At 38.8% G+C, this 227,463-nt stretch overlaps 2 protein-coding genes and 1 long non-coding RNA gene across 6 annotated transcripts; 1 reads left to right on the forward strand and 2 right to left on the reverse strand.

Annotated features, from left to right (window-relative positions):
* Positions 1-16,755: 16,755 nt before the first annotated feature.
* LOC110681579 lies at positions 16,756-21,145 on the reverse strand. The gene is made up of 3 exons (XR_002503280.1): positions 20,560-21,145; positions 20,083-20,472; positions 16,756-17,091 (listed from the first exon to the last, which is right to left on the reverse strand). It is a non-coding gene; the product is annotated as an uncharacterized LOC110681579 (long non-coding RNA).
* A 108-nt stretch (positions 21,146-21,253) lies between these two features.
* Positions 21,254-197,304, forward strand: LOC5580206 (zinc finger C2HC domain-containing protein 1C). 4 transcript variants are annotated; one of them, XM_021857710.1, is made up of 6 exons: positions 21,254-21,505; positions 49,115-49,471; positions 163,947-164,474; positions 178,976-179,036; positions 196,038-196,312; positions 196,395-197,304. In XM_021857710.1, the coding sequence occupies exons 2-6, from the start codon at positions 49,385-49,387 to the stop codon at positions 197,019-197,021; spliced, it is 1,578 nt and encodes a 525-aa protein (XP_021713402.1). In that variant the 5' UTR covers positions 21,254-21,505; positions 49,115-49,384; the 3' UTR covers positions 197,022-197,304. The 4 variants fall into 4 exon arrangements, with proteins under 4 accessions (XP_021713402.1, XP_021713403.1, XP_021713400.1 ...); XM_021857711.1 differs by lacking the exons at positions 21,254-21,505; positions 49,115-49,471 and adding an exon at positions 112,583-112,881; XM_021857708.1 differs by lacking the exons at positions 21,254-21,505; positions 49,115-49,471 and adding an exon at positions 126,820-127,104.
* Positions 197,305-222,069: 24,765 nt separating this feature from the next.
* LOC5580205 (dipeptidase 2) lies at positions 222,070-225,127 on the reverse strand. The gene is made up of 4 exons (XM_001655567.2): positions 224,140-225,127; positions 223,902-224,077; positions 223,594-223,843; positions 222,070-222,724 (listed from the first exon to the last, which is right to left on the reverse strand). Exons 1-4 carry the CDS (start codon positions 224,944-224,946, stop codon positions 222,629-222,631), a joined length of 1,329 nt encoding a protein of 442 aa, XP_001655617.2. The 5' UTR covers positions 224,947-225,127; the 3' UTR covers positions 222,070-222,628.
* Positions 225,128-227,463: the final 2,336 nt, after the last annotated feature.

The raw sequence follows: 227,463 nt of genomic DNA on the forward strand, positions 1-227,463 counted from the left end.
CATTTTTTGCTGAGAGGTTCATGTGAGGGTTTGAACGGCTTGCGCATAATTGGTATAAACACAAAGTGGAATAAGAAAAAAACTCAGCAATCACAGAAAAAGAAGACCGTCTTCGCGAGTCTCGTCTCAGGTCGTAACCCACGTAAATTTCTCAGTCTACATAATTTTTATCGTATTCGGATATTCACTCTTCGGAACAATACATTAATGAGAGTATGTTGTGAAAAAATGAAACAATTTGATGCAGCCGTCATTTGAGTAATGACATTCATGTGTCTGGTACCACGCTGGTAAAATAAAGACCTTAAAAACTTCAATGAACATTTCGTAATTTTCAGATATATCTTAGAATACTTAACCGATTTATATTATTTTTTCAGAGTAGCTTCTTATCATCTAGCTTTGTTCAGCCCACATGTTATTTTTTGATAAATTGACGTAAACTAAAATGGCCGCCAAAGACATTTTATTTGGAGAATGTCGGTCCCCCAAGGAACATCGTAATATGTTTAAAACCAGATATCGACAAAGATTTTTAAATTAGAAGAGTTTTTTGAGATCTTGTGAAAAAATGGTGCAAAAATATCAAGAAACAAAAAAGTTATCAAGGTTTGAATATTTTTTACCGCAAACATGAATCTGCCGGTAGAGGTGTTAATGGACTGCCCCTAAGCCTGTTTAAAAGCTGGATGTAGCTCTTGGGAGGAGGGAGTGTTTGAACTGAATACATACTGAATATTCTTTTTGCTATTTTCATCCCAAACCTTTTATTTTTTTTTAGGTATTTGCTCATTTCAAAACAAATATCGCTTAACTTTTCAACATTCAGAGGCTCTCTTTGTGTACCGTTATCCGGGGTATCATTGATCAGCGGGGTAACATTGAACGGAATGACCCATCTCGTAAAAAGTTCGTATCATCATTTAGTGATGAAATATTTCCAAAGCATGAATTGCGCTTCTCCTTCTTATATTAATAAGCTAATGAAAATAAAGATGTTTTCGAAAAATGCATTTAGTTCATGCGTAAATTTAACATTTTTTTGAAACAACGAATTAAATGGTTAAGGATGACACTACCGAAGATTCATGACTCACATAAGTTGTGCAAGCGATATAAGAAAGGAAAATGTGATTCTTAGTAAAAAATGGCATCGCCAAAAACGATTCCGTCGTCAAAACATTCATAAGAATTTTCAATTAGGCAACATTAACGAATTACTGTTAAGAATGTACAATTTCCTTAGGAAATTGCCTACCTTTAGGCGTATTTCGCGGTTTGAGGTGTTTTTATTTTTAAAATAACTTAAAAAGTAAATTACTTGTAATAGTTTGGTTTTCATATTCGGCTTCAGGGGCCATGATTTAAGTAAGTGACAACATTTTCAATATAACCGAACGTTGTTTACATGGGTGATCAATGTTACCCCATATCAGCTAAATCAAAAAATCACTTTAAACATTTATTTAAAAAAACTTAAATCTTTTGAAAACAAAAATACAGTATATAGACACGAGCGGTGGGTACCAGTACTTGTTTTGAAAATACAAAACTTGCGGCATTTGGATTTTAAAATAAAAACATTAAGAAATATCTGTGATTACACGTCCAATTGAAACTCTTTAAGTCGCATTCGAAAGGCAAAGAGTTATTCTTACTTCGTATGCATTTTTCCAAAAACATTTTTTAAATTTTGTATACTAAATTTGTAATTGAAATTGTTACATTTTTCAAAAAAAAAAAACACTGAAAAATCATATTTAATTTCCTCAGCATTGGGTCGACCAAAATTTTAAATCAAAGTGTCATTAGAATCGTAATCTTATATTTTTTGAAGAAACCCCACGAAATTTTGGGGGAAAAATCTGGAAAATATTCAAAATCAATAAAACAGTCAGTCAAGTCATCGTGCAAAAGTTTGGGTTCACCTGAGCCGCACGCTCATCATTTTTATCAATATCTCTGCCATTTTTCAACCGATTTTAATAGTTTAAAGCTTTTTTGAGCGAAAATAATGGCGCGTACATGATTGGTTTGAGATTTCACAGATTTAAGTAAGTTCAAATGAACCCAAACTTTTGCGCGATACACCATACTGAGGAGTGAACCCAAACTTTTGCACGATGACTTGACTGATTTTGAATATTTTTCAGATTTTTCCGCAAAAATTTCATGAGTGCTCTTCAAAGTATATAAGATTACGATTCTAATGACACCTTGTTTTAAAATGTTGGTCGATCCAATGCTGAGGAAATTAGCTATGTTTTTTCAGTGTGTTTTTTTAAAAATGTCACAACTTTAAGTACAAATGTAGTATACAAAGATCAAAGAATGTTTAAGAAAAATACATACGAAGTAAGGATAACTCTTTGCCTTTCGAATGCGGTCTAGAGACTTTCCATTGGACGTTTAATCACAGAGATATGGACTGAACACTTTTGCATGTTTTTTAGGGGGTGAACCCAAACTTATGTACGGGAGTGTATATCCAATGCCTAGCCCGAGAGCGCATTGCACAGTGGTCCAGGAATCAGTTTTACGCGGAAAGATGCATTTTGAGCTTTAGAATGAAACATTAGACAAAAACGGTCTTCTACAAAGTTGTTTGTATTAGTAAGGCAATTTGTTTGGTGTTATTGAAAATTAGAGTGGACCACATTTTCATTGAAATTGTGTAACTAACTTTCTTATTTGTAGAAATTATATTATACATGCTTCAGCAATTTCAAGCAACTTTGTCAAAGAAAGTTTTTTTGTATCTCTTAAATTGACCGATTTGAAGCTTTTTTCTTGCAGTGACATAGAGTGGTCCGAACAAAACTGGTTTTCTGGCTCTAGAGTTTTCAATTCAAATATCTCATCAAAGTAGTCTATGAAACACTCTTAGAGCTTTGAAAAATGCGCAATTTGGAGAGTGAAGAAACTAGCTATCTCCTTCTGTTTAGGAGTTATTGTTGTTTTTCTCTCAAAAACATGCCTACTTTGATTGTGAATTTCTCTGATTGGGGCAAACATAAAAAATATCTTTTGACGGCATTCAAAAGACAAAATAAAATTGTATATTATATCAAAAAATTACAGATGTGTTATCTTTATAACTCTAATAAAATGCCTTGAAAAACAAAGGATTTTAAGCAGAAAAACATTAATAATTTTTGAACTAAAATAGATATCATAAATATTTTTGCATGAAAATTTGCGTTTTGTTAAGTTCTTAAAGTCGTTCATAGACCGCTTTGGCGAGAAATCTGAAATAAGAAAGATAGGGCTCTAAAACTATTTTGAAGATTTTCATAGAACGTATTTCTTTATTATTTTGCATTTTGAGCATGAAAATGAAATTTTAGACAAAAATGATCTTCTACAAAATTGTTTCTAAAAATGTAAGGTTTCATACTGTGTCATTAGAAACTAGGGTGGTCCACAATATCACACATATCATATAATCAACTTTTTTATTTGCAAAAATACTGGTATATGCTCTTAGGCAAAGCGGTAGAACTTGAATAGAATTTCGATCAACTTTGTCAAAAAAGTTTTTCTGTAGCTCAAAATTTGACCTATCTAGCGCATTTTTTCCTAATCATCGCAGGGTGGTCCAACAAAACTCTAGTTTTTTAAATATTATTTGCTCGCCATAGACGGCATGAACGACTTTTAGAGCATAACAAAACGAAAATTTTCATTCAAAAAGATTGGTGATATCTATTTTAGTTCAAAAGTTATTAAAGTTTTTGTGATAAAAAATATTTGACTTTCAAGACGTTTTATAAAAGTTACAAAAAATAACACATCTATAATTTTTTTCATATAATATACAATTTTATTTTGTCTTTTGAACGCCGTCAGAAGATATTTTGTATGTTTGCCCCAATCAGAGAAATTCACAATCAAAGTAGGCATGTTTTTGAGAGAAAAACAACAATAACTCCTAAACGAAAGGAGATAGCGAGTTTCTCCACTCATCAAATTACGCATTTTTCAAAGCTCTAAAAGTGTTTCATAGACTACTTTGATGAGAAACTTGAATTGAAAACTCTAGAGCCAGAACACCAGTTTTGTTCGGACCACCCTATGTCACCGTAGGAAAAAAGCTCTAAATCGGTCAATTTAAGAGATAAAAAAAACTTTTTTTGGCAAAGTTGCTTGGCTAGTGTAGTGGGCTATTCCTATACCTAAAAAGCAATGCGCTCTCGGGCTAGGCATAGGATATATATAGAAAGCGTTGTGTTTGGATGGGCATCTAATTCTTCCGAAAGAGGTGCACTTTGCGAAAAAGGACCACGTGATTATTGAGCTGAAATCGAATTCAGGTTAACTTCTGCGTTCATGAGTCCTCTCATGGCATAGTGGTAACGCGCCCCAACTAGAGATCGGGGAGTCGTGAGTTATATTCTCACTGAGAAGACGTGTAACTTTTTCGCAAATCTTCACATCAATTTGTCCATCTAATCCAATTGCAAATTATATGTAATGTTTAGCTTTTCGATAGTTGTTAAACTTCCACTCGGCTGGTTAGCCGTAAACCACGATTCATAATTAAAAACAAGTATAAACCTATTGTTAAGTAATAGACCAAATACTGATCTCTAGCGGGAAAAAAAAAATCGAGGTACATTCGATCTTTATAATCTGCTGGTTTAGATATTTTGCCATCTGTAGTCGATTGCAAAAGAGTATTTTTCTTCATACTTGCAAAAATGGAAGATTTCTCGTAATGCTTCCAAAACTCAACATATAATATTCCAACATAAAACAAAAGATCTATATTTAACACTTTCTAATAGACATGTTGTCACGATGAGAGAGGTTCCAATAAATTGGTGTCATCAAAAATAACATTGAGGGCATTCATGTAAAAAATAACAAATATTTAAAATGCCTTTATCCACTTATTAACATAAATCAGATCTTAAATTAAACGGTTTAAATTTTCAAAAAAAAATGGGCTGGAAATTGTTGTATGCTGTACCAATTCGGACTAGCTGTTGTAATACCAGGAAGAAAGCACTGCTGAGGATTCAAAATAAAATATTGATTATGATTCTGAACCTCCCTCCTGGTATAATGGGTTAATGTTGAAACATTGGAACAAATGTCGAAGAAAATTATCAACTCCCGAGCTGGGAAGAATATCGTAATAATTATCAACATTCACCGTGGTCAAAGTAAAAGCAAGAATCTCACTCCTTCGTGGACTCGTCTGGATCAAAATGTAAATGTCTAAATGGAAGCATAATTATCATAATTTTATTAGCATCCAGCTACACGACTGTCTGTCGCGTGTTAAATACTACCCGTACTGTCCTGATGCCTGCCATCATTTCCATCAACCGGCTCTTTCGTTTCCCGTTGTCATCCATTGCAGAGGATAGTTACATATATTTAAATGAAGATGGAGACAACTTCGCGAATTTTCCGCAGAATGCGCGGCGCAACTCGTCGTCTGGTGATGGCTCCTCTTGGTAAAGTGCGAGATTGAAATGTAATTTATTCGAGTAATCTGCAGAAGAGCAGAATGACGGGACCATTCGAATGGAAGGAAGCGTCGCCATTGCCGCTGACACAATTAGTTTGAGGAAAAGTTAATTAATTCCATTTCTTTGCTCGAGTGGCGAAATAACTTTCTCTGGGACGACGAGAGGCAGACGAACGTTTGGCAGAACAATGCGTCGCGAAAATGAGACGATAATCAAAGCTCTCTATTTAGCTATTCAAATTTGTGGAGCGAAATATGAAGGAAGATGAGTGGAATGAAATGTAGACTACCTTCAACTATACTGTCGAACTCACTAAAGGCGAAAAGCCAGTATAATAAAAATACTAATAATGATAATAGCAGCAATCTGACAAAATGTTTATTGGTGCGCAAAATTACTGACGTAACCATAAGATACAGGAGATTACTACAGCAAGCAGAATCTAAAATCGACCATGTATTGATTGATGGACGGAACCTTCAGTGTATTCGATATTAGAATCTAGCCATTAGATAACAAAACTACACCAAAAATTGTCCGTCATCAACAGTATACAGTACCGATGCCAGATTGACATGGATACGCCTGGAAGAAAGAACATCACGGGAAAGAAACGGTAGAGCTGCTGTACCGTTCTCATGAAACATGCAGATTCTACCAGAAACTATATCCATCACTCAAAATTTCGAACCGTGAACTGAAATGAGCAGGAATGAGGACAGTAACATAATAACATCTGAATGCGAGAAAGGTGGAAGCAGCACAATATGAACACCTGAATGGCGCAAATGACAGAGACATAAAAGGTCCAGTGAAGGTGATGGCTCCGACAATACAATGAACAAACCTTGCCAAACTTGCACGATCAGTGCACATCGTACTCTCGTGCTGTACACAATTTTTTGCTGCTATCGAAAATTTTTCAAAATACCTATCACGGAGAAAAAATATTGGTGAACACGACCAAATGTTAGGTTGCTTCAACCAAATTTACGTAATAAAATTTACACAAATAAATTTACACTTTACTTTAACAAAACATGAAGTTCAAAATAAACTAGAAATGTAGGTATTTTTTATATTTGCTTTGTACTTTGTTGAAATAAAGTACAAATATATGTTCGCAACAAACAAACAATTTTTTTTGACGGCTGAAACTTTCTATGTAAATTTAAACAAATCCTTCATTTCATTTCAACCAAATATAAGCTTGATACAAACTAAACAGTTGTTTGAATTAAATAAAGATAAGTTTCAATCAACTATGCTGCCATGAATTGCAAGTCAGTCTCATCTGCATTTTGCCCAAAATGAGATGATATCAGTTTTCAATATATCTTTTGATGATCTGCAGCTGAACACTAACGATACCATACTTTTTGTTTGATGAAATTATGAAAATAAAACCACCAAGTCGAATTGTCCCATAAAGAATAGTAACCACATATCAGTACCATTACAAATATGCACGGGTGGTAAATGACTGGACAATGCGTACCATTGGTACTTCGCGTACCTGCAGGTATAAAATAGACCCCATTTGTGGTCCTTAGCCTCTTGTCCAGTAACTCCTATCCCTACCTCCCCGTGGTGCCGCCTGGGATACGAGTAACCGTAGGGAAGATCGGGTAACCAACCCTGGTGGAACCTTGGTCGTATGCTGACAGGGAAGGGGGGCTCCTCTCTTCTGAGGGTGTAGCTTATCAGAGCGTCTGTTCTCCATGTTAGGGGCGGCTCTAAACAGCGTCTGTTCTCCATGTTAGGAGCGGCTGATCATCGTCCTAGTGCCAGCGTGGGACTCTAAACAGTGCTGTGCACGATGATCCTCCGGCGAGACAGGGGGTTGGTGCAGGCCTTACAAGCCAGCCGTAAAAATCATCAGTACAGGAAGCATACAATGTAAATTCGGACCGGAACAATCGGCATAGACCCAGGCATCGAAAACGGACTAACGATTGGAAACTCGGATCATGGAACTGTAAGTCTCTCAATTTCTTGGGAAGTACCCGCATTCTTTCCGAATTATTGAGGGTCCGCAAGTTCGACATCGTAGCGCTGCAGGAGGTTTGCTGGAAAGGGTCAACGGTACATACGTATAGGGATGGTTATACCATCTACCAGAGCTGCGGCAATAGACATGAGCTGGGCACAGCTTTTATCGTGATGGGCGAAATGCAGAGGCGCGTGATTGGGTGGTGTCCAATCGACAATAGAATGTGCAAGTTGAGGATCAAAGGCCGTTTCTTCAATATCAGCATAATCAACGTGCACAGCCCTCACCTAGCAAGTGACGATGACGATAAGGACGCTTTCTACGCGCAGCTGGAACGTGAATACGACGGCTGCCCAAGCCATGATGTCAAAATCGTTATCGGAGATCTCAACGCTCAGGTTGGCCAGGAGGAGGAATTTAGACCGATTATAGGGAAGTTCAGCGCTCACCAGCTTACGAACGAAAACGGCCTTAGACTGATTGATTTCGCCGCCTCCAAAAACATGGCCATACGTAGTACCTACTTCCAGCACAGCCTCCCGTATCGGTACACCTGGAGATCACCCCAACAGACTGAATCACAAATCGACCACGTTTTGATTGATGGAAGGCACTTCTCGGACATTATCGACGTCAGAACCTATCGCGGCGCAAACATCGATTCGGACCACTACCTTGTGACGGTTAAAGTGCGCCAACGACTCTCCGTTGTGAACAACATTCGGTACCGACGCCCGCCCCGGTACAATCTGGAGCGACTCAAGCAACCCGAAGTCGCAACTGAATACGCGCAAAGCCTTGAGGCAGCGTTGCCGGAAGAGGGAGAGCTCACCGAAGCCCCTCTTGAGGACTGCTGGAGTAGTCTCAAAGCAGCCATAAACAACGCAGCGGAAGGTGCCATTGGGTTCGTGGAAGCAAATCGACGGAACGGTTGGTTCGACGAGGAGTGTCAGACGGTTTTGGACGAGAAGAATGCAGCGCGGGCGATGATGTTGCAGCAAGGCACCCGTCAAAACGTGGAACGATACAAACAGAAGCGAAGACAGCAAACCCATCTATTCCGGGATAAAAAGCGCCGCCTGGAAGAGTTGGAGTGTGAAGAGATGGAGCAGTTGTATCGTTCTCAAGAAACACGTAAGTTCTACAAGAAACTAAATGCATCCCGCAAAGGCTTTGTGCCGCGAGCCGAAATGTGCCGGGATAAGGATGGAGGTATCTTGACGGACGAACGTGAGGTGATTGAAAGGTGGAAGCAGCACTACGATGAACACCTAAACGGCGCAGAGGAGGAAGATCAAGACAACAGGAGGAATGGCTTCATCAGTACGGCGGATGAGGGAGACGTGCCAATTCCCACAATAGGTGAAGTTAAGGATGCTATCAAACAGCTCAAGAACAACAAAGCAGCTGGAAAGGATGGTATTGGAGCGGAACTTATTAAAATGGGCCCGGACAGGTTGGCCACTTGTCTGCACCGATTGATAGCCAGGATCTGGGATACAGAACAGCTACCGGAGGAGTGGAAGGAGGGAATAATATACCCAATATACAAAAAGGGTGACAAGTTAGAATGTGAGAACTATCGAGCGATCACCATTCTTAATGCAGCCTATAAAGTGCTTTCCCAGATCATCTTCCGCCGTCAATCGCCACTGGCAAGCACTGGAAGTTATCAAGCCGGTTTTGTGGACGGGCGATCGACGACAGACCAAATCTTTATGTTGCGGCAGATCCTCCAAAAGTGTCGCGAATATCAAGTCCCTACGCACCACCTATTCATCGAATTCAAAGCGGCCTATGATACCATCGACCGCGAAGAGCTATGGAAGATTATGGACGAGAACGGTTTTCCCGGGAAACTGACTAGACTGATCAAATCTACGATGGATAGTGTACAGTGCTGTGTGAAGATATCGGGTGCATTATCAGACCCGTTTGAAACACGCAAAGGACTTCGACAAGGCGATGGTCTTTCCTGCCTCCTGTTCAATATTGCGCTAGAAGGTGTTATGAAACGGGCGGCCTTCAACATGCGGGGCACGATCTTCGATAAATCCAGCCAGTTCATCTGTTTCGCTGACGACGTGGACATTGTCGGAAGAACGTTCCAGGTGGTTGCTGAACAGTATACCAGGCTGAAACGTGAAGCAGATCGGGTTGGATTGAAGGTAAATACGTCGAAGACAAAATATCTGCTGGCTGGAGGAACCGAGCGCGATAGAGCTCGCATAGGCAGACGCGTGACGATCGACGGGGATGAGTTCGAGGTGGTGGACGAATTCGTCTACCTCGGATCATTGACAACGTCGGATAACAACTGCAGCAGAGAAATTCGAAGACGTATCATCGCCGGAAGTCGTGCTTACTACGGACTCCACAAGACCTTGCGGTCTGGTAAATTTCACTTCCGTACTAAGTGTACCATGTACAAGACGCTGATAAGACCGGTAGTCCTCTACGGGCATGAGACGTGGACAATGCTCGAAGAGGACCTGCAAGCGCTAGGAGTTTTTGAACGACGTGTGCTTAGGACGATCTTCGGCGGAGTATGTGAGAACGGCGTATGGAGGAGAAGAATGAACCACGAGCTTGCGCAACTCTACGGTGAACCCAGTATCACGAAAGTCGCCAAAGCTGGAAGGGTACGATGGGCGGGACACGTTGTGAGAATGCCGGACAACAATCCCGCAAAAATGGTGTTCAACTCAAATCCGGCCGGTACAAGACGAAGGGGAGCGCAACGAGCTAGGTGGTTTGACCAAGTGGAGCAGGATCTTGGAAGTGTGGGGCGATCGAGGAATTGGAGGTTAGCAGCCATGGACCGAGTTAGTTGGCGTAACATTGTGGCGCAGGTCATGTCTTGAAGGACGTAGCGCCAGTAAAAGTAAGTAAGTACAAATATGCACATCGTGTAACACAAAAATGAGTCGTGTTTTATTTTTCTCGGAAAGCCATCGTTATATTTTTCTCGAAAAGGTATCGGAGTGAAAAGCAAGCTATGAAAGTTTCATAAGAATCGAAACATGTTCCAATCTCCTGAAATTCATTGAAGATTTGTATGGAAAACGAGTGTGGAAACATCTCAATCGATTTACTCAATGCTTACTTTTTACAGATGGGACTGACTTGCGATTCATTGTTGCTGTGTGCGTTTGAAATGCAAGTATCAAATGCAAGAACACCAAGCGCGGCAGGATTTTTCACATGAAATGCGATGTCAAAGATAGATTTTTCTTGCTAGGGCGGCGGTGATTTATTTGATCGTTGCTAGGTGTCCTTTGATTGTTTTATGTTACCGCATTTGGAGGACATTGATATCTCAGACGCATATACGTTTTGTGGAGTCTAACAAGTTCGATGCTTTTACTTCATAGTACGCCTCTGAAACAAACAAAATCATTTGATTTTTCCAGCGAAATATGCATTTGGAAAACTGTTGTCCGAATGCCTATTATGGACCCTCCCTGTTTACAAATTTGACGTTTCCTATTATGGACCGTCCATTTGATTCCCATGTAATCCAGCTTGCTGCCGACATGCCTATTATGGACCCACCTGCAAATGCGTATTATGGACCCTCTTGTGTGGTTTAATTTACCTAACTGTTCAAATATCTGTATTTATGCGTCTCGAGCCAAATATTTTACCTGAAACTGCTGACCAACAATGCAATCGAAGTTCCCCATGTGGATTTTCATAAGAATAAGGTTGTTTTGAGTATTAATTTTATGTTTTCTGTAGGGGGTCCATAATACGCAAAGGGCCCATAAACGGCATCGACTCCCTATATCTACTCACCGTAGCTACTAAAAAATCTGATGCGATACTTGAAACAGTATAATTCTTCTCGTGACGTGCTACCGGGAGCAAAAAATAACTTAACTTCATCGATTTGTGCTAGAAAAACAACACCGGAACGCGAATTCACTGAGCCAACATTGTTTATGAAAGGGATGCGCAGCTCTCGTTCATTATCGGTTTCAGTTTTATTTTGGCGGCACCCACAAATTACGTAATGCTCGAAGGGGAAGGGGGGTTGACTCGAGCGTTACGACAATAGAAAAAAATAATAGTAGAATGCTAGTGGCGTTGTTGTCACAAAACTAATTTTAATTTTTATTACCTCAAATTATGGGTTTTAGTGGTTATCACGCCTAATGGTATGCGTGCCCTAGTGTAGATGTGGTTGTGAACCTTAGAGGAAAACAATATGCACCCTGTCTCGAAAAACACCCAGAATCCGGGTGTAAATTTTTCAAATTAAGTAATATTTCCATATGCATTTTAATGAGTCTGCAAAGCGTGTGCAAGTTTCTTTGAGGAAAACAAAAACAAACTGTGTATGACGAGCGTATGCTAGTCTTCGTGCATTCAAATGTCACTAAGCTCTATACCATGTCGTTGTTTTGGTTTTGAAAATTAATCTGACACTTTGAGGCCCGGTACTCACGCTGTCAGTACGCGGCAAACTAGATGTTGGTAACACGAACAGCAGCGACATTCCCGGATAAAAACGTATCATTCAGTGAATGGAATAAACCATAAATGTACAATATAACGTATTGGATACAATACAGCGTATTGTAATTGAATGTCGAAGCAACATTATTCTTGTTTGAATATACAATTCAAAAAATACAATATATTGTAACAGAACACAGTATTCTTTTAAATTACCATACAATTTTGGTCAAATTCCTATTTTCGCGTAAAACAACTGTTGCTTTTTTCTATGTAGCTTTGCTGAAAAACAAAATAAATAAAAACTAAACAAAACAAGTTCAAAAAGCAAGAAATGCTGGGTGAAAAATATTCAAAAAGTAAAAACAAGTAGTTTTTTAGAAGTCACTTGACATTAGCTGTAACGACGAATGCAACCATGATAAATATCTTTACTTCTATTTTGCTACTTTTGGCACGAATATCCGATAAGTTGGGGGACAATCCATAATACAAATTCTATACTTTTCACCACTAATTGAAATACAGTTCGTTGAATTGCTTTTGTAGTGTACAATAATACACGTATTGCTAATCACGACAACACACGAACAATATATCGTATTGTATCTTCAAAATGTATGTATGAGAAAATATCTATATTGTTACTTAACCACCCATACATTATATTGCAAAAATCTCATATACCATATAGTGAACTGTTCAAAACAATACATTGTACTGTAATTGTATTGTCATTTTACAATATACTGTATTGTATTTCCAATATATTGAATGGTAATGTTACAATACGTTATATTGTTTTTGTATTGTATTTTTTATCCGGGTTAGCATTCTTAGGTTAATGCTTCTACTGTTACGAGTCATACATTTTTTTTATTTCCTTACAAAAAGCGTTACGGATGAGGAGAGGCGGTGGAAAATTTCAGTTGGTATCCGTCGGGATTGTGGAGTGTCGGAAATAAATCCGAAATTAATCCACACGATAGTTTTTCCAATTTTGAAAATAATAATAACATGTAAATTCTAATAGGGTAAATGATGGCTTCGGCAGCCTGAGAGTATTTTCGGCAGCACTTACTTATCGTCCTTGTTTAAATTTATCTACGGAACAAGAGTTAACTTCAATGTACTCAATATATTCCTTGAGTTATAATCTTCCATGTAAACCTCATCTTTCACAAATATATTATATAACATGGGTTTTATCATTGAATGAAATAAATGCTTACGAAATTATCATCATTCGTGAGCTGCCGAATAAAACAACACAAGGACAGCTTACGAAAAACTCACCACTTTGAAAGGTCCAATTCTCCGCTCCAATACCAGTTTGTCACAAAAGCTACGCACCGATCACTCATGCACTATTAAACTTTTGATTTGTCTATAAATCACTCGATTATACTTAATTTTCATGCTTCAAAACACAAAATAAAATTAATGCACTTTGCTTTCCCCGGCAATCACTTTTTATTACGGGAATAGGTTGCCAGAAAACCATATTCAATTGCGGTGTATTTTTTATTCACAAGTCAAATTAATTGAAAAAAATGGAACACAACTAATTAATTCATTGGAATTAGGCAACAAAGCATGCATTGGTAATAATTGAGCCTTTCAATACTTTTCTTATCTGAAGATTGTAGCGCATAAACTTCAATATACTGAGAAACATATAAAATATACGTCTTACAATAGGTTAACTATTTTGGCAACAATCCTGTTGTCAGTGATGCATTTTGAACATCAGTAATCAAAGCATGGGTTTAGATTTATACCTGGAATATATTTCTTAAATTGATGATAAGTTCCATTCAATTATAATACACATAGCATTTCTTGCTTTGAGCATTATCAAAACAACTTTGACACGTTCAGATGCCGTGAAATCTGTCCAAATCAGCTGCGTTCAATTTTCTGTTCTCTAGCGTTCAAATTTTTGAACTGAACAATGAGCAAGCCTACTTGATCACTCCGTTCAAAAAATTGAACTGGAACGCGAACTGAACGCGTTCAAATGCATCATTGCCTGTTGTTCTACAGGCAATCAGAGGATGATGTTTTTGTGTCAAATCATAAGTATGGATTGATTTGCAAAGGGCCTATTCTGATTTTCTCATACACTGAGAATAATATGAACGTAAAAAAAATGTTAAAAAAGCCTGTAGCATTTTCAATTTCGCGTTACCTTTTAGCGATTTTTTGTGCATAGACACCAGGGTGTGGTTTTCAAAACCAAAAATTCGTGTGCTTTTATGAATTCAAATCATATTAGAAGAGAAACCTCAAATCAGTTTATGAAAATTTTGTAGAATATCAAATTTGTCTTAAATCAAAAAGTCTTTGTTAAAAGTAGTTTTCTCAAAAATTTTGTTCATTTAACTGAAAAATTCATATTTATTTCGATTTCAAATATTTGTATGTACATGTTTTTGAAGCAAAAAATAGTTGTTCCCGTATTGTTCATACAACACATTTGTCTAAAATATGGTTTTGGCTTAGTTTTGTAACAAAAACTACCCAAAAAACATGATTTTGTAAAGAAAAAATCGAATTTCTTTGGATTATTTTAGTTTCTTCGCCAAAAATTACATTTTTCCTATAAAACTTCTGTTTATAAAGCATTTTGTTTTAATTTCGAGTTGAATAGTGCATATATTTTTTAACATGAGCAAATATATTATTGTTTCAAAGTTATTTAAAGTCCTTTTCAAAAGTTTAAGAAATAAGGAAAGCCAGTATCAGCTTTAAAAAATTGATGAACTGCCAAAATTGAAAAAAAAAACCGACGTTTTTCGTTAAAAAAATCATGTTTTTGTGCAGTTTTTGATGAATAACTTGGTCAAAACATTTTTTTAGTGAAATGTGGTGTATTAAAAGTTTGAAACAATTAAGTAAGCTTCTAAATAATGCAAAAAGATTTGGAATCGGTTGAGTATTCATGAAGTTATGGTCAAACAAATATATTTTTTGTAATATGAGGAAACATTCGGAGTAAACAACTTTTTATTGAAACTAGTTTTGGTTTTACACAAATTTGATATTCTACAAAGTTTTCATAAATTTATTTTTTTAGATAATGGTGCTGAAAGTTTCAAAATTGATTAGCAATTACCGAAGTTATGGTGACTTCACTGAAGGCCATTTTTATAACTTGAAAATTTACCTTCAAGACGCTTGTGCCCCCTCTAAATCTTAAGATTTTTTAGCTCAAACTTTGAGGTTTCTCTTCGAATATTATTCGAATTCATAAAAGTACAAGAGTGTTTGGTGTTGAGAGCTTTTGAAAAATAAGCCGCACCCTAATAAACAGTAGTGTGAGGGCCTGCATGAAACTCATTCAAATGCAACTCTGACATTCAAGTTATCCGCTAATCGTATTCCGTGGATTTTTCTTGCAGAGCACAATATTATGAATCAATTAACTATGACGTCACGCTGCAACTTCTAGGTTGGATTCGCACTTGCTGCAAGTTTATAACCATGACACGGCATTTTTTACAGCCGAAATGCTGCCATAGTGAGGTTGAATACAATAATATTCGATAAAATATTTATTTACTTTTCATTTAAATGAAAACGACATGAGGCAGCGTCTTTTTAAGACATAACGTTAAAATGTACAATTTTCGACCATTCCCCCCTCCGCAACGGTCTTTGCATGAAAAAAATAAATGTGTTTGAGCCTACTCCCCCTCCTCCTAGAGCATTACGTAATTTGTGGACGGCGCCTTAGTCTGCATAAATTTCGTGGCGTTGTGTATTCAATTTGACTCTCTGCCATTTTATTTATAACTGCAATTTTGTTCACAGCATAGTCTGTATTTTTCTGCATTGGCCCTTTCAACGAGTCGAAAATAATGAGTGACGTTTAATTTCAGGATTTGTCAACAAATACAAAATGTTATCAATACATTAACTAGTATTTGCGTAGTTTTGGATTGCCGAAGTGAACATTTTTATTGCCGACAATAGAAATTGCATTGCCGATAAAAGAACAAGTGCCTCGTGACTTTGGTGAGGAAAAATAGAAGATTAAGAGAATAAAATAGTGTTTTGTGTATAATAACTAATAGATGAAGAGTGCTCAAATGTAGTTCAGGTGTCTCCTGCTAATTGTTATGTTCTATTGTTGCGTAAAATTGCCCTCTTAAAAATTCTGCTGCCTAGGCTGCCGACAATACGTAAGTTCCCCTATGTTATGTACAAAATCTCAAACAATCCTATCTACAAAAACCTTTACGTAATCAATGAATGGCCTCCTCTAAGTATTGATTAGTTTTTGCTGAAGTATATCGACCAATAGTGGACTTTTGGCTATTTCACTGTAGAGTATGTCTGGAAAACTTTAAACGGTTAGATCAAGATGATATGCTATTTCAAATGTTATATCAATAAAAGTCTCATTGATAGTTAACATTAGCTATTTTAACGAATCCATTATTGGGAAATTTACCCTGTATGATAAATAAATAGATTATCACCTTTAATTCGGATGCTAAAAGCTTGTTCAGCTTGGATGCTCGACTCAGAAGCTCATTATGTGAGAGTTTGCCAAAAACATCTTTAAATTTGTCTACGACAATATGAGCTATGATTTTCTTTTGAAAGAACTTTTGATATGTTGTTTTTTTGCGAGGATTTGCTTTCCTTTGGCCGAATTATGAATGAGGAATCGCGCTGAATAATTTGCATGATCCATAGCACGATTCATAATCTCTGGATGTTGTTTACTCTGAATAACGTTACGCTGAAATGAACGGGTTTCAGCGGAGAGGACACGGGAGGAAGGTTCTAAAAAATATGGTATTATTTTTTGAAACTTTGTAATTAAGTGTAAAATATCTGCCTATCTGTGAATTTCGCCAGACTATCAATCCATGGTTAACTTTTGTCCTATCGTCAAGATATAGTTTACAAAGATAGATTATTGATTATTGATCTTACCAAGAAACTTGTTGATTACTTCGATCGAGACCTGGAATGATTGCACACACAGCAATGCTCTGACACCTACTTCTTCGTACAATATTTCTGCCTCTTTGTTATCATCGTCTTCGTGGGCAATTGGGTCCGAACCCTCCGAATCAAATTTGTCGGGCTCTACTTCTCTTTTGGGATTCATAGTGGCTTGACCTCAAGCGCTAATTAATCCTATATTAGAAAACGTAGAATATATGAAAAATTGTTTTAAAACTTTGATGGAATAGGCTCTTTGTGAAGTGAGTGATATAGTATCGGTCATTCCCTAACAAAAAATCACAGACAAACAGACGTCACACTCTCATCATTGTCCATCGACCACCTTTTTAACGATCGATTCAAAAATATGGTAGGTGGCCAATCCACCACCCGCAGCGCTCGCATCGTTTTTGTTCGTATTTGACGTTTACACACTATCGCCATCTGTTGGTCCGTCGGCCAAATACACCGATTTTAGCATTGGGCGTACATGTCCTTGCGCCTATAATTTTTATCGAGATTTGTTCAAGTGTTACGTCTGTTTGTGTTTGAAAAAATATTGCGAAATAGACGACATAAGTGATGATTCAAATATTACGTAACGCAAAATTTGTCAATTTTTGGGGGTGGTTGCCCACCTAACAGCATTTGTATGGAAAATTTATTTTTTTTGTGTGGACCGTAACACTACGATAGACCCCCTCGCTCCTCCTATTGCGTTATGTAATATTTGAATGAACCCTAAACGAATTTCAGCTACTTGTCATCAAATACAGGGCTGGTAGCAAATGACTGTCTTGAAAATAAGAGTCCAGACAGGAACCAATTAGAAACCGAAAAGAGACCAAGCAGGAACCAAAGAAAATAAATAAAAGGAAACCAGAAATGGAAGCTTTACAGTGTTTGTTTTTGATAATCTGACCAGACATGTCTCTAATGATATTTTTACCAGTGTTTGGAAATTCCTCGTGACATTATGACAAGAATAGCTGCTTCTAATACTGTATGCACGATTTTCGATTCTTGGAATGCGTCCAAAATTTGGAATCCATTTTTTGGGAGTTTAATTTTCAAATTTAATAAAAATTTCTTATATATGACAAATATGGCTCCACGGATTTGTTATAATTTCTTACAAAATTTTCACTCATGATTTCTTCAAGATTTAAGTAAGAAGTTTTTGTAAGAATACTTTCAGGAATTACCCAAATCATTGCTTTAGAAAAAAAAAATCACATATTTATATACGAATGTCTTTATCTAGCAAATTGTCAAAGAATTAATTAAAAAACTACTGATAGAATTTCTGAAAATAGACGGGAAATGTTCCTAAAGAAAACTCTTAAGTAAAACCTAATCAGGGCTGGTAGTGATTGAATGCCTTTAAAGTAGGAACTTTAGAGACCTTCCCAACAAAAATTCACCTATTTAACAAACTCCATCATGACATTTCTAGTCAGAATCATGTTTAATAACATTTTAAAGATTTTACTGGCCAACCTTTGTTCAGGCGTTGTTCACATAAATTTGGAGAAACTTTAAAGCATGTCGTTGAATACCAACTTTATGTTTCAGGCTTAAACACGTTTTACAAGCATTCAGCTCAGCTTTTATACGGCTGGATTTTTACACCACTCCTTGGAGCGTGGCATGATTTGTGTGTACCAAATTGAATGGTCATTACAAGAGCAAACTATATTTTTGCAATTTCTCATCGTAATTAGGCTGTTTTTCAACACACCAATATGTCATGAAACGGCCTACTTTCCTGCACTGAAGTATGCAGTTCGGGAATAGTCATTGTGCAACGCTTTCTCATTACGCAACTGTTTCGATTTGCGTAATGAATCATAACACAACAAGTTTTCAGAAATTGTAAAATGATGGTGAATGCATTTCGATATGATTTCTGATATCCTGAAATGGTCTTTCATAAAATTGCAAAAAATGTTGACGTAACTCGATGCAGAACTCGATTTTTGCAGCACTCGTCGTAATTATTCTACTCGCCAAGCTTCGTAGGATAGATTTACGACTCGTGCTGTAAAAAACATCATTCTGCAACTTGTTACGTAAACTACTATTTCATACTAGGGGGAGGGGGTCTCCTATATTGACCCACCCTCCCTCTCGTTGTACCACCTCCTTTCTAGCACCAATGCATATAATATCTCATGTCAGCTTTTGAATGAGCATAATTTTTAACATTTTGAAAGACCAAGTATAAATAGTGGGCCGGTCTTAGCGAGAATTTCTCATCTAAAATTAACTACTAGAACAACATTGGCATGTCATATTTAGATTCTGTAAGATTTGACCAATTGCTGCGAGCTGTTCATTAAATCTGCAATCACGTCGCGTTTCGTGAAGATTGTCTTCAGATCTTCTCTTATGTCAATCAAGCCAATATTAAGTTTTGTTTGTCAGAACTTCGCTCCTTCTCGGAATACTTAGTTTAAATGTTTATTTCTGTTTTTCAAAGTAATCTTTTATTAATGGAGGCTGACCAAGATTATTTTATTAACAGCTATTCAAAAAGTATTAAGAAAGCATCAGTTATGATTGTAACTGGTAACTTTTTCTATATTAGTAATTTAAACATTGAAATGCATTCGGAACTCAAACCCCAATTTCGCATATTTTGTCCGTTTTCCGAAAATTTAGCCGCAGAATTTAGCTATAGTGTGACCTCTTTTGCAAGGCTTATTTATTGCTGAGCAAAGTGTTTGTTAATCGTTATTTTGACCTCTTTTGGACCGAAGCTGAATTAGGAGTTTATTAAATACTTATTCAGCTATAAATCATGTTTATGTTTAGCATGTGGAAATAGTGCGAAGCAAGTAAAACGTTAGTTCGTCTTTTAAATATTTCTTTTTACATACACATTTGTTTTTTATTGGGGAAACATGTCTTGTTCAGCTCATTAGTAAAACAATCTTGACCAGTCAAATGAGAATCTTTGGAAACGTTTGATAAGTGGCGATTTAACTTCTATTACGTGTTTACCGCTACGATTTTTGTAAATGCTTAAAAAACCCTAAGTATCACCCTCTATATCATTTGGACTGTAACACCGAAAAAACGGAAAATTCAATTAGAATAATTACAAATCGTGTTGACCACTCGCAAACCACACATTCAATCTCACCCAAACTTATTTTTCGCCACAGACCATGACCTCACCTTTCATTTTTACGGTGACCTTCACCATCGGCTTCTGATGACGGCAAAAACGTGTGTGCCTAAGTTACATGTGCCAAAAGTTTCTATTTCTACCGAGTCTTGCGTCGTGTGTCGTGAGTGAAGATTGGGAAGAGAACGAAAGCCTACTAAAAGCTTTTTTGGCATGGTGACAAGTCTCCACGTCTTGCGAAATGGCGTTTCCTTTTATAGCCACGGGTGTTCCCACACGTTTTGGGGTACTGTCGGGAGTAGTTGCTATACGTTCAACAGGTTTAATTTTGCCTTGTCCGACATGAACTTTTTCGGGTTGTCCAGGTGTAGGAGTTGCAGCTACGAGTTGGCGCAACAGGAATGAGATCATTTTGTTTTGTTCTGGCGGGATTCTTACTGCTGCGAAGGAGATTTAATGCAAGTTCAAATTGTTATTGTGTATATGTAAAATAATAAATGCAGTATGATTAACTCTCAATCGATTACCTTAAAAAATTCTACTTTTTTTGTTTACAATATCAAAACTACAGTCGACACACATATTTTGTTAATTTGTAGGTGTTGCTTCGATTCATCTTCATCTTAACAGCAAATTCTGTTGAAAAGTGCTACCTGTAAGATGTTTGAGGGCTTTTCTGTTTTCCACAACAGAATAACTAGATAAAAGAAATGAACCTATAATGTTCAATATGGCACTAACTATTTTAAATACAAAGTTTAACATTATGAAAAAAATGAAATTGAAATTAATGAAATTTTAAAATATAATAAAAGAAATATTAATCAAAACAATCCACATAAATCATCACTGTTATATGGCAGAGATGCATCACTGATCACATGCAACATGTTGCCGCACTGGTATCATGCAACACTCCCAAGTTCCGCACAGAACGCTGCATGCGACGAACGAAACCGACGAAGCAAATGTAAACAAAAACAAAGTGGGCCGGCGATTTTCCTTGGTTAGCTGCGGAATGATTCGCCTACTGCGACGAAGACGACGATGATCAACCGGCCACCCAAATATGTGTTCGACGGACAGACGAACGGCTTCGCAGCACGACGACTACGATGACGTCACGCCGCCTTTGCTTCCAGTCAGTAGTGATCCAACTTAACTTGTTCTCTTCGCTTCCCAATCTGACTGATCGGCTCAAAGTTTGTAGTCTCCAGTCATTTGCAAACAGCGGTCGCGACCAGACTTCGTTTCTCCCCAACCGATCTCGTTGCTCGTTTCCGAAGTTAAAGGTTTCCGTCCATTGTTGCGTGCTTCTCTTCAGTGTTGTGCAGTGTTGCATTCCGTTGCGAAGGTTGTCGAGTGTTTGTTATTGTTCCGACGCAGTGAAATTTAGGTAAAAGTTTAACAACAACGAAAAAGTGCTGAAAGTGCGACGTTTTTAAACGAAAATAGCAGTTGGTGCATTTTGAGGTAGAGTGTGATTTAACCGCAGCCGAAATTCAAATTTTTGGCCAAACACAACTCCGTTCAAGCGTGACATCGCGGCGACAGGCAAACAATACGACTCAATGTACCGTGAATTTTAATTAAATTACCTGGAAACAACATAAAATAATCTCACACACTGAAAATATTTTCTGTTTTCATATAACTTAATCATTCGTTTGAACTACGAAATCTTTCGTTGTTTTCTGCAATAAAATTATATTGTATCGAACATTTCGTAATCGAAAAACATTTATTTCATATCATGAATGAACATTGAAACACAATCTAGGTACGAATTCTTCATAAAACAGTACAGAATCTTAATGCTCAAGTGCATACGACGAAATGGGTTCAACAAATAATCAATTTCGTGATATTAAACAATTTGTATCCAAAGCGAGTAGTAGTGAAAGACAATCATAAAAATATATGAATACACTCATCAACAAAAAGTGAAACATGTGTTTCACTAATATTTCATAAATTTTTCGAATCGTGAGATGGTTTCAAGTTCAAATATTTCGTATGGTGAATGAAAACGGCATCAAATGTCATTTTAAAAAATGATTATTACAAGAAATACGAAAAGCAGTTTTCAGTGCATGAACCAACGCAAGAATTGTTGCAGAATTGCGAATACCAAATTTGATGTGAATAATGGGCCCGGCTCCAGGGGAGGCCAGTCGAAGGATGATTCAACGCGAGAGAGAGTCAGAGAAACGATGACGACGGCGTACTATGGGGTATTTGAACAATATAGCTGGCCAAATGTATTTCAATGCGTTCTTTGCAATCTTGATTTTCAGTTAGTTAGCTGAACGCGTTAAAAAATGGCATGTTTTTTTTGCAATAACTTTGCATATCAGCCTACTTTCTGTCAAAAGACGGACTAGTTTTCCCACCAACAAAAACGGTACTGAAAAGTGACACTTTCCAGCACTGTTTCACAACGGTGCTGAAAAGTAGAACTTTCCACTCTGTTTTGGGAGTTGACAATAGTAGTTTACGGAACAAGTTGCAGAATGACAATTTTTACAGCACGAGTCGTAAATTTATCCTACGAGGCTTGTCGAGTAGGATAATTACGACGAGTGCTGTAAAAATCGAGTTCTGCAACGAGTTACGTACAACATTTTTTGTAATTTCGTTGAAGACCAATTGAGGGTATCAGAAATGATATCGGAAAGCATTCACCATTGTGTTGCGTAATGAGACAGCGTTGCGTAATGAATCATTACAGCACTGATTTCAGTTGCGTAATGACAATTCCTGCACTGCATACTTCAGTGCAGGAAAGTAGGCCGTTTCATGACAGATTGGCGTGATGAAAAACAGCCTATTACGATGAGAAATTGCAAAAATTCATAATTAAGTACGCCAATGGCGTAGCTAGGGTTTTTGGGGCCCGTAGCGGAGTCAAATTCGGGGACCCTTCAAAAAGGTGTTTGTACCAATTGACTAATAAATGAATAGAAATAATAATATATGTTCAATCAATAGTAATATTTAGAATTGTTGAAGTCGTTTTTGACGTTTTATTCAGTAATTAAAATGTTAATTAATGAAGGGAAATATGCCGACACAACCACTTCAGGGGTTTCAAGTGACTAAAAACACTCGAGAAACCTCATGTCAGAAAAATGAGACCAAAAGGGGACTGAAAAGGAAACACGTTTCAATAAGGATTCATCAAGTAATCCCACCACACAACTCTAAAAACGTCTTTCTAAAAGTGTCTGTGGGATTTAATGATTTTATTCTGAAATTTCATCAGAATATAATTTAGATCTCTGCTTAAAGTTTCCTCCAGCTATCAATTCTAAAATTTCTTCAGAAGTACATTGATCGATTCCTTCATAGATTTCCCAAGGAATACCTCTAGGGTTTCCATTGGAGGAAGTTTGAAGAATTCGACCAGAACTTTTTTCAATGAAACAATCAGAAAATTTCCCAAAGAAATACTCAAAAATTGTTACAAGATTTGTCCAAAAAGATGCTAAGTACATTTTTAGGAATTATTGGAGGGAATTCCCCATAAATCAAATAGATATAATGCTAAAGGAAATCCTATATATATCACTGATGAAACACAGAATGAATTCCTACAAAAGAGAAGTCTTTTAAAGATCTCCTGATCTCTTCTGGACTTTCGAGAGGGTCTTTTATGAGTCTTCAGATAAATTACTAACGAAATTATTGTTAAATAAACTAAACAAAATTTTTCTTAAGAAAATCACTGAAAATTTTGAAGGAACTACAGTCTTCTACTCACTTAGTCTATTGTCTTGGAGGAACTACAGGAATAAATGCTGTATTATGTGATGTAAGCATTTTTTGAATTGTCCAAGTGAAATTTGCTTCAAAAATAATTCTATAAATCTTTGAAAAATATACTAATTTATGGAGAAATTTTGAGGCAACCTTGATAATATTTCTTGTAAAAATCCTGGAAGAATTTCTTATGGATTTTGTGGTATAGTTTATGGAAGAATTTATGAATCTGTGGGGTAATTCTTGAAGGATTGGTTTTGAAAACGTCTGGAAATTTGCCATACGAGCCTTCGAGGAATTATTATATTATTTTTCGAAATAATAATACACGAATTTACATCAATCCTAGAATAATCGTTTGTTCTTTTTCTGAAAAAAATCTGTAGAAATATATTCAAGGTATTGTGATTATCTGGAGAATATTTCTGAAGGAATATCGTACAAAATCTGAGAGAATTTTCAATGTCTGGTGGTGGATTGGTGAAGGATTTTCTGGAGCTAATTTTGAAGCAACTCGTCTTAGCATATCCTAAAAAATCATTCAAGGAATTTCAAGACGAACTCCTGAGAGAATTTCTAGAGGAATTTTTATAACAATTTCTGGAGAGTTCTCAATTTCTAATGCTATTAAAAATTTTCTTTTGTTTTCGGGCCCTTAAGCACTTTGTGCGAACCGCACCCACCGCACCCCCCATAGCTACGCTTCTGAGAGTGCCTTCATTAAACTTGCTTCTAATTGTACATCTGTTGAACAATAAAAATTCGTCAGAATTAGGCAATCCGAAATCAAATGAAGAATTGTGAGTAAAAATAGGATCCACATTTCAAAAAATATTTCAACTATAAAGGTAGAAGAATATCTTTATGTTGAGATCAGTGGCGACTAGTAACCTCACTTTCAACCTGTTCTACGACTCTAAAAATGGCTATTTCGACAAATTTAGATTATAAACCAAAAAGCTAATTATTGAAATCGTCTTTTCTAACAAATCTCTACTCATTACATGCAAATTTGTTGCTGAAATTCAAGAATTTCTATTTGTGGAACAGGTAGATTTGAGGTTAGGGAATCGCCGCTGGTTGAGATTATTATTCTGTTAATTACTATTACTTACACACAAAGAGTTGTTTCGAAGTAAAATTAATTTATATTTGAATGCAAGTCTTTATTTTCAATGGAAGGTCCCTAAAACGTTTTTTTAATCAATATGACCTCTAAATCCACTTTTTCTACTTGAACCTACAAAAAAAACCTTTGGGGTGCGCGTTTATTCTACAGGTTAGTCAGGAATTCAAACTCAGATTCCTCGAGAAAAGCCTTCAGGAACTCTTGTGATGATTTCTTCAAAGATGCCTTCTGTAATACTTTTAGAGACTGCTACAGGGAACCTCCAAGCTAACCTCTAAAAATTCCTCCACAAATTTTGCAGAAATTCTTCCAGTGAATGTCATGAGATGCTTGAACAAATTCCTTTAGAAATTGCTCAAGGTGATCCACTGCCAACGCTACTACCTGTAGTAATATCAACAGACATCACTCTATAAATTCACCCACAAACTATCACAAGATTTTCTCCAGATATCATTAATAGATATTTATCCTTCCACAAATTTCTCCAATTGTTACCGTAGGTGATGATTCCAACAGGAGTACTTTCAAAAAAATCCACAAAGGTTTATTTCAGAATCTTTAACCAATTTTTTTGGGATTTTTCTAAAAAACTTTACAAGAATTCCATTGTTTTTAACTCTAGACTAGTTTATCTCGAAATCAACGACTTCACTTCCCTTCCGAAAGAAGTCGTCATTATAACCTTAAGTTTATAAATGACTTTCTCGGGGATGGGATTCGATCCTCGGTCCTTGGCGTGTGTTATATCCCCAACACCGTAATTAAATCTATTGATAATGCAGAATAGGCCCTAAACTAATGTGTGAGACTTAGTTTGATGGGAATAGCACGATTTAATCACGACTAAACCTTTTTTTAACAATCTTTAAGTTTCCATACAAAATTTGGCGTTTGGTCAGATACAATACTTTTCCAAATCATCAAAAAGTACCTTTTTGTTAACGAAACCACAGACAAACAGACGCAACCGCTAGAATAATTGTCAATTTAAAACATAGTCACGTGAACATTTACGGCCAATGCTAAAAATACTTCATTTGGCCAACCGGTATTTAGATGGCGGTAGTGAGCAAATGTCAAACTCGAACAAAAATAATGCGAGCGCCACGAGTAGCCCATCGGCCAACTACCACTTATTAGAATTGGGCGCTATTATGCTGTGCGATGGAAATAATTAAAGTGTTACGTCTGTTTGTCTGTGACGAAACTATTACAAACCTAGTTTTATCGTATTTTGTAGCTCCTAAACGGATTTCTGTTGTACATCAAGCACATAAATCCGTAAGCAAGATGTGCTATGATATTTTTGAAAGCGACAATAGATTCAGTAACCTCATATAATGTAAATAGCAATATTTTGGTGTTTCAGAAAAAAAAAACTCGTTCTGCTGTGTTATTGATTGAATTCTGGAAGATGTTCTAAACGGGAGAAAATCCTAGAGAAAACGGTGGAAAAATAACTAAATGAATTCTGGAAGGACTCAGCACTTTCTTGGATCATTTATGAAAGAATCTTTGAATAAGTACTTGATATGCTGTGATACAATTTAGTCAAATTCCATGTTGAATTCTTTAAGGTATCTGAAACAGATTTTTTGGAGGAATCCCTTAGGAAGTCCCTATAGCAATCACTAAATGAACTCCTAAAGCAATTTTTGGAGTAATATCTAAAGAAACCTTTGAGCATATACCTAAATTTATTTGATTTGATTAAAATCCTGAAAAATATGTATATAGTAATGTAAGTTGTAATATCAGCTGGGATTGAATTGTTTGCTTCGCGAAGCACATTACGAGTGTAAACCAATGCAAAATATTCATGACAGACTCGTAAACAGGCTTGTCGTATGAAAGTTCGCACCCGCCTGCTCTGGAGTACATACCAAAAGAGTTAACAAAAAGTTCGCGAGTAACCGAACAAGTTGTGCTTTATATTATGGTTTTGACAGAGAAATCAATTGTATGCTTATCCATCGACAGTAACCCAGGTAACATTGGTAGCTGAATAACAGCTTCTTCAGGTGAAAAGAGGCTGTTTAAACAGCATTTTATCTACCAATGTTACTTGGGAAACTACCAGTTTGTAGTCAAAAAAACCTTATAAATCAGCTGCACAGCTCCGAACACGATCACGTTTCACATAAGCGTCGTATACTCGCGAGTACGAAAGATGCAAGTAAATCAGCACTCTGATGTTCTCGAACTTTTTTTGTTTTTGTTCCGGTTCAGCAGACATGTTCGCCACCTTTCATTACTGAATATCACTACTAGGGACTTCGAAAACAATTCTTAGAAATATTTTTCAAGAGATATCCAGTTAGAGTCCAGGATAGTTTTGGATCCTGTTTGATCTCTTTTTGGTTTCTTTTGGCCTGAAGTCTGAAGACACTCAGCCACAACCAGCCCTGCCCTTGGAGATTCAAAACATCTAACAACAAATCTTTTATTTATAAAATATGAACATTAATAAAGGTTCGTGTCTAACGGTGGAATCTATTTGAGGAATAATCCGATTGATTGCGTTACAGTCATCTCTTCATAACTTTATATTCATAATTATAGATCCATGTTAAAAGTTCTTTTTCATGGCTTCCCTTATAGTCTCTTAAAGCGCAGTTGCATTGATTTTATGTTTTATTCTGGTCGACCATTCATTGGCGCCAATTGGGTATCGACTGTTAAAAAAAACTAATTGGGTACATCAGTCCAAAACACTAACAGTTGGCACCAGCGGCAAAAACAACAGATAACAACCTTTCGAACATTCAGTTTCTCTCACTGGCCGAGCGGCGACACTGATATTTGTATACCACTCACTGATCGCCCTACGCTCTTTTCTCAAATTTATCCAATTTTCAACACAAGCACATGGAAGAATGGTAGTCGAGAACTGTTAAAACGTGTGGAAAGTAATTAAAAACTTTAATTACTTACAATAAGGAAACTGGATAAATGAAAGTAGTGATTAGAAATCAAACGTTTTAATTACGTATAAAACTAGCGTGGTGCTTTCTTTGCTTCAAGATCTATTTTTACTACCACTGAAAAACAGCCATCTATGGCCTTTTAGTTTTGAATATCGCCCTATTGACAACTCCAGATAGCCCTTAATCTGGTGAATATCTTTGCCGAAGGCACTAAACTGATAGCCGATAAGGATCTTAAGATGGAAAAGATTAATGATTTATTTTTACTAGCTCCAATAAGCGGATGAATTCCCAATCAGACCCTTAACCGACAGACCAACCTTCCAGCTGATAAGGATTTAGAGATACAGATGATTAAATAAAATTTGTCACTAACGCCACCTAACAGATGAATTCTCAGTCAAATTTATCATCGCCAGATAGCCCTTGATCTGCTGAATAACTTTGCCAAAGACACCAACCTTCTAGCTTATTTGGATGTGGAGATATCCGTTTGAGGCCAATTTTGGACCCCTCCTGTCCACGCGTCTGTTTGTGCCACACGCAGAACATGATTTCAGAATATGAACGAATTTCAAATAGTTATTTATGCAACAAGTTGCAAAATGATGATTTTTTTAGCACTAGTTGTACATTTACAACTAAGTGCTGAATACAACGAGTGCTGAAAAAATTGAGTTTTGCAACGAGATGCATACAACATTTTTTTGCTATTTCGAAAAATGTCGTTTCAGCTGGATGAACTCTTAAAGTAATAACAAACATTTCAAGAGAACCCACATGGGCATACATCCATGCGTAGTTTAAATTCAGTATTTTTCAATCATGTAGGCTGTGATAAGTACCCATGAATGTCACAAATTTTCACACTCCCATCGGTATCATGCACATCTTTATTCCCTATTGGAGGAAAGAACAGGTAAGACAGAACAAACAATAGCTGACTACAAATGCTGGACGATCCGATCCCATCACAATCACCAGCTTGTGTGGGAACCAGATTGCACAAAGGATATAGACTCGAGTGAAGTGACCGCCGTGTAAACCAAATTGAAAGTCACTTCACTTTAGTCGTGAATTGTCACGACACCGACAATTCTCACCTTATGCCAGTCATAGATAGAAACAAAAAATCAGATGCAATTGTGCTTATTTTGTGCGGCATGTGAGGCATTGACGTCACCCGAGGTGAGAACGACTCGTCTCGACTCACACGCCGCGCAGAACGCCTACCAAAATAGTACTGAAAAGTGCTACTTTTCAACACCGAAAAGAGTACATGAAAGTACACTTTTCAGCATTGTTTTTTCGGTAGGAAAAGTAGGCCGTTATGTTGATCAACTTTACAATAAAAAGTTGATTGATTTGCAACGGAATTGCAAAAAATAACTTTTGGCCAGCTAGCTTCGCCCAATACCCCTTAGTGCGGGCGACGATAGCGACCGGATTGAGGGTGTGACATTCCGTTACGCCTTTTCGTTCGCGCGCGGAATTCGATGTGCCCTTCCCCTCGTTTATGTTCATTGTTTTCGCGACAGGGAGGTAGCTTTTGCATGAGAGCCGCCAGGCGTTCACTTAATTAATCAGTCATTCTGGAGTGCTGCGCTTTTTATATACGCTTGCTTCGATTGGTGTACTGAAAATGGACGAAATTAATTTCCGATGAAATTTGCACTCAATCCCGGCGGATTAAGTGTTTGCAGGCTCTCCCTCTCTCCAGATAGCCATAGCGGTAAATGTGCCGCTTTTCTGCAAGACCAAGCTGAGGGTCTAGCGTTCGATTCCCACCAGAAATTTTCTCGTTTCCCCTGGGCATAGAGTATTATCGTACCTGCCACATGATATAGACATGCCAAAATGGTCAATATAGGCGAAGAAAGCTCTCAGCTATTAACTGTGGAAGTGCTCGTAAGAACACTAAGCTGAGAAGCAGACTTTATCCCAGTTGGGACGTATAGCCAGAAGAAAAGAAGTATCGCTCTTGCCAGTCGGGTGCCGAAAGGGCCGACAGCGGTGAAAGGCTGTGACCGCCGGTGGTGAGAATTGTGAATGCGCTCACTGTTTCCGCCAAGACGAGTTAACTGACAGCACTCATTCGAGTGTGTTTGATCGCATTATCGGTTTGTTTGGCAAAGGCTTTTACATCCATTTACTTACTCCAATCGGAAACAGATTTAAATGGACCGGAAATACAGTCGGTCAGTGGAGTGATAGCTATTTAAATTGAAGTAGGATTCGTCCGGGTCGCGTAGTTCGGTAACGAAAAGAGTATCGATCATCTATAACCATGCTCATGGATTAATTTTAAATTTTATCTTTATCGTTTACCACATTCGTTTTAAACAAGCCTTTCCCATTACAGTATTTTCTTGTGGAAGTGCAGAGGACTCCTCGGCTTCTATAATGCAAGTAACACGTCAACATTTTCCTCCCATCCTCAAATTGTCCTGTATTGGAAGCAGCCGGCGTCGTCTAGCTATATCATAATAATCAGTACACCAATATTTACACATAGAGGATAGGTACTGCTGATCCTTAGTAGCGTCTGTTGGTTTCCTGTGTAATTACAGCTGGTCTTACAATAACAGAGTAGTAACTGTGGACAGTCAATCATGCTCATGCTTGTGCTCATACCTTTAAAACAAGTTATATCAAGCTGTATAGATCGCGAGAGTATTTATATTTTCAATTACACATATGAATCGATTTCTTAACTACAAAAAGCTCCAACAAAATTATTTTGGAACAAATAACTCATTTTCAAAGACCGTTCGAAGGTCATCGCCTCCAGTTTCTTCTAAACGATTTAACCATTCCAAAATCGGAAAATCTTCCCATTTTTGTCCTCACGACCTCAGGCTTTTTTCGGATAGTTCCATTATGTCTATACTTCCTCGGAGTAGTTTACTGGCTACTCCTCCTGACTGTCTGTATCTATCTCTCGTGCAACAGGTCCCGCCAACGAATGGAGCCACGCTATGTCCAAAGGGGGTTATAATGTAACTTTCATGTACTAGAAAAAAATCTCGATCCTTTATCGATCCTACGTGTTTTGCAGACGAAATTACACACGTTCCGCTCTTACCCAACTAGATTTTTCACTTTTAGAACGTTTTACAAAACGGCGTAAGTAAGAATTTCAATTTTCGCAACCCAACCGCAACTTTCACCGCTCCGTTGTATGGAGAGACAAAGTGACTTAACAACGAATCAAAACAAAACACTACTTGAGCCGACTTTACACTGGTAGAAAAACGTCGAAAGTAACTGAATGAAACGGCTTATGATTTTGTTATAAGCTGATTGTATGCAAAATTTAAGCGATTTACACGGCGAAAAAATGTTAAAAAGGTGATTCATTTTAAAACAGTTTTCGAAGACAGGTTGTGATTCTTCTTAATTAGTTTTCTCAAAACCGTATGAACTTGAACTTATTTGGCTTTACATCAATTATCTTGATAAAGCCTCGCCAACAATATTTCGCCAATTCCCTCGGTTCATGGCCGCTTCTCTCCATCCTCGACTGTGACCCACGCTCTCCAGGTCCTGGTGTACCTGGTCAATCCACCTAGCTCGCTGCGCCCCACGCCTTCTTGTTCCGACCGGATTCGTGGCGAACACCATCTTTACAGGGTTGTTGTCCGGCATTCTTGCAACATGCCCTGCCCAGCGTATCCTTCCAGCTTTAGCTACCTTCACGATACTGGGTTCGCCGTAGAGTTGAGCGAGCTCGTGGTTCATCCTTCGCCGCCACACGCCGTTCTCCTGCACGCCGCCGAAGATCGTCCTTAGCACTCGGCGTTCGAAAACCCCAAGAGCTTGCAAGTCCTCCTCGAGCATAGTCCACGCCTCATGCCCATAGAGGACTACCGGTCTTATGAGCGTTTTGTACATCGTGCATTTGGTGCGGGGGTGAATCTTTCTTGACCGCAGTTTCTTCTGGAGCCCATAGTAGGCACGACTTCCACTGATGATGCGCCTTCGTATTTCCCGACTAACATTGTTGTCAGCCGTCAACAAGGATCCGAGGTAGACGAACTCGTCCACCACCTCGAAGGTATCCCCGTCTATCGTAACACTGCTTCCTAGGCGGGTCCTGTCGCGCTCAGTTCCGCCAACCAGCATGTACTTTGTTTTCGACGCATTCACCATTAGCCCGACTCTTGTTGCTTCGCGTTTCAGGCGGGTGAACAAATCTGCCACCGTTTCAAATTTTCTCCCAATAATATCCATGTCGTCCGCGAAGCAAACAAATTGTCCGGATCTCGTGAAAATCGTGCCTCGACTGTTAAGTCCGGCTCTCCGCATGACACCTTCAAGCGCAATATTGAACAACAGGCACGAAAGTCCGTCGCCCTGTCGTAGTCCCCGCCGAGACTCGAACGAACTGGAGTGTTCGCCCGAGATCTTCACGCAGTTTTGCACACCGTCCATCGTTGCTCTGATCAATCTTGTGAGCTTCCCGGGAAAGCTGTTCTCGTCCATGATTTTCCATAGCTCTATGCGGTCGATACTATCGTATGCCGCCTTAAAATCGATGAACAAATGGTGCGTAGGGACCTGGTACTCACGGCATTTCTGGAGGATTTGCCGCACGGAAAAGATCTGGTCCGTTGTCGAGCGGCCGTCGATGAAACCTGCTTGATAACTTCCCACGAACTCGTTTGCTATAGGTGATAGACGACGGAAGAGAATCTGGGATAGCACTTTATAGGCGGCGTTTAGGATGGTGATTGCACGATAATTTTCACACTCCAGTTTGTCGCCCTTTTTGTAGATAGGGCATATAACGCCTTGCTTCCACTCCTCCGGTAGCTGTTCCGTTTCCCAGATTCTGACTATCAGCCGATGCAGACAAGCGGCCAACCTGTCCGGGCCCATCTTGATGAGTTCGGCTCCGATACCATCCTTGCCAGCGGCTTTGTTGTTCTTGAGCTGTTGAATGGCATCCTTAACTTCCCCCATCGTGGGAGCTGGTTGATTTCCGCTATCCGCTGTGCTGACGTAGCCATCGCCTTCGCTGTCCTGACCTTCTGTGCCTGTGTTCTCTGCGCCATTCAGGTGTTCATCGTAGTGCTGCTTCCACCTTTCGATCACCTCGCGTCCGTCCGTCAAGATGCTCCCATCCTTATCCCGGCACATCTCAGCTCGCGGCACGAAGCCTTTGCGGGATGTGTTGAGCTTCTGATAGAACTTCCGCGTTTCTCGAGAACGGTACAGCAACTCCATCTCTTGGCATTCCACCTCTTCCAGGCGGCGCTTTTTGTCCTGGAATAGGCGGGTTTGCTGTTTCCGCTTCAGTCTGTATCGTTCCACGTTTTGCCGCGTACCATGCTGCAGCATTGCAGCCCGCGCTGCATTCTTCTCCTCTAAAACCTCTTGGCACTCCTCGTCGAACCAATCGTTTCTTGAGCTCCGTTCCACATATCCGACAACGCTTTCGGCAGCGTCGTTAATGGCTGCTTTGACTGTCCTCCAGCAGTCCTCAAGAGGGGCCCTATCGAGCTCGCCCTCATCCGGCAACGCTGCCTCAAGATGCTGCGCGTACGCATTGGCGACATCCGGTTGTTTCAGCCGCTCGAGATTGTACCGGGGCGGGCGTCGGTACCGTACATTGTTGATGACGGATAGTTTTGGGCGCAGTTTCACCATCACCAGATAGTGGTCGGAGTCAATGTTGGCGCCACGATAGGTTCTGACGTCGGTTATGTCGGAGAAGTGCCGTCCATCGATCAAAACGTGGTCGATTTGCGATTCTGTCTGCTGAGGTGATCTCCAGGTGTACCGATACGGGAGGCTGTGCTGGAAATAGGTGCTACGAATGGCCATGTTCTTGGAGGCGGCAAAATCTATCAGTCGTAGGCCGTTCTCGTTCGTCAGCCGGTGGGCGCTGAACTTTCCAATCGTCGGTCTGAACTCCTCCTCCTGGCCAACCTGAGCGTTCAAATCTCCTATGATGATCTTGACGTCGTGGCTTGGGCAGCGGTCGTACTCGCGTTCGAGCTGCGCGTAAAATGCGTCCTTGTCATCATCAGTGCTTCCGGAGTGTGGGCTATGCACGTTAATTATGCTGAAGTTAAAGAATCGGCCTTTGATTCTTAACTTGCACATTCGTTCATTGATCGGCCACCACCCGATCACGCGCCTTTCCATATCACCCATCACTATAAAAGCTGTTCCCAGCTCGCGTGTGTTGCCGCAGCTCTGGTAGATGGTATGATTACCTCTAAACGTTCGCACCAATGCTCCTGTCCAGCACACCTCCTGCAGCGCTACGATGTCGAAACCGCGGGTCTTCAGTACATCGGAGAGTATGCGAGTACTTCCAATGAAGTTGAGAGATTTGCAGTTCCACGTACCGAGTTTCCAATCGCTAGTCCATTTTCGTCGCTGTGGTCTTTGCCGATTGTTCCGGTCCGTATTCTCTCGTTGACGTTCCTGTGCTGATGTGTTTTTACGGCTGGCTCGCAGGGCCTGACACCAACCCCCTAGATTTCCGGAGGACCATTCCCCCTAAATGTTCGGAGGGCCATAGTGCGCAGTTTAGCTTAGAGTCCTTCTCTGGCACTCGGACGATGATCAGCCGCCCCTGACATGGGGAACAGACGCTGTTGTGAGCCGCTCCTAACGTGGAGTACAGACGCTCCAGGTTTGCAAAAGCAAACCCCCCCTTCCCTGTCAGCATACGACCAAAGTTCCCACCGGGGGTTGGTTACCCGATCTTCCCCAAGGTTACTCGTACCCCGGCCAGTACCACGAGGAGGTAGGGATAGGAGTTGCTGGGCAAGAGGCTAAGGACCGCACAAAGGGGTCTATTTTATTCCTGCAGGTACGCGAGGTACCAATGGTACGCCATGCCCAGCCATTTACCGCGCCAAATTTGAGTGGATTTTTATAAGATTTTGTTGTTTCTAAATAGCATGGTAAAAGGTAAATTATTGACAGATTTTTTTTATGTACTGTAGATCATGAAACTATTCAAATGTGTAAGTTATTGTGGCATTTGAACGAAAAAAGTATTTAGTTCTACATACGAAATCCAGTTTGGTTGAATTCTATACTTATTGGGGCAAGTGTACCACCTATTTGGTAAACGAAAATTGTTGGCGTGAAATTTATAAAAATGTAATCATCATCATTAAAATCATAATAATAAACCAAAATTGTTGGGGCCCAGATAGCCGTAGCGGTAAACGCGCAGCTATTCAGCAAGACCAAGCTGAGGGTCGTGGGTTCGAATCCCACCGGTCGAGGATCTTTTCGGGTTGGAAATTTTCTCGACTTCCCAGGGCATAGAGTATCTTCGTATCTGCCACACGATATACGCATGCAAAAATGGTCATTGGCATAGTAAGCTCTCAGTTAATAACTGTGGAAGTGCTCATAAGAACACTAAGCTGAGAAGCCGGCTCTGTCCCAGTGGGGACGTAACGCCAGAAAGAAGAATAAACCAAAATGAGACACCAGTAGTGGTTTCTGAAGTATAGTAGGGGAATATCTGACATTTTTGCCCCTAAAGTGATTTTTTTCTCTAAATATTCAAAAATAACTTGTTATTCTGCTTATTAAGTACCGTTTTACATATCTACATCAATATTTTACCGTTATATAGTGCTGATCTAGTGTAGTATTATACACCGCTGTAATATAAGGGTAATACAGATATTCTATTGAATGGAGACAAAAACAATCATTTAAGTTATTCGAATTGAGTAATAGAGAGCTAGGCATGTTTTGAACCTTGTTATAAATCATCCCCTTGTCACGGTAAACTTAAATTATTTTTTTAAATTATCGATTAGCGTATGCTTTGTAAGTAATATGATAAGGAAATAAAGAAAATTTTATTACAAGGTGAATTACATGCGATGTTCATTCGGTGGCCGTCTTGCCCCATATGGGTGGCACACTTGCCCCAAAGTGTCGAAAAATAGGTTATTTTGGATGGTATTTGAGAAGCTCCAAAACTAATACTTTTTGAAGTTATTTTCTTTTTGAATGATACAGTGGTTATGAAAAAATGTGAAACTAACATCATGAGGCTAAATAAGTGGATTTTATAAGCTTTAGGCAAAGTTAGAAATCAATTTGCTTAAGGTGGCACACTTGCCCCAAATTCCGCTAATATTGGCCCCAAAATGCTGCCTTGAAGAACATCAGCGCGTACAGGAAGTCTTTAAGACTTATCGTTCTGATAATTAACCTGAAGTGCACGATTTGACAGATAATTTTGGATTAATCTAACAATGTAAAATGGTAAATAATGTTTTTTTTTATTATACATTAAGCCTTCATACCAAAAACTGTCGAATGCGTTTTCTATGTCTAGAAGAGCAAGACCAGTAGAATAGCCTTCAGATTTGTTGGAATTAATCACATTTGTTACACGTAAAAGTTGATGAGTGGTCGAATGTCCATGTTGAAATCCAGACTGTTCATTGGCAACAATTAAATTTACATTGATGTGTTCAAAATGACCTTTTCAAAAAGTTTACTTATGGTGGAGAGCAAACTGATTTGACGAGATTTAGAAGCTTCTGCAGGATTTTTGTCCGGTTTTAAATTTGGTACAACCTTGGCATTTTTCCATTTGTCTGGAAAATATGCCAACTGCAAACACTTGTTAAATATATCAACCAAAAATGGAAAGCTAATCTCTGGAAGTGTGAACACCACGTGCTGTAAACGGCAAACAAAAACTCCGTCAGTCGGCTCCCCGGCCGTTTACATTCACCTGTCAGTAGTGCATGGTGTGCTTGAATTTTTGAATGATTGAAAAGTATCGAAAGAAAGGTGGAATTGAGAAAGTGTGTGATTCTCATTAACGACCTACTATAGTGCCTTCCGGGAGTTTCTACAGTGCGGCACAAAAATACATCCGGTGAGAAAACAAGGTAGGATCTTACCTTTTATTTTTCCATCGTCCATGTGAGTTAGGTAACGAGTGGCCGTTGCCAGTGGAAGTGTTTTCCACGTGGAGCAACATGGCGACCGCTAGTTGCTATTAACGTAGATTACCGGGTTACATGGACCCAACGAACCAATTTGGTGAGTAGATACGTCATTTCCGACATTCAGAAGGTGGATGATCCAACAGAAATGATCAGCCAAAAAGTGGTTCGTATGAAGCGTACCACCCGAAATTAAGGTGGCAAAAATGTCAATAGCCGGCGCTGATCCTTACGTTCTGTAGGACCATGTACCCGGAGTATATGAAAATTGGCTTGCTCCGTGTTGCTACTCGCCCCACGGAGAAGAATACGGCAAAGCTCCTTTGTGCCGTAGCTGCAAGGGTGACCAATGGCCATCAAATCGCCAGCGTCCGGTTTAAAAAACGGAAGTGAATGTGTTAAAAATAAAAGTGAGCGAAAACTTGACATTTCCCGAGGCTAGGAAACGCGTGGAACAGCAAGCAGATATCTACACCCAGGTAGCTGCACAACAGAATGTGTTTGAGAATAAACTGAAGGAGCTGAAAGCGGTTATATTCGATAAAGATAAGGAAATCGCCTGATTACAGGACGAAAGGACGAAAGGATCGAGCAGATTATGGTGTTTATCAAGCAAGCCAAGAAAGAACGCATCACGCAAGTGAAACCATCGTCGTAAAGAAGCCCCACCACAGCCTAGAGCAACGAGTGGCCCACTTGACGGCTGGCCCGATTACGCGCTCAATTTTCCGGCCGTTCAGGAGACGAAGCGCGGAAGACCTCCAAAATTCATCTACCCCAAACCATCCACCTCGCCAAACATCAGCCCGACCCGAAGAATATCGCACCCACCACCCATGACCTGACCCAGACAACCAGAAATCGCATGAAAGTTCACGTTACAACTCGTTTATTCATACTAATTACATCAAACCCGCAAAACACTCGTCAGATTGATGAGATTCCTCGCATAAACCACTTCTTTTCTGAGTTCATTAATACATTTTGTTTCGTCTCGTACACTCGTACAAAGCCTCGAATCAATCAATCAATCGTACACTCGAATCAATCCATAGCAGCTGACAAATCAGCATTTGTTATCATAAGTTAAGTCGCATAAGATCACAGGTTAGTTCGGAATAATATTTATACACTCGCATTGTATGTTATTATTCTTCACATAATATATGCACGCAAATCGCCTCCACTTTTATACGTAGAAGGCCTTTTCGCGACATCTTATATGTGAAATTTTGCACATATAAAGCCTCCAGGTGATTTCGTTATACGTACATTTTGGTTGTCTGGGGACTCCGATGGAGTAGTTCGGCGAAGAGTCTGAGGTATTGGAGACACCCCTTAACCAGCGTCTTCGATAGCCCCACTCTCGAACAACGTTCGAAGAACAACGTCGATCCTTGTACGAACACGGACAACGAGACTTTTCGGTTCGGAAGTAGGGAAAGTGTAGTGCCTCTTCCCATGCAAGTACTGCAGCCTGAAGGAGTCATCCGGGACGTCTTACCCAAACCCGTTGATGACGAATTCACCTCCGTAGCCACACCGATGATACTACATAAAGTCTTTCCCCGGTGCCGGCTATTGCCGGTGTTTCTGGAAGCAGTCATGTAGTAGTTTTAGAAATGACTGACACTGTGGGGCAAGACGTCCCACAGGTTAGTCTGATGAATTCTCAACCACAAACAGGTACTGCCGCGCCTGAATTTTTTTCAGCTAGAAGGTCCGATTCTGCTCCTGGGAGATTTCACATCATATGGGAATCGCACCAATCAAACGTGCTTGGACGATTCATAGCCAAAACGACCTTGACGAAGCAAATGGTGATTTTGAATGATGACTCAGCTACCCGCATCGATCCGGCTTCGAGCAACACTTCGGCGGTCAATGTGACCATCTGCTCGGAGAGTCTGGCTCGGAGGTTCATCCTGCGGACCTTATCAGACACGCACAGCAGGCATCACTCCCCTATTACGGTGTCCATACTCGGGTAGTCATGTCAGCAAACAACGCGGCGAAAATGGCTCTACGACCAAGCTGACTGGACGTTGCATGAACGGATTACAGCAGAAACTATCCGCCCAGAGATCGTGTGGGATGTAGGAAGCTTCACCAAAAAAAAAATAGTTGCAGCAGCAACTAAGTCCATACTGCGTACAAGTGGCCGAATCGGACAGGTGGTTCCACGAAGCAAAGGTGGCAATCCGTCGGCGACGAAAGTGTCTACGGTCGATCCGATGTCTGCAGCAGGTCAACCAAAGACAAATTAAAGACCAGCATGTCCCTTGCAGTTGCCCAAAATTTTATGGCTCATAAGGTAATCTAGAATGCCGTGAAAAGTGTACTGCGATCTGTCAAAGTTGGGTACCGTTTGCACTACCGAGGGACCAAATGCAGTACTAGAAGTGGTACCCAATCTGAGCCCGAGTGGGACGGACATGGGTCAACCCTAATAATCAACCCGAAGCGTTGGCAAAATTCCAAGCAGCAAATGCGGAGACTCGAAAGGTGATTAAAAAAGCAAAGGAGCAATCGTGGGAAAGCTTCGTAGGGAATATCTCGCCGCACAGCACTACGACAGAACTGTGGCGTACAGTCAGTTAATACACTGCGTGAAAATCGGCAGAAACGCTCAGTTATCCTCAAACGACCTAACGGACAACCCCGAAGAAGTAGCGGAAGAACAGGCGACGTACTACGGCGAAAGATCTGCGACGTCTAGCTACCCTCCATCATTTCAGATGGTTGAGATTTCGTCTAATACCCGCGACGCGTACAACGTTGATATTACCCTAGTCAAACTTCTGTCCGCTCTCGACATAGGACGAGGTGCCTTGATAGGGCACCCGCTGCTTCAACGCCTTCCCGTGTCCGTGAAATCTATACTGCTGAAAAATTTCTGGCGCAGCGATGAGTTTCCCGCCAGCTGGCGGAATGGCTTCTTCGTTCCAATTCTGAAACCTAACTGCCAAAATTCCGAACTGCCTTTCATCCTATCTCGTTTACAAGCTGCAAAACGAAGCTATTCGAGCGGATTGTCAACCGTCGTCTAATCACGGAGCTGGAGTCACAGGCGGCACAGTTTACTACGCACCTTGGCGGATACCTGGTCGGATAATGAATCTACTGCAATTTTTTCTCTCGGAGCGAACGTTTCAGGTGTCGTTGGGTGGTTACACATCCAGTGAACACAAGCTGGAAAATGGTGTGCCGCAGGGATCAGTGTTATCCGTAACGCAGTTCCTGGTAGCGATGCAGCCCATCTTTCGGGTTCTGCCGGATGGAGTCGACATACTCATGTACGCCGACAACATCCTCCTCATAGTTAAAAGGGCTAATTGCAGGGCACCGTGAAAGCTGTCTGTTATTGGGCGGAAAGCATCGGCTTCGTAATGTCTGCTGCGAAGAACAGCCGAAACCACTTTCTTCCCTTGATTCGGCACGCTTCGGATCGTTTGGAGGAGCTCACAGACACGGCACTCTCTGCTGTCGGCCAACTTGCGAGACAAGGCGTTGGTACTTAGAACGGACGGAAACCTCGATTCTATGGAACTTGAAGAGGAGTATAAAGTTCAACCAGTCGACCAATTACTTCGACCCGCTTCCACAGCTTGACCGTCGCACAGAGGAGTAACTCGAAGAAATTCGTGGCCATAATTTAGAATTTGAAAATTGAGATTTTTAACCCCGTTATATTTTTTAAACATAGCTTAAAGTATGCCGCATGTTGTGGCTACATTAAGAAGACGCCAAATAACATTGAAAAAATGTAATAAAAGTACAAATAAGGGTTTTGTTTTCAATGATTTTTTATTTCTTTAAATTACACTGCGGAACACGTTTTTGTCTCCAGCACCAAAATACCGCTATTCACTTAATTAAGGGTTGCTGAATCCATTACCGTTTTCAGAAATATCATAGCACGTCCAGTTTTTGAGATATTGACTGTTGAAAATGCAAAAAATGACTATTTCAGCCAACTTGCATGCAAGTTTCTCAGCTTGTAAGGTAATATATTGGCTTAATTTGCCACTGAATTCAAACTTTATGTGTATAACAATACTTATCATCAAAGTTTGTTTTATTTTCGATACGGAAAAGTTATTTTTTGATGGTTTAGAAAATTGTTGTATTTTGCCATATAGAAGAAACGAAGAATTTTGTATGGAGACTGCAAGCATGTTGAAAAAATCGGTTTAATCGAAATTTAATCGCGCAATTTCAATCAAATTATGTCTGAAATGAAAGTTCAAGTTGTATTTTGCATGTTTGGTGGATTAGATTACAAAAAAGTATGATAAATTGTACTTTAAATTTCATGTAAACATTAATAAAAGCATTGTTTTGTACAACTTTGGCGACCTGTACCTGAGAACGGCATCAGATTCAGCAGCCCCAAATCTACTAGAGACACATAATTTGGTTCTTGAGACACGCAAACATTTTTGTTACGCTGTGTTATATAATCAGAATTATTGTTTTATTGAGATGATTTTTCCTTGTTCATTTTCAAGGCATTTTCACACAACAAACTTTTAGTCATTTTTGGTAAACTTAAGTATTGAAAAAGTTACCTTATACGGGAATATCCGGCAAAGTTTCAACCACAGTGTGAAACTTACATATGTTATCTATCAGTTACAGCATAAAACTCTTCCGCATATTTCCACACTTAAAATTTTGAACCTTTTGAAAATATTAATTTTTATAATTTTTCTGCAAACTTTTAGCCCGCGTTCCAATAACCTTCTAGCCGTAATCAATTGAAGTGTTTGTTCAATTTGATGTTTGAGAAAATCATAATTTAAATATATTTCTTTTATTTGAATAACTGACCTAATTAACTGATAATTTAAAAAAAATGACGTATATCACAGTTTTTACATATGACATATGAAAAGAAACTGAAATGCTTTGTATGTGACACAACAGTTCTATGGTTTAAAACTTTATGTCTTATGAACTATGTCATTTAAATATGGGAGGTTTTGAAGTAACATCACATTAATAGATTTTATAAATACTGTAATTTCGGGTCAAATGGATAATTTTCATTCTCATTAATTCCAAACAACTAAATTCAGGAAAACAAGATCGACGGTAAACGTCAGTGGCTCATGTGCAGAAATATTCTAACAAATATGATTTTAGTGCTTTGAGTAATCTCTAACATATAAATGGGGGGACTCCATTTCGGGATGAAATTGATCACTAGTCAATGCGATTGTTGTGAGTTTTTTAAATAACAACATATTTAATTCGAGCTCCCTGAAGACGGATATGCTTTCTAAATTTAGAAAAATACAATATTTATGGAAATAATGAAAAAAAAATCAAGAATTTCATGGAAAACGCTTATGGCAATTCGCCTAATGTTTTACGGCTAAACACCACCCCTTTTATTGAACAGTCCGTGTATTTCTTATGGCGTGTTGAACAATTAACGAGCATTTTGACCGTCCAACCATTGGCGAATTATCCTAAATGTAAGGAAATTAAAATGTAGTTTCCTAATTTCCAACAGAAATTATTTATTTTTAAATGAGCTAATTTGTACGAGTTTTGTGGATGGAATCTGGTTTGCAGATATATTTTAAGCATGGTAACAAACTTTCAGGCCGTTTTTGGATATTTTTCAATATTCCAGCGTACATGATTCTTGAATTTTCACATTATATAAATAAACATTCTTTAACGCCAAAAAACACAGCCACGATCCAACAATAGTCCATCCAAACAACGTTCATTCACGTTTTAGTTTGGAAAAATTACAGCACTATACACATAAAAAGTCCTGTTCATCGAGTTTTATGTTCCCAAACACAAGAAAAGACGGTTATCTAGAGAATGCTCAATGAACTTTAAAGATCTATGAAAAAATTGGATGATTTCATATTCATAGGATAAGTACTTGTTCTAGCTGTAATTATGTATTAAACTAAGTATTCTTATGTATATTCAGTCTACTTTTTCATCAAAATTTTAAGACTGATGGGCTTAGGCTGACTACTAGTTTTGTTAATGCGGTTTACATTTACGAAACATCGAGAGTCAAGATTTTCTGTACCAATTTGGCATACACAAAAATTTTGCAAAGGGCATGTAAAAAGCAGTTCAGACTAAACCTACAAATCAATTCGATTATTCCATTAGAAAGAAATTTGATTTTTTTTAATTCCAAATGCAATTTTGCAATAAAAAAAAGAATGCCTGAAAATGAATTTCTAAGTACATTTACAAAAAAATGTTTGAGGTGAAATATTCAAGAAGTGTTAAAAATCTAATTTTTCATCGATTGTTTACTATCTTAGTGAGTTGGGGGCGCATCAATTTATGCCCAACTAACAATTCAAAGCCACAAACAAGCATGCATGTTTAATTATTGTTCAATAATGGTAATGGCAGCTGAATAAAAATTTTGCTCTATAACGAGCTGAAAAGGTGCTTTTTTAACACAAACTTAGGTCAATGTTCAACGTTATGCATTAAAAGTTGAATCGCCACTTATTAAACGTTTCCAAAAATTCTCATTCGACTAGTCAATATTGTTTTACTAATGAGCTGAACAAGACATGTTTCCTCCAATTAAACAGCCAATATTCCACTAAACAAATGTACATGTATAAAAGGATATTCAGAAGACGAACTAACGTTTTACTTGCGTCGCACTTCAGCTACTTTCACATGTTTAACAAAAGTATGAATAAGAGCTGAATAAGCATCTTATAAAATCCTAATTCAGCTTCAGTTTATAATAAGAACAGTTGATCCAATAGAGGCCAAAATGACGATTAACAAACACATTGTTCAGCAATAAATAAACCTTGTAAAAGCGATCACACTATAGCTAAATTTCATAAAATGGACAAAATATCCGAAATTCGTGTTGAGTTCCGAATGCATTTCGAAGCTTATAACTTATGCTTTCTCAAAACTTTTTTAAAAACTGTTTAGAATATAAACATGGTCAACCTCCAGAAATGTAGGATTATTTTGAAACACAAAAACAAACATTTGAGCTAAGTATTCCTAGTAGTAGCGAAGTACTGACAAACAAAGCGTGATATTGACTTGATTGACATAAAAGATCTGAAGACAACATCAAAATTTTGTTTGTTTTTTTGTACGTAGTTAATTTTAGATATTATTTCCAGATCTTTTATATATTAAATCTATCCAGTTAATATCACTTTTAGCGATCCATATTATAATTTGCTATTGCTAAGCTTTTTTAGCCTGCTCGAGATGTTGTTCCGCACAAGAGAAGTGGATTTTTTTTTTGACAGAATTGATTACATAAATTTCTATAGCGAGTTACATTTGAAATGACATTTCTTCACAACTGAATAGTGAGATCTAAAAAAATGATTTACTTGGCCATTACTGAAAAAAATCCCACGCGTCAAGATATTCGAACATTTTTCTATTAGACGCATAGTCCTCAGAACACTTCAAATGGTTTAAATATATTCATACAGAGGACTATTTTTTTAATGCATAATAGGTTTATGAAAAATACAAATAAATAATATAATTAATTAATACAAATATAATTTATAAAACAAATAAATGTCAATTTAAGTTAATGAATCATTCAAATTGAAGTTTTGAACAAACTAAAACTAATTATGAAATTAGATTAAGGTGAAGATGCATCCAAACCAAACCTTAAATTTTCAAGAACACAAATCTAGAGAACTAAACATCCGTTCAAACTGAAAACTTAACCGATCGGTCACCACCAGCGTGTGATCAATCGATTAGGTTTTCAGCTCGAACCGCTGCGCTGCCTGGTTCTCTAGATTTGTGCTCTTGAAAATTTGAGGTCTGGCTTCGATGCATATTCACCTTAATCATTTCAGACTGATTTCACTTTGTGTAAATAAACATTATTTTGGACCATCATTGACATTAATTTTCTCACTGTGCGCTAAAAATAGCTGACTGAACTCAGCTTGGATCAGCACTAAACAGCAGCTGAATAATACGCTTGTTCAGTTGTTGATTAGCGTACCATGTGTTGATTAGACGATGTCGAATAGAAGCTCAAACATGATCAATATTCAGCTATGAGAGGTTTATATTTTGCACTGGACGATTTATTCTTCAGTTGTAGGATGGCGCAGATGGCAAGGCATACCACTGACGATTGGAAGGTCTCGAGTTTGAATCCAGTATCCAGGCGATTTTTAAATATGGTTGTTATATCATGATAATTGTGTACACTACATTTGAAGCGCCAAGAAAAATATTTTTTGTTTTTTTATTTGTTTTTAATTATTTTTGGACCAGTCATATAAAAGCTGAACCAAATGCTTGTAAAACGTTTCAAAAGCTGAGAAATAAAGTTGGAATTCGACGACATGCTTTAAAGTTTCTCCAAATTTGTGTGAACAACGCCTGAGCAAAGGTTGGCCATGAAAATTATTAAAAGGTTATTAAACATGATGCTGAATAAAACTGCCATAATGGTGTTTGTTAAATGAGTGAATGTTAGTTGGGTGCCGTTCTAATCTATTATCCATCTGTTAGTCAGCGGAGGCGTATGCAATTAATATGACGGTTTCAATCACCAGTATTAGAAACGAGATGGTATTCCTTACGGATTCGGCGAGTAGCCTGCTTGCCTTGGGGGCTGGATATTCCAAGCACCCTTTAAATTTAACCTGGAAATCATCAAGCAGATCGCTTGGCAACGAAGCTCGACAGCAACCAGCTATCGACATCCCTATCCCCGGCGAAGATACACTGAGAGCCACGAAAGATCACTAGATTACCACCCAGAAGGCATGGGTTCGAATCCCGATGAAACATTTTTTTTTTCTTTTCTATCCGATTGTAATGGAAATCAATAAATTTTTAGATTCTGTCGTTATTTTTATATTGCAGTAAAACATCAGCAGGGGGGGGCAGATAGCCGTAGCGGTAAACGCGCAGCTATTCAGCATGACCATACTGAGGGTCGTGGGTTCGAATCCCACTGGTCGAGGATCTTTTCGTAAAGGAAATTTTCTCGATTCCCAGGGCATAGAGTATCATCGTACCTGCCACACGATATACACATGCAAAAATGGTCAATCGGCAAAGAAAGCTCTCAGTTAATTACTGTGGAAGTGCTCATAAGAACACTAATCTGAGAAGTAGGCTTTGTCCCAGATGGGACGTAACGCCAGAAAGAAGAAGAAGAAAACAACAGCAGATGATGGTCATTCCTGGTGTACAATACACGCACCTAACTGTAAACTTGTTCAGCAAAAGTGCATCAAATGCGAGCAACTTAGTGCGCTTTAGCAGAGCAAATTCGTGGATTTCGACGATCATCGCAATTTTGAAACACATTACTGTTGCCTTATTAGAATTTATATATGAACGCGTTGATTGAACACATATTTATGAGTTATATGAAAATGGATAACTCGCCAAATTAAAGATATACGGAAAGCGTAGGAGAGCCGTTGCATTAATTGGCCACATATATCCACAACACAACAGCATGTCCAGACCTTCGAATAACAACGAATCCTTTCCAATCATAGTACATAAACATTTGTGACATAGATTCCAATATACATGGTGATGATAAACATCATTTATCTTCAATACGAAACACAACCAACCATACCGAACCAAGAACCATATTTTAAGATTTTTGTTCAGCCAGAGTGAACTGAGTGCTTTATATTTAAAAAAAAATAATTAAATCAATTTAATTATTTATGATTTACTTAAATATTTAATCTTGGGTTACTTATTGGACACTGTTAATCGCATGTGAGCGATAAAAGATTAAAATTAATCGTCCACGATCAACTAGTACACGGTAAGACTTCAAAGTCAAATATCTCGAAAAAAATATTTTTGGCACTTTAGCAGAACCCCGATCAAGTATCCTCCAGTTGTTCATGATTGATTTGCTTAGGAATTTCAGCAATTAATGAGAAAAATCTAGGAGTCTCACCAAAAGTATTTTCAAGATCACCAAGCAAGGATTAGCAAGCACCAAGCTCGAATTTTTCAAAGAGTTTGCCAACAGTTTTTCCAACTTTTGAAGGAGTGTTTGATCCTTTGACCTTGATGCTTACTCCTGCGGGGGTGGGCGACGAGGGCAGGATCAAACATGTCGCGCGTCGTTCGCGTCTCACGGTTGAATAGTATCGCGGATAGCGTTAGTAGTGTTTGATCCTTCGATCTTGTCGGTTGCTCCTGTGGGCGAGCGACGAACACTTGTTCGGCGTTCAATGCTTTTATCGAGTAATATCGCGAATCCGGTTAGGCGCATCCATTTCAATTTATCGTTTACCAAAATGAATCCTTTACCCAAACCTTTCCCTTATTCAAGCTCCCAGTGTCTACTTGTGGAAGTGCAGAGTACTCCTCGGCTTCCATAAAGCAAGTAACTTGTCAACATTTCCCTCCCAGCCCTAAATTGACCTGCATTCGGGCGCAGCCGGCGCCGTTATTGTTCATTATAATAATGAGAGCACCAGTACTTACACATTGAGGATGCTACTGATCATGCTCATGCTCATGCTCAGTTTTTCCAACTTTTGAAGTTCTTCCTTAAGTTTCTCTACAAGATTGTTTGAAAAATCGCAACGAAAATTATCCAGGCTTCCTGCAAAAATAATAAATGGTTCTTCCAGGCGCTACTCTAAGGATTTCTCGTAATATTCCACAAGAATTTCATGAGCAATTAATTATTTTTAAGATTTCTCTAAAATGAAGGAGCAACATTCCGCATTGCTTCAAAATTCTCTCCAATTTTTATTATTTCAAAAATGCTCAACTAAGAAATGTTTAGAAAATTCTAACATTCCTTTAAAGTTACTAGCGCAAAAATACTCAAAGATTTCCCGAGAAATTTGTCCAGGGATTTCTTAGAGAATTATATTATTGTTTCCCTAAGATTCTTCCAAAAAATTTACCACAGATTGATCTTAATATTTTGCAGAGATTTTTCGTATTCTTTAAAATGCACCAACAATTCTTTTGGGAATTTTTTAAAGAAATTTTTCATCAGATTTACAAAGATTTTGCCTGAATGAACTTCTCTAAAGAAGTTCCATCAAGTATTCTTTCAGGTTCTAGCTATAAATCCATTTTTCTGAATGGTAAACTCAGGATTAATCGTCATCACCGTCATTAACATTTCAAATGATTGTTTTAGATTTCAAGACAAATATCTGGTGAACTATTCGATTTTAATATGCAAAACAAATATATAAATAAAAACTTCATAAGACGATTACTTATCAAAAAACAAGATAGAATATCTTACCATTTTCACTAATCTGTTTCTTATAGTCAAGCTCCCTTTCAAACTTCCTTTGAAAGAAAATCTGAGGCACATGAAAGTTGCATAATAACCCCCTTTGGACAAAGCGTGGCGCGGTGGACGACTTCAACGATGTAACCCCACGCGTCTAATGCGACTTTGTGTCTCTCCCTCCCTGGAGCCTCAAATGGATCGACAAAATATTCGCCCCCGTTCAATCGAATCAAAACTAGTCGGTTGGTATCCGCGATTGGAAGTTGATACTTTATTGCTTTAGTTCCTTTTTTTTTCGCGAAGCGCACAAACAAATGGCAGTTTGCGACAGTAATAAAATCGAGCGCGGCCGGTTCCATTTCTGCAGCACCACACTCGCCTCCGTAGTTGTCGTCGTTGTCGATGACTCACTCAATGACCATTAAATTGCCGGAAAGAGTTTCACGCTCCCCGTCGAAAAGTCGACGCACATCTATCTGCATGTAAACAAACTGATTTAGGAGTGAATTAATAACGAAGATTCATTGCGAAGTGCTATTTTACGATCAATTACGGGGTAGTGGTATGCCTTGAACCGAACGAAGAACGTATGGCGCCGGCCTTATCTGCACCAGTGTAGTACTAGAAGAGCATTTCAGCTCAAAACGCTCATAGGAATGGTATTTTCAGAGCGACAGTTTTCAATGTGAATGCAACTTCTTATACTTCTTCTTCTTTTTCTTCTAGGCTTTACGTCCTCAATGGGACATAGCCTTCTTCTCTCAGCTTAGTTTTCAATCAACTATTAGCTGAGAGCTTTGTTTGTCGAAATTGCTATTTTTGCATTCGTATATCGTTTGGCAGGTGCGATGATACTCTATGCCCAGGGAAGTCAAGAAAATTTCCATTACGAAAAATCAATCAAAGTCAAAATTTCAAACATCACACCAACAAAAACATTCAGATTATTCTTTGTTCTGTTAGCTTCCCCCAAGACTGCGTTTGAAGCTTGAAAAGCTCAGAAGAGTAAAGTGTAATCTTTCGTTTCTTTTTTTTTATTTTCAGCGCTGCAGTTTGATCTCCCTCACACGTGTTTGTGCCTCGTAGTTCCATTCAAATAAATCGATCTGTGATCGCAGTAGGCAGGTTCCGGATCACAAATCCTCAATCAGTGTCAGTGCGTTTAGCCATTCAAGCCGGTAGTGAATCAGTGCTCGCGCGGTGCAGTACTAGAAGAGCGCGCCATCAAGGTGAAAAAGAGATCGAGTAACAAGGGAACAACTTTTTTCGCCAACTTCGCGCTACTGCTAGGTTGTGATTGCCGCGGAACCCGATATGGCAACACAAGGCCCGACAACGACGGCGACGACAATGGCCGGAGCCACCCCCGCCGGTATGACATCAAGGCTTGCACAGATGCAGGTAAGTGGTTTGGGATGATTTTTTGACGTTAACTACGTCTTCCGGCAATATACTGGGTGCCAATTGAAAATCTGAAATGTTGCGACCGTCACGAAATTATGTAAGATTTTAAATACTAATAACTCAGCCATTTACCGGTAGATTTTCAAAATTTTCCCACCAATCGGTCGAAAATTTATACAACATTTTACTCAAATGGAGAAAACTTTTGATTTTTGACGATAGACTGTCGAAAATTGGGAAAATGTCGACCCATAAGTGCAACCAAACTTGTTCATATTGTCTTCCACGATTCTTTTGGGTTGGGAAGCGCACTTTAAAAGGAGACTATTTTCTGCTTCTTCGCTCATTCTTCTTTTTTTCTACATCTTACGGCAATATACTGGGTGTCAATTAAAAATCTAAAATGTTGCGACCGTCACGATACTATGTTAGAGTTTGAACTAAAGGAAGGCTGCAACTATGAAAATCGACTAAAATTCAAATGCAAAATATCACTTGGCGTAGTTAACGTCATGCGGTCGTGTCTTGTACACAACCCCCTCTGTTTTTTGTACAGTTAACTCTCCATAACTTGATATTGAAGGGACCATCGAGTTGCTGTTTGTGTTTGACGTGCAAATCTTGTTAAACTTGGTTTCAAATGCGGTAACACAAAGTAATCAAAGGATACAACCAGCAACCATAATCCTTATCACCGCCAACCTAGTATTGCTGTGTGCGTTTGAGATGCAAATATCAAATGCGGGAACACCAAACGCGGTAAGATTTTTCACAAGAAATGCGATGTCAAAGATAGAGTTTTCTTGCTAGGGTGGCGGTGCTTTATATAAACGTTGCTAGGTGTCCTTTGATTGTTTTGTGTTACCGCATTTTGAGATTTGCATCTCAAATGCAAACAGCAATATAGAAAATCAAAGTTTGCATTCGTTTTCCTTGTGAAAAATCTTACCGCGTTTGGTGTTCCCGCATTTGATATTTGCGTTTCAAACGCACACAGCAATATAGAGTTACATAACACAAAACAAGTGCAACTGCGATCGAACGATCGTGGTAGCTATGAAAACCAACTTTTACTATGCTGCCCATAAACGCATAACTGTCGCATGTGAATAGTAAATCCAGCAAACATGGGACTGACATGCGTTTATGGGCAGTATGGTTCTCTAACTCTATATTGAGATACGAAATATCGAGTAAGGGAGAGTTGGCAGCAATAAGTTAAATGAGAAGCCGTGTTGATTCGAATTGGCCAGTGTTTGGGCAAATTCCCCCAAAAACTTATTTTGTCAATTTTTATAAATGTAGAATGTAGAAGATTTCATGATCATGAATCCCAAGCAAAAAATACTTTCGAAACGTCCGAGAATTTGATTCAGAACGGTATAACCAAACCTTCATGAGTCGATGCTCCATTACTAGGACTCAAGGACCCTTACAAAAAAAAAAGTCATGGTTGGAGGTTTGACTGTAGCAAAAGCAGGAAGTTAACACTTACTCCGGCTGTTTGAGCAGCCAACAGTATAGATTTGAACATACAGTCAAACTTCCATAAGTCGATATCTGGTCATGGAACAGAAATGCCTTGGAAAGCTGATTGAGGGAACCATCATGGAAAAAAATCGGATTCATGAACAAAAAGTCATGGAATCTTAAAATTTTGTTTCATGATATCATGACTGAGCCATAAAACCATTACTATTATTCAAGAACATGTATTCTCAGGACGATACACAAATTTCTTTTTTTTATCAGTCAACGCGTATTTTGCGATCGGTGGTGTTTTCCAGTAAAATTTAAATAAGTTTTGTTTTTTGTTTTGTTAAAAAGTGTAAATTGATGACCATGCTCTCCGGAACTTTTCCATGGCATTCTTGTCGGCATTTCCGAGAGTTTCCACATTGCTTAACGACAACTAGCCTTCATCCTCACTATGCAGTTCCGAGCAATGATTGATGGGAAGCGAAGATTTTGCTTGACAAGCTCGTCAGAGATTTTAACTGTTCGTATGTGATACATTCCTCACAAAGCAGCTCACACAAACCTTCGGCAGCTGGATATTCCAGTTCCGCTTTTCAAATCCACAGAATCGTTAAGGAGTGTTCCATCGCCAAAACAATCCACCAGCATTTTGTGAGCCCACCCAAGTAACAATTTAGATTCTAACTGATTTCATTTAAGTTTGTAATTGTTTTATCGTAGATTTGCATATTCTTTTAGGTTTAATAGTAATTTTCATCATCTTGGACTATTTTTGGATTAATTCTTCAAAAATACTTCGGATGCACCACATAAAACTTCATTTTGAATAAGAACAAGTGACATTGGGAGCATTTTTATGAAATACTCGTACTTATCTCCAAAAATACGTTCTTGAGCAAGATTGAGAACTCTTGGCCGAGAACTTTTTTTCTATCTTTATTAATGAGATTTTTAGCGCTGATCTAGTTTATCTCGGGACCAACGGCTTTTCTTCCCTTCCGAAGAAAGTCCCTACTGAAACATAAATATCAAGGATTGTACCCCGTTTGACATAAAGCCGTTTGGAATAAAGTCGTTTGTCATAATGTTCGTTTGGCATAATGGTCGTTTGGCATAATGATTGACTTAGAATGAATATCGGCATTTTTTAAGCTTTTACAGAGATCAACACCACCGAGCCCATTTTTGATAGGTTCTAAACAAGCCTGAAGATCACAAATTGTTGTGACATTAGAGAGCATTACTAAATAAAACTTGTGACGGGTCTGGTGGAGGATCTTTTCGGAATAATAATTTTCTCTACATCCCAGAACACAGAGAATCTTTGAGCTCGTTGCGATATACATGTTGGCAAAAATGCTAGGAAAGGTAAAACTCTAAAGAACCGCCAATTAAATAAAGAAGGGTGCATATTAGTTGGCCAGTTAATCACCCTGAAATGAAACTTTTCGGCGAAGTGGGTTAATCGGTTCGGGAAAACGACATTCGGGGAAAAGTAGCACAACTTATCGAAGTAATTGCAGTAACAGATTTCTATTTGCGTCGATCAGATTAATGTTATCGATTGACAACCTTTTGTCAGTTGGAAACAAAAAAATATTTTAACAATTTTTATACCTATACCTATATATAACGATTCATTGCGCAACTCAAAACAGTTGCGTAATAGTCATTACACAACTGATTTCAGTTGCGTAATGGCTATTACATCACTGCATAAGTTAGTGCAGGAAATTAGGCCGTTTCATGACAGATTGTCGTGATGAAAAAAAGCCTATTACGATGAGAAATTACAACATTGTAGAAAACTCTAGGAACCTTATTGTAGAACCTGAATTACTTCATTTTTGTTAATTATTTCTTCGATTTCTTAAATGACTTTGGCGTAATATAGTTTTGACAAAGTTGTTCGTCATAAAATCTCTTAAAAGAATCACGGTATTATTATTTTTTTTTTTTTTATTTTGCATCATATACAGTCAACGCTTCCTTATTCGATATTTCATATCTCGATATCGAGTCAGAGATCAATAGTAAATGTAGGTTTGCATGGCTACCTCGATGGTCCTTTGAATCGCAGTTGCACTGGTTTTTTTACAGAACACTTGCCCGATACTTTCCTAACTCGTTGATCCCTTCAATATCGAGTTAGAGAGAGTTTGCTGTAGAACAAACTTTGAACACTATATGGAACTCAAATATTGAACACATTATCCAACTCAAAGCAACATATGACACCCCCTCACCTTACGGTGCCATTTCTCGGTGGCACCACCTTTCCTGAAATGTTTGGTCTAGTTACATCGACTCATATATTTACATACCATGGCATCGTTGGGAAGAGTAGAGCATTGAAGCTGATTCAAAATGCGAACGCATCACCTGGAAACTGTTTACCTTCCTGAAACCCCAAAGATTCAAATATGAGAATTAGTCATCAGCACCTTTCTCATTCGAGGAAAGGATGGCTAAGGAGAAACCACATTGACCGGCTAACCAACCAGCCATGGTGGTGTCTTACTCCAATGGCAGCCGGGTGTTTAGTTTGGTTGTTAGAAAGTTTAATCTTGTGGGTCAAATTAAACCATCATGAAGAAGCTTCTCGGAGGCCGCAGAACAATGATGACAGGTGACAGATTTTGATGAGATTACGGTTTCGGTACCTACCGGTACTACCCACATTGTATGAGAAAGCGGTAAAGGTTGTGACGAAGACACCGTCCAGACGTCATAACTTTCAGGTGCCATTAATGGGCTCGAATGGTAATTTCACAGACAAACAGACGCAACATTTAGAGCAATTTCCTTTAGAATCGATTGCACACTTCACAGCATCATTCTAATGTATCACGATATACGATCTTGTGCAGCAAAGCCTGCAGAAGGTGCTAGTGAGATTTATTACTTTTAACGTTTTTTCGTCTTTTTTATGATGATTGCGACATTTTGATGATTTTTATATGGTGATGACCCGTTATGTTGGATTGTTGAAGTTCTGCCTCTTTGCTTCTTGGGCCACCGAAGACGAATATTGTTGCAGAGAAAAGAGACCAATTTAAACCATCACTTTTCTCCGCTATGAAATCTGCGATTGTGTAAAGATTTATGTATGTGGTTATATGTCATAATACTTGATAGCATTGAAACATGCCCTATATGCGAAGGTAGAGCCAATATAGTGCTTATTTAATACCAGTGTGCATCAATCTTAGAAGCATTGATGATGCAGTAATAAGGATTCTATGCACTTGAAGTGCTATTATGAGGAGTGTTTCCATTTGTAGTTCCGCTATTATGCCTGTATCTTGTAACTTGGGTTACCGTGCTTACGTCGATAAAACAATAAAAGCCCTTCAATATACCTACAAATGTCACATACATGGGGATAAAATGTATGTGCGACTAATTTAAACTTCATTCTAATTCCAACCCGTTGACCATTCAAGTCGAACCCGTCGGAAGTGCTGCTGCATTGATCGATTTCTTTCTCTATGGGATGCCGTCATTCATCCAAAAATGACACAGTGGTCGAGTGCTTGATTTTAAATTGAAAATTTTTGAATCTATTTTGCTTAGTAAGGGAATTTTTGTTACGGTTTTGTTCTTCTTTTTCTCTTTGGCATTACATCCTCACTAGGATAAAGAAAAAAATCTCCCGTTTTAATTTTATATGAACTTCATCCACTGTTCCCAGTGGCACACAGGTGTGATTTTTTTCCTGATGACACGTTCCTGTGCCGGGCATAGAACCCAACCCAATCCTAGAAGGAAGCGTTTTTGTTCGGCTCGGTGTCACCATCAAATGGACCAGTCAGTCGGAGTGAATGGAATGTCCACTAGTAGCTCCATATACACACACACTCTCTGTATGACGGTGTATGATTGTGTGTCAATAGAATTTTCATGACAGTTATGGGATGGGTTCGCACAGGATAAGGAGTGGTGTCATACGTGCTCTTGACCCACAGCTTGGAGGCAGTTTTTTATACCCACTTCCAGCGGAAACCTTTTTTCGTATCACTCCTATACGAACAGTGTCGTGCGGGAACGGGAATGGAAACACATCCTTTTTTCGTTCGGTTGTTCTGTTCCACATTTGATAACGTTTACAATGTCACGTTTTATCGGAACGTGCACCCTCGGAGATTGCTGAATTCCATTGATGGACAATATTTCCCATTTATTATGAAATATGAGCAACGTGAATCGATCCAATACCGATGATTGTAGAGAACACGCGGCGTCTACAAATTACGTAACGCTCGAAGGGGGTAGGGGGTATGCTTGAGCGTTAAGACTTATAAAAAATTTTGAAAATTTTCATACAATAGCGTTATGAAGGGTGTGGGTGGAGGGGATTAAATTTTATTTCAATCCATCGCAATTTCTCAACTGTTGTCGCATCGAATTAGTATCGGTAGATAGAGTAAGTGTTTCTATATTTGCGGTAGTGTCGTTTTCACTGATTTTATTACATTAGCCACAGAACCGACACTGCCAATCGACGTATTGGCTTGTTGATACGCGGAATAGTTGAAAAGAGCTTCAAATTGCTTTAAAACTGATGATATATCTCTGAAACTGCTAAAACTGTTCTTTCTTGTACCAATAGTTACGATAAAGTGTTCCTATAGTGGAGGATCCCATAAGAAAATCACGGATACCGCAACTATAGGAACACAAATTAAAAATATACCGTAACTAAAGGAACAGTGTACCAATAGTGGAGGTATTATTTTTCATTGACGTGCCGTGGATTACTGCGATGAATTTTTTTTTCTCATTAAGTCAATGGTCGTTACTTCCCGTTACAACATTAACATGTACATTAATTGCGCTTCTTGAATTTAGGCGGTTAAATATAGTTCAATAGTGCGTAGTACCTCCACTATTGGTACATCTACCCTAATTAGGTTTTGCGAGGCCTTTGCTACAAATACATGTAGCCAACTCCATCTGAGGCAAAACTTTCTACCCAATCAAAATACTGGATAGCATTGAAACATGCCCAATATGCGGATATAGAGCCAATATAGTGCTTTTCTTATTGCATGTATGCATAAGACTTAGAAGCATTAATTATTCAGTATTAGGGATTCTATGCGGTGCAAGTACTGTAATCAAGCGTGGTTCATTGTATTTCTCGCACTTCTAGTAAAAGCTAGAAATATTCACCATCCACGGCTGTCTGGGCGCCGATTGGGATTTGGCTCTGTGGTTCTCATTCTTATGTCTTTCGCTTCAGTTGCCTATGTGTTTAGGAGTGGCATGAGGCTTTTACCCACCCTGGAATACACCTATGTCATAATTATGCCACTCGTGAATATTATGTTATTGACATCGCTCCTTGTAATTTATAAGATTTTCATATAAAATTGTTACGAAAATCGTACTCCATTAGACTGTCTTATGAAAGCGAATGATCAAAGCGTATAATTACCAAAAACAGGCGAACCTCGCTGGAGGATCGTATCGATGAGTTGTGGCACCGGTTACGAATTGAGGCGGCCGTGGTGGACGGAGCGAAGAATGCCATTCGGACGCTACAGAGTACAAAGACAATTGATAAGAAGGCACTGCAAGAGGCTCAAACCCGCCTATCGGAATCCTCCCGCAAGCTTGACCTGCTCCGGTAAGCCCTAGAACTGCGATGGTTAGAACTGCCACAGGATTCCCAGGCGGAAATACAGCTCAAAGCCGAACTACAGAATGTGCATGCATCGAGTCCGGTTCAGTACACCTCCATGCATCCGTTCCGGAGCACGGCCCAGGGGAAACCAGCCCACAGTCTGTCGTTCAGTCGATGCGCCGCCGTAACCGGTAAGCTCGAGGTTCGCCTGATGGGCTGCCAAGACCTGCTAGAAGGCGTACCTGGGCAATCGCGACGCGATGAAGATTCCAGCTCTAGTCCGGGAGACCTGAAAAACTTCGTCAAGAGTGTCACCAGGCGAAGTTCGTCCAAGAGCTACAGCGTAAAGGACGAGACGTCATCGGAGATTATGGCTGTTATCAAGTTAGACAACATCACCGTGGGTCAAACGTCGTGGAGGCCTTGCTCGCCACAGGCTTGGGATCAGCGCTTCACGATAGATCTAGATCGATCGTGAGAGCTAGAGATTGGCATCTACTGGAGGGACTGGCGATCATTGTGCGCAGTTAAATACCTACGCCTGGAGGAATACATCGACGACGGCTCGAAGGATTACAAAATGTTGGGGTTAGATCAACCGACCCGTAGCATCGTAGGGGGTTAAGGCCTCCGCAAGAACAATCCGTGAGTAAATAGGGATTTCCAACACCTTCTCCGTTCCTGGGACTCATTTCTTTAGGGATTTAGCCATTGCTATCCCCAAAGCGTTTGGTAACACGACAATAACTACGTTACAAATAGTTCCACAATTCTACATTCATTTTAATAGTTAAGTATTTACATATATACAGGACTGTTGTTGGATAAATACTTGGTGACCGTTCACCTTATTTCTTGCCGTAGCACTTAACTTTCTAATCTCTTACCGATAGACTCGTCATGATCGTGTAACGATAACGTATTTATCTTTCTCCCTGCTCATTAATCTTAAACTTCTCATTATCTATTGACAGAGGTGTATTCCAGAGTGGGTAAAAGCCTCATGTCACTCCTAAACACTATGTGTTCCCCGGAACTTCAAATTTTTAACGCCGTCATACTTTGAGCTCTCCGCTTCTCAATAATGCTTTCTTATGCTGGCTCTCGCTCGCTTTCTTTGGTCCTCCTGTCTCCCCCCGGAGACGTAGGTTGTCCACTAGTTCCGGTGGGAGAAAACGACCGCACTGTGGGGCCCCGTCTACTGGCGGATATCGCAGAGGAAATTTCCCGCGCAGTCTTCGTCTCCAGGTTGCCGAGGCCGTTCGACAGTTCGGGTTCCGTCCGCACTGTCGGTGCCCTACATACCCGAAGCTCCTCTTCATTCTTCGTCGGCTGGCTTGTTAGGTGCCGAGGTCGGTCCAATGATTCCGGTTGGGGGATAACTTTCGGTTCATCGGCGCCCCGACGACCCAAGGCCACACCGCACTCATTTCTTCTTCTTTCTTCGTCAGGCATTTAAGTGCCGAAGTCGGCCCGACGATTCCGGTTGGAGAATTACTTCAGGTTCGTTGTCGCTCCGACGACCCGAAGCCAAGCACTGATCTCTACGCTTCATGTCGCTGCTCCACTCTCCACTTTCGCTACAGTGCCGACAATATCTGTGCCACTGTCTTGTTTATCGCATTCCACTTATCCGCGTCGTTGCACATCCGTTGGATGACATTGTCAACGTTTACATCGTCACCAAGAATGGATTTCATCTACTCTCGTTCCAGATCGAACCGCGAGCATGCAAAAAATATATGTTCCGCAGTTTCCTCCGTGTTGATTAGCGTTGGGCGATTTTGAATCGATGTTCCGAAAATCAATGTTTGCTTTTTGATTAATCGATTTTTTGAATCGATGTTTGGAGCATCTAAAATCGGATGAATCGATACTCTTCATTCGATTCATTTTGTTGAAATCCTTAAATATTTCCTAATATCAGGTATCAGGTATCAGAAGGCCGGCTCCAGAGGCACGTTCCCCACCATTTGGGAGATTTGTGCCATCGCCATATTTGAGCCTATTTCATCATCTACCCGATGGGAGAGGAAAGGGAAGGGAAAGATGGGAGGAAATAGGAGTGGGATCCCTTGAAGAGGGAAGATCGCATAAGCGAAATGAGAGCATGTACCTCCATACCACAATGGGTTCGAACAGCGCCCGCGTAAAGAAAGCTTTTAGCTAATTACCACAGCGGGTTAAAAATAACAGAATGTCCTGAAGATTCAGGTTTCTGAATTCAGTTTCACTTAAGGCAAAGTAGGCCGTCATTGAAATTTGTACGCGTCGTTGATGATTGTTACTAATTCATCTAACGATTTCGAATCAAAGAAAATCAGTTGGTTTTGCACTGACACAGCTGAAAAAGTATCAGCATACCTTATGCATATTAGCGCGCACAGTGATACTTTTTCAATTCAATGTAAACTATCAAGGGATGGTACACAAATTATGTCACGCTAAATTTCAACTTTTTCGACCCCCTCACCCCCCTTTGTCACACTTTTTGTAAGAGTCCTCCGAAAATTTTGTAAGGCTTGTCACGATTGGCTAGACCCCCTCCCCCCTCTTGGAGCGTGACGAAATTTGTGCATGATCCCCAAGACTGAGTTTTATCACTTTGAAATGCAAGCTGAAAAGTCATCATTGTTGCCAAAACGAATGACGGGCTACTTAGCCTTAATAAGTGTTTACCAAGTAACTGGAATCGCATTTGCGCAAAAACTGGACATCCATATCAGGTGATACGAAGTTCCATAATCGTAGTCACAACTATCACACACAAATGAGTTAACACGCTGAATATTTGCCATGTGATAGATGAGTCGGCAGTGGCCTGTCAACGCTCTGATCAAGAGACTGCAATTCTGCTTTGACAGATTTGTTAAATACTTCGCCACCCTTGGAGATGGCTCAGTAATGTACAATTTTGTTTGACGACACGACTCCAAACTATTCCAATATTGCTTGTGCTGAGGTGCCGCCCAAGAATTAATCTGAAGCTTCACCCAGCACTTCGAAATTGGAATAGCCAATGTAGTCATACGATGCTCCATCGCGAGCTAGCTCATCAGCCAATTCATTTCCAGCGATGGAAGAATGGCCAGGTACCCATACAAGGGTTACAGAGTTGACTGAATTCAGTTCCTCAATTTGAGTTCGACATGCGATAACAAGCTTCGACCTTGAGTTGGCCGAAGCAAGAGCTTATATAGCAGCCTGACTATCTGACATACTTTACAAACAGCCAGACGTCCACTTCTCCTGTGAAGGGAGTTGTAAGGAACATTTCCTATAAGCAAAGTGACAAGCAATTGTGAGATCACTCGAAGTAAGGACAATTATTGTGTCCCAACTCACCGGAAGTGGAAACATCCGAATCACTAGGATTTCCAATAAACGGAGAGAATCCATGGAATTTGGTCACAACCAATTCCCAGTGTATGAGCGATGATCAGATAATGATTCATCATCTGATACATGCCAATTCGTCAACTTGTGACTGATTCTGTTCGAGAAGAGCATTATGTCTAACACTTCTTCTCTAGTAGAAACCATGAAGGTTGGGCGATTGCCTAAAATAAGTAATCCAAGATTTGAACTACTTAAGCACTTTATCAGACTGGAGCTTCTCAAATTGATAGCTGAACTGCTCCAGATGATGTGATGAGTATCAGCATCAATGCCCACAATCAGCAGAAGGCCTCTTCATAGGCAGTGAACGACAACTCGTTTGAAATCATCCATTGGGGATGGTTCATCATGTGGTAAATGACACCACACAATGAAAGACGTATTTCCTATTGAGGTCACCAACAGAAATATCAATTGTGACAGCACATACATCTCTGGTTGTTAACTCAGAAATGAGTGTAGCAACGATAGCGCTATTTACGAGCACGCATGTACGAGGCATGGCACGCGAGTTAGCCATTGCATGTTTCTGAAAGTAGCAAAAACTGGGTCCACAAGGTTACCTAGATAAAAGTTCACAAAAGTAAGGTTTTTGAACTAGCGCCATTTGAGCTGTAGCATTTGCATGAGCCTACAAAGATTGATCATTGCTGATATTTTATGCTGAAGATTGGTCTAACAAAGCTATCCTAACCGTAGCCACTACCCAAACTAGGCAGGATTAACCTTTTCGCAATCTCAGAACGAAAAAAAAAACAGTAGCGAAAAAAACATATCGGTATCTCTTAAAAGTCGCCAAAGGCGAAAAGCACAGAATACACTGTGTAATACGCATAATGCGAAACCAAAGAGGTGAAAATTTAAACTAAGTTACAACGTATTAATAATCCCACCCTTATTTAGCCTCAGGCTTGAGACTGAAGAAGGGCAGCCGATTATCTCGGAGAAACACAAGGTCACCTGCACCATTGCTCCGGGTAGCACAGGAAGGGCATAATACTGTAGAGGGCGCCCTGGTACTCCACAGGCTCCGTTTGCGGTTAGGTTTTATTTAGACCCCCCCTAACCATAGGCACGGTAAGCTTAAAGACGCATGAATTAGGGGTCACCTGTTAGGTGGACTTTTACCACCGGAACAGGCAGTCCATAGTGTTAATTCTTAGCCAATTGAAACAACCGCTACCAACACTACGCTGCTATCTAGGCTGATCGGGAAAAGGAAGTTAACATTGATGATTAACTCCTGACGTGCCCAAACGATTCTCTTCATTCGATTCTTTGATTCGATTCATTTTGTTGAAATCGTTAAATATTTCTTAATAAGTTTGTGGAAAAGAAACCATATTTTGAACTAATCTTGAAGTAGTAAATCTGGTCGATTGATTTTCGAAACTGATTTGATTGAAAGATGTTGAAATCGATTGCAAATGCATTTGGTCTCATTTCATCATTCGATTCAAAGGATTCGATTGAATCGGTGAATCGATTCGGCATTTCAAATGTGAATCGATTCAGTAACATCGATGTTCTTAAAAAATTGCCCAACGCTAGTGTTGATGCATTCGAGACAGGATGACGAACTTGTGTGACCGAACCTGTGCAGATATTGTCTGGAAAACCATATCCAGACAAAAAACTGCGTCAGGTAAAAATTTACTTCACCATGTGGTCTTCTTACCCACATCGACAGACCTGGGATAAGACGATGTGTCCATCTACCAGTCATATGTGTTTTTTGTAGTGATTTAACAGAGCCCACTATTGAACCCCCAACACACCCTAGGCAGACTCTGCTTGAGCTTCTGTTCTGATGGACCAGAAGCTCTGCCACCTTCCGAAGGAAGTGCCAAAGGTGGAAATTTATACGGGTGTATGAATCTGTGTCGCTTGGGACAGGAAAAAAATCCCAAGCTCCCACCCCGCAAGGCGTATATGTATATGCTATTATAATGCCTGTATGCATATATGGTGCTGATTTAGAGCTTATGGTTACCTGGGATATTACAATGAGGTATGAGGTTCTAGCCCAATCATATGAGTACAATCAATGCTTATTACATTTTGTGTGTAATTGAATGGACTGTTACAAATTATTCCATGGCCAAACAAACAAAACCAACATAAATCACCCGCCACTGACGCAAAAACTGAAATTTAACCCTTGTTTAACCACACAACTGACTCTACAACCCGGTGCCCTGGGACATCCCCCCTTACATACACACACAAACTTCGGGGGAAGCGCATCCATCTCCGCTTCAAACAAGTGATAAATTTCCAAAGTTTTGTGACATCCCACCCGAGTGATGTTCATATCAATTCCACCTCATAAAAGCCGAAAAACTGTTCATCCAACCAATCTATCCTTTGGGGGAGACGATAGCACATGTAGCGTAGGGTTTGGATGTAGTGAAAAACTCAACTCAATAACTTCCATCCAAGCAGTAAAGGCAAGCCGGAGCATTAGGGTGGACCCCATAATGATATTAAACTGCAAAAATCTTAAGTTATAACCCCCAAATTTGTTCATTTAGACCATCGGAAGCAACTGTGAAAAATTGAGTGGAATTCGTCAACTCTCGTCATGGACAACGGTGCCATTTATGGACGAAAATGTAATTACAGGTCGTATTCTGCCGTGAATCGCAAGTCAGTCCCATCTTTTAAAAAGTAGGCATTGAGAAAATGGGCTGAGAAGTTTTCAAACTCATTTTCCATAGGAATATTCAAAAAAATCCAGAGGTTTAGAACATATTTCAATCTTAATGAAACTTTCACAACTTGCTTTTCACTACGATATCTTGTCGAGAAAAATAAAAAGATGACCAAAACAAATTACATTTTTGTGTTCCACGGTGCGAAAATCTGTAGTGGGACTGATATGCGGTTACTTTTCATTATGGGACAATTTGACTTGCTGTTTTTTCCTAATTTTTCCGAACAAATTATATTATTTCATTAGTGCAGCTGGAAGAGAATTGGAAGAGATGTTGAAAACCGAACTCAACTCAATATTGACGAAAATGCAGATTAGACTGACTTGCGATTCACGGCAGTATTCCTCCATACCATTTTCAACCATGTTAAGGTGAAACAGTTTGGAATAAACTTCTAAGATTGCACTAAAACATCAAAGGCACAAATCTCGTGAAAAAAGCATCCCACAACAGTGCACTTTTTATTTTGGCTTTGTGCACTAGCAGAAAGCTTAAAATAAGAAGATCAGGAACGTTTGTCAACTATTTCTCCAGTTTTGTGCCTTTAAAAACGTGAGTAGGTGGAGAAGTCGGCCATTGTGCCGGCCATCTTTGCATTCCGAGATGTTTCACCTTAAGCTACCCTACAGAGTTAACAGATTCCGCTTAAATATCGCCAGTAACTTGTAGGGTTTCAACTGAACAAATTTGAGGGTAAATCTTAAGATTTAACAGTTTTTTTTTTCTAATACAAAAGTGGGCCACCTTAAGGAACATTCTGCCAAAGTTTGTCGTTGTCGTCTGTGCTTCTACTGCTGCTGCGAAAGCACAGTGTCGAGCAATAACAGCGTGATGACACAATCGCTTGCCATTCATTCATTGAATTACACATTTTTTCTGCTCGCTTGGGTTTGGGTCCCCACGCGGGTGCCACCGCACATAAATCATTTCCTGCTGCCCAAACCGACCGCACTGATTCGTGGAAATGCAAACGCTCGCAGCACAGACAAACATACGAAACACTGACGAAATTTTCATCGACTAGGGGAAGACTACCAATTTTCGATCCATTCATACGGACTAACTTGTATGAAAATCCAAAAATTCGCACAGAATTCTTGTAGATAGGGGTCGTGCAACGATTTTTGTCTTAGATTATTAATAATTTTTTTCGATATTTGTAACAATGTTTCAACATTGGATATTCTATGTAACTCAGAACCATTTTAAAAAACATATTTTGAATTCTTTGCAGAGCTTTCTTCCTGGTATTAGGCGACATCCATTTATTACGTAACGCTGAAATTGGAAATTTTCGACCCCCCCCCCTCCGTAACGCTTTTTGTATGGAAATTTTAAAATTTTTGTATGAGTCGTAACGCTCCAGCGTACCCCCTCCCGCCGCATTTCCCGCATTTAGAGCTTTCAATGACACTAACGATTTAGAAAATTCACCCAAAATAGGCTACTTGATGAGATTCACTTTTTTGATCTACTGTACTGGGAAGAGTCACGTGATTTTCGCGAAATCAAGCCTACTTCTATTACCATTCCCAACACTGGTTTTATCTATCATGAACCCTAGATCCTTAACTTCATCTGATCAATTTATTGGAAGCCTTCTACAACATGTCTACTAAAAGGTTTCAAATAAAAAGCTTTTCGTGTATGTGGAAATGTTATAAGTTGAGCTATGGTAACATTATGAGAAATCTTCCATTTTTGCAAGTAGGAATAAAACATATCCATTTTTTTTGCACACTACTACATACAGATGACACGCAGACTTCGTCCTTTGGCAGAGAGACCTGTGTCATCAGCAAACAAAGACTTTTGACATCCCTGAGGTAACTCAAGTAAAGAAGGAGTTACCTCTGTTTGTCTGTGCTCTCATGCCCCATCTCCGGATCAGGCAGCGCGTGCTGAGAAAATCGGAAGCGATATGGAGATCAAAACCACGAGCCTCGTCCACTTTTCCCGCACTACTGTCATAATAAGTTCGACTTTGTCGACGATGTCGAATTATTCGCAAATAAATAATCCCGTACGCGACTGGAATAATATATCTCAATGAATGGGAATGGTACGGGTTGGAAGAAAGTGTTTTTAAAATAATTGAAAAAATACGAATGTTTACTGCTAGGTAAGCGTCCTAGATACTTTAACTATTGATTATATAGGAGTTTCTCGATTGTATCATTGCTCAAAAAATTTAAGTTGTGATAAACGTTGCTATGATTTATTAAAGATAGGACTCGGAACAATGCGACACCTTGTGTTGGGTGTAAATTTTTATCGCGTGGGTAAAACTTAATGAAATTTTGGGAAATACTAGTTTAGAGTGTTATATTTATGTGTGCAGAATGTTATCGCGATCTGTCAAGAAGAAACAAGAAGAGCTACACCAGCAAATCTTGAGCGCGGTGTTCGATAATCCGGGTCAGTCTCACAGATGGATCGGCAAAAGGCTTGGAATCCACCATCCCACCGTGTCCCGCGCTGTAAAAATGTTTCAGGAGACGTGGACCATTGAGCAGCGTGCTGGAAGCGGCCGAAAACCGAATACGGAATACCCACAGAAGGCACGGAAGATAAGGCAGTACATTAATAATAACTGCTTGCAAACAATATCTTTCAAGCGCATTGATAACCTGTAATTTTGCGAACAATATTTTTTACTTTTCCGCGTTAAGCCTTAAAACTGGTTCTGGACTTAGGTTGGCGGCTTTTCAATTTTACTCCTATTTGACAGCCGCCCTCCACCCTTGGTTTGTCCAGCAGGCCATGGAGCGGGCTGTGCTACGTGTTTTTAATGTCAGGAAGGCACCATACCGGACTGACAAGCAAAACACGGTGGCCAAATTTCGTGCGCGGTAGCTGTACCGTGAGTGGCTGGTCACATGGACGACGATACATCATGGCGGACACCAAACAAATCCCCGGCCTCGAGTTTTTTGTCGGTACGTCCCGCATGGAGGTTCCGGAAAAGTTCCAATAGAGAAAGATGGACAAATTCGCGAAGTACCTGTTGTGGCAGGCGATCTGCGAGTGCGGACGGCACAGCAATCCGTTCATTACATTACGGTACTATAAACAGGCAGATTTATCGAGAGGAATGCTTGCAGAAGCGCTTGGTGCCCTTCCTCCGCTCTCACCATGCTCCCACGCAGTTCTGATCTGACTTCGTGCCATTACGCCAAGCCTGTAATGGACTGGTATGAAGCGAATGGGGTTAATGTGGTCCCGAAGGAGGCGAACCCGCCAAATACACCAGAACTTTGTCCGATCGAAAAGTTTTGGGCGATAATGAAGGAGAAGTTGAAGAAAAGCGGAAAAACATTCAAAACCGAAAAAGCTTTGAAGAAAAACTGATAGAAATTGTGTAAGAAAGATTGGCAAAGTCTCGCCCATGATCTCATGAGCAGTGTTAAGAGAAATGTGCCAGCATTCAGCTTGGGGGAGGAAATTTCTATAGAACTGGAAATTTGTATGTTTATGTAAACTTATTTTAGAGTTTTTTATTTTTTCTGAAAAGTTGAAATTTTAAGCTTCCATTCTATAAAAAAGATTGGAAATCGGTTGAACTGTTCAAAAGCTTTGATTTTTTTTAAATAAAGAATCTAATGCGCTGAGACCTCCGGTTGTACCGATAAAAAATGACTGATTTTTTATTTAAAAAAAAAAATATCTCAAAAACCAAAAAAACATACATCGCTGAAAATTTGACAGTAAACGTAAAATTTTCTGTACTTTCAAGATAAAATGAGAATAGCAATAGCACCTTTGGTCCCAAGGCCTTCAAAACACAAAAAACGGTTTTTTTTTCATGTAAAAAAAACAATTTTTGTAAAATTTTATATTTTTCTTGAAAAGTCAAAACTTTTAACTTTCATTTCGTCCGAAAAAATTAAAAATCGGTCAAGATGTTTAAAAGTCATAATTTCTTAAAAAATAAAAATTTTGCGAAGTCGCGATTTTTCTGGTCACTTTATTTCGGAACTGGTCACTCAAATCAAAAAATCCAGAAACACGTGTATGCTCATTTCGGAAAAGGAACAAAATAGCAAATTTTCATGGAATTTGGTGACCTTCTAGATCGGGTTTTCATGGAATGGCTGATGTGTATTTCCGTGCCAAAATCGAAAACCTTCGCCGAACATAGGGGATTGGTGGTAAAATGAACAGGGGTGGTAAAATGAACACCATACCTTTTACCGAGAAAAAACAAATTTCGATGAATTTTTATCACGCACGGACGATTTAGAGCATCAATCTGAGTGTTCGAGTTGATACGTAGGTCAATTGAAGTGAAAATATCAACAAAAACTAAGATTTTAGAAAACCACGTTTAAAAATTAGAGCTGACGTAACTTTTAGCTTGGAAGACTTGAGGTTTTTCAGTGAGGTGAATATCGTTATGGTATGATGTCAAATCTGATACCTTTAGAATTCTTTTTGAATGGGTTACAATCATTATTATATGTATTTTCGGTGAGGCAATGAAAATTTTCAGAAATATTTGTTTTGCTCACGTTTTTTTGCATGGTGTTCATTTTACCACCTACCGCTGTTCATTTGGTATTTGGTTTCACTATGTGGGTATAGTGCAGGTAAAATGAACATTTGCAACGCTTTTTGATAGCGATGAAAATATGTGAAAATTTAGCTGTTTTAGTCTAAATTCATGTAGCTGCTATAGATTACATCCCTATTTTTGGTGTTGAGCGATTGAACTATACAAATACCTCGTTTTTCTATCAGAAACAAGATGATATCCTTAAGGTGTTCATTTTACCACCCCTTCCACTATAAACATTCTCAATATATAGAAAATTGAAAAAATATTGTTACTAGCGCCACCTAGCAGATGAATTCCCATTCACACATTTTACCGCCAGCTTTCTAGCTATTCAAGATCTTAACATATAGCAGATAAAAACATTTATTGCTAAAAAATAAATAGCCCTTGATCTGTTGTACAAATTTACCAAAGACACCAACCTTCTAGCTTATCAGTATCTCGAGATATAGAAAGTTCGAGAGAATTGATAATTAACCCCAACTAGGGGATGAATTTATAATTAGATTTGAATCCTTGATCTGCAGAACAACTTTGCCGAAGACATCAACCTCCTAGCTCATAAGGATCTTGAGTTATAGATGATTGAAGAAGATTTGTCACTAGTGCCACTAAGCGGATAAATGCTAAATTTGATTTCTTACTGCAAGATAGTCCTTGATCTACTGAACAACTTTGCCCAAGACACCAAACTTTCAGCTCATCTGGGTTTTGAGATATCCGTTGTATGGCTGATGTGACCAATTAAATTAATTAACTCATTACGCGTGGTACAGATGGATAAATTATGGGTGAAATAATGAAAAATATCCACAGGTTCGGCTGGGATTCGAACCCACCCAAGTAACAATTTCAGTGCTTTTTGATCTTAGATGTTATTTATGGAGGTTTTATTAGAGATGTATTCATTCCTAACAGATTTAATAAAGCATTGCAAAGTGCCAAACGTTCTTTTCGGGTAAACCCACTTTTAAATGCTTTGTAGATATCTACAAGAGCTACCGTTAAAACTTATTTGCTGGTCACATTTGTTGATAATAAATTGTATTTTGAAGGAGCTGTGTAGTGTCTATTAAAACCTAAACATAAAACCTCATCTTGCTTGTCTTGTCAAGGCATGGGGAAAACTTCTAAGACTACACTAAGTCATGTTAAAGCCTTCTTAAATCTCATCTGTCTGATGCATGTTATTGGAATGCAGTCTGCGTGTGGTTATCAATATCATTATATTGATAATGATAATCATGTAGTGAATTATGGATTAATCAGAACGCAAACATAGAAATGACAAATATTCCTCTCGAAGAATTAACAGATTACCGTATAAAGCATATTTTTCCCATGCTTGCCTGAACTTCCCGTTCTAGTGGGACAACTATGCTGCACACAACAGCTGAGCTACACGAAAAAAGCTTTCATTTTTCAGGCACTTATCACTTACCGTTTTTCAGTACAACGAATCAAGCACGGCGGGCTTCATTATAACAATCTAGTCCAATAAAACAGTTAGATGCATAACGGCACAAATTTTATAAAATGAATTGCATCACAAAACTGAATCTTCCGATTTGTTTACGTTTTTGACAGCACTAGCTTTCCTGAGTGCATTAAGTTTAAGTCAAGGCTCCTAAAAAACCTATTTGTCTTAGTGCGGAACAAATATTCTGATTTAGGAATATTTTAGCCAGTGAGGGTTTTGCGCACGGGTTCTTAAGATCAAAAGCGTTTATGAATGATTATATTGTTCAGAATAATCACCAATTGATCTTTAACTATCCCAGACAAGACCAGCAAGATTTAACTAGATGGAATCCATTTTTATTGTCACCGTTTCGGATTGATAATTACAATATGTAATCAATTTATGATTGAGATCAGCATGAAATCATTCTGAAAATGGAATGGAGTAAAACATTAGATAGCCAATAATGATGTCGTAACTGTGGCGCGTTGCTGTAAATCGAGAAATTTTATTTCATTCCACCAGTAAATTTTTATTGGCAGGAAATTCACGCGAAAGAAATTTTCTGCCACGCAAAAAATGATTATTTTAATTGATTATTATGAGTCGGCAGACATCATGACGGTTTCAACATCGAAAAAAGTTTATGGTTTATAAACAACTTATCGGTTGATGTTTGTTCAATCATAAGCTCTAAACATTGGTTTTATCCCGTGTATTAGGATATCGTAAAAGATTTAATACCGCTAGTTGAGCGCAATAAGGCTATAGAATAGCCCTTATGAATGTTTTATAGCATACTACAAGGGTAGATGTATTCAAACGATACAAAACTAAGAAGTTTAGAAACAGTTTTAAGGTATAGTCTTAACAACTTCCTGTAGTGTGGGCCTTTTCGAGCTTAACGGAGTTTTATCAAAGGTTTATTAAGGTTATAAAGACTAATAAGTTCTAAAATGAGTTTTAAGGCGAAGTAGGCCGTCATTGAAATTTGTACGCGTCGTTGATGATTGTTGCTAATTCATCTCACGATTTCAAATCAAAGCAACTCAGTTGGTTTTGCACTGACACAGCTGAAAAAGTATCAGCATACTTTATGCATGTTAGCGCGTACAGTGATACATATTCAAGTCAATATAAACAATCAAGACCGAGTTTTATCACTTTGAAATGCAAGCTGAAAAGTCATCATTGTTGCCAAAACGAATGACGGGCTACTTAGCCTTAACGATATGGTGGTAACAACAGCTTGTAGTAAATGAAAAAAAACTAAAAATGTTACTTGGGCAGGACTCTTGTATACTAGACGAGTGCTTTACCAACTAAACTACCGAGTTACTCGGTGACCCAATAACTCTGTTGGTTAGAAAAAAAAAAATGATGAGTGTCGCAAGTAGAATGGTGAGCACGTAAGCATTTCGTGTGAACGCAATTACTAAAATTCGCTGTGCAAGTTCCATGGATTCTATGACACTACCCCGAACGCCACTACCCCGAATGCCACTACCCCGAACGCCATTACCCCGAAAGCCATTACCCCGAATGGGTCATTACCCCGAACGCCACTACCCCGAATGGGTCACTACCCCGAACGCCATTACCCCGAATGGATAACATTTTGAGACATATTCTAGTTAGTCAGGGCGAAATGGTCGGATTTTGGGAGTGAATCGTAGATGACTCACTCACAAAAGTGAATCGATTCTTTTGATCGATTCAGTGACTCATTTAAAAAAAATCATATCTAAATCATGTATTCCGTATGAGAAAGCTAATATGTAAATGCACGAGATCATTTTTAATAAATTTACATCAACTAGACAGAAACAATGAAAAGTCCAATTCAAAAATATAATCCATGGTTAATTTTTAGACTCATCTATCAAATAATAAGGTTTTTGTGAATCGTGACTCTTTTGAAAAGAACCGTGATTCGTTCACTCAATTTTGTGAGTCGACTCTTTTGAATGATTCGTGAGTGAGTCGCCCATCTCTAGTCAGGGCTGGCATCTCCTCAGTGAAAACAGAAAAACACAAAGAGCGTGCACTTTGTGTTGATCATGAATTCGAGTGCAGTGCGACAGCTACACTTTCTCACTGGTTCTTACCTCTTTGACGCCTCTTTGTGTTTCTGCTCTCTCTGCAATGCATCCTTCGACACAAAGTGTTGATGGAAAATGGTGAATACACACTCTTTGTGTGGCTCATTGAGTACCTACCGAATGCTTCTATAGGAGCTTCTATTGGAGTATATGGGAGAATTGTTGGAACGGGACCGACGAGTAGGTAACGGAAACCGATGTCCGATGTCATTTTGGAATCCAAGATGGCGACTTCCGGTTCACAGAAATCCCTTCAAACCCCTGCAATATGGGTATTTTTGGAACGGGACCGACGAGTAGATGCCGGAAATCGATGTCCGTTGTCGTCTTGGAATCCAAGATGGCGACTTCCGGTTTGTGAAAATCACTCTGAACCCATGCAATATGCACGGCAAAAAATAAGCACCATGTTATCAATAGTTCTGCACTTGGATTTGCACTACTGTTGAATCTTGACAAAATCAAGGTAACAGCACTTGAATTCAACGTTGCATGTTTTGATTTGAAATAAAAAAAATTAAAATAAACATTTCCGCCTGACACAGATTTGAACCACCAACCTTCAGAGTGCAGGTCTAGTGTCTTACCTCGACACCAACTCGCATCTGTTGAAAGGGATCGAATTGATCTCAATTACTTTCTACAATGAGCTGTCAATGATTGCTCTCATACAAAAGACATGATGTTCAAAATCAACGACTTTTCACTTCAGAGTCTAGTTCTAGAGACAGTAGAGCAAATCCAAAGTTGAAACTCTTTAAATCATGGTGATTAGTGTTTTGAATTGAGTCAAGTGATCAATCTATTCAATCGAACGTGCTGATTTTTTACCGTGTGGGTATTTTTGGAACGGGGCCGACGAGTAGATGACGGAAATCGATGTCTGACACCATTTTGAAATCCAAGATGGCGACTTCCGGTTTGTGAAAATCACTTTGAACCCATGCAATATGGGTATTTTTGGAACGGGATCGACGAGTAGATGCCGGAAATCGATGTCTGGTGTCGTTTTGGAATCCAAGATGGCGACTTCCGGTTTGCGAAAATTTCTTCAAACCCATGCAATATGGGTATTTTTGGAACGGGGCCGACGAGTAGATGACGGAAATCGATGTCCGGTGTTGTTTTGAAATCCAAGATGGCGACTTCCGGTTTGTGAAAATCACTTTGAGCCCATGGAATATGGGTATTTTTGAAACGGGGCCGACGAGTAGATGACGGAAATCGATGTCTGACACCATTTTGGAATCCAAGATGGCGACTTCCGGTTTGTGAAAACCACTTTGAGCCCATTCAATATGGGTATTTTTGGAACGGGGCCGACGAGTAGATGACAGAAATCGATGTCTGACGCCATTTTGAAATCCAAGATGGCGACTTCCGGTTTGTGAAAATCACTTTGAACCCTTGCAATATGGGTATTTTTGGAACGGGGCCGACGAGTAGATGACAGAAATCGATGTCTGGCACCAATTTGGAATCCAAGATGGCGACTTCCGGTTTGCAAAAATCCCTTCAAACCCATGAAATATGGGTATTTTTGGAACGGGATCGACGAGAAGATGCCGGAAATCGATGTCTGGTGTCGTTTTGGAATCCAAGATGGCGACTTCCGGTTTGTGAAAATCACTTTGAACCAATGCAATATGGGTATTTTTGGAACGGGGCCGACGAGTAGATGACGGAAATCGATGTCTGACACCATTTTGGAATCCAAGATGGCGACTTCCGGTTTGTGAATATCACTTTGAGCCCATGCAAAATGGGTATTTTTGGAACGGGGCCGACGAGTAGATGGCGGAAATCGATGCCCGACGCCATTTTGGAATCCAAGATGGTGACTTCCGGTTTGCGAAATTTTTTTCAAACCCATGCAATATGGGTATTTTTGGAACGGGGCCCACGAGTAGATGGCGGAAATCAATGTCTGCCACCATTTTGAAATCCAAGATGGCGAAATCCGGTTTAAAGTGATTTTCACAAACCTTGGATTCCAAAATGGCGTCAGACATCGATTTCCGTCATCTACTCATCGGCCCCGTTCCAAAAATACCCATATTGCATGGGTTTGAAGCGCTTTTCACAAACCGGAAGTCGCCATCTTGGATTCCAAAACGACACGGGACATCGATTTCTGTCATCTACTCGTCGGCCCCGTTCCAAAAATACCCATATTGCATGGGTTTGAAGCGCTTTTCACAAACCGGAAGTCGCCATCTTGGATTCCAAAATGGCGTCAGACATCGATTTCCGTCATCTACTCGTCGGCCCCGTTCCAAAAATACCCATATCGCATGGGTTCAAAGTGATTTTCACAAACCGGAAGTCGCCATCTTGGATTCCAAAATGGCGTCAGACATCGATTTCCGTCATCTACTCGTCGGCCCCGTTCCAAAAATACCCATATTGCATGGGTTCAAAGTGATTTTCACAAACCGGAAGTCGCCATCTTGGATTCCAAAACGACACGGGACATCGATTTCCGTCATCTACTCGTCGGCCCCGTTCCAAAAATACCCATATTGCATGGGTTTGAGGCGCTTTTCACAAACCGGAAGTCGCCATCTTGGATTCCAAAATGGCGTCAGACATCGATTTCCGTCATCTACTCGTCGGCCCCGTTCCAAAAATACCCATATTGCATGGGTTTGAAGCGCTTTTCACAAACCGGAAGTCGCCATCTTGGATTCCAAAATGGCGTCAGACATCGATTTCCGTCATCTACTCGTCGGCCCCGTTTCAAAAATACCCATATTGCATGGGTACAAAGTGATTTTCACAAACCGGAAGTCGCCATCTTGAATTCCAAAACAACTGCGGACAGCGATATCCGACATCTATTCGTTGGTCTCGTTTTAAAAATACCCATGTTGTAAGGTAAAAAGAGCCAAATTGTGTACACTTTGAGCATGTTTTGCCAACACACTCCGTCAGCATTACTCTTTGCGTAATCGCTTACACTCTCTTTCCTACTGCGTGCCCTCATTGTTTTCGTATTGTTACACTTTGCGCGCGTCTGTCTCCTCTTTGTGCAGTGGTTAAATTCTGCTCTTTGCGCGCATTGTGCGAGTTGATGCCAGCCCTGCTAGTTAGAGAGTGGGGAGATAATTGTACGATTCCTTTTGAATATATCACGAGTTTGGGTCAAAAATGTATTTTTCAAATATTAGAAGATAAAAAAGCAGCTAGTCGTTCAGCAAATAATTTTTACACGCTAAGTTTTGTCCTCTAATTTTGGGAAGATTCACACAGCCACATTGCAATGCTCTGAAGAACAGCCTATTTCGAAAAGAAGGGTGAATTTATTATGAGAAGGATAGCTATAATATGCACAAAATTAGGATGTAGTAAAGTCTCTTATTGGACGTCGGTATCCACTTCCTTTACTCATTTTTATAGGTGTCGGCATTAAGATTAACATCTTCTTAAAGATTTTGTTTCGTAAACGATGGTAATGGAAGTTCACCCTGAGATAGTCGCTGCAAGTGTTGTTCCATAGAACCCGCCTGAAAACCAACCTAATAGACGACCGTTCCGCTATCGAACTTGTACACTTGTACATGTTAGAAAAATCGGCGGCCTCTGATTGACGCAACAGTAAGAACTTTTGTTGATTTGTGGGATCATTGATTTGAATTTCTGTGAGATAACCACAAAAAAAATATTTTTTTTGATTCAAGATTATGAAGAAATGATGATGACAGAATAGTGGTGAGTAAATCCATAAGAGACCTGTCTTTTTTAATACAAGAAGATAAAAGAAAGGGAAAATTTCCGATTAGAATTATATCAGGAATCACTCTAGTGAATGCCTTCAAGATATATTCCTTTATAAAAAGCTGTTCTATTTGGAAATATTAGTGACTAGCTTATCCAACAAAATCGTGTAAGAACAGCCTATTTAAAAAAGAAGGGCAAATTTCTAGTGAAATGTTTGCAGCAACACCATATTGAGGGTTATGGATTCGAATTCCTTTCAGTCAATAAAAGGCTTATTTTATTAAAGCCCATTCACAAACTTCGTAACGCTGAAGGGAGCAAAAAAGTTTGTGGGTGGTTGTCCTCAAAATGTTACAGCCCATTCACAATATGTAGAATTTCCATACAAAAAAGTACGAGGGGGTGGGTAGGTGTTAAAAATGGCAATTTTTGGCGAAATGAAACTTGTGAATGAACCCTTGAATTGCGAAGGTGCCCACTGAGCTGATAAACAGGCACTGTCTCAGAAAGAATGAGAAGAATATAGTTGCCATCAAGATATTTCGAAAGAATAGCTGGCATATAAAAGAAGGGAAAATATATGATGAACATTTTACCGACGAATTTTACGTGCCATTAATTACCAGCCTTCGTTAGAGACGCATTTTTGCACGCAAAACAAGATACTGTACTGTATCTCATACTATTCGGGGTAATGGCTCATTCGGGGTAGTGGCGTTCGGGGTAATGGCGTTCGGGGTAATGGGATGGAGCCGTTCCATGAAAAATCATCAGAAGCGCTTCGTTTTGGGGACTGAATAACATTGCATCGATTCAGCTGTTATATCATTGTAAAGTTTCGTGATATGTGCTTAAAATTTCTGAAAATAAAAAAACATCATAAAGTTTAACCCATCGAACCCAATCAATATGACACTCGTAGCAAGAACGAAATTCGAGGAGTGTGATCTGTATTGGTGCTAAATCCCACCTCGAATACCAAAATGTCATCGCAAGACTCGATAGCGTCCAAACAAACTTGCAGTAACTCAACAAGTGGTAAAACCAGATTTGACTCCGACATGAAAGTGAGCGATCTTGCAAAGCTTCTAAAGTCAAAGTTTGCCACGTATCAGAAATCCACAAGTGATGAACTCAAGAGAATGAGTGACTCCTTAATTCAGTTTGCTTCCGACATTTCTGCTGATATGAAGCTGCTGCGTGAGGAAAACAGCACCACAATTCGGAATCTGACTAAATCCTTGGAGGAAGGCAAATTGGATACAGTGATGGCTGTGGAAATACCCGTATGAATGACCTGATTGTTAGTGGAGTACCTTTCACGCCTGGTGAAGATTTCTACGAATATTTTGGAATTTGGTGCCGATCCTTGGGATATGCGGACAACGACACGCCGTTGGTGGACATCAGAAGGCTTTCAAAAGTAACCACTAACAACTATATTGTGAACTCAAGTGACGACATGACTATTACAGAGAGGCAGTAACACTCGAATATAAATTGACGCTTATATTCAGCTGTTCGGTAATCCAATCTTTCCACAAAACAGTTGTTGTGGAAACGATGTAGGTATGATAGGCAAACAGTTTCAACACTAAATAAATCGCACTCGCTCTGCTCGCGTGTGTAGTATACATGAGATGGGTTGGTTGGTTTGACTTTATTAACGAGATTTTTAGCCCTGGGCTAGTTCATCTCGGGACCAACGGCTTTACTTCCCTTCCGAAGGAAGTCGTCACTATAACTTTTTACGTCATAAGTGACTATGTCGGGGATGGGATTCGATCCCAGGTCCTCGGCGTGAGAGGCGAGTGTTCTAACCACTACACCAGGTCCGTCCCCCTACATGAGATGGGATGGATGTGAGTTTTGGAAAGGGTCTGCGTGGTCTGTGGGGATTTGAATTCAAAACTAGTAATAATCTGTGTCGTAAAAATTCAGCCGAATGATTCCCGATCAGTGCGAAAACGGACAAAAAACAAACTCCACTAGCACGATGCCAATCTGACTATGAGAGCGAATGCGACGAGAAAGAGAGTGGGTGTAACACGCGCTTGCATTCAGTTTCACCCACTGTTGGTGTCATTTTAAAATGCAATTTCGCCTAGAGGCACGAAAATTGAATATACAAAATAACAACTGAATTTTATAGTACTGGTGTAAGAAAACGGCAATGAGAGTTGATCAATCATGATTGTCTTTTAAGGCGAAGTAGGCCGTCATTCAAACTTGTACGCGTCGTTGATGATTGTTGCTAATTCATCTCACGATTTCGAATCAAAGAAATCCAGTTGGTTTTGCACTAACACAGCTGAAAAAGTATCATCATACTTTATGCATGTTAGCGCGTACAGTGATACTTTTTCAAGTCAATATAAACTATCAAGACTGAGTTATATCACTTTGAAATGCAAGCTGAAAATTAATCATTGTTGCAAAAACAAATGACGGGCTACTTAGCCTTAATATAAAAAATACAACTTTTGCAATTTGCGGGTGTTTTTGTGGGGTTGATTTTTTGTCACGAGCGAAATTGAATTTACTGCCACCGAATGTCAGTATGGATGGATTAGAATCAGTGTAGAAAAAGTAATTGAAAACTAAATGCACGTTCTACCAGATTCGTGCATGTATTGTCAAAAAAACATTCACACAAAGAAGAATTCAACGATAACGGATCCTACTGAAGGTCGGCGTTGTTGATTGTATATTGAAATATGCAAACACTGTAGACGATAACCTGCCAAAAAATCACAGCTTGCCAAACATGATATCATCATCGTGCAACTTCGTGAACTTTTGGATCGCCGAAGTTGGCATTGCACAACTACCACTTGGAAACTGATGTTATTACAATAACAAATTTGATGCTTCGACTGCACCTCGAAATACCTCACATCGCCACCGACGCAGAAAATTTTCAACCCGATTCTAACTAACGAAACTGACAGATGCGCGTAACGCCCAGAGTGTTTATGATTATTATTCATGTAAACATTTGTTTTTGTTCATGATATTTTGTGTTTTCGTCATGATATTGTCGCGCGCCCACCAAATCGGAACGCGCGTGTGGGTCACGCGACGTGTGACTCGTTCCCGACATAACTGTCATAGTGACATGTATGGCGCTGCATTCTTACGATGTTTATGAACACAGCGCACTATTCAAATATTAGTCGCGACGCTTGGAGATTGAGAAAAAATATATTTAAACAAAAATGTTTGTCCCTATTTCTGTCGGATCCATAATATCATGTATGGATTGAAGGTTTCATGAGATTTTTTTTTCGTTTCATGATTTTTTAATCATTCATGTAATAATTCACAAAGTACACTCCAACCTCTTTTTACGACCGTTTTTTTACCGACGGTTCTTTTTCCGACCACTTTTTTACGACCGAAATTCAGATTAACGACCGTTTTTATAAATGATCATTATCTTAAAATGTATTCAAAATAGAGGATCATGATGTTCAGCAAAATTGTTCAGTAGTTCAAGGGCTAACATATGGTGGTCATTGAATTGCGGAATTCTGCCACTTGGCGGCGCTAGTGAGCATGAAACTTTTGTTTTGCGGATATCTCAGGATCCTGGCCACTTAGAAAGATGGCGTCTTCGGAAAAGTTGTTCAGTAGCTCAAGGACTATCATTATAAACGCTATGAGGTTCAAAATTTTGCCACCAGGCAGCGCTAGTGAGCATGACAATTTTGTTTTGCGGATAGCTCAGGATCATTTAGAAAGATGGCGTCTTCGGAAAAGTTGTTCAGTAGCTCAAGGACTACCATTATAAACGCTATGAGGTTCAAAATTTTGCCACCAGGCGGCGCTAGTGAGCATAGAATTTTTGCTTTGCGGATAGCTCAGGATCCTGACCGCTTAGAGAGATGGCTTTTTCGACAAAGTTGTTCAGTAGCTCAAGGACTATCATTATAAACGCTATGAGGTACAAAATTTTGCCACCAAGCAGCGCTAGTGAGCATGATTTTTTTGTTTCGCGGATATCTCAGGATCCTAGCCATTAAGAAAGATGGCACCTTCGGCAAAGTTGTTCAGTAGCTCAAGGACTACCATTATAAACGCTATGGGATTCAAAATTTTGCCACCAGGCGGCGCTAGTGAGCATAGAATTTTTGTTTTGCGAATAGCTCAGGATCCTGGCCATTTAGAAACATGGCGCCTTTGGCAAAGTTGTTCAGTAGCTCAAGGACTACCATTATAAACGCTATGAGGTTCAAAATTTTGCCACCAGGCAGCGCTAGTGAGCATGAAACTTTTGTTTTGCGGATAGCTAAGGATCCTGACCACCTAGAAAGATGGCGTCTTCGTCAAAGTTGTTCTGTAACTCAAGAACTATCATTATAAACGCTATGAGATTCGAAATTTTGCCACCAGGCGGCGCTAGTGAGCATGATTTTTTTGTTTTGCGGATATCTCAGGATCCTGACCGCTTAGAGAGATGGCGTCTTCGGCTATGAGATTCAAAACTCCGCCACCAGGCGGCGCTAGTGAGCATAGAACTTTTGTTTTGATGATAGCTCAGGATCCTGACCGCTTAGAGAGCTGGCGTCTTCGACAAAGTTGTTCAGTAGCTCAAGGACTATCATTATAAACGCTATGAGGTTCAAATTTTGCCACCAGGCGGCGCTAGTGAGCATGAAAATTTTGTTTTGCGGATATCTCAGGATCCTGGCCGTATAGAAAGATGGCGCCTTAGGCAAAGTTGTTCAGTAGCTCAAGCGCTATCATTTTAAAAGTTACTTACTTACTTACTTATTTGGCTTTACATCAATTATCTTGATAAAGCCTCGCCAACAATATTTCGCCAATTCCCTCGGTTCATGGCCGCTTCTCTCCATCCTCGACTGTGACCCACGCTCTCCAGGTCCTGGTGTACCTGATCAATCCACCTAGCTCGCTGCGCCCCACGCCTTCTTGTTCCGACCGGATTCGTGGCGAACACCATCTTTACAGGGTTGTTGTCCGGCATTCTTGCAACATGCCCTGCCCAGCGTATCCTTCCAGCTTTAGCTACCTTCACGATACTGGGTTCGCCGTAGAGTTGAGCGAGCTCGTGGTTCATCCTTCGCCGCCACACGCCGTTCTCCTGCACGCCGCCGAAGATCGTCCTTAGCACTCGGCGTTCGAAAACCCCAAGAGCTTGCAAGTCCTCCTCGAGCATAGTCCACGCCTCATGCCCATAGAGGACTACCGGTCTTATGAGCGTTTTGTACATCGTGCATTTGGTGCGGGGGTGAATCTTTCTTGACCGCAGTTTCTTCTGGAGCCCATAGTAGGCCATTTTAAAAGTTATGAGATTCAAAATTTTGCTACCAGGCAGCGCTAGTGAGCATAGAATTTTTGTTTTCCGGACAGCTCTGGATTACGACCATTCAAAAAGGTGGCGTCTTGGGCAAAGTTGTTTATCAGCTCAAGGACTATCATTATAAAAGCTATAAGATTCAACATTTTGCCACCAGGCGGCGCTAGTGAGCATGAAACTTTTGTTTTGCGGATATATTAGGATCCTGACTACATAGACATGGCGTCTTGGGCAAAGTTGAGCTACTCAACAAGTTTACCGAAGACTCCATCTTTCTTAGTGGTCAGGATCCTGAGATATCCGCAAAACAAAAGTTTCATGCTCACTAGTTTCATACTCACTAGCGCCACCTGGTGGCAACATTTTCAATCTCATGGCTTTTACAATGATAGTACTTGACCTACTGGACAACTTTGCCGAAGGCGCAATCTTTCTAAGTGGTCAGAATCCTGAGATATTCGCAAAAAAAATCATGCTCACTAGCGCCGCCTGGTGGCAAAACTTTAAATCTCATATCTTTTATAATGATAAACTGAAAACATTCTACAAGCTGGATCAATGTGTTTCACACGTGAATTTACACTAATTGTAAAACTTATCAAACGATGGTGTAAAACCAGTCGCTATAAGCTCCAAATTCAAATTTAAAACACGTAAATTTACAATTTATCGTTAACTTTGCAGTAGGATTTATTAGCAATTGCTTGATTTTTTTTTTATTTTTATAATTTCTGTATTAGTATCATTCCAAACATTACATTTATTTCTTACTAGTGGTCCCGGCAAACTTCGTCTTGCCATCAAGTAGGCTGTTGGAAGATGTCAATGATACCTCCCATACAAAATGGCATATTAGTACTCTCCCGTTTTACCAAATTTCCCGAAAACTTCTCTAAACTTTTTCGTCGCACGAACACGTCGGAACCCTTCAAGAAATACAAACACCACTCCATTTTTTAAACACCACTCCATTTTTTATTTATATAGATATCTAGGTGTTCTGTGTTATTAGATGTTATTAGTAGCTCAACTATCATCCTAATTTAATAAAACAAATATAAGATTTTATTAACATTTTGTTAACAACATATTACATTTTATTTGCCGTAGCAGTTCAGATTTTTTACAGGTGAGTTGATTTCACCTGCTTATAAGAGAAAAAAAAAAACGCTTTGAATATACTTAACCTAACTTAACCTAAACATATAACGCATTAATCGTGGCAATAGAAGATTGTAACGATTTTTGCCTGAAATTATTAATTATTTTATTTGACATATGTTCCAATGTTTCAACATTGGATTTTCTATGTAACTCAGTGGTACTAAACCAGGGAGGAAGCTTCAGAATCATTTTCAAAATTTTATTGCTTGGTTTTCTGATTCCAGGCACCCATTACGGGCATCCGGTTTCTCCAAAAATAACATGTTCTGTCACGCGTGAACGGCAAATGTGAATCCTTGTCATGCTAGGAAAACTAGTTTTACGGCAAATGTGAATCCTTGTCATGCTAGGAAAACTAGTTTTACTAGTATCCATCGCCATTGTAAAAAACCTTCAAATCATGTGTAAAAGACTTTGCTATCGAACCAAAGCCAATCCTTCACAGAATCACAAGTTTTACACGTCATTTCACCTTGCAATTCGACACGACAGATCCACGTTGAAAATAATTAGGATCAAACGTGTGGATTATTTTCAGTGTAGCGCTTGAGCTACTGAACAACTTTGCCGAAGGCGCCATCTTTTTAGGTGGCCAGGATCCTGAGATATCCGCAAAACAAAATTTTCATGCTCACTAGCGCCGCCTGGTGGCAACATCTCGAATCTCTTGGCTAGAATTATGATAGTCCTTGAGCTACTGAACAACTTTGCCAAAAACGCCATCTTTCTAAATGGCCAGGATCCTGAGATATCCGCAAAACAAAAGTTTCATGCTCACTAGCGCCGTCTGGTGGCAAAATTTTGAACCTCATAGCAATTATAATGATAGTCCATGAGCTACTGAACAACTTTGCCGAAGGCGCCATCTTTCTAAATGGCCAGGATCCTGAGATATCCGCAAAACAAAAGTTTCATGCTCACTAGCACCGCCTGGTGGCAAAATGTTGAACCTCATAGCGTTTATAATGATAGTCCTTGAGCTACTGAACAACTTTGCCGAAGACGCCATCTTTCTAAGTGGCCAGGATCCTGAGATATCCGCAAAACAAAAGTTTCATGCTCACTAGCGCCGCCTGGTGGCAAAATTTTGAATCTCATAGCTTTTATAATGATAGTCCTTGAGCTACTGAACAACTTTGCCGAAGACACCATCTTTCTAGGTGGTCAGGATCCTGAGATATCCGCAAAACAATAGTTGCATGCACACTTGTACTGCCTATTGGCGCAATTTCACTTAAGCAGTGTTGCCAGCTACGAAAAATTTGAACCCTTCATGAAAAACTGGATTACAGTTGAAGAGTATTGCTATGTTGCTAAGCATTATATTTTTCTGTTCCGCTCAAGTTTGATGGTTTTGATCTTTACTTTATTCTTCTTAAACAGTGTTGCCAGCCACATGAACACTTGTGATTCGGCCGATTGTATGGCTCGCAACACTTCCTTCGACTTTGGTGAACATTCGATATCGTTATCTTTAATTTTTTTTGGTATTTGCAAATCACACCCCCATAAAATTGGCTCTTTTGATAGCAATCGAGCAGTGTTGCCATCTTTTACCAAAATATGAAAACTTGAACGGCCATTTTGGAAAGTTCTCAACCCATGCTTCAACTTTGCCGAAGATCTCGAACCAGTATTTCCGCATCTAGACGTTGCATTTTGCAACAACATAATTATACCCCTGATTTTTTTTACGACCGATTTTTTTTACGACCCCCCGATAACGGTCGTAAAAAGAGGTTGGGGTGTAATTCCAACAGCAGAATTTTATTTGATGAGTCCTCTTCAGGATATTTCTCTATTCAATACGTTGATAGCCCTACTTGCTTCCATTCTTCTAGATACCCTTCTGCGATTGAACTTTGTACCCAACTGGTTACTCACGCTAATGTTGATTCTTATCATGTCCCTGTGGCATTTCAAATATCTCATGAAACGATTCTCAATCCTAACAGCTTCACTTTCGATTATTTTCGAGCCGACTGGAATACAAATGAAACATACATCGAGAGTAATCTTGATGTTAGCATTTTTTTACAAACAAAACTTTATATTGACAATGCTTTCGAAACTTTAACAAATTCAACAAAATTATTGTAGCAAGGGGCACTGCAATACCAAAATGTGAAGTTATATTCGAATCCGTGGTTATAGACGATGATCTTAAACTCTTGATCGTGTCTTAAAAACGTGAGGAGAAGGTAATTTCAACACACTCGCGATCCTGCTGTGTATGCTGGATCTGCAAAAGCAAATGAAAAAATTAAGGAACATAAATATTGATAATAAAATGTCTCAATTGGTCTCAGTTTTAATAATAAAAAGCCCTTTGGAAATTATCAAAAATTTTGAAGAAAACAACAGAAGCCAATTCCGGCCTTGAAAGAGGAAAACAAATTATTACTAATTGCGAAAAAGCTCAAAAACTTGCTATGCAGTTTGAAAACGTGAATAATTTTAATTTAGGATTCACTAGTCCAATTGAGAATCAAATTACTCAGAGCTTCAAAAGCATTCTCAATCAAGAGAACGTTTTCGAAAATTCCTTGGAGACTGATTTGGAAGAAGTAAGAACTATTATTAAAAAATTCAAAAATATGAAAGCTCCTGAAGACGATGGATTTTTTTACATCCTCATCAATAAAAGGCTTTTTTTCTGTTATAAACTAGAGTTACATATTTCTCAGGAGCACATAAATGTACTGACGAGCCTCCAACCAAACCGTCTCTCAGCACATCGGAATCCTAGTGTGCTGCGCTAGATCGAGGCTCACGAAAATTCTAAAAGCGCGCGCTAGGTGATGTGCTCTCGGGGAGACTCGTCACATGCGCTGCTAGGCGCTATGGCTCGCCATCGGTATCCAAGTTGTGAAACAACTGCTTAGTAACGAAGAGCCTCTACAGCTATTTTCGCCTCATTATGCAGGTGTCTAGATGGCCTACATGATATGATCGAAGACTCGCAATTCAAAAGTTACAATTTCGATCCTCGTTGAAAACTTTCGTAATCACTTCAATTATTGCGCTGAATTTTAAACAGCACATGTGACGGAGCGCATGAGACCGCAGTGAGACACATCTCAAGAAAAATGAGGCGCACCAAAAAAGGTCTCACGATGTACAGCGCTCCCGTGCGCTTACAAGCAATGAGGCTCCTGCACCTAAGGCTACAGCACGTGCACAGTAACTCTATTATAAACAAGAGAAACTCTCCTGAAAAAATTCTGAACTGCTACGGTAAATGATATACAATATGTTGTTTACAAAATGTTACTAAAAGCCTAATTTAGTTGTACCAAACAGAACACCTAGATAAAAGAAATGGATGTAATGTTTGAAATAATCTCCATAAAAGGATTACAAAAAAAAAAGATATTGTTATGACTCATCATGTCCTTAGGGGAATAGCCTGTGGAAAGTCTCTGTCCGTTGATATGCATATGCAAAAAATATCTAATCACCATTCCATTCCCCGTACAACTGACAACCGCTGAAACAACACCACGAATAATTACCAACTTTTCTGCACTTCATCATCATCATCAGCTTTCCTCGACATACCATGTCGTTCGTCCGGTAGCACCAGAAAAGCGAATCCCAACTTCTCGGTACTGGCCAGAACACAAAAAAAACTATTCCCGAAGAAAGACTCCCTCCGCCTCCCCCACTGAAGCCACCTTCCTCGGTCGCCATCTTTCCCACCGAAAATTTTGCCAACAGAACTCGACTTGGCCAAGACTCGACTGGAACCGAGAGCGAGCGAGCAAGCCCGAGATAGAAACTGTCTATTTTAATTAAAAACTTTTAATTCCTTGCTTACTCAGCCAGCAGGTGTGGCTCGAGCTGGAGAGCGGAACCGGGCGCACAATGCGATTCTATACCATTACCCGGAATACCATTACCCGGAATGCAATTTACCGGAAGACCATTTACCGGAATGTACCATTACCCGGAAAAACCATTTACCGGAATGTACCATTCACCGGAATGCACCATTACCCGGAAAGCCAAATCTTCCATTTTCGACTCCCTCGGTTTCCATAAACACTATTTCAAAAGACATCTCCAAACAGCTATGGACCAAATATGTTGTTCTTCTTGCTAACGTTACGACTCAACTGGGACAAAACCTGCTTCTCAGCTGTTCTATCTAGAAGCATTTCTACAGTTAATAGCTGAGAGCCTATGTCAACCGACCATTTTTGCATTCGTTCATAGTTTGAAAAGTATGTAAGTACTCTAGCTCTGAAACGTTGTCAAATTTGTCATCCAGAAATAATTTTGAACCAGCGGTATTCAATTCTACCAACCTCTGCTTGATCTTACTGAATAACTTCACTTGGCCGCATAGTAAACCTAAAACTATGAACGAATATCACGATACCAAAACTAAATATTACAGGCAAGGATAGAAAGAATGAAAATAATTATAAATTTTCTTTTATGTCCGATACCACTTGGAAGGTACCATCATTATACATCGAAATCGAAAAAAGCCTAACAAATAAGGTAGGTTCCATTTGAGTAAATGGAACATCTCAGCAATTAAAAATGTTTGGAGTTATGATAGTTTTCTTATTCCTTTACGTTAGAACAGATCACAATCCAATTTTAATATTGACCAATATATAAAAAAAACACTTATCTTGCGAGGGAAGCAACAGTTCAATGTCAGCTTTATGGTTTGGGGAAAGCTAAAAATCAAGACTAAAACTAAGAGTGCCTTGGTGATAGAGAGTAGGGACACTATTGGCCATTGTAACGTCCATCTTTGGAACCTCAATAGATCTACTTTTTCTTTGAATTTCATTCCTTTTTTTTCCCCGAATGTTATAACTCTGAATGTCTGTACCCCGAATTCAATGCCAGTGAAATAAACAAGAAAGAACAATTAGCAATCAAAATAATAAGATATTTGGTCATTTTCGACTAAGCACATTTTGCCAAAAATGCCGAGATCGGTGGAACTCGAAAGAACTGCCAACCAAATAAAAAAGGGTGAATATCAGATGACCCGAAATGGGTCATTCTAGAAAAAGGAATATACCGGGGATTTACAATCGGTTGCATGACGTTTGCGGAAATGCCATTCGGCGAATTGACACTCGGCGAAAAGTATTGAAAATTCCAATCATTGCTTATATATAAACATTTAAACATCGACGGTCGAATATTAAACGTAAAGTTACATAGTTGTAGCCAAATAAGGCCAGTTCAGCCAAGACAAACTGAAGAGATAAGTTGAAAGAACAGCTTATTTTTAAAAGAAGGATGAATCATTTATGAAATGCAAATATATGAAGATGGTGCATATTGACATGATCAAGTATAAAGATATCTTAGACTCCTCTCTGGTGCATTTTTAACTAAGAACCTTATCCTTGGTGGTCATTTTAAATATTTTAAGTCAACATACTGACATGAATGACCATAAAACGGTTTAAAGGACGTTAATGAAAAAAGTCGAGAAATGGAGATATAATTTTTTCCGGTAAATGGTCCTTCCGGGTAATGGCTTTCCGGTAAATGGTTCATTCCGGTAAATGGTTTTCCGGGTAATGGTCTTCCGGTAAATTGCATTCCGGGTAATGGTTTTCCGGGTAATGTCGGAGAACCCACAATGCAGGGAAAAATGGACACAAAATGGCATCTAAATGCTTACAATTCTCGAAAACCACCATATTCCATGGAATAAAATGTCAAGCAATATAGTGTTGCAAAATTCATTCACCGGAATAGTGTCCAAGTACCCGTTTTACCCTATTTAACCCTAAACAAATATTTTTGGGCCTTTTTTAGCCGAGTGGTTGGAGTCCGCGGCTACAAAGCAAAGCCATGCTGAAAGTGTCTGGGTTCAATTCCAGGTCGGTCCAGGATCTTTTCGTAAAGGAAATTTCCTTGACTTCCCTGGGCATAGAGTATCAACGCACTTGCAACACGATATACGAATGCAAAAATGGCAACTTTGGCAAAGAAAGCTCTCAGTCAATAATTGTGGAAATGCTCATAAGAACACTAAGCTAAGAAGTAGGATCTGTCCCAGTGAGGACGTAATGCCAAGAAATGATGATGAAGAATTATTTCATTATATTTTTGCATGTTCCATGGAGCATAGAGGTTTTCGAGCTGCCGTTTTAGGTCGCTCTATCCCACTGTGCGACGCTGACCCGCATTCGGTGGGTGGTGGCTGTGGTTCTAGTAGAGGAAAGGGGTACAACGACACATCAAATTTAATTCAATTTGAAAATTTTCAATCTAAACCTCCTTATACTGTGCTGGCAATGTACGAAACAGTTTGTCGACGACGACCGCCATCACCTTGGTAAACTGGATACAGTTACCTGGAACGGTGCTCCTGCTGCGGTGCAGATTTTTCTTCGTTTCTGTAGACGAAAGCGGTAACAAGTAGCAGAAGCAGTACCGCCACGGGTATTGTTATTGAAATTTCCCATCATCGGGTTGTGTGCGTCCATCGGTGGGCACCGTGTTCCCCCCCTCAAGGAATGGTCTAATGAAGGGTTGCGCGAAACCAAAGCCAACCAGCTTTCCCTATTCCTGTGGGATCATAAAAACCGTATTCCAACCAGCCACCTGATGAGCCACGGCAGATTCCGTGGAAAAGCAACAACTTTGTTGCTGTGCTTTTCTAAAAAAAAAAAAAATGGTGGAAAAACAACGCCATGCAACAGCTTATCACACGTACATAACGTACAATTCACTGCGCTCTCCGGTGTCTTCTTCGTTGAGAGTATTGTTTGGTGTTGCCGTATTAACAAGAGTCATAGGTGTATACTGCCCATAACTGCAAAACAGTCACATTCGACATTTTTGACAAAATGGAGTTAATACCATGTAGAGTCATCAAATGACAAATACTTTCGATCAACTTACTGGAATCTGTGATATTGTTCTAGAAAATTTGAAAAAAATACCAAGTTGTTTTGGCACATTGGCAATTGTAACCGCATAACAGTCACATTGAGATTATACATGAGCCTCATGATGCAGTAGCAACGAAATTTCCATCAGAATTTTTTTCTGGCTATTCATCCAATATGCGATATGAGATGTACAAAATTTCAGCCTCAAATAAGCACTTTTAAATTCCTAGTGATTTTTTGAAATTTTGGTTTCCCCCCATACTGCAATAAAATGAAAACTTGTTATCCATTTTACTCAATGCCTACTTTTGTCGAATGTTACAAATATGCAGTTATGGGCAGTATACAGAAGCAAGGTATACTTAGACATCTGAATGAGTTCAACTCCGAAACCTTTTTTTTAATTCTTTATTAGAATCATTCCAAACATTACATTCATTATCTCTTATATCTAGGTGTTCTGTGTTATTAGACAACACTATCATCCTAATTTGGTAAAATAAATCTAAGATTTTATTAACATTTTGTTAACAACATATTACATTTCATTTGCCGTAGCAGTTCAGATGTTTTACAGGTGAGTTGATTTCTTCTGCTTATAAGAGAAAAAAAACGTTTTGAATATACTTAACCTAACTTAACCTAAACATATAACGCATTAATCGTGGCAAAAGAAGATTGTAACGATTTTTGCCTTAAATTATTAATTTTTTTTATTTGACATTTCTTCCAATGTTTCAACATTGGATATTCCATGTAACTCATTGGTACTATACCAGAGAGGAAGCCTCAGAATCATTTTCAAAATTTTATTTTGCATTCTCTGCAGAGGTTTCTTCCTGGTATTACAACAGCTAGTCCATATTGGTACAGCATACAACATGGCTGGCCTGAAAATTTGTTTGAATATCAAAAGCTTATTCTTAAGACAAAGTTTTGATTTTCTATTAATAAGGGGATAGAGACATTTTACATATTTGTTACATTTGGCTTGAATGCCCTCAATGTGATTTTTGAAAGTTAAATTCTTATCTAGCATGAGCCCTAGATACTTAACTTCATCTGACCAGTTTATTGGAACCCCTCTCATCGTGACAACATGTCTACTTGAAGGTTTCAAATAAAGAGCTTTTGGTTTATGTGGGAATATTATTAGTTGAGTTTTGGAAGCATTCGGAAAAATATTCAATTTTTGCAAGTATGAAGAAAAAATAACCAAACTTTTTTGCAATCGACTACAGATGACACGCAGGCTTCGTCCTTTGGCGGAGAGGCCTGTGTCATCCGCAAACAAGGATTTTTGACATCCCTGAGGTAACGCAGGTTAGTCAGATGTGAAAATATTGTATAATATTGGTCACAAAATGCTGCCTTGGGGAACACCAGCTCTTACAGCAAGCCTTTCAGATCTGGAGTTCTGATAGTTAACCTGAAGTGTACGATTTGACAGATAACTTTGAATTATTCTAACAATGTATGTTGGAAAATTAAAGTTTTTTTTAATTTTAAGATCAAACCTTCATGTCAAACACTGTCGAATGCTTTTTCTATGTCTAGAAGAGCAAGACCAGTAGAGTAGCCTTCAGATTTTTTGGAACGGATCAAATTTGTTACACGTAATAGTTGATGAGTAGTCAAATGTCCATGGCGGAATCCGAACTGTTCATTGGCAAAAATTGAATTTTCGTTGATGTGGGCCATCATTCTGTTCAAAATAACCTTTTCAAAAAGTTTACTGATGGAGGAAAGCAAACTGATTGGACGATAGCTAGAAGCTTCTGCAGGATTTTTGTCTGGTTTTGAAATTGGTACAACCTTAGCATTTTTCCATTTGTCAGGAAAATATGCTAATTGAAAACATTTGTTGAATACCATGCCTACACAGTTACGGATCACCCACAGTGACGGATCACTTTGGCGTTCAACTTCGGATAACTTGCTCAAATCATTAACGTTGACGTAAAACATATTTTTCCCATGTTATACTATTTGTCTTCTACCATTTGTAATGTTAAGCACAACATTCAACCGCTAAATAACGGTGTATTTGACAAATATTTAGTTAGTACCACACAGCTATCATTATATGGTCGTTTTCTGTAAGAAGTGCCGTCAGCATCTATAAGCTCCCACAGGTGGTAAAATTCAAATGTAAGCATAAAACATGCTCGTTCGCTTCGATTTAGTATGAATTCATCTTTGGAAAACATTTTTCTCGATTGTTGATTCTAAATACCGAATATTAGCACTTCTAACTAGTGATCCATAATATGGACCAGGAAATGATTGTTTACCACGGTTATGGATCACTTCCAAAGAATGAAGATTTCTGCCATTTTAAGCATTGGATTCGACATTTTCAGACAATAGCAGTAAGGATTAAACTAATAAAACATCAAGGTTCGAAAATTTCATTTTTTAGCAGACAAAAATTGGTGGAAAACTTGGTGTGGAGCAAAAACAGTTCATGGCTCAGTTACTACAACGCAGTATCACAAAAAAGGGCATTTTAACCTTGTTTCCAGTTCTAACACTGCTATTTTTTGCAGTAATATGTGACACATTGTTAACTTTCGCCAAATCATGCAATACAGATGCATTGAGTTGAAAATCACTTGATTTTGCGCACTGATCCGTAATATGTCACAATTTGATCCATAATATGAAAATTGATTCGTAATATGGTTTTCAGAAACCGATACAATTTTTAGTTTTTATGCAATCCTATGTAAATATTACACTCAAAACAGTTTACTAACTGAAGTTCCAATTTGAAACGATTCAATTCGTGCTTTTAAATTACAATTTTTAGTTTTCAATGTCGTTCTATTGAATTTTATAGGTTGGACTCCACACTATTTGATCCATAACTGTGGGACCATGGTATATCAACTAAAAATGATAAGCTACTTTCTGGAAGTTTCTTGATGAGGATGTAGAAAATCTTCGCCAGGAGCTTTCATATTTTTGATTTTTTTAATAATAGTTCTCACTTCTTCCAAATCAGTCTCCCAGGCATTTTCGAAAACGTTCTCTTGATTACAAATATTTTCGTAGTCCTGAGTAACTTGTTTTTCAATTGGACTAGTAAGTCCTAAATTAAAATTGTGCGCACTTTCAAACTGCATAGCAAGCTTTTGAGCTTTTTCGCCATTAGTTAGTAATAATTTGTTTTCCTCTTTCAATGCCGGTATTGGCTTCTGAGGTTTTTGTCAAGATTTTGAATAATTTCCAAAAGAGCTTAGAGCCAGGGTCCAATTGAGAAATTTTATTTTCAAAATTTTTGTTTCTTAAATCTGCAAAACGTTTCTTGATTTCTTTTTGCAAATCCTGCCATATAATTTTCATAGCAGGATCGCGAGTGCGTTGAAATTGCCTTCTCCTCACGTCCAATTGAGAAATTTTATTTTCAAAATTTTTGTTTCTTAAATCTGCAAAACGTTTCTTGATTTCTTTTTGCAAATCCTGCCATATAATTTTCATAGCAGGATCGCGAGTGCGTTGAAATTGCCTTCTCCTCACGTTTTAAGATGGATCAAGAGTTTAAGATCATCGTCTATAATCACGGATTCAAATTTTACTTCACATTTTGGAATTGCAATGCTCCGGGCTTCAACAATGGAATTTGTTAAAGTTTCAAGAGCATTGTCAATATCAAGTTAAGTTTCTAAAAAAATGTTAACATCAAGATTAGAGTCAACATACGTTTCATATATATTCCAGTCAGCTCGTAAATGATTGAAAGTGGAGTTAATAGGATTGAGAATCGCTTCATGGGATATTTGAAATGTAACAGGTACATGATCAGAATTAAAATCAGCATGAGTAACTGATTGGCTACAAAGATGACTAAAGTCGGTTAAGACCAAATCAATCGTAGAAGGATTTCTAGAAAAGGAAAAACATGTAGGGCTATCAGGGTATTGAATTGAGAAATATCCTGAAGAGCACTCATCAAATAAAATTCTGCCGTTGGAATTACTTTGAGAATTATTCCATGACCGATGTTTGGCATTAAAGTCACCAATGACAAAAAAATAACTTATTGCGAGTCAATTTTCGCAAGTCAGTTTGGAGCAAATTAACTTGCTGTCCAGAGCATTGAAAAGGTAAATAGGCAGCTATGAAAGTATATTTACCAAGCTGTGTTTCAACAGAAACACCTAAAGTTTCAAAATCTTTATTTTCAAATGACCAAAACAGGTGATGTTTTATACGCCTATGAATGATGATTGCAACTCCTCCACATGCCCCATCAAGTCGATCATTACGATAAACAAAAAAGTTAGGATCTCTTTTGAGTTTAGATCCAGGTTTTAAATACGTTTCGGTAATAACTGCTATATGCACGTTATTATCTGTAAGAAAATTAAACAGCTTGTCCTCTTTACCATTCAAAGAACTAGCATTCCAATTTAAAATATTTAAATTATTATTTGGATCCATTAGAAAAACGTATTCCAATAACAATTTGATTTGTAAATTTTACACCTACTTGGACTGCTTCAGTCATAGTGGTGGCTTTGAACATTGCATCACTCATGAGATTCAATTGTTCAGTTAGAAAATTAAAATCAGAGGCAGACACATCACTTGAAGTGGGTACATTTGCTGATGATTTCCCATTACAATTTTCGGTAGACGAAGAAGTGGAGTAGGAGTTACCTGTGGCGGAAGGGTTTTTCCATTTGATTTGAAACAAGTAGAATGGGTACATATAGTACGAATAGGGGAAGAGTTCAAATTACCTGCTACGATATCGGCAAAGGATTTACCGTGGGTAGATACATTCGAATTTGAAAGATTCGAACGGCTACCCGACGGATTAAAATTAGTTTGTGAATGAGCATGATTATGATCTTCCTGGAGGGTATGATTCCTAATCAAGCGATCGTTAACTGAAAAATGAGTATTGTTCGATACTCTACCAGGGAAATTCCGGAAACGACCGTTATCGTAACGGATATTATCTTTCATCTGCCTGGCACGTGCCTCAACGACTCTCTTGCGTGAAGGGCAATTCTAAAAATTTGATTTATGATTAGCCTCACAATTAGAGCATATAAACTTGGTGGTATCTTCCTTCACTGGACAGACGTCCTTGGCGTGAGAAGAACATCCACAAATCATGCATTTAGCATCCATGCGACAATTTTTTGTACCATGACCCCACTTTTGGCATCCGCGGTACTGAGTGGGGTTCTGGTAATTTCCTCCAGGTTTCTGGAAATGTTCCCACGTGGCACGGACATCGAACAAAAGTTTTGCTTTTTCAAAAGCTTTAATATTATATAGTTCTTTTTTGTTAAAGTGGACTAAATAATATTCTTGAGAAAGCCCTTTCCGAACAATGCCAGATAGGGTTCTCTTTTTCATAATGATTACTTGGACAGGGGAAAATCCAAGTAAATCATTTATTCCATTTTTGATCTCTTCAGGTGACTTATAGTCACTTGATAGACGTTTCAAGATAACTTTGAACAAACGTTCAGTTTTGTCGTCATAAGTAAAAAAAATTGTGCTTCTTCTCTTTCTGAAGAGGAAAATCTTAAAGCCTCTTGAATCACCTGGAAGGAGTTTTCTTGAACATTCTGGGAGGGAATCTCTTGCATCATCTAGAAGGGTTTTTTCTTCAATCCTCTGAAAGTAAATCTTTAGTCCTCTGGAAAAAAATCCCTTGAATTCTCTGAAAGGGATTTCCTTGAGTTCTCTGAAGGAGATTACCTGAAATCCTCTGAAAGGGATTCTTTTGAATTATCTGGAAGGGATTCTCTCAAATCACCAGAAAGGGATTCTTTTGAATACTCCACAAGGGATTGTCTTGAATCTTCTGGGACGAATCACCTTGAAACCTTAGGGAAGGATTCTCTTAACACCTCTGGAAGGGATTCTCATGAATTCTCTGAAAGGCGTTCCTGACGAATCCGTTGGAATGAATATTCTTGAATCCTTTGAAAGGGATTTTCTTGTTCTCTTGAAATCGTTAGCAAATGTTCTTTTAAATTATGAACATCTACACATTTCAATGATGGCCTACTTCGCTTAAATTGCCTACAAGGAATTTTCTTGAATCATCTGGAAGGAATTCTCCCGAATTCTCTGGAACAGATTACCTTAAATCCTTTGAAAGGGATTTTCTTGAATCCTTTGTAAGTAATTCTCTTGAAATCGTTAGAAAATGTTCTCTTAAATTATGGGCATCTACACATTTCAATGATGGCCTACTTCGTTTAAATTCCCTACAAGGAATTTTCTTAGATTACCTTAAATCCTTTGAATGGGATTTCCTTGAATACTTTGGAGGTGATTCTTTTGATTTCTCCGGAGATATCCTCATGGAAACCGCTGGAATGCATTCTCATTAATCATCTGGAGAGAGTTGTCTTGAGAAAAAGTTCTCGATCTTTAAGAGTTTCCTGAAAACGCGACAGTCTCATTTCTTTGCGGTTTAGAAGGAAACCTTGATTCCCTTAATGGAGTTCAAGATCTCCTGCCTAAATCCCCCAAATTCGGAACAACTGACCACGATAGGTGGCATTCTTTGCTTCCTCACTTGAATCAAAGAGCCTGGGCTAGAGGCTGCTTCGATTTGGTGTTCGGAAAATTTGTCTAGAGCATCGAACTGATTGCTCATTTCGATACAATTATTCATTTCACCCTTGGAAGAAAATTCGCATTCCGGGGAAGCGTCATTTCTTCCATTCTTTCCACGTTTAGTGACAGTTTTAAATCCCACTTTTTTGGAAGGAAGTTGTGAATTCAGAGATTCACCCTTCCTTTTATTTGTTGTTGATACCATGTTAAGTTAATAAACGAAAGAAGACGTGATCTTCGAGAGATTTCTATCGTCGTCAATACTGACGTAGACATTTCCTCCGTTATCTCGATCCATTTTGGTGTTCATCGAAGTATTGCTTCCACCTTTCGATCAACACATGTTTGTCCGTCAAGATGTTTCCATTCTTATTTCTGCATATTACCGTTGCGAGATGCGTTAAGCTTCTGAAAACACTTCCGCGTTTCGTTAGAACGGTTCAGCTGTTCGTACTTCGCTTCCTCTAGACTATCAATGTTGCTGTTTCTGACTATAATGTTCCTCGTTCTGCAAGATCCTTTGCTACAGCATGACCACGCACACTGCAATCTTCTCCTGCAGAATATACCCACATTTCTTGGGTGCCAAACGTCTTGTTGATTTCTTTTTACCTACCCGATGTTGATCTCAGCTGTGTTGTTGATCGCTGATTACACCGTACTTCAGTGGTCCTCAAGAGGGACTCCATCAAGCTCTCCCTCTTCCGGTAATGCAGCCTGAAGTTGCTATTGATATGTATTGGCGTCTTTCGGCTGCTCTAGGTCATACCGAGATGGCCTTCGGCGCTGTTGATCCACGAGTTCCCGGTCGAGCTTTTCAAGCACGGAAATCAACAGTTTGACCTATCGATCCATCGAGTACTAGGTAGTTATATGAGGACGAAGGAAAGCCTATCGGTTGGTTTAATGGACTCAAACGTCCAATCAACAATAAAGGGCACTGCCTGGAGTACGCCAATTACAAAGGGATAACCCTGCTGAATTCGGCGTGCAACATACTAACAGACTGAGACCTGAGCACCTTGTTCCTTTTAATTCCGCCCTTATTGTTTATCTTTTTATGTCGAAGATAATACCAGCAGGTTTTCGTGAATAATCTTAGATAAATTCGTAGAATAATCTTAGATAAGTTCTTAGAGCATAGCTTGTAGATTCACCGTATGTTTATTGATTTCAAGGCAGCGCACGATTCAATGAAAAGAAATGAGCAATAGCTGATAATGGCTGAATATGGTTTTCCGGCAAAACTAATGATACGTGCTACGCTGGATGGTTCGAAATCAAGTATTCGGATTTCAGACGAGGTGTCAACCTCGTTTGTAACTTTTGACGGATTGAAACAAGGAGACGCATTTTCGAATTTACTGTTCAACATTTCACTCAAAACTGTTATTAAAAGTACTGGCGTTCAGAGAAAAGACATTACCAGCACACGGCTTTCCGGATGATATCAACCTTATTGGAATCATTCACAGGTCAGTAGAGGAGGTCTTCGTGCCTCTTAAAAAAGAGACAGGCTAGGCCAAACCATTAGTTTAACCAAAACTGAGTACATTGTTGCAGGTAGATAGAGGTAGGCCTAGTGGTGTTGGTGTTTGACTAGGAGGTGTTTGAACAACATCAGTTTGACTTGTCAAGAGTTTCGCCCTGTATAGAATATCGATTCTACCGGTGGCTCTCTACGGGCACGTAACGTGGACGTTGAAAGAGGCTGACCGGAAAGCTTTTGATGTTTTCGAGCGTAAAGTGCTGTAGACAATACTCGGTGGGACACTAGAAAATTGTGTGTGGCCCATGCAGACGAGTTGTATCAAGTGAACAAAGATGCGGATATTATTAAGCGTGTGAAATACGACAGACTTCAGTGGGCTGATCACTTAGTGCGAATGTTGGAAGAACGAATTACGAAAATAACACTAAGCAGAGAACCAGATAGAGGTTCTGCTGCTTCGCTGGCTGTACGCAGTGGATGAGGACCTGGCGACCTTAAACGCTCGGCGCAACTGAAGGAATATCGTCCAAGATCGACGATAATGGAGCTCTGCAATACACCCGGCTCCGCTAAAGTCATCAAGTCATCAAAGTTGGTATGACAATAAGAAGACAATAAGAAGTTGCACAGCAGTTAAGAAAAAACGGCCAAATCCTAAGTGGAACAGACTTTATAAGTGACTGTTTGATGGATTCTTGGCAGGATTTTATAAAAATCTCTGGATGACTTCTTGAAAAGATTTTAAAAGAAAAAATCTGTGCAAATAACTGAAGGAATTAGCATTGAAAGTCTTGAAACAAATACTAATTCTTGGGGAATCTTTGGAAAAAATTGTGGAAGAATTCCTGAAGGTCTTTCACATAACTAGAATTTTTGAGCAACCTGTGGAAGTCATCCTGTAAGAATCTCAGAAGCAATTTCTGGACCCTACAAAAATTTCATCAGGATTTTCTGCAAGGATTCCTGCAATTGGTAGAGCCTCCGGTCAATGAAGTTCTCACCAATCGATCTGAAACAATTGTTTCAAAATAGGATCTAACAAAATGTCCATGGTATCCTCCGGAGTGTTGAAATGTTTTTTTTGCAATTTCTCATCGTAATAGGCTATTTTTCATCACGCCAATCTGTCATGAAACGGCCTACTTTCCTGCACTGAAGTGTGCAGTGCGGGAATAGTCATTACGCAACTGAAACCAGTGCTGTAATGATTCATTACGCAACACTTCATCATTGCGCAACTGTTTTGAGTTGCGTAATAAATCATTAGACAACATTTTTTTTCAGAAATTGTAAAATAATGGTAAATGCATTCTGATATAATTTCTACTACCTTCAAGAGGTCTTCCACGAAATTGCAAAAAATGTGGTACGTAACTCGTTGCAGAACTCGATTTTTACAGCACTCGTCGTAATTATTTACGACTCCTGCTGTAAAAATCATCATTCTGCAACTTGTTTCGTAAACTACTATTTTTGCGTAACATTTATGTAAAACGCCTTTGTCGTCCTTCCTTATCCCCTTTCCTGAAAATCATAACAACGTCCATGACAAGGGCGCAACCTAGCACCAAGCCATATAGATATGGGTGGAAACGGTCACCGCGCGTCGTCTCTTGAAATGACACATAATAACGAGGGGTTGTAAAATTTTACGATTCCCGTGAAAGTGTGATGATGCGGTTTCGAATGAGAGTTGTTAGGGAAGGAGTGGAGCCCAGATTGCCAAGTCATGTCCACTGGCGAAAGGTCCTCTCCGATGACAATGTTGAAGTTTGAAGGCAAATCCGCCGTATGAAAACTATTCAGGGTTTTCAGATATCATTTGCTACAACATTTATTAATAATCACGTTTTCCTATCAAATTGCCGAACATTTTTATTTGTCTGAAACATCAAAATACCAATTTATGGTTGTTGAATCCATTGCTGTTTTATAGCAAGTTTTTGGACTGTCGTTTGAAATTGTAAGTTCGAGGTATTGGATGTTGAAAATGCATATTTTTCAATTTTAGCCCAGTTGCATGCCACATTTGCCTCAGAATTCAAACTTCATTTGTAATGGAATACTTATCAACAAAGTTCATAAGACTTTCAATACTAAAAAAATAGTTCTGATGATTTTTTAAGGTATTCGTGTTGAGAAGTTTCAACCGCGCTGGCCATACAAAAACTGAATTCCTTAAGTCAAAATTGTCTATATATAAAGTTATTTGAACAACTTTTTTTTTTATTTTTGTGTTTATTATAGAGGCTTTTAATTATTGAATTCATTCGCCTCTTAAAGTAGATTTAAATATTTACAATAATTCATACAATTTCGCTCTTCTGAGAAACGCTAATAACTTTCCTTCTGATTTTCTGTCATTCTTCAAAATGTTTTTCATTGATTTAGCTAATCCTATTTTGTCTCTGAGACTTTTAAACTGATTACAATGGATTAGAATGTGTTCTATGCTGTTCTCTTCTTGACACATGCTGCAGATTGGAGGGGACCTTTTATCTAGTATGTGACCTTTGGTGAGCCGACTGTGTCCTGTACGACACCTAGTTAAACATTTTTGTTCTGCACGAGCTGGTCTGTCGATCCATTTTGTAGTAGTAGGCTTAATGACTCTAAGCTGATTTTCGGTTGATTCATTCAGCCATGCTTCATAAAATTTTGTATAAACGAGATTTCTAAACCATTTAATTAGATCTTCTATCGGGGTTCCTTCTTTTAGTGGTCGGCTGGTCCGTCCTCGTTTGGCTGCTTCGTCGGCGGCTTCATTTCCGACAATGTTGACGTGTCCTGGAACCCAGACGAAAACTATCTTCTTTTTTCCAAGGTTTTTTTCGATTTGTTGGATAAAGGGATGCTTCGATGCTCCTTTATGCAATGCTTCTAAACAGCTTGCAGAGTCCGTTACGATGATAGCCGGTGACTTTTTGGGCACTAGTAATATTGCCCTGGCCAAAGCGGCAGCCTCAGCTGAGAAAATATTGCATGCTGGAGGAAGTTGTCTTTCGAAATTGATTTTGTCGCTTACTATTCCGAATCCAGTTCGGTTACCAGCGACTAACCCGTCAGTGTAGAAGTGCTTATGATGTGTGTACTTCGTTCGAACCAATTCGAAGAAGAGGTTTCTGGCTATAGTAGGAGAGTTTCCTACTTTATATCCACTTTTGATTGACCAATCTATGGATGGTACTTTGTCCAACCATGGTCTGCAGTGCGGTCTATGTAGTTTGCTTATAGGAGGTATACCACATCCAGTTATAGTCCTCATTGCGTTGTCAGCATCCTGAAGTACCGAGAGATGTACATTGGCATTTTATTCAGTAATCCCAGCTGCTCGTGCAGTGAGCGTTAGTGCTGCTTTATATTTGAATGGTAAACATCCAGCTTCCGCCAATACAGATTGCGTGGGTGTGGTAGGGTAAACTCCTGATGCTATTCGGACGATTTTATTGTAAATGCCTTCAAGTTTACTTACGTTTTGCAGACCTACGATTTCAATTCCATAAAGCATTTTTGAAACACATATAGCTTCTCCTATTCGTAAAAGAACAGTTCTTGAAGCTTTTCTGGAAATTGCCTTTAGGAAGTTTATTTTGTTACGAAGACTTTCCTTAATCTCCCTTACATGACGACAGAAGCTGCGGCGTTGGTCAATTGTAACTCCGAGGATTTTTGCGTAGCGTACCACGCGAATAGTGCCGCTATGAATTAAAGGTTCAACGTTCCATGCTCGCATATGGTGATGTTTGCGCTGGCAAACGTGGAGAATTGAAGATTTTTTGCCTGAAAGCAGAAAACCTCTTGTTTCAGCCCAATGCTCGACAGCTTTAATTCCCTCAATGAGCCGTTGTCTGGTAGGTTTGGCTGATTTACCAGTTACTACTAACACAATGTCATCAGCGTAAAGCAATATTTCAATTTTCTTCGGAACGCAAGAGAAAATGGAATTCATTGCGAGTATAAAAAGTGTCGGGGAGAGAACTGACCCTTGTGAAACACCATTTTGCTGGGATTTTGATTCAGATCGTTGTCCATTTATACTAACTTCGAAGATGCGATCACCAAGGAATTCTCTTATACATTTGACCATTCTTTCCCCAGGGTTTGTTTTGCAAAGTTCGTTGAAAATGTATGGTCTGCTTACTCGATCGAACGCCTTTGTCAGGTCGAGCATACCGATGTCGCAATGTAGATCGTTTGCCTTTGCATTTTCAAGAATGTCTCGCAGGTCTGAAAAATACACCGATGTTCCTTTGCCTGCTCGAAACGCATATTGACTATCATGAAGAATTTTGTTTGTCTCTAGATGGGTTACTAAGCGATGGTTGATCATCCGTTCATATATTTTGCCCAAGCAGTTTAAAAGCGTTATTGGTCTAAATCCTTCTGTTGAGTTGTGCTTTTCTCCAGCCTTTGGTATGGGAATAACTATTCCCGATCTCCAAGATTGTGGAAAAGTGCCTGTTTTCCATAGCTGGTTGTATAGTTCGAGTAGTTTGATTTTACAGCTGAATGGTAGACGCTTTACCATCGGATACCCAACATTATCGACCCCGACAGAATGCCCTTTGGATTTATCTATTGCGTTGAGAAGCTCCTGCATTGTAAATGGCTTATCTATTACTGGATTGGACAAAATTTGGTATTCGGCGAGATCCGATTGAAGATTTGGAGTGTTCATGTCGGTCGCCGATGCGTGCTCAAAAGTTTCTGCAAATGCATTGGCAATTTTTCGAGTATCTGTTGTAAATTGGCCTTTTACACATAGCCCGCTTGAAATTGTTTTTCGTTTGCCGCTGAGTTTATTGAAGTTTTGCCAAATTTTGGCCGAGCCAGTGGTAGGGGTGAATGTTTCACAAAATTGGTTCCACGATTGAACTTTAGCGTCTTCAATGATTTTCCTGGCTTCGGATCTAGCTTTTTTAAATTGTCTCAGTGCTTCTTCTTTCTTTGGATCTCCATCATCCGCATCTTTATACAGCCACCTTTTTGGAACCGTATGCTTGGGAATTGGATCGTTAGTGGAGACAATGATAGGTGCATGATCGCTTCCCATAAAGTCGTCGTGGACGTCCCAAAACAGCTTGGGGACGAGACAGTTGGAGGCGATGGTAAGATCAATTGACGAGAAAGTGCCATGAACATCACTGAGGTGCGTGGAGGCCCCGGTATTAATTACATGTAGATTATTGTCTACCGCCCACTCCAACAGCAGTCGGCCCCTCTTGGTTGACTTAGGTGCTCCCCAAGCCTCATGAGCAGCGTTGAAATCACCACTGAAGAGGAAGGGTGGTTCTATGTCCCTAAGAAGTAGGTTTAAGTCTACAATAAGCTGATGATCATCTGAGCGGCAGGGGACGTAGATTGAAACGAATGAGACTTCGATTGGCCAGGATATTCGGGAAACGCACACGAGGAGATTAGAGTTGACGTTGACGAAGCTATGGGGTATTTCTTTTAGCACTCCTATTCCAGCTATTCCGCAGCCGCCTTGCTTGTTGCGATTTATAGTTTGCTAGTTGTACTTGCTTTTCAGTAGATTGTCAGTCGTTTTAGTAAACATTTCTTGGAGACTGATGACCGCTGGTGGATTTTGATGAACTAATTGAGACAATTCAGCGTGCCGCTTCCAGATACCTCTAGCATTCCACTGTAGCAGCAATAATTGTTTTGGAGTGTTGCCTATGGGTTCCGATATAACACTGGAAGATTCTGAAAGAAGCGGAGAGCAGGAACTATCCTGGATGCGAAAATCATTGATACTTGCCTGTAAAGGTAGGCAAGCCACACCGGCTGCCGCCGAGGGTTCATCAGATAATTCTGGAACATCCTCGGTCAGGGCCGGTGTGGAAAGCCTTGCTCTGCGAGCTATGTTGATACCAGCGTAGAAGGATGTTGAATTTGAATGACTGCTGGATGAACTTTGCACGAATCCGCGCAGACGATCATAGATTGCGGCATTGCTGACGGCATTTAACGGGAGGTTTTCCAGAACTGTTTCTCTCATGTTATGCTGATATTTGGGCGAGGTCCAGTGGGAGCATGTGATGGCATTGGATACGGCCGTTGTGGAAGGTTGACGGTCAACGGGTTGGGGTAGAGCGTCCCGGATCGTCTTCCTATCTGACAACGCTTTCTTGATAGAAAGTGAGGGGGGTACTTCACATTCCCCACCCTCAAACCGTTTGCAATTCGATTGTTTCCGGGAAATAGCAGAGTTCGTCGTAGGTCGGGTATAGTTGTCAGAGTGATGTATATTGTTGAGCTGTATATCCGTGATTGATTTAGAGTTCGAGTGGATCAGCCTCGGTTGTTTCCATATTATGATCACCTGAGCCCTCTACTATTATTGCTTCGATAGAAGCGTGTTCTTCATCCGAAATATCAAATTTTGTTAATTCAACTACCGTTTGTTTAGCAGGTATGTCCTTGGATGAAACTGGTGTTGGATTCGATCTTTTTGCAGGATTGCGCGATGTTTGGTTAAGTTGTTGCCGAACTTGAGTCACTTTTTGATCCGTACTTCTTCCAGAGGTTTGGGTTGTTGTCTGGGCCTTGTCGTGATCACTTTTAGTATTGCTTTTGGTAGCCAGATTGCTCGAGGTGATGGGGTTGTCGATAGTGGCGGGAATGTTGATTTCGGGGGGCGACCGGTTGTCCATTAGTTTGGATTTGATGAAACCCTTCATTTTTTCCATTTGTTGTTGGAGTGCCGTAATTTCCGCGTCTTTCTTAGCGATGAGTGTCTTAACTTCTTCGTTAGCTTGCGATACTGCGAGTCGATCTTGAGCCGTAACTCCAGCGTATGTTCTTCCGTACTGTTCCTCAACTCTTCTCCTAGCTTCCGGGAATGAGAGGTTCATATCAGTTTTGGTTTTGATGATCAGGTTTTCTTTCTGATAGACTTTGCATTGACGGCTTGTGGGTCGATGGTTCTCAGAACAATTTCTGCAGTGTGGAGGATTTTTGCAGTCATCATGTTGAGCATCTTCGGAACAGTTTTGACATCGAGTTGGACCAGAGCATCGCTTCTTAGTATGCCCGTATGATAGGCACCCGTAACAAAGCATCCCAAGCAGCACAGTTTGTTGCAACTCAAGAATAAAATTATCTCTTGAAACTGATCAGAGTTGCCAATTGTTGAAAATATGACATACAATTGCACTGAATAGCAACGCAAAAAGCGCAAGAGGCGGAGTCTATTTGCAACATATTCAAGTAAAATCGAAATTGCTTATTTGTTGCAAAATACTTAAAAGAAAAAAATGAAAACAAAATTAGGAACGAGAATTGAACTCCCGACCTTAAGATCACCAATCTTCTCCTCTACTCACTACTCCACCAGCTCTTCAAGCAATTGCTTTGCCAATGCACTATAAAAGCGATCACATGGCCCATTAATCAAATCTTGTTGCTTATAACTTGACTGCACCCTTCGGAATACAAGTTCATTACCGGCGAAATTAGGCCACGCCTGAATTAATCTAAACTTTTCGCAAAAACTTCCGCGCAACACATGAGGAACACCTTTTAAACAAACAAACTGTTGCTAGACCATGGTTTCATTGTTAGATGATACTTAAGATGCAACTCAACCATATTGCAACTGGATTGAAACAAACAAACTTCTAGCTGTCATACACGTAGTTTAGTGCAACTTTCTCGCAACTATGATGAATCTTTTTGAGTTGTGGGTATGGGAACGAAAATTGAATGCAAGTTGCGGATGCTTTTAATGAAAGTAATGTGAAACATAACATAAAAACCGGCATTTTGGGTGAAGTTTCAAGAGTTTCTTTAAAAGTTGCTGAAAACATCTTGATAAATTTGACTTTATTGCTATTTGCAAGGGACAATTGCAGCAAATCTTGTCGTTTTAAAAATGTTAAACGTCACACAAGGAGTGAAATTCATGTTCATTGGAACGGCAATTAAACTTTATGAGCCTTGAAATTGATATGCAACCGAACTAGAACCAAGTAAGTTACAGATGCTTTTATTGATACGTGATTGAAACTATTTTTGAAAAGTATCTCTTTGGAAGATGTTTCGCGTGCTACTTGGGGTGGGGTTGGGATAGTAGGCCCTGGTGGGAACCCTTAAAGCCCCTACTTTGATAGCAGCAGGATATATCGTGGAGCATAACGTTAGGATCAGCGTAGCAGTTTTCACTTTCTCCTTGTCGACAGTCCGAAGAATTCGTTGAACATCAACTACTTTCTGGCTTTTCAATTCATCGAGGATGTCCTTTTCATCCATTCGCAGAAGGTCCTTGCATACAATTACACATCTACACCTATTGAGACCTGGGTGAGGGACAACAGTTACTTCGGTTCCATCAATTAATCGGTTCATTTTTAGCAGTCGTTTGAGTTGACTGGAATTCCTGACATGCATAACATAATTATCCCCGTCAGAGTAGGCTCATCTCCAGCAGCTTCTTCAATGGATTTTCCAATTATGAATGGATTATCTGAAATCATGCCACCACCGACTTTCTCCATCAAAAGAATGGTCAGTTCACCAAATTTGTCAGTCGGATCAAGAAACCCAGGTATTGTTCTGCCTGGGGGTCGCGATCCCCCATTATGGTAAAAAGTGGCCATTGGCCACTTTAACACCCTCTTAGCAAGCAATTGCGATGCTGTGGATAGATCTTCTCCAAATACCAGACTTAGTAGTGATAGTTGTCACCAACTATCTACCCCACAAGTGAATTAACAGACAATTTGGTAGTTTGGAATTGATCCGATAATTTTGATGAGCCCTGTTTGCACAAATGCTTAAGCTCCAGTAGGTAGGCATCCGTTTCAGCCCAAGATATGCGTTATTCGTGTAGAGCTTTCGATGACTGATGATTGTGATGATTACCACACACACTCGGCTGTTGCAGAGCGCTATTCTTTTTCACAATGTTTGTCTATCTAACTGTCCACTATGAGTTGATTCGATTTCAAGGTCACACTATATTACAATAGCTGCTATCCCTCCGGATTGGAATCCGTTGGAAGATCTGCTTTTACAGAAGTAATTCCTCGTGGAATCACAGCTAGCGATATCAGATGGTCTATTAATATTATTCACCCCGAAAAACTTCGAAAACGGCCTTTGCGAGTAGAAACACGTCCGAACGAATAGAACGTCGCATAGACACTGAACAACATATTAGAAATTCCTTGAAGAAACACAAAAATATAAAAATATGTGTTCGTTACAAGAAGTGTTATGATTCTCGTTATCAAAGTCGTGCCCTGTAAATGCGATGTAATTCTGGAATAAATCACATGAATGAAATAAATAGCACCTGTTAAAACATTGATGTACCCGCATCTCAAACATCAGATTATACGGCACCTTTCTATTGCCGGTAAACGAATCACACATTTAATTCTAGATCACTTCCTACACACGGCAAGTAAGTAGATACTGCCGACGACGACCGCCCAAGCGCTTCAACCTTGAGCGCACAAACGCTCCTCTAAGGCCCCGCATGAAGATTTGCGTGTTCGGAGTAAACCCCCAATCAGTCACCCGAACCGAACCCGATAAAAGTTAATCTGGAAAAATGTCTGCCATCAACCAGTAGTAGTGAGTTGCCCTCGCCTTCCAGCAGCCACCTCCACGAGATGAATGATGTTCAGATGGTGGTGTATTAGACTGCCCAAGTAACCATGCTGCTCGAGCTATGATTTTTGCCTAGCTCACTCTCAGTTTAGTGTTCAATGAGCATTTTCACAGTTATTAACTGTGAGTTTTCTTTGCCAATTAATACTCTATGCCTTGGAAGGCCGAGAAAACTTCCGTTATGAAAAGATCCTTAACCGGTAGGATTCGAACCCATAATAATATATAGAAGAAATAAAATTTCAAAATTTGCATCAGTCTAGTGCGACATATTAAGAGACATAACGTGAACTCACGCTACAGCCGCTACGATGCAGGCTTTTGCCTAACGTTTTGGCTGACTAGCTGCCTCAGTGTGACTGCAAGCTGTAATAATTTATTGCCTGCTGTCTTTCTACACTTGTAAGTAGCCTGCTCGAAGCACAACCATCCATTCGGTGGTGTTAGGTAGCAAGAAATAAGTGCCAGAACTTGTTCTGTTCACAGTTTGCTAGATTTTATTGCACTCTAGATCTAGAAGCTTTCTATCGGCTCCAGTCGGTAGCGATTCCGGTTCTGATGGATTCAGTTTCCAATGATAAAATGCAACCGAAAGCTTTTGTAATCACATCCAAATCGACTCCAACTTCAATCCGAATCGTATTCAGATCGAATCTACTCAAGTAACAATAAGCCCTAAAGCAGCATCATAGATGCATACAGGCATTAAAATAGCACACAGAAACAAAAATCCATGTAAACTTCAGCGTAAAATCATGCACATGAAGGGAATGCCAGATATGTCGCAAATTTACACGTCACTTCATGTAAAATTACAATGACATCATGTAGAGTAAGGTGGGGCAAAAGTTCGACCTTAGTGGTATAATCAAAGTTTCCAGAAAAACAATAGCAGTTAAAACAAAACAAATACCATACAGTGAACCTTCAACATATTGGCTATAATTTTGCTGAATAAACTTGTGTCAAAATATTTACCAATTTTTAGTTATAACAGTTTCAAAATTGATTGTCTTATTCGAACTTTTGCCCCACCGGTGGGGCAAGAGTTCGAATCTAGTGTGGGGCAAAAGTTCGCTGGCTAAACCACAAAATATCGATTCTTTTATGACAGGCATACTTTACACCAGCCGTAAACTTAAGTTTGACGAAAAATACACACTAAATTTTCATCAAAAAATTACCCAAAACCGGGTTAATTGTAATATACTCAAAAATAGCAGTTTTTCGCAAAACTAAGTAGAAATATAAAATTTTGGTGACAGTTTTCACACGATCAGACTAATTTAACTAAATTTGAAGATAATATGTGGATTTTAGACAATTTGCAAATTTTTTCGTGATTTTATACATAGGTCGAACTTTTGCCCCGCTGATTCGAACTTTTGCCCCACTACGGGCCAAAAATTGTTTTCAAGCATTTATGCAAAAACTAATACACCTCAACGCAACCTTATGATAGGCCTAGAAACGCCCTTACATAAAATATTGAAAAAGATTTTATCTTCAATTGGTTCCATGAAACGAAAGTTTGACCAAAAATTACAATATTCACGTCGAAAAACAAGAAATAGCCATAACTTTTCCAAATCTCAATCGATTTTTATGATATTTGGATTGAAAGTCTCTTACTTGAATAGCATTCGAACCACCGTGACATTTATAAGATTTGTTTTGAATTGAGCTAGAAATCTTAAAAAGAAACTCTTACCCCACTCGAACTTTTGCCCCACTTTACTCTAAGTTTCCGCTATATATCGTGTAATCAAGCATGGACTCTAACCTATTACGACAATTCGCATAAATTTACATGATGTTGATGTAATATTACACTATGTGCCATGTAAATTTGCGACATATCTGGCATTCTCTATATGTGCATGATCTATCGCTGAAATTTACATGGATTTTTCTCTCTGTGCAGAACAAATGCTTCCATGCTTAACTACAGCACTTCATACGCATAGAAGCCATATTACTGCATCATTAAATCTTCTAAGCCTGATACAAAGAGGCATTAAATAAGCACTACATTCACTCTGTATTTGCCTATAGGACATACCCAATAGCACTTTGTAGGCGGATAGTTTAGGATAGTGAATGCACTCCAGTTTGTTGCCCTTTTTGTAGATAGGACATAGGCCTTGATTCCACTCCTCCGGTAGCAGTTCCGTCTCCCAGATATTGTCTATTAACCAATGTAGACAAGCGGTCAACTTCTCCAGGCCGATCTTGATTATTTTGGTTCCGATACCATCTTTGCCACCGGCTTTATTGTTTTTGAGGTTTTGAACGGCATCCTTTCACTTTCCGCTGTACTAACCATCACCTTCGACACTTAAGCTCCATCGAAGTTAATACGCCAATCCCGTATTATCCTCGATTTACTATAGACGAACAACTACATTCTAATTCAAAAGGGTCCTAAAAATTTTAATACAATCTTTGTTTTATTAAATTACACGACAGAACATGTCCTTGCTACTGCTTTGGCAAGTCTCCCCTTCAAATTACGACTTTATCATATTGAAGCTCTAAAATTTAAAATTGGCCCAAATTTGAAGCTTGACACTTTTGAACATGTTTGGCCCACATTTGAAGCTTGACACTTTTGAACATGTTTGACGTTCACTTTGGCGACAAATTTCCACTGGGGTTTTACTGTTTTTAAAGTGCTAACACTGGGGCACGGTAGACACAACAAGGTAGGCTATTCCCACGGGTAAACAACGGTTTTCAATCAAAACATGTGTCGTTATTCCTACCGTCAAGCATGTGGCTTACGGGATAGCAAAAGAGAGCAGGCCTTGTCTTTTTTTGCACTCGTTCGAGTTTGCGATAGGAATGACGTCACTACCAAATGTCATTTTTTGGAGTATAATACCTTGCATCTTTTTACCATGCACTGGGGTTGTTCCTATCTGACATTTCAGGAAGCACACGGAAAACAAATACACCCAAAATTTGAATTTAAGCCAAGAGGTGTGACAAATCTCAAAAACCTGAAAAAATGCTTTTGGACTTAAACTAACGAAAAACACCTGAAAATTGAGTTAACATATATTTCTGGATTAAACTTAAGCGATTGGTACTTAAATTGAAAGAGGGTTTTAGGACCCTATTGAATCGCTGCCAACTAGGTGAATCGCTCACACACAATCGCTGGCGCTCGATCGAAACCGCACAACTTTTCATTCTTCCTCTGTAATTGAAAAGTTATTTGATTCGCATGCACGTACTCCAGAGGAACGTGGACGATACTCGACGACGCAACGGCAACGAAGGCGACGACGGTGACGCGATGCGATATATGGTTCGGATGATAGAAGAGCGCGCACAGCTAAGTACTTTCGAGATGGATTTTTGTTTTCAATCAATTTGTTTTTTTAGATATGTATGCACGAGCAAGCAGGCAAGCTGGAGTCACGGTGTGCTTGTAAACGTTATTAAAGAAAAATATTATCATACATTCTGAACCCACCTCACCTTTAGAGTGCGGATTATTTTTCAAAACTCAAAATCAAAAATTCGAATTTGAATCACATACAAAGAGAAACCTCAAAGTTAGAGATATAAAGGTGCCACAAGCAAGAGCGAATGATGGGACAGGAAGACAGTCGTTTGGCATGAAATGGGTATTTAAGTAGTATTGGAAATCCTTTTGAGCGTGATTATATCATGAATCGTATTATTACCACCTTATCCCACTAACTCAATATCTTTTTAATGACATTCATGGAGATGCAGAGGTATATTCGGTTTCTAGTAACAATATTTGTCTAACCTTCATTACCTCGATGACCGCATTGGGCGTGGCCGGCGCCGTTATTGACTTTTAAACTTTGAATTCTCGATTTGTGCAATTTTAGTATGGTTAGCTAATCTCAAGCTCCATTAATTAAATCTTTGTTCAACTTGGATTGTTCTGGTCAATCACAGAGTGCAACTACAAAGCGGCCGTCCATGCTCATAATCTCAAATGAGGTTCTCATAACTTTGTAAAATTAACAATTCTCTTCAAAATTAAACCTATGAAAAATTTGTAGAATATCAAATTTGTAAATACCTGAAAAGGTCGTAAACACAAAAGTCAATTTGGACAAATTGAGATGTAAAATTGTGAAACATAATAGAATCGTTCTGGTTGGCTTCGATCCCACGACTCCCAATACGCTAGTCTGGGCGCGTTAACCAACTACGCCACAGAACGGGTAACGATTCTGCAGCGCGATCGGCCAACCTGAAACCAAAGTCCATCACGACCCCATATTCTCCTTTACAACCCTACACCTCCTTCGGCTCTCTGAGATTCTCAATTCTACTCTTCTAAGCGTGCCTACGAACAATGGTGAGAGATCTCGACAGCACTGGCTTTTATATTCAACAGAGTAATAATACTGCAGCGATATCCCGAGCGTTGGAAGCTGGGGAATATGACACTGATCTTTAAGGATGGAAATGCAATGAATCCTGAAATCTATCGTGATGTGGTGGTGAAGAACGGATTCGGTCAAATCATGAAGAGGATTCTCAAAAATCAGCTACAGTGCCACATGCTGAAGTTCATGCACCCTAGCCAGCATGGTTTTCTCAAGGATCGATCAACTCTAACAAACTTGATGGAAACGATTCAGAAGTTTAACCATGTGCTGGATGACGGCAGTCAGTTGGATGCGGTTTACTTTGACGTGTCTAAAGCGTTTGACAAAGTCCCACACACTCTGTTACACGTCAAGTGCAAGGCCTACAGACTATCTGACGATACTATCAACATACTGCGCACACACCTTTCAAATAGGGCGTATCAAGTTAAATTGAATGGTGTGTCATCTAGGCCAATTTTCGCCACATCTGGCGTCGGTCAAGGATCGGTTCTTGGACCCTTGTTTTACTTACTGTTTTTTAACGACTTACTATTCAAGATAGCAGACTGGTGCTGGGCGTTTGCTGATGATGTAAAAATTGCTAAACGTATAAGGACAGTTGGCGACACTTTGCGACTGCAACAGACGATTGATAACATTACCCACTGGTGTACTTCTAATGGCCTGGCTCTCAATGTGAAAAATAGCAAACACATCACCATATCGCGCCAGAAACGTCCCTACGAGTCAACGTATTTTGTTGATGGAGTGCCACTGGAAAAGGTATCCGAGATACGTGACCTGAGTGTAATAGTTGACAGACGCTTGAGCTTTAGTCCACACATTGACATGGTTGTACGAAAAGCGGGTTCGTGATGAGGATATACAGAAGCTTCAACCAACTTGATCCTATGATATCACTTTTTAACCGTATCGTACTCCCAATTTTAGAATACTGTTCACCATCATGGAACCCATGCTATTTGCAATATGTAGAACGTATTGAAGCAGTGCAGCATACGTTCACTCGTTTTGTATACAGAAAATTGCATTTTGCGTACGAGCCCTGCAGATGACATCGTTATGTGATCGACGGCGCGTTCTTGACATGTCTACGCTTCACCGACTAGTTCATGGTTCTATTCACTGCAGCCTCACCAACGATCTCCAGTATCGCTTCCCCACAAACGGTCTACGTCACGTGGATCTATTCTACGTTCCCAGGCTAAGAACAAACTTACAACGAGAGTTACAACGACGTGGACATCTTTATGAATCTTACGCAATTCAAAAGAATGATCCAAGATTAGGTTTTATAGAGTGTGTTAGGTATTGTTCAATCGATATAGAAATTCTTAAAATGCCGTCCGATTATTGGGAAACCCTGTAGGACTATGCAGTGTTGCATTTGAACGCGTTCAGTTTGCGTTCCAGTTCAAACCTTTGAACGAGGGGTCAAGTAGGCTTGAACAATGAGCAGTTCAAAAATTTGAACCCGTGCGAGCTAAAAACTGAACGTGAAATGGAAACTGTCTCCATGGCAGATACACGACATATTTGAATGCGGAAGTTTAGCAAACATGTTAGGAAACTTCAATGGTTCAATATATTTGTAATGTCATGAACGCAATATGTTCTGATATAGTTTTGTACGGTTTTCAGCTTCGTTGTGCATTTTGAAGTGAACGGGCCGTTCTTGAGCAGGTGCAGAATCTGGCACGAGAGTTCAATGCTTGCTAGGTTCTCGAGCAAAATTAGAACGCGTTCAGTTCACTGTTGGCTCGCGTTCAGTTCAATATGCATCACTGGGACTATGTACAACAAAATGAAATGAAATAAATAAATAAAGTCTTCTATGGGCATGAAACGTGGATTATGCTCGAGGAGGACTTGCAAGCACTTGGAGTCCTCGAACGTCGGGGGCTTAGGACGATCTTTGGCGGTATGCAGGAAAACGGTGTGTGGCGGCGAAGGATGAACCACGAGCTCGCCCAACTCTACGGCGAGCCCAGTATCCAGAAGGTGGCCAAAGCTGGAAGGATACGATGGGCAGGGCATGTTGCAAGAATGCCGGACAGCAACCCTGCAAAGATGGTGTTCCCTTCGGATCCGGTTGGTACAAAAAGGCGTGGAGCGCAGCGAGCTAGGTTCAAGTGCGTATCGATTTGGCGAGCGTGGGGCAGAACCGAGGATGGCGAGATGCGGCCACGAACCGAGTATTATGGCGTGAAATTGTTGATTCAGTGTTATCTGTTTAGCTGTTAACTAAATAAATGAATGAATGAGACAAAGCCTGCTTCTCAACTTAGTACTCAATGAGCATTTCCACAGTTTTTAACTAAGAGCATCCTTTCCCAAAGTTGCCATTTTCGCATTAGTTTGGAGGTTGCTTGGATAACATATTTTTAGAATTAGTGGGTGCGAAAATGACGGTCAATATTCTCTCAAATGACAATTTCAGACACACCGTGGGAGTGCTACCGCAAACCACCCGGGGTTGAGAGTTGCGACGAAGGTAACCAGGAGCGGAAAAATGCTCCTCCAGCTGAAGCACCATCATCATCATCTGCTTCACGGTGAGAAATCGAGCGAACACTTGACCCAATTTTGAGGGAGTTGTCTGTAGATATGGATACGGATATATGTGTTTAAGTAAAGCACATCTCTATACCTAAATTGGATTGTGATCGAAGTTTAGTGCGAAGCAGATGCGGAACTGCGCTGAAATCAAAACCATATTGGGACTGGATGCTTAGTCAGCAAGCAGTTCAAATCACCACGAAAGGAGCGCAAGTTTGCTGACTGCGGCAAGTGGGCGTCATAATTAATGCCGAACATCATCGCGCTGCTGCTGCTGCTGCTGCTGAAGGAAGAGATCCCACTCGGCATCTCCCGGGTAGAGGTGAATAACAAAATATTTGCGGCACTCAATATCATATCAATAGCAAAACATGCAATCATAGCAAAATTTGTAGTTGGTGTGTTTTCGCAGAAAATTATTATTAATTAAATTATTTGTTTATTTCTTTTTGTCTATTATTTTGCTATTGGTTTAATATTGCTTTGGCAAAATAAGTTATTCTTGAGATGTTTTGCCAAACGAATAATTCTTTTTGGTATTTTAACTTATTTTTTAAAAACAAACAAATAACAAATTGTGACATTCGATCATTTTATTTTTATGGTAGAATTTGATATTCATTTGTCATTCTCCTTTACCCGGCCACTCACACAAATTTCGTAGCATCTCATCTCCATCATCGATGAAAGATCAATAGAGCGGGTTCGACCGGGAGTGTTTGGTTAAGCTCACTCACAACGTGAGATATCGCGCTTCCAGTCTATTAACGGAATTGGTCGGCGATGGTGTGCACAAATCGTATTTACATACGCGGGATTCGGGTGGGCGATGCCGAATTGGAATCGAAGCTAATGCGACTCAATCGAATTGAGCTAATAAGGTTTTGCTGAGATTTCATTTGGTAATGATGTATTTGCATGATTTGTTTGAAAATTGGGCAAATATAAGATGTCTTCTTTCGATAAGTTGATCCACGACGCTACGAGTTCCAAGTAAACGTTGGCCCTGATTTGGACGATGACAATTGTAGATGACAATCTTAAACTCTTCGAAATTATCTGGCAAGATCTGCAGAACGCAATTAAAAAGAAAACTTTTTAGTGCGCTTCGCATCCTTGTGCTTTGCGTACACAAATTATTTCTGCTCTCGGAAGTTTAGTCTTGACTATAACGAGTGACTATAAGGCACTATAACGAGTGACTATAAGGCACTTGAAGAGCTTGAGCTTGAGCTTGAGCTTGAGCTTGAGCTTGATTGGCCGCCCGTGGATGCACTCCAGATCGCCAGATCAGCTGCACTTACACAAGGAACCAACCGAATGACTGCTTGGGACTAACAGGCATCCTCAGTGTATAAGTGCTGGTGATCTTCTATTTTTAGGCAACAATGGCACCTGCCACGTCAGAATGCAGACCAATGAGGGGAAGGGGGAGGAATTGATGATGCATTGAACTAACTCCCACGTAGACCGTATATTCCACTGCATCCACGTCAGTTCATGCGGGAGTGTATGGATTGGGGGAAAGGCATGGCAGAGAGGTTTGCTGTTGTGGTTAGCAGACTGCCTATGTATCAGGCGTAAGAAAGGCGTGCGCGTGGAAGTAGGAAGCGTTAGGGAAACGGTTTCTTGTCCGTCTCTGGTTCTAGCGTTTGCTATGAAAGAATAGTTTGAGTGTGGTATATTTAGAATGGAAGATAGAAGCAAGTGAGAGATATACAACTACAAAGTACGAGGAAAGGGACGGGCCTGGGATTGAACCCATGACCTTCTGCATATGAAGCAGAAGCGGTAGCCATCAGACCACCAACCCCCCGAGTGACTATAAGTCACTTGAAGAGTTCAAAAATAGAATAAAGAATTTCCCCAGTCCAAGTAATCATTATGAAAAAGAGAATCTAATCTGGCATTCGTCAGTAACGGTTTTCTCAAGAATATTATTTGGATCACTTTTTTACAAAACTGATCTAAATAATATCGAAGCTTTAGAAAAATCCATACTTATGTTTTTTTTTTTTTTTTTGTGAAGGAAGATACCAAAAAGTGTGCATGTGCATTTGGCATTGCCCTTCACACAAACGAATTGTTGAGGCTCGTACCCGGCAGATGAACGGCAACGTTTTCCGTAGCCGGAATTCCCCAGTCAGAAACTCCAACAATTCTAATTTTTCAGTTGCCTAATAATCATAAGCTTCATGTAAATGTTAGTCATGCTTTTTCACAAGCTAATTTTCTTCCGACGGGAATCTTTTCAATTCGAATGGCAATATCCCAGTTATTTTCTATCCTATAATCACGATTTTGCGTAGTTTACATAGGTTTTGCGTGGTTTGTATAGTTTTGTATTGATTTTATTAGTTTGTGATTTTGTCTCATATCGCTGTACATCAGTGAAACTTGTAATTTTCAATTTTCACTACGGAAAATATTCATTATTTGTCCAATCCAGTAAAAAATCCCATCAATAATTCTTCCAAAAAACTCAAGAGTAAAATCCCTTTTCAATTCTTCGACGAATTTTTCAGGATTCGTAGATTTCTTCATGATTTATTTCCGTACTATTCCAAGCATTCATCAAGAACTACTTTACCAGTTTTCACTGAGTTTGTCCTGGGATTCCCTCAGAAAATCATACCTGGGATTAGTAGTCATTATTCTACAGATTTTTTACTGAAGTTGCTTTGGCTTTCTGATCTTAACAGATTTTTTTCTGATCTAAACAGAAAAGTTTCTCTTCAGATTCTTTCAACAAATTTTGCAGCAAATCACTCAGAAATTCTTTAAGGATTGCTTGAAAAAATCACAGGCAAAAATTAATCAGGACTTTCTGCAAAAAAAATCTCATGTTTACTCTAAGGCTTTCTCCTAATATTGCTCAAGATATTCATAAACAATTAAACAAGATTCTATTGAAAAAATGTTCTTAGCGATTTATCAGAGAAGTTATTCACAGATTTAGATTTTTTCACAGCATATTCTCTCAGTGTTTCTTTAGATTTACCTTCATAATAAAAAGCTTCAAAAATTTAAAATAAAAGCTTCAAAAATTCAAACATTCTTATAAAGTTTCTAGTGGAAACCCATCCAAGTATTTACCATATATTTTTCACTTTAATTAGCGTTAGTGATTTTCCTGGGGATTTAGAAAAAAAATAAACAGATTTACTAAGGGATCTAACTAGAGTGTCCATCCCGAGACATACTGGGACAAAACATCCCGGGATTTGACACATTTTGGGATTTCCCGTTTCCCGGAATTTGAGTTCTGACATCCCGGGAATCCCGGGTTTCCCGAAATTTTCCGCACTATCAAACCTCATTTGATAAAATATGAAGAAGAAAATGAACGATTAATTATTTTCATGAAAAGACCAATTTACCCAGTAAGAAACACATATTTTTTATTTGTCTAGTTGTAAAGTTTCAATGCTTTTCTCTTCAACATTTGCCGATTTTTTAATCCAAGGCTGATAAAGCAAATTTGAAAGTACACCTAAACTTTAGTCAATAATTTAGGGTAATTAACTTTTTGCATGATCTTCTACAATACCTGCAATGATCTTTAATCGTTTCTTTATAACAGTTTTGATGACTTTTCAAATGTTTGAAGCAAATTGCTTTCATATTATGACTTAATGTTTACCATACTTTCATTAATAAGTGATATAGATAATTTCAAAAATCCCCAGCAAACCCGTAAACTTTTTGTTAAGTTATTTCATCAGAATAAGAACTCATACTTGAAATGTGACTTGTTATTATGAACATGTTATCTTGGAAAGTTGCATTATCTTTTTCTTTCATTGGAAAAACATTGTAGTGTTGAATTTCAACTTTTATTTGAATTAAAATACTAGTTTTATTGAAAACTTTAGAAATCCCGGGATTTCCCGGGATAAGCTTAGATTTTTGTCCCGAATCCCGGGACGAGCAAAATGTCCAGGAAATGGACACTCTAAATTTAACAATTCATTCTCAAACTTCTCGAAATAAAAATTAATCAAGTATTCTTTCAGGTTTGAAAAATAACTCCATATTATTACAAATATTAATTCTAAGATTCTTCCATAAATTATACATAAAAATATGATTAATAATGTGAACTCTCCCTATTTATTTGAAAAACTACTCCTGGAATACCTCAATATTTACGAATACGGATTTCTTCCAAAAATTACTCTATAATTCACTCAATATCAGATTTATAAAGTTTTGGATGAACTTCTAAAAAAGTTAGGATAATTTCAGCTTAAATTGAATTTAAAAAAAATAAACTAAATTCTTGTCGGACAATTCAAACATTCACCGTAGAATTTCTGAAACTTTTGAAGAAATTCCTAACGATGGACCTCACAGAAAAGCTGGGGTGGTTTTTGTAGGATTTTCTACCATAAATCTTGTTTTTTTTTTATTCGTCTTTTATAAAGGACAATCATTCACGTTTAAACGGATGGAATTCTTACTGGAGCTATTTTGTATCTAATATATAAGAAAATGTTGTCAAAGTTATTGGCGGTATTGTTTCGGAACATGCCAGAGATGTCTTATGGTAAAATTCGTAATGTAAGATTTTACCGAATTTAAAGCTTGGAGAAACAAATTTTGCATTACAGTCGGCTCTCCACATCTCGATGTATTAAATCTCGATATCTCTCCCTGTGTCGATGATTTCTCAGGTCCCTTCATTCTGCATACAATGTCTCTCTCCACATCTCAACATCCTCCTTATCTCCTCCTTCTCCATATCTCGATGTGTTTCTGTTAATTTTTCATTCCCAATTTTCTCTCTGTATGTCGATATGACCAATATCAGGGGTTACTAGACGCAATTTTTGGGGTTCAAAACAAATTAGGAACGTGCAATGACGTCTGATTGTTTATTATTTTGGGAACGGAGTGTTTTTCAATCTAGTATTCATTAATAATTTGTTCTTTGTCTCGATCTCTACCTATCTCGATGGTCCCTTCGATATCGAGATGTGGAGAGGCGACTGTACTTTGAAGATTGGTTGAGGTATTTCTGACGGACTTTCCGAAATCTTGAACAATACGTATAAAAATCCTACTCTTTCAAAGAAACCCTAGACTTTTTTTTCCATGTTGCTTTTTGGAAAATGAAGAAAGGTTTTTTTCGCAATTTCTCATCGTAATAGGCTGTTTTTCATAACGTCAATCTGTCATGAAACGGCCAACTTTCATGCACTGAAGAATACAGTGCGGAAATAGTCATCAAGCAACTGAAACCAATGCTGTATTTATTACGCAACGCTTTCTCATTACGCAACTGTTTTGAGTTGTGTAATGAATCATAACACAACAATTTTTCAGAAATTGTAAAACAATGGTGAATGCATTCTGATATTATTTTTGATACCCTCAAGAGATCTTCTACGAAATTTCAAAAAATGTTGTACGTAACTCGTTGTAGAACTCGATTTTTACAGCACTCGTTGTAATTATACGCGTCGGCGAGCCTCGTAGGATAAATTTACGATTCGTGCTGTAAAAATCATCATTCTGCAACTTTTTCCGTAAACTACTATTGTACAAAGTTGCTTATAAAGCGTCATGCGAGGAAGGAGAAACAACTAAATGTTGAATCGGGTGGAACCTACATAGGCCGAATCCTATTCTTGGCACTTTTAATTAACTTCGGTGTTTTTTTTTTAAAGCTACTTACCTTTTATTAACAATATGAGTAAAAGTGCTTTTTATGGCAATGTTTCAAACCATTCGGCCGAGAAAAAAAAACCCATGCCAAAGGGAATCATGGAAGTGTCCAGGTAGCTCTGCACCCTGTGTGTGATTATTTATAATCTTTTCTCTAGAAGCTAATGACTACCGGATAATTGAAACCTCTCTAATGAATTACAAATAAAAGTGTCTGAATAATAACTACTTAATCCGGGATTTTCCACGGGACTACCAACTTAAAACTGACGAAGGAGCTCTTGAAGAAAACATTGAAAAAGTATGGAAATAATTGGTGATCAAATCCCCGAGGGAATTCGGACAAGAATCTGTTAAAGCATATGGTTGAAAACCTATAAAAAAAATCGACGAAAAGTCACAAGAGATATTGCTCGTGAGTTATTTTAAGGAAATTGATAGACTTTTTACTGGATTAGACACAGAATTAATATTCTTTGAAGTAAATATTTAAAATTACGAATATCAATCGAATGATGTGCAGCAATATGAGACAAAATCACAAACAAATCCATGCAAACCACATTTTTTTTGAAAATTGGGATTATTGCGATCGAAACTACTTCTGTGAATCAATAATTTGCTAGGCCCCTTCAGAAACAAAAATCCTAGCTACGCCAATGCTCAGGAGCCAACTCCGGCATAGAAAGAGGAAAACAAATTAGTACTAACTAATTGCAAAAAAGCTGAACAACTCATGCAGTTTGAAAGCGCGCACAATTTTAATTTAGGACTCACTAGTCCAATCGAAAATCAAGTTACTCGTGATCTTAAAAATATTCTTAATCAAGAAAACGTTTTGGAAAATTCCTTGAGGACTGATTTGGAAAAAGGGAGGATTATTATCAAAAATATGAAAGCCCCTTGCGATGATGGAGTTTTTTACATTCTTATCAAAAACATTTCAGAGAGCAGTTCATCATTCTCAGTTGATATATTTAACGATTACAGTTGCCATATTTTCCTGACAAATGAAAAAGGCCAAGGTTGTACTAATTTAAAAACCAGACAAAAATTCTGCAGACGCTTCTAGCTGTCGTCCGATCAGTTAACTTTTTGAAAAGGGCATTTTGAACAGAATGATGGTCCAAATCCAATTTTCGCCAATGAACCGTTCGGATTCCGACATGGACATTCAACCACTCATCATCATTTACGTGTAACAAATGTGATTCGGTCCAACAAATCTGAAGGCTATTCCACAGGTCTTGCTCAACTAGACACAGAAAAGGTATACGACAGTGTTTGGCATTTGTACATTGTTAGAATAATTCAAAGTTATCTGTCAAATCCTGAAGTGTACAGGTTAATTATCAGAACTCCGAGTCTGAAGACTTCCCGTAAGAGCAGGCGTTTCTCAAGGCAGCATTAAAGAGTCAGTATTCTACAATATTTTCACATCTGACTCACCTAAGTTATTGCTGTGTGCGTTTGAAATGTAAATATCAAATGCGGGAACACCAAACGCGCTAAGATTTTTCATAAGGAAAGCGAAGTCAAAGTTAGCTTTTCTTTGCTAGGTTGGCGATGATATGGATCATGGTTGCTAGGTGTACTTTGATTAGTTTGTGTTACCGCGTTTGGAACGCATTTGTCCACGATTTGCACGTCAAACGCAAACAGCAATACATCAGGGTTGTCAAACATCGTTGTTTGCGAATGACACAGCCCTCCCCGCCAAAGGACGAAGCCTGCGTGTTATCTGTAGTAGATTGCAAAAAAGTTTGGATATTTTTTCTTCATACCTGCAAAAATGTAAGATTTTTCCGAATGCTTCCAAAACTCAACTAATAATGTTCCCGTATAAACCTAATGCTCTTTGAAAACTTCAAGTAGACATGTTGTCACGATGAGAGGAGTTTCAATAAATTGGTCAGATGAAGTTAAGTATCTAGGGCTCATGCTAGCAAAAAAATCTGGGTACGCCACTGTTCGGTGGTGTTGTTTCTGCATTATTTGTATAAGAATCGTTCACATAGACGATGTCTTCTACAGATAAGTTAATCCACGAAACCATGGATTCCAAGTAAATGTTGACCCCCATTTGGACGCTCAATCCAGTCTACAGCATATCGAAAACAGAATTCCGAATTAGGTTGTCCAACTGACAAACTAATTACATCTCCATTGCTCAGCAGAGCAGATTTATCATCCATATGGATATAAATAAAACATTATCCACAACGGACTTGAATTCTCCTGATTGCCCTCTTCAGCAGGATGAGTGCTGCTTGCAGTTTCTCCGACGAAGCAATTCGTGTTGTCAAATAAACATATTTCATTCCCTAACCTTCGGCGACCCCGTACCCCTCCCCTTTCCAAACTTATCCTCCAGACCATCAAGTACCAGGAAAAATAGGGCAAAACAATTGTTTACGCCAACGACAATGGCAAGCATTGCTCCACATGCAACTTACGCCAGGCTACACGCAGAGAAAACTATTGTTAAAACTACAATATTTTGACATAAGGTCAACACAAATTTCACATTGCCTTTGCTGCAATAAGATCTCTTAATGTTTCAACAATCCTGTTGTCAAAACACTTGATAGCATTGAAACATGCCCTATATGCGAATATAGAGCCAATATAGTGCTTTTATAGCATCGGACATAGAAGCATTAATGATGCAGTAACAGAGTTTCCATGCGATGAAAGTGCTGTTATTGAGCGTTTCTGCATTTGTAGTGCTACTATAATGCCTGTATGCATCAATGATGCTGATTTAGGGCTTATTATTAGTACTTACGGTTACTAAGAAAATGTATACACCTTTTTATCCGTGCAAGGTAACAGACGACCATCAAAGAATGATTGTTTTCCATGTAGGTACCCCTTATGGCAGCAACAGATGCGCCACCAAGCGGAAAGATTACGAAACATGTCTTACCGTTTGCCCCACATATTCTGTTTGTCTTGATTGCTCCTCTGCTGCGCTTTGGCTGGGACTGATAGCCTTTTTACTTGCGAACCTCTCTCTCGGGTTGGGTGGGTGGTAAGGTGGTAAGGTAGATGAGCATACATATTCATTGCAGTGTTGTGTAACAACACATCCTTCGTCGGTGCCATTCAAATAATCGAAGGAAGGATGCTGCAAACAATTTGCTTCCGTGATTCGGTTCAGGGGAGTTAAGGTATGTGTGTTACCTCATCTGGGTGGATGATGTTTTTTACTACTCCGTCAGCTATGCTGCAATTATGTGATTTAAGGGCATTTGATTTATCTATGTTCACTCTGACCTCATTATACGACCATTTTCACAGCAATTCTCATGATAAGCGAAACCTTGATGTTAAAACATTCAAAAATATTAAAAATGCGAAAGTTATCAAAATTTCACATATGGTCAAATAGGGAACCACTATGACCATAACTGGTACACTTTCCCTATGCGAGTATAGAACCAATATAGTGCTTATTTAATGCCTGTATGCATCAGTTTTAGAAACATTAATGATGCAGTAATGGGGCTTCTATGCAGTGGCAGTACTGTTAGTAGGCGTGTCTGCATTTGTGGTGCTATTATAATTTCTGTATGCATATATGATGTTGATTAAAGGCTTATGTTTAGTACTTATGGTTACTTGGGTTACTTGGGAAAAAAAGGAAATAGAAGAAGGGCAGCTTGAGTTATATTTTCTGCAGACGTTTAGAATAATCCCATACTGGAGTGAACATTTATTACTTCTACGTCATATTTTTATGACATTCACAAAGTGGACAAAATATTCATTATTTTAAATCTCTTTCAATTCCTAATATTGTTTGAAATATTTACGTTTTCTTCTCTTCTTTTCCAGGTAAACTCCACTCCATTTTCAGCCTAACATTGTAAGTAAATAACACTTTCTATTCCTAGCAACATTCCCAGAAAAAAGACCCATCATTAACTTCCCATCTCATCATTGACTGTCAGCAACACCACAGCAGATGATTTATGAGCAATTATGATGCAAATTTTAGCAGCTGGCCTACCGCCGCAAAATCTCGCCCATTAGCTAATTATTCTTGGAGCACTGAACATCCGCCGCGCCTCCATTGCATCTCCACCATTAACATCCTTTAGTTTGATAATGTTAATGCAAAATACGGCTCCCGGCACGACATGTCACTTCATGCAATTAGAAACAATGAACAGCACCGACACCAGTTGCCACTGAATTGCTCGGAAAACACCATCTAGGGTGCTTCAAATTTCAAAATAATCTACCATATTTTCTTTACAATCCTTCCAAAAAGTGCCTGTAGCGTTCTGTGGAAATTTTAGCATATTCGGTGACGATTTAAAGCTGGTCTAAAGACGATGTAGGTTTCTATGGAGATTACTATTGAGAAATTTTGAAAAATGTTCGTAAAACAATATTACTGAATGTAAGTAAAAGTGTATTATCTTAATATGGAATCTTATCCTTCTAACCATAATATAGGAAGTTACTGAATACAGCAATTCAATCCGATAAGATGACAAATTGGATTGTTTTTTAGGCTTCTATAAATTTCTACAAAACTTTTTACAATCTCCTCTAATCTTCTCTAATATCTAATCTTTTAACCAGCCAAGGGCTGAAAGTCTCTTTAATACTTTGAGTTAAAATTCACACAAATAAAGTCAATAAAAAAAAGTCTCTTTAATAAAGACAATAATAATAATAAATAATATCTAATCTAATGGATGAAAATTTGACCAAACTCTATTTTCAACATGCGGGTTATAAGAATGATATGGAAAAATAAATTCCCGAACCTTTCCGCAATTTCAACCACCCTTATGCCACCGTTGCCAGTCAACTCATACATCATTCATCCAATTTCTGTCATTCAAACTCCGAACGTTTCGCTGAGGGTGTTTGTTGTCCACAGTCCTAGTCGTGCCCTACATGCTCCTCCTTCCGATCGATGGGGTGTTAGTTGCGGAGGAGGAAGAATGTTTGTCCATGTCGCGTCCACTACTGGACGAAGGTCACAAAGATATACCACCAGTGATACCAGATGCTCGTGATTTCCAACAATAATATAAGCCATTAGAACTATGAAGTAAGAATATTCAAACGTTTTTGCACATTTCGTCCTGCGGCCTGTGTCATTCGCAAACAAAGATTTTGACATCCCTGAGGTAATTCAGGTAAGTCACATGTGAAAATATTGTATAGTATTGGTCCCAAAATGCTGCCTTGAGGAACACCATCTCTTACAGGAAGTCTTTCAGACTTGGAGTTCTGATAATTAACCTGAAGTGTACGATTTGACAGATAACTTTGGATTAGTCTAGCAATATGTATTTGGTAATTATTATTTTTTTTTTACTTTTACAAGAAAGCTTTCATGCTAAACATTTTCGAATGCTTTTTCTATGTCTAGAAGAGCAAGACCAGTAGAAAAGCCTTCAGATTTGTTACACGTAAAAGTTGATGAGTAGTCAAATGTCCATGGCGGAATCCGTACTGTTCATTGGCAAAAATTTAATTTTCGTTCATGTGGGCCATCATTCTGTTCAAAATAACCTTTTCAAAAAATTTACTGATGGAGGAAAGCAAACTGATTGGACGATAGCTAGAAGCTTCAGCAGGATTTTTGTCTGATTTTAAAATTGGAACAACCTTAGGATTTTTCCATTTCCATATCAGTCTAACAGGCATTTTTGAAAACGTTCTCTTGATTGAGAATATTTTCGAAGTCCTGAGTAACTTGATTTTCAATTGGACTAGTAAATCCTAAATTAAAATTGTGCGCGCTTTCAAACTGCTTAGCAAGTTTTTGAGCTTTTTCGCAATTAGTTAGTAATAATTTATTTTCCACTTTCTATGCCGGTATTGGCTTCTGAGGTTTTTTTTTCCAAAATTTTAGATAATTTCCAAAAGGGCTTAGAGCCAGGGTCCAATTGAGAAATTTTACTTTCAAAATTTTTGTTTCTTAATTGAGCAAAATGTTTCTTGATTTCTTTCTGCAAACCTGCCATATAATTTTCATAGCAGGATCGCGAGTGCGTTGTAAATGCCTTCTCCTCACGTTTTTAAGACGGATCATCGTTAACATCAAGATTAGAGTCAATATATGTTTCATATATATTCCAGTCGGCTCGAAAATAATAAAAAACTGATTGGATTGAGAATCGCTTCATGGGATATTTGAAATGTAACAGGGACATGGTCAGAATCAAAATCAGCATTAGTACAAAGATGACTAGAGTCGGTTAAGACCAATTCAATCGTAGATGGATTTCTAAAAGAGGAAAGACATGTAGGACTATCAGGGTATTGAATTGAGAAATATCCTGAAGAGCACTCATCAAATAAAATTCTGCCGTTGGAGTTACTTTGAGAATTATTCCATGACCGATGTTTGGCATTAAAGTCACTAATGACAAAAAATATGAGTTATTGCGAGTCAATTTCCGCAAGTTATTTTTGAAGCTAATCAACTTGCTGCCCAGTGCATTGAAAAGGCAAATTGGCAGCTATGAAAGTATATTTACCAAACTGTGTTTTAACAGAAACACCCAAAGCTTCAAAAATTTTGGTTTCAAATGACGAAAAAAGTTGTTGTTTCATACGCCTATGAATGATAATCGTAACTCCCACACATGCCCCACCAATTCGATCATTACGATAAACAAAAATGTAAGGATCCAGGTTTTAAGTATGTTTCGGTAATAACTGCTATATGCACATTATTAGCTGTAAGAAAATTGAACAGCTCTTTTCCATTCAATGCACGCATTCTAATTTAAAATATTTAAATTATTATTTATTGGATCCATTAAAAAAACGTAATCCAATAACAATTTGATTAGTAAATTTTACACCAACTTGGACTGCTTCAGTCATAGTGGTGGCTTTGATCATTGCATCAATCATTAGATTCAACTGTTCAGTTAGAAAATTAAAATCAGAGGCAGACACTTGAAGTAGGTACATCTAATGATTTTCCATTAGAATTTTCGGTAGACGAGGAAGTGGAGTAGGAGTTACCTGTGGCGGTAGGGTTTTTTTTTTCATTTGATTTGAAACAAGTAGAATGGGTACTCATAGTAAGGATAGGAGAGGAGTTCAAATTACCTGCTACAATATCGGCAAAGGGTTTACCCTGAGTAGATAAATTCGAAATTAAAAGATTCGAACGGCTACCCGACGGATTAAAATAAATTTGTGAATGAGCATAATTATGATCTTCCTGATGAGTATGATTCCTAATCAAGCGATCGTTAACTGAAAAATGAGTATTGTTCGATACTCTACCAGGAAAATTCCGGAAAATACCGTTATCGTAACGGATATTATCTTTCATCTGTCTGGCACGAGACTTGACGACTCTCCTACAGGAAGGGCAAGCCCAAAAAATTGACTTATGATTGCCCCCGCAATTCGAGCATATAAACATGGTGGTATCTTCCTTCACTGGACAGACGTCCTTAGCGTGAGAAGAACCTCCGCAAATCATGAATTTATCATCCATGCGACAATTTTTTGTACCATGACCCCACTTTTGGCACCGACAGCACTGAGTGGGGCTCTGGTAATTTCCTCCAGGTTTCTGGAATTGTTCCCATGTCACACGGACATCGAACATAAGTCTTGCTTTTTCTAAAACTTTAATATTATTTAGATCTCTTGAACTAAATAATATTCTTGAGAAAGCCCTTTCCGAACAATGCCAGATTGGGTTCTCTTTTTCATAATTATTACTTGGACTGGGGAAAATCCAAGTAAATCATTTATTCCATTTTTTTATCTCTTCAGGTGACTTATAGTCACTTGAGAGACCTTTCAAGACGACTTTGAACAAACGTTCAGTTTTTTCATCATAAGTAAACATAAATTGTGCTTCTTCTCATCAAAATGTTTGAGAAGAAGTTCGCGATCTTTAAGAGTTTCCGGCAAAACGCAACAGTCTCCTTTCTTTGCTTTGCGATTTGGAAGGAAAACTTGATTCCCCTAATGAAGTTCAAGATCTCCTGCCTAAATCCCCCAAATTCGGAACAACTGACCACGATAGGCGGCACTTTTTGCTTCATCACTTGAATCAAAGAGCCTGGGCTAGACGCTGCGTTGATTTGAAGCTCGGAAAATTTGTCAAAATCATCGAGCTGGTTGCTCATTTCGATGCAATTATCAACATTAACCATTTCACCCTTAGAAGAAACTCTGTCAATTGGCAACGCTGCAGCCATTGATGGACGCTAGTACAAACAAGACCTCCATATTCCATTCACTCCTCACAACCTTATCAAATCATTAAACACCCCATCAATGTTGACTGACAAAGGCAACACAATTTCCGTACGAACCCAAAAACCCCCTTCTGATAATCTCGCCATGTAGTGTCCAATCCCCTTTCCACTACCCCTGGATGTATGCAAATGTTTCCATCACGACACACAAAGCCAACTTAGGGGGACACAAGTTCGCATGTGAGTGACGAGACGATACACACGCCTGGTAATTTGACAATCATTGAACTGCGCTCAGCCTGTAGTGCAGTGATAATCACGGATCACCGCTGATGGTCAATCGGACGCGAGACGAAGAGACAGTCCGCCGGTATCCTCGGTACGTGACAGTCGTGGTCGTGTGATGGTGGTGTCGCATTCGGATCGCCGATGCCTGTATTGGTTGTGTGTGATTCACGTGACGTGTCGATCGATTTTGCATGCACTAGCCCCAAGGTCCTATGAAGAGCAATAGCATCGTCGGTGTCAGTGATAGTGCATCGTCCTTGCTCAGTCGGGGAACGGTGGTCAACGGTGCTGTTAGTATCAGCTTGGACGATTCTTGGACCGGAAGAAGTCTGCTGGAAGCACTGGGACGAGTTGGACCCCTCGGGGGGAATTTTGCGGATGTAAGTTGAACTATCTGGTTGTTATCTCAAATCAAAATAGTTACATTCTTTTATGTTTTGAGTCCAACGACCGTTGGAGGTTATCTAAGTAAGAACTCTATTGAGTATAGTCATGAATGTCATGAATGATCATATAACAGTATTCTGCCTCTTAAGGGTCTAACCAACAGTTGTTATAAATTATAAGAACTTCGATGAGAACAGATCTACAACTCTACTGCCCATACTGCCCATACTCGCAATACAGTCCCATTAGGAAAATCATCATGTCGAGAAAAACGCGTCTAAACATAGTTGTGAAATTTTTCGTTTCGCCGCTGTTGGTAGTAGTGAATCCTGGTGGCGTTACTGATCACGTTGTGATGGAAGTATATACAAATCTTTAACTATTAAAAAAATTAAAGCGGTAGTTTTTCATGTCAAAATTCATGACACTAGCAGATGGGACTTGTTATCCAAGTATTTTTCTCTTCAAACGCAAATATACCCGCATACCAGTCCCATTACTTGGGACTCGCTTACTTTGTTAACGTGCACTTTGACACATTTATTTTCATGTTTTCGATGGATTCCAAGCAAGATTTCAAAGCACATTTCCTATTGCAATTGTTAGTATTGACATCTTTTACATGCAGTAATTCCCCTCAATGTTATGGAATAATATGGTGATAATAGTGATAGTGATGTAGATTTTATTGGATATGATAATGTTGCACCGGCAAAAGTTAAAAGTTTAATGCAACCACCTGCAGCATAACATTTGGATACCGGTGATGGATCTGAAATACACCAAGGTAAACATTCAAGCAATGTTTGGTCTGCTAGCTGATAGCGGGTCCATTCATTTGGATAATCTGGCTGTTTGATCGGAACCTTCTCATATCTAGGCATTACATGGTACCAATACTCAGTTTTACCATGAAAACCTTGTCCACGGCGAAGTGTGCAGTTCTGCGCTGGCCTAAAAAGCCTTTCTCCTCCTCTCTGCCAATGAAAGATGAGACTACCGGAGATTTATCTAAGGAACAGAGAAAGCATTAACTCAGGAAGGCCATAATTTTTATTACTGTTAGAAGGCTTCAAAAGGTTTTTGCAAGAGAAGGCATTCTGAGAAAACTTCTATGTCAAGTATGAATATGCAATTTTTATGAATAAAAATTAAGCAAACCACTGTAATTTGTATATTTTTTTTCTTCTCAAGAAATTAATACCACTGTAGAAAATTACAGAAATTATATTAGGAATGAGTTTGCTGCAATTTCATCGTAATCAATGGATGGGACTGTTATGCGGGTACTTTCAATATGGGACGCACATGGTTTGGTATTTTTTTCGCATTTCGTTCATACAAATACACAAATTTAAGAAATATTTTGAAAAGTAGACTATAAATAAAGACTATTCATGTAGCTAACTCAAAAGTGATTAAAATTCAGATGGGACTGTTATGCGAGTATGGGCAGCATAACTCATAGTTACTACAATATTTGGAAATCTGCTGAAGAAATTCCTCCAGCGTTTCATCCCATTATAATGTATGCACCTAGCAGAGAGTTTTTCGTAGGATTTCTTCTACTAATCCTACTAATCAGGAATACCTCAGTAATTTTTCGGAATTTCTGTCGATATTTATCCCGGTTTATGGACAAAAGGTCGAAAGACAAAAGGTCGAAAGGACAAAAGGTCGAAAGACAAAAAGTCGAAAGGACAAAAGGTCGAAAACGATTTGCATGGTGGGAAATTTTTCCTTCTTTGAAAAAAGATTTTCGACCTTTTGTCCCTTCTTTTTTGTTCTTCGACCTTTTGTCCTTTCGACCTTTTGTCTTTCGAACTTTTGTCCCTTCGACCTTTTGTCTTTCGACCTTTTGTCATAGATTCATTTATCCCCGTATGCTTTTATATGTTACTCAAGGAATCTAGACTCTTCTAAGCAGAAGGTGTTGAATCATATGTATTGATTTTAAAGGCACAATTAATTGATTCAGGATTTTTTTTTCAAAATTTGGACTAATGCTTCATTAATTACGTAAGTAGTTATGGAGGGAGGGGGAGTGGTTTGAGATTTCTTACGCGCCATCCAAATTATTTTCTATTTTCATACAAAAAATCTTATTATTGGGGAGGTGGGTCAAAGACCGTCAAAGTTGTGTTACGTAGTTTATGGACAAACTGATACTGTAAAGTATTTCCTTCCCGATTTTTTTCAGGTATTCTCTATAACTTTTTATAGGAAAAAATATCCCAGAATACAAACATGTTCACATAACTGAGACTGCAAGTGAAGAAAGTGAACACTTATTCGGTAAAAACAGATTGTTTAAAATGCACGAATTCCCTCTATTCGCACAAATCTGGAGGCCATTTACATACATTTTGGAGAATTTATCATGATCAATACAACTCCAGGCAACTTGATTAGGCGTCCATTATATTTTAATGTATGATTGTGTATTGCAGTTTATATGACTTCATTTTTGCAAACAAGTAAAATAAAAAGAAATAAAATATCACGAAACAAGCCTCGAACCCCCGAACTTTAGATCACTAGGCTGATACGCTACCATTATACCGCACAGTTTTTGTTGCAGTACTGGTTTTTTTTTTGCAAATATAAATAAAACACTGTAGAGCATAATGTTTGAATGTAATCGAACTTAATTGTCATTTTGCAAATGAGCCTGTGCAACACGGAAGGTTTCATGTTTTATCGAATTAACGTTTGCAGTTGAAACAATGTGCAGCAATTTGTTAAAGACTTCGTACGAAATTACTTGCAATGCAACGTGATGACATTGTGTTTCTGTTCAACAGTGATGTTCTTTTGACCGGTAAGTCAATTTGTTCTTGAATTCCACTTTTTATGTTTATGTTGCGTTTGGTGATGTGCCCTGTCTGATTTGTTATCTACATCAGATGAACTCATATGTAATTGATTATTATAATAGAGTCATACCAAGTGAAAAAGAAATCGTAATAGAATGGCAGTTTAAAGTTACATATTTGGTCAGACGAAGTTGGAATTTTATAAGATTCAAATTCAAGTCTGATGAAATTGACGACTTCATTAACGATTTCAATCAATTAAGTTTTGCATCATATCCAATTCCTACGAAAATTGTACATTTATACAATTTGAAATGAACATCCTTATATGATCTCTGGTTTGCTGGGATAACATAAACTCTTAGTAAAATTGCTAAATTCATTCCTGATAAAATTGATGCAACAAATGTAGATATAAATATCTGTGGAATTCAAGATAAAATACAAGGAAAATACCAGAAAAAAAACTTTTGAATAAATTCCTAGACTGCTTTACGGAAGAAGAAATCTTGAAGTAAAAAACCTTCGAAGCAATTTTTATATTATTATGAATGCTGGATGTTTCTGCAATAATAGGTATCTATCTTAAGGAACATTTAATGATTCCTCAGGAGAACTTCAGGAATAAATGTTAGAATAGACTATCGGGAAAAATCGCTTGAAACAATTTTTGCAGCAACTGCTGAGCAAACATCTTTTATGCCATTCTTCGAGAAGATCTTAAAAATCCTAACAACTTCCTGGAAAGCAGCTAGAGCAGCTACCCGATCAGAAGAGCAAAAGAAAACTAAAACAATAAGTGTTATTTTTTGTGACAGAGTGTGTTAAAAATTATAACACATTACACACTGACCGTTACCAAGTTATAACAGATATTGGTACGGTTGTTTCAAAATTATACGCTTTGTGTTTATAAATCATTTTTAATTATTTATTTTTGGGAGTTTTATTCTATTTTTAGAATATCACAATAGTTAAAAAATCTGTCTTTTTAAAAATCTGACTAAGACGGGAATTAAACTCTGGTCTACGACATGTCCGACACTGTTTCTACCTTTGAGGCTATCGACGCACATAAGAAAGCTGATGTTAATCGAAGCAGGCGGAGGTCACCTAAGTAATTTAATTTGGGTTTATTCACATATTTCATAACGCCGAAAATGGTCATATTTGACACCCACCCACACACCCCCTCGCAAAACTTTTTGTATGAATTCTACAAATTTTGTATGAGCCGTAACATACAACCACTCACCCCCTTTAGCGTTATGAAAGTTATCAATGAGCCCTTATTTTTCAGAATATAGAATAAATAAATCCTTTTTTGACGCAGCATGAAGCATTTAATATAATCATTAATTATCACAGGTGTTATATTTGTGAAATAATTTTTTGAGACTTGAAAAAGTTATTAAAAATCACTACGGCCACCTAGGGTTAAGAGCGACCATCACAATTTCCGTACACAATTTTACGAAAAAATACATCAATTTACTATGATTCTAAAAAGTATGATGTTTTATATGTTCGACATTGTTTAACTCGGCTGTTGATTTTTCTTTTCTATAAATTGATTCTTAAAGCTTGGATGGATTATGAATACATATGTTGATTTGGCTTGCATCTGAAACAAAATTGATTTCAAATTCATTTGATTCTGGCCTTAATTCAAGCGTTTGGTACTGAAATTGAAACAAGGTTTTAGGATCCTATTCACTTGAATAACGATGTACAACGTATAGTTACAACTTTTAAAATGGTTTAGACATTTTATGTGGTATGAAATAGGAGAGGCGTTCTTACGCCATGAACAGTTGTGAATTTCATCCCACTTGCGCAATTTTTACAATTAGGGTCTTATTTCAAAGCTAAATATTAACAATTCATATTGAACCTTTCTGATGCATATATCACATTTCTGTTAATACATAGAAGGGTAATTTGTTGTGTTTTTACAAAAATTTCCCTTATGGAAGCCTTAAATATGCCTAAGCTTTGTTTTTGATAAATGTTTTAAAAATTTTCAATTTTCATTTTCATCCCAAACTTGAGGTATCCGTCTTACCCCGACGGACGCTCTTACCCCGTCTTCCCCTACAACTATTTCCGACGCAGACATCCTTACCTCCTCCTCCTCAGGCGGCATCCACAAATTACATAACGCTCTAGGGGGCGGGGGGAGTAGGCTCAAGCGTTACGGCTCATACCAAAATTTGAACTTTTTCATACAAAAAACGTTACGTACGGGGGGGAGGTGGTGGTCGAAAATTTCCAATTTTAGTGTTACGTAATTAATGGACGCTGCCTTAGACGGTCGTGCGCTGATCTGTGGAGGGCCGATTAGTTCCCAAAGGGGACATATTGGCTGATTCTCACTTGATATGTCTACCAGATGTCGGGTCCAAGTTGACATCGGGTTACAGTTGGGTCTGTGTCGGGTCGGTGATCAAAATGATTTTAGGCCGATGTCGGGTTAATTTCGGGTCAAATCTATCCTATCTGGATTGTAGATATAAATCTCAGAAGCCCTACTGTCTAACCTTTCGGATGTCGCGATCTAGAATAAATATAGAAAAATAATCTCCGACATAGTTGTTTAGGAGATCAATGGCTAACATGTGGTGGTCTTTCAAATACGGAATTCCACCACCAGGCGGCGCTAGTGAGTGAAACTTATGTTTTGTAAATATTGCAGGAACCTGACCACCTAGAATGGCTTAGATTGCTTAGATGGTGTTTCGGGCAAAGTTGTTTAATAAGCCAAGGGCAATGATCGAACTATGACGGGGTTGGTGGTCTAATGGCTACCGCTTCTGCTTCATAAGCAGAAGGTCATGGGTCCAATCCCAGGCCCGTCTCTTTCCTCATACTTTATAGTTGTATCTTTCACTTGCTTCTATCTACTAGAGTGCCTGTAAACAAGAGTGACGTCATGTTTCAGTTTTGACAGGTCTCCTGCTCGATTGGAACACGGGTTTGTATGGAAATTACAGTTCGTCGCTGTTCCAATTTTGACATTGACGCCACTCTTATCTAAATCCACTCTGCTATCTACCACTATTATTACATCACAGTTGATCTATCACAGTTCATAGCATTTGCTAGAACCCGATACGCTCCAACGAAGGTACGGTGCTGCCATCTGGAAATAGTTTACTCTATGCCTGAAGCATCGAATTTTTTTCCCGGCAAGGTATAGGGAGTGAGATTTCAAATGCCTATTTAAAATGAACTACAATAGCTATTTAAAATCTTTTAAGTACATGTTGATACACTGTTGATGGGCTACATTATAGACACATTATTTTGATTTTTATGTTTTTTCCTCAATATTTGCGGATTCTAGAGCTTATCATTAATTTAACCCCGTACACTTAACAGAATGTAATTGAATTCTGTTTTGAAAGTTTTAGAAGCATTTGAAAATTGACTTCCTATGCTTTGCCATGTAAAAATATCGGAGCTTCACGCATAGGGTCAACTGTGGTAATTGCCTCCGTCATGGCGAATAAACCGTTTCCCTACGCCTTCCATTCTTCCATCATTATAGCCCTTTCCTTACGCCTGATACATGAGCCTATGCATGCTATTTATTTGAAAACGTTTGACTTTTACTGTGCGCCCTGTTTCCAAGTTGCCCGTGAGAGAGAGCGAGACAGCACCAGCACATGGCGCACAGTAAAAGTCATGAGAACAAAAGAATTTAGGCAGTCTGCTAACCAAACCAGCAAGCCTCTCTGCCATAAAAATAACCCCACCCTCGCAGTGGAATATACGGTCTACCGTGGGAGCCAGTTGAATGCATCATCAATTCCTTCTCCTTCCCCTCATTGGTCTGCATTCTTACGTGGCAGGCACAATTGAGGGTGTCTGTTAATCCCTAGCAGTTATCTGATTGGTTCCTTGTGTAAGTGCAGCTGATCTGGCGATACTGGAGTAGCAACCACGGGCGGCCAATCAAGCTCAAGCTCAAGCTAAAGATCCCAAGGGCAATGATCGAGCTAGTTGGTTTTAAATTTGAAACCAGGTGACGCCAGTGAGCATGAAACATTAGTTTCGCAAATATATCAGGAGCCTGACCACTTCGAGAGGGATTCGCGATAAGGGCCTATCTGACAAATCAATAACAATGAGAAAATAACCAATGAAATTCTCATGTGCAAATTTTAATCCCAATTGGAGAAAATATAGTCAAACTTTAACCTTTCCACTTTAATACACATTTCATAAACCAAGTTTTAAAATCCTCATCAATACCACACACATCTCCTACAATTTCCCTAGCTATTTCGTACTAAAAAATATTATAAGGTTTCGCCTTAAACGAACTCAAAGATGCCAGTATCGCCCAATGTTATGAGCCTGTAATCGATATTATTTTCAGTGTCGCCTATTACTTTTGCGCCGTGTTTACATTCTGCTTTCAATTAAGCCCGCCATGTACGCCTTGTTTATTTTTTGTTTGCAGTGTCGCCGTTTACTCTCGCCGTGTTTTGATTTAGATTTCAGATCCATCACTTTGATAAACAAAAACACAGGCGTAATCAATAAAGTGTGTGGTTTGGCATTAGGTGAAGTTTCGTCTTCTACAAATTTGCGTTTTTTGAATAGTTAAATTATCAATAGGGGAAAAGTTCAAGTGCAGTGAATAGACAATCGAGCTACAATTTCAACGCTATATTTTCTTCAATTGTGTACATTTTGTCAGTTTCGCCTGATTCGCGAATCTTTCTAGACTTAGAAGTACGACATCTTCGGCAGAGATGTTCAGTAGCTTTCAGCCTAAGGACTGTTCATTTTATAAAGTGGACACTTTGTTTATTCTATATCTTTTTTATCTATTGATAAAATCGTAATCGGTTTTCTGTGCATTGTTCAACTATTATTCTACAATGCTATGAAAATATAAGATCTTAGAAAATGATTTTGGTGGAAGAGCTGAATAGGTTTTCCAAAAACTCAAAAGAAAAACTGTTCGTCAAAGTTTAACATTATTTTTCGCAAAGCAAAAATCCTTATTTTTATGAACAAATTGTATGTTTGTATCCTTTACTATACTACTGAAGGTAAAGCTTTAAAAAAAATCAATTATATTCCACCATTCTCTGACATTAGGTAACTTTAGTGATTTACCCATTTATGGCCGAATTTGCTAATACACCATCCTTTCACTCCCAGCAAAAGAGAAAAGTAAAAAGCGTGTACAAAACTAGTTTGGTTTACTGAAGAAACTATATTTGTACAAACGAGAGCTAAATCGTGCGTTTAAATTACAGTCTCAAGTACAAATTTTACTGTTTATGGTAGTTTTACTAAAAAGTCTCATACTTTTAAAATCGTGTACGCATATTTATCGATCTACAGCAAATTGTAAATGGTTTTCTCCAAATATTTCAATTGGTAATCTCAGAATAACATAATATGAAAATAATATGTGGAAAATAAAATCGATTTAATTACAGCAGTGTTGCCAATTTTGATGATTGTCAATGTACTTTGAAAAGTCTTCTAAGAATAATGCAATTGTGTTTATATTGTGATTAATACTATATTAGGACTTCCGTCAGGGTGAACTTTTAAATAAAAAATTCTACTCATATCGGTTCCCTTCAAATTTAAAATAGTTTTCTCTAAGAAATATAGAGAAAAATTATTTTATTATATCTGGAAAATTATTATTCCAAAAATAACTCCATTTTCCCCATCAGGCTTCTGATTGATGATGCTTTCGAAGAACAAGCCTTTTTCGAAAATAAAAAATATAAATTGTTGAATTTTCCAGCCTATTTCTAAAAATTATTGATTTTGATAACCTCCAAAAATCGACCGTTCTTATCGTTGTTCCATATTCGTATGAAAATTAATTGTTTTGGAGAGTTTTTATTATCACAGCATTGTACAATACTAGTCGAACGATGAGCAGAAAACCGATTGAAATTTAATTGATAAATTAAAAAGATACTGCATGCATAAGGTGTCCACTTTATAAAATGAACAGTCCTTATCTTTATTTAAGCTTTGAAAATCGATATTGGCAAAAATAATGATAGCCCTTGAGCTACTGAACAACATTGCCGAAAATGCCATCCTTCTAAATGGTGTGGATCCTCAAACATCCACAAAAGTTTCATGCTCACTAGCGCTGTCTGGTGGACAAAAATTGACATTGACAAAGACGTAATCCTTCCATAAAATTACCATGGCCATAATTTTATAGTCGTGGATCTATGACACCCTGACAGTAATTTATAAAACTTAAGGTGAATATGAATCAAGCCAAACTTCAAATTTTCAAGAGCACAAATCTGAAGAACCGAACGCCTGCTTGAGCTGAAAACTTAATCGATTGGTCATTACCAGCTACTGATCAATCGATTAAATTTTCAGCTTTAACGGATGTTTGGTTCTGCAGATTTGTGCTCTTGAAAATTTGAAATTTAGCTTCGATTCATCTTCACCTTAAATTGTTACTCAGGATCCTCTTCTTCCCAACTAGGACAGGGCCTGGTACTCAGCATAGTGTTCTTTTGCGCACTTCAATAGTTATTAACTGAGAATTTTCTTTGCCAAATGACCATTCTTTGCATGTGTATGTCGAGAAAATTTTCTCTACGGCTATCTACAAAGCAATTGAAATTGATATTGAAAAACATGTGCTCTTTCTTATACCAATATGTATGAATATGTTAAACTCAGAATCACATCTCGAATCCTTCATGCACGGTTTTGCCCCGGACGCAGACCCCGCCACAGCAAATGAACAGCTGCCGGTGGAGAGCACTCACAACATGAAAGGGTTATTGATTTCTGATAAATGCAATGAATAATTTAGCGAAAGGGCAGTGCTGCAGTGTTTACTGGAAATCTAATAGAGGTGGGAAGTAGTGGACACAACGACCACTATCACCACCCCATCGATACTTAGAACCAGCCCAATGTCACACAGTGGCCCAACGCTGGCTAATAGTAGAAAAAATGAAGTTTTCAAATTATTTCTCTGATATTTTTTCAAGTTTTCAATATCGAATATTAAAGGGCGATATTCCAAAGTGAAAAGGCAACATATGGTTCTTTTCAAGAAAGCACCACGGAAAATTAAATAAACACAAAAAGTTATATATTCTCATTACACTTGATTTTTTATCACTACTTTTTCGATCCAGTTTTCTAATTGCAAGTTATTTACGTTTTCTAATATTGTCCATACGTTTTGACAGTTCCCGACTACCATTCTTCCATGCGCTTGTGTTGGAAGTTTGAGAAATTTGAGAACCGAATGTAGCGCGAATAGTGAGTGGAATACAAACATCAGTGTCGCCGTTAAGCGGCCAGTGAGATAAAATGAAAGTTCGAAAAGTTGTTGTCCTTTCTTTTGCCGTGGACGCCAACTGTTAGCATTTAAGAAAGATTTTGGGAAAAGGGTACTAACGACTGTTGTTAGCCTATTCCCCAAAGTTTAAGATCGATACGTGAATGTTCCGATTTTTTCCATCATGTGAACTGTGAAGATAACAGCCAAAATTGATTCTTCAAATTAAAAAAAAAGTTGGATGCTATTCTAATGAAACCGCTGTTTCTGTACTAAATCTCAACCAAATCTATCACAAAGTAGTGTGTACTCTTATGATTCTGTTGCATGTTCCTGCGGGACGTTGTTCGAGTGTTTCGAGTTCGACATTCCTTCCCCATGTCAACTGACTGTAAGGACTTGGCCGAAGCCATTATTGATCAATAATATGGGAGCTGCTAAAATGTGCACGTCAAAAGTAATAGGAAGGTTCCATCCCTTATTCCTTTGGAGCGCAGTGCAATTCTTACCAGTTGCGATCAATCGTGGAGTGGCAACCATTGACATGTACAGTTAGTCTATGCTATGCTATATCTCAACCAAATCTATCGAAATAATCCACCTCATTTTTTGATTTGTAGGTGTGTTCATTGTATATGTTATGCTTACCAATCGAGAATGTAAACACGTATATGACATTTCTTGGAAAAATATGCAATTTTTAAGTGTTTGTGTAACACATCTAGAGAACACTCTTATGTGATCATTTAGTATGTTAGTTGTACTTTTGGCTAACATTTGTTCGGAAACCAGCCACTGAGTATCGATGCCATTATGAATCTATTAGGTAAATATAGATACCGCCATCCCGAGCGGTCACCATACCGTTCAGAGTGGCACGGCATAGGTCAAGGTTACGATGCCCATGGTCGGAATGCTGCACATAAATTCCAGGGTAAACATCATTTAACACGTAGCCCGACGACGACGACCGACGATTCCACAGTTACGCGTTACAATCGTCGATTGTTGGACAATTTAGACAATTTGTGTCCAACGGTTCCGTTCAACTCACGATTGGTGATTTGTTTTCTTTTCGGTAAAATTACTGCCTTCGTTGCCTTCATTTACCCATCGATAGGTGGTGGAATATACTAGAAAGTAATGTTAATGCTACATTGCTAAATTCAAATCAATTGAGTTTTCTCCAAGACTTCCAAAAATCCCAAATTGACGTTATCTTTTATTTTTAAAGATTTTTATACGATCAGAGTGTTACCAGAAACATAAATGCATATTATACAAATTTTCCCTACCTTTGATAGTTCTTGAAAATTAAGACAGAATTCCTGTAATTACAGTTCAGAATTATTCAAAATGGTTTCAATCCGTGGAGGAATAAATTATGGAAGATCTGAAACGAATTTCTTGAGAAATAGGAAGAAAAATTTGTCGAGGCATCATTATTGAAAATTTTATGTAAACACTTCTAAAACCAAACCGCAAAACTGCACAAAAAAAACAGAAATTTCTGTAGAGTTTTCTCAAAGAGTTTCAGGGAAAGTGCAAAACAACCCCAAGAGAAATTTCAGATGGAATTCTTGTAAGTTTAGGAAATAGATAAATGAAGCCAATATTAATCTCTATCTATCTAAATAGAAATTCCCCAATCAGCACATTTTGCATAAGTTTGCAACGATTTTTTTATGATAAAAACCTCTAACCGTTTCCTCAAATTTTCCTCAAGCCACCATTTTGAACTGCACGACGCCTCCAATAATACCATTGAGCTGATCATCACCATCTCATCTGAGCAACTTCACAAATCCATTGAGAAGATCAAGTGACAAGCGAACCGTCCTACGATGCATCCCAAGCCCCGAGTTTAGAACTTCTAACTTGTCGTGTACTTTATGACAAGATGTAGAAGCTAAACAAAATTAATACAAATATTGTATATAACGTTATTGAATTGGCCCCTAATACTTTATGGTAAGGGCCTAAATAAAGATAGGTTTGAGGGCTTTTATGCCTATAGGAGAAGAGATTTTTTTCACTCGTTCAGGCTTTCCCTCATTCAAAAAAAAAACCGTAATCACTTAAGCTTCAATATTAGCACGAAGCAAAGGAACAAAAGAACAAGATTGATATGTATTGAGAGTCGTCAAAGGCGAAAAAGCACAGAAAATACATTTATTTTTTTTTTTTTTCTATCATTATTAACGAGATTTTTAGCCCTGGGCTAGTTCATCTCGGGACCAACGGCTTTACTTCCCTTCCGAAGGAAGTCGTCACTGAATTTTTTGGTGACTATCTCGGGGATGGGATTCGATCCCAGGTCCTCGGCGTGAGAGGCGTGTGTTCTAACCACTACACCAGGTCCGTCCCCGACAGAAAATACTGTGAAAGATGAAAATTTCGCAAAAAATCAATTAATAACTGTGGAAGTGCTCCTTTGTTCAGAAGTGGGGACATATTGCAAAAAAAAAATATTGCCTAATCAATAATATTTCACATTTCAGATTCACATGCTAGAAACCAAAAATTTTAATTACGTTACATTTCAACTAAGCAACCTCGCCCGTCAATCAAGCGCGGTTAGAACCCCGAAACATTCCTACAACCATCTAAACTGAGCAAAATCTCACACAAAATCTCTAAAGAGTTGATTTCGCGTCAGCTCAGTTGATGTTCTAATCCCTCCCACCTTTGGTGGTGGAATTTAATTTCCGCCCTTATCCACAGCTATTTGGCCGCCGCCGCCGCCGCCTGCTGGGATGCGTTGATTGACAGCGTAAATTTCCCGTCAGTAACCCATATCGTCGTCGTCGTCTGTCAGCGGACTATTTGCGGACGGAACCCCCAAAGTTGTCCCAACAAACTGTCAACCCGGATCCGAGCAAGCGTTAGCGTTGGAAGTCCCGAAAAATAAATACAATTAATTTAACAGTTCTCATTCTAATGCCATACAACTTACGGTGTTTGATAAAGTCTATAAGAGCAACTTCACTGGTGGTCCAAATCATCGGAGGATTCCAAATTTTTGGGCCATATTAAAAATTGGAACATGCAGCGGTGTTGCAAATTATGTTCCAATTTTATTTTATACCAGTTTTCTGGTCTATTTTTTGGAACAGGCAAATTCCAGGTCCATTTTTGGTCGGATTTGGACCAAGATTTGAGCGGTTCCAAAACTGGTTTGTTTACCAGTTCGGAGTTTTCTCGGGGATTGACCGTGAATTGAACCCAGATACCTTCAGCATGGCTTTGCTTTATAACCACTCGGCTATGGAAGGTTTCCTTGAATGTACGAATTTCTCAGGAGATTTGCACCAGAAATTCATCCGGGGATTTTCTTCAGAAATTCCTTAGGATTTTTTTTCAGGATTTGCCTCGGGGATTTCCATCAAGAATTACTCCGCCGATTTTCTACTGGAATTCAATAGGGGGTTTCCAGTAGCAACTCCTCTGGGGATCTCGTCCAGGCATCCATTAAAAAAAACCTCCGAGGATTATCTCCAAAAATTCCTTCTGAGATTTTTTCAGATGATTCATCCGGAGATGTTCTGTTAGTAACGAACAGCACTATAGATTCACTGCATACAAGTTGTGTGATTCAAACTTGTACGCAAGTTATATAGTGCATTGTTTTGTACTTTGTTAGTATCTGGAAAAAAACTAAAAACTAGTATTGTATTTTTCTGTATTTTTCTGTCGAGCACAACACTGGAGAACTGGTTCTATTCTATTCTACTCCAGCGCCCGAAAATCCAACGCGACGAAATGAAATCCCGTCGCAACATTCTTGAAAACTTAGTTTCGTCCAGAAGCCAACAAAGTTTCCTTCAGGTATTTCTCTGGGGATTTTCAACTGTAATTTCTTAGGAAATTTCCTACAGGAATTCCTCCGGGGATTTTCTCCAGCAATTCCTCTGAGTATTTCCTACAGGAATACTTCCAGAAACTTCCTCAAGAGATCTCCTCCAGGGATTCCTTCGGGGATCCCCCTAGAACTCCTCAGCGCATTTTCAATAACATTTTCTTCAAGGATGTCGTCCAAGATTTCCTCTGAAGATTTTTCAGTCAATTTCTCCGGGGTTTTCCTCCAAGAACTCCTTCGGGGATTCCCTCCATGGAATTTCCAAGAATTCCTCCAGGGATTTCTCCCCAGAAAACCTTCAGGGATTCTCTTTAAGAATTCCTCCGTGGATTTCGTTCAGAAATTCTGGTGATTTAGTCCAGAAATTCTTTCGGAGATTTCCTCCAGGAATTTCTCCGGGGATTTTCTTCAGAAATTCCTTCTAGAATGGTTTTCACAGAAGGAAATCCAGGAATTTCGCTGTGTATTTACACCAGGAATTTCTCACAGGAATTCATCCGGAGATTTCAATATTTTTCCAGAAATTCCTCAAGGGAATTCTAATGGTAATTCCTCCTGGGATTTTGTCTAGGTATTTTTCAGGAGATTTCAAGGATTTCTCTGGAGATATATACAAGAACTCCCCCGGGGATTTTTTCCTGGAATTCCTCAGGGAATTTCCAAATTCCTCTGGCATTTCCTCCAATTTTGTTTAGGCATTTTCTGGAATTTTGTTTAGGACTTCCTCTGGGTATTTCGCCCAGGAAATCCTCTGGATATTTCATTAATAAATTTATTCGGGAATTTCCCCAGAAATTCCTTAGAGGGTTTTTTTAGAGAGTGTTTCCGGAGATTTCCTCCAGGAATTCATCCAGAAATTTCCTCCAGGAATTCCTACGAGAATTTCCTCCATGAATACCTTCGTGGATTAACTTCAGGAATTCCTCCGAGATTGAATTTTAAATAACTTCAAGGGATTTTCTCCAAAAATACCTTCGAGGATTTTTTTTTCTAGGAATGTATCGGAAGATTTCTTCAAGGAATTTCTTCAGAGATTTCCTTCAAAGAATCTTCCGGGGATATTCTCCAAGAACTCCTCTGGATATTTTCTCCAAGAACTCAACTGGAGAATTCCAATAGCAATTCCTCCGCGGACTTCGCCCAAGAATTCTTCTGGAGATTTCGTCTAGAAATTCTTCCGGGGATTTCGTCCAGGATTTCCTCTGTAGATTTCATTAAGAAATTCCTCTGGGGATTTTCTCCAGAAATTTCTCTGAGGGTTTGCACCAGGAATTTCTATAAAGATTTCCTCCAGATATTTCCTGGGAAATTTCCCCAGGAATTAATCCGGTGATTTCCTCCAGGAAGATGCTTCCCTCCGGCGATTTGCTTTTTTGGTTTCCCCCGGGGATTCTCCAAGGAATTCCCGGAGATTTCCTCCAGATTTTCCTGCTAAGATTTCATCCGAGAACTATCTCCAGGATTTCCTCCAGTGATTCCTTCTGAAGATTTCAAGGATTCTTCCGGAGATATCCCCAATCATTTTTCCGGGGATTTTCGCCAGGAAATTCTCAGGAGATTTCAATTTTCAGGATTTCATCTGGATAATTTCTCCGGGGATTCAATTATGAAATGCCTCCGGGTATTTTCTCCAGAAATTCTTACGAGGGTCCTTTCATAGAAGGAATTGCTATGGGGATTTGCACCATGAATTACTCCGGAGATGTCCTTAGAATTTCTTCATAGTTCGTCCAGGATTAGCTTCACAGTTGCTTTAGGAATTCCTTCAGAATTTCCCTATACACTTCTCCGGATTTCCCTCATGAATTCTTTAAGAATACTTGCCAGGAATTCCTTCGGAACTCCATCGGGAATTTTTTCAAAGTTCGTTCGTTCTGTGGCAGTCATCTCGAGAATTCCTTCGGAGCTCCATCGACGACTCCTACGGGGGTTTCCATGTATCTCGAGCTCTCATTCAGTGTTCCTTAAAAATTCCTCGGATTCCTTCCTTCCTTCATAAATTTCTCGTAGCTCCTTCAGGAATTCCTTTGGAGATCCTTTAGGATATTCTACAGAGTTCCTCCGGGTTTTCTTCATGAAATTTCTTCGGAGTTTCTCCGAAAATTATTCATGGAATTTCTTCGGAGTCCTTCATTGAATTTCTTTGAAGTATCTCCGGGAGTTCCTTCAGATTTCTTTTGGCGCTCCATCGGGAATCCCTTCGGATTTCCTTTATGTTTCCTCCTGGATTTGTCTTTCGGATTTTTTACAGGAATTTTTTAAAGTTTAGAATTCCTCCAGAGTTCCACTACGAATACTCCTGGAGTTACTCCGGAAAATTCTCTACATTTTCTCTGGGAAATCCTCTAGAGTTCCCCAAAAAATTCTCAAGAATTTCTCCGTGAATTCCTCTAGACGTTCTCCGGTAATTCCTCCCGAGTTGCTCCAGGATTGTTTTTAAGTTTATCTCAGGGGATTTCATTATGAAATTCTTCCAGGCTTTTTCCAAGAATAAAATGGGGGATTTTTTAAGAGAATTCATCCGGGCATTTTCACCAGGAATTTCTCCGGAGATTTGCACCAGAAATTTCTCCAGGGATTTTGCCACGGATTTTTTTTTTACAAAATTTCCTCCCGGTGATTTCCACCAAGAACTGCTCCAGAAATTTTCTCCAGGAATTCATCAGAGGATTTCCAATAGTAATTCCTCTGGAGATTTAGTCCAGTAATTAATTGATAAATTCCTCCGAAGATTATCTCCAACAATTCCTTTCGGAGATTTTTTCAGAAGATTTATCCGCATATTTCCTCTAGGTATTTCTCTGGGGATTTGCACCAGGAATTTTTTCCGGAGGTTTCATCCAGAAATTCATCCGGGGATTTTCTCCAGAGACTTCCTCGGGAGATCTCCTCCAGGGATTTCTTCAGGGATGTCCCCCTAGAACTCCTCAGCGGATTTTCAATAACATTTCGTCCAATACTTCCTTGGAGGATTTTTTTTTCCATGAAATTGTCCGAGGTTTTCCCCCAAGAATTTCTCCGGGGATTTCCCCCAGAAATCCTTCGTGGATTCTCTCCAAGAATTCCTCTGGGGATTTCGTCCAAAAAATGCTTTCGGGGATTTCCTCCTGGGATTTTCTCCAGAAATTCCTTCGGGGATGTTTTCAGAGAATTTATCTGGATTTTTCTTCCATGAATTTCGATGGCGATTTACACCAAGAATTCCTCCGGAGATTTCAACAATTCCTCCGGAAAATCCTCAAGCCCTTCTTCGGGGACTTTCACTAGGAATTCCTCAGGAAAATTCCAATAGCCATTTTTTCGGGGATTTTGTCCAGGAATTCCTCCGAAGGATTTCTCCGGAGATATCCCCAAGTACTCCTCCGGGGATTTTCTCCAGAAATTCCTCAGGGAATTTCCAAAAGTAATTCTTTCGATGATTTCGTCCAGGAATTCCTCCGGAAATTTCATTAAGAAATTCCATCGACGTTTCCTTCGGGGATTTCTTCAGAAAATTACAAGGATTCCTCCGAAGATATCCACCAAGAACTCCTCCGGGTATTTTCTACAAAAATTGCTCAGGGGAATTCCAGTAGTGATACCTCCTGGGATTTCGTTCAGGACTCCGCCTGAAATTTCTTTGGAGCTGCGCCACGAATGCCTCGAAATTCCTCCGGGAATTTCTTTAGAGTTCATGCAGGTACTCCTTCGAAGTTCCTTCGGGAATTCGTTACGAGCTCTACCGTAAATTACGAAAATTTTCATCCGCTGTTTCTCCCGGAATTTTCCCTGAGTTCCTCCAAAAATTCCGCCGTACTTCCTCTAGGAATTTCCCTGCGAGTTGCTGCAAGAATCTCGCTGGCAGTTCCATCAGGAATTCTACTGCAGTTCTTCTAGGTATCCCGCCAGGTGTTCCTCCAGGAATTTTCCAGGATCCCTCTTTTATCCTATTCCTCTAAGAGATCCTCCAAGAATTTATGAGGATTCCGTTCCCAGGAGTTCCCCAAAAAATTTGATCGTAAGTTCCATAAAAAAAAATCCTAAAGTATCATAAATTCTGTTGTTATGGTCTCAATATAGTTTGGAAAAAAAATCAGAATTATATTCTAAGGATTGCGATCCCCGTTTTTTTATTTTAAAAATGACCTTTACAATCACTTCAATGGTATACAACAAAATAATAGATGTTAAGTGAGTTGAAAAAATTACATTTTATGGTTGCAATAAAAATTACTTTTTATGGCTACAATAAAACCTATTGCATTTAAATAATATTCTTACCAGGGCTGTGAAACGAGATTGTTCCGCCTCCATTTTTGAGGTTATGTGATTCAAATGTCAGCCGTCAGCGAGTGGATTACAGAGCACGAGCTTACCGTTTTATCCTAACAAAAAGGATCGGGGGAGGGTAAATTCAATAAAGCGAAAATTGCTTGACTGTTCATTTTTGCATATCTTAATACTTATGGGTTTAGTAGTTTGTTTGCCTCCTTCCGCAAACGACGACTCATCTCATCGTCCAACCGGATGAAATAAAAAGCGGATAAGACCTCTTCTGACACCCTCCCGCATTTATACACAGCCATCAGCCATCAGCCGCCTTCACAGAGTCACTTCCGCTTTTCACGGCCAGAGGCGAATCTTAAAAGTGCAAGCCAAGCGCCGATGGTCGATTTCGGTGGCCGCATTTTTGCTTACAAATGGGATTTTGAAATCCAATAACGTCGAAGCGAAGAAGCAGTTCTGAGCGAGGGAAAAAAGTAGTGTAAGGTGGGGCAAAAGCTCGGCGATAGAAATCTTAGAAAGCACCTATTGCCCCACTTTACTCTACCCTTGGAAATCGGAGTCAAGCACCGGTTAAAATCCGGTTTGAATTTTGCAATCGGATGGTGGAACTATGGAAAATGCAAAGAAGCTCATGTTTGCTCAATGTGCTTGGTTGAAGAAGGGTTCTTTCCTGTTTTTTTTTTCGTTGAGATTTTCATGGAAAATGTTAGAACTCGAGTGCACCAGAGAGGAGCAGCTCGATTGGTTGTTTGCGTGTTCTCGGGAAACTTCGCTTTGAACAGTGGAAAAGCCTGGAGACGAATTCCATGCAGAATGAGTCGAAAAAAATAAAAATCGTGCTCGATAGTCTTCGATTTGGATTAAATTTTGCACATGCTTTTGGTATGGTAGAATAAGTGTTTTCCATAGAAAAATTGATCATTTTGACTCAAGTGGAACTTTTGAAAATGGCCTATGAATTTTTGCATGCAACTTATTTGAAAAATTCTAACTCCGAAACTGTTGATTTTAGAGAAAAATGTTCTATGAAGAAGTTGTAGTGAACCGTTTGGACTATAAGAAAAAAATATACACTGAAAAAATATTTTATTAATTTTCATAATAAATTCAAAAATAAAACTTAAATTTTAAATTACACAAAACCCCATTTTTAATATTTTTTAAATTTTCACCATATAATCTTGATAGTAAAAAGAGTTTTGGGACAAAGTTTCATGATGGAGAAATTTTTAATATAAAAGTTTTTCTAAGAACAACTTTTGGACGATTTTCAAAATTTTGATATTTTGTCAAAATAAATACGTTCTGATGATACAGTAAGCAACTTGAAATGATTCTAAGCCATAATGATTATATGAATAATTTCTCTAGAAGTAGCCATTTGTGAATTATATCGAGTTTAATGCAAAAAATATTATTTAAATATTAAAATAGGCCATTTTCATTAGTTATTCGTGATTCTCCATCAAGGAAAATAAGTAAATGTAAAGAAATATGGTCTTCACTCTCGAAAACGAATTATTATTAATGGAGAAACGCGAATAACTAATGAAAATGGCCTATTTTAATATTTAAACAATATTTTTTGCATTAAACTCGAAATAATTCGAAAATGGCTACTTCTAGAGAAATTATTTATATAATCATTATGGCTTAGAATCATTTCAAGATGCTTACTGTATCATCAGAACGTATTTATTTTGACAAAAAAATCAAAATTTTGAAAATCGTCCAAAAGTTGTTCTTAGAAAAACTTTTTTATTAAAAATTTCTCCATCATGAAACTTTGTCCCAAACCTGTTTTTACTATCAAGATTATATGGTGAAAATTTAAAAATATTAAAAATGGGGTTTTTGTGTAATTTAAAATTTAAGTTTAATATTTGAATTTTGTATGAAAATAAATGAAATATTTTTCCAGTGTATATTTTTTCTTATAGTCCAAACGGTTCACTACAACTTCTTCATAGAACATTTTTCTCTAAAATCAACAGTTTCGGAGTTAGAATTTTTCAAATAAGTTGCATGCAAACATTTATAGGCCATTTTCAAAAGTTACGCTTGAGTCAAAATGATCAATTTTTCTATGGAAAACACTTATTCTACCATACCAAAAACATGTGCAAAATTTAATCCAAATCGAAGATGGTCGAGTTCTGTGACTGACCGATTTGACATGGAATCCGTCTGGAAATGCTGCAGCTCGGAAAGAATAGTGCAAGATGCTACATAATGGCGGGAATAGGGTTACCAATAGAGACTACTACCGCCGAAGATATAATTTGGAAAGAAATTGTAGTCTAGAGACAACGCTTCTACGCTTTTTCTTTTTTTTAATCTTCTTATTGTTATGCTTCTTCTTCTTCTTGCTGTTCCCTACGAAATCTCAATTTTTTCCATAGAGGAATGGAATTCCCATGAATCAGTTCTCAAGAGTTACCTATGGTCTCGAAGAGCTCTCAGAAGTTTACAAAGTGTCCCAAGCAACTCCAAGAGATTAAAAGTATAATTTCTCGCATTTATGATATTGAATCAGATGTTCCGGTCACCCTATCGCTGAATATAATCAGCTGGAGAAACACAAATGAACTTTCCTCCAACTCGGAGTTCGTTCAATCACATTCCGCGGCACAATAGACTCCGAGTCGCCTGCAGGGAATTGATTTCATTTCACAAAAGTTCATTCCCGTGCTCGAAACTTTACCTTGGTCCCGTTTCATCATCGGTTCAGAAATCGCATGCTTCCGATGGACCCCGACGACAACAAAGTGTGTTCCTCTGTGATGGAAAAGTTTCGAACAAATCGACTTCTTCAAAGGGGAACTCTTCGCGCGAATCGAAACTCAATATTTGTCACAGACGCACTCCCGTTGCAATCACTGTTTTTCGTTTTCCGTTCGCATCGCTTATTGCTCTGGGAACAATTTCAATTTGTAAACCGATACTGCAACGGGAAAGGGGGAGGGGGATAAGGGTAGAGTGCACTATGGTTCAGAAATCATAATTTGACGGCAAAAGTACAAACACATTTTTATGCAATTTTGTTATATACTAATCTACTTTTTATCAAAAGACTGAGCAACAAAACGGCCTGTTTTTCCAACAACAAAAAATACTATGCACCAACAAGGAGTACTATGCTCGGATGACCAAACCCCGATCCGGCTCTGAACACGATTCTCATAAGAGATCTAAGTGCAGACGTGCGGAAAGTCAGGCGCACCCGCACCGGAGATATGAACCAGTAGCTAAAAAGAGACTCGATGACCAGCAGCTCTTCCTACAAAGAGCTCACCGAGAAAGTCATGGGTAATACGGTACAATTGAGAGCCGTGTGCCCGGAGGCGGTCCTTGAATGCAATCTCTACGGACGAATATGTAAAAATCGCCATGAAGGAGCAGTGGAAGCTAGGGGTACAGTACAAACGCTGATCCGTATAAGAAAGGGGCCATCCGGAATGCTAATAGCAGCAATTAGGCTTACAATTGAAGCGACCATCAAGGCTCTAAAACGGAAAAGATAATAGTAGGCTGGGAGAAGATAAAAGTAGGCTGGTCGGTATGTCCACTGAGTGTCTCTCAGAAACCGGATACATGCTATAGATGCCACGAGTACGTTCATCTTGCTAGATTCTGCAAGGGGCCTGAAAGCGGTAATTTTTGCAGAAGGTGTGAAGAAGAAGGTCACAATGCGCAAGCCTGCCGGAAGCATCCGAAGTGTATGATCAACGCTTACGGAGAGAGTTACAACCTTGTTACAGGAGGCCTGCGATGTCCGGTCTTTATAAAGGCGACTGCTACCAAACCACAGTGGAGGTAATACAAATTAACCTCAACCATTTTGACACAGTACAACACTTGCTGAGGTAATCTGTGGCGGAGTACAAGTGCAATGTGGCTATAATATTGGAGCCATAACGTGCCCAGGCCGGCGATGGGAACTGGATAGCAGACAACGCAAAATCAGTGACGATATGAACGGTGGGAAGATATCCTTTCCAAGAAGTGGTACATCGAGCATATGAAGGCTTCGTTATAGCCAAAATTAACGGACTCTTCTTTTGTAGCTGCTACGCACCCTCACGATGGTTTATCCACCAGTTCAACGAGATGCTCGACAAGCTTACTGAAGAGCTCACAGACCGTAGACCATTCGCCATAGCCGGCGATTTCAACGCGTAAGCCATAGACTAGGGCAGTCACTTCACCAAATCAAGAGGGAGCAATTTTCTGGAGGCCTTAGCAAGGCTAAACGTAGATTCTGCTAACGATGGTACCTGTCGATGGCTGTCAGGAAGCTTAAACTGGCGAATGAGTGAGGAGTATACCCACTAAGCGATTCGGTACAATATTGGTAGCGGACGGCAGTTGGAAGCGCGTGCCACTCTATCAAAAAAGTGGGGGTGGAAAACGTCGCAGTTTGACAAGAACGTGTTCGTTGAGGCGTTGAGGTTGGAGCGCAATGCTCGGCACCTTACTGCAAATGAGTTGACAGCGGCATTAGCACGAGCGTGCAATGCAACCATGCCGAGGGAGGCTGAACCGAGGCATAGACGCCGCCCAGCCTACTGGTGGAACTCGACGATTGTCATGCAAGCTGCTTTAGCCTTAAAAATCAGGATGGCTCTGGGACCAGGCGGTATCCCCAAAGTAGCTCAGAAAGCAGCAATCTAAGAAGACCCGAATATGTTCAGGATCGTGCTGCAAAAATGTATCGATAAGGGTAACTTCCACGACATTTGGATGTGGTAAAAGCTGGTGCTGCTGGTGAAACCAGGCAAGCCTCCTGGAGATCCTTCAGCATATAGACCGATATGTCTGCTGGACACAGTTGGCAAAGTGCTGGAATGAGTAATCCTAAACAGGCTTACGAAATACACGGATGGAGAAAACGGCTTGTGCGACATAAAGTGGTCTTTCGGAAAGGTAGATCCACCGTAGATGCCATCCAAACGGTCGGGGAAGCAAAAGAGGAGAGTTAATCGGTACTGCGGAGGGGTCACTCTGGACGTAAACAATGTCTTCAACAGTGCCAGTTGAGCTGCAATTGCCGAATCGTTGCATAGATTGGAGGTCCCCGAGTATCTTTGTTAAATTTTGAGGAGCTACTTTCAAAATCGTACACTAATCTACAAGGTTCTATTTTTGGCCCGACTCTCTAGAACGCTCTATACATACTATCTCGCGTCATATATACGGAATGTTAAAGCTGAGCTTCTCCCGAGGTGTGAAGGTCGTCGGCTTCGTGGATGCCGTGGTGCTCGTAGTCATCGGCGAATTACTAGAAGAGGTATAGATACTTGCTATTGCGGCAGTAGAAGCCGTGGAAGAATGGATTTGAGGGACGAAGCTTGTGTTAGCCTTTCATAAAACCGAAGTAGTGATGATAAGTAACCGAAAGGCAGTGCATCATGCGACAATCTCGGTTGGGCAGTGTACCATAGACTCAAAGCGGGAATTCCGACACCTGGGAGTGATGTTCGATGATCGGCTGAGCTTCAACAACCATGTCGAGTATGCATGTAAGAGGGCCGTGAAGATGATATCAGCGCTATCCCGGATCATGCCCAACAATTCAGCGATCAGCAGCAGCAAGAAACGACTACTGGCGAGCGTATCTACATCGATACATAGATACGCTAACCCCTTGTGGGTGACAGCACTGCAGACGAAGAGAAACCGCTCTCGGCTGAACAGTACTTTCAGACTGATGCCCATGCGTGTGACGAGTGCGTATCGTACGATATCATCGGAGGCAGTCTATGCGATGGTTGTAGGACAAAAGGTCGAAGAACAGAAGGTCGAATGACAAAAGGTCGAAGGACAAAAGGTCGAATGGACAAAAGGTCGAAGGGACAAAAGGTCGAATGGACAAAACGTCGAATGGACAAAAGGTCGAATGGAAAAAAAGGTCGAATGGACAAAAGGTCGAATGGACAAAAGGTCGAATGGACGAAAGGTCCAAATCGTACCGTTGAAAGGATTATCGTACACTCAGTTGCTAACATTTTAATCACAAATTCCTCCCTTCTCATCTGAAGTTTTTCCTTCTTTTAAATGAAAGCTGTTCTTCAGAACTATCGTTTGAAGCAATAATTTGTATTAATGCTATTATTTCCAAACAAAAGATTCATTTTCTGAATGTCGGTTGTTATTATTTTAATACTCCAAAGCATAAAGTAATTATTATTAGCTTTTTATTTGATACATTTTCAATAGAGATTTGTCCTTCTTTGAAACATTGGCTGTTCTTTTGGAGTTATACATTATAGTGATTTTTTACTGTTGTAGACACCTGTATCGACGATTATTCCTTCTTTTATACATCGACTGTTTTTCATAGATTTCACTTTTACATCTTGTCTGTTTTTTTTTTTTTTTTTCAAATGAAATGTTGCCTTCTTATAAATATCGGCTGTTCTTCATGCTTAACAGTGTTTATGAGCATTTCAATTCAATTTTCAACAAAGGATTTTCCTTCTTTTGAAGTTTTGCTGTTTTAGGGCTATGCATTAGAGTTTTATCTGACTGTTGATTTCGTCTGATTTAAATTCTCTGGAATTAGGTCCCAACTAGGGTAGAGTTTGCTTCTCAGATACACTAGCATTTACTGAGAGCTTTTCTGATAATTTGATCATTTTTGTATTTGTGCATCATGCTTTTTATTAGAAGACTAGTGGTCCCGGCAAACTTCGTCTTGCCATCAAGTAGGCTGTTGAAAAACGCTAAGGATCGCCCCATACAAAATGACAGTTCCGTGCACTCTCGTTTTTTAAACTTTCCCGGTGAATATCCTGGGATTTTAATACACACGAACACGTCGGAACCCTTGACGAACAAAACGGAGAAAGAATCATTCAAATGCGTTGACCCGTTCGTAAGCCATTTCGTGACATACAAACACCACTCCATTTTTATTTATATAGATGATCTGCAACCCGAACCGTTAGAAGATAGTTCAACGAATGCAGGTGTGATGTCGCACCACCGACGATCTGAAATCTACCCATGCTCTGAATGGAGGTTTACAGAAACACACACATGACTCTTGGACTCTATTTCAGAGGGCACTTTAACATATGCAGCAGAAAAAGCCTAGGCTGCTTCTCCTAGCCGCCTTGAACAATGTTAAAGGGAACCAGCCTCCGCAGAGCGAACCCTCTGCTCTGCAGTCAACTCATGGCGGCACGCCATAGATGCTCTAATTCCAGTATAATCTGAATGACAGACGCAGTGCATTCCAGCACTCGGCATCCCAACACATAGCACATAGAGTGGCATGCACCTCGATGCACTTAGAGTTACATAATTACCAGGAGAACATAAATGAACTAACGAGTCCTAACCGCTTTTCAACGCATCAGAATCGTAGTGTGCTGCGCTAGGTTCACAAAAATTCTGGAAGCGCGCGCTAGGGGAGATTCAACGCATGCGCTGCTCGGTGCTACGCTCGCCATCGGTATCCAAGTTGTAAAACAACTGCACGGTAACGAAGAGTCTCTACAGCTATTTTTACTTTATTATGCAGGTGTCTAGATGGTCTACATGATACGGTCGAAGACGCGCGATCCGGAAGCTCCTATCTCGATTCTCGTTTCAAAATTTTGTCTTTACATCTATTATTGTACTGTTTTTGAACAACGTGACCCGAGGAGGAACAAATAACTCCCCAATAACTTATGCATACCATTTTTTGGTATCATACCAAAATTAGGTATTGTTCAGTTGTTAATACCTCAATTTGGTATTATAATGGTATTGAAAAAAATCTTTAAAACAATTAAGAATACCTCATTGAGGTATTAAACAGCTATTGAGGTCTGCTGGAGGTATTGAACTATAATTGAAAAATTTCATTTTTATATGAAAATCCATCAAGTATTATTGAGGTATTACAATACCTGATCTAATTATCAGTTTGGTGTTCGTAGAATATGCTTGAGATATTATTTGAGGTATTTTACCTCTTATGCAGGGCTAATTCATACCTCATTCAGGTATGCAGTATTGGAAATTGTCTGGTATGGAATACCTCAATTTGGTATTCAGTAGTTATTTTCTTCTGCTCGGGGAGTGACGATGCGCATAAGACGCATTGAGAAATTACCCTAAAAAAAGCGAGGAACACCAACATAGGTCTCAAAATGTACAGTGCACGGGTGAGCATGAAAGGAATGTGGCTCTTGCACATAAGGCTACAGCACGTACACAGTAACTCTGGATGCACTACGCCCTGAAAAGTCTAACACAATTTGACCCCGAAAAGATCGTTGTCCAGCTGAAATTGAACCTCCCTCAGTATGGTCTTTCTGAAAATATGCGCGTCTATTTTAGCTGTAGCGCTTGTGATAACTTGCTTTTTTATCTAAAGAGTATAGCTTTTGGTTCTTCCTAAATTGTTGTCCATTCGACCTTTTTTGTCATTCGACCTTTTGTCCATTCGACCTTTTGTCCATTCGACCTTTTGTCCCTTCGACCTTTTGTCCATTCGACCTTCTGTCATTCGACCTTTTGTCATTCGACCTTTTGTCCTTCGACCTTTTGTCATAGATTCCTATGCGATAGCAGGATTGATCCCTGTAAGCCTTCAACTCGAAGAGGACAGCGAAAGCTACAAAGACCGAGGCACGCGGGGAATTAAAAAATTAAACCATGAGGAAATGGATAGCGTTGAGAATGGTAGATGAACCCACCGGCTAATTCCGTGCCAGTCGATTTGGGTGAACAGAAAACACGGAGAAGTGAATTCCCACTTGACGTAATTATTGTCTGATTGTGGCTGCTTCAAGAAATACCTGAATAGGTTTGGACACGCAAGGTCGCCGTAATGCACCGGGTGCGGCGATATTGATGAGCCGAGATGAGATCCGCCGTCGGCAATGACGTTAATGTGCACAACATTGTCCAACAAATGTATGCTGTCGAAGGAAAATAAGGACCCCGGCCCTTAACCCACCAACATCACGTTGGAGTAGGCTATGTTCTTCCGCCGGTGTCTAGCTGAGTAGATCGCGAAACACTACCGACAAATGGTCGTCGGGCGCCTGTGAACCGTAAGTTTCCCTCCACCGGAATCGCAGGACCAACATAGGCATCTGCCCGGATATCATCGGTTCGGGAGATCTTCCGCCGTCGGGGTAATCTTTGTCGGAGTAGGAAAGATTCAGCGTCGGGAACTATTCGGAGTAGTCCGTAGCGAGTCACCGGATTAAGTCGTCCGGAATCGCTGGATCGACCTTGACACTTCACCGGTCAGCAGCAGTTAAGCGGGAACAAACGCGTTACGTTAATGGTTTCGGGAGATATTCCTACGTCGAGAACTCTCCGCTGGAGTAGGCTTGCTCCACCATCGGGGACTACGCCAAGTAGCATCGATCGTGACAAACCACCCACACAGCTACCTCAAGCTACCCTCAAACCGGAATCGCTGGACCGACCTCGGCATCCAGCTGGTCAAACCTGGAGAGCTCGAGAATCAGTGGATTAGCAGCAAGCGCAGAAGTTGCGCAAGGCTATAGCGCGATGCCAGCTCCAATCGCGTCGCCGCAGAACAACGAAGCAAGTGCAGAAGCGACAGTAGAAATATGGCCCTGGTGCGACGCCAGCTCCAATCACGTGACAACACACCAGAAAGCGAAGCAAGAAGAACAATAGCTTCCCCCATGAAATAAGGCCAAGAGGCAGTTCCGGTCAGTCGGTAGTGGAAGTTCCTAGTCCCACACTCAAGCGCACGATGGACGAATTCGATATGACTAGCCTATATATCGAACGTAATCGAGAGCACTTCCACCAAAGACAAATTAAAGACCTCCATGTCCCTTGCAGTTACCCAAAATTTTATGGCTCATAAGGTAATCTAGAATGCCGTGAAAAGTGTACTGCGATCTGTCAAACTTGGGTACCTTCTGTACTACCGAGGGACGAAATGCAGTACTAGAAGTGGTACCCAATCTGAGCCCGAGTGTGACGGACCTGCTTCCACCCAATAGCAACTCCATTAATTGCATCATTAATGCTTTTAAGCAAGATTCATACTGGAATAAAAAAAAGTACTAAAAGTGATGGTGCAAATGTAGTGCTTAATTGATACCTATATGCATCAGGCTTAGAAGCGTTGATGGTACAGTAATGGAGATTCTGAGCGGTGAAAATTCTGTTTTAAGCGTTTTAGCATTTGTAGTGCTATTATTGCTGTGTGCATTTGAACTGCAAATATCAAATGCGGGAACACTAAACGCGGTAAGATTATTCACAAAAAAAGCGATGTCAAAGATCAATTTATCTTGCTAGGGCGGCGGTGATTTATTTAATCGTTGCTAGGTGTCCTTTGATTGTTTTATGTTACCGCATTTGGAGGACGTTTAGTCAAGGTTTGCTCCTCAAATGCAAACAGCAATATAATGCCTGTCTGCATTTATGATGCCGATTTAGGGCTAATGATTGGATATTTTATTTTATTGCACTTTATGGAATTAAAATTTCATCAAATGAAAAACCTTCATTTTCGGCCTGATTTGTAGTAAAAAATGACATTATAATGTATCTTTATTAAAATATCTTTTCGCCTTTGGTGAGCTCACCAGTAACAGAGATAAATAATGTGTATACATTTTATGAAAGTAGATTTAGTGTATCTAACTTATTTGATATAAAAATACGCAAATTTGGATTTTATTTTACAATGCACACATAATTTCTACTATTTTTACTAGTTCGCCTTAAAAATTAAAGTATATCGCCAACTTAACAGGAACCAGCAATTTGTTTCTGTTTTTATTAAAGCTCATTCACAAATTTCATTACGCTGAAGGGGGTGGGATACAGATAATATTAATACAGATGATTTCGTTTTTTGGCGGAGGAAGAGGTTAGAGATGGCCGGCTTAATAACCCAGGACCTTATACCTCTTCCTCCGCCAAAAAACGAAATCATCTGTATTAGTTTGTAAAAAAGTTAGAATATTCTTTCTCCATACAAAAATGATACGTTGATTTTTGTTTATCATGAAAGTGCTTGGAATTTCGTTGCGAAATTTTGTTTTCTAGCCCATAGTGCGATGCCGGGCATTTGAACCGGTTTCTCATCTCAAGCGTTTCCAATCGATGAAAAAGTGCCACCCTTCGGGTGACCACTTGGCAATGCGATGTGGGGGATTGTGCAATTCAGATCAATTTACTGTGGGTATTCAAGCGACACCAGTGGACCCCGGTTTTTTTTCTGCTCGTTATTCGAGTTCGAGAAAGAGTGACATGAGGAGCGCGGAGAACATGTCGAGTAGCACATCCAATCAAATGGATGAGTAAAAGCCAGCGTTTTACACCCCCCGAGGGAGGGCGGTTGGAAACGCTATCAGTTGACCTAGAGAAATATCCCGGCAGCCGTTGAATTGTGGATTGATTGGAAAGTTGCTTTCTGCTGTAAAACAGAATTCTTAGGAAATCTGTATGAACTCGTGCTACTTGTTGTGTACTATTCACCAGTGGACCAATGACCAATGTGGAAATGGTTGAAAGTGAACCATAAAGCATCATTCAGTACGATTTCGTAGTGGTTTGGATTTATGCGGGATATGCTCATCGAACAATGAGTCTATGCATGCTATAAAACGTTTGACTTTTATACCTTGGACAGACATCTGATATATATGAGCCTATGCATGCTATAAAACGTTTGACTTTTACTGTGCGCCCTGTTTTCAAGTTGCCCGTGAGAGAGAGCGAGACAGCACCAACACACGGCGCACAGTAAAAGTCATGAGAACAAAAGAATTTATGGCACGTACAGAGGCTCATACCATGGTACAAGTTGTCAAGAAAATTATTCCAAGGCTATCTTGAATGATGACAATTATCAGTAAGGAACACATTTCAAGATAATTGTACCATGGTACGTATACCACAAATGTGTCATAAGCTTTGTTGCAGTTGCTTATTTTTGGTATAAGAAGAGCATAGTTTCTGCTAGAAATGAGTTACAAACGACCTGCTGAAGCCCAGACATAAACCATTCGTTTTCTCTAGGGGCATTTTTTCCATAAATTTATAGCTAATATTTTGCTTCCACTTTCGTTCATTTGTGTTATTCTACGCAATCAGTTTGTTTGTCGTTTCCAAGATACTTCACTTCACACAAACAAGAGCCAGAAACATGGCTTTATGATATGTGATTTGTTTGACTGTTGTAACTCCAAAACAAACCCTTCACCCTTTCTCTCTCGCAAAATGCCTCGTTGTTTCAGGATAGTTTTAAAACTATACGGTGTACATCCACATAGATACTAATCGACATCATTCAATGGGGAACTCAGTGTTTTGCCTTATGGTTCAATGCAACTGCAACTCTTTCTCTCCCATCCTCACCGTGGCATTACGTCCCTAATGGAATGAAGCCTATTCCTCAGCTAAGCACCGCAACTTTTATTATTGCAATCGTATGTACTGTCACTGATAAGAAGTCGAACAAACTTCCAGCTGAACAAAATTTCCTTGACCAGATAGGGATTTGAACCTAGACTCTTTCAACGTGGTCTCGTTGCGCACGCAACCGCTGATCTAAGGGGAAAGTTCAACTACATTCATTTTATTTTTGATGAACAGCAAGAACAACAACGTTCATGCTAGATTCGAATACGACTACCATTGAAACTGTATCGGAAATAAATCAGGCGAAGTTCTATAAATGCCTATTTCGGAAACCTGTACACTAGGGCGGAAAAGGAAAACAAAGTTGGCCTTTGGTAGAACGGGCTTTTCGCAAACCACGTGGCGGCTTTGGCTTTGCTTTGGCTTTGGCTTTCCAAATCCAATCCAAATCCAATCCAAATCCCCAATCCCCAAATCCAATCCAAATCCAATCCAAATCCAATCCAAATCCAATCCAAATCCAATCCAAATCCAATCCAAATCCAATCCAAATCCAATCCAAATCCAATCCCAAATCCAATCCAATCCAATCCAATCCATCAAATCCAATCCAAATCCAATCCAAATCCAATCCAAATCCAATCCAAATCCAATCCAAATCCAATCCAAATCCAATCCAAATCCAATCCAAATCCAATCCAAATCCAATCCAAATCCAATCCAAATCCAATCCAAATCCAATCCAATCCAAATCCAATCCAAATCCAATCCAAATCCAATCCAAATCCAATCCAAATCCAAATCCAATCCAATCCAATCCAATCCAAATCCAATCCAAATCCAATCCAAATCCAATCCAAATCCAATCCAAATCCAATCCAAATCCAATCCAAATCCAATCCAAATCCAATCCAAATCCAATCCAAATCCAATCCAAATCCAATCCAAATCCAATCCAAATCCAATCCAAATCCAATCCAAATCCAATCCAAATCCAATCCAAATCCAATCCAAATCCAATCCAAATCCAATCCAAATCCAATCAAATCCATCCAAATCCAATCCAAATCCAATCCAAATCCAATCCAAATCCAATCCAAATCCAATCCAAATCCAATCCAAATCCAATCCAAATCCAATCCAAATCCAATCCAAATCCAATCCAAATCCAATCCAAATCCAATCCAAATCCAATCCAAATCCAATCCAAATCCAATCCAAATCCAATCCAAATCCAATCCAATCCAAATCCAATCCAAATCCAATCCAAATCCAATCCAAATCCAATCCAAATCCAATCCAAATCCAATCCAAATCCAATCCAAATCCAATCCAAATCCAATCCAAATCCAATCCAAATCCAATCCAAATCCAAATCCAAATCCAATCCAAATCCAATCCAAATCCAATCCAAATCCAATCCAAATCCAATCCAAATCCAATCCAAATCCAATCCAAATCCAATCCAAATCCAATCCAAATCCAATCCAAATCCAATCCAAATCCAATCCAAATCCAATCCAAATCCAATCCAAATCCAATCCAAATCCAATCCAAATCCAATCCAAATCCAATCAAATCCAATCCAAATCCAATCCAAATCCAATCCAAATCCAATCCAAATCCAATCCAAATCCAATCCAAATCCAATCAAATCCAATCCAATCCAATCCAAATCCAAATCCAATCCAAATCCAATCCAATCAATCCAATCCAAATCCAATCCAAATCCAATCCAAATCCAATCCAAATCCATCCAAATCCAATCCAAATCCAAATCCAATCCAAATCCAATCCAAATCCAATCCAAATCCAATCCAAATCCAATCCAATCCAAATCCAATCCAAATCCAATCCAAATCCAATCCAAATCCAATCCAAATCCAATCCAAATCCAATCCAAATCCAATCCAAATCCAATCCAAATCCAATCCAAATCCAATCCAAATCCAATCCAAATCCAATCCAAATCCAATCCAAATCCAATCCAAATCCAATCCAAATCCAATCCAATCCAAAATCCAATCCAAATCCAATCCAAATCCAATCCAAATCCAATCCAAATCCAATCCAAATCCAATCCAAATCCAATCCAAATCCAATCCAAATCCAATCCAAATCCAATCCAAATCCAATCCAAATCCAATCCAAATCCAATCCAAATCCAATCCAAATCCAATCCAAATCCAATCCAAATCCAATCCAATCCAAATCCAATCCAAATCCAATCCAAATCCAATCCAAATCCAATCCAAATCCAATCCAAATCCAATCCAAATCCAATCCAAATCCAATCCAATCCAAATCCAATCCAAATCCAATCCAAATCCAATCCAAATCCAATCCAAATCCAATCCAAATCCAATCCAAATCCAATCCAAATCCAATCCAATCCAATCCAAATCCAATCCAAATCCAATCCAAATCCAATCCAAATCCAATCCAAATCCAATCCAAATCCAATCCAAATCCAATCCAAATCCAATCCAAATCCAATCCAAATCCAATCCAAATCCAATCCAAATCCAATCCAAATCCAATCCAAATCCAATCCAAATCCAATCCAAATCCAATCCAAATCCAATCCAAATCCAATCCAAATCCAATCCAAATCCAATCCAAATCCAATCCAAATCCAATCCAAATCCAATCCAAATCCAATCCAAATCCAATCCAAATCCAATCCAAATCCAATCCAAATCCAATCCAAATCCAATCCAAATCCAATCCAAATCCAATCCAAATCCAATCCAAATCCAATCCAAATCCAATCCAAATCCAATCCAAATCCAATCCAAATCCAATCCAAATCCAATCCAATCAATCCAATCCAAATCCAATCCAAATCCAATCCAAATCCAATCCAAATCCAATCCAAATCCAATCCAAATCCAATCCAAATCCAATCCAAATCCAATCCAAATCATCCAATCCAATCCAAATCCAATCCAAATCCAATCCAAATCCAATCCAAATCCAATCCAAATCCAATCCAAATCCAATCCAAATCCAATCCAAATCCAATCCAAATCCAATCCAATCCAAATCCAATCCAAATCCAATCCAAATCCAATCCAAATCCAATCCAAATCCAATCCAATCATCCAAATCCAATCCAAATCCAATCCAAATCCAATCCAAATCCAATCCAAATCCAATCCAAATCCAATCCAAATCCAATCCAAATCCAATCCAAATCCAATCCAAATCCAATCCAAATCCAATCCAAATCCAATCCAAATCCAATCCAAATCCAATCCAAATCCAATCCAAATCCAATCCAAATCCAATCCAAATCCAATCCAAATCCAATCCAAATCCAATCCAAATCCAATCCAAATCCAATCCAAATCCAATCCATATCCAATCCAAATCCAACCAAAATCTATTTCAAACCATCACTTACTGCATTCTGACAAATAGCTTACCGAAAAAGCTCTACACCTATAAATAACAATGCCACACGTCCTCCCTCTAGTTCCATCGGCCGGTGTTTTCACCTCCAAAGCACTACCACCACAAACAGTTTGTTTTCAAGGCGATCACCCAGGAAATGCGAGTGAATGTAGTATAGTTGAATATGTAGGTATGATGTGAAGAAAACAACAACTAGGCCCCATCACCGAAGTCGAAGTCGTCGTAACACGGTCAACCCTAGTCGGTTCGTTTTCATTAGTCCACGTTACACCATTCTACGAATCGGGTCCCTCCGACGGGACTACTTTCGTGGGTATTTTCGCCTTAATGTATACCATTGGAAGGAAGTGCGTAGCACTCCTCGAAGTCGCGGTTGCCGATGATGAAAAAGTTGCTGCACTTCTGATGGAAAAACAAATTTGCCAACAACATATCTATTAGAATGGTGGAAAGATAAAGTTTCTGTTGGATGGAGGTGTGGGAATTGCATGTATCACGCTAAGCGAGCAAAGTCAGTGCAATCTAAAGAACGAAGAATGACTGGATCGTGCAAAAGTTGCTTTTGTCTTATGCATCGAGGGGAGGGAAAGTGTGCATCTGATTCCCGATAAGACGTGAAACCGCAGACGCATTCTTGAGGAAACATAGAAAGTGCACTCGCTAGAGCATTGAGGGTGAAGATATTGTATCGACAAGACTGTAAACTTGATATAAAAGTATAAAACGATAGTTCAATGCTAACAAGAACATTATTGTTATCAATTAGTTCTACCTTTACACGCATGTGATGCTAGTGTTCACCGATAAAAGACACACAAACTGGTCATCTATCCAATGATATGCAGTCTTCGATAGCAATTTCCAGGGATTCAAGCGCCCTTCTCGAAAAACTATACTCGGTATCGATAGTGCTAGCACAAAAACCAAAGGATGTTCACGCATTGATGCGCCACGATAGTGCTGGGTTACAATAATCCTCATCGCCTTCGTGGCTGTGCCTTAAAACATCCTTGTTTCAAGTGAGAATCAGATAGAAGGATAGACACCGAAGAGGGTGCATTGTTAGTGAGTGTTTTCTCGGCGTTGTATATTTTTGTAGTTATGAAGTTGAAATCGTTGGATTACGCGGAAATTATCGAGAGCTTCACCAACCGCTATGAGAACATTGTTAAAAAGGTATGTGTGTGATTTGTGGATTGGACTATTGGTATTTTTCAGTTATCTTAGATATAATTAGAAGGTAAAAATTTGAATTCAGAATAAGTGAGAATAGAGACGTTCCAATACTTCTGATATATCGGAATATCGATATTTTGCTTTCGATATTCGATATTTTGGTATCGATATATGCTCTTCAATATATCGGTGGTATCGATATTTTCTTTCGATATATCGTAAAACAATATTTGGATATCAATTGTAGAGGTTTCTCGTAATACAATTGATTTTAAAATATTTGAAAGCAGTTCATATACCAATTGTTATATGATGTATCATAAAAGAAAATATTCATGTTCATATCGATCAAAATGCCGCTAATATTGAGGATTTAAAGAATGGATTACCTGCTTTGCTCTTGCCCACAGTTGATCAGCAGAAGTTTTCTCGTTTCATTTTGTATGGGGAAAGGCATCTAACTTCAAATTTCTCGTAAATGAAAGCATTATTTCAAAAAATATTTGGCAGGCGTGATAGCCATTATCATCACGTACAACCGGCACCAAATTTTTTTTCGAAAATAGTTTCTAATTTTAAGAAGTAATTCGTGAGATGCTTTTCGCCATACAAATATTTTTTGCGTTATCTTTGACCGATTTTTCTTGCATAGACACTAGCGCCTGTGCGTTACTATTTGTCGAGTAGCGAATCAGGCCATGCATGTAACCCATTGTTTGCAAATCGTAGAACACTCAACGTTTGGTAACAAAACGATGCAAAAATTTTGCGTTCTTTAAATATATCAAATGATATTGCGATATATCGATATTTTGATTCAATATATCGGTGATATCGATACTTCCATTCGATAATCGTATCGAATCAAGTATCGATACTTCGCAATATCGGAACGTCCCTAAGTGAGAAGCTGGATTGGAATCCTTATCAGGTATCAGAAAAGACTGGTTGCAGGGGCACGTTTCCTTAAATGTGAGAGATATTTCTAGTACAGAGAGTCATAGCCAAAAAATTGGGATTTAAAACTGTCACTAAGCGTGACGAAAATGGAAGTTGATTTATCCGGAATTCGCGCTTTCTTCCAAGGGTAAAATGATTAAAGTTAATAATGACATCGGAATGAGCAATCAGATCGATGCTTTAGACAAATGTTCCGAACACCAAATCGAAGCAGCCTCTAGCCCAGGCTCTTTGATTCAAGTGAGGAAGCAAAGAGTGCCGCCTATCGTGTTCAGTTGGGGGATTTAGGCAGGAGATCTTGAACTGCATAAGGGGAATCAAGGTTTCGAATCGCAAAGAAAGGAGACTGTCGCGTTTTGCCGGAAACTCTTAAAGATCGTGAACTTCTTCTCAAACATCTTGATGAGAAGAAGCACATTTTTTTTACTTATGACGAAAGGTTTCTCAAGTAACTATAAGTCAGCAGATTTTCCTTTGTCCAAGTAATTATTCTGAAAAAGAGAACCCAATCTGACATTCTTCGCAAAGGGCTTTCTTAAGAATATGAGTTAGTTCACTTTAGCAAAAATGATCTAAATATTATTTAAGCTAATAATATACCATATAACATTCCCGATTTTCGTCCATTCTAAATGGTTCCCTTTCTCCTATCACCCCTTTCACATCCAGATGCGCTTCCAGCAACGCCAACAGCAGGAGCGGGACCAGCGCAAAGTGGAAATGATTTCCACCACAAAAACCACGGCCGCAGCCACGGCCAGTTCCGTAACGGCACACCATCATCTCAACGGTGGAAGCACCGGAAGCAGTAGCAGCACCATCCGTTCCTCCACCATCAACGCCTACTCGAACGCAACGACCACCACCAGCAGCACCGGCACCGGCGCCAATGGTGACCTCTCGGCGTCCCTCGGCGCTGGCAAGGTACGGCAAATGTTCGACGAGCGGCGCCATCGGGTGGCCGGAATCGACAAGAGCTATCCCCTGCAACCGATTCAACAGCAAACGCAGCAGCAGACCGGCAGGACCGCTACCAATAATGGCGGCAGTAACGTTTCCAATGGCAACTCGGCGAAGACGGCGGCGGCAGGGCTGAACAACAAGACACGTGTGCCTCCGATTTCGGCCAACACAAAAGCGCGCCTCGCAATGCAGCAACAACGACAACAGCAGCAGGAGAATGGAAATCACGTGGAGGTGAGTTTATTAGTTCTCTTAACCCTCTCAGTCCGTAGTTTTTATTCTGATGTATCATAAAATTCCCAGGCAAAGCTAAATGTTATGAAAAAGTTTTTTCGGAATGCTCTAGAACATTCAAAATGCTCTAGAATCTCTGTGTATATATGCAGTAAAGTAATGTCCCCTTATGGATCCCGAGAACATCATATGTTACATGTTGAAAACATAGAAAGTTATCAAGATATTGTAAACTGTCCAACCCTAGAATTCAATCTACCAGACTATTTGAAAAACAATTCCTTGTCACATCATGATGTCATATGACCAATTAGGAACGAAACAAAATTATGTGCAATAAATTCATAGATTGAAACAATTAAGATATGGCCTTTGGGAATTTTCTGAACATTTACTTGTATGTTCAAGGCACCTTGTAGGGTAGGTGTACCAGTTATGGCCATAGTGGTTCCCTATTTCGCCATACGTGATAACTTGAATGTCTGAACATTTTGAAAAGTTTTGTGTGTTTAAGCAGTAAGATATAGGATATATCTTGATGTTAAAACATTCAAAAAGATTAAAAATGTGAAAGTCATCGAATTTTCATATATGACCAAATAGGGAACCACTATGTCTATAACTGGTGCACTTTCCCTATAATGTGTCCTAAGTAATAAATCCATCAGGCTGAGCCCAGAATAACCCTAGAAGGAACTTTTAGAAGAATTCCTGATAGAATCCCTGACAGAACTTCAAATAGAATCCCAGACGGTGTTCATGATGGAATCCCAGGAAAATCCATGAAAGAATTTCTTAAGAAATCCCTGCAGAAACTCCCATTGAAATCTATTGAAGAACTCCTGATGAAATCCCTAGATAAACTTCTGATGGAATCCTTGAAAGAACTTGTGATGTTATTCCTGGCGGAATTCCTGATGGAGTCATTAGAGAAACTCTTGATAGAATTCCTGTAGAGATTCTAGGCAGAATCTCTGAAGGAACTCCTAATGAAAATCCTGGAGGGACTCCTGATGAAATCCCTAGAAGATCTTCAGATGTAATCCCTAGGGGAACTCCTGATGAAATCTCTGAAGGAACTCTTTTTGGGATCCATATAGGAACTCCTGATGAAATCCCTTGATGGATTCCGGATAATATGCCTGACGGCACTTCTTATAAAATTCAGATGGAATTCATTGAGGAACCCCTGATGTAATCTCTAGAGCAATTTTCAGATGCAATCTTCGAAGAAACTCTTGATGGAATCTCTAGATTCTGAAAGAACCCCTGTAGGAATTCCAGAAGAAATCTCTGAAGGAACTCCTGATGGAATCCCTGAAATAACTATTGATGTAATCCCTAGAAGAACTTCTGTTGTTGTCTCTGTAAAAATTCCTTATCGAATCCCTATATGAACTCCTGATGGAATCCTTTGGAAACTCCTGATGAAATCCTAACAAGAATTTCTGTTGAAAGACTCAGGGGAACTTCTGATGAAATCATCACATAAACTTTTGATAGAATCCCTGAAGAAATTCCAGGTGGAATATCTAAAGAAAATACTAATGAAATCCCTGAAGGAATTCCTGATGAAATCCCTAAAAAATACTTCTGATGTTATCCCTAGAAGAACTTCTGGAGGAGTTTCAGGTGAAATCTATGAAGAAACTTATGATATAATCTCTGGAAGAACTCCTGATGAAACCTCTATACACACTAAGCTCTTACGGTGAATTTCACCGTAATCTCAACAGCTGAACAGTTCGGTGAAATAAAACACCGTAATACCGTCGAAATTTTACGGATTACGGTGATTTTTCACCGAATACTGTAACAATTTACCGTACTCCGTTAATTTATTTCACCAAACTGTTCAGCTGTTGAGATTTCACTGGAATCCGTAAAATAATTTAAGTGTGTAGGAACTCTTGTTGAAATTTCTGAAGAAATTAATGATAAGATTCCTGAGGGAATCCCTGATAGAATCCTTGGAGGAAATCCTTATGCAATCCGTAAAAGAAATCCTGATACATTTCTTTGAGAAACTCCTGAGAAAATCTCTGGGAGAATTCCAAGTGAAATCTCTGAAGGAACTCCCTTTGAAATCACTCTATAAAATCCCTGGAGGAATTCCTAATAAGATCCCTGATGGAACTCCTGATAGAATCTCTAAAGGAACTCCTTATGATATCCTTAGAATAAATCCTGATAGAATTCTTCGAGGAACTCCTGGTATAATCTCTGAAGGAACTCTTGATGGAATCCCTGGAGGAACTAAAGATATTCTTTAAGGAACTTCTGATGGAATCATTGGAGGGACTCCTGATGAAATCCCTAGATGAACTCCTTATGGAATCCCTTTATGAATTGGTGGAATATCTGAAGGATCTCTTGATGAATTTTCTGGAAAAGCTCCTGATGAAATCCCCAGAAGTGCTCTGATGGAAGCCCTAAAGGAGCACCTGATAGAATCTTTAGAGAAACTCCTGATGGAATCCAGAGGAACTCCTGATGAAATCCTTGTAAAAATTCCTAAAGATATATTCTTGAAGGAACTCCAGACGAAATCATTGGAGGAATTCCTGATAACATCTCTTGAGGAACTCCTGATGAAATCTCTGGAGAAATTCCTGATAAGATTCCTGATGAAACTCCTAATAGAATCGCTAGAGGAATTCCTTATGATATCCCTAGAAGGATTTCTGATGGAATTTCTCGAGGAACTCTTGATATATTCTCTGGTGGAGCTTCTGATAGAATCCTTGGGAGAATTCCAGGTTATAGAATCCCTATAGAAACTTTTGATGGAATCCTTGGAGGAATTTCTAAAGATATTCTTGAAAGAACTCGTGATGGAATCATTAGAGAAACTCCCGATGATCTAGATCTTAGATGAACTCCTTATTGGAATTCCTAAAGAAACTCCTAATAGAATCCATTGAGGAATTCCTGATAATTTTCCTGATGAACTATTGATAAAATCTCTAGAGGAATTCCTTATGACATTCCTAGAAGAAATATAGATGGAATTTCTCGAGAAACTTCTGATATAATATCTGGAAGAACTCCTGATAGAATCTCATAAGGAATTTCAGGTTAAATCTCAGAAGGAACTCCTAATGACATCCTGTTAAAATCCTCTGGAACTAGAAGAACGCTGATGAAAGCCAGATAGAATCTCTATAAAAACTCCTCATAGAATCCCTGGAAGATGTCCTGATGCAATCATTGGGGGAAATCTTGATGAAAACCCGAGAATAACTCCTGAGAGAATCCCTTTAGGAACTCCTGATAGAGTCCATGGAGGAATTCCAGGTGGAATGTCGGAGACAACTCCTCATGGAATTCCTGCATAAACTTCTGATTGAACTGCTAGAGGAACTCCTGATGGATGGAGTTCCAAGCAGTGCTGGGAATGGTAATAGTAGGGCAAGTGTACCATTCCCAAGTAGCACGCGAAACATCTTCCAAAGAGATACTTTTCAAAAATAGTTTCAATCACGTATCAATAAAAGCATCTGTAACTTACTTGGTTCTAGTTCGGTTGCATATCAATTTCAAGGCTCATAAAGTTTAATTGCCGTTCCAATGAACATGAATTTCACTCCTTGTGTGACGTTTAACATTTTTAAAACGACAAGATTTGCTGCAATTGTCCCTTGCAAATAGCAATAAAGTCAAATTTATCAAGATGTTTTCAGCAACTTTTAAAGAAACTCTTGAAACTTCACCCAAAATGCCGGTTTTTATGTTATGTTTCACATTACTTTCATTAAAAGCATCCGCAACTTGCATTCAATTTTCGTTCCCATACCCACAACTCAAAAAGATTCATCATAGTTGCGAGAAAGTTGCACTAAACTACGTGTATGACAGCTAGAAGTTTGTTTGTTTCAATCCAGTTGCAATATGGTTGAGTTGCATCTTAAGTATCATCTAACAATGAAACCATGGTCTAGCAACAGTTTGTTTGTTTAAAAGGTGTTCCTCATGTGTTGCGCGGAAGTTTTTGCGAAAAGTTTAGATTAATTCAGGCGTGGCCTAATTTCGCCGGTAATGAACTTGTATTCCGAAGGGTGCAGTCAAGTTATAAGCAACAAGATTTGATTAATGGGCCATGTGATCGCTTTTATAGTGCATTGGCAAAGCAATTGCTTGAAGAGCTGGTGGAGTAGTGAGTAGAGGAGAAGATTGGTGATCTTAAGGTCGGGAGTTCAATTCTCGTTCCTAATTTTGTTTTCATTTTTTTCTTTTAAGTATTTTGCAACAAATAAGCAATTTCGATTTTACTTGAATATGTTGCAAATAGACTCCGCCTCTTGCGCTTTTTGCGTTGCTATTCAGTGCAATTGTATGTCATATTTTCAACAATTGGCAACTCTGATCAGTTTCAAGAGATAATTTTATTCTTGAGTTGCAACAAACTGTGCTGCTTGGGTTAGTGGTGCACCTAAGGGAAAACTGCTAAAACATGGTGTTAAAATCATGAAATATATGATTTTAACGTATCATTCGATAGATCTTAAATCCTTCTATCATTCAAATGTATAAAAATCACGATTCATTTGAAATTTCCCTCCAAAAAGCCTTGCACCAATAATAGGAACACTGTTCCTTTAGTGGAGGTATGTTTTAAGAATGGTTCCTTTAGTTGCGCAATCCATTGATTTCTTATGGGACCCTCCACTATGGGTACTGATGCACCACTATAGGTGCAAAGGAGCAAACAAAATAAGCAAAATAAGGTACCGTGGGGTAAGTGGATACAGAAAAATCAATAGTTAACTTCATTATTATGTACAGCTTACGTGAATAATGTTATTCAAACTTTTTTCTGTGGATAACAAATGAGGGACTAATATACTTCAAATCGTCAATTATTTAGGTTTTTCAAATTTTTATGTATTGAGTATGAGGGACTTGAAAATTTACGCTAAATGATCCACTTACTCCACCATGGTGGGGTAAGTGGATCACCACTAAAACAAATCTATTCTTAAAACATATATGGTGTAATTATGTTCACTCAGAATGATATTGCTCTCGTTCTTGTCATAAGTGCTATTTATGTCATGTTTTGATGCTTTAAAAATTGAAAGTGTCTTTATTTTATTCTTTAAATTATTAATACATTAGTTCACACTAATTCGAACAAAAAAAACATTGCAGCTAGAATTATTTGGGTAAAAATCTTCTACATAATTACATAAGTTATACTGAAGTATTGTAGGGTTATTCCTAACGATGTTTTTGAAAAACACTGGTAGTTTAAAAATATAAGTTACATTTATTTTTGTGTAACAAATTGAAATTTTCTTATTCTATTTATGAATGGATTTCTATCATCTGTCTACAACAATTTATATGGTCAAATAAGGTACGATAATATGTTTTCAATTGGAAAATTAGTATATTTTGCTCTTTTGCAACTCAGCTTTAATAAACCACGAAAAGTTTAGTTTGAATTTTGCAATATTCATTCTTTTATATTTTCTAGTACCAGAAATATTAAAATACATTTTGGGTGGATTAATTCAAATTTTCTATAGTCAATTAGACAAATTTAAGCTAGTAATGAGAAAAAGTTAAACAAAACAATATTTGCGAGTATTTAAACTTCTTCAAATTATCGTAAGCAGTCTGCCAATAAATGATAACAATACTTGATCCACTTACCCCACCCCATTAAAAAGTGGGGCTAAGTGTACCATGTCCAATATATCTGTATTTATTTTTAAAAATCATATATATTTCATTGTGATTCATTAAATTAGAATCGAAATGTTCACCAGGCGTTGAAAAAAATAGTAGAATTTGATTTGAGGCAGAGATACAATGGATTTTTGATTGACGGAAACCAATTTTGAAATTAATTGATTTTTGCAGCCAACAAGTTTGCTTGTGTTAGTGTACGTGTAGAACAAGTTTTGCACTAGTATCAGTGAGGACGTAAGAACATAACATAAAACGATGCAATGGTGCGAAAACATTAAACATATTCAAGTATTTATGCTCAATATGGACAAATGATCCACTTACCCCACTGATACACTTCCCCCACTGTACCTTAATTGTTTTAAATGGTTTTACGGTCAAATGTCATGAATATTTTTCAATTACTTGTATCATTTTCGCATCGTACATAATATAAAAATATTATATAATCATTTATTGACGCGAAACATGCCAAAACACACTACCTCCACTATTGGAGCTACCTCCACTAAGGGAGCGTTTGCCCTAGTAGGCTTGAATTTCGCGAAAATCACGTGGCTCTCTCACTACAGTAGTTTAAAATCGTGAATCTCATCAAGTAGCCTATATTGGGTACATGAATTTCTCTAAATCAGTAGTGTCATTGAAGGCTCTAAATGCGGGAAATGCATCGGGAAATAGAACATTTTTCTACCGTAATTTTGGGTTGCCCTTAGCAACGGGTGTTTTGAAATTTTCAAGGCTTTTTGCCTACAGCAGCGTTGGGCGTGAGTTTCATTGGCTTCGCTGACTGTGATTGGCTTTGTTTGACTAGTGTAGAGTGAATTTCAGATTTTTTCCCAACCCTGGTTCCAAGTGCAATCCCCGAGGGAACTCCTGATGCAATCTCTGGAGGAATTCCAGATGGAATCCCTGAAGGACCTCCAGATATAATCCTTAGAAGAACATCTGGAGAAAAAACAGAAGAACTTTTGATGGAATCCCTACAGGAAATTCCGATGGAATCCTTAGAGTAATTTCTGATGGAATCCTCCAATGGAATCCGTAGAACTCCCGATGGAATTTATAGTGGAACTTCCGATGGAATCCCTGGAATATTCCTGATAAAAACCCTGAAGGAACTCCTAAACGAATCCTTCGTGGAATTCAAGATTGTATCTTAAGAAATACTCCTGATGGAATTTCTGGACAAACTCGTGTTTAATTCCCTATATTAACTACTGATGCTAGAGGAACTACTGATGGAATCCCTATAGAAACTCTTAATGTAATCCGTAGAGGAAATTTTAATGGAGTTCCTGGTGAAATCCTCACAATAACTTCTCATGGAATCTTTTGAAGTTCTCCTGATGTAATCATTGGAGAATTTTTTGAGGAATCCTTTGACCAAACTCCTGGTAGCATCGCATAAAGAATTCCAGGTGAACTTTCGAAAAGAATTTCTAAAGGAATTCTTACAGGAATTCTTTGTTAAATCGCTGGACAAAATCTTGATTAAATTTCTGGAGGAACACCTTGTGGAATTATGAAGGAATTACCGATGAAATCCATGAAGGAATTTTGGTAGAATTCCTAAAGAAATTTCTGCAGCTTTACTTGAAGGAACTCCAGGTGAAGTTCCTGAAAGATTCCTTGTAGGAATTCCTGGTACAATCCCTGGAGGAATTCCTAATTGAACTTTTGATGGAATCACATGTAGAATTGTGTGTGTCAGAATAGATTGTGGGAAATCGCTAGCGGAAAATATAGAAACAACTCAAGAGCGCACATTTTCTAGACAACCTTGGCGACGACGCTGCGTAAATTCAAGCATTTTGATCTGCCACCCATCTGCATCGGCAGTTCATGGGACGTCAAAGCTTCAAATTTGACATGCTAACGTCGATGTTCGTGCAACATCCCTAAAGACAGTACGATCAGTTTATCAAACTTTCGGCTCCGCCCACAGGTGGTTTGAGCAAAATCAAAATGACTTTGGCCAACCAATTCGTCAACCGTCAAATCGGTTACACAAACTGTCAAATTGGTTCGTCAAGCAGCATCACACACGGTCAAACATAGCACCAACATGAGCATCAACCTGGGGGGCTGAGTCAATGGCCTCAGAGGTTACTCCGGGATGTCCAGAAATTCCTGAAGGAATTCTTCAAGGATTTCTCCAGGAATTCCTCAGGGATCTTTAAAAGAATCCCCAGGAACTGCAGAGAAATGCTTCAGAAATTATTCCTGGAATACCCCAGAGAAATTATCCCTGGAATATCCCAGAGAGTAAATCCCTAGAAATTTTTCCAGGATTTTTTTCCTACAGGAATGTTTTTGGAATTCCCAAAAAAATGCTCTCGGGATTCCTCCACGAATTCCTCCAGAAAATCCTGCGGAATTCCTCCAGGAATCCCTCCGGGATTCCTTCAGGGATTCCTCCGGGATTCTTCCAGGAATTTCTCCGGGACTTTTCCAAATATTCCTCCGGGAATTCTCCAGGGGTTCCACCGCGGTCCCTCCAGGAATTCTTCCGGGATTGCTCCAGGAATTTCTCCGAGATTCCTCTAGGAACTCCTACTGGATTTCTTCAGATTTTTTTTTTTTCGTGAAATCCCCAGGAACTGCAGCGCAATGCCTCAGAAAATATAATATTCCAGGAATTTTCCAGAGATTTCTTCATGAATTTTCCATTGAATTGGGGAAAAAATAACATAAACTTCTCCAGAAATGCCTCAAGGTTCTCAATTCAGGAATTCTCCAAGAATTTCTTCAACAATTCTCAAGGGATTCCTTCTAAAATTCTTCAGGTGTTCTTCCAAGAATATCCCAGAAATTCCATATAAACATCTCCAGGAATATCTCCAGGATTCTGCCAGAAATTTCTCCAGGAACTCCTCAAGGACTCTTCCACAAATTCCTCCAGAAATTCTCCAGGAACTTCAGAGAAATGCTTCGAAAATTCTTTCAGGAATGTCCCAGAGATGTCTACAGGAATTGCCCAGAGATTTCTCCAAGACATCCCTTGAAATTTCTCCAGAAATTTGCCACAGAATCCTCAGACAATCTTTAGTGATTCTTCCAAGAATTCCCTAGCGATTTCTCTAAGAATTCTACAGAGATTCCTCCAGGAACTCCCCAAACATACCTATAGGATTTTTTTTGGGATTCATACCACACTTTACGGGGTTTCTGAAAGAATTTCTCGAGAAGCTCATCCAGGAATTTCTCCAGGATTCCTCCAGTATTTCTTTTCCGGAAGAATTCCTTAAGAAATTTCTATAGAAATTTTTAAGAAGAAAAACCTCTGAAAATTTTACTTTGCATCTCTTTAAGATTTTATGTAGGAATTTCTAGAAAAATCTCTGACCAATTATTGAAGCCATTCATAAAAATCCTGGAGAAATTTCAGAGAATTCCTGGATAAATTCCCAAAAAAATCATTGGAAAAATTCCTGGAGGAATGCTTAAGTAATTCGTGGAAAATAGCTGGTAAATTGTTGGAGTGATGCCTGTCAGAATCTTTTGAATAATTTCTGAAGGAATCTCTGAATTATTGGTGTGGGAATTCCTTAAGAAATCTTTGTAGGTAATTCGGGAGAATTCCTTAAGGAATTCCTGGAACAATCTTTGGATTAATTCTTGAATGAATTCCGGGACAAATCCCTGGCAGTATTCCTGGGAGAATCACTGGAGCCTTCATGCAGGAATCTCCCTAGAAAGCTGTAAGAAATTAAAGGAGATTCCTAGAGTAAATTCTTGTACAAAATTTGCCTACAAAATCAAGTATTATTTTCATTATTGAAGATTTATTCAACGATGCCACTAAACAAGTAACAAATAATGCTTCAAGGTTTTTTAAGATATTCATGAAGTATTTAGATCGAGAATACTGTCAATATTCCATTCAGGAGTTTTTATGATAATAAGAAATTTCTAGTTTAATATTTTCCCAAAAAAAATATTCATATATTCTTTTATATTATTTTTACATTATCTTGTGTGTTATTACTTATATTCTTTCAAGATTTGATCATGTTGTGGTTTTTACTATAATGTCCTTCTTTAAGATTCCTCCAAGTACACCAAAAATGTATTTTGTACAGAAAGTTCTTGAGAAATCATAGGGGTAATCTTTGTAAAAATGTAAAGTAAATGGCTTGGCGCACCTCAAGAAACTCTGGAATTTATCCATGTACTCATCTCTAATGTTTTCCTAGATGGTATTACGAGAAGACATGAAAAAGGTATTGATGAATTTGAAATGAACTCCTGGTAAAAATCTTAAAAACATTCCAGGAGGAGTACGTACAATAAATAATAAATTGAGAAGCTCCAAATCAGAAATCCCTTCAGAAAATTCCCAACATAAATATCTTATCGAGGTATTCGTTGTCAATAACAAAATACCAGAACGCGTTCCTAATTAATGTGTCTTATTTTCTTCTCAAACATTTCATAAAAAAGTAACTTTCAAGCCGCACCGTCATTAATTCAAAAAGTCGTTTTATATTTTCAATCAAGATTTTGTTTAGCTTGATTTACATTGGACACTATTTCATGCTGTTTTGCATTCACGGGAACACCAGACATAAAAATAACATCAGTCGAAAATATTCATCCAATCAACATCCCGAACAGGGATAACTCCGGAATACGGCAAAGTTATGTTGGTGCAACAAGCTTTGGCAGTTAGTCAAGCGGTTGTAGTTTGACTAACTTGGGGGTGGAGTCAATGTTGGTCAAACCGTCTGACCGTGTGTGGGGTGCATAAGGCTACTCTTCCAATGTGCTTAACTAACTTTCGACTGACTGCACATTGCAAGCATATTGATCTAGTATATCGTTTGCGAAATATTGGATTGTCTAATTGACACGGGGAATTTTTAATCTATGAAAATGAATTATGAGAATCATACACACACTTCTAGGCTCTTATTGACTTATTACTTTTGTTGAGGACACAATCAAAGCCCAGGTTGATCTAGTAGATATATTGATAAGAGCCTCAAGTTGATTTGGAGATCCTAGAATGTGAGAACATAGATTGACAGTGCTACGCATAAACTCAACTCAGCTCAACATTGTTGGATTTGTACCATTACCATAACTGTGAGAGCCTGGGTAAATCTAGAAGACTAGTCTAAAATATCTCATATATGTGCGAATTAGTTATGACGCACACGTGTGGCTTATAGAGCATGATGTACACGTTGTATCATGCTCTATAAGCCTATGAAATGCCCGGATGCTTTGAAACCCGGACCCTGGCCTTAACTCACCCAAAAATTATTATTTAGTCAACTTTTACAAGTTCAGCGTGTTATATTTATGGATCCCTAGCAAAAAAAAACGGAACTTAGTTTAGAAATACCGATCAAAAAAAGAAAGTCCAGCTTTCGAAGCGTCCGGAAATTTGAAACAGCACTGTATTACACATCATGAAAATGTGTAATATTATTCTAGATTCTTGAATTTGCGGCAAGACTGTGTCTACACACAAAATCATTGAAATTTACGTCATAATATTTGCCCGATATATTAAAGCAAGTAAAATGACAAAATGACGTATATTTAAGTTAAAAATGACGCGATTTCCCGTCACATTGAACTGAATGTTGTACGGATCACACAAATTGTCAGTCGCTTTGGACGTAATTTACAATAATTACGTGTTTTTAAGTTCAAATACACTGTAACCTCAATTTACGTACTAGATCGGGGGTGCGCAAATTGAATTGGTGCGTAAATTGAGTCAGTGCGTAAAACGAGGGAGCTCAGTTCGTAAAACGAGGTTTTGCGTTTTGAAGTCTACTTGTACAAAATAAATTTATATTATTTAGAGAAATTATGCTCATTTAGCATCATTAACATATTATTGATATATTGGGTTCTTAATCAGGCTAGAATGTGTACAAGTTATGATCTTCCAAGAACTCTTTGGAGTTTGGGCATATGATTGTACATGAGTTAACGGAGAACAATTTATCATTTCTATGTAGAAGAACGTCTCACAATACTGGACCCTAGAAGATTATTATAATTTGAAAAAGAGTTTGTATTCCCAGATCCCAGTTTGGTAACTAAGTGAGTACAACAGGTGTTCTAGTTCGTCCAAAAACTTCCTGGAATATATACCTGCAATGTACTGGCTAAACACGATCCTTTGATGTTTTTTTTTTGTTATGGCCTTATCTATTCATAGCAGAAAAATGAGTATTGTTAAAATCTGTACCGATATCCTAGGTCCTCCAAGGACTTCATTTAGGTCATCGGAATATTTTATTTGTTTGTACGGATGTTTTTGGTCCTCCAAGAACTCCATTGAATATAGGCCTTGGGATCTACGACCGTAATAAGTGATCAGAGGTTAGTTTTCAAATACTCCAAAAACCCCCAAACATTCATGTGAGTAAACGGTGTATTGTATTCATTTGTGTGGATGTCCTATGTCCTCCAAGATCTATATCGAGTATAGGCCTTAGAATCTACAAGCGTAACCAATTATCAATGGATGGTTTTTTATTATGTCACAGGCCCTTATCTATTCGTTTCAGTAAAATGAGTATTGTTATAATTTGTGGCGATGTCCTAGGTCCTCCAAGGACTCTATTGAATATAGGCCTTGGGATCTACAGCCGTAATAGGTGATTAGAGGTTAATTTTCAAATACTGCATAGGCCCCCAAAGATGCCTGTGAGTAAACGATGTATTGTATTAATTTATGCGGATGTTCTTGGTCCTCCAAGATCTCTATCGTATATAGGCATTAAGATCTACAAGCGTAACCAATCATCAATAGATAGCTCTTCAATATTTCAAAGGCCCCTTACTTACCATTTACGATCTTACCATTACTTACCGATTACTTACCAAACGAAGTATTGTATTGAGTTGTGTCGATGTTTTTGGACTTCCAAGGAATCCACGAAATATAGGCCTGACTATCTACACACGAAAGTAGTTGTATATTAATAATACATATATAAGGCATAAAATCTTAACTCTTCATAAGCAAATGGATCAATGTACTAATCTGTACTGATGTTCTAGAGTTTAGTGATGTCAAATAAATTTGCGTTAAAACAGACTTCGTTTTTTGAGGTTTCAGATAATTGGATTTAAAAATGTCGTCAGACATCGATATTCAATCGCTTGTCATGCCCGTTCCGAAAATACCAATGTTGTATGGGTTTCCAACGGTTTTCCCCAACCAGAGGTCGCCATCTTGGATTCCATAATGGCGTCGGATATCGATTTTCGTCATCCCCTTGTCGTGCCCGTTCCGAAAATACCCATTTTGCATGGGTTACCAACGATTTCCCCCAACCGGAGGTCCTACATAATCTTCCACATAATTGTCTGAACTCAATTTTCGCACTGCGGAAAAAAGTGACGTAAAGTGAGTTCACTTCACCATCAAATTCGCGGGATTTCATTTTTACATCGAATATTTCACTTACAATGAAATTTACGTCATATGCAATATTAGTTGTTTCTTAGTGTGTATGCACTCTGAAGAAAAATAAAATTCAATGTGATGTAAACTGCAGTCTACTGTAAAAATAAATTAAAATCGTATGTTGTCAAAGCATCATGTAAAATTAAATTATTATACATTCAATTTTTAACCAAAAATGATTGAATATAAAATAAACGTGCAAATTTTATGTGAATTAGATTGAATAGTAATGGATTGGGCGTTGAAATTTAGTTTTATTTTTAGCTGTGTATAGTATTTTTTTTTTCTTTCAACTTTGATATGATGCATCCATCCTTAAAGGGTTAATCAAAACCATTTGGGGACGCCACGGATGTAGAAATCCTATTATTGGGGCACAATTTCACATACTGCTGTCTCTAGGGGCAGGGTGGAAAGCTTCCTTCAAAACACCGCGAGCTAGAGCTGATCGATGTAATTATGGTAATGGGATTGAAAGAAGAATTTTCCGCGAGGTAAATGGGAAAACTTTTACGATTAACGCGCCGCTCACCACCGCGACTTGCGGGCGGCCTTCCCTGCTGCCAAGGTGTTGCTGTCAAGTCTGGAGGGTATAATTCGGTCGGCCACCATCGTCAAGTAGGAGGTGTGCAAGTAAATGATGTCAACGATAGCGCGGGAATTATGTTGTCGCTGACAGGCATTGTCGACATTCTTTTTTTTTGTGTAGGTCAAGTTGATGGAGAGAAAATTTATGGATTTCGGTTTCTAACAGTTACAGCTAGGTCAGACTTGTAGTATAGAAGTTCATTGCAATTTATTGACCATTCTAAAACTTATAAACTAAAACCATTCTAAACTTACGAATCAATTTCTTATAAAATCTTTAAAGCATTCACAATAACTTAAAATCATGAACAGCAATATTGAATGACATTAAAAACCAATAGAAAATTTACAACACATAAGAACTACATTATGGGACATATAAAGTGCACCAAAGCCGTTTTCCCATACAAAATGAGCAGCTTCAGATTGCCATATCTTCGTAGTTTCTTAGCCGATTCAAATTAAATTAAAACTTAAAATAACTGTTGATTAAGTAATGTAAAAACTATTTATTCAAAAGTTGCAAACAGGCTACAGTAGTATGTGATATAAGCTTGAAAGTAAAGCCCTTTTCAGGGCTTCATATGCAGTTTTGGTCCACTTTTATCCTTAAGAACAGTGTGTCAAAATATTAATTTTACCCAACGATAAACTGTACATGTCTGGCTATTTAATCTTAAATATCTATCTGTGGAGGCTGTTATTTGGATATTTTCCTGTATGTCACAAATATTCTGACGAAAATCAATCTATTCTCTCTCTCTCTCTTCCCCAGACCTTCAAAGCCGCCTCCTTCGATGACAACGAAAACCTGCTGGATGACGAGAAATTTCCAGGTAATTACACGTGTCAAACTCGATTACAAATATGTTCCCTTCGACATTCAAGACTAACGACGGTGCGAGGGCGAAACACATGCCCATACCGGATCGATATCTGTCGAATGTCAATCTTCCCATCGTGAGACAGGAGTGACAGGACCGTCTAGTCCCGTGGCCCATTACATTACGGCCTTTCTCCCCCAACCAACTCCCCGCGTAACCGTCGATGCTAATGGGCCCCGAAAACAATCAGGTGTCACGTCAATTTGCTGAGTATACAAATTTTGAGCTCGGTTCTACCTTGATATTGTTACGACGACTGCGACTGTTACACCCTCAGCAAATCGAATTTTCATTTACCCCTTTTCCGCACGGAAGGGGTATACTGGATTCGAAAACGGAACCAGGAATAAGCCTCTCAAGTTGACTTTTATCTACGTATTCTGATCCTCTCGGTGCACAGTGGGCAAAACGGATCCAAACATCCTATTATATGTAGGAATCGCTTAAATTCCTGGAAAAGCTCATGCACTTGTAATGTTTTACATGGAAAAAGGTATACGATATCGTGATAAAATAATGGCTTCAAATAGTTCCGCTATTGCCCACTGTGAATTTAATGCAAAACAGAAACAAATCCACCTTAGGCGCGTCAGTCACATCAAATTGTTGTTTCATCCAAATGGCGCGTGAAATGCATTTCTACAGTTTGTTTCCCTTCTACGAAGGCGAAGAACAAAGGCAACGCGTGTTCTCCATCTTGAGAATCCATCAAGCGACGAAGACGGCCTACTTTGGTGAATAATTGAGTGAAGGATTCCACTCCACGTCACTGTCTTGTCTGGATATCTTTTCTTTTTTTTTTTTTTTTTGTTCGATACGTTCGGAAAAGTTGATTGAAGGAAAGCTGCTTTCCACAAAACTAGCATGTTTCCATCCCTTGCTTTTGCTTCTCCGATATCGATGATCATTCACCGTCCCATGATTGGCTGTGACAATTTGCGTCAATTTACTGATTGTCGGGGCACGAAAAGCATCGTACCTACCTACCTACCTGATTTATTACTGCTGAGTGGAATGAATCACAAATGGGCCTGGTGGGCTATGGAGACGCCTAAAGGAATGATGATAGATCAATAAAAAAAATGTATCGGCATCGATTATATTTGAGTACCTTCAATCAATTCTAACATGACTACCAACAACTGAATTCAACTCATCGCATCCAACTTGATATCAAGATTTCGTCTGTATTTTGAGATGCGACAATTTGAAATACGAAACTCTTCAAAATTTTCGCAAGTCATTTTGGAGCAAATTAACTTGCTGTCCAGAGCACTTACTTACTTACTTATTTGGCTTTACATCAATTATCTTGATAAAGCCTCGCCAACAATATTTCGCCAATTCCCTCGGTTCATGGCCGCTTCTCTCCATCCTCGACTGTGACCCACGCTCTCCAGGTCCTGGTGTACCTGGTCAATCCACCTAGCTCGCTGCGCCCCACGCCTTCTTGTTCCGACCGGATTCGTGGCGAACACCATCTTTACAGGGTTGTTGTCCGGCATTCTTGCAACATGCCCTACCCAGCGTATCCTTTTAGCTTTAGCTACCTTCACGATACTGGGTTCGCCGTAGAGTTGAGCGAGCTCGTGGTTCATCCTTCGCCGCCACACGCCGTTCTCCTGTACGCCGCCGAAGATCGTCCTTTTCGTTCCGTTCGAAAACCCCAAGAGCTTGCAAGTCCTCCTCGAGCATAGTCCACGCCTCATGCCCATAGAGGACTACCGGTCTTATGAGCGTTTTGTACATCGTGCATTTGGTGCGGGGGTGAATCTTTCTTGACCGCAGTTTTTTCTGGAGCCCATAGTAGGCACGACTTCCGCTGATGATGCGCCTTCGTATTTCCCGACTAACATTGTTGTCAGCCGTCAACAAGGATCCGAGGTAGACGAACTCGTCCACCACCTCGAAGGTATCCCCGTCTATCGTAACACTGCTTCCTAGGCGGGCCCTGTCGCGCTCAGTTCCGCCAACCAGCATGTACTTTGTTTTCGACGCATTCACCATTAGCCCGACTCTTGTTGCTTCGCGTTTCAAACGGGTGAACAAATCTGCCACCGTTTCAAATTTTCTCCCAATAATATCCATGTCATCCGCGAAGCAAACAAATTGTCCGGATCTCGTGAAAATCGTGCCTCGACTGTTAAGTCCGGCTCTCCGCATGACACCTTCAAGCGCAATAATGAACAACAGGCACGAAAGTCCGTCGCCCTGTCGTAGTCCCCGCCGAGACTCGAACGAACTGGAGTGTTCGCCCGAGATCTTCACGCAGTTTTGCACACCGTCCATCGTTGCTCTGATCAATCTTGTGAGCTTCCCGGGAAAGCTGTTCTCGTCCATGATTTTCCATAGCTCTATGCGGTCGATGCTATCGTATGCCGCCTTGAAATCGATCAACAAATGGTGCGTAGGGACCTGGTACTCACGGCATTTCTGGAGGATTTGCCGCACGGAAAAGATCTGGTCCGTTGTCGAGCGGCCGTCGATGAAACCTGCTTGATAACTTCCCACGAACTCGTTTGCTATAGGTAATAGACGACGGAAGAGAATCTGGGATAGCACTTTATAGACGGCGTTTAGGATGGTGATTGCACGATAATTTTCACACTCCAGTTTGTCGCCCTTTTTGTAGATAGGGCATATAACGCCTTGCTTCCACTCCTCCGGTAACTGTTCCGTTTCCCAGATTCTGACTATCAGCCGATGCAGACAAGCGGCCAACCTGTCCGGGCCCATCTTGATGAGTTCGGCTCCGATACCATCCTTGCCAGCGGCTTTGTTGTTCTTGAGCTGTTGAATGGCATCCTTAACTTCCCCCATCGTGGGAGCTGGTTGATTTCCGCTGTCCGCTGTGCTGACGTAGCCATCGCCTTCGCTGTCCTGACCTTCTGTGCCTGTGTTCTCTGCGCCATTCAGGTGTTCATCGTAGTGCTGCTTCCACCTTTCGATCACCTAGCGTCCGACCGTCAAGATGCTCCCATCCTTATCCCAGCACATCTCAGCTCGCGGCACGATACCTTTGCGGGATGTGTTGAGTTTCTGATAGAACTTCCGCGTTTCTTGAGAACGGTACAGCAACTCCATCTCTTGGCATTCCACCTCTTCCAGGCGGCGCTTTTTGTCCCGGAATAGCCGGGTTTGCTGTTTCCGCTTCAGTCTGTATCGTTCCACGTTTTGCCGCGTACCATGCTGCAGCATTGCAGCCCGCGCTGCATTCTTCTCCTCTAAAACCTCCTGGCACTCGAACCAATCGTTTCTTGAGCTCCGTTCCACATATCCGACAACGCTTTCGGCAGCGTCGTTAATGGCTGCTTTGACTGTCCTCCAGCAGTCCTCAAGAGGGGCCCTATCGAGCTCGCCCTCATCCGGCAACGCTGCCTCAAGATGCTGCGCGTACGCATTGGCGACATCCGGTTGTTTCAGCCGCTCGAGATTGTACCAGGGCGGGCGTCGGTACCGTACATTGTTGATGACGGATAGTTTTGGGCGCAGTTTCACCATCACCAGGTAATGGTCGGAGTCAATGTTGGCGCCACGATAGGTTCTGACATCGGTTATGTCGGAGAAGTGCCGTCCATCGATCAAAACGTGGTCGATTTGCGATTCTGTCTGCTGAGGTGATCTCCAGGTGTACCGATACGGGAGGCTGTGCTGGAAATAGGTGCTACGAATGGCCATGTTCTTGGAAGCGGCAAAATCTATCAGTCGTAGGCCGTTCTCGTTCGTCAGCCGGTGGGCGCTGAACTTTCCAATCGTCGGTCTGAACTCCTCCTCCTGGCCAACCTTGACGTCGTGGCTTGGGCAGCGGTCGTACTCGCGTTCGAGCTGCGCGTAAAATGCGTCCTTGTCATCATCAGTGCTTCCGGAGTGTGGGCTATGCACGTTGATTATGCTGATGTTAAAGAATCGGCCTTTGATTCTTAACTTGCACATTCGTTCATTGATCGGCCACCACCCGATCACGCGCCTTTGCATATCACCCATCACTATGAAAGCTGATCCCAGCTCGCGTGTGTTGCCGTAGCTCTGGTAGATGGTATGATTACCTCTAAACGTTCGCACCAATGCTCCTGTCCAGCACACCTCCTGCAGCGCTACGATGTCGAAACCGCGTGTCTTCAGTACATCGGAGAGTATGCGAGTACTTCCAATGAAGTTGAGAGATTTGCAGTTCCACGTACCGAGTTTCCAATCGCTAGTCCATTTTCGTCGCTGTGGTCTTTGCCGATTGTTCCGGTCCGTATTCTCTCGTTGACGTTCCTGTGCTGATGTGTTTTTACGGTTGGCTTGCAGGGCCTGACACCAACCCTCTAGATTTCCGGAGGACCATTCCCCCTAAATGTTCGGAGGGCCATAGTGCGTAGTTTAGCTTAGAGTCCTTCTCTGGCACTCGGACGATGATCAGCCGCCCCTGACATGGGGAACAGACGCTGTTGTGAGCCGCTCCTAACGTGGAGTACAGACGCTCCAGGTTTGCAAAAGCAAACCCCCCCTTCCCTGTCAGCATACGACCAAAGTTCCCACCGGGGGTTGGTTACCCGATCTTCCCCAAGGTTACTCGTACCCCGGCCAGTACCACGAGGAGGTAGGGATAGGAGTTGCTGTCCTGAGCACTGAAAAGGCAAATAGGCAGCTATGAAAGTATATTTACCAAACTGTGTTTCAACAGAAACATCTAAAGTTTCAAAAACTTTAGTTTCAAATGACGAAAACAGTTGAAATTTTATACGCCTATGAATGATGATTGCAACTCCCCCACATGCCCCATCAAGTCGATCATTACGATAAACAAAAAAGTTAGGATCTCTTTTCAGTTTAGATCCAGGTTTTAAATACGTTTCGGTAACAACTGCTATATGCACGTTATTAACCGTAAGGAAATTAAACAGCTCGTCCTCTTTACCATTCAGAGAACGAGCATTCCAATTAATCGCTCTTACACTATTACCCTAGTTGGGTCCCTTCCTATTGCTCCATTCCGGGTAATGGGAAAGCGGACTCTCTGGCTAAGGTAGGCGCTAAAGAAGGCGATGTTTACGAGCGTCAAATCGCCTTCGAAGAATTTTTTGCATTGGCCCGTCGTGAGACCTTGATCAGCTGGCAACAGAAATGGAGAGACGGAGAAATAGGTAGATGGCTGCATTCCATATTTCCACAGGTGTGGAAAAAACCATGGTTTAAGGGGTTGGGCATGAGCCGTGATTTAATTCGTGTTATGTGTCGGCTTATGTCCAATCACTTTTCGTTAAACGTGCATACCCACCGTATTGGGCTCTCAGAAAGCAATCTCTGTGTTTGCGGCGTGGCTTACCAGGATATCGAACATGTCGTATGGGGATGCAGTGAGCATCGTGGCATCAGATCTGAACTGACTGAAACTCTCCGGATCCAAGGAAAACAGCAGAAACCTGTCAGGGAAGTGTTGGCGGGCCTTGAGTTAGAATATATGAATTGAATCTAGATGCTTTTGAAACGTATCAATATCCGTGTTTGATTGTCGTTCGCTCCCTGTCTTTCTTTTTCCCCTCCAAATTGTCATCTTCTCGTCGTGTCCCTCACAAACCGTTTCTGTTTAGTTCCATTACAGATCTGGACATCCTGTTCCTTTAAGCTTCATCAGCTTAGTAGTCTTAAGAAATCCCGAAAAATCCTTTCCTTTCCTGTTACATATGTATTCCCTAACCCTAAAACTTCCCCAAACTAACATAGTTTTTAAAATAAGTACAAATTTCAAAATGTAAATAAGGGACCGTCCATAAATGACGTAGCTTTATTTTGACTATTTTTAACACCCCCTCCCCCCTCGTAGCAATTCGTCATAAATTTGTCAACCCCCTATGAAAATGACGTAGCATTCTTCTGACCCCCCCTCCAAACCCCTTTGAAAATGTAACATTTCTTGCATATAAAATTATTTCGAGTTCATCATTTATTTAAAAACAAAGTAGAGAAATTTAAATACCTATCATAACAAAATATTAACATTTCTTTTTAGCGTTCAGTTTCAATCTGTTTCGGTAGTCCAGATTATTTTCATTCGTGTATCCAATGCAAGTATCGGACAGGCTTCTTTACTCAAGTCTTCGTTCGGTATCGGCGAGTCTTCAATATCGTCAATCTCGATCCACTGCTTTTCATCATCCACCGTGACAATGAGTACTTCCTCAGCTCTTCTGCAAACAACTCTCTTGGGGCGTATCTTCTTTGAAACTGAGGTTCTTTTGTGCGTTTGGCAATGTGCTTTTTGTATGACGTTTGACGCAAAGTACAATTTGCATGTCTTGCAAGTGCGCTCCTTGATGCGTTTGAATATTGTGCATTCAGAATAACTTTAGATCTTTAGAGAATCTTAGAAAGATCCAGTGAATTGATTACAAACAATGACGCGATTTATTTTGCTGCCAATCTTCTTCTTGGCATTAACGTCCTTACTGGGACAGAGCCTGCTTCTCAGATTAGTGTTCTTATGAGCACTTCCACAGTTATTAACTGCGAGTTTTCTTTGCCAAAGTTGCCATTTGCGCATTCGTACATCGTGTGGCAGGTACGATGATATTCTATGCCCAGGGAAGTCAAGGAAATTTCCATTACGGAAAGACCTGGACCGACCGGGATTCAAACCCAGACACCTTCAGCATGGCTTTGCTTTGTTGCCACGGACTCTAACCTCTCGGCTAAGGAAGGCCCCAATGCTGCCAATATTCGCTGGATTTGGAGCTTTTAGTCCAAAATCCGTTTGATATAATGGAATCGGTGACGGAATGAAGCGATTTTGTAGAACGGTTAGAAGGCTACTGCGAAAGGGGTTGCAACAGTTTTATCGTGACATTTAACGACATGTAGGAAGTATTGGCTACTTTTTACATGATTAGCAAACCATCCGGCATCCTTAGCAATCAGATCTGATAATTCCGATCGTTCTGATTCCACAGTTTACATCTGGCTGTCCAAATGAGACCCATAGAATTCATGTTCCAAAATGAGACCAGCGAGCTGCTTACTTAAAGGAGCCATACGTCGTTCAAATCTATTGTATGCACTTCTTCCTGGAGCATTAGTAGCAAGGAAAATTGCATCCAGATTGTGCTGTATGAAATGATGAATAACTACTTTGATTACCTGAAAAAAATATAAATCGCATCATTAACAATTTCAAACCACAATTCTAAGCATCAACCTTCTGATAGCTACCCGGATAAAAAATACAGTGCCATTCAATATATTGGAAATACAATACAGTATATTGTGAAATGACAATACAATTACAGTACAATATATTGTTTTGAACAGTTCACTGTATGGTATATGAGATTTTTGCAATATAATGTATGGGTGGTTAAGTATCGTAACAATACAAATCTAGATATTTTCTCATACATAAATTTTGAAAATACAATACGATATATTGTTCATGTATTGTCTTGATTAGCAATTCGTGTATTGTTGTACAATACAAAAACAATTCAACGAACTGTATTTCAATTAGTGGTGAAAAGTATAGAATTTGTATTTTGTATGGATTGTCCCCCAACTCACCGGATATTCGTGCCAAAAGTAGCAAAATAATTTTAACTTTATAGAAATAAAGATATTTATCATGGTTGCATTCGTCGTTACAGCTAATGTCAAGTAACTTCTAAAAAACTACTTATTTTTACGTTTTGAATATTTTTCACCCAACATTTCTTGCTTTCTGAACTTGTTTTGTTTACTTCTTTCGGCAAAGCTACATAGAAAAAAGCAACTGCTTCCGCCTTTCCCATGGCATCTGGTTGGATTTTTACGGCAGCATAAATTGACGGAATTAACTTATGCTGCTTAGCCATGACAAAATCATGATCCGGTAAGGACACTTTATAATCCACATCGGTGACTGCTTAGTGGCAGCAGAGTTCTGTTTGATCTTCCGACCTAACTTTCAACATTCTACTAATACAACGATAGAGGCTAGAGTAGGCTTCGTGGCCTTGCGGTTAGCGGCGTCAGTCGTCTAGGCGTATTGTGCCACGGGGTGTGGGTTCGATTCCCGCTCTAGTCGGTGAAAACTTTTCGTCAAACGAAAAATTCATCGCTGGGCTACTGGGTGTTTCGTGTTTTCCGTTGCCAAATGTTAGTGATCGTTCAGTCTGTGCAGCCTATGTGCTGAAGACGGTGTAAATTGTCTCTTGTCTCTAAAGTACATGCGTGATACTTTGTACAGGAGAAATTTAATGTTGTAAATTTTATCTATTTTCAACATGCAAGTTTATTGATGTAGTAAACAAAAACTACTATTTCTAAAAATGCATATTGTTATGAATTATGTGTAATAATATGTTCCCTAACATATGAATTATTCATTTTAGTAATATCAGCGTTATTATCTGAAATATTTCACAAAACATATTTTTCCGTTTTGACCCAATCTCACCCCCTAGACCCATTGTCACCCCCATCGACGGTAATTCATGAATTATTTCGTCCCCTTGATGCTACAACTAGATAACTCGAAATTCGAAATTTTTGACTTCAATATGTCAAAACATTTTTCTTAATTAGATCTGCAAAATATCCACAGGTCTTAAGCGTGTGATTCAAAATACACAAGTTAAAGATTATTTTTCAATCATAATCTCTGCGATTAACCATCACCTTGTTAAACGGTCATACTTTCAAAGTTGCACATCTCAAAATTTTGATTTTCGAGTTATCTAGTTGTAGCATTAAGGGGACGATTTATGTTTAACATTTTTTTGTTTTCAAAACACCCCTTTCTTTTTATCTTTATTTTTGTAATTATAAAAAAAAAACTTTGAATGGTTCGACACTACAAGTGTAGACTTGCGAAAGGTTCACTTTATTCAACAAACTTTGGATGGTTCGCCACTGTAAATGTCGGCATAAGAATAAGAGTGTTCTATGATGTTCCAACCAATCGGGTTTTTTGTTTCTTTTCAAATAAGTAAAATATAATAACACATGCTTTCGTCCTGACAGCTGTAGGAATGTTACATAGAAATTGTAATTGTGTTTCCACTACATAGAAATTGTTCATATCAAATGAAAATTTTATATTTACAAATAAGCATGTATATATATCACAAATCATTATTTATCATGGTCTAATCGCTTATCAAAGTGAATCCTGTGACCCAACGATCCTTCCCATTAACAAACATCCCTCCCAGTAACCTTTGTGGAGATGCAGAGGCAAACACGGTCTCCAAATAGCAAAGGTTACACACTAACATTCCTTCCCCCAATCCCACCTGACTGCAAGGACGTGGCCGGCGCCGTTATTGACCCTGTATAAATAGAGGCACTGAATTATGTACATTGAAGAAGATTATGGCCAATCCCAGCCGAACTTCTAGTTGATTCTTTGTGCATTTTCACTGACTTCGGTCAATCACGGAATAGCAACCACTGATATGTGTAGTCAGTCTAAGCTATGCTAAGCTAAGCTTTTTCGCAATTAGTTAGTAATAATTTGTTTTCCTCTTTCAATGCCGGTATTGACTTCTGAGGTTTTTTCAAGATTTTAAATAATTTCCGAAAGGACTTAGAGCCAGGGTCCAATTGAGAAATCTCATTTTCAAAATTTTTGTTTCTTAATTGTGCAAAACGTTTCTTGATCTCTTTCAGCAAATCCTGCCATATAATTTTCATAGCAGGATCGCGAGTGCGTTGAAATTGCCTTCTCCTCACGTTTTTAACGCGGATCAAGAGTTTAAGATCATCGTCTATAATCACGGATTCAAATTTTACTTCACATTTTGGAACAGCAATGCTCCTGGCTTCAACAATGGAATTTGTTAAAGTTTCGAGAGCATTGTCAATATCGAGTTTTGTTTGTCAAGAAATGCTAATATCCAGTCGGCTCGAAAATAATTGAAAGTGGAGCTGATAGGATTGAGAATCGCTTCATGGGATATTTGAAACGTAACAGGGACATGATCAGAATCAAAATCAGCATGAGTAACTAATTGGCTACAAGGTTCTCCGACATTACCCGGAAAACCATTACCCGGAATGCAATTTACCGGAAGACCATTACCCGGAAAGACCATTCACCGGAAAATTATGTCTCTACAATATTTACTTTCCTTATTAATAACGTCCATTTAACCGTTTTACGGCCATTTAGGTGAGTATGTCGACCTAAAAATAATGAACAGGCGAGATTCTTCCTTCAAAATACAGCATCGAAGAGGAGTAAAAGATATCTTCATACTTGATCGTGTCAATATGCACCATCTTCAAATATTTGCATTTCATATATGATTCACCCTTCTTTTAAAAATAAGCTGTTTTTTCAACTTATCTTATCTCATCAATTCACCGAATGTCGTTTTTGCAAATATACGTTTTCCTAGAATGACCCATTTTGGGTCATCTGATATTAACCCTTCTTTATTAGTTGGCGGTTCTTTCGAGTTCCACCGATCTCGGCATTTTTTGGCAATATGTGTTTAGTCGAGAATGACCAAATACCTTCCTATTATGATTGCTCATTGTTCTTCTTAGTTTATCACTAGCACTAGCACTGAATTCGGGGTACAGACATTCAGAGGTATGAAAGTCGGGGAAAAATAGCAAAATCAAGAAAAATCAAAGCAAAAGTAGATCTATTGAGGTGCAACATCTCGGAATCCAAAGACGGACATCACAATGGCGAATTGTGTCCCTAATCTCGATTACCAAGGCATCAAAGTAATACTTGATTGTTTTAGCTTTCTTTGAATAACAAAGTTAAAATGAGAATTGCACTGTTGTATGTCGCTTCCTTCAATTTTTTTTTATGTTTTGATACAAAATTAAAATTGTATTCAAAACTATTTTAAGGTGATTATGGAACGCAGCCACACCTCAAATGTTCAAGAGCAGAAGACTTGAAAACCAACCAACGCTCCGCGTTGAATATTTATCCCATTGGTCACCACCAGCAAGCAAGCAATTTGATTGATTTTCAATGCGAACTGCTGACAGATTCTCCTGTCTTGTGCTTTTGAAAATTCAAAGTTTTGCTTCGTTATACAATCAACTTAACTTAAAATTTTTTTTATTGCAGAGATGTTGTATTTACTCAAATGCACCATACCTAATAGGCGATATTTTCTAAAATGACTTCCGTGTTATTTGGAATCAAATATGCATAATAGAAATAATTCTTCTTATACTCGCTATCCTTGCCTGTAATGTTTCGTTTTATAGCCTAAATTTGAAGACATAGTTTTCAGGCGATTCTTTTCTAACTAAATCAGAAATAAATTACACGTTCAATCAAATTCGTAATATTCGTTCATAGCCTATGGCCTACTTTGCGAAAAGCTATGCAAAAAGATTCAGCTTAAGTTGGTAGAATTGAATACTGCTGGTTCAAAATTATTTCTGGTTGGCAAATTTGACGACTCTTCAGAGTACTTATATACTCTTCAAACTGTAAACGAATGTAAAAATGGTCAGCTGATATAGGCTCTCAGCTAAAAACTGTAGAAATGCTCCTAGAACAGCTTAGAAGCAGGCTTCGTCCCAGTTGAGTAGTGACGCCGATAAGAAGAACAACATATTTGATCCATAGCAGTTTGGAGATGTCTTTTGAAGAAGTGTTTATAGAAACCGAGGGAGTTGAGAATGTCATAACATAATTTGTGCATCAATGAAAAAGAATAAAAATTGTATACAAATGCACTGATGAAGGTCGTCGAAAATTCCGGGTAATGGTGCATTCCGGTAAATGTTTTTTTTTCGGGTAATGGTACATTCCGGTAAGTGGTCTTCCGGCAAATTGCATTCCGGGTATTGGTATAGAATCGGTTACAAAGATTACTAGAGTCAGTTAAGACCAAGTCAATCGTAGATGGATTTCTAGAAGAGGAAAAACATGTAGGGCTATCAGGGTATTGAATTGAGAAATATCCTGAAGAGCACTCATCAGATAAAATTCAGCCGTTGGAATTACTTTGAGAATTATTCCATGACCGATGTTTGGCATTAAAGTCACCAATGACAAATATTTTTGACTTATTGCGCGTCAGTTTTTGCAAGTCAGCTTGGAGCAACTTAACTTGCTGTCCAGAGTATTGAAAAGGCAAATAGGCAGCTATGAAAGTATACTTACCAAGCTGTGTTTCAACAGAAACACCTAAAGTTTCAAATACTTTAGTTTCAAATGACGAAAACATTTGATGTTTTATACGCATATGAATGATGATTGCAACTCTCCCACATACCCCATCAAGTCGATCATTACGATAAACAAAAAAGCTAGGATCTTTTTTAAGTTTGGATGCAGGTTTTAAATATGTTTCAGTAATAACTGCTATATGCACGTTACTAACTGTAAGAAAATTAAACAGCTCGTCCACTTCACCATTCAAGGAACGAGCATTCCAATTTAAAATATTTAAAGAATTATTTATTGTATCCATTAGAAAAACGTAATCCAATAACAATTTGATTTGATAAATTTTACACCAACTTGGACTGCTTCAGTCATAGTGGTGGCTTTGAACATTGCATCAATCATTAGATTCAATTGTTCAGAGGCAGAAATATCACTTGAAGTGGCGGATTCCAAACATTACATTCATTTCTTATATCTAGGTGTTCTGTGTTATTAGACAACAATATCATCCTAATTTGGTAAAACAAATTTAAGATTTAATTAACATTTTGTTAACATCATATTACATTTCATTTGCCGTAGCAGTTCAGATTTTTTCAGGTGAGTTGATTTCACCTGTTTATAAGAGAAAAAAACGCTTTGAATATACTTAACCTAAACATATAACGCATTAATCGTGGCAATAGAAGACTGTAACGATTTTTGCCTGAAATTATTTATTATTTTATTTAACATTTGTTCCAATGTTTCAATATTGGATATTCTATGTAACTCATTGGTACTATACCAGGGAGGAAGTCTCAGAATCATTTTCAAAATTTTATTTTGAATTCTCTGCAGAGCTTTCTTCCTGGTATTACAACAGCTAGTCCATATTGGTACAGCATACAACATGGCTGGTCTGAAAATTTGTTTGAATACCAAAAGCTTGTTCTTAAGACAAAGTTTTGATTTTCTATTAATAAGGGGATAGAGACATTTTACATATTTATTACATTTGGCTTGAATGCCCTCAATGTGATTTTTGAAAGTTAAATTCTTATCTAGCATGAGCCCTAGATACTTAACTTCATCTGACCAATTTATTGGAACCCCTCTCATCGTGACAACATGTCTACTTGAAGGTTTCAAATAAAGAGCTTTTGGTTTATGTGGGAATATTATTAGTTGAGTTTTGGAAGCATTAGGAGAAATCTTCCATTTTTGCAAGTATGAAGAAAAAATATCCAAACTTTTTTGCAATCGACTACAGATGACACGCAGGCTTCGTCCTTTGGCGGAGAGGCCTGTGTCATCCGCAAACAAAGATTTTGACATCCCTGAGGTAACTCAGGTAAGTCAGATGTGAAAATATTGTATAATATTGGTCCCAAAATGCTGCCTTGAGGAACACCAGCTCTTACAGAAAGTCTTTCAGATCTGGAGTTCTGATAATTAACCTGAAGTGTACGATTTGACAGATAACTTTGAATTAGTCTAACAATGTATGTTGGAAAATTAAAGTTTTTTAATTTTACAATCAAACCTTCATGCCAAACACTGTCGAATGCTTTTTCTATGTCTAGAAGAGCAAGACCAGCAGAATAACCTTCAGATTTGTTGGAACGGATCAAATTTGTTACACGTAAAAGTTGATGAGTGGTCGAATGTCCATGGCGGAATCCGAACTGTTCATTGGCAAAAATTGAATTTTCGTTGATGTGGGCCATCATTCTGTTCAAAATAACCTTTTCAAAAAGTTTACTGATGGAGGAAAGTAAACTGATTGGACGATAGCTAGAAGCTTCTGCAGGATTTTTGTCTGGTTTTAAAATTGGAACAACCTTAGCATTTTTCCATTTGTCAGGAAAATATGCTAATTGAAAACGTTTGTTAAATATATCAACTAAAAATGATAAGCTACTTCTGGAAGTTTCTTGATGAGGATGTAGAAAATTCCATCATCGCCAGGAGCTTTCATGTTTTTGAATTTTTTAATAATAGTTCTCACTTCTTCCAAATCAGTCTCCCAGGCGTTTTCGAAAACGTTCTCTTGATTGAGAATATTTCGAACTCCTGAGTAACTTGATTTTCAAATTGCATAGCAAGTTTTTGAGCTTTTTCGTAATTAGTTAGTAATAATTTGTTTTCCTCTTTCAATGCCGGTAATGGCTTCGGAGGTTTTTTCAAGATTTTAGATAATTTCCAAAAGGGCTGTTTCTTAATTGAGCAAAACGCTTTTTGATTGCTTTCTGCAAATCCTGCCATATAATTTTCATAGCAGGATCGCAAGTGCGTTGAAATTGCCTTCTCCTCACGTTTTTAAGACGGATCAAGAGTTTAAGATCATCGTCTATAATCACGGATTCAAATTTTACTTCACATTTTGGAATTTCAATGTTCCGGGCTTCAACAATGGAATTTGTTAAAGTTTCAAGAGCATTGTCAATATCAAGTTTAGTTTCTAAAGAAATGTTAACATCAAGATTAGAGTCAACATACGTTTTATTTATATTCCAGTCGGCTCGTAAATAATTGAAAGTGGAGCTGATAGGATTTAGAATCGCTTCTTGGAATATTTGAAATGTAACAGGGACATGATCAGAATCAAAATCAGCATGAGTAATCAGCTGGCTACAAAGATGACTAGAGTCGGTTAAGACCAAATCAATCGTAGATGGATTTCTAGAAGAGGAAAAACATGTGGGGCTATCAGGGTATTTAATTGAGCAATATCCTGAAGAGCACTCATCAAATAAAATTCTGCCGTTGGAATTACTTTGAGAATTATTCCATGACCGATGTTTGGCATTAAAGTCACCAATGACAAAAAAATTTGACTTATTGCGAGTCAATTTACGCAAGTCAGTTTGGAGCAAATTAACTTAAAGGCAAATAGGCAGCTATGAAAGTATATTTACCAAACTGTGTTTCAACAGAAACACCTAAAGTTTCAAATACTTTAGTTTCAAATGACGAAAACATTTGATGTTTTATACGCCTATGAATGATGATTGCAACTCCCCCACATGCCCCATCAAGTCGATCATTACGATAAACAAAAAAGTTAGGATCTCTTTCAAGTTTGGATCGAGGTTTTAAATACGTTTCGGTAATAACTGCTATATGCACGTTATTAACCGTAAGAAAAGAAACAGCTCGTCCTCTTTACCATTCAGAGAACGAGCATTCCAATTTAAAATATTTAAATTATTATTTGGATCCATTAGAAAAAGTAATCCAATAACAATTTGATTTGTAAATTTTACACTTACTTGGACTGCTTCAGTCATAGTGGTGGCTTTGAACATTGCATCAATCATTAGATTCAATTGTTCAGTTAGAAAATTAAAATCAGAGGCAGACATGTCATGTGATTTCCCATTGGAATTTCCGGTAGACGAAGAAGCGGAGTTACCTGTGGCGGTAGGGTTTTTTCCATTTGATTTGAAACAAGTAGAATGGGTACCCATGGATCGAACAGGGGAGGAGTTCGAATTTCCTGCTACGATATCGGCAAAGGATTTACCGTGGGTAGATACATTCGAAATTGAAAGATTCGAACGGCTACCCGACGGATTGAAATTAGTTTGTGAATGAGTATGATTATGATCTTCCTGATGGGTATGATTCATGATCAAGCGATCGTTAACTGAAAAATGAGCATTGTTCAATACTCTACCAGGCAAATTCCGGAAACGGCCGTTATCGTAACGGATATTATCCTTCATCTGCCTGGCACGAGCCTCAACGACTTTCTTGCGTGAAGGGCATTCCCAAAAGTTAGCTTTATGAGGGCCCTTGCAATTGGCGCATTCAAACTTTCTGGTATCTTCTTTCACAGGACAGACGTCCTTAGCGTGAGAAGAACCTCCGCGAATCATGCATTTTGCATCCATGCTGCAATGTTTTGTACCATGACCCCACTTTCGGCACTGAGTGGGGTTCTGGTAATTTCCTCCAGGTTTCTGAAAATTTTCCCATGTCACACGGACATTGAACATAAGTCTAGCTTTTTCTAAACCTTTAATATTATTTAGTTCTTTTTTGTTGCAGTACACTGAATAATATTCTTGAAAAAGCCCTTTCCGAACAATGCCAGATTGGGTTCTCATTTTCATAATGAATAGTTGGACTGGGGAAAACTCAAGTAAATCATTTATTCCATTTTTGATCTCTTCAGGTGACTTACAGTCACTTGAGAGACCATTCAAGACGACTTTAAACAAACGTTCAGTTTTTCGTCATAAGTAAAAAAATGTGCTTCTTCTCTTCCTGATTTTTGAGAAGAAGTTCGCGATCTTTAAGAGTTTCCGGCAAAACGAGGCAGTCTCCTTTCTTTGCTTTGCGATTTGGGAAGAAACCTTGATTCCCCTAATAGAGTTCAAGATCGGCTTCCAAAATTTTCCAAATTCGGAACAACTGACCACGATTGGCGGCACTCTTTGTTTCTTGACTTGAATCCCTTTAATCAAAGAACATGGGCTAGAGACTGCTTCGATTTGGTGTTCGGAAAATTTGTCTAGAGCATCGAACTGATTACTCATTTCGATGCAATTATCAGCTTTTACCATATAACCACAGTGCACATTCTGAAGAAACGTCCTTCCGTCCATTATTACCACGTTTAGTGACAGTTTTTAATCCCGCTTTTGTTTGGCAGGAAGTTGTGAATTCAGAGATTCACCCTTCTTTTTGTTCATGATTGCAATCATGTTTAGTGAATTAACGGACCAAAAAGATGCCTTCTAAGAGGTATTTTTCCTAAGACGGTGTCCAAGAAGCATTACCACCGCTAGCTTTCACTAACGGGTCCTACGAAAAACCGTCTGATCCTATGTGTAATACTGAATCTTTTTTTTTTTCAGATACCATTTCTTTCGACGACGATCTCACTCTGACTCCAACGCCTGCTGTCCGGAAGCTCCCGAATGTGGGCAAACTCAACGTCCAGCAGCAGAACGTCAACAGCCTCAAACTGAAACCGGTCCCGGGAAGAACCCCCACGACGCCGGCGTCGTCCACAGTCAAAACTGCCAGCAGTGCAACGAAACCCGTTACCAAAAGGGCCACTCCGATGGCAAGTTCTTCATCGGCTCCTGCTGCACCGGCACAGTCATCGAGTAGCCCATCGTCCGCTAAAGTGAGTAGTAGGCTTTGATTTCTATTGTTCCTTAATTACACGTCATTTCTTATCAACCGTCTCCCGAATCATGTTTTCGCAGTCTTCAGCGTCACGTGCCTCAACGGGCAAATCAACGGCCATGGCCAGCCGAAAACCGTCTGCAGCGTCCTCCGTCATATCGGCGACGTCCGCAACCTCGAACCGTTCGGCCCTAGACGAACCCGTTCCGGACGGTCTGGTTCGGTGCACCATCTGTAGCCGGAACTTCGCCGAAGACCGAATCGAGAAACATCGAGAGATTTGCCAAAAGACCAAGAGCAAGAAACGCAAGGTCTTTGATACAACAAAGCACCGAGTGCTGGGAACCGACGCCGAAAAGTACGTGCTCCAGAAGAAGAAGGTCGGCGCTGCGGCCAGTAAGAAGTCCGTTTCCGGACCGTCGACTGCTCCAAAAGGCGCGGACAATCGCCGCAAGAGTGACTGGCGCCGAAAGCACGAGGAGTTCATTCAAGCCATCCGAGCGGCCAAGGAAATGCAAGCCCACCTGGCGAAGGGAGGCAAACTGTCGGATTTGCCGCCGCCACCCCCCTCGGAGAACCCGGACTACGTGCAGTGTCCACATTGCTCGCGCCGCTTCAATCAGACCGCTGCCGAACGACACATTCCGAAGTGCGCCACCATGCTGCACAACAAGCCGAAACCGACCGCGAAAGCGAAGAGATTCTAAAGCAGCCACTAACCAGCAACAAAAAAAACCAAGCCTATCCTCCCCATAATCGTGCGAACGCCCTAACTGCAAGCATTATACGTGTATTTTTCAACCATTTTCCTCCATTATGACGAGATTCTGTATGTATATATTTAATAATCATATAATTTGAAAAAGAACAAAAATACGAAAGCGCAAGTCTTATATTAATCAGTATCTTATTTTTAACAAAGCCTGATACATATTGCGAACGAGCCCGAACAGCAAGTGGCTGATTGATAATAAAGCTACACAAAAAAAACTCTTCAAACTTGTACATTATTCACTTGAACAAATCCTTTTCAGTTTTGGTCTGTTTCTAATTTGAGATACCTTAGGGGCCGTGTATATACCACGTGGGGAGGGGATTCAGAAATGGCCACGCTTGTCCATGGGGAGGGGAGAGGGATAGGAAAAATGTCCGTTTCAAGTTTTCAAGTTTGATATTAGTATGACGTGCTACATTCATTCATGGTAATCATATCATATGTCAGAAAAGTGAGATAGAAAATTAGGTCCAAAACAAGGCTGGTTAAAAGGTATTGGGGCAAAATGAACACTTGAATGAAATGTAATGATTCCAAAATGGACCTGTGCACTGAATGAACTGCACGAAAATTTTGACTTTTAAGCGGTGCCGTGTTTACTACGATGAACTTCACTTTTCGTGCAATTTGCCATGGAAACCCATGCTGTTTCAAAATATTGAAAAGCTGTCATAAGTTTTCGCCGCGATCGTGTTAAGTTCGTTTGGGTCGTTCCGGTGTCTGCGGTTTGTTCCGGTTTTTTCGCTGCGGTCGTGTTAATGTGTTGCTTTGCGGTAAGTTATTACCTTAGCAAAGCTCGCGGTAAACTTCCAGTAGCAAGGGACCCCTCGAGCTGGGTCTTAAGGCTGGATTACTACCGGGCAATCGGAGGAGTTGCGCGACCAACGTGCAGATACTGTTACCTTACTTGGGTTATGTAAAAAGTGTAATTTAAAAAGAAAAATAATGTGAAACTTATTGGAAAACTGTTTCATATGTGAATTGAATATTGTGATTGTGGGTGTAGAGCGGGTAATTTATTGAAAACTTTGGGACGTACCGGTACTGTTGATGCTGCTTAGCCTGGTGTCTCGATGCCGTTGGACGAGCGCTCGTCGACGATGTTTATGCGGCCGGCTAGATGGGCCTCCGGTGGATTTCACCGCAGGGTGGTGGTGGTAATCAAAAAATTAACTTGGTGGATCGGTAGTAGATCGACTTGACGGAAAGGTGCGATCTACTTGTCTCCCTGGCGTCTTCCCTCTTTGGCTTACATCGACAGAGCCCAGGACAAGGCCGGAGTGACTCTGCCGGAAGGGGTCCTCCTTGACGTTTAGGGCACCCTTGGGGCCCGAGGAATCGCTCCTTAACGGTTATGGCCTTGCAAAACCAGAGCGGCACTTATCTTTTTCTAATAGGCGTAATGGCCAACTAGGGACCACTAGGCCGAACCGTGTGCTTCGCCAACTTTCGTTGACGTACAAAATGTTGGAGTACCGTAGGGTACCACAAAAGGTCTTGTGAGGGTAACGGGGAAGGGTTTTAGAATATCTAACTACACGCAACTAGTTATTAGCTTTACGGTAGATTTAAGTTAGGACCCGTTTAGGGAACGGTATCAATCTAGGTAACCTGAATGAACTATTTTCACTTCACCCGATAAATTATACCACTCACTTTAACTTTAACTTGTAACTTGTAACTTGTAAAGGACACTTACTTAAGTTTTTAACGATTCGAAGCACGCCAGAACTTTTTTGAAGGATGACGGATTTTCTTTGCGCCTATATCCTTTCAATATTTTAAGAGACGACTATTGTTACCACCCCTTTTGTATGTTGCGTTCAACGCCCGCCATTGAAACGTGTTAATGCAACGTTTCTACAAATTCAATGGTATTTTAGGTTTTACTTTACATAACTTTTTTAGACATATTCAAATCAAAGCGACGTATAACATTTTGATATGTATGTCTTAAAATGGTCTCTGTTGGTGTTCTGACATAACTTTCATCATATTTCATGCAGAAAATTTCCAAAGGCAGATCTGCTACATATTTTCTATGCATATTTTCTTAATTATTCATTATTTTCTTGAAGAAAATAAGACTTAACCTAATAATATTGCGATTCATGTTAATTTTCTAATATTTAGTACAAACGTGTATTGAATTCATTGAGGTACACATTTTTTTATGTTACTGAACAAATATATGTTCAATTTTGTCTTTTCATGTGTTTTCGATTACAAACGGCAAGAAATATCAAACAATTGAGATCAAAATTGATGTTGCAAGTTACCCGCAAGGGTAGTCAAAAACGTTTTTGAATTTTTGTAGTGGTTAAGCGTCCAATTATTAAAACTTTTATATTGTCAATTTGTGCACTACTAAGTACTGTAACTGATAGCAAATGCCTCGAATAACATATTTCTACTGTTTATGTGGTACGTGGAACGTTTTTCAGCATTAATTTCATACAATTCAATGTGTTATATGATTTTCAACTCCAGCAAACCTACCAAAAGAGAAATAATACCCAAACCCTCACCAAAATCTTATGTTGTATATCTAAGGTCAATAAACGGTGGAATAAATTATATTAATTTAACAAAATGCTAAACGAAACGACATTTCAGTTACATGTCGAAGTGTTGAAAGTTTCACCCTTGTTGCAAGATACCCCGTTGGACGGTATTTAATGTGCATTAATTCTTCCAGACCACTGATGTGGGATAACGACACGGCATTCGGCATTACGCATTCGACACGGTTCAAATTATCGGTAAGATTTCCCGTCCAATTTCCACCTACCGCAGTTTCCCCATTTTGTTTTATATAGTTTTGCTGATCGTAGACAAAATTATATTAAACTCTGGCAGCATACAAAATATTGGCTGCATTATATGCCGAAAAATTTCAGTGGGAGGAAAGTGGGTGGCAGCGTGATTTGGAAATATATCTGCTTGTGTTGGTACATGAAAAAGACCCGTGTCATATGGGATTTGAGCTACCACGCGTTTCCATTAACGGTTTCTTGATGAGTGAGCATGGTCGTTGCTGCAATGTAATCCGCAACCGATCAACTACCTACTTCATCTACGCGGTTTCCATCCTAGGACAAAAACCACTTAGATAAAGTCCGTAGCTTAGCTGTGAATAGTGCCATAAGCCACCTTGGTGGAACCAATTAACCGAGATCCCATACGCTACGCGGTTTCCATGTGCGCGGTAATTACCGTCCCCCATGTAGGTTAAATAACTGTATTTTCCAAAACCCCATATGCTACGGGTCCCCATGAACGAGTCTAGTTTTTCACGTATAGTTATGCTTATGAATTCAAATAGGCTGTATTTGTCGGAATCGTACATGTAGTAATTTGTACTTCAATCATTTCAGCATTATTTGTGATTCGGTCATCGGTTGAAATTGATTTACCCCAAGACATTACTTCATCAAGCGTTACTTTTAAGGTACATAATTAATTAATTTTGGTAATCTTTAAATTTGCACTAATATTATCTTTACTAACTCGAACTTTGACGTAATTTCAGCAGCTTTGCATCATCAGAAAGAATAGTTGAGAAATTCGCAAAATCTTTTCAGCCACTGTCGGTGAATTTGTCTCGATTCGAAGGTAGTTGGTATATGCATATTTGTATATCTTTATATTATCAAGTTTTTAATTATCTAAGTGATCTTAGTATTGCGAAAATGACAAAAAAAATGTATTGTCCCTGGATGTGGTGCAAATCACAACACGATTGGTGCTGCATTTTTTCGATTTGTGACTGCCCTGGATTCTATGCCAAGACTTTCGCTTCAGCGATCGCAAAAATGGATTGCTGCATGTGGATTCAGAAAGGATTTCAACCCCAAATATAAAGTAATTTGTAGCAAACATTTTGTTTCCGGTAAGTATTATATTATTCAATTCATAATAGTGATAGAAAAAAAAAAACATTAATTTGCTAAATATTCTGCTGTTATCAGAATAAGCGGAAGTAAAAATTTAGTTACGCCGTCCATCCAACATTTAAAACAAATTCGAAAGTTTAGTAAATTTATGAAATTGAGGCTTTCTAACCAAAAAGTCAAAAGTACATTATTGGATTTTCGCAAAAAAAAACAGCTTTCTTATACCAGTAGTTGCCGTTGTGTTCCAATAATGGTGGAAGCAATATTTCAAATATAACTATCGAAATAAAATGATGTTCTAAAGACATGACAGTTTAAATTGTGGTCGATTGAAATTTTGTGAGTGTTACGTCTGTAATTTCGCGTGTAATTGCCTCACTCTTATCGAATGTCTACTGCACTGTAAGACTTTGCTTTTTGAAATCGGGATCCGGTATCTTTTCTGATTTTTAAATACTTTACCTGTTAAGGGTATTCAAAAATGTTACGTTTCATGTTTGCGGATTTGAACTAACAACTTCAACCAAATTTGAAATTTACTCAGAACTATGAGGCTGAAATATGGGTATTCCTGACCAGTGGATTACAACAAAAATGTATCACAAATATATTGAAGTTTTCGGAAAAAAAATGGTTTAATTGTAAATATGAATTTAATTAAAAGTTTTAATTCATAACAAATTGTAAAAACATTTTGTTATGAAGGATCTTTCTTTATATTTTAAAATATTTTGTTTATATATTGTTTGGTGTAGAGGAAATTTTGTTAAAAAAATGTTTTAACTACTGACTGACCAATGTTATAAGATATTTCGTTAGAAAATACGTGTTATCTGAGTAAAAATCTCTGTAACAATGCTGTTGTAATCCACTGGTCGGGATGTTTTGTGAATTCACCCACAACTCTAGGTTTAACTAGATTAGGTTGCTCAAAACCGATACAAAAATTACTAAGATTTGGACATTTTTGAAAGAGATTACAAGACAAATGCGGCACACCAAAATTTTCAGATTTGCATAGAGATCTCATTGGAGATGTTTCCAGTTATATAAAATTATAGTGGTCACCTAGTGGTTCGTAACACATTCCTAAACTTCCAGTTCAATCAATTGATACAGTTGAGCCATGCGGCACATAAAAATTTGCTTGCAGCGTATTAAAAAAAACGTCTTTTGTCTTTTTATATGAGAATAAAATAATTGTACTAATATTGATAAACTTCAACCACTTAAATTATAAAACGAAGCCAAACTTTGAAATTTCAAGTTCACAGATCTAGAAATCCTGATATCCATTCACGATGAACATTTGATTGATTGGCTGCGCATGATGGTGATGATTAATCGATCAAATTTTCAGCTCGGTGCGCTGACTGGTTCTTTAGACTAGTGTTCTTGAAAGTTTTATGTTTGGATACATCTATGTTTATCAGTTGTTTCGTATTGGGCATAATTTATACCTACGTTCATATTAAACATACAGCCCAGGGCGGTATGTAGCATTTTATATTACAGTGCTGACCCGATTTTGTCACCTTTTGACCCGATTTTGTCAGCCTATTTAGAATACAATATTGTCATGTATTACCGTGTTTTTTTAATGAACTGATCCCATATGATTATATAAGACGCCAAGAAGCATCCATAAAATACTTGAAGACTTCAAAATTTTTATATGGATCGTCACGTCTCGCTGAAGCTTACTTCTTTTTAAGAGGGAGATGTAATTTATGAACTGCTCCCAAGTAACTTCTAGCTCGCTAATTCGCCTTTTTGGGCTTATAGAGCTATTATACGGTCAATATAGGGCATGTCAGCTTTGTAACAGCACTATATTAGCACGCAGGGCGAATTAAAGTGCTATATGGTTACTTGGGCTCTCAGGTTAAATAAAGGTTAAACTTTGATTTCGATTGATAGTTTTGAGGCACAGCCCACAAATTACGTAACGCTCGAAGGGGAGAGGAGGTTCTCAGCATTAGATCTACCATAAGTTTAAATTATTGCGTCATTAGAACCGTAATCTTATATTTGTTTCACTTCCAAAATTTTGAAAAAATAAATGAAATCTCTGTAATTACAAGATATGGATAATGTTGAGTCCGAACTTTTGCACGGCTGTGTATCATAAACAAGGTCTACTTCATGAAATGCCCTGAATACCGTAGAAAGGTTAATGACTACGGTTTTCTAAAATACTAAAATCAAGTTTTGTATTCAGATATTGGACATGCACGCACTTTTATTAGACTGAAAATTTAAAAAACAGATATTTAAAGACTAGTTTTTCTAGGAAAACCGGCAAAATTGACCGAAGTGCGAAACGTGGACTGGATTCCATCTGTTAATATGCCGATTCCAGTGACTAGTGTGTTACCATCAAGCGATTCATCTGCTGTTACAGCACAAATTGACGAAGAAACCCTGCATGTTCAAAATGTATCAATGGATTATCAAAATGATATCAACATGAACGAAAGTAACAATAGTCTGAACACGTATGACTCTGCGGTACCGAATACCCCTAGTGATGATAACAACAGCGTACAATCAAACCTTATCGAATGTAAAAATGTCATAAACTTGATTTATTTTAGTATATATTGATTAATCAACTTTAATATTTTAGCACCTGTGAATCAAATGAACGAAGCAAATAATAATGAGGGATATATACACGTACTGGAACTGGAAATCGCCCGGCTTCAAAAGAATGTGAATATTCTTCAAAATCAGGTGCAAAAAGGACGCCGCGGTTTGGCATGGATTGCAGATGATGATATGTGCAGGCGGTACACAGGAATTAATCTTCTTTGCACGCTTAAAAAGATTTATAACTTTGTGGAACCTGTTCTGTACGAACCTGCCTGTCAGCTTACGAAAGACGAAGTATTCATAATGACACTTCGCAAGCTACGACGCGACACGCCATTTTGCGAACTAGCTGACGATTATTCTGTGTGTACGAATACGGCGTCCAAGTTCTTTCACAGAACAGTTTTTATTCTGTTTGAGAACCTTAAGTGGGCACTGGCTATTCCTCCAAAAGAGATAGCTATAAAACATAGTCCTTTGATATTTCAACATCATTTTGGAAGGCGACGAATTTTCGTTATAGATTGTTTTGAAGTGTATTCTGAAACGCCAATTGCTACCAGAGCAGCAGTTGCTCATCACAGTTCGTATAAAGCGCATCAAACAACCAAATTTTTCATTGCTATGAGTAGCAATGGTAGCGTAGCATATGTTTCTCAGGCCTATGGAGGAAGGTGCTCAGATCGTTTCATTATACAGGATAGCGGATTTCTAAACGTTCTTGAAGCAAATGATGTTGTGCTTGCTGACAAGGGTTTTGATATTCGGGATCTGGTTGCCTCAAAAGGTGCCATTTTGAACATTCCTACGTTCTTGAGAAAACAATCTCAAATGAATCCACTGGATCTAGAAACTGACAAACAAATAACTTGTTTGAGGGTGCATGTGGAGCGATTAATAGGTGTATTGAAATCCAAGTATACGTATCTTAAGGGAACTATAAAAGTTAATGCTTTGAGAAGATTTGAAAACAACCACAACTCCATAGATATGATTGTTAAGCTAATCTGTACTTTAATTAATTTTAATGAGTCAATTATTGCCTTTTAAATATATAGTATTTGTATGTTGTTGAATGCATATTATATAATTCATTAATCTGTGTAAGACAATTAACGGTCGTATGGAATGAAACACAAGTACTGGTGGCGTTAGTATCGCTAGTTTTCATCATACTGGGATTTTTCCGTATTCTCCAATTACTCATCGAACAGTTCCACTAATTGTATCCAAATTTGTTTAAGCAAATTCTTTAAAAACTTCTTTTTGGCATTCTGCTTTACACTCGTTAAGGGTTTACAATCTGAATTCTTTATGTGATGGGTTTTTCGGAGGAAATTTTTAATTAATCTTTCCAGGAAGATTTTGTTCAATACCTTGCATAATTGATTTTTTTCTTACGGTATTTTCATTAAATTCTCCATTATTGTGCTAAAGTTCAGCCAAAAATCTCCATGATTTGCTCAAAGACTCTAGTTAAGTATTATTGTATTTGCTAGTTGCGCTGGAAATTTTGGTTATATGCAGCCTTCTATGCAAAAAAAAACATTTCTAAAAAAATTCTTCATAAATAACTTCTGTTCCTTTCTGAAGTTCTACCGGAATCACCAATAACAATTTTGAACAAGTTTTCTGGGCATCCTAAAATAATTACTTTCAGAATTTCATAGCTGTGGATTCGTGTTTGGCAAAACAATCCCAATATAGGTGTATAAGAGCTAATAATAATCGTAAAGCAGTATTAAGGAACATTCAAAAAATCTGTTGGAAATTCTCCCTTCGGGGAATTTGTGTGTACACACATCGAATTTATTACCGAAGTCGGTAAAATTTTACTGCGTTTTTGAACACCAAAGTTAAGTCGGTAATATTTTACAAGTACCGAACACAAGTACCGAAAAATGAAGAACTGTCAAAAAAAGTACCGAATTCGCTTCGCCATAAAATTTCCCAAAAAAAGGTTAGGTGTCCTTCATACAAGCTGCTTGGAATCATGTCATAAACTTGCAAAGAATTTTGAAGAAGTTTGATTATTTAGAAACAGAGAACAATTTCAAATTTCTCCTATTCCTCAATAGTTTGCTTAGGAACTTTCAAGAAATTTTCCGAGGGTCTCGCTAGGAATCTGGGAAAACCTGCCAATGATTAGGCCAAAATTATGTCACGAATTTCCTATGGATACCTTGTAGGAACAAGATTAGGTTTTTTGGGGCACTTGAAAAATGCAGAATCAGTGAGGAAAAATTGGTATTGTAATCTCTTATTGGCAGAAAACATTGCAAGTATGGATCAGTAATTGTGTACATAAAAATTAAACAAGTCCATTTTTCAATATTTGAAATATAACAATTCTGAACCACGCTACTAATGCTCTATGCAAAAGAACGATGTAGAGATTTTTTGGATTTGTTTAATAATCATGAATAATGACTTAATGGCTTCGCGGAGCCCCTAAGAAGTAGTCACGGCCCCCTGAGGGTCCGCGGACCACCGGTTGAGAAACCCTGTTCTAACACACACATCAACGATGGAGTGAGATTCTTTACAGGCCTTATCTCGAGCATTCGCCCATATCAAATGATTGAATGAATTCATATCTCGGGCATTGGAGACTCAAACATATTTTAAAATAATCAGCTCATTCTGGAGAGCCGTGGTTTCAACCATCATACAAGGGTGATAAGCGGCTCTGTTTTGCTCAAAACCTATGAACTAGTATTGATATAAGTTGTATCTAACCCAAGGAACAATTGTTTTCCTCAAAAACTTCTTATAGACCTCAGAATTTATTTTTTAATAAACTTTAACGGGAGACCGTGTTATTTTCCCTATCTTTTGTCTCACTAACAATTATCATCAAAATTTTACAGATGCAAATCTAAGCTGAAAATTTAATCGATTGTGCACTACATATATAGAATGTAGTGATACTTTTTTCATGTCGATATTTGGAGTGGTACTTGAGATTTGCTCCTTTAAATGGATAGATGATTATAATGACGTCACGGGCGGCCTTAAACAAACGCCTAGTGTAATCCTAGTGAAATTCATAGAGCAATCATTGGAGTTATTTAGATATAAATTTCTGGCAGGTTCTTTTGAAGATTTTTTCCAAAATTTGTGGCGAAAATCTGGAGTTATTATTGAAAACAGCTGCAGAAAAAAGAATTTCAGTATTTCAAAGATGCACATTATATCCATAATTATTTAATGATATATGAAAATTGAATGATTAATATTAGAGCTGAAACAACTATGAAAACAATTAAAATCTGGCCACGTTAAAGTAAATATTAACAGAAAAGCATTATGAACAAACATATATCATCACAATATTCATATATTTTTATAATCACATGAATTGTTTCTTCAAAACTATTGAAGTGCATACTTTTCAAATAATCAATATGCGTGTTGGATGTTTTTCATTATATTTTTACATAATCAAGACTTATTATTTAACTTAGATCTATTTGTATAATAATTACCTAGCAGTTCAGGCAATACAATTTTATAAAAATATAATCGGCTTCTCTGAACACAATGGTTCCAGAACTCGTTGTTTTTTGGAACCTTAATAATAACATATTCCGATTTACTCCAAATCATAAAAATTCCGAAATCTGATTCGGAAAGTTGAATTTGAGCCTGCATTTGATAATAGTACTCATGATCCATAACCAGTTCCACTTCATCATTATTTATCTTGATAAATGAGTTCGGTCTATTTGCTAGATCTTCAATTGAGAGCTGAATGTTCAAATGCGTGCTGCTGTTCAGTCGAAAAGGACATTTAATTTCGACACAAAATACACCGCAGCAACTACAAGATCCAATTGCATCTGGTGATGCAGCGAGAAATGGGTGTGTTGTGCTGAGTAACACTCCGCAGTCCTTTATTTCCCCATTGATGTGATCAGCTTTCCACATTCTAGCCAACTGCTGTCGAGCTATTGGTTCATTCTTTCGGCCGTAACAAGTGGCAGGTGTATCAAACTTTTGTAAGTAGGGGTGACATATTTTTTTTAGTGTGGTTAGTTTGGGTGGTGGAAACTCATTTGAGGCGCAAACTGCACTTTTAAGTACTGATGCCGTTACCCTTCCAATCCTCACCCAATGCCATAAGTCCGACTTGGACTGTGAACGAGTGGCCTGTTCAACCCATTTGGTAGTTTCATTAGTAAGGTGGAACGTCATAGTCGCTGCCATATCCCTCAATTCTTGCAAGGATTTTGCTTCATTCGAAACAAGGAAATTGTTCTGCAACAGAATATTTTTGTTTAAGAACACCTCGTCAGGAACCCATCGGGATTCGCACTGGCCACAGCGGAAGTTTGTACCATCGCATTTTGAGTGTAATACAAGTAGATTTGCACCATCTGTCTTGAGGCCCCGTAACAGCTTCATAACATCAGCTTCTGAGCGCTGTGGGGGTGTATCGTACCACCTCTTCGTCTTCTTGCCATAGTCCACATTCTCAACTCTTTTGTACAAATCCTCTCGTATACGCTTCGGTGGTTGCTTCCAATATGCAGGTAAGTCTGTTACAGTTACCTGCAAAAAACAATAGTTTATATTTATACCTGTATTGTCATTTTAGCGTACTGTGTTGATTCGAATTATCTGGACGCTTCGAATCCCGGATATCGGCCTTAGATCACCCAAAATTTATTACTCCGAAAACTTGCATGCATGGAAAATTTAGAAGACGTCCCAATTATGAATTCTAAGCGGAAAGAATTGAAATTTAGCCAAAAAACACAGTGGTCAATATCCGACTTTAGAAGCGTCCGGTAATTCGATGCATGACTGTATTGAAAAGTAATTATGGTTCAAAGTGCTGTGTATATTCTTTATATGTATACAACACCAGGGCGGTGCTATTTTCCATTATATTTGAAAACCTTCCAAAATAATAAGCATACATTCCCGTGCAAAAATTTGGGTTCACCCCCTCAAAAACATATAAAAGTGTTCTGTCCATATCTCTGTGATTACGCGTCCAATTGAAACTCTCTATGTCGCATTCGAAGGGCAAAGAGTTATTCTTACTTCGTATGTATTTTTCCAAAAACCTTTTTTTTTGAATTTTGTATACTAAATTTTAACTTAAAGCTTAGACATTTTTCAAAAAACATTTGTAATTTACTCAGCATTGGATCGACCAATATTTTAAAACAAGGTGTCATTAGAATCGTAATCTTATATTCTTTGAAGAACACTCACGAAATTTTTGCGGAAAAATCTGAAAGCTATTCAAAATCATTGGAACAGTCATTCAAGTTATCGTGTAAGAGTTTGGGTTCACTCTTCAATATGATGCAAATCGTGCAAAAATTTGGGTTCACCTGAACGGCACGCAAATCATTTTTGTCAATATCTGACCCATTTTTCAACCAATAATAATACCTCATAGCTTTTTCAAACGCAAATAATGGTGCGTACATAATTGGTTTGATATTTTACAGTTGTTTTGTGTTTTAAGCAAGTTCAGGTGAACCCAAACTTTTGCTGATACACCATACTGAGGGGTGAACCCAAAATTCGCACGATGACTTGAATGACTGTTTCATTGATTTTGAATAGTTTTCAGATTTTTCCGCAAAAAATTCGTGAGCGCTCTTCAGAGAATATAAGATTACGATTCTAAGGACACCTTGTTTTAAAATTTTGGTCGATCCAATGCTGAGGAAATAAGCTATGTTTTTTCAGTGTATTTTATGAAAAATGTCACAACTTGAAGTACAAAGGGTTTGTTCACAAATTTCATAACGTTAAAAATGGTTATTTTAAACACCCACCCACCCCCTCATAACGCATTTTGAAAGAATATGTTCCAAATTTTGTATGACCTGTTACATCTTGATCTCCCACCAACCCCCTTCAGCGTTATGAAATATGTGAATGGGCCCAAATTTAGTATACAAAATTCAAAAAATGTTTTTGGTAAAATACATACGTAGTAAAAATAACTCTTTGCCTTTCGAATGCGGCTTAGAGAGTTTCAATTGGCCGTGTAATCGCAGATATATGGATCGAACACTTTTGTATGTTTTGTAGGGGGTGAACCCAAACTTATGCACGGAAGTGTTTATCATAAAAAATGTGCACACAACTAAAAAAGTTTTAAAAATGCAAAAACTTTTAAAACATTTTTCCAATTATGTGGCAACATTTATTTTATTTAAAAAAACATTTGAATGTCAGTTCAATTACAAAAACTGATGAAAGTGCTTTTTTCACTACTCCACAGTTTATGCCAATGATGTCCGCTAAACTGAAAAACAAATGTTTTCAAATTATAAATGATTTTGTACATCCACTTGAAGTATTGAGAACAAAAACCGAAACTATCAACTGTTGTTGTTTTTTTTTTCAAATACTATGTTTTCTGGAAGCTTATGTTGGAAATTCCAAATCTTCTTTAGTGATCATGAAGTGAACATAATTGATGTTTTTGGAGAATGAGCATCTTGAATATTGATAATTTCTTTTCGATACAGTCTCTAGGTGGTACGGGTATGAACAATTTCTAGAGTTTTCGTTACATTTTACGTTGTAAAACAATGTAACTATCCAATATTCAAATTTTGATCCAATCTCATTCCCAACGATGGCACTTTTTATGTGAGAAACTACTGTCTGTTAACAAAACATAATCACCGAATACCAGTTTTAAAGTTATTACTAATAACTAAAGCATAAGCATAAGCATAGATGACTGTACAATTCGTAGTTGCTACTCCGTGATTGACCAGAACAATCGAAGTTGCACAGGGAATTAATGAATGGGGCTTGGGATTAGCTTACCATTCTTCAATGTGCACAAATCGAGAGCTCAAATTTAAAAGTCAATAACGGCGCCGGCCACGTCCTTACGGTCATCGGGGAAGGGAAGGAATGTTAGTGTGACTACCGTTGTTACTAGAGACCGAGATCACCTCTGCATCTCCACGGTTGTCATGGAGAGGATATTGGGTTAGTGGGATAAGGTAAAGATCTGGGAGTCACCAATGTTTGGTGATGCGAGCCATGATATAATCACGCCTAACCGGATTCGCGAAATAATTCGATAATCGCATTAAACGCCGAACAAGTGTTCGTCACTCGCCCACGCAAGAGCAAGCGACGCGATCAAAAGATCAAACACTACTAGCGATCCGCGGCGCTTTTTCATTTCTCTGAGCGAACGACGCGCGACAAGTTTGATCCTGCCCCCATCGCCCGCCCCCGCAGGAGCAAGCGTCAAGGTCGAAGGATCAAACACTACTTACGAACCGATCACTTTTTCACCGCTTCACTACCGACGCGCGACATATTTGATCCTGCCCTCATCACCCGCTCCCGCAGGAGCCAGCGTCAAGGTGGAAGGATCAAACACTACTAACGAACCGATCACTTTTTCACCGCTTCACTACCGACGCGCGACATTTTTGATCCTGCCCTCATCACCCGCCCCAGCAGGAGCAAGTGTCAAGGTCGAAGGATCAAACACTACTCAATTCAAAAGATGTTTTTATTAATGACGAAAACTGAAAATTACATGTATATATTTTAAATTATATGAAACAGGAATAATGCCGACACTTGTAGTGACGAACTATACATAGTTTGTTTGAAAATTACATATGAGTATTACGTTGCATTTTGTCTCGATATGGTACAAGTTTTAAAAAATACGTCAACATTCACAATGTCGAACAATTCAAAAGATAATTTTTAATAACGTATAAAAGAGACAAATATATGTATATTGAAATTGTATAAGAAAAAAGCATAATGCCGACACTTATAGTGACGAACCATACAAAGTTTGTTTTAAAATTACTTAAAAGTTACGCTTTCAAGAAAATATGTATTATCACAAGAATGAAACGAACTCACCAGTTGGTAATCCATCCTCGACTGAACACAAAACTGATACTGACAGCAAAACTTCTTGGCGTCCCGAAAACAAACCGTCTTGCTTGTGCCTTCCAAATACCTACCCAGCAAGACGCTCCAAAACAGAAAAAAAAATCTTAGGAGCCGAAAACACGCGCGAAACCGTGAGCCAAATCAATCGGACGACGCAAAACCGAACTGTCCTGCTTGGGCTTCACGAAGCACTACCCAGCAAGACGCTTGAAAACAGGAAAAAAAAAAAAAAATAAATAAATAAATAAATAAAAAAAAAATCTCCGGCGACGAAAACATGCGCGAAACCGTGAGCCAAATTTATCGGACGACGCAAAACTGAACTGTCCTGCTTGGGCTTCACGAAGCACTACCCCATTTTTTACTATTAATCTTAATACAAAAACTTTTACCGGAAAGCTACAAAGCTGTGGACCATTTTTCTATGGTAGGGGCATATTGCCCGGGTTGTTTTGAAACGTAAACGTTGGGACCGGTTACAAAAAACATCTTGTACACTTTTTTAAAGCAACCTGGAAAGAGAAAGTTGCGTTCAGAGCATGGCCAACTAAGTAAGCAACACATTGACATAGAAAACTTTAGAAGTGATGCATTTGTTACTGCGATAGAGCGGTTTTTCCTTAAGAGGGGGCGTATTACACCTTTTTACCTTAGAAGCAAGTGAGAGATATACAACTACAAAGTACGAGGAAAGAGACGGGCCTGGGATTGAACCCATGACCGTCTTATGAAGCAGAAGCTGTAGCCATCAGACCACCAACCCCGTCCAATCGAATTCCGGACAGCTTTTAAAGTTATTACTAATAACTCTTTGAAAATTCGATACGTCGGTCAGAAATATATAAAAGCATCAATGATAAGGCAGTACCAACAAAAATTATAAAATTAAAATAATGAAATAACAGAAAACATATCTGAAGCATCTCAAACAGTATGTACATATGTAATCATTTGATGTACGGACTTTGCCCTGCACTTATATGAAACTAATCCACTGTGCACGTGAATTCAGAAATTAATTATTATTTTTCAACTACAAAATGTTTATTCAATGCAAATTATTTAATAAATGTTAAAAAAAAGTCAAGCTTTTTCGTTTTTCATTTTATTATAAAGAAATACATTTAACCCGTTTAAACTGAATGAATAAGAACAAATAAAATCATAGTTTTCCCTCGTTATCTTTAAAAAGAACATAGCTCATGTAAACAATCCACTGTAATTAAATTGTTAATAATAATTCATACGGAATACGTCCTGTCGTGTTCTTTTTTTTTTTTTTTTTTTTTTTTTTTGATGAGTTAGATGACACTAAAAACAGGACTACAAAGTTTGGTGGACCAGTTCGAATTTTGCTCTATTTCGTACAAATAAAAATTCCAGCTGTCTTATAGTACCACATTTATGCTGTTCAATGCATTTTTGAAAAGTCTGAGTGACCTTTCGAATTCCCACTAAACTACTTCATATACGGTATAAATGTTATATAATACCCTTCGATCGATGGCTTGAGCATGTAGATTTGCCAGATAATACAAAACAGCGCTGATATGGGAACATGTCTCGCTGAATCCAGCAACACAATCGCAATGTGCAAATATAATATTCCCAAGTTGGTCGATTATAATCCAAGGTTTCAGCACGGTATCTCGTATTTTCATTGAGTGAAAAACCTAAAACAAAATAATATTTATATAATTAAACATCGAGCAATATCATTTTTTCTTGTATTGGAATAAAAACAGGAAAACATTAAGCTTTGTGATTTTTACTGATGTTATTAGGTTATTAGTTTTCATTAAATGGTGAAGAAAATATCCAGAGATTGGTAATAGTCGACACGAGCATTCGATTAATCTATTGCTATATTCTGCTCACCACAACTCGATATTTATTAGGCCGGAACAAATTTGAAATTTTACTTTTTTCACCCCCTTCAAATTTTTCAAAAAGTCAGAGAGGGAAAATAAATAAAATGTCATATTTTCAGTGTTGGTTTTTCATTCTTGTTTGTGTTTTTAGCTAGTTTTGTAATTCTTCCTTACGATATTACATGAGATAACAAGTGTTATTGGATTATAAATCCTAAATCTGTTCGTTACTTAATGCTAATAGATGCGGAATTTTTTATTGACGGTTTTTCTTTAAGAGCAAAGTTTACGCCACTTTTTCCGTAACAGTGGAGCCTTTCAAAATATAATATTTTAGTGATTTCCATGAGTTATTATTCATTTAAACTTTCAATGAACAATCAATTTGTCGAATCAATTCAACAATTGACTCTTAAAATTTATTTGAATACATGTTTACCTAGTAGATACTCCTTCTTCTGGATGTATAAATATTGAAAGCGTGATCATCATCCACAAGTTGCGTGACAAATGTCGCTGTTCTTATCTTTGTTGTATTCGTGTGAACGTTGTGATTCTATTTTCTCCTGCATGAAAGAATAAATCCATATAAATGGGGAAAATCGCTCTCTAAATAAAAAGCCGCATATAGAAAAAGTGCAGCCAAAGCTGCTTTTCAGGACACTTACAACTAGGGACAATGGAAATTCGCGAAAACAAAAAAAAATTAAAATACAAATTGCAATTATTAACAATCCGCTGAGTTTATACATTTAAAATGAATTTTCACTGAGAATATGTACTTTACTGCAAAATTTTCCCAAAAGTATGGGTCCACGACAAAACCGAGAAATTCTAGTTTCATCACCTTCGAAATTCAAAGAATTTTATTGTGAATTTCAGATTAATCGTGCGTTGATCTGCAGAGTTCCTAAAATTGTAAATAGCTTAAATACAATTTGAAAATTCAACATTTTCTCTCTGCAAAACTCAAAAAAAAAACCTGGAGGTTGTTGTTATGAAAAATGTTATAGCTAAATGTTATGAAAATAAAAAAAAAAAAATGGCATAACTATTGTTCAAAACATTTTGATTTGACGGTTTTATGTGGCATAAACATGGTTTTGCAGCATATGCGTATAAAAAAAATATAAATTTACTATATTTTCATTTTATTATTATTAATTGTTCCCCCCTCGACACATTTTTATGGAAGGTGACAAAAGAAGATTTTAAGATTTGTTCCGGTCTTAGTATTATGGACTTAACTTGTTATATTATTTCGTAAACTGTTTTTTACGAGAGAAATACTTAACACATAATTCGTAACCGGATAATGGTTCACAGATCTTTTATTAAAAAATGGCATTCTTCGTGAAACAAATTTGAAAGATTTAATTAGGTACCTCTCAAATCACCCAAAACAAAGGATCATGGGTTCTTTCTTTCTATTATTCGGAATTTAATCACAGTCGCGAATAGAGTAATTTCTTACTAGTAGAGTAGTGTACCCTTCGATCATATCACTTGCTCCTGCTGGGGCGGGTGAGAGGATCAGGACCCAGACAACCAGAATGTACTAAAACGAAAACACCTTTTGCGTTAATGTGCAAAGTTTCACGTATAAGATGTCGCGAAAAGGTCTTATGCGTACAAAAGTGGAGGCGATATATGTGTATATATCATATGATGAAAGTCGCCATGCAATGCGAGTGCATAGATTTTATTGCAAACTCTTCACAGAAAGAAAAATCCATGTGAATTTCAGCGCAAAATAATGCACATGAAGGGAATGCCACATATGTCGCAAATTTACATGACACATCGTGTAAAATTACATCAACATCATGTAAATTTATGCGAATTGTCGCGTAATCGGTTAGAGTCCATGCTAGATTACACGATGTGTAGCGGAAACTTACATGATGTTACTGTAATTTTACACGATTTGACATGTAAATTTGCGACATATTTGGCATTCCCTTTATGTGCATGATTTTACGCTGAAATTTACATGAATTTTTCTTTCTGTGTTCTGTAATCTTATGCCACTTAATTTATGTAAACAAACTTTTAATTTCATGGGATATTTGAAACGTAACAGGGACATGATCAGAATCAAAATCAGCATGAGTAGTCAGTTGACTACAGAGATGACAAGATTCGGTTAAGACCAAATCAATCGTAGAAAGATTTCTAGAAGAGGAAAAACATGTAGGGCTATCAGAGTATTGAATTGAGAAATATTCTGAAGAGTACTCTTCAAATAAAATTCTGCCGTTGGACTGAATTTGAGAATTATTCCATGACCTATGTTCGGCATTAAAGTCACCAATGACAAAAAAAAATTGACTTATTGCGAGTAAATTTTCGCAAGTCAGTTTGGAGCAAATTAACTTGCTGTCGAGAGCATTGAAAAGGCAAATAGGCAGCTATGAAAGTATATTTACCAAGCTGTGTTTCAACTGAAACACCTAAAGTTTCAAAGACTTGAGTTTCAAATGACGAAAACATTTGATGTTTGATACGCCTATGAATGATGATTGCAACACCCCCACATGCCCCATCAAGTCGATCATTACGATAACAAAAAAGTTAGGATCTCTTTTGAGTTTAGATCCAGCTTTCAAATACGTTTCGGTAGTAACTGCTATATGCACTTTATTAACTGTAAACAAATTAACCCTCTCCAGCCCATGGTGTCTGTAGAGCACCAAAACTTCCAACCTTTGTATCTTGAAAAATAATGAACAAAATTAAATTGTTTTCACGCTACTTAATTATAAATATCTCCTCTTACACTTCAATGCCTTATTTTAGGGATGCCAACACATTTAACATGTTTCTTTACGAAAAATATGTATGAAGGAATGGGTTTTACTGGTCGAAAAATAGTACATGAGTTCGAAGCCTGATATTACAAAGAGAATTGATTCACATGGTAGCAATAAAAATATTTCCCAATAGATTTACTCTTTATTTGCACTAACATATGTTCAGAAATGCTTAATTTAGTTTCGCAATCATTGAATTTGATGGAACTTGTATGGTGCACATATGCACCACTAGGCACACGGCACACAAAAAAGCGTAATATCGAAATTGTTTTTATCAGCTCAGTTTACAAATTTTACTGAAAAATCGTCAAGAAATAAGACAAGTCTTTACGAAAGCGTTGCAGAAAGTGATTTTAACGGATTTTTGGATGAAGAATTTGATGCTTTGAAAGGATTTGACGAAGTTACTAATGAAGCAGCGGCAATCTCTAAGCGTACTACGAAATCGATTAGATCCAGAAGTAAGTTCAAAATTAGAATCGTATTGTCAGCATAATATATATAGGCTCTATATATTACAGAGCTATATTACAGATTATACAGATATTACAGTGTACGATACTTTGTCATTGTCCCGAAGGAGACAAAACGGAAGTGGAGAATTTGGATATGAGCAATGATGAAGCTAAAGTAATCCAGTTTACGGTACTTCTATTGTCAGAAAACATCGAAGAGTTGGATTATTCTCATGTAACGAGTTAGGTAAATGAAAAGATAAGAAACGACAATTACAAAAGCGTTTGAAGAAAGCTAATCTGAAAAAAATACGTTGGATCCATAAAGTACTCTAAGTTCCTGGTGGTGCATCAGAGCACCATCTCATATTTGATTTTAAGTTACCTTGAATATAAATTCATAGTTCAAAAACATGGTTTTGTTCTACGATTTTGCGCAAAAATGTACATTTCTATTTTTAATCATGACAAAAAGTCATGGGCGGGATAGGGTTAAACAGCTCGTCCTCCAAATTCGGAACAACTGACCACGATAGGCGGCACTCTTTGCTTCCTCACTTGAATCAAAGAGCCTGGGCTAGAGGCTGCTTCGATTTGGTGTTCGGAAAATTTGTCTAAAGCATTGAACTGATTGCCTATTTCGATACAATTATCAACATTATTCATTTCACCCTTGGAAGAAAGTTCGCATTCCGGAGAAATGTCCTTTCTTCCATTCTTGCCACGTTTAGTGACAGTTTTAAATCCCACTTTTTTTTGGAAGGAAGTTGTGAATTCAGAGATTCACCCTTCCTTTTGTTTGTTGTTGCAACCATGTTTAGTAAATAAAGGAAAGAAGGCGTGACCTTCCAGAGGTTTTTTTTCCAAGATGGTATTCAAGAAGGATTACCACCGCTAGCTTTCGCCAACGGGTCGAAACAAAAAATCGAAGGCACGGGTCCAAACAAGGATCGTAAAGGGATCAATAGTAGAAAAAATAGTACTGAAAAGTACTGTTTTAGTAGCACTGAAAAGTACCGTTTTAAAATCATCATTCTGCAATTAGTTCCGTAAATTACTATTACTTTCATTAAGTCAACTTACTTTGGCTAGTACAATGTACACGTTATTAATCTTCTGCCCGTTCACCGAAGTTACGTATCCTGCTTCATATTTCTTGTAACCTTCCAGGCTACGGTTATTTTGCATAGCATTTCCCGTAAACGGCGATTTATAATTTAATAAGTACTCTACCACATGGCCAGTGGTCACATTCAACGGCAACTCGGTCTTTTTCAAATCGAGCAAGTAGGGATCATTGAATGATATACTTTTAATTTTCTGTATATAACGCTTGAATATATTCGGGTTATCCTTTGGAAGATTTCGAGCGTACACAGATAAACGTATTGATGCTTGAGAATTAACTGGCTGGATCATATCTACAAAATAAAAAATATTAGTTCTTCCAACATCAGCCTGAATAAAATAATTCACCAATAAAAAATATACAAGCCCTTATGACTTATGATATTCTAAAACCCTTCCCCGTTACCCTCACAAGACCTTTTGTGGTACCCTACGGTACTTCAACATTTTGTACGCCAACGAAAGTTGGCGAAGCACACGGTTCGGCCTAGTGGTCCCTAGTTGGCCATTACGCCTATTAGAAAAAGATAAGTGCCGCTCTGGTCATGCAAGCGATTCCTCGGGCCCCAAGGGTGCCCTAAACGTCAAGGAGGACCCCTTTCGGCAGAGTCACTCCGGCCTTGTCCTGGGCTCTGTCGATGTAAGCCAAAGAGGGAAGACGCCAGGGAGACAAGTAGATCGCACCTTTCCATCAAGTCGATCTACTACCGATCCACTAAGTTAATTTTTCGACTACCACCACCACCCTGCGGGGAAATCCACCGGAGTCCAACGGCATCGAGACACCAGGCTAAGCAGCATCAAAGTTCCGGTACGTCCCAAAGTTTTCAATAAATTACCCGCTCTACACCCACAATCACAATATTCAATTCAATAAAGTCAGCCCACACCACATATGAAATAGTTTTCCAATAAATTTCACATTATTTTTCTTTTTAAATTACACTTTTTTATAGTAAGGTAACAGTATCTGCACGTTGGTCGCGCAACTCATCCGATTGCCCGGTAGTAATCCAGCCTAAAGACCCAGCTCGAAGGGTCCCTTGCTACTGGAAGTTTACCGCGAGCTTTGCTAAGGTAATAACTTACCGCAAAGCAACACATTAACACGACCGCAGCGAAAAAACCGGAACAAACCGCAGACACCGGAACGACCCAAACGAACTTAACACGATCGCGGCGAAAACTTATGACAGCTTTTCAATATTTTGAAACAGCATGGGTTTCCATGGCAAATTGCACGAAAAGTGAAGTTCATCGTAGTAAACACGGCACCGCTTAAAAGTCAAAATTTTCGTGCAGTTCATTCAGTGCACAGGTCCATAGTTAATGCCTGTCAGCCATTCCGATGTGTAAAAGGCCTCTCCCTCTACCATAAGAGCTAAAAAGAACCTTTCTGGGTTCGTTATTTTGCTCAAAAATTAGATTCCCCCAACGCCTTGCTTATATGCCAATTTGAAGCAGACAAAAACCTAAAGTCAATTTCCAAAGAACAATTGAAGCAAAACATGAACTTTTTTACCGTCAAATATTTCAAATGCAATACAGATTTCATGCAGTGTATGAACATTTGATGAAGTATGCATACCCGACCAGAACCACATAACAAGATTATAACACATTCCTATCAGCAGCAGTTAAAAATAACAGAAGTTGATAAAATTTGGTTATCAAGATTGCTTGTTCTCAACTTGTTATATTTTTAGTAACACTTTTTTAGCAACATTTGTTATATTTTTGACATCCAATTTATAAGTTTGTTGCAAACAACATCCGATGTCATAAACAGTAACAAAGTTTGCAAAAATTTTGTTATTTTGTAACATCTTTGCAACACATTCTGTCATAATTTTGATATAATTGTATCAGGGTGTGTTATATTTTAGTTTAATTTGGTGCAAATTTTGTTAGAATTTTTGTTATTTTAACTACTAACGGTGCATGTTTTATAACAACTGGTGATATAAAAAAATCATATCAGAGGAACACATTCTGTTATAATCTTGTTTCTTCCGCCTAGTCGGGTATTCTCAGAGATTGAGGGGGTGTCCATTTCGCCCCGGGCGTTCATTATGCACCTAATCCCCCTATATGACAGGTAGTCAAGTGTGATGATATAGGCCTTTTCATGTGACAGGTCCGTCTTTGCATTTGTATACATCGGTGGAGGACCGGTGCTTACACGAGGCTGTCATTTTCATAGAAGAACTGTCAAAGAGCTTCCCGATCAGCTGTTTTGGAACGTCATGTGAATAGGCCTATTGGATGTTGCGGATCACTTCGCAGTGATCTTTAAACAATACTGCCAGACGGATTTTTCCCTGAATAACTCAACTTCCAGTTCTATGCCACTTAACGCACAAAGGTTCGGTTTTTGGATTGTTTTGCTCTTCACTCTCTGGCAACAACAGAAGGAGCAAATGAAATAGGGAGAGAAAAATAACTCAAAAATAAGTTTAAAAATACTAAAATATGGGTTTTTAGTTTTCTTCGTGTACGCTTTATTTCCCCTCAGGTCGTGTATGTTCCGCATGTGGCATGTATTTTGCCTCAAAATCAAATGTAGCTCGTCACAAGAAAGAGTAGAAGCATTATCCTAAGAATGCTAATGTCGCTACTGTTCGTGTTATTTACTGACTTAAATGTAAGGATAATCTAATCTAACAGTATGATATACAGTAGCGCTCGAAAGTAATTTGGAAAACAGTTTCAAATAAACACATTTCCTGTTACATAATTTTGGTGTCCAGTTTCATATAGGCTAAATTGTATTACTTTTGCTGTTGTTACCAAGACAAACAAGTTTACTATAGAAAATGTGAAAAAAATTGATTGGATTGATGAAGCTCGTTATTGTTGAGTTACAGTACAATATATTTTTAGTTTATTGAACAGAAATTTCGTTATTAGAGGATTTTTTTTTAAATTATTCTTTGTTAGGAAATAGATTTCAATGAAAACGAACAATAAAATATATTAATTCGAAATGAATTATTATCCAAATTCAAATCCATTTGGCAATCAGTGGCCAGATATAGAAAAGATTACACTTGATATATTTGGAATGTTTAGAAAATTTTAGCGATTATTATACAAATAATTTATCTCTATTAATATTTGAGCTGAACTTCATTATCTTTCTTCATACTAAAATAAACCTACACAACCTATAATGAAACAGTTAAATAAAAAAAAAATCAAATTACGAAGTTATCAATAAAATTGAATGATAGGGCAATTTCGATATCACTCGAATCTGTTGTCCTCATTAATATTCAGGCTATTCCATCAAGAGCATTGATACATCAAAACAAATCGATGAGTTGATTGAGTGAGATCTCCTGCAACATTGAATGCATAATACACGATATGAATATCTTGTTTCATGTAATATTTACCGAAAAGAGCATATTTTATTCTCTTGAAAACGGCTGACTTTATGACTTGTTAACAAATGAGAAAACAATGTACTCCAAGTAGTTAAAGCATTGATTTTTAATTAATTTATTAAACTTTGATTTTGTTTATTTATAAATTTATCAATTGAGACACGAATATCTATATATAAATAAAAATGGAATGATGTTTGTATGTCACGAAACGGCTTGAGAACGGGTGATTGGGCTTACATGATTCTTTCACTGTTGAATTCATCCAGAGCTTCGACGTGTTTGTGTAAAGAAAAAATTTAAGAAAGTCTTCGGAATAGTGGGGAAAACGGGAGAAAATCAATCTGACTTTTTCTACACGGGACTTGCATAGCATTTTTCAACAGCCTACTTGATGGCAGGACGAAGTTTGCCGGGACCACTAGTAATATAATATTTAAACAACTATTTAAAGCTTTGAAAAATCTGTTTGATTGCATTTATCAAGAAAATCTAAAATTTCTCAGATTTCTTTTCAATCTTGATGAATGTTTTGAAGCTGAATCATCATTTTATAAACCAAGTTTATAAGTCAAACAAAAATAAAGTTTGATAAAAAATAATTGTATGCCATTTTTTTTCTGCGCCTCTCTTTTTACCGACATGATTCAAAATGCTACGTCCATTAGCCAGGGCCCCCTTCCTCCCTCTCGTCATACATCGTCACAAATTCGTAAAGATCCCCCTCCCTCCTAAATAGCTACGTCATTTATGGACGACCCCAAAGTGACTAGCCGGTAGGGAAACATGTCAGAAGAGATTCAGGTTTATGAAAACAATGATTTAATTTTATTTTCGGTTCCGAATTTCAAGTCAGACTTTTGAAGCGATTAATTATTGGATGTTTCTTTCAAACTTGCCTCCAAAGCACTACTACGGAAGTATTTAAGTCAATATTTATTCATAAATACGTATGTTTATAACAGAATTTCACATATAGAATCACTCTAACGTCCAATGGTTTGATGGTGTCTCTATTGTGCTGCTCTTCATTCAGCAATAATTATTGTTGGCCCAAATGTCAACGTTTTTTTTTTCTACGTAAGCAATTTTTAAACTACGCGATATACCTTTACAGGGTGTAGAAGCACTGTTATGATGCGTGGAGTTGGTGTGGAAATGTTCCCAAAATAGGTGCTTCTTGTGCGGGATTCAGATTAATTACGTTGGAATGGTTGATGCTGATATGCGCTCGGTGATCTGGTGATGTATTTTTGTTTTTAATTTCTTTAAAACTTTACTATGGGTCATGTCCATTGCAAATAGGTAGGTTCTCTGTATTGTTGGCCATGTTTAATATAGATTCAAATAAACTCTTATCGAACAACTTCCACAATGCTAATCCATTTTTTTTGGTTTCGTTGGAAGAATTTGACTATAATACTTTGACGTAAAACCATTTTATACTAAAAAAGTTTGAATACCGCGAAAATCTACGTTTCTGGATAACGACAGTAGGCATTTCCCTCAACCGCTTCCAGTGGGATCCAATCCTCGGAAAGGGGCAGACGATTTTTGTTGATTTCCACCTGAAAAGAATCGTAAATGGTTTATGAACAAGCGTAGGATAACAATGAAAACGAATCTCAAAAAACAAGGATAGCAATGAAGAAATCTTAAACTATGTTACAAAAGCATATCTGTAGCTACTGAGCAATTCTCGCTGAAACTGGCCCACTATTTGCACTTAGGGGTCGTCCATATACCACGTGGACATTCATGGGGGAGGGAGGGGTCTGGCCAAAGACCACGGTTCATATAAATTTTAAAATTTTTGTATGGACAAATGACCACGATGCTCAGCTTGAAACAACAACCCCGGTATTGAATGCGTGTGGAAATGAATGAGGGAAACGCGATAATCGAGTGAGTGTTTTCCAAGCTTGTTTGTACGAACATTTGAGATTCGAAGGTCTTAACACCGACAAGTCTTAGTAGGTGCTCGAAAAAATAGACAGATCGATTAGCATAGCTTGTAACTTTTTAGCCTGCAAGTGATGCATTTTTGACTAAAACTGGCTTAGAGTGTGATGTTTAAATTGGAAGATTTTTTTATTACGATCTATTTAGTGGTTATCGAGATGGCTTCGGAACAAGAGCAGACTGACGACCTCATTGGGGTTTTGAGATTATTTCATTTCCAGAATCGTCGTTTAAAATTAACCTCAAATAAATTTACCGAACTTCAAGCTAGATTTACTGAAAATGTTTGAGATTTCTTCAATGGTGGGTTTTCTACCGAACTTTGGTAAACGTTTGATTCTCGAAATTCTATCATTGAAGCTGACAAGTTTCTCCATGATCCCAGTAAAATCTACTGAATATTAGCGAAGGTTTGCCGAAATCTCGATCATAACTGTCAAAACTCATGTGTGCATGACTACATTCAGGCGCATACCTCTCTCAGCACTCGAACAATGTTGCCTCCAACGAGCTTCTTGATGGCTGCTGATCCCCACAGACGATCCCGTGCCAGCTCCGCCAACAGTAGAGGATAATTCTTCGGTGAACCGCTCAGCCCCACATGGCCAACTCCTGCAATGGCGCGGACGTAGTTTATGGCGGCGATTGCATCCTTCAGATTCATCGGTTTATCTCCACAGCGCTCCACGTTCAACATGATTACGCCGCCATTTTGAGACAGAGCACTGAAACGCAATAAAATGTAGTTTTGTAAACGCTATCTAATTTCTAGTTTTACATTACCTCATAATATGATCTGGAATGGCTGCAGTTGATCCATTGCAGGCCATCGAGGAGGGAAGAGCGTTGGACAGCAGTAGCGGAGCCTTGGCAACATTCAAAGCCACCATCATGGCCGGTTCCGAAAGACGCGATATCTCCACCAACATTCCGAGACGGTTCATCTCCTGGATGACAACCTACAATATGCAAGGATTTACAATATCAGAACGCTACAAATGTCGAACAACTCCTGATTCACCTCTCCGAAGTTCGTCAGCGTAGATGGAAGATTCTCATCGAAAAAGTCCGTCCTAATGGAAGCACTGGCCCACGGAGTGGTGCAGCCCAATCCCGTCAACGATACAAACCTCGCACCCAGTGAATACATAGAACGTAGAACAGCCAAACTTGAACCCAACGTGTGACCGCCCTCTAGGCCGAACAAAATCGCCATCTTCCCATCGGTATGGGCTTGTTCCATCGCATCGGCACTCTCCACAATTATCATTTCCTTGTTCTTCTTCACCATCCTCCTAGCGTCGTCAATACCTTCCAGCGTCAATTGAACCGCATCCAGATATTGGGCGGCACACGGAACAGAAATAGGCCACAGCAACGCCCCTACCATACTGTTCTTGACCTCGGCGTAGCTTTTGCTGAAATTGGCGCCCATCTGTGGCGCCCAATAACCTTCAACCAGCGGGGATTCCGCCAGTAGACGTCTAATGAACGCCAAACGAGCTTCCAGCAGCGATGAAGACCTGAGTTGAAGTCCCAGCGGGATACCCGCGGCCAAAGCTATGCAAACCAGTAGGGCAGAGACCACGGCGATTATTTTCCTGGAACGTCTACTTTTCGGCACCTTCGGAGGCGGTGGCGACATGCTGTCCTTCTTGTACGAGTGAATGCTACCATTCTTGATCTTCTCCGGGTACTTGGTAATCTCCGGAGGTAGGTCAATATCCGCAATCTCTGTGAACACGAAGCAGTGCTGCTTGCAGGTGGACTGATGCTGGTGGATCGTCCCAAGCTCCATGAAATCCGCATGATTCGGCATCGAGTTCATCTTGCGATAGTAATGGTAGTGAACGCGGCGTTTGCTCTCACCGCCCGAGGAGGAATTCGAAGCTTCCGTGATCTCCGGCGGAGAGGAATCCAACCTTCCGAACGATTCTATAATGGGGAACTAACTTTTCACGCAGTTCAACAAAGAATGGTGTAAACAAAGCACTTCCGTAAGGATAATTAGTAAAGGAGGTGACAGGGAAATTTTCCTGGTCGATTTTTCCGCGGACATGCGCAGAACCGCTTCGCGCCAAGGATATCGGTGGTTTTAAGGGATAGGACAGCGAACGAACAAAAGGGGGTTCTGTTAGGATGCTTGGCGATAATTGAATCTTTTATTCAGTCTTTAGAGGTTGTCCATAAGTCACGTGGTCTATCATATCTAGGTTTTGGTTTTGTTCATTTTTCGGAACGGAATCAGCGATAGCCGAATCAAACCGTCCCAGACCTCGATTGAATGCTCGCTATAATTATATAAAAGTGTCAAGGTTCATTTATGGAGCCAATTTTTAAATTAAAGATGAAATATGATATAGCCGTTATTTGAGCTGGAAAAATTGCTAAAGCAGTTGCAGTAACATGCTCTTCCGTGTTACTAAATGAAAACAAGATTTCATTAAACATTTTAGGACCCTATTCTGTAGATTTGTGCTCTTGGAAAGTTGACGAGTGGTTTCGATTCATATTCACCTTAAAACATCTTCTCCGGACAATCTCCGGACTATCAGACAAACACCTCAAATCTTCAAGAGCACAAATCTAGTGAATCAGACAGTCATTCAAGCTCAAAGCTTGATGAATCAGTTATTCGCTGGTGGTATCGAGTATTTTTTTTAAATGGAATCTCTGTTTGGTTGTCTAGATTTGTACTGTTGAAGATTTAAGGAATGGCTTCGATTTATCTCCACTTTTAAAGAGTTTCAAAGCATTTTTGTACCTTCTTGCGAAGTCTTACAAAAAATTGAATGAAATCTGATGTTTAGTTGATTCTTAAGCTTTATCAAGAATTTACCAAAGACTTTCTAAAATTATCGTTGATGTTTTTCTTCAATGTTTCATATAAATTTATACAATGTGAAAAAACAGTTAAGCTTTGAATAAGGGGCGCTCAAATGGAAGTTTGCCAAGGGTGCCATGAGGCCCCGCTACGACTTTGCTAAAAACCTGCGTGTCATTGCTTTGCATCTCGATTTATGGGCAAACAGTTATAAACAAAAAGTTTTTCCATTGTTTTTTTTGTGAAATAAATTTTGACTGTTTCCAAAATCACTATTTCTTCCTAAACATGCCCACTGAACTACTACAAGTAAGTTCATGCTAAAACGAAATATATGCCATTGTTTTATATATCGATTTAGGAGAAAAATAAATTTCAACGTTTTATAAATTTTCAAAACCATTTTTCTGCTTAAAATTGAAGCAATGTTGGAAATACGAAGGCGCATCTTCAGCGGTCACCCCCGCACCAAATGCACGATATACAAAACGCTCATAAGACCGGTAATCCTCTATGGGCATGAGGCGTGGACTATGCTCGAGGAGGACTTGCAAGCTCTTGGGGTTTTCGAACGCCGAGTGCTAAGGACGATCTTCAGTGGCGTGCAGGAGAGCGGCGTGTGGCGGCGAAGGATGAACCACGAGGTCGCTCAACTCTACGGCGAACCCAGTATCGTGAAGGTAACTAAAGCTGGAAGGCTAAGCTGGGCAGGGCATGTTGCAAGAATGCCGGACAACAACCCTGTAAAGATGGTGTTCGCTACAAATCCGGTCGGAACAAGAAGGCGTGGGGCGCAGCGAGCTAGGTGGATTGATCAGGTACACCAGGACCTGGAGAGCTTGGGTCACAGTCGAGGATGGAGAGAAGCGGCCATGAACCGAGTGAATTGGCGAAATATTGTTGGCGAGGCTTTATCAAGATAATTGATGTAAAGCCAAATAAGTAAGTAAGTAAGTGAAGCAATGTTCAAGAAAATCTATCATCATTTTAAAAATTTGTACGAAAAAACTGTTTTTTCATTTGTGATGATTGCTGATGATTGAATGATGGAGTCTTGAGCCTTAAAGGTGGAGAGGTTGAAAGTCTTTGGTGGAACTGATAAAACTTAACGGAGGAATTACGACTTAGGATACGGATTCATGGAGGAAGTCTTAAGACATTCTTGAAGAAACTCCCGATGAAAATTTTGGAGGAACTCCTGGGAACGGAATCCTTACAAAATTCCTGAAGGAACTCCGGAAGAAATGCAAAAGGAACAAAGCGATTCCCGGAGGAGCTCTGGAGGGACTTCGTAGGAATTTCTCGAGCAACTCCTAGAGAAACTCTAATTCCTAGAGGAACTCCAGGGGCGTTCCTTGAGAAATTCCGGATGCTTTTCTGGAGGATCTCCAGAGGCGTTTCTGGAGCAACTCCGGAGAAATTCCTGCAGAAACACAGGAGAAAATTTTAAGAAATCCTCTAAAACTCCGAAGCAAAGTTCCAAGAATTACTGGATTAAATCCAGATGAATCGCTGGAAGAA

This window comes from Aedes aegypti, chromosome 1 (assembly GCF_002204515.2).
Source record: "Aedes aegypti strain LVP_AGWG chromosome 1, AaegL5.0 Primary Assembly, whole genome shotgun sequence".
Taxonomy (NCBI): Eukaryota; Metazoa; Arthropoda; class Insecta; order Diptera; family Culicidae; genus Aedes; species Aedes aegypti.

What these genes read in the sequence shown, in the direction of transcription:
- LOC5580205 (XM_001655567.2), bottom strand. Translation starts at nt 224,946, where the DNA reads ATGAACTCGATGCCGAATCATGCGGATTTCATGGAGCTTGGGACGATC. An exon ending in CGCTGACGAACTTCGGAGAG is followed by an intron (nt 224,078 to 224,139) that starts GTGAATCAGGAG and finishes TGCATATTGTAG; the next exon opens with GTTGTCATCCAGGAGATGAA. An exon ending in ATTCCAGATCATATTATGAG is followed by an intron (nt 223,844 to 223,901) that starts GTAATGTAAAAC and finishes ATTGCGTTTCAG; the next exon opens with TGCTCTGTCTCAAAATGGCG.
- LOC5580206 (XM_021857708.1), top strand. Translation starts at nt 126,937, where the DNA reads ATGAAGAGCAATAGCATCGTCGGTGTCAGTGATAGTGCATCGTCCTTG. An exon ending in TCGGGGGGAATTTTGCGGAT is followed by an intron (nt 127,105 to 163,946) that starts GTAAGTTGAACT and finishes TTTCACATCCAG; the next exon opens with ATGCGCTTCCAGCAACGCCA. An exon ending in AGAATGGAAATCACGTGGAG is followed by an intron (nt 164,475 to 178,975) that starts GTGAGTTTATTA and finishes TCTCTTCCCCAG; the next exon opens with ACCTTCAAAGCCGCCTCCTT.